Genomic DNA, 281,007 nt, shown 5'->3' on the forward strand with positions numbered 1-281,007 from the left:
AAATATACTGGTGGGCCTGGATGTGTGTTGGGTCATTGTCCTGCCCAATAGTCATAGTAGGCCTAAGAGAGGAAAGCTGCTCTATGGACAGCCCAGTCCCATGCTAAGCCCATAGTTTCACACGGTGGCATCACGCCTGTAGAAAGCACACAATATATAAAGCGAAGATTATCATTGAATGGAGAGCAGGAATAAGTATGTTTTCATCGAAGGTCGCATCCAGGCTCCCACAATACTTCTACTGTAAAGACTTGGAATGTTGGCTTTGAGAAAACAAGTAAACGCATTAATAAAATAAAGATTTGTTTAAGTGCTGCTCTCTGGTTCCATGATCAACTGGTCAATGATCAATACAATCAATTGATCAGTGAGGACCACACTACTAACAGTAGACCTCATGGTGTGGTATCAGATTACTACCATGCTACTGTGATAGGGCGATAAAAAAGACATGCAATTTCATTGGTTAAAGTTTTTTTTATTTGCAGTTAATTGGTTCTTCAGCATGTCCATTATGTTTCTGCTCATGTTCATCCGGGGCATCCTGGAAAGTATGTATTGGCTGTACATCCGGTTTGCCTGTCAAATAGCAGTGAGCGAGCGCAGCCCCCAAAGATTGGTAATGTGGCACATTGAAAGACAGGCGGTCAGACAGTAGCTACATTTTCTTTTTCACGCTAGGAGGGAAATTGTTTGATTGCTCTGGTCGAATAACAATTTAATCCCTCCCATTCAACTGAGTTATAGAGACGTTGTGAAATTTACGATTGTCCTTGCATAGCGTTTGTTTCTGAAAGAAGATGGCGGATGTAGAGACTTGTGGTGCTGCTCCGGAGAAGAGCCTTGATGATTTCTTTGCCAAGAGGGATAAAAAGAAGAAGAAAGAAAAGGGAGGCAAGGGAAAAGAAGCTCCAGCTGGGCCCACACCAATTGTCTTGAAAAAGAACAAGAAGGAAAAGGAGAAGTCGGGCACGAAAAACGAAAATCAAGATGCGCAGCCGGAGAAGGTAATGTTAGCTAGCGCCGCGCTAATACTAGTTAGCCAGCAAGCTACTTGCTACTACTAGCCAAGTCAATATGTTTGCTAGCTAGTTTGCCTGATAACGATGATGACTCATGCCATGACTGTTTGGTAATACACAATGGCTGGCTAGTTATTACACCGGCCTCACACATGATTTATGGAGAGAAATATCTACGTTTTAGTTAGCTAACTAGCCAGTTGGTTAGCTACTTAAAAGAGCAATCCAATAATTGAGTTCGCTAGCTAGCTAACTTAGCTAGACTGCAAACTCACGATGTATTCCAGACGGCGGGCAGACATTTCTCGATGACTTTAGGCCGCGCCAGTGTCGGCTTTCTCGATTGATCAAAGATCGCTAACTGGCAAATGTTAGTGTGGCTAGCATGTTCTCGACAGGTGAAAACTGGCACACATTGGATTATATGACTGGCGTAACGTTAGTTAGCTAGCCAGCAACATGGCTCGTGAATAATTACAATATTATTGGAAAATGTAGCCAGCCTTGTAGTAACATGCGTCATGACGAATGTAAATATAACTAGCTTGCTAATTGATTTTGACATCTGTCAAATTGGAAGACGAGTAACGTTAACGTACTAGCTATTTGGCCTCATTCGCTAGATGCTTAGGCCTGCAATATTCGTCTGAGGGTTCAGATGGTTGAGCCTGGGAAATGGGGACTGGACTACAGCTGTTATTAAACTTAGAACCTTTCTTTGTGCAGACAAAAGCACAGAAAGAGTAGAACCTACTGGCGATAACGTTACTAGTAGCTAGCATTTTATGCAGGTAACATGGTTCTGAGGTTGACACGTTCCAGCAATGTTGTAATAACGTTTTGAGACTATGCCAAGTTAGGGCGTGGCCTGTATCAAGATCCAAGTTTCTATTTTATTTGTCCCCTTTACAAACGTTCCTTTTCATGGCCAAGTTTGCATGATCAATTGAGATTGATATGACACAAATGTATGAGTCCTTGGGGTGCTTTGGCAAATTCACTCTGGCCATCTACTCCAATTTCAGAGCACTCTTGTCTGAGTGTGCCCGAGTGCATAATAACTGATGAATTTAAGAACGCACAACACCTGTTGAATATGGCCGGTGTCAGCAAAAAAGCGTAATTCAATTGTTGCCAGCAGCACAGTTAGTCACCAATGCTCTGAATAACGTGAAAACAGCCTAACCAGCTCTGCAAGGGCAAGTAAAATAGTCCGTGAGGTGTCCTCATTTGTGTCTGGAAGTAGCTAGCCAAAGTTAACCATTTAGCTTGGGTGCTTGACTGCCGTTGTGAGGTCTGAACACTGCTCAAACCTACAGAGTGTCCAGTGTACGCTCTGGAGTGACACGTTGTGAATTTACAAACAATCTGACCACGCTCTGAATGTATGAATGCCCAGGGCGCACTCTGGCACTCAAGATTGAATTTGGATTGCTAAACCATCAGTCAGTGGGTTGTGTAACTGATGAGCGTTGCTCTGTCTGCAGGAGGATGAGGAGTGGAAGGAGTTTGAGGCGAAGGAGGTGGACTACAGCGGACTCAGACTGCAGGCTCTCCAGATAAGGTAAGGCTGAACATTTTTAGGGGGGTTGCATTCATTCAGTGGGCTGAAAAGTAGGCACTACACTAATGACATGTTAAACTTTTGTACTAGTTGCATGTTTTTGTTGACTGTTTTCTCTGGTGGTTGTGGCAGTGATGAGAAGGAGGAAGAGGAGTATGAGGAAGAGGTCGGTGAAGATGGAGAGATCATCCTGGTCAGTGGAGACAAAATGTCTGGGCCTTGGAACAAGTCTGGTGCCCCGCCACCTGCCGCTGCCTCTGTTGGTGGGTATACCTCACTCCGCGCTGTGTATTAATTCCACACCCTTAATTGTAGTATTAAAGTGTTACTCCCATACAGACACTGTAGTTTTGGCAATTCATGTGGACTACTAATGAGCCTTGCCCCCGTTTTCACTGACTGGTTCTCTTCTCTGTTCTTTGTCTCTACAGAGGTGGAAGAGGTGCCTGAGTCAAAGCCTTCTGGGGTGTACCGCCCCCCAGGGGCCCGACTGACCACCACCAAGCGTGGCCCCAATCAGGGGCCCCCTGAGATCTTCAGCGACACACAGTTCCCCTCACTCGGGGCCGGCTCCAAGCATGTTGAGACACGCAGGTCAGTGCACCTCTAAATATCACTCATCTTACACACATGCATAGGTGGGCACACACAGTGTAGAAATGTCTTAGTTTGTATAATTAATATATCCAATGCTCGGGTTTCAGAGACAGGGAGATGGAGAAGACCTTTGAGGTGGTGAAGCACAAGAACCGTGGCCGAGAGGAAGGCGGCAGTGGGGCCTCCCTGCAGCAGTTGGAGCTCGGTAACCAGTACGCCATCTTGGGGGACAAGTAGCACACCCCAACCCCCCCTCCCCTCCCCCGCCCATCCAGCGTGGTCTTGCCCAGCCGCCAGAGGGAGCTGAACTACAGCTGTGTGTATCTAACTACAGCGCAGTCCTGACAACGAATGCTGGCGCTGCTGCCACCACCACACTGGACCTTCTCTCCCTCACACCACAGTACAATACATACATTATACATACAAACACACTCTCATACACCTCACACAGTGAACATATAAACTAATCTACATGCATTATATACAGTACATACACAAAGCACCTGGTTGGCAAAACTGAAGGACTACATCCAAAAGTGCTGTGGCAAGTGATTAACTGAAACAAAAAAATATAAAATCTATATGATACACCCATATGAACGACACTGCAGCATCAACAACAGCAAACGACAACGTACGGTTGTCTTTTGTGGATTGTTTTCAGAGCAGCAGTTGTGTGGTAAAACTTCTCTCTGGACTTCAACTTGCTTTGATTATAAAGCCACAGAGGATCGAAGAAGATGAAAAAAATAGTGCGAGATGAATTTACGAACTGTTGTTGCGAATAGATCTATTTTTTTGCGAGATCGTTATAACCCAAACTGCACATGGTTGGTTGGTGTGTTTGAGTTATGGTTTGGGCACTTGAGGGGAGACTACCTCAGTCACATAGCTGTGGTGACCATGTTGAGCGGGCTTTGGCTCTTGGTGGTGAGTGGGGCAAACACCAGGCCTGCAGACGAGAAGACCACCAGGCTCTTTCACTTAGAAACTTGAAGATTTTGTTTTCCTCAAGAATGGGACTCCTGCAAAGATCTGTGGACACAGGAGAGAAGTTATGGTCCTCATTTAGAATGACTATTTAAAAGTGGCCTTACTGTAAAGAGCGAGAGAGGGAAACTGCTTCGTTCTCTAGAGAGAAACTTGCTCGTTGTCTCATGGTATGTTGCCAGCCTCCTGGATCTCGCAACTTAAAGAGAAACCAACCTCCTTTCCTCTTCAAGAATGTAGTGCTGAGTTGTAGTTTGTCAGAAGATTATACTGACTAACTGTCCTTCATATCCACTGTTTGACTTGCGCCCCATCTCTTTTAAAATTTGATTATTAACATTGGCAAACCGTTATTAAAGCTCCTCCTTTCTAATCTGAAGTCATTCCTTTGGTAGATGTTTTGACTTTTTACAGGATTCTGGGGATTCGGTCCTTTGTTTTACTTTGAGAGCTTTGTTTCCACCAGTGTTCATGAACTTACATCATTGTGTAGAGGTGGGACATGAAAAATAGACTGACGTTGTTACAGGTGCAAAGAGATACTAGCTACAGCGTCCCAAAAATGACCCTTCTGTACCCAATGCCTGTAATTGACCACAGTAAGTATGGCCTGTCATACTGCTGTCCATTTGAGTACATATGTTTGCGTTCGCCTATATTCATTGAATTGCTTCAGTGCAAGACATTCAAGTTTACCCTATTCTGCAGAATGGAACTCAACCCTCTTTCTCCATCTTCCCCATAGAGTTAGTTGCCCTCAAAGCTCCTTCTCCAAATAATAGTATTGTTTCTGTACTTATTGAAATCTTTAGAGCAGATCTATGACATGTAATCCTGGTCCTGGAGAGCTTCGGTCAGTGCCTGCTATCTTTCCGCTTGGGCTCCAAACCACCTGACCACTGTCTCCTCTCATGAACCGATGCAGTAAAATAAAAAGGTCAGGTGGTTTAGTTTAGAATAACCATGTTTGCATTTCCTTAGGTTGAACAGAGGGTTAGAACTAAGAATTGTTGGAGTTGTGTTCACATATTTCTGTTGAAGTCATTTGAAATGTAATGGAACTTAAAATTTGCAAATGGATGGCCAGAGTTGTGGAGGGCACTGTAGCACACAAAGCATCCTGTGGACCCCTGCCTAAACGTTGTGGGTGGAAGTAGTGAACATTTCTACTGAGAACTGTTAATCGAAGACTAGTTTAACACAAAATAAACAGTGATCTTTGTGATGGGTGTCTTGTCTGAGTTCTTAACTTAAAAGTGACTGTTTATTTCACGGGTAGGCTAGATGTTCACGTAAAAGGCCACACGGAGAAACTGTTCTGCATTAGAATTAGTAACAGGTAAGTATTACGTTTCAGTAGGCACAATAATGCACACTGATAAATTATCTTTCAGAGCACCATCGGGGGTTGAGCCTTAAATGTAATTGCAGTTTAAAAGCTGATAGTGTACACTACTTTAGATACAGTTGTATCTAAAGTGGTGTTTTGAGGTCTTTAACTATCTTAAGTAATTTAATTTGTTTTTGAGGGTTCATCTCACCAGCTGTGATTTGTTACCTGAATCGGTATGTTACTTAACGTAGCAGGTTAGGAGAAGGAGGTTACGGTTGGAAAGCTGTGCTCTATCTAGCCACAACTGTACCTAGCCAAAGACTGCTACAGGTGCAAACGATAAGTAAATCTCTGGCTGTGTCAAAGTTGACATCAAATGCTTAATTAACTTAATTCCCCCAATGGGTGCGTTTGAGTGGTAAACAGGAAGTCAATGAGTGAAGTTGGGGGAGATACAGACCACCAGTGGATGCTGGTGGGAGGAGCTACTGGAATGGCGTAAATGAAAAGGTATCAAACATGAAACCACGTTTGACTCCGTACCATTAATTCCATTCCAGCCATTACAATGAGCTCGTCCTCCCATCAGCCTCAATGAGAAGGATCAGACTACATGTACATGAGTTCACTTAAATTACCTTGTAAACACCATGTCAAGCAGTCAATTGCACTTGATATTGACCCTACGACTGGTGTCTGGGGTACTTGCTCATTAAGGTTCTGTTTCTCGGACACAGATAATGCCTCTAAAATTGCAAGCGTAGAAATCCCCTACAATAACCCATATGTAGCCAACAATATGTATTACATTTTACTCACACGTAATAAACAATCAACAAATGACTTGTTGCGGATAAAAAATCCGTGCGTGATGACGTACTGTACACAAAATAAAAATCTAAAGTTCAATGTGTTTACATCACATTTTCAACTGTACCGATAGTTGTCTCTAAAAATGTAATAGCAAATGTGCCTACTCTGGTCTTGGCACGTCCACTAGCCAACAGCTCGCAGCTACAGTGCGAGTAGGCTGTGTGGGTATGGGTAGGCTAGTCTACATCAGCCTTTCTTGAAGATCAGTCTGCGACACACAGGATGCAGCCCTGTCGTTCAGCAGCAGATGATGCAATGTTTGCCATTCCCACTCGCCATCACTCACCGTTGTCATCAAATGGCCATAAGTTGTGACTGAGCTCAATTGTCATGAAACGCATATACAGCGATTAATTTCTCTCTTTTTCATACAAAGTTATAACGAGGAGCGCCCACAATGTGTTTTGTGTGTGGAAGTGCTTAGTAATGAGTCTCTCATAACGAACAAATTAATAAAACGACACGTCCTGACCAAACATCCACAGCATGATGGTAAACCCACGGAGTTATTTCAGAACAGGGCAAAATGATTCAGGAAACTGCTTCGACAGTGGAAAAGTAAGTCAGCTAGCAAGGTATTGTTGTAATTTTATAACAGGTGATGATAAGCAGAAATAAGTACTAGCTACCTCTCATAGTAGTAGATGTGAGTTTATCTTTCAAACAATCCCCTGGCCTTGTACACAGCTAATGGCTAACATTCACCAAAGTAAGCTAGCTACTGATAGTGCAACCCTAGTAACAGTACAGATGAAAATGAAAAATGATCAGGCCTACGGTACATCTTACTGTAGAAAAAATAGTTGAAAACTAGTCTAGGTTGGAACTGTTGCTGTTGATTGTTATTCTTAACCGGAACAAACTGATTGAAGCAAGATGCTTTTTGAGGCAAACACACTCACACAGTTCTGGGTTGCTCATCTACAGCAGGAAGTGGTCTCCTGCCTGACTGAGAAAGCAGTAGATGTTCTGGTCCGATTTGGCGCCACATAGCTATGCGAGTCAGGGTTCTCAACTCTGACATACTTAAAAAACAAGTACAGAAACAGTTTCAAGGCTGAGCATGACCTCAGTGTTGTACTGTCTAAAACAGAGCCCAGAATAGACATGCTCTCATTAGGACTGCGTGTGTGTGTTTTCTGGTCTTTATCTGTGCAATGTGATTAATCAGTTTATTCCAGTTCAGAATAAAAATATGTATTGTATTTTAACAGCAACAGTTCCAACCTAGACTTTCAACAATAATTTATACAGTAAGATGATCATTTTTCATCTGTACTGTTACTTAGGGTTGCACTATCAAAAAGCCTGTGTGTGTTCTGTTATTCATCTGTGTGATGTGATCAATCTGTTTATTCCAGTTCAGAATGAAAATGATTTACTGTATTTTAACAGCAAGAGTTCCAACCTAGACAGATATGTAAGAATGTTTTTAATGGGGGGAAATAAACATTAATAGATATTTATATGGAAATTTAATTTCATTGTTATTTGTTTTTGTCTATATTACTATACATACATATCGGTACATTTCATTGCCCTTATGCCTAAAACATATTTTCCTAAGCTTGGGTCCCAGGAAAACACAGCATTTCTCATTTGGGTCCCAGGCTGAATACGTTTAAGAACCCCTGGTCTGCATGATGAGATTATAATGAGAGTGAGACTATTGTATTTGTCAAACGGCGGTCAAGCATCGGTCATCATGTCACCAGAATAAGACCTTCTGTATTTATTGGAAAGAAGCATCAAGCTCATCACGTGCACTTTCACCACCCTGTGAAGTTCATTATCATTTATTTCACTGCCATTTCTCACATAATTAATTTTACAAACTCAAGTTGAGTTCCCTTCTCTATATGCATGCTGAAAGTCAGTAGTTAACTTGTTCTCTGAAAAATAGCATTGTATTTGGTCAAACACAATTCTCTCCATTAGTTTAGTAAGAACAGGCAGCAAACTGATTGGTCAGCTGTTAGAGGCAACAAAGGGTGCGTTACTATTTTTAGGTAGTGGAAATTATTTAGCTTCCTTCCATGCCTGTGGACACACACTCCTTTAGGCTTTGGTTAAAGACATAGCAAAATGGGGTGGCAATACAGTCTGTTACCATTCTCTATAGTTTCCCATCAAAGTTGTCTATACCTGGTGGCTCATCATTATTGATGGTTAACAATAGTTTTTCCACCTCTCCCACACTAACTTGACCAAATACAAAACAGCAATCCTTCTCTTTTATTATTAGATATTTTATGCAAAAATATATGGTTCACTGTTCAATGTTGTCATTTCCACTTTACCAGTGAAATAGTCATTGAAATGAATGGCAATAGCGAAAGGTGCTGTTATAAATGACCCATCAACTTCAATGAACGATGGAGATGAATTGGGTTTTCTGGCCAGGATATGATTTATTTATTTATTTAAACAAATAAATAGACATCACTTGATTTATATACATGCATGCATAAGTGGGCACACATACAGTACAGTACATACAGATTGTAGAAACATATTATTGTTTGTTTAATTAATATATCCAATGCTCGGGTTTCAAGGACAGGGAGATGGAGAAGACCTTTGAGGTGGTGAAGCACAAGAACCGTTGCCGAGAAGAAGGCGGCAGCGGGGCTTCCCTACAGCAGTTGGAGCTAGGTAGTGGCACATTTATGACATCAGTAAGACCACATATTTTCACCCCAACACTCTTTATTGGTCTCCTTTTGTTGTCTCCTCAACTTCATGACTACTGACCACAAAGAACTTGACTGGTTTAGTGTAGGTCCTTTCTCCCATCAGTATCCATAAGAAGAGGCAAAAGCGTTGTTTATACCTGGCTCTACCATGCATCCTGTGCAGGGCCAACCCTAGGCATAAGCGACCGCTTAACGCCCTGTGGCCACTAGGGCAAACAATTGGGCAAAAGATCAGAATTTGGCTGCCTGTGTAAACACAGACTACTCGTCTACACTGTCTAAAAATATGGGCACAATCAGAATGTGTACAGGATCAGGACAAAGGACGCATGTTAGAACCAGGTATAAACTAGGCCAAAGAGTATTGACCCTGACCAACAACAATTAGTTTTTTGTATTTTAGGAACTCAGTCGGTGTCTCAACTTACTGGTTAGAGTAAGAATAGTAGGTGCAATTTATAATTTTGGTTATGTCAGTCATTGACATGCACTCAATTAGCCCATGTCAGCTAACATTTTCTAGATTGGCAAATTAGTCTAGCCAGCTATCTAAACTTGTAGTAATTATGGTTGCATTACCGACCGGGCAAGCAAGGGCACGTACCCAGGCGGCCCCCATTGATTTTGTTAGACACTTTAACTCAGATAGCATATTAACATGGCATAAGTCATGGCAAAATGGGTAGAATTGCAGGAAATTATCTTCAAAACTGAAAAACTGTCTCTCCACCCTATGGCAAAATTGGTATAATTTCAGGAAATCAGCTGTCAAACTGCATATTTTTCTCTTCACCCTATGGTAAATGAGTAAAATTATATGAAATTAGTGATACAATACAAAATGTGTAGAATAGCAGAAAACTTGCTTTAAAACGGCCACATTTTCATAACGCCCCATTGCAAAATTGTAGAATTGCAAGAAATTAACTATTAAATGTATTTTTCTTCTCTCCGCCCAACAAAATATCGCTTAGGGCCCCAAAAGGCTAGGGCCAGCCCTGATCCTGTCTTGATCTTGCCTACATTCTGAATGTGCCCACATTTTCAGAAATGCGTCTACACATGGTATTCTAATGTGTCTTTTATCCGTCCACTGTGTCCACATTGTGACCAGATTTCTTGGTCTCTCCCTGTATGCAAATTATTTCACGGATATTATTTCAAAATAATATTTATTTGTTTATTTTAAGATGCATATTGATACCATAAGTCAGTAGTGCCACCTGTCAATGACTTTAGGGGATGGTTTCACTGTCCAAATCTGTCTACACTTGTAAGGTTGCGTTTACACAGGCAGACCAATTCTGATATTTTTTCCACTAATTGGTCTTTTGACCAATCACATCAGATCGTTTCACATCAGATCTTCTTTAGCGCTGATCTGATTGGTCAAAAGACCAATTAATGAAAAAATATCAGAATTTGGATGCCTGTGTAAACACAACCTTACAAGTGTAGACAGATCTGGACAGTGAAACCATTTAAATCATAATTATCCCAATTATTGGCAAAATATCTGATTGGACAAAAGACCAATAATTGGGCAAAATATCAGAATTTGGCTGCCTGTGTAAACACGCATTTCTCGTCTACATGTGTCTAAAAATGTGGGCACAATCAGAACGTGAACAGGATCAGGACAAAGGACTTATGTTAGAACCAGGTATAAACGGTGCTAAAGAGAGGAAACCAATTAGGAGTATTGAGATAGCCTATTGGCTATGGGGATAGCCTATAGGCTATGGATCATTTGATTGAGATCACAATAAATAGCCTATAGACACACTCAGGGACGCAACTTTGGTTTTAGAAGTGGGGGGACATAATTATTATTATTGAATTTTTTTATCCAGTCAGATAAACACTCCAAACAGCCTACCCGACCGCTGGGAGGCGTCCAAATGGGCATAAAGCACACCGTTGCCTCATTCTGTATCACATTCCAATGATAAAACTGGGGGGGACAAAATGCAATTTCAGAATGTGGTGGAGGGACATGTCCCCATCCACATTCTGAAATTGCATTTTGTCCCCCCCAGGTGGGAGGTGCATTTACTTTATGATCATTATAGCCTAGATCAGTCTTTCTTAAAGTATGGGTCGTGGACCTGTTAATGGTGGGTAGCAACGTGTCAAAGTAAATGTATAATTACTTCATTAATTACTCGAATTGATTTGGCCAAGTGCAACGGCGCTCTCTTTTCAGTGCGTTCTCTGCTTACCAGCGGTGTCTGTTCAGTTTGGCAGCTGCAGGAGTGGGGAGGGAGATGTGCGTGTGCTTCGTGGTTTAGATTACTCGATCACTCGACCCACACGCTGCAGCGCTGTCGTTCAGCAGCAGATGAAGCGCTCTCAGCCGCTGGCTTCTCATTCCCACTTACCGTCAATCACCGCTGTCATCGAATTGACTCCAACTAGCCACAAGTTCTGACTGAGCTCAATTGTCATGAAACGCAAATACAGCGATGAGTTTTCTCTCTCTTGGTTTCATACAAACTTTTAGAAATAACTAGGAGCGCCCACAATGTGTTTTGTGCGGGGAAGTTAACAGTCACAGTTCCAACTTCTACTTTTTCCCAACAATAGTTTCTACAGTAAGATGTACAGTAGGCCTGATAATTTTTCATCTGTACTGTTACTTAGGGTTGCACTATCAAAAAGCCTGTGTGTGTTCTGTTATTCATCTGTGTGATGTGATCAATCCGTTTATTCCAGTTCAGAATGAAAATGATTTATTGTATTTTAACAGCAAGAGTTCCAACCTAGACTGATATGTAAGAGTGTTTTTAATGGGGGAAAATAAACATGAATAGATATGTATATGGATATTTAATTTCATTGTTATTTGTTTTTGTCTATATTGCATTTGTTTTAGACATAAGGGCAATGTAATGTACCCATATTTACGTATAGTTGCATGTTTTCATAAACTTGGGTCCCAGGAAAACACAGAATTTCTAATTTGGGTCCCAGGCTGAAAAAGTTTAAGAACCCCTGGCCTAGATAGCTGATAGAAGCAACTAAACAAAACAAAAAACTGGCCAATAACTAGAAAAGTAGAACAAAACGAAAAAAAGAGCAACTGGCAAAAAAAGAGGCCATCACTAACAATTCAAAACACAGAAACCAACCAAGGATGTCAATATCGGAAAAACATCAACTGACAGTAATACCAAAAGTCGAGAACAACAACGAAAAGGATAGTAGACATATACAGTATCCCCTCCAAATTAAACTATTCCCTTCAGATTACATAATCCATTAAATCAATTTCATCAGAACATTAATTGTGATATCCCCATAACCTGCCTATATTAGGGAGATGAAATATAAAAAACAGAAATCCATTCAAAACGTGGTCCTATGGGCCTAGACCAGATGTTAACCAATAACCACCATAACGATAATGGGGCTGCTACTTACAGATCTACTTTCCTAATTCGCCCCCGTTTCTCACAGCGGGAAAATAATCCTGCTGCAACAGGACACGTGAAACATAATGTGGATAATAATTAATTGAAATCTCCGTAAGAGTGGACACATTATTCGTTAGGGAAAATCAAGTCTGACATTTTAAAGTCAAATCACAAATCCTAGAAGCATCTTTAAACCTCAAATACACTAGCCTACAATTTGTGATTCCTTCTGTACAGGAAAATTATTCGCCACAACACAATGATCAAGTGAAGACAACACACCCACAGGCTAGCTATTAAAAATAAAAGTAGAAAACGACATGTCATCAGTTTGATTAGTCCAGAAGATGCAGAACAGAATAAGCAATTTGTTCAGCAAAAACAAAGTGGGGGAAAAATTGTCCAATCCATAGTCCAGATATCGCGCAAGATCCGTTTGGAAATGTGTATGATATGATATACACGGACAGGAAAGGTCATTATTTTTGTTTGTGTACTGCAGAGTAATAATATCGGAGTTATAATTTTGGATTATAACAGCGGAAAATAGTTGTGCTTAGCTCACAATTAAATCATAAATTGGGTCGTTCATAAATTGCAGTGGCATTTGAGTCCTTCACCTTTGCAACCATAAAAAAAAACATTTTAAAATGACAAATAGTCATACAGTTGAAATGTCATACAGTTGAAGTCGGAAGTTTACATACACCTTAGCCAAATACGTTTAAACTCAGTTTTTCACAATTCCTGACAATTAATCCTAGTAAAAAATTAGTTAGGATCACCACTTTATTTTAAGAATGTGAAATGTCAGAATAATTGTAGAGAGAATGATTTATTTCAGCTTTTATTTCTTTCATCACATTCCCAGTGGGTCAGAAGTTTACATACACTCAATTAGTATTTGGTAGCATTGCCTTTAAATTGTTTAACTTGGGTCAAACGTTTTGGGTAGCCTTCCACAAGCTTCCCACAATAAGTTGGGTGAATTTTGGCCCATTCCTCCTGACAGAGTTGGTTTAACTGAGTCAGGTTTGTAGGCCTCTTTGCTCGCACACGCTTTTTCAGTTCTGCCCACAAATTTTCTATAGGATTGAGGTCAGGGCTTTGTGATGGCCACTCCAATACCTTGACTTTGTTGTCCTTAAACCATTTTGCCACAACTTTGGAAGTATGCTTTTGGTCATTGTCCATTTGGAAGACCCATTTGCGACCAAGCTTTAACTTCCTGACTGATGTCTTGAGATGTTGCTTCAATTTATCCACATAATTTTCCATCCTCATGATGCCATCTATTTTGTGAAGTGCCCCAGTCCCTCCTGCAGCAAATCACCCCCACAACATGATGCTGCCACCCCCGTGCTTCACGGTTGGGATGGTGTTCTTTGGCCTTTTTCCTCCAAACATAATGATGGTCTTCATGGCCAAACAGTTATATTTTTGTTTCATCAGACCAGAGGACATTTCTCCAAAAAGTACGATCTTTGCCCCATGTGCAGTTGCAAATCGTAGTCTGGCTTTTTTATGGCGGTTTTGGAGCAGTGGCTTCTTCCTTGCTTAGCGACCTTTCCGGTTATGTCGATATAGGACTCGTTTTACTGTGGATATAGATACTTTTGTACCCGTTTCCTCCAACATCTTCGGCAAGGTCCTTTGCTGTTGTTCTGTTGCACTTTTCGCACCAAAGTACATTCATCTCTAGGAGACAGAACGCGTCTCCTTCCTGAGCAGTATGACGGCTGCGTGGTCCCATGGTGTTTATACTTTCGTACTATTGTTTGTACAGATTAACGTGGTACCTTCAGTCGTTTGGAAATTGCTCCAAAGGATGAACCAGACTTGTGGAGGTCTACAATTCTTTTTCTGAGGTCTTGGCTGATTTCTTTAGATTTTTCCATGATGTCAAGCAAAGAGGCACTGAGTTTAAAGGTAGGCCTTGAAATACATCAACAGGTACACCTCCAATGGACTCAAAGTATGTCAATTAGCCTATCAGAAGCTTCTAAAGCCATGACATCATTTTCTGGAATTTTCCAAGCTGTTCAAAGGCACAGTCAACTTAGTGTATGTAAACGTCTGACCCACTGGAATTGTGATACAGTGAATTAAGTGAAATAATCTGTCTGTATACAATTGTTGGAAAAATGACTTGTGTCATGCATAAAGTAGATGTCCTAACCGACTTGGCAAAACTATAGTTTATTAACAAGAAATTTGTGAAGTGGTTGAAAAACGAGTTTTAATGACTCCAACCTAAGTGTATGTAAACCTCCGACTTCAACTGTACATGTTTTTGCTTATATTTAAATGTTTATCAATGATAGTGATTTATACTGCAAAACTTTAGGTTTATGCATTGTTTAAAGTACTTAGAGTAAGCAAATTGGCTTGTCCCAGAAGTGACCCGGTAAAGTTATAGTGACATCCTATTGGACAAAAACTGGTGGAATCAACTTTGTTCAAACATAATTTCAACAGCAACAAATCAATGTGATGACATTGAATCAATGTGGAAAACTGATTGGATTTGCCAAAAGTCATCAATGTAAGGGAATTGTATTTTTTTCACCCAACTATTAACCTAAATCCAGTGGTGAAATGTTTTGTCGATTTCACGTTGAATTCACGTTTACGGAAGCCCTACATGTTAGTTGACAACTCAACCTAATTGAAACTAGAGTTGACCTGATGTATGTGCCCAGTGAGATGTGCTCTTATAATAGTCTCTTCCATGCAACACATTTTACACAAAGGGCATTGTTATGTGTTCTTAGTCATTGTGAATTTATTTTGTGAGTCCGCAGATGTCTCTTCAGACTTGATGCTAACTTCAAGTGAGTTCCACACAAATGACATTGAACGCCCTCCCCTGTATGAACCTTCATATGCACTGTCAGGTTTCCCTTTAGACTGAAGCATTTGCCACATTTGTTGCAGCTATGTGGTTTCTCCTCTGTGTGAGTCATCATATGCTTTGTAAGGGTTCCCTTGTCGCTGAAGCACTTCCCACATTCTTTGCATCGAAATGGTTTCTCCCCTGTATGAGTCCTCATATGCAATATCAGGCTTCCCTTAATGCTGAAGGATTTGTCACATTCTTTGCACGGATACAATTTCTCCCCAGTGTGATTTTGCTGATGCTGTTTCAGACTTCCTTTAGTTGTCAAGCATTTTCCACACAAATCACATTTAAAAGCCGGCCCTGTATGAGTACCCATATGATTTTTCAAGTTATTCTTGTGATTGAAACATTTGCCACATACGGTGCAGCAATGTTGTCCCTCCTCAGTGTGAGTCTTCATGTGTCGGATCAGGTAGCAGTTCAGGACAAAACCTTGGCCACATATGTCGCACATGTATGGTCGCTCTTCACTGTGCCTATTTTTCTCATGCATTCGTAGACCACCTCTTGTCACAAAGCATTTTCCGCAAACGTCACATTTCAGATCAGGAAACTCACTGGTTTCTTTCCTTGGCCTTCCTCTTGGTCTCTCCTCAAGATGCCGATTTTGGTGATGCCTTTTCAGACTACGTGCTGTCGCCAAGCATTTTCCGCACACATCACATTTCAGATCAGGCAATGCCCTGGTTTCTTTCCTTGGCTGTCCTCTTCCTCTCTTTGATTTAAGAGGCTGTGACCCTGACAATCGTATTCTATTGTCCATATGTACATGATCACTTTCACTGTTGTCACTGTCAGAAGGGGGCTCATAGTCACTGGTTGATTCGGACTCGCTGTAGCTCTCGCCATCAGATTCTGTCCGGTTCTCTACGGTTATAATGTTGATAGAGTTCCATATAGACTCTTCAGCATCAGACTCCTGCGGCCCCAGATTGGCGCTCCATTCCTGCTCACGGTGCTGCTGCTCAGGGTTAACCTCCTCTTCAGTGAGAGTGAGCAGCTGGAGGTCTGGGGGTAAGGAGAAAGGAAGAAATTTGATATAAACTTAAAACGCTGAAAAGAGACTAATAGGGCTAGTACCTAAAACGGTGGGACAATGACTGTCTTTTCCCCTTTCATTGAGGGTATCTAGTCCCGTATTGTTTTCAATGGGATTCAAAATTGTATAATCAATTTCATGAAAAACGGGGTCATTTTAGATAGGCCTATATCTAAAATAAAATGTGGATTAATTTATAGTCGATGCCTGTTATAAAAATATGTGATGCTCAAGCAGTAAGACATCTCAGAAAGTAAAAAAAAAAGTATCATGTGAACTACAACTCCCACAAGTTTTGTTTGCACGATGGATTACATGTCACCCTCGAGTTGTTCGAGCAGAACACTCACAGGTAAGGACCGTCGCCGGTAAGAACATATGATATTGATATTTTACTGAACATCGCCTGCATTGCGGGATGCACTATTTGTCAATATTTCGTTTTTATTTTATTTTACCCACACTAACGTGACCAAAGAGGTGACTGAAACGGGAAACAACTCTGCAGTGATTCAAAAACTACAGTGGATACAAATTAATGTTATTCCAATAAAGTAACCATGTAAGACTAAGGAAAACATGTTTTCAACCTGATAATTCTTAAATAGCAACATTGTTACCACATCACACACCATTAGAGCTTTGTGAACAGACTTATGCCAGTAGCCTATCTGTCCTGAGTCACTCAATCATAACACATTCTATTTATAAGAAATTAAAGTGACATTTCACTGAACTGAAAAGTTGACTAATGTTGAGATATCTCAGGCAATCTACTGTGTTAGATCCAACTATATACCTCAATCCCAAATGAATGGAAAATATCAGCACCATAATTTCCTGGTTTCCCTGGTTTGATTTGATTGTTATATTTTCCATTAATTTGGAGTGAAGGCATATAGCTAGATCCACAAAAACGTGGTTTATCCGGTTAGAGTTCTGATAATGTCTGATGTAACGGAGGCTCCCCTATAGGTCGAGGTTTCAGGGAGAAAGCAGACAAGAAGTAGCGGTGCAATGTCCAGGGGCGGATGTTTATTTACAGTGACGTAGAGTAGTTGGCAAACTGTACACTCTTTACATATGTACAACGGAAAATAACAAGACGAGGAAACAAACTGGGGGCAAATCAAATAAGTGGAGAGCTCAAGATAAACCAGGCCTCCATCATGCCTGGTTTATGCAAGCGGGAAACACTTTTTACGACACCGACGTGACTTTTCCGCAGCAGGTTAGGAGATTGAGGTTAAGGTTAGGGAAAGAGTTAGGGTTAGAGAAAATGCTCTCCTAACCTGCTACAAAAATCACTTCGTATCAATGTGCCGTGAAAAGTGCGTCTCCTACGGCCAGCATGGAACCTTAGCCCTGTCTCTGTCTCTGTCTGGCCAACAATGAAATGGCAAGGTTTAAGTACAAGTCCCTTAAGCCTCACCTTGGAATGTACCACTTTTGATCGATCACAACTAAATGGTCAAAATACATTAATGAAATTATCAATAACCATAAGGTAATCACATTGACAATTCATAAATACACACACACTTCAATAACCGTGTTTGCATAAAGCATATAATAGACTTGTGTAACATTTCTCCCCCCCCCTGGGATTCAACCACATTACAGAACCCAGTAACACAGGCTAAGTAGCGCTCCTCTGTTGGACACACCTCCAGATGCAGCGGATCATCAGCCTGGTCTCTGAGCATTTTGTAATATTTTGTATGTAAATCCGCAACACTCCATTTAGTATGTTACGTTTCGCATGGTATGTATTAATTTGTGGATGTCCATCATACATTTTGTGTAATATGAGAATTTGCAAAATGTACAATATGTTACGAATTTGCTAAATGTATGTGTTACAAATTCCAATTTTGTGTGGCTAACTTTAGCTAGGCAGCTAATGTTAGCTAGCTGGGTTAGGAGTTACGTTTACTATGCTACGTCTAGTCTATGAGACCAGGCTGGGGAGCATGACAGAGCGGAACAAACGATTCTCCTTTCAAATGACCCTTACCAGGTAAGTTTGCAATCAATTTCTACCTTTAACATAACCAAAACATGTGCATTTGAATGGTAAAATGAATAAGCAAAAGCATGATTAGACAAAGTAAATTAGCAGAGCTTCAAGCACATTTTTGGCGTGCCCAAAACCAATTGAATGTCGGCGTCTGACAACAAACTAACATGCGTTTCTCCTCACAACACACATAACATTTAATAAATTCATTTCATAAGCCAATAGGCCTAAACCGTTTCAATGTTTTAATATGACAAGTCAGAACGCAGGCACGGACTGACCTAACTCCGTGCCATCTGACAAACTTGAACTTGAAAGTGTAACGTCTCTTAAAATGACCATTGAACAGATTTCCAAATGGCAGACTGTGCCCTTAACCAAGAGCAGTGATCAGAGAGCTGTCCTCTTGATACATCCTCTACCTTCCATTTAACACAAAGTGCATTGTTACGTGTTCTTAGTCTTTGTGAATATTTCTTCTGTGAGTCCGCAGATGTCTCTTCAGACTTGATGCTAACTTCAAGTAAGTTCCACACAAATGGCATTGAACTCCCTCCCCCGTATGAGTCCTCATATGCACGGTCAGGTTTCCCTTTAGATTGAAGCATCTGCCACATTCGTTGCAGCGATGTGGTTTCTCCTGTGTGTGAGTCATCATATGCTTTGTCAGGCTTCCCTTCTCGCCGAAGCATTTGCCACATTCTTTACACTGAAATGGTTTCTCCCCAGTGTGAGTCCTCATATGCTTTATCAGGCCAGACTCGCAGTCGAAGGCTTTGTCACATTCTTTGCAAGGATGGGATTTCTCCCCAGTGTGATTTTGCCGATGCAGTTTCAGACGACCTTTTGTTGACAAGCATTTTCCACACAAATCACATTTAAAAACCAGCCCTGTGTGAATATTAACCATATGATTTTTCAGACTTTCCTTGTGAAAGAAACGTTTGCCACATTTGGTGCAGCAATGTTGTCTCTCATCAGCGTGAATCTTCATGTGCCGGATCAGGTAGCGGTTCAAGGCGAAACATTGTCCACATGTGTCGCACATGTATGGTCTCTCTTCGCTATGCCTGAGTTGCAGATGCCTTTTCAGACTACGTGCCGTCGCCAAGCATTTTCCGCAAACGTTACATTTCAGATCCGACAACTCACTGGTTTCTTTCCTTGGCAGTCCTATTGGTCTCTCTTCACTGTGCCAATTTTGCAGATGCCTTCTCAGACCACTTGCTGTCGCAAAACATTTTATGCACACATCACATTTTAAATCAGGCAACGCCCCAGTTTCTTTCTTTGGCCGTCCTCTTCCTCGCTTTGATTTAAGAGGCTTTAACCCTGACAATCGTATTCTATTGTCCATATGTACATGATCACTTTCACTGTTGTCACTGTCAGAGGGGGGCTCATAGTCACTGGTTGATTCGGACTCGCTGTAGCTCTCGCCATCAGATTCTGTGCGGTTCTCTACAGTTATGTTGATAGAGTTCCATATAGACTCTTCAGCATCAGACTCCTGCAGCCCCAGATTGGCCCTCCATTCCTGCTCACGGTGCTGCTGCTCAGGGTTAACCTCCTCTTCAGTGAGAGTGAGCAGCTGGAGGTCTGGGGGTAAGGAGAAAGGATGACATTTGATGAAAAGACGTAACAAAGTGAACCTAAATCCGGGAGGTTTGGTATGGTTACATAAGACAGAAGGCTACTTAATTAAGGGAAAAAAATAACGGAATCGTCTAGCAACCCAAAGTTTCGAATCTCATCACAGACAACTTTAGCATTTTAGCTAATTAGCAATTTTTCAACTACTTAGCTACTTAGCATGTTAGCTAACCCTAACAGTTTAACCTAACTCCAACCCTTAACACCTAGCCTAGTTAACATTAGCCACAACAAAACATTGGAATTCGTAACATGTCATACGTTTGCAAATTTGTAACATATCATACAAATGAAAACATACCATATAAAACGTAAGATATCATACTAATTGAAGTGTCTCTGATTAACGTAAGGAATAATATGAAATGCTCTGAGACCAGGCTGGTTAAACATGCACGATAGTCATTTCAGCGTGAATGAACTTGAATGCATGTACAATGGTATATCCTGAAACTGTAACTCTGCACACAGTATGCAATCAAAATGTGTGCTGCAACAGTAAAATACTCATTCAAATTTAACACAATGGCCTAAAATATAGAAAACGGTTGACAATCACTTTGATTTTAATCACATTTTGACCAGGTCAACGTAGGTGCTCTACGTTGACCTGGTCAAAATGTGATTAAAATCAAAGTGATTGTCAACCGTGATTGTTATCTCCTAAATGTTTTGTCATTGATAAAAGATACCATGGGCAAATATATATGGAACGTTTTGTTCAAATCAAAAGGTGTGTGGTCAAAAAGTGATGGAAATAAAATGGAACGACCCTAAAACCAAACTGATATATTGTAATTGCAGTATTATTGAGCAGATAATAATTGGCTAGCTAGCAGAGCTAACATCTCACATGTTCTTTTAGTCAGTAGCTACAGTTGCAGCCAAATATACAAAACATTAGGAACACCTTCCTAATATTGAGATTGCACCCCCTTTTGCCCTCAAGACAGACTCAATTCATCGGGGCATGGACAGGGATGCTGGCCGATGTTGACTCCAATCCTTCCCACAGTTGTCAAGTTGGCTTTGGGTGGTGGACCATTCTTGATATACACAGGAATCTGTTGAGCGCAAAAACCCCAGCATCGTTGCAGTTATTGATACTCAAACCAGTGCACCTGGCACCTACTACCATACCCGTTCAAAGGCACTTCAATCTTTTGTCTTGCCCATTCACCCTCTAAATGGCACAATCCATGTCTCAATTGTCAAGGCTTAAAAATGATTTTTTAGCGTGTCTACTCCCCTTCATCTACATTGATTGAAGTGGATTTAAGTGACATCAATAAGGGATCATAGCTTTCACCTGGATTCACCTGGTCAGTCTCATGGAAAGAGCAGGTGTTCCTAATGTTTCGTACACTCAGTGTATATTGGCACCGTTGCACTTTTTCTTAAGATAATTCCCCTAATTTCCACAAAAGCAGTTGGTGGAGGGCACCCCTCAAACATGAAAGAATTAGAGCAGTTTGCTTTTGAAAAGATTGCTATTAGAAAGGTGCAGCAAGCTCATTGATGGTTTTGAGAAGCATTTGTCTGCAAGTTGTCTTCAATAGGGTCTGGCTACAGCAGATAGCTTCTCAGGACACAGACGCTCTGAGGCATACGAGCTCAGACAGGTCGATTGGTGCCAGAGAGGATGGTGTGTTACCGCCAAAGACAGTACAGTATGAACATAGGCAGAAACTGCTTCTACAATAGAAGTCCCCGATCACGCTTGTAGGCAATGTCATGGCAATGTTGGCTAGCTAAGCTCATGCACAGAAACACGTAATCGAGTCTAACGATCGTCTCGCATGTGCAGGCCATCAAATCAAAGGCACTCCTTAGATATAAAGTTGTCAGTTTGACACTTTCACAAGGTTGTTATAATAATGTTCAACTACTTATGACATTGGCGCAATGTTGTGTTAATGCAATGTTAATGTTGTGCCTTTAGATTGAGAGAACCAACTAAACAAGTATTTTTTTTACTTCGCTCATTGACTTCTCCAAACCTAAACCCCAGCCTAGTATGCTTCGCAAATGTTCCCAGAAGTCTCGTGATGTTGCACCTCTGGGATTAGAAACTCTGTGTTAACACCACCAACAGCAAGGGTGTGTAATACAGCTGGTGTGCACTAGCTAACTAGTGTGTACTACAGCTAGTGTGTACCAGCTAGCTAGCGTGTACCAGCTAGCTACCTAGCTAGCTGTATATACTAGCCATAGACAGAGGACTCATCTTCATATACCGTCAAATGTAAATTAATAGCCCTTTATTTGCTTAAATCACTGAACAACAGGTGCTTATTAGAGACAGGCTTCTATTTGAGCCAGGTGTCTATTTCCTTAATACACACAGCGTTTGCTCATTTGCATAGTGAATTTTTAAAATTCCAGCATTCACTTTTCATTTTTTTTTTTTACATGTATCTCTTTTTCTCTCCAATTTCATTGAATCCAATTGGTAGTTAGTCTTGTCCCATCACTGCAACTCTCCTATGGACTCGGGAGAGGCGAAGGTCACTTCGAGCATTTTAATCAATTTCTTAATTTGCTGCACTGATGTGTTTTATCCTTTACACAGTGTCACGTTTGTTTTGTCTTAGTATGCCTCTATTTCAAAACAAACAAATTCCTTGACAGAATAATTATTCTCCTTTGACTGTGAATTTTTGGCAGTTTTTAGTTTCGCCACCAGAAGGTGATCAGAAGTTGTTGACTGTTTTTGTGCTTGCCAGTTGTCTAGCAGTTCTCAGCTGTTAGCAGCCAAGGGCTAGCAGTTTCGTATTGGTAATAAAAACGGAACGATAGCCATCATTTCCCCAGTCATTTCTGAATTACTCAATGTAACAAATCAAACATTTAAACCTCAAAACAATTCATGGTAACCTCGTAAACAATTCATTTAGACTAGGTGTTTATTTGAAACAGCTGTTTATTTGTTGAAATGTGTGCCATTGCCCGGCTATTAAAAGGGACAGGCGTTTAATATAAGTTTTACAGTATGTACCATTATAGTGTCTGACAGCATGGGCAGCGCTATTGAAATAGTACATTTTCTTCATGATTGGCTGATCCGTCCTGATGACCTGGTTTGACATGACTCCAACAGGGTCACCAGGAGGGATCAGCCAATGAAGTTGAAAGTCCCACCCAGTTGACTACATTAAAGTGGTGGAAGCCCTCAATGGCGCTGCCCATGCTAATATGGCCTTTTGGCCTCTATTATTCTCTGTGTGTACTCTAGCCACAGATATAACAATGAGACACATATTTCACCTAATGTATAAATGTGAAGCATATGCTTGGCAGTTCCACTCACCACCAAATATGGTGAGAGGGAAGCCCACTTGCGGGCAGTGGGAGAAGATGGAACGAAATGGATTTTGGCCTACATTTAGCAAATTTTCTCATCGATGAAACATAGTTAGTTTTCTGTTTCCAAAACTAAAATCTGAAAAGAGTGGACTAAAGTTTGTAGACGTTATCCTTTGCCAAAGTCTTTAGAAATATTTTGTTTAGAAGAAGAGCAAAGGCGAATTGAGTTATTTGACAGGCGCACTTCAGAGTCGGCGTTCCCTAACGGAAATATGCAGATGCTAGAACGCGCCAATAGGATCTTGCTAGTTTGTGCTTAGCTCTGCCCCTCCTTGCTTGTTCTGCCCACTATGGCTCATTTGTTCCCATTGGAAACGACAGGCTCTGGTCTCTTGGTTTAGTTATAAAAATCTTTGCTCGAGCTACCTGCACAAGTAACTGTGGTTAACGTAACGCCCTGGACCAGAGATGAAGCGAGAGGCCCAACTCTGTGGAAAATCTCTAACCATCCAGCAGATGGTTATGCATATTGATGGCATGAGCCTAGTAACATAGCGTCTCTCTAGATTGAATATAGGCGGTTGACGTTAACCCTCCTCGAATATTCAAAAAATGAATACATTAATGAGAGAGCCCGCCGTGCCGCTTTGTGGACAACGACTTCCCTTGTTTGGGCAGAGATATCTTGCCAGTATATCCAATCTTTGGCATAGCACACTTGACACCCTTGAAAGGAGTTACGGACTCACGCGACCAACAAACATCTGCAGGTGGCGCTAACACGTTCCATCTGAGATCCATGCGTTTTGATGTTCGCAGACCAGACGGCTTTAACGTGCATAATCTAAAAACTGAATGCTTCTCGTTATCTTGGCCAAAAGCTGTGCAACCAAGTACTAGCTCCTGGGTTCCAATCATTTGCTATTTAAGCAGGAAATCGACGCCTTGCAGCCTAAATGGGGGATGTGTTTACGTACGAGCCGGCGCCGAGGGACACGAGTCCAACTGGAATGTATGTCAGCAGTCTAATCTACGTAATAGGAATAATAGCGCCATCTGTCGGACGGAATTGTAATTTGGCCGCAACTGTGTATGACTAGGCGAAATTGTGTACTACTCAAAGCCCCTCAAATTTAAATGACTATAATTAGGCTACAATGTAAAATGAATGTCAAATAGAGAGACGTAGTCACAAACCTGCTAATCTATGCAACTTTATCTCTGGTTTGAAAACCAAATCCAGCAGTCTTCGTAGACGTGCATTCGCCCGTTTCAAACGGGAGATTTCTTCCTGGTGCTCTGCGATCGTTTTTTTTACTAACACGGATATCTCCAAAGGAACTGCTGTTAATTTTTCGTTGAGAAATACATTGATCTGCTGTAGTTTAGACATTTTGGGGAGGAAAGGGATAGTTGAGAGAATGTATTGTTATTTTGCTGTCACTACGGATCCGTGTTTAAGGAACAGGAAATGAGGTGCTACTTCTTCTTTAAATTTGTTTTGCGGATCGCAAACAATTGGAAGGTGCATACACTGCCACCTACTGTACTGGAGTGTGAGGCCGGTCCCAGCCTACCTACCTCCCCTTGCTGTATGTTACCCATTAACTCCTGTATTTCTAATCAAATAAATCCCCGATCTAAATCATAGAGTAAACAATTCAACATGCTCAACAGTTTCCTCTACCATACACATTCCAGTATCATGTTTTCATATAATCAAAACACATGTTATTGGTCACGTACACATGTTTAGCAGATGTTATTGCAAGTGTAGTGAAATGCTTGTGCTTCTAGTTCCAACAGTGCAGCAATATCTAACAATTCCACAACTACCTAATATACACAAATCTAAGTAAAGGAATAAGAATACATAAATATATGGATGAGCAATGACCGAGCGGCATAGGCAAGATGCAATAGATGGTATAAAATACAGTATATACATATGAGATGAGGAATGCAAGATATGTAAACATTATTAAAAAGACATTATTAAAGTGACTAGTGATCCATTTACTAAAGTGGCCAATGATTTCAAGTCTGTATGTAGGCAGCAGCCTCACTGTGTTAGTGATGGCTGCTTAACAGTCTGATAGCCTTGAGATATACCGTAAGCGATTTTTCAGTCTCTCGGTCCCAGCTTTGATGCACCTGTACTGACCTTGCCTTCTGGATGGTAGCGGGGTGAACAGGCAGTGGCTCGGGTGGTTGTTGTCCTTGATGATATTTTTGGACTTCCTGTGACATTGAGTTCTGTAGGTGACCTGGAGGGCAGGTAGTTTCTGTCCTTCCTGTACGACCTAATCTCATCCTGCTCAACACAACTTCCTCCCTTTTGTTACCATTATACAACGTTTACCATATAGGGAATTAAAAACAAGATACAGCCAAAGTTCATTACCAGTTTATTCATTCCCTGCAACCTTTTGGGGGGTCTCTTTTTCAAATCAAGATGAGCATAGCTCTAGATTAAATATGTATCTAGTAGATATTAGATACTGTAAAAAAAAAAACAGGTCAGAGACGTGGAGAAAAATAAACAGGTTTAAGACCTGATCTGTCTACACAACCTGACTGAATTTCTTCTCCCTGCTGTCCTGTATTTTATGTTCTATGGGTCCTCTCACCTCTTATCTGGTAATAAATTACCACTGTATGAGTCATAATACCCATAAAACTAGCGGTCAAACAGGGAAATGGTTCCATTCATTTTTACACCATTCATTTTCCCATAGGAGATTTTAGAAACACTTTAAATAAGGGCTGTTTTTCGTGTAGGCTTACCCTGGCGTGACGTTTTGATAACCATGTAAATCTCTCTCGGACAAGGTGACTTTTATCAATATATTTGGTTCTATTTACTCTCAGATTTGAAAATGCTAAATAGCGTCAAAGTAGACATCATGCAAAACTACAAATCCCTGCAAACTCCTGCACGTCATCTCTAGCTGACACCTTTGCTAACAGGTTTTGTGTCAATTTAAAACTTGCAAAAGACAGGTTATTGGGTATTATGACACCTCTGCTGTGGGGCTCCATGGTAAGATAAGTCCTCCCTCTCTCAAACAGCCACAAGCTCTTATCTAATGATGCAACAGCTGGGGCAAACACAGCCTCACAAATGAAAATATAGACTGGTTTTCTCTCCAATTAAATTCAATTCAAAGGGACTTTATTGGCATGGGAAACATGTGTACATTGCCCCAAAAAAGTGAGAAGACAAAACAATATCAACAAAAAACTATTAGAAATTAAAAGTAAACATTTCCTTCACAAAGGCATTATATTATCATTGTTTGGACACATCTTGCTGCTGTGATTGCACACTGTGGTATTTTGTCTAACAGATATGAGTGTTAATCAATGTTTGATTTGTTTTCCAATTCTTTGTAGGTCTGTGTGATCTGTGGGAAATATGTATCTCTAATACATTTGGCAGGAGGTTAGGAAGTGCAGCTCAGTTTCCACCTAATTTTGTGGGCAGTGTGCACATAGCCTGTCTTCCGAGAGCCAGGTCTGCCTATGGCAGCCTCTCTCAACAGCAAGGCTATGCTCACTGAGTCTGTATAGTCAAGGATTTTCTTAATTTTGTGACAGTCACGTGGTCAGGTATTCTGCCACTGTGTACTCTCTGTTTAGGGTCAGATAGCATTCCAATATGCTCAGGTATTTACTCTTCCTGCTGCCGCAGATATGGCTGGGACAATGCTGGGGGAAAAGGCCCCAAAAATATACAGACAATACCTTCATCAAATAAAACTGTTTCATGACACATCAGTGACATGGTAGGAGATGTTTTGAAGCAATTACTGCTTCGCATACAAGCCAGTAAATTCTATGTGTTACAGCTGGATGAGTCAAGACATGGCAGGCCTGGCACAGATCCTGGTATATGTCCATTACGTTTAGGGGGGTCAATTGAGGAAGATATCCTTATCTGGAAACCAGGACAACATGAGATTATATTTTTTAAAGTACTGGACAGCTTTGTGACATCAAATAGACTTTGGTAGCCAAGATGTGTTGGTATCTGTACTGATGGCGCAAAAGCCATGACAGGGAGACAGTGGAGTGGTAACGCGCGAGCAAGCAGTTGCTTCCGACGCCACTTGGGTACACTGCAGAATCCACCGAGAGGCTCTTGCTGCCAAGGGAATGCCTGACAGCTTGAAAGACGTTTTGGACACTACAGTGAAAATGTTTGTTAAAGCAAGGCCCCTAAACTCTCGGGTATTTTCTACATTATGCAATGATATGGGCAGCGACCATGTAACGCTTTTACAACACTGCATCGCAGTGCTAGCTGTGACACTAGAGATTCTGGGTTCGAGTCCAGGCTCTGAGACCCATGGGGCGGTGCACAACTGGCCCAGCGTCGTCCGGGTTAGGGGAGGGTTTGGCTAACAGGGATGTCCTTGTCCCATCGCACACTAGCGACTCCTGTGGCGGGCCGAGTGCAGTGCACGCTGACACGGTTGCCAGGTGTATGGTGTTTACTCCGACACATTGGTGCGGCTGGCTTCCGGGTTAAGTGGGCATTGTGTCAAGAAGCAGTGCGGCTTGGTTGGGTCGTGTTTCGGAGGACGCACGGCTCTCGATCTTCGCCTCTCCCGAGTCCGTATGGGAGTTGCAGCGATGAGACAAGACTGTAACTACCAATTGGATACCACAGAATTGGGGAGAAAAAGGGAGAAAAAAAGTGCGCTGGTTATCAAGGGGCAAAGTATTGACAAATCTTTTTGAATTGAGAGACGAGCTTAGTTTTCTTTACTGACCATAATTTTCACTTGTCTGACCGCTTGCATGATGACGAGTTTCTCACACAACTGGCTTAATCTCCCGGGTGGCGCAGTGGTCTAGGGCACTGCATCGCAGTGCTAGCTGCGCCACCAGAGTCTCTGGGTTCGCGCCCAGGCTGGGCTGGGTTCGCGCACCAGGCTCTGTCGCAGCCGGCCGCAACCGGGAGATCCGTGGGGCGACGCACAATTTGGCATAGCGCCGATAGGGATATCCTTGTCTCAGTATGTAAAAAAATGTTATAAAAATGTATGCACTCTACTGTAAGTCGCTCTGGATAAGAGCGTCTGCTAAATGACTAAAAATGTAAATGTAAAAATGTTAACTGGGTGATGTTTTTTCTCACCTGAATGATCTGAATCTAGGATTACAGGGACTCTCCGCAACTATATTCAATGTGCGGGACAAAATTGAGGCTATGATTTAAGAAGTTGGAGCTCTTCTCTGTCTGTATTAACAAGGATGACACACAGGTCTTTCCATCATTGTATGATGTTTGTGTGCAAATGAACTCAAGCTTACGGACAATGTCAAATGTGATATCGCGAAGCACCTGAGTGAGCTGGGTGCGCCATTACACAGGTACTTTCCAGAAACGGACGAGACGAACAACTGGATTCGTTATCCCTTTCATGCCCTGCCTCCAGTCCACTTACCGATATCTGAACAAGAGATCCTCATTGAAATTGCAACAAGCAGTTCTGAAAATGTAATTTAATCAGAAGCCACTGCCAGATTTATGGATAGGGCTGTGCTCAGAGTTTCTTGCCTTGGCAAATCGCGCTGTTAAGACACTGATGCCCTTTGCATCCACGTACCTATGTGAGAGTGGATTCTCGGCCCTCATTAGCATGAACTAAATACAGGCACAGACTGCGTGTGAAAAATGATTTAAGACTCTCTCTCCAGTACAACCCAACATTGCGGAGTTATGTGCATCCTTTCAAGCACACCCTGCTCATTAACCTGTGGTGAGTTATTCACCATTTCTGATGAACAAATAAAGTTTCATATGTAAGATGGCTAAATAAAGAGCAAAATTATAGATTATTAATTATATTATTATTTGTGCCCTCGTCCTATAAGAGCCCTTTGCCACTTCTCACGAGCAGGGTTGTGACAACTTTCACTCATTCTTATGTATAATAAATGTATTGTATAGTGTGTGGCAGGCTTTTGAAAGTGTGTTGACTCTGGTGCTAGAGGGGGTACGCAGCTGGAGGTTGAATGTTTGAAAGGGTACGGGACTATAAAAAGTTTGGGAACCACTGGCCTACATCATTCTTAAATGGCAGATGTTTGGAACCACCAAGACTCTTCCTAGATCTGGTTGCCTGGCCAAACTGGGCAATCTGGGGAGATGGGCCTTGGTCAGGGAGGTGACCATGAATCTGGTGGTCACTCTGACAGAGCTCCAGAGGTCCTCTGTGGAGATGGGAGAACCTTCCAGACAGTGGCGGTTCTAGACCATTTCAACTGGGGGGGCCAAGGTGGGGCCAGTTGTACTGTTAGAGGGGCCAGTTACATTAGACGTTATTGTTGTCATCGTTTTCTTCACTGCATTGCAGGCATTAGCAGGCAAAAGACCATGTTCATAATCATCATCGTTGCCACTGTCTAATAACAGGTGTAAAAAAAGAACGATAGCAAAAATTAGTTGTGTAAAAATTATTTCATACTCCACATTTAGGGGGGCCACAAGGGGGTCCAAAATTGTTGTCACCGGGGCACTGCCCCCCCCCCCCCCTGAATGTCCTTCATTGGCCCAGCCAGAGCCCGGACTTGAACCCAATCGAACATCTCTGGAGAGACCTGAAAATGTGAAAAGACGCTCCCCATCCAACCTGACAGAGCTTGATAAGAGAAGAATTGGAGAAACTCCCCAAATACAGGTGGGCCAAGCTTGTAGCGTCATACCCAAGAAGACTCGATGTTGTAATCACTGCCAAAGGTGCTTCAACAAAGTACTGAGTAAAGGGTCCAAATACTTATGTAAATGTGATATTTCCATTAATTCTCGTTTATACATTTGCAAAAATGTATAAAAAACTATTTTTGCCTCGTCATGATGGGGTATTGTGTGTAGATTGCTGAGAAAAAAACAATTTAATCAATTTTAAGATTAGGCTGTAATATTACAAAATGTGGGAAAAGACAAGGGGTCTGATTACTTTCCGAATGCACTGTTGACTAAATTATGTACTTATGTGGCATAAATAACAACAACAATAATTTTTTTGTCAAATTGGTTTGATGTTTTGATGTATGTACACTTAAAAAAAACATGCAGTAATCATTGTTCACTAATGTTCATTCATGTCAGGTGGTGATCAAACCACATTTTTTTCTTTTTTTTTTTATATACTTTTTTTTTGTCTTTATTGTGCTTTAAATGGGAACATTATCATCATCATCAATGCAATTTGCCTTCTGCCTAAAGTGTCATGGGACATACCATTGATGGACTCAATTACAGTTTTAGTGCCATGTAGATTGTGTGTGGAACAAGTGTGTGTCCTATTGATTCCAGAGGCATGGAACACCCGTGTGAACACTGTGTTTAACGGCTTTGTTTGTTCAGGGCTTTACATGATCTGTAAATATAAAAAATGGAAGCCTTATTACAGAGGACCTAAACATTAAAAAGCTACAGCTCCACAGGTAATGGAAAACGATTCACCTGAGCAAAGAGAAACCCAAGACGGCGAAGGTTAGATCAGGACAATCTTTTACTAAATGTTCTAGTGACACCAGAAACCCAAAAAATTGAAAGGGCTTTATAAATGGGGACAAAGGACAAGCTTTTATTGATTTGCATTGTGTTAGGTCATATTTGTCAAAAGGACATTTTTATGTTATAAATTATAAACCATTTAGAAATCTATAAGAACATACCAGCTTTAAACAGAACTACAGATAAGGCATAGTTAAAGATACTCAAGTTAATTGATTGAGTATTGACTGTATGGTTAAACCATAATTCTTTGATTAAACCATAATTCTTTGTTTTATGCTAACAAACTTTTGCAATATTGAAACTTTGGCTCATGGGCATTGGGAGGTGTGCCCCTTTCTGTCCAATGAGGTAATTTCTTGAAAAAATTATTTCTGTCCATTTAGGGAACCCGTTTTGGCTCAAGAGCTTCCCCAGAGGCATGTGTTCAGTATAGCCTCTATAGTTCCACCTTTCTCTGTTCCCAGATCATTAAAGAGTAACCCAGGGTTTTCCACCAGGACATCAAGCTCTTCCGCACTCTCTTCATCCTCATGCTCTCCTTCATCATCATGTGGAGCCCCATCTTCATCATCACCTTTGTTATCCTAGCCCGTAACTTCCAAAATCACCTCTTTGTCTTGTTCACCATGTTGTTCTCGGTGATAACTTTCACATTGAACCCCATCCTCTACTCCATGTGTCAGTTCAGACCCGGCTGGCGGCGGCTCGGCTGTGTTGCTGAGGTTGCCCTGTTGAAGAGGGCACCCAGTGACAACAGGCAGGGGAAAGGAGCAAAACCACCACACATTCACAATCAACACAGCAATACAGTCCAGGGGAGAGACTGACACCAACCCTTAAGAACAATCCTAGAGTGTCAGCTAAAGAATTACAGAAATCTCTGGAAGATGCTAACATCTCTGTTGATGAGTCTGCAATACGTAAAACACTAAATAAGAATGGTGTTCATGGGAGGACACCATGGAAGAAGCCACTGCTGTCCAAAAAAAAACATTGCTGCACGTCTGAAGTTTGCAAAAGAGCACCTGGATGTTCCGCAGCGCTACTGCTGTTTGAAGGAACACACAACACTATGTGTGGAGAAAAAAATGCACAGCACACCAACATCAAAACCTCATCCCAACTGTCAACTATGGTGGAGATGGCATCATTGTTTGGGTGATGAGATACTGTGGCATGACCTCAAGAGACCGGTTCATACCAGACATGCCAAGAATATTGCTGAACTGAAACAGTTTTGTAAAGAGGAATGGTACAAAATTCCTCCTGACCGTTGTGCAGGTCTGATCCGCAACTACAGAAAACATATGGTTGAGGTTATTGCTGCCAAAGGAAAGTCAACCTGTTATTAAATCCAAGGGTTCACATACTTTTTCCAACCTGCACTGTGAATGTTTACACGTGTTCAGTAAAGACATGACAAATTATAATTGTTTGTGTTTTATTAGTTTAAGCAGAATGTGTTTGTCTATTGTTGTGACTTTTTTTTTTTTTATGACACATTTTTATGAATTTTATGACCAATTTTGGCAGAAATCCCAGTAATTCTAAAGGGTTCATATACATTTTCTTCCCACTGTACATGTAGCACAGCATCAGACATGAAATCCCAGCCTACTTGCCATTTCCCAGTTAGGAAACCTCAACATATCAGTCAAGCCACAGAGGCCACACTGTTTAAAACACAAACCTGTAAGGGCAGGTACAGTGGGGTACGAAATGATTGACACCCTTGATAAAGATGAGCAAAAATAACTGTATAAAATGAATAATTCAAATAGTTAGCTATATTGTAAGCTCCAAAACATTTGGAATACTAATACAATTAAATCAGAGAAAGAGATTTTGTTTAACAAGTAATACTTTTTTTCTCAAAAAGGTAGTGGTCAAAATTATTGACGCCTGTTTTCAATAACTCACCTTGTGAGGATAACGGCACTGAGCCTTTTTCTTAAATGTTTGAGTTGAAGAACACATTGGGAGGGATCTTACCATTCGTCCATACAGAATCCTTACATATCCTTGATATCCTTCGTCTGCACTTATGAACTGCCCTCTTCAATTCAAACCACAGGTTTTCACTGGGTTTTAAATCTGGAGACTGAGATGGCCATTGCAAAATATTGATTTTGTGGGCAATTCATAATTTCTTTGTGGATTTTGATGTGTGTTTGGGGTTATTGTCTTTAAGTTTCAACCTCCTGGCAGAGGCAACCAAGTTTTGAGCTAAAATGTCCAACTAATGGGTAAAGGTCATGATGCCGTTGCCCTTTACAAGGGCCCCAGGACCAGTGGAAGCAAAATAGCCCCATAACATCATAGATCTAGAACCATATTTTACAGTAGGTATGGGATTATTTTCTGCTCAGTCAGTCTCATTTCGACACAAAACCCATCACTGTTGTGCGTGACCAAAGAGCTTTATTTTTATGTCATCCAACAAATGCCGTTTGCATTGACACTTGGATTGGAACCAGTGCTTTGGTCAGATGACATGACAATAGAGCTCTTTGGCCACATACACCAGTGGTGGGTTTGGCGTCAAAATGAGAATGCATGAGCAGAAAATAACTCTAAGTATTTGAATTATTTATTTGACATAGTCATTTTTGCTAATCTTTATTAAAATGTGTCAATTCCAGACCCCACCGTATATATTCAATATAGTGTAATGAGACGGCAGGGAGCAGGTTTCGAACCCTCAACCTTTTAGCCCGAGGTCCGGCGCGCTATCGACTGTGCCGCAAAAGCATTCTTGTGCGGTAGATTCGATTTCCGCGCTTATAAACCCAGGGTTGTTACAATAGTTTTATTGAGTTGACAATAATACTTTTCAACGCCATTGAATAAAGATGTAGGGATATTATATATGATGGGAAACATTTCCGTAGTGCAAAATAACACAGTAAACCTCTAATATGGCAGCAAGATTTAATCAGAAACCTGTCTTCAACAATATTATTTAAAGGTATAGTTAACGAAATGACGTTGCACACACAGCACCGCAGATATTACGATGAACAAGATACAAGACTTCACTCTCACACAGTATCTGCACACGGGTTCGAGTAACTCTTAAAACGTGGTAGCCACGGGACTAAAACAACTCTTGGTTGTTGCAGAAATTGACCCACTACGCGGTTTACTTTATGCAGCTACATCATATCGCGGACTAACGAGAGTTTAGTAAAGTGAGCAATGCATAAATATTCACCTCCTTATTACACACATTGTAGAAAAACATGTCCTAATTAAATCACACTGCCAGATTATGAGGTTTACGGTATTTTTCCACTGATCTGTGCTCTTTTACACCACGACAATGTCGCCCGATGTGTTATATACATCATCTATTATACACATTTTTATATTAGATACAATCGCACTGTGTAAACATTCATGAATATTAATCTAAAGGCAGTACCTGCACTGCACACTTTCACAATTGTCAGTCTTTCCCACTAGATCGTGCCATTGTGGAGTGGAGCTATACAGGTTATCAGGGCGGTGTCAAATCTTTCCAGCGTACTGCTTACTAAATGTACTAACGATACTTTATACTATTTAGAACAGACTAAATAGTATGCAGTAAGCAACAAATATGAATATATTCAATACCGTGAGTACAATAATTTGGTCATGGCCCAGGTCTCAGTTTCTCTCCCCTTGATTGCAGGGGAGAAAATCTGATATCAACCTTGGAGGGGACAATTACATTACATTTTCTCAAGAGCAATTCCTGAGGGGGACACCAAAAGTAGTGCTGTAACACATAGCCTACGTTGTAATATGTTAAATGTATATTGAGGAACCATAATTCCTACAACTGAATAATTGATAGGTACAGTAGTTAACTGAAGGGTTTAACCAACTTGTTCAAATGTTTAAATCATTATAATACTACTACTAATAATAGTTATAGCAGTGCTCCTTACCAGTCCAGTATGTATGCAGGTATTCGTACTTACAACTAGCAATATCAAGAAAGGCCAGTAGGTAGCAATGGTACTGTACACTGTATGGGTGTAGTTTTCATAAATACAATGAACATGGTGTGATCTCATCTAAAATAATCTCCATTGAGAACCATCACAAAGTTAGTCTCCGTATTGAATTGACCTTTTAATTTGACTTTTTCTGATACATTTATATAGTCATTAAATGTGCCACTGGCCTGAGTCTACTACAATATCTTTACAAGAACAAAAAGCTTAAAATAAGTACAGTTCTAAAAGCAAAATAACTACTTCAATGAAAAACCCAAATAAATCAAACAAAATATCCTTCAGTCAGTGTCTCAACTCTTCAAACAGCAGCTATGGACAAGTATGTCGCACAAAGTATGCAATTTTAAATAAAATAACATGAAATAAATAATTTGTAAGTGTACTGTCGTGTACTGTCATGTACTAAAAACTACTCTCCTCTAGGCTGCTTAGTACCCGCTCATACTGCCCTAGCACAGCTCTAATAGCAGTATTCCGCACAGTCCACCTTGTTGGACATAGGGGTTTCCGGGTGGGCAGATGTGTTTCTTTGGACGTGGCAATTGATTCAAACATGCTCTTAAACTTTCCTGACTGGCCATAGAGGACACCTAACTGATGGACCCAAGAAAGGGAATCCCGGATCAGTGGGGAGGCTGAGCAGCCAGCCTGTGTAATCAGATTTACACAGTGTGCTCCACAATGGACATAGAGGGCTAATGGCTGCTGCCTTCTCACAATTGCCTGTGCACCTGTGTATTTTCCTGCCATGTTTGAGGCACCATCGTAACTCTGCCCACGTAAGCCAGACATGGGCAAATTGAGCCTCAACAACACTTCAGTTGCCACTTTCGCAATGCCCTCGCCTGTTGTCTCCGACACCCTGTATAGCCCAATAAACTCCTCGTGAGGGACAAGGTCATGGTCAACATAATGCAAAAAGACACTCTCCTGTTCAGCACCAGAGACATCTTGAGTACCATCAACAATTAATGAAAATTGTACAATCGGAAGAGATCTAATCTCAGCTGCAATGCCTCGAATGATTGTATTGGCCATGATGTTCAGAATTTCATTCTGTGCTTTGGGGCCTCTTGAAACGTCAACACTCTGTTGGCAAGAGTTTGCGGTTCAAAAATTGTGGGTGTGGCTGATATGGTTTTGTGCCATCACTGAGGTAACTGGACAATGCTGTGCCACTGTCCCCTATACTGGTGCTGCTGCCAACAAGGGTAACACCTGGTCCTGCCGTGGCTGTGACATTGTTCTCTGAAGTCTCTCTCCCTGGCTCTTTCCCTTTCACCACCCTCACAGACTCAGTCTGTCTCCTAGAAAAGAAATAAGGTGTTTGCCGTACTCCTAACTACTGGTACCCAAAACTACACAATTAATCACAACAGCAATACCATTGCCATAAACAAATCTTAGTTTAGTCATCAGTTTAAGTTGAGAGCGGGGGTATCCATGGCATTTTCCAATTATGTCCCTATTTTACAAGTAAAAAAAATTGAGAACCTTTCATAATGTTGCCAAACAAAGACTCAACAAACTTACCTGAGACTCCCTGTCTCTGCCAGTCTGTCCCTGCCTATCTGTCCCCAGCTCTGCTGTCTGTGTGCCATCTGTTGCCTGCTCTGCCTAATGACATCATTGTGAAACATTCCATTAGCATTTCACTTCTTTCTTATGAACATTTTATCAACTCGTCTTTGAGATATTAGGCTACTAGAGTTCTTACTTTGCGTTTTGGTGTACTGAAAAATACTCTGATGTCCGTCTTTTACTTTTTTCTGCCATTTTTCTACCTGGCTGGCTGGCTGGCTGGCCGGTCTAGCTGCACACACACACATTTACACAACATATGCTACAACCTTTTCTAATTTTAATATAGTTTGTTTCATATTGGCTGGCTTCCAACAATAGCTGAATTTGTAAAGCTAGCGAGCACCAACTCCGTTTCTGTGGTGTTTGCTATAATAAAAAAATAAAAAAAGTGAAATAAAATAAATGTAAAAAAGTTCACTAGCGACAATTTAGCTTTTGCAACGAGACCATTAAATATATTTAAGACAATGGTATAAGAGAGTGTAGTTCTGTTCAGTTTGGACTTCAGTTTATCGCTAACCTTATCACAGGGACTTTGAAGCACTACAGCTGCATGCTGATCTTGGAATAAACTGAAGATAGCAAAGATTCCATCTTTGACGACGCCACATTAATGGAATAGGTACTAGCTAGCTTGCTAGTTAATGTTTGCTTTAGTTTGCGCGCTAGCTCTGCAAATTCAGCTAGTGTGTGAACCCTGCCAACATAAAAATGTAAACATTGCTATGGCGCGATTGACTGGATTAACCTCACGTCAGTTACGTACATGTGCCTTTCAGACAGTAGATACGAACCCTCTATTACCTTGCCAGCTAAAGAACTGGCAGTGGATCAAACCATTGTGAGGCAAAGGGCGGGGTGGTCGCAATCTTTTGAAACTTAAAAAGGCGCTATTAAGTGTCTATAATCAGCACAACTGCTTTCATTGCGTATTATTAATATTATTGAAATTACATAGTTATGTTTACAGTGATAGATTGGGGGGGACAAATCATATTTTTCCCAGGATGGGGGGGTCGTGTCCCCCCCGTCCCCCCTGGGATTTCCGCCTATGCTTGATTGTGGAAGTATGCTGGGTTAACCTTATTGAGCATTCTGCGCTGTGTTCTTGCAGTCCTTCCAATGTCACTCCTAGGGAGAATAGCAACAGTGCTGAAATTTCTCAATTTATAGACAATTTGTCTTACCGTGGACTGACTTTTAGAGATACTTTTGTAACCCTTTCCAGCTTTATGAAAGGCAACAATTCTTAATCTTAGGTCTTCTGAGATCTCTTTTGTTCGAAGCATGGTTCACATCAGGCAATACTTCTTGTGAATAACAAACTCAAATTATGTGATTGTTTTTTATGGGGCAGGGCAGCTCTAATCAAATTCTCCAATCTCGTCTCATTGATTTGACTCCAGGTTAGTTGACTCCTGACTCTAATTAGCTTTTGGAGAAGTCATTAGCCTAGGGGTTCGCATACTTTTTCCAACCTACACTGTGGAATGTCGTATTCAATATAGACAAGAAAAAATACAATCATTTGTGTGTCATTAGTTTAAGCACATTGAGTTTGTCTATTGTTGTGACTTAAAATTTGATCTGATCTTCATCTAAGTCAAATTTATGCAGAAACCCAGGTAATTCCAAATGGTTCACATGCTTTTTCTTGCCACTGTACATGCAATGGCAGAAATAGACTGGATTCCAGGGTTGGGGTCAATTCCAATTTAATTTGAAATTCCAATTCAATTCTGGAATTTAAGGATGAAGTGGAGAATTTACTTGGAATTGAATTGGAATTGGAATTGAAAAAGAACCAACCTTGGAATGGAATTAGAATTTAATTGGAAAAACCATACTTTTTGGAATGGAATTGGAATTGAAGAAAAAAAACATCCTTGGAATGAAATTGATTTGAATCTAGAATTGTAAAACTTGAATTGATGCGTTTAATATTTTGACATCCAGGCCTGGACTTTTTTACTCATTCCATTTCTGTGTCTCCCATGCAGGATCCCACAAACACGCCCACTGTTTCCATGACAATAGATGTCAACATATGGGAACATTTTGATTTCGTCTACAAAAGCCACTTGTGCTGATTTATTTACTAGCTAGAAAAACACGTTTGATGTTTACAAATTAGCAAAAAATACGGGTAAGTAGATATGTTTTTGCCTAAGTTCTTAAGTTGGTATCTAACAGTAGTTAGCTAACTTAGCTAGGTGGCCCACAACATGCATGACTTTTGCTTCGGACCTGTTGTCGTTCTAGAAGTGGCAGGATGATTGCCCACCCCGGCAGTGAAGTGAGGGTGTTAATTCGAAGCCGACCGACTGCTAATTTTGCTCAAGAGCTCATTGAATACCTACCAGACGGACAGGTATGTTTTACAGTGTAATGCTGCAGTTTCCCCTCCAATCTCATTTGCATTATGTAAACGTGACATTTTTAACTCTGAATTTGAGAGTGGTGAGTAACTTAACGAATCTTACTAAACAATGTGGCAAGGTTTTAGGTTAGAGGTTGTTGAAATGACAGATTCTGTCATTCATTTAAAATAACACAGCCTTTAATATGCATAAATGAGACATGATATCATATTGATCTCAAACCACATTATTAACCCTAAACAGGTTAGTTTGTTGAAGGAGTTGATGAGCAGATTCTTATAATTGCTTCAACATGGCTATCTGTGTGATGATCTCTCAGACAGTGAGTGTCCACCAGAGGAAGGACTCCAGGAAGGGAGTGGTGAACAACCAGCTGAGCTCCTGGTCGTTCCGGCTGGATGGGGTGCTGCATGATGTGTCCCAGGAGGAGGTATATGGCCGCGTTGGGCGAGGGGTGGTGCTGGGAGCCCTGGAGGGGTACAACGGTAGGCTAACTCTGTCCCCATGTTTTACACTACCATGGTCATAATTTGATTGTATACCAGTCTGATTCTGCTCAAAGCCAATGGCAATGCAAGAATGTAGCGAATGTTGAATGCAGAAACAGTCAGGTGGGTACACAGGCTAGGTAGTTCGTTTTTCTGGCTGCATGGCAGAACTGAGGTGAAACCTTTTCCCCCCCAAAAATCTTGCTTGTTTTACTCTTAGGCACTGTGATGTGTTTTGGCCAGACGGGGGCAGGAAAGACGTACACCATGACTGGAGCCACAGAGAGTTACAAACAGAGAGGGATCATTCCTCGGGCCCTACAGGAGGTAGACCAGGACAACTTATGTCACCCGACACTTACCGATAATTTACGCCACGTGGCGCACTTGAAGTCATTCAACCCTGGATTACATTGGCTACCAGTTGTTTTCCCTGCCCTAGTCTAATGGACCAAAGTGAATGGCTTTTCAGTCTCCACACACATTTTCTGTTCTTCTCACCCTGGTCTCTCTGATCAGGTGTTCCATGAGGTGGAGCAGCGTTCGGACCACGCCTTCAGTGTCCACTTGTCCTTCCTGGAGATCTACAATGAGACTCTGGTGGATCTGCTGGCGTCTGTACGGGGTTGCCCAGGGGTAGGGCCAGGGGGCATGGCGGTGGTGGAGGAGGCAGGGGGAGGGGTATCAGTCAGGGGGCTGTCCCTGCACCCCGTCCACAGCGAGGAGGCGGCCCTTAACCTTCTCTTTGAGGTGAGTGCTAAATACCTGTATGTAAGCCTCCCGAGTGGCGCAGTGGTCTAAGGCACTGCATCGCAGTGCTAGCTGTGCCACTACAGATTCTGGGTTTTTGCAGAGACCCATGGGGCAGTGATGTCCTTGTCCCATAGTGCACTAGCGACTCCTGTGGCGGGCAAGGCGCAGTGCACGCTGAGACAGTTGCCAGGTGCACAGTGTTTCCTCTGACACATTGGTGAGGCTGGCTTCCGGGTTAAGTGGACATTGTGCCAAGAAGCAGTGCGGCTTGGTTGGGTTGTGTTTCGGAGGACGCACGGCTCTCGACCTTCGCCTCTCCCGAGTCCGTACGGGAGTTGCAGCGATGAGACAAGACTGTAACTACCAATTGGATACCCCTAAATTGGGGAGAAAACTGGGTAAAAAAAAAAAATATATACCTGTATGTTGTGCATCTGAAGTGTTGTACATCTGGACAGGTGATGGATATTTGTGTGACGAGGGGTGGTCTTTGCTCTACATTCAGGGAGAGATGAATCGCATCATCGGAGCTCATGCCCTGAACAAGAACTCCTCCAGATCTCACTGCATTCTCACTGTCCACATTGAGGTAAGGATGGCTTAGACACAACTCACTGCTTCACTGCATTCTCACTGTCCACATTGAGGTAAGGATGGCGTAGACACAACTCACTGCTTCACTGCATTCTCACTGTCCACATTGAGGTAAGGATGGCGTAGACACAACTCACTGCTTCACTGCATTCTCACTGTCCACATTGAGGTAAGGATGGCGTAGACACAACTCACTGCTTCACTGCATTCTCACTGTCCACATTGAGGTAAGGATGGCGTAGACACAACTCACTGCTTCACTGCATTCTCACTGTCCACATTGAGGTAAGGATGGCTTAGACACAACTCACTGCTTCACTGCATTTTCCCCAGCCTTATTAAATCATTTTATAATGTTGTCTTGTATGTTGCAGTGTGTACAGTGTGGCAGCCATTCTATAGTTCTGTAATGTGTCAATTCATGTTATCAATTTGTGTTTTACAGTCTCGCTCCCGTACTCTGTCCGATGCAAAGTATGTCACTTCCAAGCTGAATCTGGTGGACTTAGCCGGGTCAGAAAGGCTGGGCAAAACCGGAGTGAGTTTCAAAGTGGCGCCATACCTGACTTTTTTCTCATAGTGTTATTTTGACAGTTTATGTATTTATTGCAATGAGTGGATTTCAAGTTTTCATGACAAAATCCCCCAGTTCCTGCCAGTTCTTAGCGCTAACCCCCATGTCCAACTGTGTTCTCCTCTCTGGGACCAGTCTGAGGGCCAGGTGCTGAAGGAGGCCATGTACATCAACAAGTCCCTGTCGTTCCTGGAGCAGGCCATCCTGGCCCTGGCGGACCGACGCAGGGACCACGTCCCCTTCAGACAGACCAAACTCACCCACGCCCTCAAGGACTCATTAGGTGAGCCAAACCCACAGAGACTGGGGGGGGGGGGTTAGGAGATCAGTACCACAAGGAAATACTGTCTCTGTCAAAGGGTTCAATAGTTTTTGAGTGTTGCCTGAGGACATTGGTACCACATCCACCAAAGCCAAATCAATACAGAGACGAGAGCAATGTTCAAGTTATCAATTTGTAGTCCAAGTGATTTAAAGGCCCAGTGCAGCTGTTTGTATCTTAATATCATATCATTTCTGGGTAACAATTAAGTACCTTACTGTGATTTGTTTTCAATCAAAATGGTCAAAAAGAAACACAGACAGCTTCTTAGCAAGAGCAATTTCTAGGGCTGTCTGGGAGTGGTAGTCATAAAATCAATATAATCCGCTCTCCTCTCTATAGGTGGGAACTGCAACACAGTGCTGGTGGCCAACATCTATGGAGAGGCTTCTCAGATAGAAGAGACAGTAAGTACGGAGCTGTGTGAGAACGGCTTCTTCCTGTAGTCCTAGTTTAGTGTCGTTTCCTAGAGTAAAGTGGAGACCTGTGATGTGTGATCTGCTCTGTCTCTACTGTAGCTGTCCACACTGCGCTTCGCCAGCAGGATGAAGTGTGTGCAGATGGACCCCGTTGTCAACGAACACACCGACCCTGTGGTGAGATTATTATACCTCAACTTCACACACCAGAACACATTTGGATTATGACAGCGGATTAATTACTATAACTCTATATCATATTGATTGTTGATTGTCCATTGATTATATACCTTTCAAAAACCTGTTTCGAAGGTAATTTGTACCTCGAAGGAATCCTGTAGGATTGTTTTTGTAAAGGTTATACATTGACGATAACACTGCCTACAGATGAACAGCATTGTAGAAACTGAAGTACTGGTGTTGTATTGATAGCTGTATTGTTATGGGGGCAAGACATGTGCAGTGATTAGCCAGGGTTGAATGGTATCTGATTGGATATGTGTGTTGTTTTGTGCAGCTCCAGATCTGATTGGATGTGTGTCGTTTTGTGTAGCTCCAGGTCAGGAAGCTGGAGAAGGAGATCCAGCTGCTGAAACAGGAGCTCAGCATTCACAACACACTGGTGAGTAACCTCAAGGAAGAAAAGAAGAGTTCAATGTTGAAGTATTAAGTATTGCTTGGTTTAGCCTGAGTGCCAGATTTGTTTGGCGAGACAACACAAACAGGTCTTAGACCCAGGCTATGGTTTTATTAGAGAATAAGACCAGGGTATGTGATTGTGTGCTGGTGTGCAGGCTAACCGCATGGGCATATCCTACGACACGCTGTCAGACACCCAGGTTGCAGAGATCCAGAGTCAGGTGCGGAGGTATCTGGAGGGCAGCCTGGACGAGATCAATGTGAGAACCCCCTGAGACTAACATTCTCTCCGAGTAGAGAGATGGATTTTTCATATGATTTATTAGGATCCCCATTAGCGACAGCTAGTCTTACTGGGGTCCGACACATAACGACAAATACATAGCAGACAAAATATTTACAATTTACATACATTTAAAAACATGAACATGTAGTGTGTGTGTGTGTGCACCTATCACTTACACATACATGTCAGTACATACACACAACAAGTGGGTCACGTAGGTCACATGGCGGAGATTATCACGCCACATATGGTTATAAGGCACAGTGTAATAACTAAAATAGTATCCCTCTGGTCATGACTAAAACTGTATCCTTCAACTTCAAATAAACCATTATTTTTACATAATATATTTATTTTATATAGCGCTTTTCATTTCAAAGAGAATCTGACGCTTTAAAAACAAAAACAAAACAAATGTAGGGTTCTGGCAGTGGCATGTCTAGACTTAGACAATGGTCTTCTACTGTTGCTAGGGCACTGAGGCAGTTCAGAAAGGCTGTGGTGGAGGGATTGTCGATGGATCCGTGTCATGGAGCTAACTTCTTCTAGCATGGCTGATTTTCATACTGTTTTATCTCCCCCATGTCTGACTTCTCTCCACAGATTGTGAGCATCAGGCAGATCCAGGAAGTATTTTCCCAGTTCAAGCAGGCCATGCAGTGAGTAACTGAGTCCCTAGATGCTTATCTAAGGACAATTTGACACATTTCCCACTCATGGTTAAGGTCAGGATTGGGGAGATTAAGCTAATACTAGATCTTTGCCTACAGGAAAAGTTCTACCTGCAGTGTGAGTAACGCTCACCAGGCAACCAATGATAGGATCAGTTTATGTTATGGGTGTTGAGGTCAGTTTGGCATATGTGTTAAGTGTTGTGTATTGAACAGGCAGCAGGAGCAGAAGGTGAAGGCCCAGCTGTGTCAGAACTATACGTTGGTGGAGAAATCCCAGAGTACAGCTGGCTCCACTGCAGCCAAGGTCAGTCTCTGCCTGATGCTTGGACCAGTGGCCACCAAGATGGTGCTGCTTCAAACCTCTTGCATGTCAGTGGGGAATTAGTTTTATATTGTTTAAGCAGGAGGGTCAATTGCAAACCAGTTCTCATTTTTCGTAACGTTGACTTAGCCAAAAGGCTCAAGTTGTTCATACAGTTTTTAAACGAATGCTGTTGTTACTTTGTGTCATAGTCACAGGGCTCCCAAGGTACAGTGGGCGTGGTGGAGGGCCATGGGTTTGGGGTGGGGCTGGCAGTTCCATCAGAGAGGCACATTCGGCTCCTGTCTCCAGGCAGGACCAAAGCCATTAAGACCAAAGAGCTAGCAAGGTCAGTGTCCTGACTCCTGAGTACAGTCCATTCATGCTGCCTGAGTAACATCACTGTCAAATCCTTCCCTTCTCATTGAAAGCCAATGTCAAGACCATCTTTTAATGAATCCCCCCAAATGTGACTGTCCAGCCAGGGGAGAAAGGAGGCTGTGGAAGGAAGGAGTCCTGGTCCAGGGAAGCAAGTGGAATCTGTGAACCCAGTCCAGAGAGACCGTGAGGGTCGCGAGCATGACCCCCAGAGCCAGGAGCCTCAAGGACCACCGGAACCCCTTAGGACTGAGTATACACACACCTATGTCCCTTTATACAACATCTGTCCTGTATATTACGTGTTATTCTATGAACAGGGACAACATGTCTGATCTAGTGTTTCCCCCCTCCAGCTCCCCTCCCCCTAAGGCAGAGGCCTTTGAGGACTTCAAGGCAGAGCGGGGCAGCGAGATCAACCGCATCCTGAAGGAGAACAAGGTGGTGCTGCTGGAGCGCCGCGCCCGCCTCCGGGAGCTGACGGAGGGCGTGAACACGGCCAAGAGAGAGATTGACAGCACAAGCACCGCCTTGCACCAGTGGAGAGACAAGAGACAGAGCCAGGGTATGGGAGCTCAAGACTGTGTGTGTGTGGTTGTGTGTCAGACCTACAGTACCAGTCAAAAGTTTGGACACACCTACTCATTCAAGGGTTTTTCTTAATTTTTACTATTTTCTACATTGTAGAATAATAGTGAAGACATCAAAACTATAAAAGAACACATATGGAATCATGTAGTAACCAAAAAAGGGTGAAACAAATGAAAATATATTTTATATTGGAGATTTTTCCAAATCCACCCTTTGCCTTGATGGCAGCTAAAATTAGAAAAGAGAAATGACAGTCCATCATTCATTTAAGACATGAAGGTCAGTCAATCCGGAAAATGTCAAGAACTTTTAAAGTTTCTTCTAGTGCAGTTGCAAAAACCATCAAGCGCTATGATGAAACTGGCTCTCATGAGGACCGCCACAGGAAATGAAGACCCAAAATTACCTCTGCTGCAGAGGATAAGTTCATTAGAGTTAACTGCACCTCTGATTGCAGCCCAAATAAATAACAGACACATCTCAGAGTGAAGGAAAAGCAGCCAACAAGTGCTCAGCATATTTGGCAACTCCTTCAAGACTTTTGGAAAAGCATTCCTCACGAAGCTGGTTGAGTGAATGCAAAGAGTGTGAAAGCTGTAATCAAGATAAAGGAGGGTTACTTTAAATAATATAAAAAATACTTTGATTTGTTTAACACTTTTGATTACTACATGATTCCATATGTGTTATTTCATAGTTTTAATTTAATATTTATTTATTTATTTATTTAATTAGGCAAGTCAGTTAAGAACAAATTCTTATTTACAGTGATGCCTACACCGGCCAAACCCAGACAACGCTGGGATAATTGTGCGCCGCCCTATGGGACTCCCGATCATGGCCGGTTGTGATGCAGCCTGGATTCAAACCAGGGTGTCTGTAGTGACACCTCTAGCACTGAGATGCAGTGCCTTAGACCGCCGCGAAACTCGGGAGTTTTGATGTCTTCACTATTATTCTACAATGTAGAAAATAGTAAAAAATAAAGAAAAACCCTTGAATGAGTAGGTGGGTCCAAACTTTTGGCTGGTACTGTAGGTTCAAATACTATTTAGGATACTTCAATTACTAAAGGCTGGCGGCATTGGGGTGTCTGGTGATGGGGGCAGGAGTGAATGCACAGAGAGCCCTTAATCAGACCCCTGCATGTCAGCGGGACAGAGCTATTATGATCTCCAGCAGTTGGGACTTGAGTGGCAGCTGCTCTCGGCAGAGCCCTGTGTGACTGAGCAGCCTATTTAGGAGCCACACTGCTCACCCCAGCTGGGGAGAGGCCTATAAAAGGTGGCCTAAAAATGGCCCACTCACTCCTTCCTGGATAGGCTACTGCACCTATCGGGAGTTCCACTCAGTGGTCGAAAAATGCAAAATAAAATAATTCCCCTGAAACTGGCAACATGGCACATTAGAACTCTTTTGGACACTGACAACGATAACGATAGACCCCATCGGAGAACAGCTCTTGATTGCCGCAGAACTAAGGTGCTACAACATTGACAGCACTGCCCTGAGTGAGACCAGGTTCCTGGATGAAGGTTCCCTGAAAGGGGAGGGAGAAGGCTACACCTTCTGGAAAGATTATCCTCTGGGTGAACAACATCAGCACGGTGTGGGACTGGCCATTAAGAACAGCCTCTTACCCAACTTCACCGAAACACCTGTCGGCATAAGTGAAAGACTCATGTCTCTCCGTATCCCTCTAGGCAAGATTCACTATGCCACTCTTCTCAGTGCATACACATCAACGTTACCATCAGAAAATGAGGCAAAGGACTGCTTCTACCAGTCCCTAGTTGAGGCACTTCACCACATCCCCAGGAATGACCAGAACTTTCTGCTGGGTGCCTTCAACGCTAGGGTGGGAATGGGACAGAACAACAGGATATGGAGCGGAGTGCTGGGTAGGCATGGTGTTGGCCAGGTCAATGAAAATGGCATGAGACTGCTAACTCTGTGCCAAGCATGATCTCATCATCACTAACACCTTGTTCCAGAAGAACAAATACAAAACATAATGGATGCACCCCCTTTCAAACACTGGCACCTGATCGACTTCGTCATAGTGAGATGTTCTGACACCAATGACGTCCTGCTGACTTGTGCGATGAGGAGCGCAGAATGCTGGACAGATCACCGTATGACACTGGCTACACTGCAGGTGAGTATACCCTCCCCAACTCCTGCAGAAGTCCAGTAAGAGATTAGTTCCGTCACTCTCTCGCTGAAAGGCTGAGAGAGATTGAGCCTCTTCTGAGCTCAGAGGACCCCATTGACCAGAAGTGTCTATCAGCTCAGTGCTATATCAGACAGCGGCCCACTCCATTGGCTACAGAGGTAGGAAACATCAGGACTGGTTCGATGAGAACTCGGACACAACCTTACTGAACAATATGCACAATGCACACAGGGCTACTCTCAACAGCCCCACATCTGCTACCCTCCACCAGCAATGGTGAGCATCACGCAAGAAAGTACAAACAACCTTGCTTGCTTTGCAGAACGAATGGTGGACGAATAAGGCACAGGAAATCCAAATTGATGCCGACAAAAACGACATGCACAATTTCTACAGCACAGCTAAATATCAAAGGCCCTAGAAGTTGCTCAATCACCCCCCCTGAAAACAGCCGATGGTCTGACTCGAAGGACCAAAACCAGATTTTGTTGATGTGGGCTGACCACTTTGAAGCACTACACAACCAGCGCTCTCCAGCAGACAACTCCATCCTGGAAGAACTGCCTGTCCGTCAACCCAATCAAGACCTCAACCATTCCCTCAAGAACAACAAGACTTCTGGCGCTGACAGCATCCCGGCTACTTAGTAAGAAGGGAGGTTACTTCTGCACCAGAACGCTCCACCAGTACATCACTGAGGTTTGGGACCGGGAGATCATCCCCCAACAGTGACGGGATGCAAATATTGTAACCATCTATAAGAACAAGGGTGACAAGTCCATCTGTTGGCAACAGCCAGGGGGTATCCCTTCTTGTCGTTCTGCCCCTGAACAAGGCAGTTAACCCACTGTTCCTCAGCCATCATTGAAAATAAGAATTTGTTCTTAACTGACTTGCCTAGTTAAATAAAGGTAAAATAAAAATAGCTGTTGCTGAAAAGGTCCTGGCCAAGGTGATGCTACATAGGCTGGTGAATAACATCACAGAAGAACTGCTGCCAGAGTCACAATGTGGCTTCAGAAAGAACAGGAGCACGGTCAACATGATATTCACGGCACAGGAACTCCAGGAGAAGGCCTTTCATAGCCTTTGTCGACCACTCCAAGACTTGACACTGAGCAGGGAACTATTATGGGGAATTTTACCCAAATTTATCAACATCCTTTGCCAGTTCCATGATGGGATGATGACTCGGGTGGCCATAGGAGGGTAGGAGTCAGTGCCCTTTGGAGTACGCATTGGTGTGAGGCAGGGGTGCGTGCTGGCACCTGTACTCTTTAACATCTTCCTCCTATGTGTCACCCAGCTTCTCCACATGGAGCTTGAAGACAGCAGCGGGGTTGCGGTGGACTTCAGGCTGGATGGAAACCCATTCAACATTAGGAGGCTCCAAGCAACCACCAAGGTTTCGATGGAGCGGGGTCTTGAGCTGCAGTATGCTGATGACTTTGCTCAGTCCGTCCTTGTAACGGCTGTGAGAGTCTAGCAGGATGGGACTGTCTCAACACCACCAAGACAGAGGTGGTCGGCCAATGGAGATCCAGCCACCATGTCTTCACCATTGAACACACATCACTGGCAATAGTCCCGTCATTCAAATACCTGGGCAACATCCTCTCGGAGGACTGCAGCATCGACTACGAAATTCAAAACTGGATCAAGCTAGCCTCAGCTGCCTTCGGGGGAAATTCCGATGCAGGGACTTCCAAAACAGGGATCTCCACCTCCACACCAAAGTCGCCATGTATCAAGCTGTCTGCATTAGCACACTACTTTCCACCTGTGAAGCCTGGGTCACCTACAGGCCTGTGTGTACACGGTGCCTTTGGAAAATATTGAGACACCTTGACTTTTCCCACATTTTGTTACGTTACAGCATTATTCTAAAATGTATTCAATTGTTTTTTCCCCCTCATCAATCTACACACAATACCCCATCATGAGAAAACAGAAATCTCACATTTACATAAGTATTCAGACCGTTTACTCAGTACTTTGAAGCACCTTTGGCAGCGATTACAGCCTTGAGTCTTCTTGGGTATGACGCTACAAGCTTGGCACACCTGTATTTGGGGAGTTTCTCCCATTCTTGTCTGCAGATCCTCTCAAGATCTGTCAGCTCTGGATGGGGAGCGTCGCTGCACAGCTATTTTCAGGTCTCTCCAGAGCTGTTCGATCAGGTTCAAGTCCAGGCTTTGGCTGGGCCACTCAAGGACATTCAGAGACTTGTCCTAAAGCCACTCCTGCGTTGCCTTGGCTGTGTGCTTAGGGTCATTGTCCTGTTGGAAGCTGAACCATCGCCCCAGTCTGAGGTCCTGAACGCTCTAGAGCAGGTTTTCATCAAGGATCTCTCTGTACTTTGCTCTGTTTATCTTTCCCTCAATCCTGACTAGTCTCCCAGTCCCTGCTGCTGAAAAACATCCCCACAGCATAATGCTGCCACCACCATGCTTCACCGTGGGGATGGTGCCAGGTTTCCTACAGACGTGACGCTTAGCATTAAGGCCAAATAGTTCAATCTTGGTTTCATCAGACCAGAGAATCTTGTTTCTCATGGTGTGAGAGTCCTTTAGGTAACCTCCAAGTCTGCAGTCATGTGCCTTTTACTGAGGAGTGGTGTCTGGCCACTCTACCATAAAGGCCTGATTGATGGAGTGCTGCAGAGATGGTTGTTTTTTGACTGGTACTATACAGTTGATGTCGGAAGTTTACATACATTTAGGTTGGAGTCATTAAAACTAATTTTTCAACCACTCCACAAATTTCTTGTTAACAAACTATAGTTTTGGCAAGTCGGTTAGGACATCTACTTTGTGCATGACACAAGTAATTCTTCCAACAATTGTTTACAGACAGATTATTTCACTTATAATTCACTGTATCACAATTCCAGTGGGTCAGAAGTTTACATACACTAAGTTGACTGTGCCTTTGAACAGCTTGGAAAATTCCAGAAAATGATGTCATGGCTTTAGAAGCTTCTGATAGGCTAATTGACATAATTTGAGTCCATTGGAGGTGTACCTGTTGATGTATTTCAAGGCCTACCTTTAACCTCAGTGCCTCTTTGCTTGACATCATGGGGAAATCAGCCAAGACCTCCAAATTGTAGACCTCCACAAGTCTGGTTCATCCTTGGGAGCAATTTCCAAACGCCTGAAGGTACCACGTTCATCTGTACACACAATAGTACGCAAGTATAAACACCATGGGACCATGCAGCCATCATACCACTCAGGAAGGAGACGCGTTCTGTCTCCTAGAGATGAACGTACTTTGCTGTGAAAAGTGCAAATCAATCACAGAGCAACAGCAAAGGACCTTGTGAAGATGCTGGAGGAAACGGGTACAAAAATATCTATATCCACAGTAAAACGAGTCATATATCGACATAACCTGAAAGGCCGCTCAGCAAGGAAGAAGCCACTGCTCCAAAACCGCCATAAAAAAGCCAGACTACGGTTTGCAACTGCACATGGGGACAAAGATTGTACTTTTTGGAGAAATGTCCTATGGTCTGATGAAACAAAAATAGAACTGTTTGGCCATGAAGACCATTATTATGTTTGGAAGAAAAAGGGGGAGGCTTGCAAGCCGAAGAACACCATCCCAACCGTGAAGCACAGGGGTGGCAGCATCATGTTGTGGGAGTGCTTTGCTGCAGGAGGGACTGGTGCCCTTCACAAAATAGATGGCATCATGAGGAACGAAAATTATGTGGATATATTGAAGCAACATCTCAAGACATCAGTCAGGAAGTTAAAGCTTGGTCGCAAATGGGTCTTCCAAATGGACAATGACCCCAAGCATACTTTCAAAGTTGTGGCGAAATGGCTTAAGGACAACAAAGTCAAGGTATTGGAGTGGCCATCACAAAGCCCTGACCTCAATCCTATAGAAAATGTGTGGGCAGAACTGAAAAAGCGTGTGCAAGCAAGGAGGCCTACAAACCTGACTCAGTTGCACCAGCTCTGTCAGGAGGAATGGGCCAAAATTCACACAACTTATCGTGGGAAGCTTGTGGAAGGCTACCTGAAACGTTTGACCCAAGTTAAACAATTTAAAGGCAATGCTACCAAATACTAATTGAGTATATGTAAACTTCTGACCCACTGGGAATGTGATGAAAGAAATAAAAGCTGAAATAAATCATTCTCTCTACTATTACTACTACATTTCACATTCTTAAAATAAAGTGGTGATCCTAACTGACCTGAGACAGGGAATTTTTACTAGGATTAAATGTCAAGAATTGTGAAAAACAGTTTACATACACATTTGTGGCCTGCTGGAGGTCATTTTGCAGGGCTCTGGCAGTGCTCCTCCTTGCACAAAGGCGGAGGTAGCGGTCCTGCTGCTGGGTTGTTGCCCTCCTACGGTCTCCTCCACGTCTCCTGATGTACTGGCCTGTCTCCTGGTAGCGCCTCCATGCTCTGGACACTACACTGACAGACACAGAAAACCTTCTTGCCACAGCTCGCATTGATGTGCCATCCTGGATGAGCTGCACTACCTGAGCCACTTGTGTGGGTTGTAGACTCCGTCTCATGCTACCACTAGTGAGAGTACCGCCAGCATTCCAAAGTGACCAAAACATCAGCCAGGAAGCATAGGAACTGAGAAGTGGTCTGTGGTCACCACCTGCAGAATCACTCCTTTATTGGGGGTGTCTTGCTAATTGCCTATAATTTCCACCTTTTGTCTATTCCCTTTGCACAACAGCATGTGAAATTTATTGTCAATCAGTGTTGCTTCCTAAGTGGACAGTTTGATTTCACAGAAGTGTGATTGACTTGGAGTTACATTGTGTTGTTTAAGTGTTCCCTTTATTTTTTTGAGCAGTGTATATATATACAGTGGGGAGAACAAGTATTTGATACACTGCCGATTTTGCAGGTTTTCCTACTTACAAAGCATGTAGAGGTCTGTCATTTTTATCATAGGTACACTTCAACTGTGAGAGACGGAATCTAAAACAAAAATCCAGAAAATCACATTGTATGATTTTTAAATAATTAATTAGCATTTTATTGCATGACATAAGTATTTGATCACCTACCAACCAGTAAGAATTCCGGCTCTCACAGACCTGTTAGTTTTTCTTTAAGAAGCCCTCCTGTTCTCCACTCATTACCTGTATTAACTGCACCTGTTTGAACTCGTTACCTGTATAAAAGACACCTGTCCACACACTCAATCAAACAGACTCCAACCTCTCCACAATGGCCAAGACCAGAGAGCTGTGTAAGGACATCAGGGATAAATTGTAGACCTGTACAAGGCTGGGATGGGCTACAGGACAATAGCCAAGCAGCTTGGTGAGAAGGCAACAACTGTTGGCACAATTATTAGAAAATGGAAGAAGTTCAAGATGACGGTCAATCACCCTCGGTCTGGGGCTCCATGCAAGATCTCACCTCGTGGGGCATCAATGATCATGAGGAATGTGAGGGATCAGCCCAGAACTACACGGCAGGACCTGGTCAATGACCTGAAGAGAGCTGGGACCACAGTCTCAAAGAAAACCATTAGTAACACACTACGCCGTCATGGATTAAAATCCTGCAGCGCACGCAAGGTCCCCCTGCTCAAGCCAGCGCATGTCCAGGCCCGTCTGAAGTTTGCCAATGACCATCTGGATGATCCAGAGGAGGAATGGGAGAAGGTCATGTGGTCTGATGAGACAAAAATAGAGCTTTTTGCTCTAAACTCCACTCGCCGTGTTTGGAGGAATAGAAGGATGAGTACAACCCCAAGAACACCATCCCAACCGTGAAGCATGGAGGTGGAAACATCATTCTTTGGGGATGCTTTTCTGCAAAGGGGACAGGACGACTGCACCGTATTGAAGGGAGGATGGATGGGGCCATGTATCGCGAGATCTTGACCAACAACCTCCTTCCCTCAGTAAGAGCATTGAAGATGGGTCGTGGCTGGGTCTTCCAGCATGACAACGACCCGAAACACACAGCCAGGGCAACTAAGGAGTGGCTCCGTAAGAAGCATCTCAAGGTCCTGGAGTGGCCTAGCCAGTCTCCAGACCTGAACCCAATAGAAAATCTTTGGAGGGAGCCGAAAGTCCGTATTGCCCAGCGACAGCCCCGAAACCTGAAGGATCTGGAGAAGGTCTGTATGGAGGAGTGGGCCAAAATCCCTGCTGCAGTGTGTGCAAACCTGGTCAAGAACTACAGGAAACGTATGATCTCTGTAATTGCAAACTAAGGTTTCTGTACCAAATATTCAGTTCTGCTTTTCTGATGTATCAAATACTTATGTCATGCAATAAAATGCAAATTAATTAATTAAAAATCATACAATGTGATTTTCTGGATTTTTGTTTTAGATTCCTTCTCTCACAGTTGAAGTGTACCTATGATAAAAATTACAGACCTCTACATGCTTTGTAAGTAGGAAAACCTGCAAAATTGTCAGTGTATCAAATACTTGTTCTCCCCACTGTATATATATTTAAACTCAGCAACAAAAAAAAGTCCCTTTTTCAGGACCTTGTCTTTCAAAGATAATTCGTAAAAATCCAAATAACTTCACTGCTCTTCATTGTAATGGATTTAGACACTGTTTGCCATGCTAGTTCAATGAACCATAAACAATTAATGAACATGCACTTGTGGAACAGTCGTTAAGACACTAACATCTTACAGACGGTAGGCAATTAAGGTCACAGTTCTGAAAACTTAGGACACTAAAGAGGCCTTTCCACTGACTCTGAAAAACACCAAAGGAAAGATGCCCAGGGTCCCTGCTCATCTGCGTGAACATGCCTTAGGCATGCTGCAAGGAGGCATGAGGACTGCAGATGTGGCCAGGGCAATAAATTGCAATGTCCGTACTGTGAAACGCCTAAGACAGCGCTACAGGGAGACAGGACGAACAGCTGATCGTCCTCGCAGTGGCAGACCACGTGTAACAACACCTGCACAGGATCGGTACATCCGAATATCACACCTCCGGGACAGGTACAGGATGGCAACAACAACTGTCCAAGTTGCACCAGCAACGCACAATCCCCCCATCAGTGCTCAGAATGTCCACAATAGGCTGAGAGAGGCTGGACTGAGGGCTTGTAAATCTGTTGTAAGGCAGGTCCTCACCAGACATCACCGGCAACAACGTCGCCTATGGGCACAAACCCACCGTCGCTGGACCAGACAGGACTGGCAAAAAGTGCTCTTCACTGATGAGTCGCGGTTTTGTCTCACCAGGGGTGATGGTCGGATTGGCGTTTATCGTTGAAGGAATGAGCGTTACACGGAGGCCTGTACTCTGGAGCGGGATCGATTTAGAGGTGGAGGGTCCGTCATGGTCTGGGGCGGTGTATCACAGCATCATCGGACTGAGCTTGTTGTCATTGCAGGCAATCTCAACGCTGTGCGTTACAGGGAAGACATCCTCCTCCCTCATATGGTACCTTTCCTGCAGGCTCATCCTGATATGACCCTCCAGCATGACAATGCCACCAGCCATACTGCTTGTTCTGTGCGTGATTTCCTGCAAGACAGGAATGTCAGTGTTCTGCCATGGCCAGCGAAGAGCCCGGATCTCAATCCCATTGAGCACGTCTGGGACGTGTTGGATCGGAGGGTGAGGGCTCTGGCCATTCCCCACAGAAATGTCCGGGAACTTGCAGGTGCCTTGGTGGAAGAGTGGGGTATCATCTCACAGCAAGAACTGGCAAATCTGGTGCAGTCCATGAGGAGGAGATGCACTGCAGTACTTAATGCAGCTGGTGGCCACACCAGATACTGACTGTTACTTTTGATTTTGACCCCCCCCTTTGTTCAGGGACACATTATTCAATTCCTGTCTGTGGAACTTGTTCAGTTTATGTCTCAGTTGTTGAATCTTATGTTCATACAAATATTTACACATGTTAAGTTTGCTGAAAATAAACGCAGTTGACAGTGAGGATGTTTATTTTTTTGCTGAGTATATACACACACACACACACACACACACACACACACACACACACACACACACACACACACACACACACACACACACACACACACACACACACACACACACACACACACACACACACACACACACACACACACACACACACACACACACACGTGTGTGTGTATACAAAAATGTTTTTAAACACAAGTACTTGAATATTAGAATGTATTTGGAAATACATTTGGAAAGTATAGGCATGTACTTTTGGAAAGTAAGCGGGTACAGACCAGTAAATCATGAGCCTATAATTAAAACAAAGAGGGCAAGAAAATGTAGGCTATTACACCATCATTTATCATTATCACCTGTCAGCCACAGGAAAAATGTGCGAATGGACTTGAAAACGGGTGGTATACACTCCAAAATGTGGTGTGATGTGAACATTTAGCCAAGGTAAAGATGACTAAGGGGGGGGGGGGGGGATCTACTAAGCTAACATATGGAATTGTTTTAAGATGGTCATACCATTTGATGGGGATTTTTGTATTATGTTACTTAGCTTGAGGGGCTACAATTTACTATGGAAGCTCACACACCATTGGCATTAAAGTAGAAACACATGCCAATCAGAAAAAAGGTCCATTCATTTGATTGCTGTATTTATACTTGTATCTTGTGTGTGTGTGTCTCCCCGTAGGTCAGTTTGTAAGTGCGGAGGGGGTCCCAGTGCTGGATGAGGCAGAGCTGTCTCTGGCCCTGCATCTGAGGGAGTTGAAGACTCAGTACCGGCAGCAGTACGAGGAGCTGCGCGGCACCAAGGCAGAGGTCAGCTACTGCCAGCACCTAGTGGACCAGTGCAGGACACGCCTACTGACCGGTGAGCATTCAAACCCTGGCATCACATCCACTATTTCCGTTCTTCACACCAACTGTCATGTCGTATCATGGGAGAAGACAGTTGTTCCATGGTTGATTATGAATAGACAGAGATAAAGTTAGCATGAACCAGGAGGACTCTACCAGCCGGTCCCAAAATGCTCCCTACCCCTCCCTCCTTGGCCCCCTGACCCCTAGATGTTTGCAGATCTGTAGGGCCTGAATAGGTTTAAGCAGTGCAGTGGTGGAGTTTCCACCATATATTGCTTCCGCCTTACAGATCTGCAGAGGGAAAAAAGGGGCCAAAGGGAAGAGGTTGGCAGTGATTTGGGACCGGCTGTACCTCTCAGAAAGCCACAGGGTGATGGTCCCACATTGACAACCTGTCCCTTGTGTGTGTCAGAGTTTGAGAGCTGGTATAATGAGTCCTTCCTGCTTCCTGAGGAGGTGCAAGCCATGCTGAGATCTGGAGGCCCCATCAGGCCTGGACTGGTGCCTGTGTACAAGGCATTGGCACTGGTGAGTCTGACCAGCCCAAAGGGCTCTGGTCAAAAGTATTGCACTATATAGGGAATAGGGTGCCATTTGGGACATAACTGTGGTTTTAACAGGAGACAAGTCATTCATATTTCATGGTTACAACTGTGGTTTTAACAGGAGAGAAGTCATTCATATTACATGGTTACAACTGTGGTTTTAACAGGAGAGAAGTCATTCATATTTCATGGTTCCAATGTCGATCTTAATATCGTGTGGTGTTTTGTTCTCAGGAGGAGGATGAGCAGGAGCACTTTGAGCGTCTGCGCTATGAGCTGCTAGCAGACAGTCCCAGTGCCATCTCCTTCTACAATGCTCAGAACAGGACTGTACAGAGGGTCAGTCTCACACACACAAACACACTCTCATTGTGGGTAATGAATGAGTAACATTGTCACTTGTTCACACACAGACCAATACAGCAGTGTGGCTATACAATACTACTATAGCAGTTGTCTCTCACACACTAGAAGCCTGTTAGTTACCCCACCCACAAACAGAGGCTTCATCCCAAATGGCACTCCTTTTGCTCTGATGGGCCGTGGTCAAAAGCAGTGCACTATAAAGGAACTATGGTGCTATTTGGGAAGCATCCAGAGAGTAAATGTATGTGTTCTGTTTGCCTTCTGGTCTCTCCTATCTGTGCAGAGGAACTACAGCAAGGCCATGTCTCAGACGCCAGTCCAGAAGAATACACCAAGGGGCTCTGGTAGAACCAAACTGCCTGCCATTCTCTCCGTCATCTGAAGGAGAACTGCTTGATTCTCACCAATAATTATTGCCTCGGATTTTGGATTTGTCCTGAATAAAGACACACTGGCGACCTAACATTGTTTTTAATTTGATCACTTCTATGGCAGTAATTTAGAAAATACACACCAGGATTCAAACCAAGGTCTTGCTGCATGGCTACCATCATATTACACCCTGTGCCATTAGAGGACATTTGTCCAGCCTTTTCTCCTGTTTAGTCTCACCTGTTGCTTTCTAGCTTACTCAACTTGAAAACTGTTGTTAGGAAACAAAAAACAAAAAGTTGGGCAATCGAACTAGCAACCTGCCGCATCACAACCCATGTTTTACACCTGCAAATTCTGTGATCCCCCCCCCCCCCAGTTTTGGCTCCACCCACTAATTTAGCTAATTAGAAGACACCCACACCTGGATTCTGAACATTCAACCAATTATATTTGTGATGCCTTTAGAACAAGATCAAATAAGGAAACCTTGGGCTTGATTCAAACAGAGAGAAAGAGGCTCTGCAGAAAATCTCTCCCTCCAGCAGGTGGCGTCTTTGTTTCACCTACCAAGCAAGGAGTTCTTGAACGAGTGTCGAATTTGGTCAACAAAAAATGTATGCGCTGTGGACAACGACTCCCATTGTTAAGGCGGAGAGACGTATGATGGATATACTGACAAGATATTTGATTAAACCCTTTCCACAGGTGATCTGCATTGTAGCGCGGTTGACATTCAAAGCTAGGCACCACACCCTAATAGGGTTCTCTCCTCAATCATGTCACAATCAACTTTTACAAGTTGAACGTATGTAACGGATGTGAAATGGCTAGCTAGTTAGCGGGTACGCGCTAGTAGCGTTTCAATCAGTTACGTCACTTGCTCTGAGACTTAAGTAGGGTTTCCCCTTGCTCTGCAAGGGCCGCGGCTTTTGTGGAGCGATGGGTAACGACGCTTCGTGGGTGTCAGTTGTTGATGTGTGCAGAGGGTCCCTGGTTCGCGCCCGTGTCGGGGCGAGGGGACGGTTTAAAGTTATACTGTTACACGTACACATGGCTTTTTTGTATAAAACATTCAGATTAGGTGCTCTTATTAACTATGTTAATATTTGCTTATCCTGCACACTGAAGTCAGCCTAAATATATTTTTTTGTTAAGATGCTCCAGGACAGAGCAGTGAGTGCATGAATGCTTTATTGGGGGGAGGGGGGGGGGTCTCATCTAGAATGAAATGTGGACAATACCCTTTGTATCTGGAGAATATATATCTAAGGATAACCACACCAAATTTGATGAATGAAGATGCTTCTGAAGCTGAGAAAAATAAGTTGGTGTGTGGGAAGAGTGACTTTCAAGAAATGGCAGTTAAAGACAAGTAGGCTATCTCTTCAAAGCAAGGGCTCTATGCAATCCCGTATTGGCGGAGATTCAGCGTGATTGAATGTAAGGTAAATGTTCCCATGTTAGCAGTGCTTTCACGGTAAACGCTGCAGATGTCAGCTCAATAGGAAATTGCCTTTACATAAAGCCCTAAATTACTGCATTAAAAAAGGTTGACGTTCTCAAATATGCGTGATTCAATGTAGTGAGATTTGCAATTATTTGCAAGTATTGTCCGTCAATTTAAGTGATTAAAAACACAAGTGTGACGGTAGTATGAAAACAAAAGAAAATATGCATTTATCAAGTTGACATATGTAAACTTTTGGAAAACACTAATATTAAATCGACAAATACCAAAAACGTAATGCAAAAATGTGTTAAAGCCAGGCACCACAGGCTGAAAAGGTAATTTCCAATTGAGCCGACCATATGTAGCGTTTACCGTGAATGCAGACTCTGCGAACGCGGTAACATTGCCTTTAAAATGTCAATCGCTATGGATTTAAACGAGCCCCTTGACTGCGTGAGAAATAGGTTCACTGCAAATTGTGTCGGATTCCTCATCAGTTTGGACAGATTACAAACATATTGTAACGACCCGGTATTGTGTTCTGTGTTTGTGGGTGTGTTATGGTTCTCATGGCGACTAGCAGGGGTTAAATATGTCAGGACAGATGGAAAGGTTGGGGGGGTATGATGGGTAATCCCGCGGGATTTGGAAATGCATAAATGGGGATTACTGTCTCATCTTTCTTTCTTTTCTGTTCGGGGCCTTGATCTGTTCCTATGAGAGTGACCCTTAACTCGACAGGGTAACATTGTGTATGTTCGGCATTTAGCGGCGTGGGCTGTGGGCCGGAACAATAGCCCAGTTTAGGAATAAACCTGTGTTCTGACCTGCACACCTAGAGTCCGTCTCTTTTCCGTTTATGACCCAGCCGGGTCATTACAATATGAATCTAGATTCTAGAATACAAAGACACAATGCAATGAATCAGCTTGTTAAATGAAAAGTAAATTTTATTGTTCCTGAACGACAAAATAGACTTCTTTGGTTGTACAAATTCACTAGTTACAGTCTTGGATGAGCTCTAACTCTTGACCCCAGCACTTCTGCCCTTCTCCTCTGACCCATTTGGAAAAACAACAGCCCCAAGAGAATTCAAGAAGAGAGTAACCAAAAAAAGATCAAACAGTTCTGCCTTAAAAATGTAGTGAATCCCATTGTCTGGAAAGTTTTACCTACTAAGAAAATCAGCCAATTGCAAATGTTATCAACCTAACTGAATTTCAGTCAGGGAGAGCTACACAGAAAGCTATGATTAAAATGCACTTCTCCAACAATGCTGCAATCAGATAACATCCACTGACAGCAGCAGGTAAAGCAGAGGAAAGACAGATTGAGAATGATGGTCGAATGAGATTTCAAGAGGGATTAACAAAATGTTTTCTGCCTCTACAGGTTCTCACAGTAAAGCCAATATACATGCAGAGAGAGCGAGAGAAAAAGAGAGCGAGAGAGAGAGAGCAAGAGTGAGAGAGCGAGCAAGAGCAAGAGTGAGAGAGAGAGCTCCCCAGTCCAGACACTTGCTTGGTCGTGGCTTAGTAGACTGGCTCAGTTCCAACCGTTAAGTTTTGCTTTCCTTTTAGTATTTTGTACATTATTCACACAATGATAAAGGATTTTCAGTGGCGTCAGATTTAAATTAACCAAAGACAGATACAAAAATAAGCAAACACCTGCTACCTTCACCTGCCAAATCTGGAATACCATCCAGATATGAAAGATATGAGTGAGATTCACATTGACAAATTATGTTCCCAAAAAGGGCTGGGAAAGTACCGTATAATGTCAATGGAGATGAAGCTGAAACTGAGTTTATGTTCACAAATTGACAGCCATTTTGAATTAGGACTAGAGGCTCATCAGATTTCTGTCAATATATGCATGTCTGCTGGTCTCTCCAGTGTAGTTACATTCTCTAGAATGGGATTCTGACAAACTCTCATAAACCTGGTCTAGGACAGTTGGAGCTCCTTTACTCTGGTCCACTGATATCACAAACTGTACTGAGATCAGTTTCCCTACAAGAGTATGTGACAGCCTGTACATGTACCATGCCACATTAGGGACGTTTCATCAGTCAGAACCTGGTTTAGACCGGTGCAGCAACAAAGTGAAAACAAATGTATTCATTGTCCCCCCCAAAAAAGCAGGTTGAGGATGGAAAAAAAAAATGTGAAAAAAAGAATGGCGGTTGCCTCATAAGATTATTATGAATAATATGAATATGATATCATATGCTTTGATGTCATTAGGGATAAATAAAAAGCTATGCACCACACCATTGTTTGGTTGTACAGGGATTAACAACAATGTATTACAGGGGAGGGTTTAGATTAGAGTAATAAAACACAAGCAAAATAAATTATTTAAAAAGATTAAAATGTTTTCTAAGCAGTGCGGCAGTGCAATCGAGATATGTACGTAGTGTTTAAAATGCATTGCACACGTGGCAGTGAAGGTAGCAGTATGTTCCCACCTCCTACAATATATACACTCCCCCTCCCTAAAGCCCGCTAAAAACCCTGACATTTCACAATCTATTCACTGAAAACCTCCAAAATAGCATCTGAAAAGTTAGTATTACAGCTACACATTTCATTTCCCCCCCCCCCATTGCTCTTCCAGAACACATTTTTCTTTTAAAACGGCAAAAAATCAGAGGCGCAAAAATAAAAACATAAGTCGCCTGTTAATATAATTCAGCTTCTAAAACGCAAACTGAAGAAAAATAACCCAAATAAAAAGGAAAACTGAAACGTAATGCTAGCCTCACAGGCCCTCCTCCTCCCTGGTATCGGGAACGTTGGGCCTTGTGTTCATGCCAACTCATCCTCAGACTGTCAAGGCAAGACTGGCACGCAGGACATGACATGGTATATGTGTGTTTGTTGATTATCAGCATCATAGTCTCTGCAGTGGTTACATGGGACGCATCTCCCAAACTTGTGTGTGTGTGTGTGTGTGTGTAGTGTATAGTGACCCAGCGCCACCTCTGTGTGTGTGTGTGTGTGTATCACACCCGAGTCTCCTGCGGTAGGTGTGTGTGAGGTGTTATGTGGGCACGGCGGTCTCCAGGCTGCGGCGGCCCTGCCTCAGCTTGCGCTTGTTTCTGTAGAGGGCCATCTCCTCCAGCGTTGAGGTGGCAGTGGGCACCTCAGCGGGCACTGGCGGGCACAGAGAAACCAATATCAACATAACACACTGGAGACTAAATCTAGCTTCACCTTTCAGTGAATCATACAGACAACAGTTTCCCCCAATGCCAGAGCTGTGGCCAGTAAGAGCAAGCTCTGCTTTGAGAGAGAGGAGAGGGAGAGAAAGCGTGGCTAGTCTGCCCAGCAACACCAGCGATACAGTTCCTAATAGGCAGGGGGCTGAGTGGGGGGAAAGGAGAGGCTTGGTCCTGAACAGACACAGTAACCTTATCCCAACAACACCAGCAGCTGCAAACCAAACAGTCCCATTTGGAAGTAGAAATAGCAAAAAAGTTGAATGAAGGAAAATGTATTAGAAATAATTGGACGCTCAATGTCTTGAAGGAGAAGTGTAGTATTTTACCAACTTAATGTTAGACGGTTCCTCACCCTGAAAGTAGCTAGCAGTGGCTAAAGTCTGCTTAAGTTTGTAGTAGGCTTTTTAAAGAATACGGAACCATGGATTAGTTTATCTTGGCCCATAGACTACTTTCAAGGTGAGGAACCATCTAAAATGAAGCTGCAAAATACTCAACTTCACCTTTAAGTCTTTGGTTTAGTAAATTTGAGTTCATGCAGGATCTGGATCAGCAGTACTGTGAGTTTAACACAGCAAACAATATGTACAGTACTGTAGCATGTTTTGAAGGACCTAGCTACAGTAGCTGGTTGATACCTGAGGAATGGGTAAGCGGGAGAAGCCATCAATGGTAAAGAAAACCCATGCCCTGATGCGGTTGTAGCCTCCACAACGACAGACACTATTACAAAGGCTACAGCAATATCAGGACAAAACCATTCCCTGCCACACACGAGCAAGAGAGCGAATGGTCCTACTACACGACACATTAACGCACAGCAGTTCACACAAACTCAGGCCAAAGTGCTCACACACACACACACACACACACACACACATACTGAAACACGCAGTGTGTGAATCCTACCAATAGGAGTTTCTTATCCCTGGAAGTCACCTGAATCAAAGAGATAAAAGTGATCAGGATAACATACTGTACATTATATGGGCTAGGGCTGCAAAATTCTGGTCATTTCCCCAGGAAATCTGGGAATCATCCAACCAGGATTTCTGGTAAACCTGGCCATTTAGGGAAAGTTAATGGAATTTTGCAGCTCTTGGGCTTAATCCTAATTAAAGTACCCTATTTACCAACAGAGATGCTGGACCTGACATGCTGTGGTTATCAAGAGGTTTTGTAGACCCTGACCAACTGACACTCACCGGGGTTACTGGAGCCGTCGTCAATGAACTGAAAGTCGTCGACCATGTCAGGGGACTGCAAGAGAAGGACACAGAGAGAGTGTGAGTGGATGAAGACCAGGGAATGTGGCCACCTTTTATCCCAGGAACACCTTCACCAAGTTGGGTTAGGGGACTGGCAGTGGGTGGGTCTTGACCCAGGCAGTCACTTTGGCAGCAAGGGGGGGAGAAGGTAGGTAGGTTCCACCTGCCCACAGCCACCGCAGTCTGGTCAGGCTGATGTTAGGAATCAGGAAGTTAAAAAGGTACGGTTGTGTTAGTCCATCAGTTCCGGGGGTTGTTCCATCACCCAGGTACAGCACAGAGAGCAGCTGTTCACAGGCAAGGAACCATTACAAGACACTGAGCAGAACCACAGTCACCAATGCAGCAGAGAAAGTCACAGCCCAGCCCACTACACAGGTATCTGGACTAAGCACACACAGTAGCCCATCTTGGTGTGAATTCCACACTCCTACATGCGTCCTGAGTCTCAACACTTCAGCACTTCCACACTCCCTGATTTAACCTTTAATTCCATCATAGGGAATGTGAAGGTGCACTCTTTGGGACAAGGGTGGAGAATCAGAACGCAGCCATACAGAGTGCACACGTACACCGAGGTCAACACACATTGTTAAAGCCCACCAAATAGCAGCTCAGTAACCATATTCCAGAGAAGTTCTGCACATTCCAGTGTCCCCCTGAATTAGTGGGCAGCATATCAGTATCAGTGCAGCCTATTGGCCTCTTTAGTTCTACTGGATTTCGGTCACGAGGCACATCAAGACTAGGAAAGCTGGCTTCAAGAACATCAAATGATTAAATGGTGGAACTATTCGAGTATATAGCCATGTTATTTTTACTAGTTATTCCTCGTGTCATTATTTCTATGTAATATTTTTTCTCTCCTCTCTGCATTGTTGGAAAAGGACCCGTAAGTAAGCATTTCACTGTTGTTTACCAAGCGGGTGACACATTTCATTTGGTTTTCATTAGTTAAGAACAGCATGTTAAATATAGAACGCTAAGGCCAAATTACAACGGGAGCAGCGGAGGAATATTTGGTGGCCTTTCAGTGTGGAAGACTGATTGATAAAACATTTAATCCACAGATACCATACAAAATAACATTCCAGAAGATGCCATAGCCCCCCCCAACTCAGGAAATAAAGACTGATAGCAGTACAGACAACTACAAAATACTGGACCAGAACCCACCACAACAACTGAGAAACAAGTCTCCCTGGCCCCAATGGAACCCCCTGCTTCCCCTGTAGACTCCTCCCCATGCAGGCTGAGATCCAAGCTTAGGGAGACATTCTGTTTAGCCTAGGATGTTCCCATCGCCAATATGCTGGTTAGGTTAAGTGACAGACTGGAAAATTGTATGCACCAGGAGTCAAGAGCATGACAGAAGATCCCAAATGGAGGATGCTGTGTTGTTAGGTCTGCCTGGTACTGGGAGACGTAAGTAGGAACCAGGACAGAGAGGGCTCAGCCTCAGCCATGGAGAGAGGGAGAGCGAGAGTGGCTGAGAAGGAGGGAGAGATGCAGTATCTGGGCAGTTTCTGATTGGTGGCTGTATAGTGGGGCTAAAATCACTGGTTGGTGAGTGTTGATGTTGCTGGGTGAAAGCTGGTTGGTTAGTTGGGTAAAGGGATTGGTTGGTGAGTGTTGGATGGTGAGTGGGAGAACAGGGATGAGGGAAAGCTTTAAGTGGAGGTGAGAGGTCATCCTGATAGGAAACCCAGGGCCTGATTTCATTACATGGTCAGTAGCTTACTTGTGTATTAGTGTATTAGCATGATTTTTCCAAGATCTATTCATCAACTAAATCAGAGGTAACAACTAGCAAGCCACATGCCCCAAATGGAGCAGCAGAGCAGGGGGAAAAATCTAATCAGGTGGAGAGCCAAAATGGCGGCCGCTGTAGAAGCAGTGGCACCACCAGCCCTGTAAGGTCTGATTACTGGAGGACTAGAGGGGAGAAAAGGGGGACTGGGGCGGAGGCAGCAGGGAAAGCCAAGGGGAGGGCTGGGGCCTGGGAGCTCAGCATGCAGGCAATACCTGGATGTCGTATACGGGTTTGGAAGAAGGAATGGCAGCAAACTGTCGGTAGTCAAACTTCTTTTCCGACAGGGACTAGAAGGACAGCAGAAAGGAATGAGGAAGAGGTCAGGAAAGAGGGAGAGAGTGAAGGAGGGACAGGGATGGGTAAAAGGGAAGAGGGAAAGTGAAGAAGAGAGAGGAGGCAGCAGGAGGTGGATGGATGACTCATACTACAGTCCAGTGTGGCTTATGGAGGGAGAGGGATGTGATTGGCTGTGGTGATGATCCTGGCATTTGATTGGCTGTAGTGATGATTGTGTATAATGGTGGAGAAAAATGTCAATGCGCCTTAAAGCCCATTAACAATAACTTTTCTGTCTACAAATAAACACACTTTTGATGGTGGAACATCTCTCACCGGAACAGCTACTTAAAAGATAAGGAAGGCAAAAGTTAGACTGTTACATTGTTATTCTCAGTTAAAATGAGCTCTGGTTGTCCAAGCAACAAGACCCTAGATTGAAATAGGTCAGTAGAGACATCTCTACGAAAACAAAAAAGCAGGAGATAATTCGATCCTTACCAGTCTGCCTGGTGACGTCACTCCTCTGGGACTGAAATCTGTACAAGACAGAAAAACGAGGTGGGTTAGGACACTATTAGTCTGAATCCAGTCGATGATTGAGGCGCGGTATTGAGTGAGCGATTGTCCCAAACGGTACCCTATTCCCTATATAGCAAACCATAAGACTCTGGTCAAAAGTAGGGTGCCATTTGGGATACAGACATTGAGTGAGAGTGAATTAATGTAGGGGCTGAGCTGTGTGACAATACATGAGACAGCCACTGACGTACCTTCCAGAGGGGTGGGGGATGGCGTGGGGGCGGGCGAGGGTGACTCGGCCAGCTGGTCTAGTGTGCCACGCTTCTTTCCCTCCCGAGACTTAGCGATGACCATCTGAGCCTTCAGAGCATCCTGCTCCAGAGACTTCATCCTGTTGGAGAGAGAGAGAGAGAGGACCCCATCAGATAGAGAGATGGACAGGCGAGAGGGAGAGAAAGTGAGAGAATGAATGAGAAGAGGGGAGAGAGAGAAGTGAAAGAGAAAAGAGCGATAGAAGTGAGAGAGCCAGAAGTGAGGGAGAGCGAGAGGATACTAAGGCACGGTGCTCTAATGGAGTGGGGAGGACAATCAGACAACACCAGCTGTTGGGTGCTCCTTGTCCTGGCCGGCTGTGGCTCACTCAACCCAGAAATGCTCGTTAATAAGACTACAGTATCAAGACTAGCATGACAGACAGCATCCAGGAGAAAGACTACCTAGACAGGCCCCCAGCTCACAGACTGCTGCAGCCACACTGTTAGTACGACAAAAGATGGATTAAAACCAAGAGACGAGCGAGGGAAAGAAAGAGAGAGAGATTGAGAACGTAGAACGTAAACAAAGTAAGAGACAAAGCTAGCGACTGAGCGAATGGACGCAGCCAGCCAGGACGTGCAGAAGCGGTGACGTCAAAAGCAGTCGGTGAAAAGCACAGTTAGACCCCTAAAACTCAACCCCCCCCCCCCAAACCATGGCACCCCACAGCAGCACAACCCCCACATTGGTGTGTGGGCCTGGGCCAGTGGGTGAGGTGAGCAGACCTGAGCTGGGAGGCAGCGGAGGAAGCGGCAGCGTTTTGGGGCTGAGGAGGCGGCACGGTGCCCTGAGACGCCCTCACTCGCGACTGGTAGAGCCTCTTAGCCAGGTCCTGCTCATACTGCCTAACATCCTCCTCTAGGCCATAGGGCCTGCTCCCGCAACGAGGAGGGGGGGACAGGGAGAGGGGGAGGAGGACAGGAATACGCACAGAGGGACAGGCGGATAGGGGACACAGAGAGAGGAAAAAAAGCAGAGATGGGAGGTAAAACATTGAAACGAATAGGAGAGTGTGTGTCAGGGGAAAACCAATGAGACCAGTCTAGCAGAGATGAAAACAGTGAGAGGGAGGAAATCAGAAGTAGATAGAATCTCTGACAATTCCATGAGGAAAAAATGAGAAGAAACACATTTGACAAAAGCAAAGACAGTAGAAACACAGAAAAAGAGCTTGGGAAGGAAAATAGGAATATTGGCCCCTGATGTTTTCTACTTGGCTCAGTACTTAGAATATATTGATTTATGTCCTTTTTTGTTCACACATATTCAAAATGTCCTTTTGTGAGTGTGTGTGACGTGTGTGATTGTGTAAGCGTGTGTGTGTACCTTGCTGCCCTCCACATGGCTCTCTTCTCGGCCTCCAAAGCCCGTTTCTCGGCGGGGGACAGGTCCTTGTCTCCGGCCGGGGCCAGCTCTGGACTCTGCATCCTCAGCCGCTCCTGTTGCCTCCGCTCTGCCTTGGCCGTCCGGATGGGAGCCCCCGACTCTCCAGGGTACACTGGGATCAGACTGGAGGAGAGGGAGGAACACACAATGTCAAAACACACTGCTCACACACACACTTCAGGAGACTCGGTAGTGTCACACAAGTTCGGGAGATGCGTCCCACTGCAGAGACTATGATGCTGATAATCAACACACGCACGGATATGGCTTAAAATCCAGGAAGTGTTAGGTTGTCCTTACCCAGTCATGGAGTTGGGCCGCTGCTGATCTAACCTGAAGCTCTCCTCTAAGGAATTCCTCTGGGAGTCTCCTTTACCATCCACTGACGAGGGCCTATTGGCACAACCATAAATAAGGGAAGATTAATACGCTGAATTTAAAATAAAAAAACTCCACATATATCTTCCATTACTCCAAACAAACATCTGATAATTATAATGAGCAATCAATTCATCTTAATTTAAAGTTAATTTCCTAACAAGAGAATAAACTGTACCCTGAGCTGCCACAGTAGCTAGGGGGCGTGGCGCTGTAGCTGGGGGGCGTGTTATAGTGCCTGGGGGGCGTGGCCACAGGCTCCACCTTGTACTCCACCCCATCCAGCAACACCTTGCCCGTGGCCTTCAACACTCCCATCTGCTTCACCAGGTCGTCCTCCTCCTCATCATCGTCATCCATCAGGTACTCCCGCGCCCGCTGCTCGAATCTCCTCTCTGGTTTGGTGGTGGTGCAGAATGAGTTCCATTAGGATGAGATTCATTAAAACCTCAGTGTTTCGCCAACACCAGTCTTCCAGTACCCCCCAACAGGACACATTGTTTGTTGTAGCCCTGAACAAGCACACCTGATTCAATTTATCATCAAGCCCTTGAGTTGAAACAGGTGGACTTATCAGGTGCAACATAAATGTTGTACTCAAGGACTGGTTTTGGGGAAACACTGACTAAAATTAGAGTACATTAGAGCAACTTTCCCCAAATTCCCAGGTTTTCCAAAAATCCCCCCAAAAATCATAAATTCACGGAATTATGAAGGAATAAGCAACTAATTAAGTATCCTCTAAACAGGATTTCTGGAAACTTACTGGAAATGTGAAACCCTACAATTATTATATATATTTTTATCTCAATTTAACCTTCATTTAACTAGGCAAGTCTATTAAGAACAAATTCTTATTTACAATGGCGGCTTAGGACAACTGCCTTGTTCAGGGGTAGAACGACAGATTTTTACCTTGTCAGCTCGGGGATTCGATCTAGCAACCTTCCGGTTACTGGCCCAACGCTCTAACCACTAGGCTACCTGCCGCCCCTAGAAGTGGGTGAAGGGTATGATTTGGCTGGCTGACAAACCTTCCTCCTCCCTCATCTTCTTCAGGTCATCTGCTCCCACCAGGGACACGCGGCCTTTGGGCTTGCTGTCAGGCGTCTGCTGCTTCATGTCGATCTCAAAGTACTTCTGTCTGTCCCTGAAGGAGCGCTGCTCTGGGCTGTCTCTGCCCCCAGGAGATGGAGTCTATGGGGGAGGGGACCATCAGGATAGGAGGGTTAGGATGGAGGCAGAGCAACAGTCATCAACGTGACCCACACCGCCCTCTGGAATGGCCACGGTGACCAAAGACGACATCATTCAGGGTTTGACGTGCAGAACGAAGTGCTAAACGTGAACACATGCAAGATCCCACAGAAATGATTTCCAAACATGCAGATTTGAGATAAACCAACATTTCACCATTTTGAACTGAGAATAATCCGTTTTGAAGATGAGGTTTTTACAGTATATTCAGCACAGCATTCATTGATTGTCAAGCAGTAGGTGGGGAAAAGATAAATTAGGCAGTTGAATCACAACCCAACACCACTAGCCACAATTCATTCTGAGAAGGATGATTGATTGACAGGATCCTACCTCTGACACTAAATGTAGCACCGGCGCCCCTTTTCTATGTAAGTAACAGTGATATAGACACTGCCATCACCACCAAAGCGAAGGGGACCGCAGCCTGATCTGAGTCCGATTACAGATACCCACGGCGGGGGGGGGGGGGTACCTTTACAACCATGTCCATTGAGGCTCTGGAGAGGCGTGGCACTGCTGCCAGACTCAAATAGTCCCGACGGTCAGAGGAGAGGGAGGGTCGGGGAGAGACGGGGGCTGCCAGACCTCCACCTAGTCCTCCGTCCCCCTCTACCTTATCCTCAAACACCTCGTTGTTCAGCTCAGGCTGAAAGAGCCACAGAAGTCGTCACGTGACCGGAGTGTCAGCCCAATGGGACATGACTAACCGCCAATGTCACTTTAATACAGGTTTTTATCTGCACTTCTTGGAACACATTCTGACCTGTGTTGCCATTTGAACTCATTCGACATCACACAGACAACACAAAAACACACCGATGGTCATTAACGCTGTACCTACAACATGTATAGTAATTTGGTACAAAGGCTCACCTCTGGAGAAGGAGAAGGCAGGTTGGAGTGGACGTTGTTCCTCTGGCCATACAGGTCCTGTTGGTGGACGCAGAAGAGAGTGTGTAAGAGGGAAGCAGCCATTGGAACGGCCCAGTCATCACACAGTGAAGAGGCACAAACGTATGGACACAAAGCAGGCAAGGTGATGAGGATGGTTGAGATGGGATTTAAAATGGATGGGACTTCTCAGCACAGGAGCCACAGGCGGCTGATGACGGAACGATTGTTTTCAGAGGGTGAATCGTGAACAGCAGCACCGGGACGACAGAGCTGCTGCTGTGTACAGTACAAAACTAATGACCACAAACGACTGCATTTCAACACAGTACGGACCACAGTTACAGGCCCAAACGAGGGGGGTGGGGGACCTGCTCTAGTCCGGGGGGGGGGGGGGGGCACAACCAAACGGTGAAGACGACCACCACAGCATGCTTGTTGGGACCCAGGGGGTCGCATGGGCGGGGCAACCTGCCTACCTGCAGCGGCGGCTCCAGCATGGCCAGCGAGTGAGGCACGGCGGCAAACGCCTTGTATGCCTGCTTGGGGTTCAGGGAGAACTCATCGATCGTGTCAGGGGAGGGGGCACGAGGCTGCAGCTGGGGGAGGGGGTCAGGAGGCAAGAGAGGGAGGTCCATGAAGTGGGAGGAGCCATAGGGAAGGAGGAGGAGACAGACCAAGACAAGGAGAGGGACTATGAGATAAAACAGCCAAGCTGAAGAAGAAAGTGGGAGAACAGGTAGGTGGGAGACAGACCATGACACGAGGGGGATGTTTCGAGAGACAGACAGTAGGGCTGGGCGGATGAGGATGCGCCTGCCTTGTTGAAGCTATGGCACTCAGGTAATGTGCACAACTCGGCGGCAATAATAACCTTATATACAGGAAACTGGGGGATGGTTGAGATTCAACCCATAGCTGACTTATAGCTGAGGGCTGATGCCGTGGGGTTAGCCCAATCACCAGATGGAATGAAACAAACATTCCAGAACTCCCGTGTGTGCAATTGGTTGGCTCTGGCTACAGTCGCAGCGAGTTAGGCTGAGAATGCAGGTCCACTTTCACAGAGCTCGTCTTCAACAACAGCGCTATTACTGTGAGTTCCTGTGTGCGAATGAATGCAGGGACAGGGACCCAGTTCAAACTCTTTGGTAAGTAGCTTCCGAAATGGTATGAAATCATGTTTTAGAATTGTTTTGGCGATTAGCATTCGTGACACTGCTGTGAGTCAGTGAGGCACCGGTTTTTGAGACGGCAGAACAGGGGTGGGGGGGGTCTCACCCTCACCCTACGTGGTGGTGAGGGGTCTTACAGAGGTCTGGGAGTTGATGGGGGAGGGGCCATGCTGGAAGGGGTTGGGACTGCTGTGCCCGTCTCTGCTGTGCCCGTCCGGAGTGCCTGGCGAGGTGCTTGGCCGCCCGCCACCACGGGAGAGTGGCTGGATGGAACCCGGCCTCGTCTGGAAGGGAAAACCACAACAAAGATGTTCACAACTTCAATATAGTCTCAACAGTGAGAAAGGTCTAGGAATAAATACTGTCAATGAAAGACAATGAGAGCACAGATCTTGCCCCCATACGTGCTATATTGAAGGTCAATACCTCATAGGGACTCAATGGCGAGTTATTCTTGGCAGGCAGTGCAGTGGGGGGGAAATGAATGCTTGCCTGAAAGAAAACACAGCAGAATGCATGGAGCTGATACGATGGCTTACATGACAAGTCACACACCCCGATGCTAGCATTTCAACATAGGGTGAAGTTGCCCCTAGATGCTGATCGTGGGTCAGTTTGGCCTTTTCTCCACTAATGGTTCAGGTTAGGATTGGGGAAGGGGAAGCTGATCCTAGATCTTTACCTAGAGGATATTTCACCCTGGCGCTTTCAAGATGCAGGCATGGTCTGTACAGGCGAAAAACATGGTTCTCACACAAACATACACGCAGAATGGAAACGCTTTCGCCACTACTACCCTGACGATGCAAAATTAACGCTAGCTCTGAATTCTGGAACACATCTGTTCTGAAACTGAATAACCTGCAGTAGCTCAGAACACAATACTTGGTAAACATATTTCAACATTGTTTTCACTGCAAAGCTCAGGGTTCCTTACAAATTCCAGCCAAGCTAGAATTAAAAAGGCACAGGTTTCGGGTAGGGTCCTTAACAGGGAGAGAGTCTCCAAAAACGGAGTGCGCATCCCAAACTGCACCCTATCCCCTATGGGCCCTGGTAAAAAGCAGTGCACTATAAAAAGGCAATAGGGCACCATTTGGGGTTTCAACCAGAGTCGAATACTGCATGAAGCAGAGAAAGCATCAGTAATAAGTGGCTATGGCAAGCTCAGCAGTCACACTTGTAGTTTAGCTCTGCTGTAGTACAGCTCATTAAAAACAGCTGACACAATGGCAAAGGATCAGACTCTACTGATAGTAGTCTATGGAAGCTGAGCGGACAAAGCCAGGCCAGAGCAGACCACTTACGAAGCGGGTCTCCCTGCCTGCACACAGGGAGCTGGTGGAGGAATGAGCACTGGGCTAGGGAGGGAAGGAGGAAGAGGGTGAACCAGCAGGTAGGGTACCTCAATGCTATCTACCCTGTTCTCTGAAGTGACTTATGGAAAAAGATAACATAAATAGGTGCTATGAAAGCGGAGGTGTCAATGAGAGGATTTGTTGGGGGTGGGGTGGACTTACCGGTTGTGTGCTAGGTGAGTAGGGGGCATCTCTAATGGGACTGTCTGTCCTGGGGGGCTCAGTGGAGGGTGCCTAGACAACACACAGAGAGAGACAGAGACAGAGATTTAGCAGCTGTTACCTATTTTAGTTTCCAGCTTATTGTGGAACACTTAAGACCAGGATTTCTGGGCAACAGTGGGACTTCTGGGAAAGCCACCAGATTTCGGCAACCCTATTGGTGCAGCAAATACTAGCAGACATGTCCTTGAGCACATACACTTCTCATATCAGTCAACAAGCAGCTACCGCTGGACACCGTGCACTTTAGCATGTGTCTCTACTGTACCATGGTTACCGTTCCTTTCAAACTCATACTTGAGATGTTTAGGATCGAGGCTCGAGTTCCTCCTCACAGCTGTTGAGTGGACATTCCTACCAGTCCAGGACTTCTAGCGGGAACGTTCCACTGCAGAGTCCCTGCTGCGCTGTGCACTCCCACACTCATTCATAGCAGGACATTTCTCCATCTCAATTCCAACAGTCACATGCTCATGGTTATTTTCAATGGGTTAGTGAAGGAGACATCCATCAGAACAGGTGACTTTACACATCTCCGTCATTCAAGTCATCTTGGCTGGTTGGTGATTAGCAATGATGAGGTCATACAATAGCAAGCGTGTATCCTTGACTACAGGGAGAAACGCCACGGAAATAAGTCAGATCAGTTTATTACCCTAATGGTTAAGTTACAATGGAAAACTCAAAAACACATCTCTCTCATAAACTCTGAGCTGAAACATTTATATTGGTGCGCAGAGACAAAGGGAAGTGCTACTCCTACACCATCCCACTCACTGTGCCACACACCATGCTGGCTAGAACCCACACACGCAGGCCGGCCGCTTGCCTTGCTGAACAACCAGGGCTGCAACTTGCCGCCGCTCCCGTAGCCCATGGGAGGCCCTGATAGGATACGCTCCGAGGGGGGGCGGCCCTTTCCCTTGCGATTGGCCACCAGGAAGGGGTTCTCACTGAAGTTGATTGGCTGGGAGTCCACCAGAATCTCCTCCTCTTCACCGGTAGGCGGGGCTTCCTGTCTAGCTGCTTCTTGATTGAAGGAGGTGATGGAGGGACTCGGAGAGTGCTGGGACATGTAGAGGGGCTCGGCCTCTGTGATCATAGTGGGGCAGGACTGAGGCAGAGCATGGGGGTCCACGTGGTAGAGGGAGGTGGAGGGCTGCCCCAGGCCAAAGCCCAGGGGCTCTAAGGGGTCAGAACATTGGGTCTGCAGGGGGGCCTCCATGAAGGCAGTCACACAGACAGAGGGAGCGAACTGAGGAGGAACCAGGGAGAGAGAAAGAGAGAGAGGGATAAAGGCATAGGAAAACGGAAATCAGAACAGAGAGGGATGCCGATAAAACACAGAAAGGGGGAGGGATAGAGAGAACTGAGGAAGAGAAAAAGACCGATATATAAAGACGAGAGGGAAATACAGAGGAGAAGGTGGAAATACAGAGAAGGTAAAGTCCAAGCTAGATAACAAGAGATGGCGACTGATCTCCATGTGTTAAGAAATTAGATAAAGACTGGAGGAAAAGGAAGTGGCGACAGATGGGATAACAGATATGGGGAGCAGTGTTGTGTAAAACGCTAAAATAGACACGCAGCTAATCTCAGAGTTAGACCCACTTGACACTCTGGCAGGCCAGATACCAGAGTCATCAAACACAAAACTCATGTGTGACCAGCACTTAGTGCTACCAGCACATAGTGCTACCACCATGCTCAGAAAACAAGCCTTACGACACAGCCATAGCCTAGTCAGCATCCAAAAACCCAGCTGCAAAATTTCAGTAACTTTGCTAAAAGTCCCCAGGTATTCCGGAAATCCCGGATTTCCTGCTTATTCCCTTCTGATTCTGGGAATTTTCCAAACGGTAGATCTGGAAAAATTCTCAGCCTTACAACTCAAATACCTACCGTCCAGGTCTTGCGCAAAACATCTCTAATGCAGAAGGGCTTTCGGTGTATAAGGGAGGAGCACAGCCCATGTGACAGTTAATTTCATCTGGGGAGAAGGAGATTCGTTTTTTGATTCACGTTATACCAGAAGCATTAAAGGGTTATCTATCCTTCTAGTTACGCTCACATTAACACTGGAGCAGCCTTCCCTGCCACCACCTTTAATAAACCAAACGCCATCAGTACAGTTGGACAGAAGACACTTAGGCTCCAGTTTACTCCTTACATTACGAATCAGGCCTCAATACACGTCACATACGGGACAACAGAGAGTTCATTACAGAAGCAAACCACAATTGCCGGCCTTCATGCGTGACTAGATACAATACCGCACACAACTGTGGATAAGGTCCTTGGATAAAATAAATATTCTTTAACCAGAACGTGGCGTCACAGGGTGTGTTCCACAGGCAACACAGGTTTCGATCAACTCAAAATGTAATGTGCAAAATATGCCATGGCTTAAAGTCGGACGAGGCTTAGTTACTTCAGAACTACATTGTCCCGTGCATTCCACGACAATGGCCTTGACATGTCATGACAATCCAAATGGCGTTGCCAAGAATACATGCAGTCTTGAATTGTGACACATTGTAGTGTCGTCTTGGCGGACATGCCGGTAAAAATGTCGCCTATAGTATTGGAGGTCAGTGGGGTCACCCGCTGGGGTGGAATGTGAACAAGTACCCTTTTGGCACAGGCTCGGAAGACAGTAGAAGACAGCTGGGGGGGGGGGGGGACCAACATGCCAACTAACGTTACCCAGCCACCCTGGGAAAGGCTGGAGCCAAGTAAGTTTAATTACGAGACAATCCTGTTTACCGCATACTTTTAATGCCAAGAAGCACTAATAATCTTCTGGTCATTGAACCCAGTGGTCCTCATTCCAACTGTAATGCATAGCCATAATGCAAGAACAGCTGCACGAGATAGATAGATGTATATATATATATATATAGATAGGTTTAGCGTTTGCAGAAAAGCCCCATGGCTTAGTACAAGAGCTTAGATTCCTAATCTACCCACTGTGGCATAAAGAGAAAAAAAATATCTAACCCAAATACCTCGAAATACAATAACCATCCCTACTACAAACTAAGTAAGGGGGAAAAAAGAGCAATTTTGTCACAAACTATAGCCTTGCCTATTCATTTATCTATGCAGACCCTAAAACAGTGACAGGTCTGAGACGGCCAAAGTCAGCACCTTGTCAGCTCACAAATCCTTAGTCATTCACATCGTTAGCAAAATGGCTGCCGTTCACACATGGAGCTGGAACACAGAACTGACACAAAGACGGTCCAGAAAGCATCTCAATGTACTTGAATAGACGAAGGAAGGAAACGCACAAATATAGGACGATAAAGAGAGAAAGACACAGAAAGTAGAGCACAGTCAATCCGCAGTCTTGTCTGACACTGTCCCTATACTCACTGTGGGCTGTTGGTTGAAGGGACCAGGGGTGCAGTAGCTCCACTCAGACCAAACTCTTCCAGGGACACTGACTGAATGACCGAGAACCCACATTGGGACACTCTCCCTCCCTCTTTTGCCCGCACCCCTCCGACTCCAATCTCAGCCAGGTTTAAAATAACCCCGAGCAGAGTCTGGGTGGTGTTGGGGGCAGCTGTCCCCCTCCCCCAAATCAACCCAGAGACTCCAGTGCTTTTTACTGTACCAGCTACCAACCATTTTGGCTGCATAATTTCCCTCCATCCCAGCAGATGATGTACATTCCTATGCAGCCTTTAGTTTTTCTTTGTGTACTCGCTCTTCCATTCGTCTCTGGCTTTTTTTCTTCTTTAGGCGATGTCTTTATGCCAAGGTGGACGCACCAACATAACCTGCAGTGCAACAGTAATCGTCTCCATTAACAATACAAATGGATCCTGTTTTGGGATGCAGTGCTTCATCATCACATCACAGAATTCAACGGAATGGTTAGGTTGCATTGTAGATGCTGTCGATTCTTTGGGCCTGGCATACGCTAGACAGGAGGCCCAAGACGTTGGCGAGAAACGCAGGAGTCAAAGTTGTGAACATTGGGGTGGGGGCATTTCAACATTCTCCCCCTGGCCTCCAGAGGCACCTGCTTGGCCTCTGGTCACAGAGTTTCCCGGGAAGATAAACAGGGCAGATTCCACAGGGAGGTCTATTCTGGTCGCAATGGGGCCATTTCCAAGATAGTCAGCAAACAAGTCCAGGCATTTCAACCCAGGCATTTCACAGCCTTAGTCAGGAATCACAGGGTATATATAAGAGTTACCTCATCATTTCACCGTAATCATCAAAATGGGGTTTGCGTTACCTTTCAAGTAAAATCCTTAAATTATTAACTTCAATTTACCCTGTTGACCTTCTGCAGAGCGGTGGTGGGCAGTGCGGCCAGCGTCCGGTAGTCCAGATTCAGAGGTCCAGTGCCCAGGTTCTGAGGGAACAGAAGGTTGAATGTCAGACCTACTGAGGGGGGGGGGGGAACACTTCCTGTCATACTACTCTCATGTGTCGCTCAGTAACTGACCAAAGCTACTTTGTCATTACATAAATATGTATTGAAGCACAAGTTTCCAGAACATTCCAATCCAAATATTATAGTAAATTCATCTGGACTGGAGATGTCCCCTTTCTGGTAGGGAGATGGTTGGTTGAGCTGAGGACTCGGAGGCCCAGGGGGTATCAGTCTCACCTCGGTCTCCTCTTCTAGCAGGCGAGTAGCCTCCTCACGCTCCAAGCGCATGCGCTCCTTCATCGAGAAAAGGGGGAGGTGGAGAGGAGGAGGACACCCAGCCACACACACACACACGTGTAATTATAGAGAATGAGGGTGAAATGAGTGAAGGTGGGATGGAAAGTGAAATAGGCAAAAAGACAAAGATGGAGAAATGAAGTGGCGGTGGGATGAGTGGAGATGGTGTACGGACGACCCAGACACATTGTGGGGGTAGGAGAAAGGGAGTGGGGGGGGGGGGTAAGAAAGAAGATAAAAGGAGAGAAAGGATAGAATCCACACACATTAGAAAAGTGCTCCGTTTATTTGCCACAGTAGCAGCAAAAGCATGCGAGGGAGGACTTGGCTACGTAGTCTCACTCACCACCTCTTCTCTCTCCCACTGGGACGTCTCTCGCGCTACCTCCACCTCCTAGGAAATAGATTTTTAGGTCAAAATGTTTCATATTAACGGGCATCCATTCTGTTATGCGTTTGAGGAAACATACGCTCCTTATTTTGTTAATCACTTTGCACTAGCACCTTTTGTTATTCTTTGGAGCATGGATTAAATGTAGTATATTTTTGCATCTCGGCCTCCTTGGTTTTACCTTGTCATGGTTTGTGCACCGGCCACCATCCATTGTAGCCTGAGCACAGAACCTCACACTGGATTTCTGCATCATATTATTCTCACCTTCTGTAGGATGTCCATCTCCTCAGGACTCAGGTCTCGGTCTATAGAGGAGATGCTCTCCATGCTGTTCTTACGCACGATGCCCGCCGCAAAGGGGTTGGCAATGATGCCCGGCGACGCCTGTGAAGACGCACAATAAACACAGCGTCCATTTTGAATCTGACTCTGCAACTGAGGGTCATTAACAACCCGGAATGGATGTCAGTTTCCCTTACCTCTATGGCGGCAGCGTTGCCTGGGTCGAAGCCGTCACACACCAGCATGAACAGTGTGTCTCCCACGGCGCGGAGCACGCGGACGGCCTCCGTGTGGGTCATGCCCAGCAGGCTGTGGTTGCTCACCTCCAGGATCCGCATGCCCACCAGCAGACGGCCGTCTCTGGCCGCTGCACCACTGGAGCTCACCTACAGCGGGCAATGCAGGGGGGGGGGGGGATAAGGCAATACCACTAAAGGGAAAACCATCTACATTGGGGTAGTGGTTGACCCGGTGAGAAAGACAAGACGTAATGCCTAAAGGTACCTTGGATATGAAGATGCCCTCATCGGTGGCGTCGAAAGGGTTGCCAGCGTGGCCTTTGGCACCGCCACGTATGCTGATGCCCAGCTTCTCTCCAGTCTGCTTCTGGATCACTATCTCCTGTATAGGGACACATAGATCAGGATATGGGACAGTGTGTGTGGAGAAGGGGACAGAAGGTGTGTGTGTGTGTGCGTAGGCCTGTGTGTGTGCGTAGGCCTATTTCCGTGTACATGTGTGTTTACGAGACGTCACCTGCATCCCCGGCGGTGAGGGGTCCCTGCGCACCAGCATGCGGATCTCCTGTTTGTTGGAGAGCAAGGCTTTAACAGCCTCCTGGTGGGTGGCGTGGCGCAGGTCGATGGTGTTCACCTCCAGTATCCTGTCCCCGACCCGCAGCCCACTCTGACACGCCAAGCCATGCGGGATCACCTAGCACAGGCAGACAGAGGGTGAGATACACAAACCAGGAAACATGGGAGCAGGGAAAATATATATGAGAGGAGAGAGCGAGCGAGCGAGCCACCTTCGAGATGAAGACACCAGGCTCGCTGATGCCGAACGGATGACTGGCATGGTCGCTGCCTCCCACGATGCTCAGTCCCAGAGGGCCGCCCGCCTTCACCAACATCACTTCCTGTCAGGAGAGGAAGTGAAGCGACTAACGTAAACAGTGTTGTCTATAAATTTTTATTTTAGGGACTTTGACTAGGACAGGGGCACCAGAAAAACAGTATCTGGAGAAAAACATCACAGACAGAGTGTTCCAGCAGACAAATACCAAATACACATTTCAACTCAATACCTTAACCCAGAGAGCCCCCTATTTGACAAGACCACAAACCATCTATGGAACTACCACATCTACTTGTAAATGAGACTAGACACAGGCCTAAGCTCTTAGTCAATGGAACAGACCCCACTTCTTGGCATTATTCACTCTGAATAATACAGCATTTCACTGGGCCCCACTAAAACATCCTAGCATACAGTATTCAACTTAGGTTAGGACTAAGTCTTCGTACCATCGTCTCTGGAGCTGGAGAGCAGTTGAGATAAAGGCCAAATGAGAAGGCATTAAAACTGGAATAAATCTGAAGGTCCTTCATGGTAACTAACCACCACCCTCACCACACTGTACCATCTTCCCTCTCTCCCTCAGTCTCACCTCGATGGGGTACTCGTCCTGCAGCGGCCGGCTCAGGTGGGTCCCGTGGGGCGAGTCGTCGTTGCCCTCCTCCTGATCGGGCGAGTCGGAGGGCTCTGGGGGCGGGGGGGAGTGGGCGCGGGCGCGGGACAGGCCCGGGGAGCCCCCTGCGGTGCCCGGCTCGGCCTGGTCGCGCTCCACCAGGAGGGCGATGGTGGGGGAGGTGCCGGTAAGCAGCGCTACTGCCTGGTCATGCCTGGCCTCTGTCATGTCTACACCATTGATCTGAATCCAACGGCACAACCAATGAGGGCGGGAATCAGTAGGCTGACTGACCAACCACAGTGTGTGACACTCAGGACTGGAGGCTCGGTGAGGGCGGACAGCCATGTGTTCAGACTCGTGTCATTACTGAGTAGAAGAACATCACGTTGCCATAAAGCTGCAAATCATCACTGTAAAATAACTCTCAATCATCGCTCAATATAGTACATTGAGATGTACCGTACCAAAGCAAGCCTGAGTGTTTGAGTGCATGTGTGACTGTGTGAGAGAGAGAGATAACTGAAGACACCAGGAGCCAGCATCCATACAGAGGAAGGGAGGCAGGCGGAGAGAGGAGAGAGAGGGAGGAGCAGAGGGCAAGCTAGCAAGAGAGGAGATTATCCTGGAAGCTACAGTAGGAGAAACCCTTTCTCCAATATTCCAATCTCAAAAAGTAGTCCTAAAAGTCCTGTCAACACAATATACTATATTTAAGACTTTGGCCAATCTGACTTATGTCCATTCTATCCAATTGCCTTGCTCACTGAAAACACCGAGGGCAATATCATATGATGACGGCCAAATGGGCTGATTGAGTCAGCAACGGCACGCAGAGTCGTTAATACTTCTCTACAGGGCCAGGCCGAGTTATACAGCTCCATCTCAGTACTGCTCCTAGACCTTGTCTTAAGCTGCAGAAATGGTCAACTATCCTATTACTTTGCAGGGGGAATTTGAGGATGGATTGCAGTCTGTAAACTTACATGAACGAGGTCCTGAGTGATTGAAGAAAGTGGCCGATTGGTCCTCTGGTCCAAGTGACAAACAGAAGCCAGCACTGACCATACAGTACCGGCTCTTACCATTGGCTGATATGCTTACTGTGGCTGCTGCTATGGTAATACATGCGGTTACCACGTCAGCCGTTCCAGAGTGTGTGTGTGTGTCCCCCCCCCCCCCTCTCACCACCACACCCAACAGGCAAGGAGACACAATGTGCATTAGTGGCCATGCAGAGAGAGAGAGAGAGAGGGAGAGAGGTGGCAAGAGCGCGAGAAATAGAGAGGGGGGAGAGAAAGAAAGAAAGCGTAAGGGAGAAGCAGAGAGTAGGTAGGAACAGAATCATTCATGGAGCCATTCTATGATCCCCCCTCAAATAGGAGGGAGAAGAGGATTTGGGAGAGAGAAAGAGAAACGGTTATGATTCAGAGAACGAGACAGGAGTAGCCATAGGAGACGAGGCCACCGCACCACACCGCACACAAACGTGACTGAGGTTAGCAAATGTTGAGATTGAATGAATCGAGATTGGTTCAGGGGAAAAAAATTAAAAAAGCTGGAGGAGCCTGTACAAAATCATATCAAGGCCCTATCTTTGCAGCCAATGGACCATGGTCATAGGTATGGGCATGAGGGTACATGCAACTCTGGCAAGACCGTGCTACAGAACGAGAACACCATTACGATGCCAAAGAGAGGCGCGAACAGTGAAGCAGCATGCAGCAGGAACCTTGGCTTCAGCTGTCAATCACATACATATCAGCTAAGGTCATGTTTGTCCAGCCACTGCGTCCCAAATGGTTCCCTACTCCCTATAAAGCTCACTGCTTTTGACCAGAGCCCACAGGGAATATGGGTGCTATTTGGGACGCAGCCTAGATGGACTGGCAGCAGCGGCACAGGACAAGCAGAGGCCCAATTCTCTCAAGTGGGATAAGTGTTAGTTGTCATTATAGTTGTGTTTGTTTTGGAAGTAGCAACCGGTGTGTGCACGCTTGGTTGTCGAATGGGTGTGCGCTTGCTTGGTGTGTTTTGCAGGAAGTTGACACAGACCGAACCCAAGCTAATCCAATTCATCTTAAGACAAGACTAGACTTGGGGATCATAACAGTGTAATGCGGAATACTTTGCTGCAGTAAGTTTTGCATGATCCCTTCACTAAAAGTGAACAAACGGAAGAATAGGAGTGGGAAAGAGTTGTCTTTCACTATGGCAGTACCTGATCAAAACCATCTGTCACAGTTACAAAAAGAACAGGCAGCCTTCATTTCAACATAGCTGAATGCACTCACTATGCAGCAAGTCACTCCGGAAAACAGTGCTTGCTAAATGACTAAAATACGTATGTTAACATTTCAACTAAAACATTGGCATGAAAAATCAAAGAATTTAAATGAAGACAGGAGGATAAGGGCGAGAGAGGAGAGAAAAGCATTGGTGAGGTCCAAAATGGCTCTATTCCCTGGTCAAAAATAGTGCACCACACAGGGAATAGGATTCCATTTGGGACGGCTCCATGGGGCTAAAAACAGAGGAGTGGAGCAGTACTCACGGTGATGACCCTGTCCCCGACGCGGAGCGTGCTGTCTCGGTGGGCCGCCCCTCCCTCTGCGATTCGGGAGATGTAGATCCCCTGAAGAGACGGACAGAGTCAGGAGACCGATCATAATGCGACGCCCTTCGGTTTAACCTACAGTGACGTGTCTGCTAGCTGTGTACCTGGTCACCCAGGGAGGGTAGGGGGTGAGACTGGTGCAACAATGCACTGCTAGCTCCATCACTGCCAGTCAGTCTATTCTGGGATGGCGGTTACCACAGGGTCAGCAGGGGACGTCCCGTAACGACTACTTCACACAGCCAGGACAAAATATAGCCTTGCACGCCTATATTCACGGTCACTAGTCTAATGCCGCTCTCAATAGTTGGCTTGGGCTTGTTCAGAAGTATTTCTGTGTTGGGTTGTGAGCACAAGAACACCATAATGCCTTTTATTACACTCCACTACCAACAACAACGCAAACAAATCCAATATTTAGCTGAAAACCTATACAAAATATTGAGAGGTCGCACTCAACAAAAATGGTAATAATTCAATCCTACTGCAGTAAAAAGTTCAGAGGTTAAAGTTCAGAGGTGGCTAAGGCTACAGGCCAGTAACACCTCATGGACAACAGAGTCCGCCGCTCACGGTGACACGGAGACCCTGAGTCCTCCAGTCCCTTTGCCTGAAGAAGAGAGTTCCACAAGCTGCAAGGATTTGTCACATGCTCCGAATACAACAAGGGTAGAGTTTACCGTGAAATGCTTACTTACAAGCCCTTAACCAAACAGCGCAGTTCAAGAAGAGTTAAGAAAATATTTACCAAGTAGACTAAAGTAATAATAAAAAGTAACACAATAAGAATAACGAGGCTATATACAGGGGGCACCGGTACCGAGTCAGTGTGCGGGGGTACAGGCTAGTTGAGGTAATTTGTACATGTAGGTGGGGGTGAAGTGACTATGCATAGATAATAAACATCATGTACACGTGCAAAGTGCAGGCCTACTCCTAGCCCGCCTCAACAGAGACCATCTTGATCCATTCCAGAAAAGGCACAACATGACTTAGACTCCAGCGGTGAGCGTGCGTCTCAGTTTCTGTCCGTGGGCTCCCTGGGCTGTGGGGGTCTGTTTGAGAGCAGTATTGCACAGGACATGTAGCCATGAACGTTGCCAATGCGGTGGCCCCAAAAAATACCCACATCCCAGTTACACAGGACCTATCAGGTGTCAAGGCTCGCTATTCATATCTGTCTCCTTGGCGACGGCTGTAAAACGTCAGGAGTGGAAAAGTGGCTGTCTGAATGATGGAAACCTTGGAGGGGTTGAAGGCTATGACTGGGCATTAAACAGAAATAGGTAGGAAACGTACCACTCCTGACTAGACTTCTCCCTCTAATGCTGTAGCTAGTGCAGTTAGAAGTTGCCGTTGACTTGTGAAGTGGGACAACCTGACACCACACACGGTGTTTCACCACGAAGGGATTAAATATTCATCAGGGATGAAATGGCGTCCAATACTCCTCCACCACACGACCTAGATATGGAAACTCTACGGCGTGTCTCACTGTGTCTACTGTACATTCAGCAGGTACGTGTGTGACTCTGTGTCTGCTGTACACTAAGGACGCGCGTCTCTCTCACCAAGTCCCCCGTGCGGTAAGCTGTGGAACCCTTGCCCCCGGCGATGCTGAAGCCCAGGCCCTTGTCGTTGCGGACCAGGCAGGCAGACCGCCTGTGTCGGGGGCCTGCGGGGGAGCTGGCCTCCATGCAGAAGGGCAACCCGCTGGCCCGTCTCTCCCGGGGGAAGTAGTCGTCCTCGGGCCTCAGCGGCGTGGTGGTGATGGCGTTCTCCGGCTCCACCATGTGCTCCCGGATGACGCTCATGGAGACGGCGGTGCCCGAGCTGCGCAGGGCTTCCACCGCCGTGTGGTGCTCCGCCCCCTGGAGGGCCACGCCGTTCACCTGAGAGGGAGGGAGCAGAGACCATGGTTCACATGGCTCTCTCTACAGTCAAAAGGCCTGTTCATGTAGACCATGAACGCAACATCTTATCGTGCGTGCACAGACTTTACCTCGAGGAGTTTGTCTCCCACTTTGACCCCAGCCCGGGCCGCAGGTCCGTCCTCAGACACCCTGGAGATGAAGATGCCCTGGAGGGACAGACAGACGGACGGACTCTAGTACACAGTCACAAGGCCCAATAGGTCCGCAGAATAGGAAAGCGTCCCAAATAGTACCCTGTTCCCCATGTAGTGCACTACTTTTGAACCGGGGCCCTGTAGAGCAGTAAATGGGGAATATGGGACGCAGCCCATCGGTACATTTAGGAGTGTCCACAGCGGTCCTCGGCCCTCACCTCATCATCCCCCTTGTAGGGTGTGGATCCCTTTCCTCCGGCTATGCTGATGCCCAGACCCCCAGTTTGCCGTAGAATGGTCAGGTTGTGCTGGAAATGGAGGAGAGGGGGTCAGCGCACTGAGTGGAGACGCCCCCATACAACAGCCCTATCGTCAGATAGACAGGCTGGGACAAGAGGGATGAGGACTGCGGCATTGACACAGACTAGGGACAGACAAGACAAGACAGGGGCTACTCTGGTCTCAGGGCTAAACTCAATTCAAGTGTATGTTGAATGAGGGGAAAAAACAAGAGCGTGTTGCCTTGCATCTCACATTGCAGAGTAGCTACATGAACTTATCAAAAGGCGGCCATTTTGCCGTTGAAGCAGGAAGAAAGCAGTATCATTAAACAGTAGTACTAAACTAATTACCCATCATATCACAATGCATTGACATTAGCCCAAAGACACAGTGAAACAACTGGACAAACACGTATTGCTTTTGACATAAAAACAGTTTCAGACACTAGCACGAAGGTGTGTATTTGAGGAGGGGGCTGTATGTAACACAATACTATGTCATGGAACAGTCACAACGGGGGGGGGGGGGGGGGGGGGGGGGTACACACACGAGACACTACGAATCATAACATGTATGGGTCTGAACTGGGTGTGTGAATGCTGTCCGCGCAAGCCATGCAGAGTGGGGGGGGTGAGGGTGAGAGATAAGTGGGAGCGAGAGAGGAAAGAAAGAGTTGAGTGAAAGTGCTGCGTTGGTGGGGGGGGGGCAGCGGAGGGTGATTCCGTTGGGTCGTCAACGACGACAAGGCTCCGTTCTCTCACAAACTCGTTGTCACCGTTGCAAAATGCAAACACGGGCACATGACGCACATGCCAACCAATCCACAGGAATCCTCACCAGACGTGCAGTCACTCACCAAGGATTCCCCCATAAATCCGAGCCACACAATCACTCCATTATGAACCGTGTTACATCTTTGAAGGTCATTTTAACCAAATGAATGATCAAATATACTTTTATGCCATTACGAGGTACATACCACCATCGACAAATCACCAAAATGGAATTTCTCGTGGAAGAATGGTGTTGCATCCCTCCAATAGCATTCCAGAATCTATGCCAAGGTGCATTGAAGCTGTTCTGACTCGTGGTGGCCCAACGCCCTACTGAGACACTTTGACTAGCACCAGTGTTACACTAGCGTATACACTTACGTTATACTGGGGAAACAGAGTTGTTTCCATAGCTAGGGCTGACAGTGAGGACTTGTGAAGAGCAGAATCAAGAACCTCTGCATAATCAAGACAGTTGCTTTGTGAGAAGGTGTTAAAGTTCACATTCAGCCATTGTTCCGTAAATACCAGCTGAAAAGTACCAGTGGCCTGGCTTTGACCCCAAGTGAGAGCAGGTCTGCTGGAGTCATGGCCCAGAGACACGGGTGCCAGCCCGCATAGATGGAAATAGAAAAGTCTGAGACTTTTGGGTAAAACACTGGGGTAAATCCTGAATGGAAATGCACCACGCATGTCGGTGTTTCCTTTATTTTGGCAGTTACCTGTAATGCTACCACTCAAATGGCACCATCCTATCATTTCAAAACGAACGTTAATATAATACAGAAATAAAAACATCCATCCCAAACAATGGACATTTAACCAGAATCGTATTTACTGTGTCAGGTGTTTCACATATCCTTGGTGTCTCTATTGAATGTTAAGTTCTGAACAGAACTGATAAGCTGCTCGGTGGTTCTTGAGCTATTCATCAGAGCAGATCATTGAGCAAAGGGCTTACACTCTGGACTGAAATCACCGTACAGAGCCAGGCGGAGTCCCAAATGGCACCCCATTCCCTACATAGTGTGCTACTTTTGATGTCAAAAGTAGTGCACTATATAGGGAATAGGGTGCCATTTGAGACGTAGCCCGGTGTGTTTCTTTTTCATACGTTGATAGATGGACGGTGTGGTACCAGTGGAAACGGCTGGTTTTGGTATACCATTCAACTTATTTCATGATGCACATGTTCTCACAAAAAGGTACGCAATTATTTTAGATATCTTTTAGAAGACACATTTGTCCTGGTTAGAAGTTCCATCTGTGTGGGCCAGATCCCTGCTAGTGCCTGGTGAGAAACTAAAACCTGAAAGAAGACGGACCTCCATCACAGACAGCAGCACAAGCAGCCCATTCACTCCAGGGCCTCTCAGCCTGAACAGGGGGATGAAGAAGAGGAGAAGAAGAAGAGGGGGGGGGGGGGGGCGAGCCACAGCGTGGTAGAACCCGACAATGGGGTAGGACGTCATTGAATGTAAACCAGATTTGCACCAGATAAAATCTACCCACCTTTCTTACAATTCGTATAACCTTATTGTTACAGATATCATTTGAATCCTATAACCCTCTGTCCATTTTGGTCCCCTTCAAGTTCTGTTAGTCCGCTTCGAGTTCTATCACGCTGGTGGTCCAACAGAGAGTTGTGGTGAACATTTCCCTGGCGATTGGCTTGGATTAATCATGGATTTTTGTGGGCTATTTTTCGGTTCCCCTCTGAGAGCCAGCGGGTGGGTGAATGGGTGAGTGAGTGGGGGAACGAGAGAGAGAGGGGGGGGGAGTGGATGGATGGAGTGAGAGAGAGTAAGTACAGACCTCTTCCTCCTCAATTCGAGCAGGCTCAATCAGCAGATTATTGACTTGATCAAATGACACCCCCTGTTAGGACAGGAACCAGCGAGAGGCATGCGGATTAGTGAGGCCAAAATAACTAAATATGCACACAAGCATACTCCAACCAAAACAAAAATCGGATAAATCAAAAACAGAACACCGCACACACACGCATACAAACACGTCAAAGAACAATAACACACACACACACACACACATACATTCAGCCACAGGGATAAACCCCAAAAGGTCATATCCACTATTGTATAGTGGTTGAACTAGGGACTACATTTGATACGGCCAATTTCATCGCCAGTTGAGGTCATTTGAACAGTGGCAACATCGGTCACACACATCACTCACTCCCCAGCCACCAGAAGCGGAAGCAGGCAGGGGTGGAAACTCGAGACCCAGGATGAGGTGAGTTACAGGCCACACGGGGAGGGCAGCTTGTGTTCAGAAAGAAAAGCGGGGGAAAGAAAGCAGTGGCTCCCAGCGCAAAGTCCCCTCCAGCCTATAGACAGACACCACAGGAAACCCTGTTCCCCTTTGTAGTCATTTCATTTATACACATTCTACTGTGCAGCAGTCGTTTTTCAGATTGATTACAAACATGATTGACAAGTATCTACAAGTACTACTCAAAAAACCCAGGAATCAGATCATTATATCCAAACACCTCAAATCAACATTAGATATTGTATGACTTTGCATGTACTCCAAGTGATTGTGTTTGCAGAGCTAAAAGGTGACAGCCTCACACAAAATAATTGTGAAAAGCCATTGGTGCGTTTCCCTTCAATGTGAAATCTGGATCAAAATGGTGAGAGATTGTTCCGTGCTGTAGGTGTACATTTAGCAAAAAGCGGTTTGTCTGGGTCTCAACATTTCCACCTCGGCCAAGAGAAATTCTGGATGGTCGGTAGACAATCAGGCACCACACACAGACACACACCTCCATCATTCAACGCACATTAGTTAGCAGCGCTAGTGGTGATTACGATTAATAATCAATTTGAATACAATAATTGTCTTCCGAGTCATACATTTCAAGAGCCATATCCACACACTCTCACTAACACACAAATGTAGGAAAGCAGGTAAGGGAAAGTTCATTAACCAATTAAAAACACAACAGCAGACAGCAAATGATACGGAGAGAAGCATAGTACTGAGGTGGGCAGACAGAGGCATGGTGAAGGAGGCCAGCATAGGAGTCTAGTGCACAGCTGATGGGGTTGGGGATTCATCATCTTCACTTTTTACTAAGCAGATTTGATGGGTATTATTGATAAGTAGTCCTTGAGATGCTCAGAGGAGCCACAAGAGGGAGCTCCACTCTGAGCAGTCTGGGTAGTGTGTGGATAAAATAATATGCGTTTGTCCAAAATGGCACCCTATTCCCTGTATAGTGTACGACTTTTGACCAGGGATTAAGGAGACATTTGGTACACAGCCTTTGACTAAAGGAGTGAAACGTGTCCATGTCCGAAGCGTTTAAACAACTGACACCTGATTTGGTGTGCGCTGGTTGTCCGTTCGTAAGACCGTCGGTCTGTCTGACGACATTTACAAAACGTTTATCAAATACTGTTAATGAGAAAATCCACTCGTTAGTTATTATGTCTTTTATCAAGTTACCGAATACCGGCTGCCGCCGTCTGTGAACGTAAGAACGAGACCTGCTTGTGTGGGACAGAGAGAGCAATGTAAAAGCACGAGTGCAAAGCCATAAGACAACTCCCGGCAAACATCCCCGGCAAACATCCCCGTATCCATTGGTTTGTTTTTCCTATGCACAGCAACACGGCATGCAATGTCATCTCCTATATCGAATCCAATGCCAGCAGTCCAGACCGAATGCAGGTTGCATGGTGACAGATCGACGGGGAGCTTCTATGCACTTGCGTGTCTAGGGGGTGCATAGAGGCGAGCTGCAGGCCAGTAACATGTCAGCGTGAAGAGAGAAGGTGTGCAAGAGCTTCATTCAACTGTCAGCTTCATGAGGCAAAACGCAAAAGGAAAAACTAGTCCCATGGTTGTCCTGGCTAATTTGAAATTGGGATACATGGTTAGGGCGTGGAGTTTCGCGTGACCAGCTGACCCCTGTTAGTCTAGTTATCAGAAAAAACATGAGGGCCCTGAACACGATAGCTGCATGATATGATAGTGTGTACATTTCAGTTTTGTACAACTACTCATTATAGACTATGTTCATATTGTAAACATGTGTTCTCTACCCCCCCACCCCAGCCCACCACGAGCCCAGGTTACCTTGACCGGCTGCAGGGAGGAGTTGGCATGAAGCAGACTCCTATCCTCCAGCTCTGGCTCTTCTATCCTGTTGTGGCGCTGTGGAGTTACCATACACTCCTCCCCTTCCTCCTCCTCCTCCTCCTCCTCCTCCTCCTCCTCAGGGGCAGTGTGGTGCGAGGCGGGGTGTTGGGCCAGGTGAGCGTCGGGGCTGAAGCCCTGCAGTAACGCGGCCACCGCCTCGGGTTTTGGCAGCTTGGTGATCTTGAAGTTCTTCTTGTAGTGCGGCGTGTCCTTCCTGATCAGACGCTGCTTCTCCGTGGGGAACTGGGGCCTCTGTTGTTCCTCTTCGTAGCTGTGTGGGACCCCATCCTCGCCCTCCTCATCGTCACCATTCTCGTCCCCACCCCGGTACACAGGCTCCTCTGCAAAGTGCACCGTGGGCTGGTGGGAGAGGGGATGGTGTGAGTAAAGGGAGAGAAAGAAAGAGCAGGAGGGAAGGGATCGTATTCAAGACGAGGACATCTCTCAAGTTACTGTTATGCATGATTAATTAATTGACCTGACCAGGAGAAAGTGTATAACTAGGGAACATAGTTTTTCCTGGCCAAGTAAAACTCCAGGTCTTAAAAGGCAGCTCCAGTACTAGGAGGTGATTGTAACAGACTGTCATAGTAGTGAATAGTGAAACTCACCTCTACGTACTCCACCTCCATCTCATCTAGTTCCTCCTCCTCCTGGGGCCCACGCCCACCCACCAGGTCTGTGGTCATCAGGCCCCGCCTCTCTTCGTGGGAGTTGGCCGAGGCCGTGCTGTTGGACGCCGCAGAGTCGTGGCTCTGATTGGACAGATCGCTCAGCCGCTTCTCCTGCAACCACCAATCACACGGGCGGAACGGAAAAACAGAATCCTGGATTGGTGACCAACAGGTAACACTCAGATGCTGTCAGAACGTTACACAATGACCCATGACGCTGACACTGCCCAGAAAGAACCCACTTCTTACTTGGGATACACATGCTTTACTTTGTGTGCCTGTCTCCCAAATGGACCCTAGTCAAAAGAAGTGCACTATAATGGGCAATAGGGTGACATTTAGGACGCAACCTTTTATTTATATTTGTGCTCATGGATCTCAAGTAGGGTGCCATGTAGGATGTCCAGTGGCGTGTTGGTGATGTGTTGTACCTCAGCACCAGGGGACTCCGTCTCTCCATCAGCTCTGGAAGTGTAGGCCTCATTCCTCCTCTCCTCAATCCCTTTCTTCATCACTTTCAGCTCACTGTGGTGTGGTGTCGCCCGCCGCTGGAGACCCTGTACACACGCACCAGTAAACTCCCCAGACTGACAGTCAATTACAGACAGTCCTCCTCAGGCAAACAGTAAATCAAGACCCAAGGACAAAGTAGGACCGACTTGTGACGCTGCCGAAACAATGACTGATTGTCTGACTGGACGCCCTCTCCATCATGTTACTTTCACCTGAAGCCCTGTCAGATCAGAGGTCATAGTGGGAAAGGAATGGACAAGGAAGCGAAGTTGAGAGCCAGCCATCGAGTGCTTCACTTTAGAATGTGTTGGCTCGCGCAGTGCAGGAGTCACGTGAACAAAGCTCCTTATCAGCGACCGGGGTTCAATCCACACGTCCGCCATTCCCCACTGTTTCTCCCACCTGCCTGTATCCCCCTCTCATTTCATAACTGTCCAAATAAAGTGCCAAAATAACCTACAAAATGTATTTAAAAACAAAGTGTATTCATTCTCTCGTTACGCATTGTGTATTATGTACTACTAGTGTTATAATTTGTCTCTCTGCATTGTTGGGAAGGGCCTAATAGGTAAGCATTTCATTGTTCGTCTACACATGTCGCTTATGAAGCATGTGACAAATACAGCTGTATTTTGATTTCTCTTACCCTGCGCTCCGCGGCCGCCTCGTCGTCCTCCGCCTCCTGCTTGGTGGTCTCCTCCTGGAACTGGATGACTGACACGCGGTTCAGATTGCTGTCTGTCCAGCTGTCGTCCACACTGTTCTGGAGCAGGTTCTCTGTAGGGAGAGACCGTATCGAAGAGAGGGACCGAGTTACAAATCAGGTCGGACCTTCCAACAACTCTAACAAGATAATGAATTACTGGATTGAAAAAAATAATGTTTTGATGGTACATGGGATGAATGGATGTTAGGAGAAGTGATGGTAACTAAATCTGGGTTGAGCGCGACAGGAGAGCGAGAAGGACTCTGGGTTATAAACACAGGCTACGCTTCCAATAGTTAACATTAGATGAAAGCAGGATAGATGAGCATTGTCACTGGACTCAAACGGTCATCGTTATGGAGCAGGGAGCTGGTCAAACGTTACACTTCCAGCGTAGCAGGTGAAACACCTACCGTGTAGCCCTTATGTTAGAGGAAGTGAAGGAAAGAGGATATGCAGAGAGAGAGAGTGAAGAAAGAGGTAAAGAAAGTCTGTAAATAGTGAAAAACCTAGGACAAAGCTGAGAACAGAGGTAGTGAGAGAGGAAGAAGATCATGATGATGACAGTGGTGTAAGGCTAACTCACCCAGGCTAGAGGAAGGCTGCTGGGGTAGCAGGTAGCAGGTGAGCACCTTCTCCCCGGTGCTCTCCTCATCTTCCGTCTGGAACTTGAGCATGGGCTGGGACTGGTTCTCTGCCAGCCACATGGCCTTCAGGTTGAGGTTGGCCAGGGCAAACGGGAGGTTCTGTAACCTGTGCACACCACACAAGACCGTTAACAACATGGACGCAACATATGGAAAGTACTATTCTGATTTATAAGAATACATCCGGTGTGGCTCAGGTGATAGAATATTGCGCTGGCAACGTCAGGACCGTGGGTTCAGTTCCTGCTGAGGCAACTCATATGGAAATATGCACGCCCTGCCGTAACTCGTTTTTGGAAACAGCGTCTGCTAAACTGCATATATTACATTACTATTCAATTGTAAGGCTTGATAAAAAAAGGATCAAGTGAAGGATCTCAGATGACCTGAGGAGCGGCGATACTAGATATAAGAGAGGATCGCACCAACGAGCTGCGGGACCTATATGGGAGGCGTAGCGGGGTTACCTGTTCCCTGCCACGTCTAGCACGTGGAGCTCGGTGGCGTCGGCCAGTTGAGCAGGCAGCTTGGCCACACGGTTGTCCCTGAGGGAGAGCACGTTGAGGCTGGCGCAGCCGCCCAGCTCATCGGGTACGCTGCCCAGCCGGTTGCGGTCCGCATTCAGGTTGGTCAGCTTCTTCAGCTTGCCCAGCGAGCGAGGCAGAGTCTACAGAGTTAAACATTTACACATTTCATGAATATTAAAAATAATGCATCTCAAGGGGGTTGTTAAAAGGCAATGAACTGTACATTTGTTCTGAACCAAAGAAACTTGGTTATAAATGCAGTGGTTCTGCACCTGTAAGAGGTTCTCGGTCAGCACGAGCTCCGTCAGGTTCTCACACTCTCCTATGGAGTCGCTCAGGTGGGTCAGTCGGTTCTGGTCCACTTTCAAGATGGACAGCTGCTTCAGAGAGCCTGGAGAAACAACAAACATCGAGTCAGCCGGGTCATATTCATTAGCGCACATCGTAGCAAAGCGTTTTGTAACGGAAAATGAAAACGTGTTTATTGGACAAGTTCAGGTCCCCTTTGAAGTCAGTTATTGTCTGTTTGGTTCATAATGAACATGAGCAAGCTTTTATGTCAATTTACTAGCATTATTTCCCCAATAGGGGGCAGTGTAGTTCTTCATGAGTCAAGTGCATTACCTTCAATTGCATTCATGCAACGATAATGTCCATGGGTCTACTTATTGGTAAAAAGCAGACACCTTGGCAAAGTACTTTTAAAAAAGTTCAGTTTGACAATGAAGCTACTGTGTAAACCAGTTCAGGTGAATAAGGCACTGTACAAAGGGACAGAATGCCATCAGTTAATCTTTTCTCCCTCCCTCCTTGCATCCCTCTCCTTCTCACCTATGCTGTCAGGGACCACCTCCAGGAGGTTTTGTGTGAGCAGCAGGTCAGTGAGGGCCAGCAGGCCGCTCAGCTCCGAGGGCAACTCCTCCAGGCGGTTCTCTGACATGTCCAGACACACCAGCCTCCGCAGGTTCCCCAGCTCCTACACACACACACACAGGCACATCAATGTCGTTTTTAGTGTGAATACTCACTCAAATGTACGTGATGGGTTTCATACTGAACAATATTCTGAGTCTAAGCGAATAAGATGGGCATAGATGATGAGCCAGGACCATACTCACTGGTGGTAATGAGGAGAGCTGGTTACGGTCCAACCAAAGCTCCCGTAGCTTAGGGAGAGCACCAAGTGTGTCTGGCTGTTAGAGATAGAGGGGAAAAAGAGAGAGAAGGTAAACAGAGGGCATGATGTATGTCATCGTTGCTCTGCTTTGTGACACGAGGCCAAGCGATCAGGTGTACTGAGCCAATGTACGCTAAAGCGAGTGGGAACAAACACGCAGCATCCACTTAAATATGCATCATTTGGGAAGAGAAGAGGTGGGGTGGCTACATAAACACACATCATACGCCCCAAATACCCCCATTCCACTCTGGGGTCCCCAAATGGCTGTGGAAGGGGGCAAGATTCAACTGAAAAAAACAAACTATATATGCACACCCACGCACTGTGCCTGTTGGCTATGCCCATAAACCAAACAAAGCATGTTGCTATCCAAAACAAGATGGGTCCTGTTCCAATTCAATATGGGAAAAAAACATTATCCCTGCGGGGCAATTCACTTTGAGCTCCAAAAAAGGAATTGGGAATCAATCCCAGAGAACACAAAACCTGTACAAATGACCCCAGACTGTATCTGAGTGATAAATGACATTAAAAGACTTAGCATCCCTGTCAAGGCTGAGCAGTGTACAGTATGACAGGCAGGGTGTCAGGCGGTAGCATGACGTCAGGTTGTTTGCTCAGACTACGCCCTTGTCAGCTCAACAGGCACTGTTTACCCTGTCCCAATGAGAAGGCTAGCCAGGCAGGCGCTCCCATGCTCAAACAAACAGGACTCAAGGGTACAACTACGGATGTGTCCCAAATGGCACCCTATTCTCTTCATAGTGCATGAGGGCCCATAGCGCTCTGGTAAAAGTAGTACACACATTATATATATATATGGAATAGGGTGCCATTTGGAGCTTGTTCTTACCAACACTTCCAGTTCATTGCTGCCCAGGTCCAGCTGTTCCAGTTTCACCAGGAAAGAGAGCGACCTGGATAAGAGGAACAATCAATCATAAAAACCCTGAAGTAATGGGGACTACTGCATAGACACAGTCTTGTTGAAACACACTCAGTTTGAGAACAGATTTATAATCTATACAGAAACACATCAAGGCGACATCTGGACTGTTACAGTCAGGACCAGATATGCTAAATCACTAAGCATCACGCCCCAATCTTTCACACACAGTCACGACAAGCCAAGCTTGTCATTCAGCAATCACAAATTGACAGTCTGTCCCTATGACAACAACTGCATCAATAGAGAAGGGAGCTACTACTGCGGTTAACTAGTGAACAGATACACTAGTGACGATTGAGGTCTCCATTGTGCTTCAAATCACTAGTCATATCATCAAGGAGTCCTTTTTAGGAAACAACCACCTTTGCTAGCATGGAGGGAGGCTGGGAACTATGCCAGGCTAAAGAGGGCACTTACGTGGGCAGGGACTTGAGCAGGTTCTCCCTGAGCTCCAGCGTCACCAGGTTGGCCAGGCTGCAGGAGAGAGGGAGGAGGAGAGGTTAGTCAGATGGGGTGTCTGCTGGTCCTGGTTAACTTGGCATGGCGATGGGACTCGTCCATCTGGTCACTCAGAGCAGTCAGTCTGTCTGTCTGAGAGCCCACTGTGTCATGTAATTAGGCCTGTACCAGTGTCTTTCATTTTACAGAACGAGGAGTTCAAATGTTTAGAGCAAGAAGGAAACCCGTGTCGGAGTTCAAATACCCATTCATGCAAGGTGGTTGGTCTGCATATTTCATTGGTGTGTGTACTTACTTTCCTATGTCGTTGGGCAGTGTCTGCAGTGACACGTCGTTGAGGGCCAGGTGGGCGAGCCCTCGCAGCTGAGTGAAACCATCAGGCAACCTAGTGATGAGGACAGAAGACAGGAAAACAGATGGAAAGGGAGAAGGAGCGAGCGCGAGAGGGCGGAGAACGAGCGAGCGACCCGGGGGAGGGAGGGATCGAGCGAGCCGGGGAGAGAGAGTGAGTGAGACGAGAACACGAGAGAAAGTAGGTAGTTTCTCAATGGCCCTTCAACACCAGCCCTTGAAGCAGTTGGAATAGCTTCCTCCCCTGCCTATGTGTGTGTCCCAAATGGCACCCTATTCCCTTTATTGTGCACTACCTTTGACCAGGGCCTGTAGTGAACTATATAGAGAATAGGGTGCCATTTGGGACGGACACACATTATGTGCCCAGATCCATCTGACAAAGCACTCACCATCACCACTGCTGCCAACAGTTATTTTCCTATTCTATAGGAGGAAGCTGCAGCAGGGAGAGGGTTTGCCTTGTCGAGCATTCCACTTCTATACTTAATACCATGCTAGTTTCTGGGTCAGCGAACAGCGTACTGTAGCCTCACAAAGCCTTGTTCTCCTCTAGACGTTTTGCTCATGTACATAATCTAGTACTGAGAAAGGTCCTGCTCTGAGCCTTTGACACATCTGGGCGACAACTTGAGATATAAATATATAGCAACTTGTTAAAATATTTCTTTGTCCACTTCATTGTTTTGGGTTGTTTATCTTCAAGGCCATTATGGAAAGAAAGAATGAATCACAAGTATGACAATGAACTACTGAAGTGCACCTCCCCCCACGTATCTCAAATGATAACTTGGTATGGCCCAGACATTTCCTCAAAGGCAACAGGAAAGACAGAGAGAGAGAGAGGCGGCCCTGGACTGATCCACTAACCTGGAGAGGGGGTTTCCACTGAAGTCTGCAATCTCCAACGCCTTGCAGAACTTAATGCTCTCGGGGATCTCAGGAATGTCTGCGGAGAGAGTGAGTGGGGGGGGGGGGGGCACACTCAGCACGATAGACACAGACAGCGGGGTCACATTCTACTGAGACCACCATTTCAGGTTCCCCTCCCTTGTAATCACTAGCAGATGGGCTGGTGATGATGGGAGGGGGGACAAAGAACAGGGATGGATGGGGCAGAAAAGAGGACGAAGAGAAAAGGGAAACCCCTTCACCTGTTCTCATTGACAAGACTATGATAATTACCATATTTTTCTTTCTTACATGATCAGACATTCAAGTAACAGTCAGTGTCGATGTCATCAGCCTGATCGGTACCATTTAAAAACGCTTGACGCGCACACACACACACACACTCTCTCTTTGGGGGACTACATTAAGGTTGGTCTGTATCTGAACCTTAGATGTATGTATACTGCCAGAACTTGGCCCTAACCTAACCTACACATAAGTATGAAATCCATGCTAGGTTTAGGAGCCTGGTCCGACACATGGAGACTGGTTAGTGTGTTACTCTCCTGGGCAATAGAACCAAGGCAGCAGTAGCTGAGCACAGATGGACTAAGTCGTTAGGCCACATCTCCCACAGCTCTTGGCTCGGCTGGCAGCCCCTGATGCAGTCGGTCTGTGGCACCAGGACAGATGTCTCATATAAACACTCCCCACTATATAATATTTACATCAAGGACACAGAGGGCAACGACAACTAGGACTAAATAAACCAGGAAACATTTGAGATCGGTTTGACATATACGATCGAAGGTGGCATTGACTAGAGCGCCTGGCATTGGTTTCTAGGTGGGTATATGTAGAGTTTAAATCCCAGATCACTTTTCTTACATGCCCTTCTGTCTCCGTGTTTAACTAACAGGGCTGGCAAGGCCAGGAGTGAGTTGGGACATTGGTGAGTCGAATGTGTTGTTTTCAGCTTGTTGGTGCTGTACTGTCTGCCACAGAATCTGTTTCTATTGGTCTATAAGGCAATTGCCTGCTTGCTCGTATTTTGTGAAGCTTGTCTGCCCATGAATGCAGGTTTTAGCTCTAGGTCTTACTTTCTTGCTGGTTCTCTGAAAGTGGTGTTTGCAGCATGCTTGCCAAAGCAGCATTTGTTATTTATTAGTTGGTCGTTAAAATAATTGTCTGTTCATTGTGGTCATTTGCATGCATGGTTGCAATATGCTGGTATTGAACCTGGTTTTGACCCCAGCAGAGGAGGCCACCGACCGAGTGAGTGTGTGTGTGTGTCCTAACCGTTTCTGGAGATGTCGAGCTCCACCAGCTGCATGAAGTTGGCCACCTCAGGAGGGAGCCTCTGGATCTCATTGTCACTCAGGCCCAGCTTCCGCAGGTTCAGAAGTCTAAAGAAAGGCTGAACAGACACAGGGAATTACTGGGTTAGGACAACAAAAAGCTTGGACAAAAGATAGATTGTGTTTTGAAACACGTCAGCTTTTAATAAATAAAAGAGCACCTACGCATTGAAAAATGCCATCAACGTTTCCTTTTTGGAATAGGACTTTACCCGGGTCAGACGATGACCCCTTTCCATCGAAGCCTTCGCTGGCATATCTAAACTCCCACTGGGTTAAGACACTTTCAAACTGCAGCATGTATGCTAAACCCAAACAGTCAACTCAACATTTGTCAATGCGATCAAAGAGTTGGAAGGGTCACCTAAATGCAGAGCGTTGAGCTGTATATCGTGCTGTTCACCAGAAAAGTTCGATTGTGGGACTTTTGATGCAGTGCACAATTTATCAGCATTTCTACTAGCTCAATTCTCTCCACTCCATCAACCCCTCAAACCACACTCTGTAGACTGTCAAACCCCAGGTTGCAAACACATGATCAGAAATATACCACTACACAAGTCCCTGGATTTTTACCAGAACAGGCCTAGCCTACATCTTTCTTCAGGATTTCTTTGAACCGATTCCATCGGCATGTCCCTAAACCCCTCCTCGCGTCGCTATGGCAATGGCGGACAAATAAAAGTGGCTTTGGATAGGAGAGCTCTGCTCAGGCCCGTGCTGCGTTGCCAAGTATTTTCACAAGAGGCTGGTTGTTGAAAGGGTAGGGGACGGCATTCAGAACATTCCTCCAGCAGGCAGGCAGCACCGGGTGGCTGGGCGGGCAGGCGGTGTGTCCTCTGCTGCTAGCTACACAGCCTGGCAGGCAGGCATAGGGAACGGGTTCCCAACTATGCAGCCATTAAATACTCAATCATCCCCGTGAGTCTGCAGCCACAGAGGGCCAGTGTCTGCCTGGGCAATGAGGGCATCATTGCAATCAAACAATGTGAAGGAACTCAGACATCCATGATTCTGAATCAGAATACCATTCCAAGTCACCAGGAGACATGGAGCCTGAACCAAACATCTACTTTGATACACTCAACTTAACATGACATATTGGATTCCCTTGAGTGAAAGGCATCGGTTTATGTGTTTGACATGATTAACGTGAAAAACTTGGAAATTGCTCACTGGTTCCCACCAATCAAGATGTTTCACAATTCCACTGCAATACTCCTGTCTCTAGGGGAAGTTGCATAAACGTTCTTAGGCATATCGATTGAGTGAATTGAGGCCTCCCTTTGTGCTTCGTGGTGTAGAGTTTCTGGCCGACAGGCAGCAATGGAGTGTAGACAATATCTGCATCTCAAATGGCATGCTATTTCCTACATAGTAGACTACTTCATAGGGCTCTGGACGAAAGTAGTCCACTATGTAGGGAATAGGGTGCCATTTGGGATGCAAACAATATGACATGCTAGAAAACAGCTCTAAAATTAAACTGCCAGAGGGAAGAATACTTCCTATTCTCTTAGTTAGAATATATTCTATTTGGTTGGTACCGGGTGGTGAGCTGCACTCTCTCACCAAGGAGTGTGTGCACGTGATGGAGAGTGTGTGCGAGCACGAGAGAGTGAGTAGGAGTGAGTGTGTGCATGCGTGTAGCAGGGCCAGGTCTGGCAGCTGGCAGGGAGAGCTGTTGTGGGTGGCGTACGGTGGCTCTGGCAGGTGAAAGGCATCAGGTGACCGGAAGAGGAAATAAGAGCCAGGGGACCATGTGAACTGCAGCTCGGGCCCAGATGGAAGACAGGCCCAGAGAGAGCAGCCACCCGCTCCTGGCATAACAGTTTACTCTATAGCCATGGGAGAGCACGCACACACACACACACACACACACACACACACACCCCTTCGTATTCTGCCAACCAACAGACAGACGTTCAACAGGAGTCAACTAAGTTCATGGACACAGAGACAGACACATTTGTTCAACGGTTCCCATATCAACCACATGAGTCAGGACAACAGGAGACACCAAAACAGTTGAGGGGAAAGACTCCTCCATGCGAGACCATACCAATGTAGATTAAAGCTTCTTGATATGTTCCATACCTCCCTCCCCTTCCCCTCTCTGAGTCTGCGATTCCAAATGGACCCTATTCCTATGGGCCTTGGTCAAAAGTAGTGCACTACAAAAGGAACTAAGGTGCTATTTGGGACACAGAAAGTCTCTCCAGAACCCAGTCAGTGAGGGGCAAACTGGCCTGCCGTAATGCAATCAGTCCCGAGAACGGACGATTATGCCCCACTGACAAAGACGGCCATTCAGTCCGCTGCAGAGTGGCCAGCCAACACAGCCGCATCACGGTCATACAGTCTCCTCTCTGGTGCTTCTACATAAAAACGCCCATCCCCGAGTCAAGTCAGAGAAAAAAAAAAAATTCTTCTCCAAAACGACAACTTGAGGGAGTGTGCAAACGCAGCTATTCTGTGTTGAGCGGTTAACAAATAAATAGGTACTGCTCTATGCAGAATTTAGAGTTATTAATGTAACTTTAGTGGTTGTACAAACGTTGGGCTATATGTTTTGATTTTTAATACAAGGCTGCATGATGAGACTAATGATGATTTGAAAAAAGTTGCTTGAAAAGGCATGAGCTCTAGTTAGTTTTTTTGCGCAGCCTGTAAAGACTTTATCAGTCTCTCATTCACAATTTGACAAGCACTTGATAATGCCTCGAATTTCTCGCCGGCATTCTCTTTGTGGTGGTAATGCACCCTAAAAAAAATCCATGCCTTTCGCGGCCCGGAGTGCTGCATTGTGCCCTTCACCATGGGTGTGCTGCGCAATTCGAAGTGTCTCGCATGGCACTCAGTCACGTGATCGGAAACTTTCTCACAGGCTACAAGTGAAGACAGACATCAGGAACGCAACTGTGCGCATCCTTATCCAGTTCCTGAGGTGCATATTGAAAATATTGGCAGAACAGTCCACATTTTGTCAGCCAAAAAGATGAGTAGGCCTAACAAATAGCAAAAGCACTAGCCTATGTCAATCTACTATCCCCCATAGTACAAAAGTCGACCTATTCTATGTAGAGAAGTAAATATTCCAAACATAGTCGGGGACAGTTGTAGGATGCGATAAATCCCAAATGAATATAACCACTAGCATTAAAAAAAATAACATTTTTATGCAATGTGGCTGCCAACAGATCAGAACGTTTAGCTTAAAATGCTGATGGCCTAATAGTTTATTTCTTCACATAAGCACAGCAATGCGCACATGGGAGTTGGCTATAAAAGCGAATGTTCCATTTGCAGGAAGACACCATTATCAAAAGTGACCACAAATGCAACTATGCATGTAATGCTTTTATTATAAAAGGTGCATTTTTAATGGTGAAAATTATCTTCCCCAAACTTGAAACTCACTCGCTGCTTATGTACGCCAGTTAGGCTCTACACCTCTTGTAAAGCGGATTAATGTGCTGAATTGTTAGAAGTTATTTGGCAACTTTAGTTGTGATACAAACCTTATTAAAACATATAGGCCTATGGGCTAGGCTACATGAGGTGTGCAACTATGATTCGAACAAGTATTATTTTTTTTTAAAGGCATTGTTTCTTATGCTGGCCATCATTCACAAGTGATAAAATACATGTCATCTATGCACTTCAATAGCGAATGGAGGACGCTTTTCCCGTGGTTTATTTTCAATGTCAGCCAGGTAGGCTATACGCCTGTGGTAAATATAAGCAATGTGCTTAATATTAGGAAAGTTGAGAAGTAAATAAATAAAATATAATAGGCCTAGCCTATAGAAAACTGACGGGATCCTCTTTTTAGTAAAGGCCATCACTGTTTTCTCACGCAATTGCATAGCCTATAGAAATGTTGCGCAACATGAGCTCATGGGCTCTCATGAAGTGTTTGATTAGATTTTCAATCACATTTGCATTGATGTCAGAGTGATTAGAGGGACAATAAAAGTGCTGAGTACCAGGCAGTTAGCAAGTTTGGTAGGCTACTAATGACCATTAGCGTGAAAAAAACAGTCATGTGGAATTTGACTACCTTCATGACTAGTGACTGCCGGTGTGGCGGTAATACGGTCTAGAGGTCGACCGATTATGATTTTTCAACGCCGATACCGATTATTGGAGGACCAAAAAAAGCCGATACCGATTATTGGAGGACCAAAAAAAGCCGATACCGATTAAATCGGCCGATATTTATTTATTTGTAATAATGACAATTACAACAATACTGAATGAACACTTATTTTAAATTAATATAATACATCAATAAAATCAATTTAGCCTCAAATAAATAATGAAACATGTTCAATTTGATTTAAATAATGCAAAAACAAAGTGTTGGGGAATAAAGTAAAAGTGCAATATGTGCCATGTAAGAAAGCTAACGTTAAACTTACTTGCGCAGAACATGAGAACATATGAAAGCTGATGGTTCCTTTTAACATGAGTCTTCAATATTCCCAGGTAAGAAGTTTTAGGTTGTAGTTATTATAGGAATTATAGGACTATTTCTCTCTATACGATTTGTATTTCATATACCTTTGACTATTGGATGTTCTTATAGGCACGTTAGTATTGCCAGTGTAACAGTATAGCTTCCGTCCCTCTTCTCGCCCCTACCTGGGCTCGAACCAGGAACACATCGACAACAGCCACCCTCGAAGCAGCGTTACCCATGCAGAGCAAGGGGAACAACTACTCCAAGTCTCAGAGCGAGTGACGTTTGAAACGCTATTAGCGCGCACCCCGCTAACTAGCTAGCCATTTCACATCGGTTACACCAGCCTAATCTCGGGAGTTGATAGGCTTGAAGTCATAAACCGCGCAATGCTTGAAGCACAGCGACGAGCTGCTGGCAAAACGCACGAAAGTGCTGTTTGATTGAATGCTTACGAGCCTGCTGGTGCCTGCCATCGCTCAGACTGCTCTATCAAATCATAGACTTAATTATAACATAATAAACACACAGAAATACGAGCCTTAGGTCATTAATATGGTCGAATCCGGAAACTATAATCTCGAAAACAAAACGTTTATTCTTTCAGTGAAATACGGAACCGTTACGTTACGTATTACGTATTACGTTACGTATTATATCTAACGGGTGAATTAAGTCTGTGAGATTAACAGAACTCATATGGCAGGCAAAAACCTGAGAAGTTCCAGAAAAAATACAAACAGGAAGTGGGGGTGCCATATTTTCAACCAAGCTCTTATTCAAAATACAGAGACATATGGATGTGTTTTCACTTCCTACGGCTTCCACTAGATGTCAGCAGTCAATAGAACTAAGTCTGATGACTCTAATGTGAAGGGGGGGGTCGAAGGAGACAGAATTTAGTATGAGGTGCCATGAGGTGACCATGCATTCAACAGGCGCGTTCACGTGAGAGGCAGCTCTGTTCCATCTCTCAATTGAAGTCGATGTAGTTCTCCAGTTGGAACGTTATTCAAGATGTATGTTAAAAACATCCTAATGATTGATTATGTACTTAGTTTGAAATGTTTCTTCGACCGGTAATATCACTTTTTGAAGTTTTTGTCCGATATAACGCTGACCAGAATTAGCGTTTGGATATGTAAACCAGACGCGCTAACAAAAGAAGGTATTTGGACACAAATAACGGATTTTTTCGAACAAAACAAACATTTATTGTGGACCTGGGATTCCTGGTGTGCTTTCTGAGGTAGATCATCAAAGGTAAGGGAATATTTATCATATATTTTCTTGTTTATGTTGACGCCATCTTTGCGGCTGTGGTGTTTCACTTTTGAGCGCCGTCTCAGATTATAGCGTGGGTTTCTTTTTCCGTAAAGTTTTTTTGAAATCTGACACAGCGGTTGCATTAAGGAGAGGTATATCTATAATTCCATGTGTATAACTTGTATTATCATCTATATTTATGATGAGTATTTCTGTTGAAACGATGTGGCTATGCAAAGTCTTGATGTTTTTGCAACTAGTGAATCTAGTCACCTCAATGTAAACTCAGATTTTTTGATATAAATAAGAATTTAATCAAACAAAACATGCATGTATTGTGTAACATGAAGTCCTATGAGTGTCATCTGATGAAAATAATCGAAGGTTAGTGATACATTTTATCTCTATTCTGGTTTTTGTGAAGCTATCTTTAGCTGGAAAAAATGGCTGTGATTATTGTGGTTTTGTGGTGACCTAACATAATTGTTTGTAGTGCTTTCGCTGAAAAGCCTATTTGAAATTGGACACTTGTGGGATTAACAACAAGATTACCTTTAAAATGATATAAGACACATGAATGTGATTTCTGTTTTTTGAATTTGGCGCCCTGCACTTCGACTGGCTGTTGTCATATCGATCCCGTTAACGGGACTTCAGCCATAAAAAGTTAATATTGCCTGTTAACCTGGATTTTTTTTAGCTAAATATGCAGGTTTAAAAATATATACTTCTATGTATTGATTTTAAGAAAGGCATTGATGTTTATGGTTAGGTACACGTTGGAACAACGACAGTCCTTTTTCGAGAATGCGCACCGCATCGATTATATGCAACGCAGGACACGCTAGATAAACTAACAATATCATCAACCATGTGTAGTTAACTAGTGATTAGGATTGATTGATTGTTTTTTATAAGATAAGTTTAATGCTAGCTAGCAACTTACCTTGGCTTCTTACTGCATTCGCGTAACAGGCAGGCTCCTCGTGGAGTGCAATGTAAAGCAGGTGGTTAGATTGTTGGACTAGTTAACTGTAAGGTTGCAAGATTGAATCCCCGAGCTGACAAGGTAAATATCTGTCGTTCTGCCCCTGAACAAGGCATTTAACCCACCGTTCCTAAGCCGTCATTGAAAATAAGAATGTGTTCTTAACTGACTTGCCTAATTAAATAAAGGTGATAAAATATATATATATATATATTTTATATATATTTTTTTTTAAATCGGCCAAATCGGTGTCCAAAAACACCGATTTCCGATTGTTATGGACACTTGAAATCGGCCCTAATTAAATCGGTCATTCCGATTAATCGGTCGACCTCTAATACGGTCCCCACAACAGCCCTAGGTAGGCCTAGATTAGTCTCACGTCAGTCCAATGAAAAAGCTCTCAAACATTGGATGAATGATGCGACTGATGTTGACATGCCACTGACTGTACCAAGCCAACCATGTTACTAGATTACTGACTTCAACTCATTGTGGAGTCAGTCAGTGAGACCTGGCCACCCATGAGGCCGATGACAGAGAATTGCTTGGATGATGTATACGAGAGCACCCCACAGGAGCAGTGTGTGTGTGTGTGTGTGAGAGAGAGAGGAGTGACAAGTAGCACTGGGCTCTGGGAGGGTCCCATCTGCACCTCCCCAAAAACACAGCTGCAGCCTGTCTTGGCTTATCTACACCCCTCTCAGGGTTAAGGTGTGTGAGTGTGGGAGAGAGAGAGAGAGAGTCTCCTTTCTCTCAGAGATGGTGTTATTCCTTGAAGGCAGCCATAAAACAGCAGATTTCATTTGAACTTGTGGAGCGTACTTCGCCAGGGTTTTCCTACTGTAAATTGACATAACTTTCCAAGCTGCATGAGCAATTATTTACCTGCCAGTATACACACAGCTTGTACGGTTTACAGAGGCTTATTAAGGGCGGTTAGGCTTGATAGTAGCTACTGTAGGTGAGGAAGGAGAACTTAATGTGCATATTTGCGTGTTTATGTGTACGAGCGTTGGTTCATGTTTGGTTTTAGTGGTGTTTGTGTGTGCTGGAATAGAGCAGTAAATCCACTGGGAGAAATGAGCGCGTGTGTGTTTGTGTGTGTCCTGAGACCGCAAGGCCCGTAACCTACAGTGCAGCGGACGTGTGTGTATATACACATATATATACATATACACATATACACACACACACATATATATAAATGTCAGTATGTTGCTGATCACGGTCATTTCCAAGCACAAGTTAGCGGTGAGGTTACTTGGGAGCCCATAAGAAGAAAGCCCACTCCTGGAATGTATTCATTTGTGCTCACCGTAGCAATGTTTTGCAACAGAAACAGGAGTTTCTTATTGGACAAATTCAGGTAGTCCCTCCCCGTTGTGGTACGTTTGCTTCCTAGTGAATACACCCCAGACACAAGGGGTATACCCCAGACTTTGCCTTACACAGCCCTGACCGAAAGTGAACCACAACTAACAGGGGGAAGAGAGGGGTACAGGGACATACAGTAAGAGTGAGAGGGGTATGTGTGTTGAGTAAAGGTGCGTTGCTGAGCTGAGGCGCCATGGGACAGACAGAGGCTTCAGTGTTCTAGTCAAGTGACTCCATTTAGCCTCGAGCTGCTCTCCAATCAAACTATCACACACACACGTAATGTGCAAAAGGCTAATGAAAAACCCAGACAGGTCTGCTGTTCTGTAGTATTCTGTTGTTGCCCTAAAGTTATGAATCTAGAAAAACCCTAAGTCACCGTTGAGCCCAGACAATCAATCAACATAATTTTGAGTGGAAAAACCAGAGAGATTGATAGGTTAATCTCTTTGGCAGAAACACTGACCAAATCAGTGAGGCACAGTTCAAGTAGAGTTTCTTCAACATAGGCTGAGATTGCCTTTCTGGCCTGAATTAACTAAGCGCTCAACCATCTGATCAATGGGACTACTGTACACACATTTCCAAGCTGGCTACGGGGAGGAAGGAGGAAGTGGAATTACATAGCATTGATATTATCCCTCTCAATCCCTTCCCCTCTTTATTTTCCTCTCCGTTTCTCAACCTCTTCTTTTTCATCAGGGAGTGGTACGGGTAGGCCTCAACACATCTGCCACGCTGATCCTCAACACCGGGGCCCCTCAGAGGTGCGTGCTTAGTCCCTCCTGTACTTCCTGTTCACCCATGACTGTGTGGCCAAGTACGACTCCAACACCATCATTAAGTTTAACGATGACAACGGTGGTAGGCCTGATCACCGACAAAGACGAGACAGTCTACAGGGAGGAGGTCAGAGACCTGGCAGTGTGGTGCCAGGACAACAACCTCTCCCTCAATGTGATCAAGACAAAGGAACTGATCGTGGACTATAGGAAAAGGAGGACCGAACAGGCCCCAATTAATGTCGACGGGGCTGAAGTGGAGTGGTCGAGAGTTTCAAGTGCCTTGGTGTCCACATCACTAAACTATCATGATCCAAACACACCAAGACAGTTGTGAAGAGGGCATGACAACACATTTTCCCCCTCAGGAGACTGAAAAGATTTGGCATGGGTCCTCAGATTCTCAAAAAGTTCTACAGCTGCACCATCGAGAGCATCCTGACCTGTTGCATCACCGCCTGGTATGGCAACTGCTCGGCATCTGACCGTAAGGCGCTACAGAGGGTAGTGCGTACAGCCCAGTACATCACTAGGACCAAGATACCTAACATCCAGGACCTATATACTAGGCGGTGTCAGAGGAAGTACCCCAAAAAATGATGACCCAAGTCATAGACTGTTCTCTCTGCTACTGCACGGCAAGCAGTACCGGAGCGCCAAGACCAGGACCAAAAGGCTCCTTAACAACTTCTACCCCCAAGCCATAAGACTGCTGAACAATTAAACAAATTGACAACCAGAATATTTACATTGATCTACCCCTTTGTTTTCACATTGCTGCTGCACACTGTTTATCATCTATGCATAGTCACTTTACAAATTACCAACTAACCTGTACCCCCACACATTGACTCGGTTGTGGTATCCCCTGTATATAGCCTCGTTATGTAATTTTCTTCTTTTACTTTTAGATTAATTAAAAACATTTTTTTTTACGTAGTTCATTTAGTAAATATTTGAACTATTTCTTGAACTGCAATGTTTGTTAAGGGCTTGTAAGTAAGCATTTCACGGTAAGGTCTCCTACACCTGTTGTATTCGGCGCATGTGACAAATACAATTTGATTTGAGTGGAAGCCACACTGGGCAGTGTGGTCTATTGTAGTCATTCTCCTCCGTCTCCTAGTTAATCCAGTGACAAACACTACTCCACCACTCTACTGATCACATCCTAGCTCTACACACACAGCTGGGGGTGAGGGGCTGAAAAGGGGGGAAGGGGACTGGAGGGAGAGAGTCATGGGGAACAAATGCTTTTGTGATGGCCTCCTCTTTCAGGACCCCGGCTGGAGAGAAGAGAAGAGCAGCTCTGGGAGGATTTGGTTGAGGGAGTAACTTGGCCAGTCACTTGAATAGGAGGCCTCATGTCATGACAACACTCATATTATTCTATACATAGCACCAGTGCAGTCTGTTGCGGTATAAACACTACTGTACTGCTGGTTTCCTTCCAGTACTACAAGAATGGTGCTAACTGGGGAAAGAGAAGGAGTAGAGAAACAAACAAACCTGTTGAGGTTCCTTCTGATACTGGCATGTGAATGCATGTGTGCATCCCAAATGGCATATCCAAATCCCTACATAGTGCACTACGTTTGAAAAGTATTGCACAACAAAAGGAAAAGTATACCATTTGGGATGCAGATCTTGAGTCCCCACTCTCCTGTCCAATATCTCAATCATACGTTTGACTTCAATTAAGTCGATTCATGTAATCCATAATATAATATAGGGTGTCCAGTAGGGGTGTAAAGGTTCACCAAACCGGTACGTGTTGCGGTTTTGGGGGTCACACTTGAGGGGAAAAAGAAATGTCAAGTTTATTTGGCAAAAGATGCTAAACTAAAAAAGCACCCCATCAGTGGCCTAAGTCCAGCTTCTGTGACAGCATTCACAATGTTCTTGGCGTTGTCTATTGTGACAGGGATGGTTGTTGTAGAGGTCTTCACAGGTCCAAACATTTGTGAGGGAAGCAGCAGAAAAGTTCATTTGTAAGCTACTTTATTAACCAGAGCTGATAAAGCGAGAGACGCTCTAGCAGGCGTAGGAGGGGCCATGCGGTGTGTGTACTGTGAGCAAGTAACACATGGAGCAGGGAGAGAGACAGCAACCAACCATACCAAGCCAACTCGCGCTAGTATACTAACTTCTAGTTTGTCATAGCTAGGTTATTTAATATGATTATATAGTACCCATCTTGACTGCATCAAACCGAGAGAAGCTAGTTAGCTAAGCTAGCTATCTTAGCTAGCTAAGGTAACTTAGGCTAATTGAGGCGGCATGCGCTTTCTTATCTTACAGTTACAACACCTCCATTCAGATTATTAAGTAGCTGTAGGCTCCTGGTCGTTGTAGCATATCCTTTTCATTTAACTTTTAATTCCATCTCCCATTAATTAGATAATCTTGCTTTGCCACACACGTAGGCTCTATGACTGTAGTGCCACGTTGATGACTTGCCGACAACAAGCTACACGTGCCACTCTTCATAGGCTACTCTCTTTGAGCAGTGGCGACATAACCGTTTACGTTTTATCCACAACCCTACTGTCAGAGCCTAATCCACTGTGAAACCAAAATGTTCCCAAACTGGAGATTTAAACGATGGAGGATCCTCCAATTCTGGTTTATCAACCCCACCACTCGTCGTCGTACAGAACTAGTTCCAGGCTGCACCTCACAAAGGATAGTTTGAAATGCCCCAGTTATGATTAGAATTTTGATTACAACGTGCACCTAGGCACTAATAGTTTTAACGGAATAGCCTACAATGTTTTTCAGCTCAGATTTACATGAGGCAATGGCATACAACTCAGCATAGGCTATATAGGCCTAGTGTTTTAACTTTTTTATGAAATTTAACTTCCTTAGGTTATAAAAATACATTTTACCAAGACAAATATGATTCTTCATGTTCTGAATTGTTCAGTGGTTTCTTTCTCTAACACATTCATTAGCATTATAAACAAAAAGTAGGATTTTGTAACCTAATACATCCGATAATAAGCACCAAGCTCTTGACAGAGCGGTGCTGCTTTCTCACAGCGACTTGAGGATTTTACGATGGTCATCTGTAAAGTTGTTTCCTCGGGTCGTAAAAAGCTAAAATTAGCATGACACGAGCTGAATTAAATGTAAAAATACTACGTCTCAAAATCAGACTCAAGAAGATGAGTTCAACGGTGAGCCTGTCAGTTCGCCTTAATTCTCGCACAGCATCCAACCTAGCTGACAAAGCCATGTTCCTCATTTTTTACCACTTTTTCCTTTGGCCTCCATTGGACTGTCACCCTAATTTTGGCCATCCTACACGGGTGAAAACTTTTGAACAGATGATAGAGATGGGAGGTTGGGACCATCTACACAATTTACTTTTTACCCATTGGTCAAAAGAATGGGCATAGGGATCGGCATAGGCCTCCCTTTTGTAGGCCCGCGGACCAATTTCACAATTTACTTTTGGAACTCAGTCGGGGCCTCAACTTATAGTTCAGAGTTAGAATAATAGAATACACAAGGTACAATTTAAAAATTTGGTTGTGCAGTTACTCAATTAGCCCATGTCAGCTACATTTGTTTTTAGATTGCTAAATTAGTAAAGCATGGTTGAATTACCAACCGGGGTGGGGCCCATAGATCATCAGTTAATATATTAAACTGCAAACATTTGCCTCCACCCTATGGCAAAATGTGTAGAATTGCATGAAATGAACTTTAAAACTGATTTCGCTCTTATCAGGGAGGCTGCTAAGATGTATGTGGGTACGCAGACCTACAAGCCACTGCGGGCCGTCATGAGTTCAGTTTTTTTGTGGCCCCCACCCCCATCTCCCTGCCGTATATAATAAACTAGTTATTTCCAAGCCCTGCCTGTAGCATGCTGGTGGAGAACCGGTGAGTTAAATAGTTCCACTGTTGTGCTGTTACAACAGGGTCGTCGTCTGCCCCTCCCCTCTCGCTCCACGGGGACTGAAAACCAAAATCCCCAGCTCAACACATGAATGAAGCCCCTACCCATCCACCACCCCTCCTCCTCCTTTCCCCTCACTCCTCCACCTCGCTCTCCTTTCCCTCCATTTTACTTGGCATGGGAACAAAGGGTGAGCGGCCGAGCGGCCAGCCCCATACAAAGCTGTCCGTCACAGGTCGGCCGACTCGTCTCCCCTCCCACTGGCTAAGATGGGGGTTTCTGCCATTATTCAGAGAGGGGGGAAAGAATGGTCTGGAAATGGAGGGTTGGAGGGGACTTGAAAGACAGCAATGAAGACAAAAAGCAGGAATGACTCAGAAGAGGAGAGGGATAGACAGGAGAAGGAAGGGGGGGGGGGGAGTGGGAGAGAGCAGAGAGGGAGAAAGAGAAATGGTGGATTATTAATGAGGAAGAGAAGAGAAACAATGGCGTTCCCACAGGAGAGTCATTTTACAAGTTTCAAGTTTTTAACGTCACATGCACAAGTACGTTGAAATGCCTTTCTCGTGAGTTTAACAATAACCCTGACTGACCACAAGATGCATGTTTTTTCATGATCACAACACATACCGAGACGCTTTATGGATGCGGGCCCCAGTAACACGTCTGTGCTCCGTGAGGTGGATACCCCCTCTTGGTCTGTGCTTAACGGTTCAGCCCGAGGCGAAAGCCCTCGCCTGTTGACAGTGTTGAGTGGTTCAGTCTGGCATGCTAGTGACCTCACCTCTATTAACCTAACCGTTCCACTTCCTCAAACCTCAATCTCCCACACACCCCGTGTGTCACTTATAGAGATGTATACACCTGCACTCCTATCTCACACACAATCTACTGTGCACATGGGTCCATAAACAAACTGGTAATGGCCTGTTCTATGCATTTACTTTAATAGAGCATGTATAAATCACATTAGCCCCTCTACTCGGCACACAATCGTGTGTACAGTTTGTGTTGGTGTGTACTGTCACTGTGTGGCTTCCAGTACAGCATATGTAAGTAGTCAGTAGTCCACACACACAACTCCTAACTCCTCCTAAACACTTCCAGTTCACCTGCAGTGGTTAGGCGGGTCTGGGCCACACAGAGAGCTGCCTGCCTGGGTGTGGTTAGGGTGGCCCGACAGGCTGTGACTGCCCTCTGGCTAGCACCTGTCCCATAAGTCACTTTGCTAAGTCACCCAGTCACGAATCAACACAACCCAGAGAAGAGTACAACAGTCAGCAGCACTTTGTGAATGCAGGGGACAGACACACTACAGATAACAGGGAAAAGGGGAACACCCGGTTTCAATCCGTGCCGGTAAACTTGAGATTGTTGAAATTGTTCTGTTTAGATGCATGATTTAAGACAGAACGTGACAGGTCAGCTAAACTGAAGCATATTCAGCCCAAACTACAGTGGATTTCTAGGCTGAGGGTTGACAGTGGTAAGGTCATTGGACTGGCCTGGGCAAAGCTGACAGAGCAAAACTGGCTGTAATGCTCACTGTGCTGTGCTATTCTAGGGAGCCATCACACTGGATAGGTGCTGAGCTGGGTCCTATTCATTATCGCACACCGTAGCAAAAAGTTTAGCAACCTAAACGAAAACAAGCGTTTCTTATTGGACACGTTCAGGTTGTCCACCTCTGTTTTGGTTCGTCTGTTCCTAGTGAAAAGGACCCTGGTCTCTGCCCTCTCCTGATACAGCATAAAAAGTCTACATGAACTAGCCTTTGTGGCGTCCTCAAATGGCAATAGCTCCTTTGTAGCGCACTACTTTTGATTATGGCATCACGCGCCATTTGGGACATGGTATATTAGCGATTGATTAGGACAAACTGATCTAAAGCAATGAGATGGGTCTTGATTTTTGGTCGGGAGTCATCACCGCTGGTCTGATGGTGTTGTTTTCAAAGGGGCTCTATGATGAGCCTATTGTGTTACTCGCTCGCTGAGCGGGAGATGATATGGTGATCAGCTCAGAGCTCGGACCAGCCAATCCCGGCTGCTGTGGCCTAATGGTGTTCCCCAAGCGGCACCCTATTCAGTGCACTATTTTGGAGCAGGGTCCACAGGGCTCTGGTCAAAAGTAGTGCACTATATAGGGAATAGCGTACCATATGGGACGCATTCTAGGTTTCCCCTGCTAGGCCTCATGCAGACCACGGGCCCTCAGAAAGGAACAGCATGTTTTGTCCCTCTCCGTACGTATGTGTGTTGATCTTTAATAAAACAACCAGGCTTTGCAGGGCAGTGTCCTCTCCTGTACTGCTGCCAACAGACCCCAGCTGACAGCCCCCCATGTCTCACTGTGTACCCCTCTCTACCCAGAGGATCAGGTTACACATACACACAAAATGCTATTTATACAAAAGACCGATAAGTGCAGGCACTCACACAGCCACATTCCACTGACAATAGTTTATACACTGTACCGCACACACTAATATGCTTTGTACATAAATAAATACATATCCTGTGTAAACACACACACTTAACAGGCTCCCAACACACTCTCTGGAGATTGCAGCACTGTAACGTGTCGTCCATCTTTCCCCCTTTAGTGATGAGTCAGGAGCGGAGGAGCGCAGGGCAGGCCTATGCTGTGGGGCTGCCTCCAGGTCCCGTTTGTCTGACACACACGGATGCTAGGAGTGGCTGTGTGAGGAAACAAGACGCTCTGGTCTCGGGCTCCTCAGGAAGAGCGCACTGCTATTCAGGAACCAGGTTCAGACTGGAAGAACAACACTCAGGCTGCGTCTCTAATGGCACCCCATTCCCTACTAGTGCACTACTTTTGAACAGGGCCCAATAGCGCTCTGATCAAAAGTTGTGCACTATATAGGGAATAGGACACAGCCTTAAGAGTACAGCACAGAGAGGAAATGCTTCACATTACCCTCAGAGTACAGTAATAGTGTACTGCCTGGTCTAGAGACTCAAAGACTAGTATATGACAGTTTGGTGAACCAAACCTAAATCAGGTTAGCCGCGCATCATAAAGCCTAAGAGCAACTCTCCCCCCTTTGCTAGCAGCTAGTCTGTGAATATTACTGAATAATGTAACTCAGTTTTACCAAATGTCTAAAACTCCCCTTTTCATATGCAATCTTGTTTAAAATGTCTGTATAGGTCAACCCAAGATGTCTAAGGCAGTTAAGGACACAATTGCTACAATAATTCACATAGAATGCCCTATAGTGGTTTTAGCAGCTGGTAACTGCCGGCTACTAAGTAAACGACAAGTAACAGCGAACAGTAAAGAGTTGTTGATACTTTGGTAAGAGTATGGTTAAAAATGCTATGGTGGACTCCTACAGAAAGACCGTCAATCAACCAGACTGAGTGAGAACAGGTAGAGAAAACATGGGGTGCTGCATCCCAGTCACAGAACCCCTCCTCTCCACGGCCAAACCCAGTGAGTCGCTCCATTACGCCACATCGCTGAGGCCTGAGTGCACTCACTCTGCCTTTATTACCTTTGAGTCCCAGTTGGCACCCTATCCCCTAGGCCCCTAACAGCCAGCCCCTAACTCAACTATGGACCTCACAGCCAGTTGCACTGCATTTTTTCATTATTCCCCTCTAATCAGGGACTGATTTAGACCTGGGGCACCAGGTGGGTGCAATTAAATATCAGCTAGAACAGAAAACCAGTAGGCTCCAGACCTCGTAGGGTAAGAGCGTAATACCCCTGCACTATATAGTGCACTTCTGTTAAATATCGCAATATTATTTTGGACTATGGGTAGGGGTTTGAAGTAATTTCACTATTGAAATACTATCATGAATTTTTGTATTTTGAATATCTGGATATCTGACAAAGTATTTTTTGAAACTGAGCACTGCTGCGCAAGGGAGAGGTTGGCGTTCTATTGCTGCAGCTGTGGAGGTGCTGGTGGGACGGGAGCGAGCAGACAGATGGAGCAGGCGGTGTGTGGAGAAAAAAACAAATTTCTTTCCATAGGGCCGTGGGGTGAGACAAGGATGCAGCTTAAGCCCCACCCTCTTCAACATACATACTGGCGAGGGCACTAGAACAGTCCGCAGCACCCGGCCTCACCCTACTAGAATCTCAAGTCAAATACCTAATGTTTGCTGATGATCTGGTGCTTCTGTCACCAACCAAGGAGGGCCTACAGCAGCACCTAGACCTTCTGCACAGATTCAGCCAGACCTGGGCCCTGACAAAAAAACTACATACGTACATACCTCGGCCAAAACATCAGCGCCACAGGTAACTTCATCAAAGCTGTGAACAAGCTGAGAGACAAGGCAAGAAGGGCCTTCTGTGCCATCAAAAGGAACATAAAATTCGACATACCAATTAGGATCTGGCTAAAAATATTTGAATCAGTTACAGAACCCATTGCCCTTTATGGTTGTGAGGTCTGTGGTCTGCTCACCAACCAAGAAAACACAAAATGGGACAAACACTAAATTGAGACTCTGCATGTAGAATTCTGCAAAAATATCCTCTGTGTACAATGCAAAACACCAAATAATGCATGCAGAGCAGAATTAGGCAGATAACCGCTAATTATCAAAATCCAGAAAAAGAGCTGTTAGATTCTACAACCTAAAAGGAAGCTGGAGAAGAGTCCCCTAAGCAAGCTGATCCTGGGGCTCTGTTCACAAACAGACCCCACAGAGCCCCAAGACAGCAACACAATTAGACTCAACCAAATCATGAGAAAACAAAAAGATAATTACTTGACACATTGATAAGAATTTACAAAAACAATGGCAATTTCCTGCCCCACTTTTGACCAGAGCTCTATGGACCCTAGTCAGCAGTAGTGCACTAAATAAAGGGGGGGAATAAAAAATATATAAAACATTGGGTGCCATGTAGGCCCTTATCACACACTGACGTCACAGCAACCATGCGTCTCCTTCCACAAACACACACAACTTCTAACTACATCTAAAACCAGTCAACCTCACAGTACACTTCAGCAGTGGCTGGAGGTTTCCTCACGTCTTATCTTACAGCGTTTAGACAGATAAAATACCACAAGGTCTAAAAATAAAAATAAATCCCAATTGGCTAAATGGGAGGCGCAAGCATATCACAGAACAGGAGAGAATGAACTTGCGGTGTACGTAGAATTGCTAACCATGAGAAGTTCACATTACGGTAGGTATTTGACGCTGTACATGCATGCAGATTATTACCCCGGTATAGAACAAACATGTTAAGTACCCTGTCCCATTCCAGCCTCATGCTCAGCACTATATGCGGTAGAGAAAGAGGGAGACCTTCCGCTGTGATGGAAACTGAGCAGCGTGCCTGACATGTCGGCCCGGCCCGAGTTTATATATCCTCTGGGCCCCTTTGACCCGTCATGTGATCAAGGCTAAAGCCGATGAAGTCGTCACAAAGCCTGGGAGGCCTGCCTGTGACGTCATAGTCATGGAGAAGAAAGTAAAGGAGAGTCTGAACCAGCCTGTAGCCATTACTACACCTTACAAATCCAGTCAGCTAGGGCAGTGATTCCCAACCAGAGGTACTTGGCCTATCCACAGTGGGTACATGAGAAGACCCATGAGGCCATAGGCCAACTAGTAAAATGCATAAGAGGGTACTTCAGAGCCAAATTCAGTTGGTGGTACAGAACCCGAAAAAGTTTGGGAGCTACGGTTTGGTATTGTTTACAGGCCTAACTCAGTCACACATTCCTTAGGTGTGATGAAGTTTAAACGCTGCAAAATAATTTGACAAATTCTAGATTTTAAAAATGAAGCCTTGACTAAAGCCCGACTCAGAATACAAACAGTGGATTTGTACACCAAAGCATCTCTGGCAGAGACAGTGCTCAGAGCGCTTTTCAGTTGGTTAAAAATAACCAAGTAATCCAGCCTGATATTCCTCCAGAGGATGCGTCACAAACGGTGCTATTTGGGACTCAGAGACTAAATCAGTGCTTTGGTTAGTAAAACCGTCCCAGTGCAGGAGAAGAAAGGAGACCATTCAAAGTAGGGAGGGAGGACTGGACTAGAGCCTGATAGCTGTTTACGGATCAGCGTTTAACCCCTAGAGTTGCGCCCCATCAAAATCCATCTGCTGGCACAGCCAGAAGAGGACTGGCCACCCCTCCATAGCCTGGTTCCTCTCTAGGTTCTGGCCTTTCTAGGGAGTTTTTCCTAGCCACCGTGCTTCTACACCTGCATTGCTTGCTGTTTGGGGTTTTAGGCTGGGTTTCTGTACAGCACTTTGAGATTTCAGCTGATGTAGGAAGGGCTTTATAAATCAATTTGATTTGAAATCGATCTGTTTAAGCTAGAGATGTTCTTTTTCATAGGCTGCGTCTCAACGCACCACATCCGCCAATGGTGGCCTTCCGCATCTGAGGTGGAATGAGTAGCAGCCCATGCAAAAGACAGATGTATCTAGCTGAAAACAGACAGATTTGGATGGGGAATTTATGTCAATTAGATTTCCAAGGGGGTGCGGACTTTGTCTGTAGCGTCCAAACGGTTTGGCCTACAAACTAATATGATCACTTTATGGAAAGATGACTAACAAACACAATGGTTTTCTCCGTTTTGCTCTACGACCCCTACAAGCATCTCGGGACTCGTCTTCAGTCGGTACCGCCAATCTGTCAACTTCTGTCTGTAGCGTCCGAACAGTTTGGGCTACACACTAAAATGACCCTGCTGTGGAAAGGGGAGATTCTCACAAAACACTTTTTATTTTTACTAACAAGACTCGTATTTAGGTAGCCCAGTATCAGTTTAACATTTATGGAAGTAGTTTAGTGCCAAATATTTTCTGTTAAATATGGCAAAAAAAATGTATATTATCTCTCACAGATGTAGGACAGACACAAGACACAATTTGACTTCTTCCATGTATGAATCTGTTCAATCGATTCAATGATTTTCTATGGGCGAATACCAATAGAATTGTACATCATATAGCTAAATTACACTCGGTATGACCATATTAAAATAATTCCACATGTTAGCTTCATACAATGCCATATATCGTTATTTGTCCTGAAGAGGGTGCTCTTTACATGGCTATAAGCCCATCTTGCCTTGGCGCTACAGCGAGACTGGACACTATCCCCGAATGCAACCACACCAGTCAGAGTCTAGAGGAGAGTGAATTACTGTGAACTAACTGTTCACCTGCTTCTACGGTGAGTGCTGAGTAGATAGAAGCTTGCCAGCTCAATAAAGTACCAAAAATGTTCACTGGATATAGAACTGTTACGTGAAGTGACACGGTAGGGTGTTGGGTGTCGTGACAAACAATGGATGCTATGCACAAACGCAAAGCAAGTTTTGTTAGAGCCCTTGAGTGAAGCTAGCTAAACCTGGTGTGTTATATTTGCTCTTTGCGAAGGGTATTCCTCTAGCGCCGTTATTCAAACGTTTTCAGAGACAAAAAAAAACATAGCAGGTTACAAAGTAGCTCTTCATAGCTACATTTTGATGTTCATTGTCACTTCTCAGGGACAGGTCCAAATACACATTTCGCCACCCCCATTTCCATGACAAGTTCCAACTAACTAGCTGTGTGAGTACCTGACGCTGTTCACTGAGGGTTAGTGCTATCCGGGACCCTTGGCACATCTACACTAAACCCAAGCCTTAACCTTTACCCTAACCATTTTAAATGTAAAACTTCAAATGGGGTACAACAGCCCAAAGTATCCCAGATAGCAAGAACCATTCACTGAGGCAACGCTTGGGGTGAGAGGCAGCGCTGTGTCAGCGGTGAATTTTGTGATATATGTTTTTCCTCTCAAGTTCCAACTACCATAATTCAGTGGCTACACAGACCAACAAGATGAAACATGGCTAAATACCAATACATTGAAAATGTGTCCTGTGTTGTTTTCCATCAGTTTAATGAGGCAGCTCAGTCTTCAGAGGCAAAAATCTTATTTTCTGTTGCTCCTCAATTCTATGTGGTGCTTTGGGTTGTTACGGTGACCGTTTGACAACCACACCAGCAGTCACAAGTCATGACCGCAGTCAAATTCCATGTGACCGTTTAAGTAACGTAACTAGGCTTCTCCAAGCTCTGATGCTGCTGATGGTCATTTGTAGCCTACCAAACTTGCTAACTGCCTGGTACACAGCACTCCGTTGTCCCTATAAATCACTCTGACAGCAATGCAAATGTAAATCGAAAAATCAAAATCTGGCCTCCACAATCACCCGATTCCATGTGTGTTATTTCATAGTTCTGATGACTTCACTATTATTCAATAATGCAGAAAATAGTAAAAATAAAGAAAAACCCTGGAATGAGTAAGTGTCCAAACTTTTGACTGGTACTGTATATTATTTTGTATGTGTATAGACAAGATTTAATCAAGAATAGTCTGATGGGTGACAACATTAGCCCATCACTTGTGATTGATGAGCTTGTGTGCAGCTTTTTCTAAATCGTACATAGTACCTCACCTCATCTAGCCTAGCCCATAGGCCTATATGTTTTGATAAGGTTGGTATCAGAACTAAAGTGGCCAAATAACTTCTAAAAAATGAAGCACATTAATCCGCTTTACAACTGGTGTAGAGCCTAACTGGCAAACATAGGCAGCGAGTGAGTTAAGTTTAGGAAAGATAATTTACCTTAAAATGCACCGAAAGTCTTCACACCTACACTTTTCCCACATTTTGTTAGCCTTATTTCTAAAATTGATTTTTAAATGTTTTCCCTCAATCTACACACAATACCCCATAATGAAAAAAAGTAAAAAGAGTTTAGAAATGTTTGCAAATAAGAAAAAAAACTGAAATATCAGGATTTAAATGTGATTTAAAACAATCCACAACTTTTTTTAAACTAACGATCCTCTGCTTAGCTTCAAGGACTCACTGCCTATGAGACTGTCAATCTACTATCCCCCCCATATAGTACAAAAGTTGACCTATTCTATTGGTCAGCGTGTCGAGAAAGAAATAGCCCAAACATTTGTGGGAAGATAGATCCCAAATTCTAGGCTACACACAAAAAATAACATTAAAAAGCAATGAATCTGATGCAACAGATCAGAACGTTTACCTGTTGATAACTAGCATTTATTAAAATGATTAGCGCAGCAATGCGCACAAGGCAGTAAGCTACACGCTAATGTGCATTTGGCTACCAGACAATGAAAGAAAGTAGAAAACCAATAGAACACGAGAGAAATGGGCTACTGGTTCCAATGGCATATGGAAGTCTTTATAAAATAATTGCCTTCACGGATATGGTCGGATTTTGCCTAGGCTACTTCGAAGCAATATTTAATAATATTATATCATAATATTTACTTAAAACTTTCAGGTTTCAAAGAATTAAGTAGCTATACGTTTTCAAAAAAAATGCATACTGCTTCCAGCTCATTGCAAGGTGTTGTGCGACACGCTGATAAAAGCCTGCCTTCCGTTGCCTATGTATTTGAATGGCGAATGGGAAGCTGGCTTCAATTACCTGTTGAGAAATACAAAATAGAAGCTCTTTTCAAATCGTGACCCAAAACCCTTTAACACACAATTGCATTTGGAATTGTTGCGCAATGATTGGGCTTATAAAAGCGCTGTCTGACAGATTTTCCGCTCGAAGGCTCTATCTGTATGCTTTGTGCTTGTGATAAGATACATTATGGAATATACACACGCACCAATTGAATTCCACTAAATTATGCAAATATACCCAAAGACCGATGAGCATGACCAGTCAAACCCATTTCCGTCAATGAATAGTTTAAAAAGCATTATATATCGCAATGGGATTTTTTTACCCTTCTCCTGGACAATTGGCCAGTACCAATTTTGTTTATCGGTTTTTCATTTATTTTTTATTTTATTCAATAATAGAAAAGCTGCAAAATGGAGAAATGAAAATAAAGGGAGGGCCAGAACAGTAGTCTAATGTTTGGAGAAAATTTCATGGGTTACCGACTAACGGAAACCCTGACACGCACACACACGCTAATTCATTATATATTTGTATGATCACAAACACATTGTCTTACACACACGCGCAATGGATGGACTTCCTGTGTAACATGAGTCTTTGGACAGAGATTTGCATTTTAGCCAAATTCAAATGAGCAGCAGCAAGGTGGATGTCTTGACTTCCAATGCATATTCCTTTCATCTTTCTCTATCTGTTTCAGGGATACAATCCTCCACTACCAATGCAAGCAAATGTATAATATTTCAGCACTGCATTGTCTTGAAAAGGGAAATGACACCGAGTGAGCACTCAAACCCGCATGGGGGAGAACTGCCACCTCAAGGCATTCCTGTAACATTGACAAAATCTGGTTGCCATCGATAGAAAACACCAACACTGGTTGTATATGCAAATACACATGACATGAGCTCGTATTTGATAACCGGTGGCTAGACATGATAATACATGAGCAATAAAGACAGGGATCCTTTTTACCTGTTTATTAATGACACTGTAGCACATTGCGGTTGTTGCAGATTAGCCACACCTATAGACCTAGCCTGCATTGGACCACCCAATATGATAACTTCTTATCACCAAAACACCAATTGCGCACTCACACGAGGAATGAATGAGGGAGGTCAGTGAGTGAGTGGACAGAACAAAATGAGTTTTTTTTCCATTTTTATCTGCCATTAGGCCCTAAAGCTAAGGCCTACGCAGTAACTGTACACGTGACAAATACATGCCAAATGCTTTTGGGAACTTGGGCAGAAAAAGTTTACGTTGATCCACTGAGGCAAACTGGACAATGTCAGAGTTTAATTCAAGAGAAAAGCTGCAAAATGGAGAGATTAAAATAAAGAAGAGGGCCAGAACAGTAGTCTAATGTTTGGAGAAGATTTCATGGGTGATGATTGAGGCACATTCCAGTCACAAGACGGGGGTTTTAAATATGGCACTCAAAAGGAACTGTACTGTTCAGACGGGTTAAATAGAATAGTAACTGAAATCTGGACACTGACCGCAGGCATATAACCTCTCACATAGCCCAATACAGTAAAATGATACACCAAACGTAAAAGTTTTACTCTGGAACAGGAGTGGGGAAATATAATTTCTTTCTTTCAGCATCTTGAGAGAATGAATGCGCAATTTCGACTGTCTGTAAAGGTGCCATCTTTATCAGCATCACAAAAGATGGCATTTCAAACACATAAAATATACGTTCAAGCAAAACTGAAATCGTAACTTCTAATTCTCTTAAAGCTTCAATATGTAACTTTTTGGGCGACCCAACCAAATTCACATAGAAACGTAGTTATAGATCTGTCACGCATTGAAAGTCTAAGAGGTAGTTCTGTTCTACGTGCTCTATTTCTATGCTTTTCGTTCTTAAGTTTCGATCTTGCGTCTTTTACTTTGTTGTATTTTCAGCTGTTTTTGAAGCTGGTGTACAATATCTTTGGTTATTGAAAATATATTTCACAGCGAGATAGTACAATGATTCTGTACATTATGCAGTACATTGCTTGTTTTGTCAAACTGAAATTAGCCTAACTATTTCAGCGATTGCAGAGCGATTTCTGCATTTTGCACCTTTGATGTAACTTGAACATTTTGCACAGGAAATATTGAAAATTCTGTTTAGTTATTGTATTTTCTCCCCGGTCCCTAAACATCTTTGCTGTGCTAGAGAAGGTGAGATGAAGGAAACTTTACGCATGTCAACTAGATTGTTGCATTCATTCTATCGATGTATGACATAGGCTATTTTATTTAGTCTTCTAGGGCAACAAGTAATGACCGAAGAGAAGCTGCATGTATCTACACTGACAGATCTAAAACTCTAAATATAAAAAAGGTGTTGATCCCATGTTTCATGAGCTGAAATAAAAGATACCCAAAATGTTCCATATGCACAAAACACTTGTTTCTCTAAAAATGTTGTGCACAAATTTGTTTACATACGTTAGTGGGAAAAACTCAGTTGCCAGGATAATCCATCCACCTGACAGGTGTGGCATTTCAAGAAGCTGATTAAACAGCATGATCATTACACAGGTGCACCTTGTGCTGGGGACAATAAAAGGCCACTAAAATGTGCAGTTGTGTCACACAACACAATGCCACAGATGTCTCAAGTTGAGGGAGTGTGCAACTGTCACGCTGACTGCAGGAATGTCCACCAGAGCTGTTACTAGAGAATTGAATGTTAGTTTCTCTACCATAACCCACCGCCAACGTTGTTTTAGAGAATTTGGCACTACGTCCAGCCGGCCTCAACTGCAGAGCACCTGTAACCACACCAGCCAAGGACCTCCACATCCGGCGTTTTCACCTGCGGGATCATCTGAGACCAGCCACCCGGGCAACTGATGAAACTGTGGGTTTGCACAACCAAAGAATTTCTGCACAAACTGTCAGAAACCGTGTTACATTCCCCCAGCAAGAAAACCAAAATGTCACTCAAACAAAAGGGGGAACTAACAAAGAGTCACTGACAACAACCAAAACAGGCGGGGTTTTAGGAGGGGTTCTAAAAAGACACTCATGAAAGTTGCATAGCAGCAACAACTAGGACCTAAAAGACACCCACCATGAGTGCCCACTAAATTTGCTCACTAAGAACAAACAAAAGAAAAACCCAAACGTTGGGCCGGCAGGTAGCCTAGTGGTTAGAGCGTTGGACTTGTAACAGAAAGGTTACAAGATCGAATCACCGAGCTGACAAGGTAAAAACACGTCGTTCTGCCCCTGAACAAGGCAGTTAACCCACTGTTCCTAGGCCGTCATTGAAAATAAGAATTTGTTCTTAACTGACTTGCCTAGTTAAATAAAAGGTCAAATAAAATGAGTCAGGAAGCAAACCAAAAAGTGGAGCAAACAAAAACAGGGAAATCAGAAATGAAATAGGGAGATCCAACTAAAGGTATCTCCATATCTCTCAAGACAACTGGAGCACTGGGCCAACGCAGGTGAAACTCCTTCCCACTAATGAGATGGCAACCAGCACAGGTGTAACACATACTGACTAACGAGGTGACACCAAACGTGTGCCCTACGTGCTATACATGCTGAATTCCAACCTCAAAACATAAAATGGAAAAACCAAAGCCTGTAACAACCGTCTCAGGGAAGCTCATCTGCGTGCTCGCCGTCCTCACCAGGGTCTTGACCAGACTACAGTTTGACGTCGTAACCCATATTCAGTGAGCAAATGCTCATCTTTCATGGCCGCTGGAGAAGTGTGCTCTTCACGGATGAATCCCTGTTTCATCTGTACCAGGCAGACGGCTGACCGCTTGTATGGTGTGTGGGCGAGCGGATTTCTGATGTCAACGTTATGAACAGAGTGCCCCAAGGTTACGGTATGGGCAGGAATAAGCTATGGACAACAAACACAATTGCATTTTATTGATAGCAATTTGAATGCAGAGATACCGTGACAAGTACTTGAAGCCCATTGTCGTGCCATTCATTTTTCAGCATAATGATAATGAACAGCCCCATGTCGCAAGAATCTGTACACAATTTCTGGAAGCTGAAAATGTCCCAGGTCCACCATGGCCTGCATACTCACCAGACACGTCACCCTTTGAGATGCTCTGGATCGACGGGTACAACAATATCCAGAAACGTCGCACAGCCATTGAAGGGGAGTGGGACAACATTCCACATGTCACAATAAACATCCTGATCAACTCTATGAGAAGCAGATGGGGTCGCGCTGCATGAGACAAATGGTGGTCACACCAGATACGGACTGACTTTCACACCCCTACTTATTATTTTTTTTTAAAGGTATGTGACCAACAGATGCATATCTGTATTCGCAGTCATGTGAAATCCATAGATGAGGGCCAAATACATTCATTTCAATTGACTGATTTCCTTATATGAACTGTAAACTCAGTAAAATCCTTGACATTGCTGCATGTTGCGTTAATTTCTGTTCAGTGCGACTAACAAATAGCCTACCAAAATGTTGGAAATTACAAGCAGAAACATAGGCCTATCTAAATAAAATCCTGCACCTCTGTCAAGAACTCAGTTCCGGCATCTGACTGAAAAGCGCATTTTCTATATTTACAAATTAGGGTCAGGTGCAGGACTCAAGATTTTCACTTTATCACATACTGTATAGTTGGGTTATGAGCAATTGTGGGCGAACAAACAGCTGCCCCACGCATCACTAGTGAGGGTGTGTGTGTGTTTCAGTGTGGTAAGTCTTAACAATGAATCACATTTTAATTGACATTGCGATATTGACATAGGGAATATATAGGGAGTCATTTTGTATCTTATCACCCCAGAGGAATCTGACAGGCAGCTATATGAAGAGATAACATAGTGCCTTCGGAAAGTATTCAGACCCCTTAACCTCATGCAAGGGGGCAGTATTTTCACATTCGGATGAAAAGCATGCCCAAAGTAAACTGCCTGTTCCTCAGGCCCAGAAGCTAGAATATGCATATAATTAGTAGATTTGGATAGAAAACACTAAAGTTTCCAAAACTGTTAAAATAATGTCTGAGTATAACAGAACTCATATGGCAGGCAAAAACCTGAGAATCAAACCAGGAAGTGGGAAATCTGAGGTTTGTAGTTTTTCAAGTGATTGCCTATCCAATATCCAGTGTAAATGGGGTCAGATTGCACTTCCTAAGGCTTCCACTAGATGTCAGTCTTTAGAAAGTTGTTTCAGGCTTCTATTGTGAAAGGGGAGTGAATAAGACCACTCACAGTAGGTGCCTCAGCTGAAAGCCTTTAGTTTAGTCTCACGCACGGCCATGAGCACGAGCTCCATTCCCTTTCTTTTCTAATGAAAGGAATTGTCCGGTTGGAATAATATTGAAGATTTATGATAACATCCTAAAAGATTGATTATATACACATCGTTTGAAATGTTTCTACGAACTGTAATGGAACTTTTTTTTTTACTTTGTCTGGACTTAGTGCCCGCGGTTTGTGCATTTGGATTAGTGAACAAAAAGCAGGTATTTGGACAAATTATGGACTTTATCGAACAAAACAAACATTTATTGTGGAACTGGGATTCCATTCCGATGAAGATCAAAGGTAAGTGAATATGGGCCTCCCGGGTGGCGCAGTGGTCTAGGGCACTGCATCGCAGCGCTAGCTGTGCCACCAGAGTCTCTGGGTTCGCGCCCACGCTCTGTCGCAGCCGGCCGCGACCGGGAGGTCCGTGGGGCGACGCACAATTGGCCTAGCGTCGTCCGGGTTAGGCCGGTAGGGATATCCTTGTCTCATCGCGCTCCAGCGACTCCTGTGGCGGGCCGGGCGCAGTGCGCGCTAACCAAGGGGGGGCGGGGTTGGAGGCGCGCTGTGTTAAGAAGCAGTGCGGCTTGGTTGGGTTGTGCTTCGGAGGACGCATGGCTTCGTCTATCCCGAGTCCGTACGGGAGTTGTAGCGATGAGACAAGATAGTAATTACTAGCGATTGGATACCACGAAAATTGGGGAGAAAAGGGGGTAAAACATTTATATAAACATTTTTTTAAAAAGGTAAGTGAATATTTATAATGCTATTTCTGACTTGACTCCACAACATGGCGGGTATCTGTATTGCTTGTTTTGGTTGCTGAGCGCTGTACTCAGATTATCGCAGGGTGTGCTTTTGGCGTAAAGCTCTTTTGAAATCTGACACAGCGGTTGCATTAAGGAGAAGTTTCTCTAATCCTATGTATAACACTGGTATCTTTCATCAAAGTTTATGATGAGTATTTCTGTAAATTGATGTGGCTCTCTGCAAATTCTGCTTCTTTTCCAGTGGCAGGGACTGGGAGACTAGTCAGGATTAAGGCAAAGATGAACAGAGCAAAGTACAGAGAGATCCGTGATGAAACCTGCTCCAGAGCGCTCAGAACCTCAGACTGGGGTGAAGGTTCACCTTCCAACAGGACAACGACCCTAAGCACACAGCCAAGACAACACAGGGGTGGCTTCGGGACACGTTTCTGAATGTCCTTGGGTGGCCCAGCTAGAGCCCGGCCTTGAACCCGATCGAACATATCTGGAGAGACCTGAAATAGCTGTACGGCAACGCTCCCCAGGCAACCTGACAGAGGTTGAGAGGATCTGCAAAGAAAAATGGAGAGAAATGCCACAAATACAGGTGTGCCAAGCTTGTAGCGTCATACCCAAGAAGACTCAACGCTGTAATCGCTGCCAAAGGTGCTTCAACAAAGTAACTGAGTAAAGGGGCTGAATACTTACAATAGCAGTCAAAAGTTTGTACACACCTACTCATTCAAGGGTTTTTCCTTTATTTGTACTATTTTCTACATTGTAGAATAATAGTGAAGACATCAAAACTATGAAATAACACATACGGAATCATGTAGTATCCAAAAGTGTTCAATCAAAATATATTTTATAGTTGATATTCTTCAACGTAGCCACCCTTTGCCTTTGACAGCTTCGCGCATTCTCTCAAACAACTTCATGAGGTAGTCACCTGGAAGGCATTTCAATTAACAGGTGTGCCTTGTTAAAAGATCCTTTGTGGAATTTCTTTCCTTCTTAATGTGTTTGAGGCAATCAGTTGTGTTGTGATAAGGTAGGGGTGGTATACAGAAGATAACCCATCATTACTTTAAAGACATGCATGTCAGTCAACCCGGAAAGGAAGACCCAGAGTTACCTCTGCTGCAGTGGATAAGTTCATTAGAGTTACCAGCCTTAGAAATTACAGCCCAAATAAATGTTTCAGAGTTCAAGTAAAAGACACATACCAACATCAACTGTTCAGGGGAGACTGTGTGAATCAGGCCTTCATAGTCAAATTGCTGCAAAGAAACCACTACTAAAGGACACCAATAAGAAGAAGAGACGTGCTTGGGCCAAGAAACACGAGCAATGAACATTAGACCAGTGGAAATCTGTCATTTGGTCTGATGGTGTCTATATTTTAGATTTTTGGTTCCAACCGCCGTGTCTTTGAGATGCAGAGTAGGTGAATGGATGATCTCCACATGTGGTTCCCACCATGAAGCACGGAGGTGGTGGTGTGATTGTGTGGGGGTGCTTTGTTGGTGACATGGATTTATTTAGAATTCAAGGCACACTTAACCACAATGGCTACAACAGCATTCTGCAGTGATAAGCCATCCCGTCTGGTTTGCGCTTAGTGGAACTATCATTTATTTTTCAACAGGACAATGACAGAACACACCTCCAGGCTGTGTAAGGGCTATTTGAACAAGAAGGAGAGTGATGGAGTGCTGCACTTGATGACCTGACCTCCACAATCACCCAACCCAAGGATGAGTTGGACCGCAGAGTGAAGGAAAAGCAGCCAACACGTGCTCAGCATGTGTGGGAACTCCTTCAAGACTGTTGGAAAATCATTCCCGGTGAAGCTGGTTGAGAGAATGCCAAAAGTGTGCAAAGCTGTCATCAAGGCAAAGGGTTTGAAGAACCTCAAATATATTATGATTAATTTAACCCTTTTTTGGTTACTACACGATTCCATGTGTTATTTCATTGTTTTAATGTCTACACTATTATTCTACAGTGTATAAAATAATGCAAATAAAGAAATACCTTTGAATGAGTGGGTGTGTTCAAACTTTTGACTGGTACTGTAAATGTGATTTCCGTTTTTATATATATATAAAAAAGCTAATATTTCTAAGAAACGGTTATTGCTTTATCATTATGCAGTACTGTGTGTAGATTAATGAGGGGGGGGAAAAACCAATATAATCAATTTTAGAATAAGGCTGTAACGTAACAAAATTTGGAAAAAGTCATGGGGTCTGAATACTTTCCTAAGGCACTGTAGGTTACAGCCATTAGATGTGTAGCCAAATAAAGAAAGGGTTTGAGAGAGTGGCTGTGTGGCCCAGTGGTGGTAGAGCTGTAAAGTGATAGTCATCAGCTCCTCCCACTACCGTTGCACTTTAAGATGTCTCACCCCAAACCCGTCTCCCCCATACTACTGCTCACTATCGACACAACCCAGAATCCAGCAGAACTAGGTCAACGATAGGTGGGGAGGGGTGGCGACTCATGACTGTAACCAATAAGCACACACCTGTTTTTGTCACATTCTCACTGGCCTTGATGGAGACAGACGATTTTCCAGTGCTCATGTTCAGAGATAAAGAATCAATAAAAAGTATCTCTGCGTGTACTGTGTGTGATGTGTGAGCGCGAGATAGGTATGACCAAAACTATCTGCATCTAAAATGTGTGGGCACAAAGCTTCTGTTTATCCAGGTTGCAGCGGCCCCCTCACAGGATCATGTGCCTGAGCGTCAGTGGCTTCATGGCAGCCTCCGCATTACCAGGCTCCTTGCCTGCCTCCCTTCTCCAAGACACACAGCCTGCTGAGATACAGCCTCACTCAGCAGGTTACACACCAGCCCAGACATACATTGAGGAATGTGCCCCGACTACACCAGGGAGCCACCGATCCTAACCCCACTGCTGACACACACAAAGTTTTAGTGGGAGGACAAAGCAAAGAATCTGCAAATTAACATAATATCATGCCTGAAAAGCACAAGACGATCACAACTGGGGAGCATTAGAACACTGACGTCGCTGGTGAGGCTGTCCAAATTCCATATCGTTGATCTGATGGTGAGAAAGATGCATCATTCCCAGTCAAAAACACTAGACAGGGTAGTGTCAGATGGCTGGGCAGGTGCAGTCATCTCAGTGTGGTGTAAAAGCAGAACAGAGCAGTAGATGAGCCAGAGGCAGGACTGTTTCAAACAGGGCCATGGCACTTCTGGCTACCCCGGAGAAACACACTTGACCTATAATCGCGAGCTGGATTTTTCATCAAATGGAAGCTGAAATGTAACATGCTAACAGTACATACCGTCACAAAGAGTAGGCCTACTTTCATTGTATCCATGACAATTTATGGATACTTCCCTTGAGTAGGGATGTGACAAATGGACAAATTTGCTTCATGTTTTTTTTTGAGTTTTTTTTATTTATTTTTTTACCTGCCATTTTTTTTAGGTTCTGTTAAATCGATAAAATATTTACATTGTCAATTTATAGAATGGTCCTATTACATACGGTGCATAAAGAAAGTATTCATACCCCTTGATTTATTCCACAGTTACAGCTTAAATTCAAAATGGATTAAATAGACTTCTTCCCCTCACCCATCTACACACAAAACCCCATAATGACGAAGTGAAAACATTTTAGATTTTATGAAATATCTAATTTAATTAAGTATTCACACCCCTGAGTTGATACACGTTAGAATCGCCTTTGGCAGTGATTCCAGCTGTGAGTCTTCCTGGGTAAGATTTGCACACCTGGATTCTATAATATTTGCACATTATTTATTTTAATTCTTCAGGGCCTTTTAAATTGGTTGTTGATCATTGCTAGACAGCCATTTAAGTTTTGCCATAGATCAGGGTTCCTCAACTGGTGGCCCGCAGGCCAAATTTGTCCCGCGGGTGGTTTTATTTGACACTAACTTTAAGCAATTATTATTTATTTTTTTACATTTTAAAATAAAATCTGCTTGCGGCTGAATCTAGTTGATGATCCCTGCCATAGATTTCATGCCGATTTAAGTCAAAACTGTAACTAGGCCACTCAGGAATATTCAATGTCATCTTGGTAAGCAACTCCAGTGTATATCTGTCCTTATGTTTTAAGTTAAAGTCCTGCTGAAAGGTGAACTTCTATCCCAGTGTCTGTTGGAAAGCAGTCTGAAATAGGTTTTCCCTCTAGGATTTTGTCTGTGCAGTATCTTTCCATCCTAAAAAACTCACTTGTCCTTTCTGATGACAAGCATACCCATAACATGATGCAGCCATCACCATGCTTGAAAATATGAAGAGTGGTACTCAGTAATGGGTTGTTGAATTGGCCCCTAACATTTGGTGTATTCAAAACAACAACAATTTTTTGCAGTTTTAGTGCCTTATCCCTGGGCAATTTCCTTCCTCTCCGGCAACTGAGTTAGGAAGGATGCATGTATCTTTGTAGTAACTGGGTATATTGACACCATCCAAAGTGTAATTAATACCTTCACCATGCTCAAAGGGATATTCAATGTCTTAATTTTACCATCTACAAATAGGTGTCCTTAGCGAGGCATCGAAAAACCTCCCTGGTCTTTGTGGTTGAATCTGTGCTTGAAATTCCCTGGTCGACTGAGGGACCTTACAGATAATTGTATGTGTGGGGTACAGAGATGAGGTAGTCAAAAATAAATAAAAGTCATGTTAAACACTATTGCACAGATTGATGTGCAATAGAAAATGACTAGGCAATGCCTACTCACAATTGGTCAAAATCACACGATGCACACTGATGTCATTGGAAACACTTATCTTCCTCCATCGTTTTTACTACAAAACATAGCAATGCACCATTTTCACACATGTTGATGTTGGGGTGGTGCTGGAGATTAATATGAAGTTGAAAAAGTGTTACATATCCCAAATTTTTACTTCTTAACTTATTTAGGCTTGCCATAACTAAGCAGTTGAATACTTGACAAGACAAAAATCAGCTTTTCATTTTTTTGTTAATTTCTAAAAACATAATTCCACTTTTACATTATGGGGTATTGTGTGTAGGCCAGTGACGCAATCTCAATTGACTGTGCAAACAAAATGTGGAGAAAGTCAAGGGGTGTGAATACTTAGCGACAATTGATAACTTTTCAGACAATTAAAATGAGTGCCGTACCAGAAGCGTCTGTACCTTTTCAGACAGTAGAACTCTGCGCCGGCATAAAATGTTCTGTATTGTTTCCCTGAAAATGTTGCTGATTGATGTGCTGCCGTGTTTTTTTTTTTTAACACTGTTTTTTTCTGGTATGGTAGCTAGATGGGTTCTCTTTTCCTAGATGTCTTGGTAAGTCACGGAATTTAATTAACTTTAAAGTACTTTTTTTAGGACAGAGTCCCGCTTCAGAAGCAGCATTCCTTTACAGACAAGTAAAATGCCTGTTCATATCTCCAGAGGTAGTGTGTCAGCATTTAAAAAGCAGTAGCGTACCCTAACAGACAAACATGCCGTAGCAGAGGGGCATTCAAGGGGCCACATTCCATTACATCTGAAACAGGTAATCGATGCAAGCTACCAGTAGCCTTCTGTAATTTCATAGTATGAGACAAAAACACCCCAAACCACTCAGCAACAAAGAGTACCCAGTGCTCACAAGACAGGCCCGAAAATAACCGTGTCGCGCAAACGTCGGTGCAATGAATAGGCTAGGATATTCTACACACAACAGACTGAAGACTGAAACCACACTTTTTTTTTTTTACCGTTATTTTACCAGGTAAGTTGACTGAGAACACGTTCTCATTTGCAGCAACGACCTGGGGAATAGTTACAGGGGAGAGGGGGATGAATGAGCCAATTGTAAACTGGGGATTATTAGGTGACCTTGATGGTTGAGGGCCAGATTGGGAATTTAGCCAGGACACTGGGGTTAACACCCCTACTCTTACGATAAGTGCCATGGGATCTTTAATGACCTCAGAGAGTCAGGACACCCGTTTAACGTCCCATCCGAAAGACGGCACCCTACACAGAGCAGTGTCCCCAATCACTGCCCTGGGGCATTGGGATCTTTGTTTAGACCAGAGGAAAGAGTGCCTCCTACTGGCCCTCCAACACCACTTCCAGCAGCACCTGGTCTCCCATCCAGGGACTTGCATCATTAGCAAAGAAAAAGAGCAGGTAGGCCAGTGCGAGGAACAGGGGCAGGCAGAACCGTGCGCATAAATCTTGGTAATCTGCATTGAGCAATGCCTTGTCTTGTATGCCTGGCAAATTCACCAGTAGCCTGAAGTTCGCCTCTTCCTCTCTGGTTTTAAATTACACAACTTTCCCCAGGCCATTATAGCCTATTGCCTAGTTAGGCTATAACACAGAAAATAATGTTTTGTGTTAACTGCACTGTGATTTTAATTATGTGGGGGGGGGGGCTGTTGTGTTTATGGATTTTTCTTAATGTTAAGGATCCACCTTTGTTTAATAATAAAGGCATAGAAACTCGCTTCCTAGGAAATCCAAATGAAACGTTCCTCTTTTCAGTAACTGGTTTAAACACAGGAACAGACAAGCAGCAGGGCCCTCAACAAAGCATGCCACCCGCTGCCAGAAATTCCCAAATTTGTCATAACACTGCCTGGGAATTGGCATTGGAGGGGGCTGCTGAATTCAAATATCGACAGGCCTGCTTTGCACGGACCAGAGCTTACTAACATCTGTCAGTTGTGCCTCCAAAGCTGGATTAAACTGCTGTGAGTTGGGGTTTTTCTCTCACCGTAGCAACAGACTGATAAGTCAAACCCAGGGGCTGAAAGGCCACCTTTAATTTTTTAAAATTCATTTCACCCACATAAGGGACGCAGCTTTTCTTTACTACCATGGCGTAACACATGTTGGCATGCAATGACCCCAAAATCAAAATGCACACAAGGCACACATTCAGATCAAGAGGGAAACAAAATCCACCATTGTAGTAGAACAAAAAAAGCAGGAGCGTTTCTAAGTCATCCCCATAAGCAGTGGCGGTTCTAGCTTGTATGGCTCCCTGGGTAAAACCCCCCTTCAGCCATTTGGAAACACACAAATAATAACATTTAAAACTATATACAAGACTCAAATATATTTAAAAAAAAAAATCAGTAACAAAGACAAATAGAAACAAATGGTATATAAATACAAAAGAGAATCAAATTATTACACTATTAATTTATTACCTTGTCAGCTCAGGGATTTGATCCAGCAACCTTTCGGTTACTGGCCCAACGCTCTAACCACTAGGCTACCTGCCACCCTAAGCATAAGACACCACAAATACTCAATATATCACAAAAGATACAAAATATCAGCATAATATAGACGTCTTTAAGTAGCTGCATACCTTTATCTTTTGCGTGTTTCTCTTCTTTCCTCTTTCTAAACTGATGGCTTAGACCCTTTATCCATTTGTGTTGATTTGGCACTCGAGCATCAATACATTACCTATCCCCCAACACTATCAACCAAGAGTCAAGAATTAACCAACTCACCTTGGTGGTGTGCAGACTGGTTTTATATTATTCTTAAACGATTTCGCACAAACCAGAAAACAATATGTCTGAATATATAGTTTCACACAGTATTATGAATGAATTGTAGATTAATTGGTAGCATTTCATAGTGACTGATTTTACTAATTGCATTAGTACTGTACAAAGTTAGAGGCGCACTATTTGATAGATTACCCCGCTCCCCCTACCTCGGGTGTCCAGTGGGGAGACCTGAGGTCAACCTACCCCCGCCCCATCTCGTACTTCTGAGTGGGAGACCTTCCCAGGCAGTAGCCTACCTGGCTTACAAACTAGAATCAGGGCGCCCACTCCGACAAGGTTAATTGACTCACAGGCCCACACGTTGACATGATATCATTGACGTGACGTGCAAATAAGCGCTAGAAAACCGGTTACGCAAATGTCACCATTTCAAATTTTTTAGTGCGGGCGCCCCGTGCTGCCCCCGGCAAGATGCTGCCCTGGGCGGCTGCCCATGTCACCCATAACGAAATCCGCTACTGCCCATAAGCCATGTAGGCTAGTCCACAGATATCAGAAACACTGCCGTGTCCCCATAAAAAAACCTGCTCCAGATTTAGATACCTTTGAGCCCAAGAACAAACTCGGGCTTGCATCTCATCCCAGAGGAGCTCCTATGGCAGGGATCATCAACTATACTTAACAAAAATATAAAACGCAACAATTTAAAGATTTTGCTGAGCTACAGTTTATATAAGGAAATCAGTCAATTGAAATAAATTCATTAGGCCATAATCTACGCATTTCACATGACTGGGCAGGTTCACAGCGAAGGATGGGCCTGGGAGGGCATACGCCCACCCACTTCAAAGCCAGGCCCACTCACTGGTGAGCCAGGCCCAGACAATCAAAATTAGTTTCCCCCACAAAAAGGGCTTTATGAAAGACATAAATACTTCTGTTTCATAAGCTGTCCGGGTGGCTGGTCTCAGATGATCCCGCTGGTGAAGAAGCTGCATGAGGTCCTGGGCTGGCGTGGTTACACATGGTCTGAGGTTGCAAGGCCGGTTGGCCGTACTCTGAAAACAGCTCTGGTGGACATTCCTTCAGTCAGCATGTCAAAACTTGAGGCATCTGTGGCATTGTGTTGCATGACAAAACAGCCTTGTCCCCAGCACAAGGTGCACCTGTGTAATGATCATGCTGTTGAATCAGTTTCTTGATATGCCAAACCTGTCAGGTGGATGGATTACTTTAACTTCTCTAGGGTAGGGGGCAGCATTCGGAATTTTGGATGAAATGCATGCCCAAATTAAACTGCCTGCTTCTCGGTCCCAGAAGATAGGATATGCATATAACATATAAATTTAAACTGCCTGCTTCTCGGGCCCAGAAGATGTAACATGCATATAACATATAATATAGAAAACACTCTAAAGTTTCCAAAACTGTTAAAATAGTGTCTGAGTATAACAGAACTGATTTGGCAGGTGAAAACTTGAGAAAAATCCATTCAGGAAGTAGTTTTTTCTATTTTTTTCTTCTATTCAATGCCATTACAGTATCCATTGACTTAGGACTCAAATTGCAGTTTCTATGCCTTCCACTAGATGTCAACAGACTTTAGAAAATGTTTCAGGCTTGTATTCTGAAAAATTAGTAAGTAAGAGCAGTCTGAATGAGTGGACCCTAAAGTGTCAGAGCTTTTTCATGCGCGAGACCGAGAGAGTGCCTTTGTTTACCTTTTAAATTGACGAGGTTATTGTCCTGTTCAAATATTATTGATTATTTAGGCTAAAAACAACCTGAGGATTGAATATAAACATCGTTTGACATGTTTCTATGAACTTTACGGATACAATTTGTCTTCCTGTTCTGACTGCGTTTGAGCCTGTGGATTACTGAAGAAAACGCAACAAAACGTAGGTTTTTAGATATAAAGAGACTTTATCAAACAAAAGGAACATTTATTGCGTAAATTAATGTCTGCTGAGTGCAACCATCTGAAGATCAAAGGTAAGGGATTAGCTTTCTCTATTTCTGACTTGTGTAACTGTTCTACTTGGCTGGTTACTGTTTGTAATGATTTGTCTAGTGGGCTATGTTCTCAAATAATTGTAAAGTATGCTTTCGCCATAAAGCATTATAAAAATCTGACACCGTGGTTGTATTCACAAGAAGTTCATCTTTAAACCTATGTAAAGTATATTTTGTTTTCAGAATTTTTATAATGAGTATTTCTGTATTTGAATTTGGCGCCCAGCAGTTTCACTGGCTGTTGAAGAGGTGGGACGCTAACGTCTCACGTACCCAAGAGAGTTTAAAGTATAAAATGCTCACTAACTGGGATGTAAACAAATGAGTGCAACATTTTTTAGCGAAATAAGCTTTTTGATTATGGAACATATGTGATCTTTTTTTTATTTATTATTATATATTTTTTTAAATTACCCCCTTTTCTCCCCAATTTTCGTGGTATCCAAATCGCTAGTAATTACTATCTTGTCTCATCGGTACAACTCCCGTACGGGCTCGGGAGAGACGAAGGTCGAAAGCCATGCGTCCTCCGAAGCACAACCCAACCAAGCCGCACTGCTTCTTAACACAGCGCGCCTCCAACCCGGAAGCCAGCCGCACCAATGTGTCGGAGGAAACACCGTGCACCTGGCCCCCTCGGTTAGCGCGCACTGCGCCCGGCCCACCACAGGAGTCGCTGGAGCGCGATGAGACAAGGATATCCCTACCGGCCAAACCCTCCCTAACCCGGACAACGCTAGGCCAATTGTTCGTCTCCCCACGGACCTCCCGGTCGCGGCCGGCTGCGACAGAGCAGTGCCCTAGACCACTGCGCTACACGGGAGGCCAGTTTTATTTATTTTTATTGCTTACATTTGTATATGATAACGTGGCTATTATGCGAGGAAACACTTGGGAACAGATTTCCCAAATTAAAATCACGGAGTGTTGTCCATCAGAAAACATAGGGGGGTCCAAATACACCCCCTCCCCGGCAGGCCACCAGTTGGGGAACCTTATGGGATGGGGGCAGGTAAGGCCTGGGTGAATGGTGTGTTCAGACCATAGAAAGACTAGAGAGCCCATCGATCTAGACAAAGGCATCTAGACAAAGGGCAGTGTGCCATTGAGGGCCATCTCCATTTTAAAGTAGTCAATTTCTTCTCTATCCAGCTCTATGATTCAGAGCCAGACTCAAAATGTTGATACTAGGAAACCACGGTGCACACAGCAACACTGCATGGCTGGCTGAGAGTGAACAGCACTGTGGTGGGAAGGGTTGGTGATTTCTAGATATACTGGGTAAACAACTCCCAGCTCACAATCCCCAGGAAGGTCCCCATTAATGTAACATCTCCCTGGAGACCAGCGTTTGGATTGGAGGGAAGGGAGAGATGCAGCCAGCAACATCCATGATTAGACTGAGATCTGACGGACTATAGCTTAAACTGAGGGTATGACTGAGTGAGTATGGATGGATGACTCTTTCCTCCAGTATGACCAAGCTTATCTAGGGCATAAGATAACATGCAGCTGCCTGTATGAAAGTGGAAACCATTACTAGCTAGTCTATGCACATATGCTATGATCTGGCGTTAAAGCTTTGACCGCAATGACCCTTATTTGCATACTTACAGCGCATTCGGACAGTATTCAGACCCCTCGACTTTTCCCACATTGTTACGTTACAGCCTTACTCAAAAATATATATAATTCCTCCATCTACACACAATATCTCATAATGAAAAAGTAAAGTTTAGACATTTTTGGAATAAAAAAAAATATATATTTTCATAAGTAGTCAGCTCTTTTGCTATGAGACTCGAAATTTAGGTCAGGAGCATCTGTTTCCATTGATCATCCTTCAGATGTTTCTACAAATTGGAGTCCACCTGTGGCAAATTCAATTGATCTTTTTATACATTTGCTTAAAGCCTGTTTTTGCTTTGTCATTATAGGGTATTGTGTGTAGATTGGTGGAGAGATAAAACAATTTAATCACTTTTAGACTAGGGCTGTAAAAGGAACAAAATGTGGAAAAAGTCAAGGGTCTGAATACTTTCCAAATGCACTGTATGTGATTGTGAATTGACCCCTTTGTAGATGGGTGAGGCCAGAACAAAAGCAGGCCCATGAAACGATGTAACACCATTGAGTAAAGGTAGTAACACTGACAGCACAGGGGTGGTTCAACTAAGGATGAAGTGAAATCCCATTAATTGCTATTATGAAGACGATATAATTACAGGAGTAGCGGCTCCACACCCCTCAGGAGCAGAAGGGCTTACGTCATCCCACTCCAGTGTGTGTGTGTCAGGGTTTGGCTCAATTTTGAAATCGACTCGCATTCAAATCATGAGTTGAAATTTGAGTTGAACAAACCCCAGGAGGATGTAGAATTTGAGTAACCCGGAAGTAAAATTTAATGTGCAATTCAAAGAAATTCAACTCACGAGTTTCATTGAATCTGACAGGTCAAACATCAAGATGCATCACTTTCCTCTGGAAACAATGTTCATATACTCTTAACCTTAGTGCTTAGAATACAATTATACAGAGCATTCAGAAAGTATTCAGACCCTTTCCCGTTTTCCACATTGTTACGTTACAGCCCGTTCCTAAAATCGGATTAAATAAAAATCCTCGTCAAGCTACACAAAATACCCCATAATGATAAGCAAAAATAAGTTTAGAAAATGTTGTTAATAAAAAAAGTAACTATTTACATAAGTATTCAGACCCTTTGCTATAAGATTCGAAATTGAGCTCAGCTGCATCCTGTTTCCAGTGATCAATTTGTATTAACATCAAGGATGATTGGAGTCCACTTGTGGTAAATTGAATTGATTGGACATGATTTGGAAAGGCACACACCTGTCTCTAAGGTCCAACAGTTGACAGTTCGTCAGAGCAAAAACCAAGCCATGAGGTCAAAGGAATTGTCTGTAGATCTTCGAAACAGGATTGTGTTGAGGAACAGATTCGAGGAACAATACCCAAAAATGTCTGCACCATTGAAGGTCCCCAAGAACACAGTGGCCTCCATTTTTAAGTGAAAGAAGTTTGGAACCACCAAGACTCTTCCTAGAGCTGGCCACCCGGCCAAACTGAGCAATCGGGGCAGAAAGGCCTTTGTCAGGGAGGTGACCAAGAACCCGACAGAGTCATCACTCTGACAGAGCTCAGATGGGAGAACCTTCCAGAAGGACAAGCATCTCTGCAGCATTCCACCAATCAGGCCTTCATGGTAGAGTGACCAGATGGAAGGCACTCCTCAGGAAAAGGCATGTGACAGCCCTCTTGGTTTGCCAAAAGGCACCTAAAGACTCTCAGATCATGAGAAACTTGATTCTCTGGTCTGATGAAACCAAGATTGAACTCTTTGGCCTGAAAGCTAAGCGTCACGTCTGGAGGAAACCTGGCACCATCCCTACGGTGAAGCATGGTGGTGGCAGCATCATGCTGGGGGGAGACTAGTCAGGATCGAGGGAAAAATGAACAGAGCAAAGTATAGAGAGATCCTTGACAACACCTGCTCCAGAGCGCTCAGGACCTCAGACTGGGGCGAAGTTTCACCTACCAACCAGACAACGACCCTAAGCACACAGCCAAAACAACGCAGAAGTGGCCCAGGCAGAGCCCGGACTTGAACCCGATCTAACATCTCTGGAGAGACCTGAAAATAGCTGTTTAGCAACTCCCCATCCAACCTGACAGATCTTGAGAGGATCTGCAGAGAAAAATGGGAGAAACTCCCCAAATACAGGTGTGCCAAGCTTGTAGCGTCATACCCAAGAAGACTCAAGGCTGTAATTGCTGCCAAAGGTGCTTCAAAGTACTGAGTAAAGGGTCTGAATACTTATGTAAATGTGTATTTAAGTTTTTATTTTTAATCAATTCAACAAACCTGTTTTTGCCTATTCATTGATAGAAATAGCAGTCGCTGGAAATACATTTAACTGTTCATACTTACCGTTCCATAGGTTAATTTGCATAATTTTGTAGAATTAAATTGGCAGGTGTACTGTATATTTGTTATGCAGCTTATTTATCACACTCAGCATACAGATAGAGCCTTCGTGCGGAAAATCTGCCAGACAGCGCAAGAGCAGCAGCTGCATGTTGTGGTGATTTCAAGACAACTGGGAACTCTGAAAAATACGAGGTCAAATCATGACGTCAGTGATCTTCAGGTCGGATGACCGTTCGAAAATGTTTTCCCACAGCCGGAGAACAATTTGTGCACAACATTTGAGAAAAATAAGCTTTGTGTGTATGGACAATTTCTGCGATTTTTTATTTCTGCTCATGGGACCAACACTTTACATGTTGCGTTTACATATAAAAAAAAAAGTTATAGAATTATAGAATAGATGAGACATTTGAATGTCATTGAATTCAATTGTATTTCCTGTAATTCCAATTAGAATTCTGTATCCTATTTACTACAATTCAAATTCAAGAACTGAATTTGAATTTATGAGGATTCTCAATTCAATTGAGACTAACCCTGGTGTGTGTGTTTAGTCTAATGAAGTCATACTGTAGCCTCCAGGCAGCGATGCAGACACACGTCCTTGACCTCTCAAGTTCCAACGCCCCAGTAATTCAGCTGGGACACACTACTCTGCCACGCCACCGTGCCCGTCTCCCCATCTGCCGTGCCACCTTGTCTGCATGGCTCCTGCAGAATACCTCTGATACCTACCAGTGGTGATTTTGGCATGTAAATCTTGGTGGGGTAAACTCAACCATATTTTTTAATGCATGCCAGCAAAGCCACTACACAACATTGTATTATGCCTATGTGGTCTAAAAAGGAAGGAAAATACAAATCTCTGGTGTCCACTTTTACAGACAATATAACGACACAGAGTGCATTGCGCAAACAAAACAACCTTCACAATATCAACTGGAATTACTTTGGTCTATTACTTTTAAATATTTGAATGGGAAGACACTGTCACTGGAAAACATGGTTACAGACCCAACAACATATAGTATCCCCTCCTCGTGAAGAAAAGCACGAGCAAATTATAATACATAACGTAAGCAAAACAATGAAATCATTCCAACATTGCTTAAAATGATAAGCCACTAACGAGACAGACCTATATAAAGAAATATAACAATTAAGATGTACAAACTATTGCGTAAGAGAACCATGAGCGGATAAGATGCAAGCCGTAATTTTGATTAAGACAATGAGCGAGTAGTCAATATAACTATTTGCTCAGCACTTTTGAAATGGACAGCGACAGAATTCAGAACATGGTTCATTCTTACAGTATTCTCCCTGTACACCAAGTCAGAACCGCAGGATAAATAACGAGGGTATATAAGCAGACAATGAAAGCTCTTACAATATTCAATGATAACATCTCTAAAACATGCGATAGGCTACATTAGCACCACCAAGTCAGAACAGTGGGCCAAGTTCTGAGGGGAGAGGGACCAAGTTCTTAGGGTGAGACACATGGGCTACTAACAACTTACTACACAACATACACGTAGTATTACTTTCTTAGCTACAGTATACATATCACATTTATGCAGCAGTATACAAGATTGTTGTTGTGCTCACTTGAACGTGGCACGGTGCTCCTTCTTGTGGGCAAACCTTGCCATCAGTCTTTGTCATTAAAGTCTGGCATTCTCTGAATATATGGTGCTTTCCAGACAACTAAGAACTAAAAAAATATTTTTTTTTTTAAATGCGCGGGGTCGAATCGGTGATCTTCAGGTCGGAGCTCTAGAAAGAGGCCAGAGTTCCCGACTCTTCCAGTTGCATGACCATTCTAGATGTATTTTCCCAGTCCAAGCTCATTTAAGAATTCAAACTTGTCTTGAACGCACTGAAGTCAGATTTCCCAGTTTTCAGTTATGAACGCAGCAGAAGTCATGCTGGATTGACAGTATGGCCAATGTATTCAACCTTTTCTGGCCCATGGTGTTGCATGTGTAGGTTTATCCTTTAAGCTTGGAAAAGAGACCCTTTCAAACAGATGTTTTAAATCCTTAAACCCAGAGTTGGACCACACACACACCCTCAATCTCCACCGAATAACAAGCAAAACAGTGAATGCTTTGCGGCCAATGATTCTTTCCAAACCACTCATTGCTGAATTTGCAATTTCCGACTTGTAATGTTTATGTCCAATGACCGATGAGCACTGATATTTTTGATCTATAATTTCTCTTCATATGACAAGGCCTGAAAAGGATTTGCCAGTAGATTGTGAAGGTGATTCATGATGACTGATGTCTCGCTAGCTAAGATTGGTCTTATCATGTCAACATCATACTTTCACAATCAAAGCTAAGGTAGATACAACGTGATTTGATGTCAACATTTGTGGCCAATGACCTTGAGCCTTCTTGGACAGGCACTTATGGCAGCACCCAAGGGGGCTTGAATTGCCTAGCTCACCCTGTAGATTCTGTGGTGAAGTAGTGTCCCCATGAAACAGAACACTGAGCCAATCACAGCACAACTAGAGAAGATTACCAACTCCTACACTCTGTATTTTCCCTGGCTGCCCCTCCACCACAGAAAGCACTGAGCTAGGCTGAAACACCTGCTTTTTGGAGCTGATTTGTCACATACGCGTCTTTGGAGTGTGTAGCAAAATGCTTGTATGCGGCTTTAAAAAAAATTTTTTTTAACCAGGTAGGCCAGTTGAGAACAAGTTCTCATTTACAACTGCGACCTGGCCAAGATAAAGCAAAGCAGTGTAACAAAAAAAGTTACACATGGTATAAACTAAAGTATAGTCAAAATAGAAAAATCTATATATTGTGTGTGCAAATGGAGTAAGGAGGTAGGGTAATAAATAGGCAAATAGTAGCGAAGTAATTACAATTTAGCAAATTAACACTGGAGTGATAGATGTGCAGATGATGTGCAAGTAGAAATACTGGTGTGCAAAAGAGCAAAAAAAAACAATATGGGGATGAGGTAGGTAGTTGGATGGGCTTTTTACAGATGGGCTGTGTACAGCTGCTGCGATCTGTAAGCTGTTCAGATAGCTGATGCTTAAAGTTAGTGAGGGAGATAAGTCTCCAACTTCAGCGATTTTAGCAATTCGTTCCAGTCACTGGCAGCAGAGAACTGGAAGGTAAGGCGGCCAAAGGAGGTATTGGCTTTGGGGATGACCAGTGAGATATACCTGCTGGAGTGTGTTGTACGGGTGGGTGTTGTTATGGTGACCAGTGAGCTGAGGTAAGGCAGAGCTTTACCTAGAAAATACTTATAGATGACCTGGAGCCAGTGGGTCTGACAACGAATATGTAGCGAGGGCCAGCCAACGAGAGCATACAGGTCGCAGTGGTGGGTGGTATATGGGGCTTTGGCGACAAAACGGATGGCACTGTGATAGACTGCATCCAATTTGCTGAGTAGAGTGTTGGAGGCTATTTTGTAAATGACATCGCCGAAGTCGAGGATCAGTAGGATAGTCAGTTTTACAAGGGTGTTAGCAGCGTGAGTAAAGGAGGCTTTGTTGCGAAATAGGAAGCCGATTTTCTAGATTTAATTTTGGATTGGAGATGCTTAATATGAGTCTGGAAGGAGAGTTTACAGTCTAACCAGACACCTAGGTAGTTGTACACATATTCTAAGTCAGAACCGTTCAGAGTAGTGATGCTAGTCGGCCGGGCAGCGATCGGTTGAAGAGCATGCATTTAGTTTTACTAGCATTGGAGGTCACGGAAGGAGTGTTGTATGCCATTGAAGCTCATTTGGAAGTTTGTTAACACAGTGTCCAAAGAAGGGCCAGATGTATACAGAATGTGGTCGTCTGCGTAGAGGTGGATCAAGGAATCACCCGCAGCAAGAGCGACATCATTGATGTATACAGAGAAAAGAGCCGGCCCGAGAATTGAACCCTGTGATATCCCCATCGAAACTTCCAGAGGCCCGGATAACAGGCCCTCCGATTTGACACACTGAACGCTATCTGAGAAGTAGTTGGTGAACCAGGCGAGGCAGTCATTTGAGAAACCAAGGATGTTGAGTCTGCCAATAAGAATACGATGATTGACAGAGTCGAAAGCCGTGGTCGATGAAGACGGCTGCACAGTACTGTCATTTATCAATGGCGGAGAATGATATCGTTTAGTACCTTGAGCGTGGCCGAGGTGCACCCGTGACCAGCTCAGAAACTGGATTGCACAGCGGAGAAGGTACGAAAGGATTCGAAATGGTCAGTGATCTGTTTGTTAACCTGGCTTTCGAAGACTTTAGAAGGCAGGGCAGGATGGATATAGGTCTGTAGCAGTTTGGGTCTAGAGTGTCACCCCCTTTGAAGAGGGGGATGACCGCAGCAGCTTTCCAATCGTTAGGAATCTTGGACGATACGAAAGAGAGGTTGAACAGACTGGTAATAGGGGTTGCAACAATGGCGTTGGATAATTTTAGAAAGAGAGGGTCCATATTGTCTAGCCCAGCTGATTTGTACAGGTCCAGGTTTGGCAGCTCTTTCAGAACATCTGCTATCTGGATTTGGGTGAAGGAGAAGCTGGGGAAGCTTGGGCAAGTAGGTGCGGGGGGTGCGGAGCTGTTGGCCGGGGTAGCCAGGAGGAAAGCATGGCCAGCCGTAGAGAAATGCTTCTTGAAATTCTCGATTATCGTGGATTAATCGGTGGTGACTGTTTCCTAGCCTCAGTGTAGTGGGCAGCTGGGAGGAGGTGCTCTTATTCTCCATGGACTTTACAGTGTTTATTGTAATGAGGATATACAACGTCAACTCAAGGATATGTATATATTTTTAACATCGTTTGCAAACGGATGTGACACTATTGACAAAATAGCATGCAAAACAGGTACTGCCTCTGATAGAGAAATGGGAAGTAGAGGAAGTTGCCCCTAGGGGCTGATCTTGGTTAAATTTTGCATTCCTCCCCCCAACGGTTAAAGACTGGGGGATGGGAAGCTGATCCTAGATCCTAGGGGAAACTTCAACCTGTAGCGGGAAGTGGAGAGAAGAATGAGGAACAAGAGAGCGTCAAAGTCTGTGTGCCTGAAAACACCCCAGGGGTGCACATACTTTATCATCATTATCATTCATTTTCGGTGTCAGCCCAGCATTGCAAGGGTGAGTGTTGCCGGGAGGTGGTGACAGCGAGAAGGGTGAGTGTTGCCTCAGTAGGGTAGGTTAACTAATGCACTTTACTGCAGTGGCTGCCAGAGCTCCATGTCAGGGGCTTCCAGCAGCTGTCCTGTCCAGGAGTGACAGGGTGGGACTGGGGCAGTGGCTGACAGCTGGAGTTCACAAGGAAGATTGGAGGGCGAGAGAAGCACACTGGACAAACAATACACCGGTTTCTAAACACAGATTAGGTGGTGATAACACATTTAATCTAAAAACAGATAGTTGCATTATTCCCACACACCTGCAACAAGATCTCAAATATGCGAGTGCTTTTCTGAAACGAGAAAATATCCTCGTTACAATAAACTAGCGAAATCTGCAAAAATGCATTTCAGGTAAAACAACTTCAATATTATTCAAACACCATGCTGTAAATCTGGAGTATTGACAGCCTTACTGCATCATTTCAAAAGAATAATGTGTATGTAGCCTGAGCAGTCTTTCATGTTGGGCAGGATTACTTGAATAAGACCAGGGCTCTCTGTAAAACCATCTCATTACCAAACAGGGTTTTTTAAACCATGCAGTTCTTTGAACTGCTCTGTCTAAATGTCTCCTACATTCTTCCAGCTCCTTACCCAGGCTCAGGTTGTGTGAAATCCGCTGGGGTATAGAGGACGGCTTAAATAAATAAGAATTAGAGCACGTTCATTTTAATACGGCCGACATTAAAGTCAAGTTTGATTAGTTGAAGTACAATGTGCCTCGGATGAACAATTTCAGAACATGTGTGTGTGAATGTATCTTTTCTGTGTTTGTCCATGTGTGATTGCATCTATGTAAACCTGTGTGTGTGGCGTGTGTTTCTTAGTAGCGGTTTAACTACTAAGTTTGTGTGTGCATGTAGCGTGTCTGTGTGTGGCCCCTTCAGCCAGGAATTTCGACTAGCTGGGATCAGTGTGGTTGGGGGATGGCTGAGGCGCCAGTCATTCCTTCCATTCCCCTTGCTTGCATCACGTGCTAGGGCACTCAGAGGCCCACGGTGAGTTAATTATTCACAGTACACACATTCAGAAAGATACAATACATTCAAATTGGTCACTCACAAGTCTGGCATAAGCTACCTCCCAAACAGAGAAGAGGGAGAAAACAATAGTTAACTTCGGCAAACACTTTTTTGGGGGGGAGAAAACACTATCGAAGAGCTTGATTGAGAGAAAATGTATACACTAGTGATGGGGGGGTGGTCAATACAGGTACATGTCGGGATATTATTGTTGACGATATAGCGTATCGTTTTGCCATGTCGCTATATTATTCTTGCGCTAGTTGGTTGTACCTGCACAAAAACTTTCCTTCATAGCTTGTTCTCCATCTTTTTAAATAAGGAGACAATTTGTTTTCAGCACTTTTATTTCCATGAGTAGGCTTGGGCGGTATCTAGATTGTCATACCTTCATATCGACCTTGTGCCATACCGGGATATTCAGTAATAGCTGCACTGAACACAAGGGGTGTCATTGCAATCCCTAGGTTTGCAATGCTAACAGGTACATCTAAAATCCCATAGAGAATGATAACTAAATGCTAACGAGCGCGGCGGGAACATTTTAATAGTCTCTGACCTAAAGTACTGGCAGGACAGACATCCCAGCTCATAAAGTTGTACAAGTAACTCAAAAATGCTACTCACGGGCCTCCAGGGTGGCGCAGTGTTCTAGGGCACTGCATCGCAGCGCTAGCTGCGCCACCAGAGTCTCTGGGTTCGCGGCCAGGCTCTGTCGCAGCCGGCCGCGACCGGGAGGTCCGTGGGGCGACGCACAATTGGCATAGCGTCGTCCGGGTTAGGGAGGGTTTGGCCGATAGGGATATCCTTGTCTCATCGCGCTCCAGCGACTCCTGTGGCGGGCCGGGCGCAGTGCGCGCTAACCGAGGGGGCCAGGTGCACGGTGTTTCCTCCGACACATTGGTGCGGCTGGCTTCCGGGTTGGAGGCGCGCTGTGTTAAGAAGCAGTGCGGCTTGGTTGGGTTGAGCTTCGGAGGACGCATGGCTTTCGACCTTCGTCTCTCCCGAGCCCGTACGGGAGTTGTAGCGATGAGACAGTAATTACTAGCGATTGGATACCACGAAAATTGGGAAGAAAAGGGGATAAAATTTAATTTAAATTATTATTTTTTTAATAAAAAAAATAAAAAAAGTATAAAATATTTTAAAAAATGCTACTCACAATTTGCTGGACACACAAAACAAATTAGACAGCAAGGATCTTGATTCAGGAGGGGATTCTCTGCTGTTAGCAAGCAAAACATTTTGGAAGGTGCTAACCACTTAGTCAATTAGCTACTAAATTATCAAACCAAATTAACAACTGCAGTGAATTTAGCACATTTTACACAGTTAACTTAATAGTTATAAGATATCTAGCTGGCAAACATTTAATTGTGAATTCCATACTGTAAGTAGATCACCAGGCTGCACAACAGTGTGTGCTTGCAAACAAACAAAGGGTTCATAATGTAAAATTATGTGACAGGTGAAATTAAGAATGCAATCTTTATTTCTTAACGTATTGCACAAGTTCACTGCAGGTATTTACTTAAAAAGTAATTACTAATATTCACATTTAAAAAAATAACGAACTAAATAAATGGTTAACGGTATTGATGGTATATTGAAAAACCATCCCGTGGCCATTTCCAAATATGGTATACCGCCCAAGCCTATCTTGATCAAAACTGGTTCTCATGGCGCCTTTGTCCCTCTGCAGCAGATACAGTTGCAGTCGGAAGTTTACATACACCTTAGCCAAATACAATTAAACTCAGTTTCACAATTCCTGACATTTAATCCAAGTTAAAAAATCCATGTCTTAGGTCAGTTAGGATCCCCACTTTATTTTAAGAATGTGAAATGTCAGAATAAGAGTAGAGAGAATGATTTATTTCAGCTTTTATTTTGTTCATCACATTCCCAGTGGGTCAGAAGTTTACATACACTCAATTAGTATTTGGTAGCATTGCCTTTAAATTGTTTAACTTGGGTCAAACGTTTCAGGTAGCCTTCCACAAGCTTCTCATAATAAGTTGGGTGAATTTTGGCCCATTCCTCCTGACAGAGCTGGTGTAACTGAGTCAGGTTTATAGGCCTCCTTGCTCGCACACGCTTTTTCAGTTCTGCCCACAAATTTTCTATAGGATTGAGGTCAAGGCTTTGTGATGGCCATCCAATACCTTGACTTTGTTGTCCTTAAGCCATTTCGCCACAACTTTGAAAGTATGCTTGGGGTCATTTTCCATTTGGAAGACCCATTTGTAACCAAGCTTTAACTTCCTGACTGATGTCTTGACATGTTGCTTCAATATGTCCACATAATTTGTTCCTCATGATGCCATCTATTTTGTTAAGTGCACCAGTCAGTCCTGCAGCAACGCAACCGCACAACATGATGCTGCCACCCCTGTGCTTCACGGTTGGGATGGCGTTCTTCGGCTTGCAAGCCTCCCCCTTTTCGCTCCAAACATAACAATGGTCTTCATGGCCAAACATTTCTATTTTTGTTTCATCAGACCAGAGGACATTTCTCCAAAAAGTACAATCTTTGTCCCCATGTGCAGTTGTAAACCGTAGTCTGGCTTTTTTTAATGGCGGTTTTGGCGCAGTGGCTTCTTCCTTGCTGAGCGGCCTTTCAGGTTATGTTGATATAGGACTCGTTTTACTTTGGATATAGATACATTTGTACCGGTTTCCTCCAGCAACTTCACAAGGTTCTTTGCTGTTGTTCTGGGATTGATTTGCACTTTTCGCACCAAAGTACGTTCATCTCTAGGAGACAGAACGCATCTCCTTCCTGAGCGGTATGACGGCTGCGTGGTCCCATAGTGCTTATACTTGCGTACTATTGTCTATACAGATGAACGTGGTATCTTCAGGCGTTTGGAAATTGCTCCCAAGGATGAACCAGACTTGTGGAGGTCTTGGCTGATTTCCCCATATCATCAAGCAAAGAGGCACAGTTTGAAGGTAGGCTTTGAAATACATCCACAGGTACACCGCAAATTGACTCAAATGATGTCAATTAGCCTATCAGATGCTTCTAAAGCCATGACGTCATTTTCTGGAATTTTCCAATCCGTTTAAAAGGCACAGTCAACTTAGTGTATGTAAACTTCTGACCCACAGGAATTGTGATAGTGAGTTATAAGTGAAATAGTCTGTCTGTAAACAATTGTTGGAAAGATTACTTGTGTCATGCACAAAGTAGATGTCCTAACCGCCTTGCCAAAACTAGTTTGTTAACAAGAAATTTCTGGAGTGGTTGAAAAACGGGTTTTAATGACTACAACATAAGTGTAAACTTCCGACCTCAACTGTATATGGTGAGCAATATGTTTGGATCATCGAATCGCAATAAAAGCACAGTATCAAATTGCAATACATATCGTATCGGCACATCGTATCGAGAGGTCCCTGGCAATTCCAAGCCCTACCTCAGCCTAGCGGTTAGAGCGTTGGGCCAGTAACCGAAAGGTTGTTGCATCGAAGCCCCAAGCTGACAAGGTAAAAGTATGTCTGCCCCTGAGCAAGGCAGTTAACCCACTGTTCCCCAGGCGCCGAAGACATGGATGTCGATTAAGGCAGCCCCCCGCACCTCTCTGATTCAGAGGGGTTGGGCTAAATGCGGAAGACACATTTCAGTTGAATACATTCAGTTGTACAACTGACCCTTTCACTTCTAAACACAAAGTGTTGCTTCGTGCATTATGCTAGATAACATTTTAAGCATACAAATAGCTTCAGCATTACACAAAAAAAAAACGTGCCATTGGCCCTTAGCTGTCAACACTTAGAGAATAACTTCGGCTGCCCTATCCGAACAACTTCTAAGAAACCGAGGGAGCTACCGTGTCATGGTGGGACACAGACCGTATGCAAAGGGTTAACTGCGCCGAGCAACACACTTTTGGTGCAAAATTGAGCAGACAATTGGAGCGTTCTTGCTATGTTGAAGAATGAAAAGATGTGCTTGGGGCGGGGGAAGAGACGCTGGTGGGGCTCAATGGCTCCCTTTGTCAATCCTGTAGCCAAACACACAAGAAGTATGGGTGCGCTCTAGTGTGTCCATCTCATTAGTTGACACTTGTTATTCATGGGAGCATGTAAGCTACAGTGGGGAGAACAAGTATTTGATACACTGCTGATTTTGCAGGTTTTCCTACTTACAAAGCATGTAGAGGTCTGTAATTTTTTATCATAGGTACACTTCAACTGTGAGACAGAATCTAAAACAAAAATCCAGAAAAATCACATTGTATGATATTTAAGTAATTAATTAGCATTTTATTGCATGACATAAGTATTTAATCACCTACCAACCAGTAAGAATTCCAGCTCTCACGGACCTGTTAGTTTTTCTTTAAGAAGCCCTCCTGTTCTCCACTCATTACCTGTATTAACTGCACCTGTTTGAACTCGTTACCTGTATAAAAGACACCTGTCCACACACTTAATCAAACAGACTCCAACCTCTCCACAATGGCCAAGACCAGAGAGCTGTGTAAGGACACCAGGGATACAATTGTAGACCTGCACAAGGCTGGGATGGGCTACAGGACAATAGGCAAGCAGCTTGGTGAGAAGGCAACAACTGTTGGTGCAATTATTCGAAAATGGTAGAAGTTCAAGATGACGGTCAATCACCCTCGGTCTGGGGCTCCATGCAAGATCTTACCTCGTGGGGCATCAATGATCATGAGGAAGGTGAGGGATCAGCCCAGAAGTACACAGCAGGACCTGGTCAATGACCTTTAGAGAGTTCGGACCACAGTCTCAAAGAAAACCATTAGTAACACACTACGCCGTCATGGATTAAAATCCTGCAGCGCACGCAAGGTCCCCCTGCTCAAGCCAGCGCATGTCCAGGCCCGTCTGAAGTTTGCCAATGACCATCTGGATGATCCAGAGGAGGAATGGGAGAAGGTCATGTGGTCTGATGAGACAAAAATAGAGCTTTTTGGTCTAAACTCCACTCGCGGTGTTTGGAGGAAGAAGAAGGATGAGTACAACCCCAAGAACACCATCCCAACCGTGAAGCATGGAGGTGGAAACATCATTCTTTGGGGATGCTTTTCTGCAAAGGGGACAGGACAACTGCACCGTATTGAGGGGAGGATGGATGGGACCATGTATCGCGAGATCTTGGCCAACAACCTCCTTCCCTCAGTAAGAGCATTGAAGATGGGTCGTGGCTGGGTCTTCCAGCATGACAACGACCCGAAACACACAGCCAGGGCAACTAAGGAGTGGCTCCGTAAGAAGCATCTCAAGGTCCTGGAGTGGCCTAGCCAGTCTCCAGACCTGAACCCAATAGAAAATCTTTGGAGGGAGCTGAAAGTCCGTATTGCCCAGCGACAGCCCCGAAACCTGAAGGATCTGGAGAAGGTCTGTATGGAAAAGTGGGCCAAAATCCCTGCTGCAGTGTGTGCAAACCTGGTCAAGAACTACAGGAAACGTATGATCTCTGTAATTGCAAACAAAGGTTTATGTACCAAATATTAAGTTCTGCTTTTCTGATGTATCAAATACTTATGTCATGCAATAAAATGCAAATGAATTACTTAAAAATCTTACAATGTGATTTTCTGGATTTTTGTTTTAGATTCCGTCTCTCACAGTTGAAGTGTACCTATGATCAAAATTACAGACCTCTACATGCTTTGTAAGTAGGAAAACCTGCAAAATCAGCAGTGTATCAAATACTTGTTCTCCCCACTGTATATGACACATACACACGTGTTGTTACCAGCTCAGTTTGCCATTGTGCATTATAGACGTCACTCAAAAATACCCTATTACTGTCACAATGCTTTAATGTTCGTGGGGCCCGCTATTTAATCTAGGCCTACGTTCCTTTAAATTCAGACAACCGCCTCTACAGAAGAGAGACTGGGATTATGCAAGTGCCTATCTGACAATCTGAACTGCAAAAAAAATATTTAAAAGATGATCTGAGATAACTGGGAGTCACAGCAAGTAGCGTAAAGAGCACTTGAGTAGTGTAAACAGAGTCCTCTACATACTAAACACTGCTGTCACCACCACCGTAAAACGTTCGTTTTATCTCCACCAGGGCCCACCCAGACTTATCAGAAGCCCTACGAGTCACAGTGAGTGAGTGACTGAGTGAGTGAGTGAGTGAGTGAGTGAGTGAGTGAGTGAGTGAGTGAGTGAAGGCACATAGGCTAATGTAAGAGGCACTGTTAGGTAAACACACATGAGTGATAGCAAGAAAAGATTAAGAAAAACAGACAGGATGAAACTGAGCTATCACGAGTCAGTGTGTCATACTATGCTGGGTTCTGAGCCTGTGTGTCCCTCCGCTCACAACAAGGCCCAGTGTGTCTACAGCCGAAATGCGCGATGATGTACTCACAGCAGCTAGCGCCTCCCCAAAACAAAAACAACGCATTCCACTGCTCACTCGATTATTCATTCACACTTCCTGCTCGCCGAGGCACTCCCAACAAAAAGGAATCAACAAGAAAAACACGGACGTCAACATATCAGCGGCCTGGGCCCAGAACCTCCTCACCGATTGACCAACAGACAGTCCCCCCCCACCCCCCTCAGGGGAAACAAACCAGCGCTTTGTGTGGACTCAAGACACGGACTGACAGTCTGGGAAAAAGAGTTTAGTATCAGCTGGGCTCACTGCACTGTAGAGACACATTGTTCTACTTCTGGCCACTGGCGGATAACTACCCAGGCTAATAAACTGGTGATGAGAACAGTCCATAGACTGACCGAGAGAGAAAGGGCTTACAGCACACTGAGATCACTGTATATGGAGAGGATGCATCAGTTCTATGAAGTTTTGAAAATACTAAGTAGGAGAGTGCAGATACAGAACACTAATGCTGGTAGTACAGTCAAATGGAACCCAGAGAATCCACCGCCACAGAACACCACCTAAGAGGAGAGGTGGTGTTGGGTTTCCGTGAGACAGACGGAGGCTTTAGATGACCGTATGAAGCAGGCAGTCTTTAAGGCCAGCATTAGCATTTGTTTGCGGTCAGTACTAGTGGTGCCATCCTGGTCAATACGCTCCCTGGAGGGTGGGGGGGTGATCAGTAGTCTGATGGAGGGCCCTCTAAGGAACTATCACGTGGCAACGCAGCAGCAGTACCAGAGCTCCGGTGGAGATCAAAGGTCCCAAAACAGCCAAAGAAATGTCAGGGCAGTATTTGAACACCTCCACCTCAGAGACTCACGAGCAGCGGGTGAATTGCTTTTGAGGCTTTAAATAGGATCAGATGGGTTATACCGAAGAGAGTTCTACCACTTCTAGGTTGGGATAACGAACACTGAAAATGTTCAGTGTTCGTGTTTTTACAACAAATAACACACATCTACTGTATGTTAAATGTCTTGGTTTGTCTATTCATGGAGCAAAACCATGCTGGTGACTGGTATTGAATCTATAAAGTTGCAAGCCTAAGGCAGGCAGGCAGATGTGGAGGCATTTTGTCAGAAAGCATCCTGTCAGGACATTGACTCTCAGCCATCTAAGATCGGCAGGTCAGCGCACTTGACCGGTGAGGCTCCAGACTGACTTTAAATACCAAAACACAGAGAAAGAGAGCTTGAGAGAATGGTGTGACATTTGCGAGGCCACCATGACTCCATGTCGCACGGTCCCTGCCTCTTAATTATTGGACGTGTGGCACATCAGTCCTATCGCAGCGCACCAGCCTTGCACACAGACACTGAGCCACCTCCCACCACTGCAGCCTCAATTATTCTGCTGCCTCTGCTCATTTTTTACCTTGGAGGCTGGTGACTGCGTGCAGAGTGCAAGAGGGAGAGCTGTGAGACTCACCTCAGAAACACAGAAGAGCCTGTTTATGGTTGACACTACCCTGATAGGAGCAATGACCATAAGCATCAGGCATCATCTGTGTTTACCAGAAAGCAAGGCATGACCTTCTCTGTGGTCTTGCGTGTGTGTGTCACACAGAATGGCTGCTGATCCAGCAGCAGTACCTCCCTAGGGCTTGCAAGGCTCTTAGCTCCACGACAGTCTCCCTGGCTGGCTGTTTTTCCACCTAGAAATATAATTCTATGGTTTTCCACCAGACACCCTCGCTCAGCCTCCCTGGCTGTTCTGTGGTCAGAGATGAAGCGCTCTTCTCTCCCTAAGGACTGGGGATCAGTGGGGCTGAGTGCACCTACCTACCCTGCTCACTTCTGAGGCACCCAGGATCACTTCCTCCTCTGGGGGGGGCTCCTGTTAATCCATCTCCGGTGGGGGACGGAAGGGGGAGCAGGATGTGAGACCAGCTGGTCATCAGCTCCGACAAAGGAACCTGATGAATAGTGCTTCTGCATTAACAGAGACCTCGAAACAATGTTCTCCACTAGCTCATCACTTCTGGTTACCTCTCACCTAACACGCTCTTCTCAAAAGTGGGACTGAGCACATACACTATGATGACAGACAGATCCTTAAAACAAAATTGCATCAGAGATACAGACTAGAGGAAGTGTCCTTTGGTGTAGTTTCCCATGCTACTGAACCACTGCGCCACAGCTTCCTGCCGAGAGAGAACAAGCAAAAAAGAGAACAGTGGCGTGACAAGAAGGTAGAGCAGGGGGAACTAATGTGGTTTTTCAGAGAGAGGCCGGTGGCAGGTGTGATTTATCACCAGTCCTGGCCTAGTTCAGCCAGCAGAGTCGCAGCGGAGGCCCCTACCCTCCCAGAGAGATGGCTGGAATAGAGGAAGACAATATACAAAGCAGTACAGCACTTTATGGAAACAGGGTCCGTACAGTGTGTACGTCCTAGATTCTGGCTGTGAACTTCCTATACCTGGCCAGACATTAGGCTACACTTTTTTAGTGCATAATCTGTGGAGAAAAATACATTTAATTCTACGCATTTGCCATGGATTATGCAGTGTTCTTTTGCTCCAACATAATAAAATGAATACTGCTAAATTCAATGATTTTTGCATTTTCAATTCACCCGGTCTAAATTTTATTTTTGGCGAATGTTAGTTCTTTAAGACAATTATTATTTATTTCATTATTTTCAATTTTTTGAATATGTCAACCATCTTTTCTAATTATAGGGTGGTATACATTGCTACTGTACCCATAGGAGCAAAGCAGGAAGTGTACCCATCATACTTTATATCTATACTTTACAAAAATATAAAAATGCAACAATGAACAATTTTACAGAGTTACAGTTCAATCTATGGATTCACATGACTGGGTAGGGGTGCAGCCATGGGTGGCCAGGCCCAGCCAATCAGATTTTGTGGGGGTAACTCAAAGGGCTTTAAAGACAGAAATGGTCCTTAGTTTCATCAGCTGTCCGGGTGGCTGGTCTCAGACGATCCCGCAGGTGAAGAAGCCGGATGTGGAGGTCCTGGGCTGGCGTAGTTACACGTGGTCTGCGGTTGTGAGGACGGTTGGACGTACTGCCAAATTCTCTAAAATGACATTGGAGGTGGCTTATGGTAGAGAAATTAACATTCAAAACATTTAGTAACAGCTCTGGTGGACGTTCCTGCAGTCAGCATGCCAATTGCACGCTCCCTCAAAAGTTGAGACATCTGTGGCATTGTGTTATGACAAAACTTCACATTTTAGAGTGACCTTTTATTTTCCCCAGCAGAAGGTGCACCTGTGTAATGTCCATGCAGTTTAATCAGCTTCTTGATATGCCACACCATCCACAGGTGGATAGATTAAGTTTACACTTTAAAAAATTGTGGGGGGCGGAAGGCTTTATTTATTATATCTGGGGACTTAGGCGAAGAATTTATTTTATATATATATATATATATATATATATAAATTTTAGGCAGCCCACCAAGGATTACAATGAAAGAAAAATCCCTGCATTAGGTTAAAGAGTGGGACAGGGGGTGAATGGAGATGTGGGATCCAAATAACACAAACAAAAACACAATGCTGACTTGTGAAAGAGAGACCGCTTAAAACGAATTATTCATATCAATAAATACAAAAGTGGAAGTGGTTACAGGACATTCAGTATTAGCAACGCGGTCCCAAATTTCCCTTTCCTTTGGACTACAATTATGACCCAAGGCTGAACAAACACACACAAGAGACTGGAGAGAGAAAAATAAACACTCCAATATCATCTGTCCATTTGTGCTCAAAAAGAGTGAACGGAATTAAAGAGGAGGTCCCAGAGGAAACTCTCACTCGGGCATATTAGCCTGGTTGGCTTGCGCACGAGAGGGCAGACAGAGTTGGGGGGGACTGAGGGCTGTTTTCACGGCCGGGTGAAGCCCTTAGCACAAATATTTCTCTCATTATTTTAGCCAGCTTACATATAAAACTTAAATAAAACGAAAATTGTGAATAACTCCCCACAGATAAATGAGAAGGGTGTGCTTGACAGGATGCACATAACTCTGCAATGTTGGGTTATACTGGTCTCAGTCTTAAATAATTTCCCCCACACAGTCTGAGCCTTTATTTAGTTTCATGTTACTGAGGGCCGAGAATCCACTCTCACATAGGTACGTGGTTGCAAAGGGCATCAGTGTCTTAACAGGTCGATTTGCCAAGGCAGGATACCCGGAGCGCAGCCCTATCCAGAAATCTTGTAGTGGCTTCTGATTAAATTACATTTTCACAGAACCGCTTGTTGCAATTTCGATGAGGCTCTCTTGTTCAGATATCGGTAAGTGGACTGGAGGCGGGGCATGAAAAGGATAACTAATACAGTTGTTTGTGTCGTCCGTTTTGGGAAAGTACCTGCGTAATTGCGCACCCAGCTCACTCAGGTGCTTCGCTATTTGACATTGTCAAATGTAAGCTTGAGTTCATTAGCACACAACAAAAAATCTAACAATGATGGAAAGATCTGTGTTGTCGTCTTTGTTAATGCAGACAGAGAAGAGCTCCAACTTCTTAATCATAGCCTCAATTTGTCCCGCACATTGAATATAGTTGCGGAGAGTCCCTGTCATCCTAGATTCAGATCATTCATGTGAGAAAAAACATCACCCAGTTAGGCCAGTTGTGAGAAACTCATCATCATGCAATCAGTCAGAAGTGTAAATTATGGTCAGTAAAGAAAACTAAGCTCATCTCTCAATTCAAAAATCATATCAATACTTTGCCCCTTGATAACCAGCGCACTTCTGTATGTTGTAAAAGCGTTACATGGTCACTGCCCATATCATTTCATAGTGCAGAAAATACACAAGAGTTCAGGGGTATTTCTTTAACAAATTTAACCATTTTCCCTGTAGCGCCCAAAACGTATTTCAAGCGGTCAGGCATTCCCTTGGCAGCAAGAGCCTCTGTGGATGCTGCCGTATACCCAAGTGACGTCGGGAGCAACTGCTTGCATGCGCGTAACCACTCCACTATGTTTCCCTGCCATGGCTTTTGCGCCATCAGTACAGATACCAACACATCTTGACCATCAAAGTCCATTTGACGTCACAATACTGTCCAGTACTTTAAAAAATATCATCTCATGTTGTCCTGGTTTGCAGAAGAGGATGTCTTCCTTAATTGACCCCCCATAAACGTAACGGATATATACCAGGAGCTGTGCCAGGCCCGCCACGTCTGTCGACTCATCCAGCTGTAAGGCATAGTATTTACTAGTATGCGAATCAGTAATTGTTTCAAAACATCTCCTGCCATGTCACTGATGCGTTGTGAAACAGAGTTGTTTGATGACGGCATAGTCTGTATGTTTATTTTGGCCTATTCCCCCAGCATTTTCCCAGCCATATCCTTGGCAGCTGGAAGAATTCAGTCCTCCACAATAGTATGGGGCTCACCAAATAAGACGCTTCTAGCCCCTTCTTAACGGTCTCTGTTGCTTTTTATACATGTCTTACTACCCGAAAGTAGTCTGAATTCTCTCTCAATACTCCCGCAGCTTATTTTTTAAATTGGCATGTTTAGTTTAAATGTCTGCACTTGAGTGAAGGTTTCATTGAGTTGAGGTTCTGCACATACATACACACACTGTGGCTGAGGAAAGGCACTACCCCCAATATAAGTGAACCAACCCCAAATCAATGTTGTTCTCATATTTGCGCCTCTGATGGTCCAACGTCCCTGTCTGCTGTTCGGTGCTTTCCCAGGTAAGGGGGCAGTAGCTCTTCGGCTGCATCAGATTCACAGCTGTCAGCGTCCATGCTAGCTGGGCTAACAACAAATGTAGAATTACTGATGCTAGCATTGGATGTGCTCGTAGTAGCAGTACTACCATACCAGTAGAGCTGGTAGTAGCAGTACTACCAGTAGAGCTGGTATGTGTCTCCAAGGACGCGGCCTTACTTTTTTTTTTTAAATGTATCCATTTTTCAAGCAAATGAAGCACACAGCAGCTATGTTTGGCTACATACGGACCGTTAGTGGAATTCCCGCGAGAGAGTAACGGTTAATGTGATTGGATGTTAATTATTTGACTAGGCTACCTGTATTTGACATAGTGTTGTTATTTCGCTGAGCACTAGATAGTTAAAATTGTATTTTTGGCAGTGAAACGAGGCTACTCAGGTGAGAAAAAAACCTCACCCAAATGTATAGCACCGTTGGAAAATATAAATGGACTGTTTGAAAATGTGAATTCATATTTTTATTTGGCGTACCTCAGTTTGGCAATACCTGCTCTAGACTGTTCAAATAAAATACTTTGGTCTTCAAATCTTTAGATACGGTCTAGTTGATGGACAGCTTAAGGTCAGGCAACAGCCTACATTACACCATGATGTATCACCTTGCTAAAGTTGGCTACTTAGCTCCCTCCCTAATAAATGTAGGCCAACTGGTTACTGTTCTGCACTAATCCCCTTAACCAGGATAAATGTGTCAAAACATGATTCTTAGCTCAGCATTTCCACGCACACCTGCAAATGTCCTCAAAACAACCCACAGTTTAGATTTATCCTAGAGACATGAAACCGCACTGAGAATGAGAGTAGGTATGGTCCCCTACAGAAGACCACGTGTAACCACGCCAGCCCAGGACGTCCACATCCGGCTTCTTCACCTGCGGGATCGTCTGAGGGAGAGGGTGGAGGGTGCTGAGGACTATTTCTGTCTGTAATAAATCCCTTTTGATTGCCTGGGCCTGGCTCCCAAGGTGGTGCACCTGGCTCCCAAGTGGGCGGGCCTATGCCTTCCCATACACGGCAGCACCCCTGCCCAGTCATGTGAAATCCATAGATTAGGGCCGAATTAATTATTTCCAAAATCCTGATTTCCTTATATGAACTATAACTCAGTAAATTCATTGAAAATTGTTGCATTTCTTATTTTTGTTCCGTATAGAATTAGAACGGCCATCCCAATTCAAGTAAATTATGGCATAATGAGCAGACTGGCAGCCATTGCGACTGTACCCATACGAGCAAAACATGAAGTAAAAGCAGGAAGCGTACCTATCGATATGTGCTGTGATTTGTTGATTCAACTCAACTGACAATATAAAACAAATGTATTCCATTGCATGACCCACATCAGTTAACATAATTTGAACATTCTACATTACCATGGAAATTACTGCATCACAATACCAGGCAGCCATTGCGAGTTTAACCATGAGTTTACCAGTCAAACTGGCAGGGTTAGAGGTTCCAATCCCATTGTATTCATCGTCTGCTACAACACCTTGCTTGTTTCGGCAAGGGGCAACAAAGTTCCATCCCGTGTTAAAATAACAGAAACAGACTCAACAGCACGAATGCCCGGCCATTCCAGCTTCAATCAAACTGTTCGTAAAAAATATACAAATATTGTTTTAAACTTATGGCGGTAATTTTATTTTCATGACCATGAGTGTTCATCCATAACCGTCAGTTACACAGTAAGTGTGCCAGGCCTAGATGCGAGTGACACTTTTGTTGATAACGCAGATTTAGCTTACACTGCAGCCACCTCATTAACTCGCCAGCTCCTCAGATCTCTACCTGCAGTTGGTTTTCACGCGTTTGTTTACTAGCAGGATGCCGAGCGTAACTGATCCAAAAACAGTAATAACACAGGGAGAGACGTTTTTCAAACCTGTTCTGCAGACTCTGGGTGCAGACATCATCCACCACACCCACCAAGCATTTTAACCAGTCATTACATACAGGACAATGGGAGACCAATGGAAGACCAAGCGGATATATTCTAGCCGCAACGTAGCACTAGCAAGCCTGCTGCGCCGATTGCATTCTGACAAATGCATCTTTGTTTCAAACTAGAAAAGCAGGGAACTGAAAAAGTGCAGCTGCAAGTGTAGCTGTAAATTCTGACGGGGGCCACTGGGCCAAGTTACTGACAAGTTTATCAAGGTTATTGGGAGATGCTTTTGACAGTGGCCTTGCCTTTCTTCCTAAAAAAGACAAAAATACTATGTCCTCGTGTGCTTTACTGAAGGCCTGCCCTGTTCTGCCGCCAACCTTCGATTTGTGCAAATGTCTGTTTCTGACTGGTGTGTTTTGAGTGTAAAATGCCAAGCCAAGGGCAGGACAGAACATAGAGTGCTGGGACAAACGGCCGTGATATTGGATATGAGTGGCTAGGTAGAGGGTGTCAGGAGAGGCTGAATGGGCTACTATGTAACCTGTCACAAGATTTCAAGACTGTTAAAAGATACTTCCACCGGTCTCCTCAACTTGATCCTCCAGAGTGGGCTGGGATGCGCCCACATCCATTTCCTCACAAGTGCCTGGGCCGGCGCATTCACGAAATGCTTCGCTGGCGCAAGAGGGAACCGCAGATAAAGCTTTTCCCAACAAGGACTTGATCCATGAGCGATCCTTCTCTAGTCATTTACAGATCTAGGAGAGAATGACGTAGCCCTCTGCTTCTCAGAGACACACTTGGTGGACATTGAAATTAGTCCGTTTCAGCACTCCTCTGTGTTTTTGTCACTGGCATTACGAGGCAGCGGTATTTGTGAAAACCACCGAGGAACCCTACTTAGCAGCAACACAAAAGACGCATTAAGGAATAGCGAGGATTAGGCATTGCGTTATGAGAAAACCGAGCTTGATGTTAAGAGCTCAGAACATATGGGCGTGAGGGGAAATTCCTGACCGCTTGCTCTCTCCAAGGGTCCTTTTGGGTTCTGTTCTGTATAGTAGTACAGAAGTAGAGTTCAATGGAGGCAGGCTTCTTTTTTTGGCCAGCCTTACAGGTAAGCTGGTTCTGTTTGAGCTGCACAACTTGTCCCAAGCACGCAATTTCGTTCTTCCAGTGCAATACAACGGCTCAGTAATATTTCTAAAGGAAACAAACGTATAGGGAAAAACACCCTGGACCGGAGCCAGTCGACAAAATGAGTCCCACAGCCCACAACAGAAAAGTTGAATACCCAAGCCGACAGTGAAAAATCTGTCAACGTACCCTTGACCAAAGCTCTTAACCCTCATTTGCTCCAGGTGCACCGTGCTACTATTGCTGACCATGTAAAACCTACACATTTCACTGCACCTATCCGATGTATGGGACAATAAAACATTTGTATGTACTTTTTTTACCATGCAAGGCTAACCAGATAAAAGCAATACAGCACACATAAGCCAGGGTCGCCAGGTGGAGCTCAAGTAAACCGCAGTGAACCTAAGACCCTGTCAGAGCATCTGACTCGCCATCTGTTCACACTTAAATCCCCCCTCCCCAAACCCTATAAAGCAAATCCATCCCTCTACACCCCCCAGCCCAACCCCCATTATAGTACTAATTTGCCTTCATCGCATACATCAAATTTACCTTCTTGACTGTATGGCGAAAATGAATGCCTCATGGGTTGTGTGTGCCAGGTGTCATTGAGCATTGCTCAAGCAGACTTCGGTACAGATATTGGGTCCATGTAGTGGTGATGGCCTTAGGCCACCCTGCAGCCCACTGCTCTCCACAGTGAAACTTTGAAGGCGGTGTGAGACAATTATTGTCAATGACATCTGGCACACATGGTGGCGCATTAGACGGAGAAGACCGAGTCGGTCCAAGTCATTTTTATTGAACCTTTAATTAACTAGGCAAGTCCTTTAAGAACAAATTATTATTTACAATGACTGCAATTTAATTTGATCTGAGAAATTAAGCTAATTGACTGCATCCATTTTAGGCTGGGTTTCTGTACAGCACTTTGAGAAATCAGCTGATGTAAGAAGGGCTAAATAAATAAATTTGATCCAAACTGGCCCTTTAATTTATAGGCTTGACATAATATTAAATAAATATAGCACCCTATATCCGATCATTTGAACAAAACGTATTCCTACCATTGAGTAACGCATGAGGAATCCAAGAAAAGGTTAAAAAATCCCGCTGCAGTACACAATATACAACCAGCATACAGTATCTGTTCTCTATGTCTGTAGTATGGAGTATTGCTACTTCCACAACCTTTTATAAAATGTTGCTGTTTATTAAATGGAACACAACATTATCTTTGCAACTTTGGGTAGAAAACAAATGACATTTACTCATGATTAAAAATAAATTATGCTGTCATTCTCACAAGTTAAGCCAGTCCTCAATGAACGCAATTCAGTTTGCCCTCTCTTAGCAACCTAACGCTTTAGCCCAACTCACATTGAATAGTCAAATGACAACTCTGTGAGGGCTATCCATACGGTGCAATTCTCATATTAAGACTATTCCTACAAGCCCAAAAGTGAGATGGAGAATTGGGCTAGTGAATAAAATGTGACAAGCCGCACGGCCGTTGTGTTTTTCAATAAAACGATTAGAAAACTCAATATGTATCGTGTGTGTTAGGGACATTTACCATTAGAAACCATAACATGGAAACCATTAGAACTGCTGTTGCCTAATGGTTTGCTTGTTCACCAGGAAATTGACCAATTAATACAGACCTTTTTGGAAGGGAATAACCACAGAGGGGACGTTTCCTGATTAAGCCTAAAAGTTACTAGATGCTGATATGCCCTGATTATTATTTTTGAGACATCTGAATAACAAGCACGCCAGGCACCATGGGCAAAATACGCCCCAGAAGGGCCAGTCCTACTGTCCATTTGTTAACAAAAAACATTGGCGCTGTAGGGAGCTAGAAATGCCATAAATAGCTGTCGTCGCAGGACAAGGAGCCCAAATGAGAACAGGCGATCATTTTATATTAGAGCGTTCTTTTATTGCTGGGTTCTCTCCACATTCATGACCCTGCATGGACCTTTGATGGCCCCCTCTCGCCGAAGCCCTCCTAGGACTGCAGGCAAGAGGACCATATGCTTTGTGTCTGCACGCAACACGACTACAGACATGCGCTAGAGCTGTTCTGTCACACCATATTTGTCTCTCGGCTTAAGCAAGCGCTGTGAACAGGGGTCTATTGGTGTGCGTTAGCGGCCCTGATTATATGCCTTCTGCCAGCCTCACGGCCTCCTGCACCACCAGGCTCATGGTGGCTGGGCTGAGTCAAGCAGGCCAGGCAATGCACCCTTGGGTACAGCCTCCCCCTGCAGCTTCGATCTGTGTCAGGAAACCCCAGTCTGCATCTAGCCTAACTAGCAGCCAGATTAAATATTAAACAACTGGATGTCTGTGTGTGCTTTTGTGAGTCTTAGAGCTATACTGAGCTGCTCCCCTAAACAACTCCCTCCTTATCCGTCTTAGTCCCTCCTCCAGTGAACATAACCACATGTTTCGTAATAGTCGTCCATTGGCGAAGTCGGCACAAACAACCACACACACGCTCTCTCGTCAACATTACGTCTGGGTACAAACTAAAAGACAACATGTGAGAGACACGAAGACTAAGGTCTAGGGTGACAAACCAGATTGTAAACACAATCCAGTAAAATCATAGCTGAACAGAATGGCCTGGGACTCAGAGCACGACTCAAGTGGGCTCAACAGAATGGTCTACAACTTAGGCCTACAAGTGACTATTTACAAGTAACTACTTACAATGGTGTTCAAACTCTTGCTAGGGATTTTGCATTCTTCTGTTGTCTAACTGTAGCTCCTTATGACCTGGGATTGTGGACACAGACACTACTGGTGCCTGCGCAACTTGCTACTCTCCTCACCACCAATGTACAACATTAGCCATGTCTGAGAGCCTGACTCAGAACTTCTGAGCAGAACCCAATGACTAAAAAGAATGGGCAAAGCCGTCGATCACAAGATTACCATTCATTCCTGTGAAGACTCAGTAGTGCATTGAAGCCAAAGGAAGTCGATTAAGATGGCGTCTCGTGGAGACATAACATGTGAAGTTTGAGCTACTCCAGGGAGTGTCGTTGCAAGCGCCCAGTGATACCCCCTCTCATTGAGTAACTCAAGTTGAAGGCCGACCGGGGTTCTGCAAGCTGCCATTAGCAACTAAATAATCCTTAGAACTTCTTCTGTGTGCGATTTTAAAAATAAATTGTTTCAAGGACATGCATCTGGTGTATTAGAAGCAAAGATTGACATTTCCCCATTCACTATAATGGGGGATCCTGTTTTCTGCAAACAATGCCTGCAGTACCACGGTTGGCCTTGAATTTCTGTCGTTTCAATGAGAGGGGGCAGTTGTTATCCCCATGGCAGCAGCACATCTCACTCACTCTCGCTCGTCCAGGTCTGTCTCACTTCACCAGCCCCGCAGCACACTAAAACCTATGGGTGACAGGGCTTTCAGTTGCAGGGCTCCAGAACGCACTTCCAGACCAGTGGAGACTGCTGGGGGGGGGGGGGCTCATAATAATGGCTGGAACAGAATAAATGGAATGGCATGGGAGCCATGTGTTTGATGTTGATACCTTTCCACCCATTCCGCTCCAGCCATTACCACATGCCTGTCCTCCCCAATTAAGGTGCCACCAACCTCCTGTGTTCCAGACACTATTAGGGCTGCAGAGTGTCCTCCAGCTCAAGACCATGCTGTTCAGAAAAGCTTTCAAACACCTAATTCTGTTCTCATGTCCCCTGGATCTGGCGACATCTGTATATAGCTTTGATTGTTGCCTGTGTTCTGGATTGTATTTATTTTTTGGTGTGACTTGGGTCTGATAAATGCGCTTTACAACTTAAACGTATTATAATTAGTATTAAGTCTTGAGCGCCATTATCTTCCACAGCCATTCCCTTATACTGGAGCAGGACAATGAACACATCTGCAAATTGAGACGAGTCAGGCAATTTGTTCCGACCCAGTGCTCTGGTGTAAATGAGTATGTTGCATGGCCAGATAACTATCCAGCTCCCCTAAAATAAACAAGGGACATGCAAGCAAAGCCTTGGTGATTTTTCATGTAGGAGGAGTGTGGGTGGGTGGAGGAGGGAGACTCATTACACAAAAGCCTCCTCCCTCTGTTACCAATCGGTCCATGCTAACCGGATTCCTTAGGACGTCCCTACCCCATTGAAGTTGAAATGTAAAATGATTAGGGCTATGGCAAGGGTTTAGGGTAAGGACATCCCAAGGATTCCAGATAGTACTGGCCGTTTCCAATCCCACTGGATCATGCAGTTATTGCAGGCAACATAGTGAGGTGCCAGCCAGCTCCTTTCATCTGCTGAGTCCGTCTACACATTTGATATCATGCAGCACGCCCACTCCACTGCAGCATCCAAAGGCAGAAAGAGGCCCATTTCTCCTCTGATTCCTACTCCCTGCTGTCATCAGTGTTTATCTGAACAGAGAGCAGGCAGCCTCCTACCCCAGTTGCTTTGATTCCCATTGTCAATGGTTATCCAATGCAAGAATAGGACATACAGGTAACATCATACCTTGGTGTACACAGTCATAACCCCCCAGAATATTAAAGTAGCTACAACATTCACCCAAGACAGTGTTTGGAATATGAACTATTGACATTTAAACCACTTTCCAAATAAACAATGTTCTTCCTGTATTAGTTAATTACTATGCTCAATTGATTAAATACTGATGAAGTTAACACATGTTTACAGATGCGTGACAGGCAGACAATCAAAACATCAGCCACCTGTCCCTTGGGAGTTTCTCATGGTTGCTTGCCTTGATTTGACCGTGCATGATAATGATTTGGACGGCCAATATAGGCCACAATGTGTGCTTAATTATAACCACTGGTTGCTTACCTTGGGTAAATCTCTGAGTTGGTTGGCGTCGAGGAGAAGCTCTTCCAGACTGCGGCTGTAGCGAAATATCTCGTCGGGGACATTTTGCAAATTACAATGTCGCTTGTCCACCGACTCGACGTGGCGGTTACAGCGCCACAAAGGGATACACTTCAGCATGTCCGGCTGCCGTATTGATTTGGTTGCCGGTGCTACTCAACAATCCGCATCGGAGAAAGAAACGGGGAACGGTTGTGGGGGAGGAGGGAGAGGAAAAAATATCGACAGTGACAGATAAGAGTGGACGTCGAAATCCCGCTGCTCCCACGTCGATCCAAAGAGGCCAAAAATCCGGTTAAAACCAGGGACAGAATTAATTCCGATCGTCAATTGATATCCCAACTCCAGTCCTTTTCGTTGGCTCTCAGCGACTCAAATCAAACTAAAATGTGATTGATACATACAAATATAATAGCTAAAGTTATCTTCCTTGATTGTTAGCTTAAAGTCAATTCTCATTAAAATGCCATCATACTGATAATCTAAAAAAACTACTAAATTAAATGAACGTCTTCATTTCCTTACTTGTGCGACAATATTAAATGCAGCTCAGTCAGCGTTAGCTAACACTAGCCCATTTGTTATTTGATACAAGGAAGCTGGCCTGTCCAGCAAGATAGCCAACTAACTAGGCAAATAGTATTTGGCTCCCCGTTACAAATGTGTGTTCTGCTGCTTAATGCGAATAGTCCCGTGTAAGCACACCGAACGACCTTTCGAAGTTACGTATGGAGATGGAACTCGTTTGTGTCGCGAGCTAGTCGCTAACATTAGCCACCTTTGTGATCTCTCTTGCCTCTTTAGGCTACGGAAACAAACTGCAATATAACGACCTTAGGAATTCAAAACCGACAATTGGCAGTCATTCAATAACTATTTGCACTGAAAATAATAACCAGAAGTCATATGAAGCGTTTAAACCAACAAATGTTGAACCCACAATATCAGCAACAGGATTATGTTCACTACACCGGAGGTACCGCCGCTTTGTGGCAAGCTGCGCTCGTCTGGAGGGCCACGCAGGAGTCTGGGGGGATGCGGGCAACCTGTGTGGGTCTTCGGGCTTTTGTCTCAGTCTTCATTTAGCGAACAAACATACGCTATTTGACCAAATACCGGTCTGAAGGAAACCTCTGTAGTTAAATACTCCGCTGGGGAGTTTCCTCACTCTCCGGCCGGGTGTGTGGTGCTGTTGTAAAAATGTGGTGGGGAGTGCTAACCACGACTTCCAGCTCCGCCCAGTGGCTCCTCCTTATTGTTGTTGTGGCTGGGTGTGCATGATTTACACCCCCTTTCGACTGACACCTCCCAAAGGTGCAAAGACGCACTTTCTACGCCGCTCATCTCATGGCGCACACATGTCTACCAAGTGCATACTCAACATTTACTTCATAGTAATAGACATCCAACTAGAGATAATATTGCATTATTTTTTATAATTGTGGATTCTTGTTTTTTGGAGGACAACTACCGCCCTCCACGCGGGTATGACTGCATATGCCGGCCAGTGCGAACACACATACACAGGAAAATAAAATCAAGTGCATCCATTCATTCCTTCTCCCTCCCTCGGCAAGCACCCAAAACTGCACATATGTAATAGCGACCCCAAGGGGCTAGGAGGTCTTAAATGTGCCTTTTAGAAGATGGTTGCCTTTAGGTTCGTGGCGAAACCGCTCTGCTTTTGTTGCTTTATACCCCCATCTAGCGGTAATGAAAGCAAAGTAGACTTAAACTCAGCCGAATTCAGCAAATGCGTAGGCCTATCGTAGATTGTCATGAGTGCGCCCGCTGACAGGTAGACATGTGACCTCATTCATGCTTGCTGAGGAACACTCAACTCAGTTCTCTTATATGGAGGTGGAGTTGAGTATTGATAACTGTTCGCACGATTTGCTAGTAACATTGAAATCCCATTAGTCGATACTTGTAAAAATGGCAATTCTGAAAATGCTTACCTGTACCCATGTTTGTCTTGTACAACTACAGTCCTTCAGCAGGGTGATACAATTCATACTTTTAATACAACTTTTATATACTGAAAAATATATGTAAAGTGTTGGTCCCATGCTTCACAAGGTGAAATAAAAGATCGCAGAAATAATCCATATGCATAAAAAGCTTATTTCTCTCAAATGTTGTGCACAAATTTGTTGACATTCCTGTTAGTGGCCATTCTCTTCTGCCAAGATAACCCTGACAGCTGTCGCATATCAAGAAGCTGATTAACCTTCATGATCATTACACAGGTGTACTTTGTGCTTGGTGATAAAAAAGCCACTAAAATTTGCAGGACCTCCACATCCAGCTTCTTCATCTGCGGGATCGTCTGAGACCAGCGACAGCCGATGAAACAGAAGTATTTCTGTCTGTAATAAAGCCCTTTTGTGGGTAAATACTCATTCTGATTGGCTGGGCCCGGTTCCCCAGTGGGCCTATGCCCTCCAAGGCCCACCCATGGCTGCACCCCTGCCCAGTCATGTGAAAGCCATAGATTAGGGCCTAATGAATATATTTCAATTGACTGATTCCTTATATGAACTGTAACTGAATAAAATCATTGAAATTGTTACATGTTGCGTTTATACTTGTGTTCAGTATATTATACAACCAACTTTTTCCTAATTTGTGTCGCTCATCTGGAGAAGTAGCGGCCTTGACATATTACAAACTGAGATTCAATTGGCACAAGCACACTTGTGCTGAGCTGAGCAACACAAATTAGGAAAAAGTCTGTTTTCGATCAAAGTTGAGATTGAAAGTATGAATTTCAGCAACCCGCGGTTGTACAGGACAAACATAGGTACAGGTATATGTTTTCAGAATCAACATTTTTACAATTATCGACAGATGGTGACTCATTTACCAACACATTTTCATGCAACACTTGCAAAGATACAGTATAAATTAGGCCTATTATAGGCTACAACCAGTCAATTATTCAACCTTGTAAAAAAAGTCTCCAGAATCTAGTGTTATATAAAATAAGCTTTATGAAACTGGGAATTCCACAATCAGAAACATTTTAACAAAATAACAGATCTCATTCAAATGTGTTCAGTATCCATTTTCAATGCATCTAAATCATTGAAACTCAATTTATAAAAACGTGAAAAGAAATTGTCCCAAACCCCAGTGATGCTGACAAAAAAAATGTTTTAAAGATTAATTAGTGGTCTTCACAGCCAAGGTCAATAATTGCTGTCAGACAATTTTGAAATAGGTTCTATTGTTCTATTGAAATGTCAAGAAATTTGTAATATTAGTATTTGAAATTGGATTTTTCCTTCCCAAACCCATAAGAAATTCACAACAGACATTCACATAGTTGAAGAATTTATTTTTGTGGGTAAATGGGAACCAATAGCTCTAAATCGCTTTTTAAAGAGTCCTGACAACTTAAAAATGGGGGTAACCTAATGACTTCTCAATTTGATAACAAAAAAAACTGCAAATAATACAAAATAAATCAAGTCTTCACAGTAGGTGACAAAACAAAATCCATGAGGTGCAAATATTATTTTCTTAACCAATCCCTCAAAAGAGACCATTAATAATATTAATATTAACATCAACATCAATAAAAAAAAATACAATTTAAAAAGAGGCCCAAATCTCTAGCAGCAGTGATAGTGGCTGAAGTGAGTTTGAGCAACGGGTATGGGATGGGTGTTGGGCGACCATTTCGGACAGTTTATGCGGAGAGGTCGCTACTGTTAAAGCGCTCTTGGTCGTAGACCTCCGCGATGACCTTGCGACCCCCAAACCAGCGGTCGTTGAGTGCCTGGATGGCCTTGTTCATCTCCGAGACCATGGAGAACTCCACAAAGATCTTGACGATGATCTCGGCATCCTCCTCCTCCCCCTGCTTCTCCTGGTAGATGATGACCCGGTTGACGGCACCAAACTTGCCGCACTCCTCTGTCACCTCGCCCTCCAGGTCGTCATCGATGTCCTCTGGCCCCACCATGTTCCGTAACACCATCACCGTAGACTGGGGAGGGGAAGACAAGTCAATATGTATTCCTACCCAAATCGCATTACATTAAAAATATTATCTACTTTTCAGTGAAAGTACTGCAACTTTTGTAATTTTTTTGCATTTAAACAAGGCAAATACAGTGCATTCGGAAACTATTGAGACATTGACTTTTTACAAATTTTGTTACATTACAGCCTTATTCTAAAATGGATCGAATAAAAATCTTTCATCTATACACAATAACCCATAATGACGAGACAAAAAAAGAAATATCACATTTACATAAGTATTCAGACCCTTTACTCAGTACTTTCTTGAAGCACCATTGGCAGTGATTACAGCCTCGAGTCTTCTTGGGTATGACACTACAAGCTTGGCACACCTGTATTTGGGGAGTTTCTCCCATTCTTCTCTGCAGATGTGTGGTGCCAGGACAACAACCTCTCACCCAACGTGATCAAGACAAAGGAGATGATTGTGGACTACAGGAAAAGGAGGACCGGGCACACCCCAATTCTCATCGACAGGGCTGTAGTGGAACAGGTTGAGAGCTTCAACTTCCTTGGTGTCCATATTAACAAAATTTATATTTTCTATTTCACCAGGTAGGCCAGTTGAGAAAAAGTTCTCATTTACAACTGCGACCTGGCCAAGATAAGGCAAAGCAGTGCGGCAAACAATTACACAAGGGAAAAACAAAACGTACAGTCAATAACACAATAGAAAGTCTATATACAGTGTGTGCAAATGGCGTGAGGTGGTAAGGCAATAAATATGCCATAATGGCGAAGTAATTACAATTTAGCAAATTAACACTGGAGTGATAGATGTGCAAGTAGAAATACTGGTGTGCAAAAGAGCCAAAAAGTAAATAAAAACAATACGGGGGATGAGGAAGGTAGTTGGATGAGCTGTTTACAGATGGGCTGTGTACAGCTGCAGCAATCGGTTAGCTGCTCAGATAGCTGATGCTTAAAGTTAGTGAGGGAGATAAGTCTCCAACTTCAGCGATTTTAGCAATTCGTTCCAGTCATTGGCAGCAGAGAACTGGAAGGAAAGGCAGCCAAAGAGGAGTTGGCTTTGGGGATGACCAGTGAGATATACCTGCTGGAGTGTGTTGTACGGGTGGGTGTTATGGTGACCAGTGAGCTGAGATAAGGCAGAGCTTTACCTAGCAAAGACTTATAGATGACCTGGAGCCAATGGGTCTGGCAACGAATATGTAGCGAGGGCCAGCCGACGAGAACATACAGGTCGCAGTGGTGGGTAGTATATGGGGCTTTGGCGACAAAACGGATGGCAATGATGGACTGCATCCAGTTTGCTGAGTAGAGTGTTGGAGACTATTTTGTAAATGACATCGCCGAAGTCAAGGATCGGTAGGATAGTCAGTTTTACAAGGGTATGTTTGGCAGCATGAGTGAAGGAGGCTTTGTTGTGAAATAGGAAGCCGATTCTAGATTTAATTTTGGATTGGAGATGCTTAATATGAGTCTGGAAGGAGAGTTTACAGTCTAACCAGACACCTAGGTGAACAGTCCAGAGTAGTGATGTTAGTCGGGCGGGGGCAGCAAATTGGTTGAAAAGCATGCATTTAGTTTTACTAGCGTTTAAGAGCAGTTGGAGGCCACGGAAGAAGTGTTGTATGGCATTGACGCTCGTTTGGAGGTTTGTTAACTTCTCTAGGATAGGGGGCAGCATTCGGAATTTTGGATGAAAAGCGTGCCCAAATTAGACTTCCTGCTACTCATGCCCAGAAGCTAAGATATGCATATTATTAGTAGATTTGGATAGAAAACACTGAATCATGTCTGACTAGAACAGAACTTATTTGGCAGGTGAAACCGAGGACAAACCATTCAGATCTTTTTTTTTTGGGGGGGGGGGTCACTTTTCAATGGGGTTTCATTGGGAATCCAGATTTCTAAGGGACCTTCTTGCAGTTCCTATCGCTTCCACTGGATGTCAAAAGTCTTTAGAAATTGGTTGAGGTTTTTCCTTTGAGAAATGAAGAAGTAACACTGTTCAGAATGAGGGTAGAGGGAAGTGTACTCTTTGTTAGAGGCGCGTGACCTGAAAGATAGTTACACTTTGTTTTCCTCCGGTATTGAACACAGTATATCCCGTCTTCAATTTTATCGATTATTTACGTTAAGAAATACCTAAAGCTGTATTACAAAAGTAGTTTGAACTGTTTGGACAAAGCTTACAGGTAACTTTTGTAGTCATGTTGCGCGAGTTGGAACCGGTGTTTTTCTGGATCAAACGCACCAAATAAATGGACATTTTGGATATATATCGACGGAATTAATCGAACAAAAAGGACCATGTGTGATGTTTATGGGACATACTGGAGTGCAAACAGAAGAAGCTCATCAAAGGTAAGGCATGAATTATATCTTTATTTCTGCGTGGAGGGTTGAAATATGATGGTCTGTGTTTGTTTGCTATCCTCAGATAATAGCATCGTTTGCTTTCGCCGTAAAGCTTTTTTGAAATCTGACACTTTGGCTGGATTCACAACAAGTGTAGCTTTAATTTGGTATATTGAATGTGTGATTTCATGAAAGTAAATTTTTTTTGTAATTTATTTGAATTTGGCGCTCTGCATTTTCACTGGATGTCGGCCAGTTGGGATGCTAGCGTCCCACATACCCCAGAGAGGTTAACACAGTGTCCAAAGAATGGCCAGATGTATACAGAATGGTGTCGTCTGTGTAGAGGTGGATCAGGGAATCACCAGCAGCAAGAGAGACATCATTGATATACAGTGGGGAGAACAAGTATTTGATACACTGTCAATTTTGCAGGTTTTCCTACTTACAAAGCATGTAGAGGTCTGTACTTTTTATCATAGGTACACTTCAACTGTGAGAGATGGAATCTAAAACAAAAATCCAGAAAATCACATTGTATGATTTTTAAGTAATTAATTAGCATTTTATTGCATGACATAAGTATTTGATCACCTACCAACCAGTAAGAATTCCGGCTCTCACAGACCTGTTCGTTTTTCTTTGAGAAGCCCTCCTGTTCTCCACTCATTACCTGTATTAACTCCACCTGTTTGAACTCGTTACCTGTATAAAAGACACCTGTCCACACACAATCAAACAGACTCCAACCTCTCCACAATGGCCAAGACCAGAGAGCTGTGTAAGGACATCAGGGATAAAATTGTAGACCTGCACAAGGCTGGGATGGGCTACAGGACAATAGAAAAACAGCTTGGTGAGAAGGCAACAACTGTTGGCACAATTATTAGAAAATGGAAGACGTTCAAGATGACGGTCAATCACCCTCGGTCTGGGGCTCCATGCAAGATCTCACCTCGTGGGGCATCAATGATCATGAGGAAGGTGAGGGATCAGCCCAGAACTACACGGCAGGACCTGGTCAATGACCTGAAGAGAGCTGGGACCACAATCTCAAAGAAAACCATTAGTAACACACCACGCCGTCATGGATTAAAATCCTGCAGTGCACGCAAGGTCCCCCTGCTCAAGCCAGTGCATGTCCAGGCCCGTCTGAAGTTTGCCAATGACCATCTGGATGATCCAGAGGAGGAATGGGAGAAGGTCATGTGGTCTGATGAGACAAAAATAGAGCTTTTTGGTCTAAACTCCACTCGCCGTGTTTGGAGGAAGAAGAAGGATGAGTACAACCCCAAGAACACCATCCCAACCGTGAAGCATGGAGGTGGAAACATCATTCTTTGGGGATGCTTTTCTGCAAAGGGGACAGGACGACTGCACTGTATTGAGGGAAGGATGGATTTGGCCATGTATCGCGAGATCTTGGCCAACAACCTCCTTCCCTCAGTAAGAGCATTGAAGATGGGTCGTGGCTGGGTCTTCCAGCATGACAACGACCCGAAACACACAGCCAGGGCAACTAAGGAGTGGCTCCGTAAGAAGCATTTCAAGGTCCTGGAGTGGCCTAGACAGTCTCCAGACCTGAACCCAATAGAAAATCTTTGGAGGGAGCTGAAAGTCCGTATTGCCCAGCGACAGCCCCGAAACCTGAAGGATCTGGAGAAGGTCTGTATGGAGGAGTGGGCCAAAATCCCTGCTGCAGTGTGTGCAAACCTGGTCAAGAACTACAGGAAACGTATGAACTCTGTAATTGCAAACAAAGGTTTCTGTACCAAATATTAAGTTCTGCTTTTCTGATGTATCAAATACTTATGTCATGCAATAAAATGCAAATTAAATACTTAAAAATTATACAATGTGATTTTCTGGATTTTTGTTTTAGATTCTGTCTCTCACAGTTGAAGTGTACCTATGATAAAAATGACAGACCTCTACATGCTTTGTAAGTAGGAAAACCTGCAAAATCGTCGGTGTATCAAATACTTGTTCTCCCCACTGTATATATGGAGAAAAGAGTCAGCCAGAGAATTGAACCCTGTGGTAACCCCATAGAGACTGCCAGAGGTCCGGACAACAGGCCCTCCGATTTGACACACTGAACGCTATCTGAGAAGTAGTTGGTGAACCAGGCGAGGCAGTCATTTGAGAAACCAAGGATGTTGAGTCTGCCGATAAGAATACTGTGATTGACAGTCAAAAGCCTTGGCCAGGTCGATGAAGACGGCTGCACAGTAGTGTCTTTTATCGATAGCGGTTATGATATCGTTTAGTACCTTGAGCATGGCTGATGTGCACCCGTGACCAGCTCGGAAACCGGATTGCACAGCGGAGAAGGTACAGTGGGATTCGAAATGGTCAGTGATCTGTTAACTTGGCCTTCGAAGACTTTAGAATAGCAGGGCAGGATGGATATAGGTCTGTAGCAGTTTGGGTCTAGAGTGTCACCCCCTTTGAAGATGGGGATGACCGCGGCAGCTTTCCAATCTTTAGGAATCTCGGACGATACGAGTGGTTGAACAGACTGGTAATAGGGGTTGCAACAACGGCGGCGGATAATTTTAGAAAGAGAGGGTCCAGATTGTCTAGCCCAGCTGATTTGTACAGGTCCAGGTTTTGCAGCTCTTTCAGAACATCTGCTATCTGAATTTGGGTGAAGGAGAAGCTGAGGAGGCTTAGGAAAGTAGCTGCGGAGTAGTTGGCCGGGGTAGCCAGGAGGAAAGCATGGCCAGCTGTAGAGAAATGCTTATTGAAATTCTCGATTATCGTGGATTTATCAGTGGTGACAGTGTTTCCTAGCCTCAGTGCAGTGGGCAGCTGGGAGGAGGTGCTCTTATTCTCCATGGACTATACAGTGTCCCAAAACTTTTTGGAGTTGGAGCTACAGGATGCAAATTTCTGTTTGAAAAAGCTAGCCTTAGCTTTCCTAACTGACTGACTGTGTATTGGTTCCAAACTTCACTGAAAAGTTGCATATCGCGGGGACTATTCAATGCTATTGCAGTCCGCCACAGGATGTTTTTGTGCTGGTCGAGGGCAGTCAGGTCTGGAGTGAACCAAGGGCTATATCTGTTCTTAGTTCTCCATTTTTTGAAAGGGGCATGCTTATTTAAGATGGTGCGGAAATGACTTTTAAAAGAACAACCAGGCATCCTCTACTGACGGGATGAGGTCAATATCCTTCCAGGATACCCGGGCCAGGTCGATTAGAAAGGCCTGCTTGCGGAAGTGTTTTAGGGAGCGTTTGACAGTGATGAGGGGTGGTCGTTTGACCGCGGACCCATAGCGGATGCAGGCAATGAGGCAGTGATCACTGAGATCCTGATTGAAAACAGCAGAGGTGTATTTGGAGGGCAAGTTGGTAAGGATAATATCTATGAGGGTGCCCATGGTTACGGATTTAGGGTTGTACCTGGTGGGTTCCTTGATAATTTGTGTGAGATTGAGGGCATCTAGTTTAGATTGTAGGACGGCCGGGGTGTTAAGCATGTCCCAGTTTAGGTCACCTAACAGTACAAACTCTGAAGATAGATGGGGGGGCGATCAATTCACATATGGTGTCCAGGGCACAACTGGGGGCCGAGGAGGGTCTATAACAAGCGGCAACAGTGAGAGACTTTTAAAAGTAGGTGGATTTTTAAAAGTAGGAGCTCTAATTGTTTGGGCACAGACTTGGCTAGTATGACTCAACTTTGCAGGCTCTCTCTGCAGTAGATTTCAACTCCTCCCCCTTTGGCAGTTCTATCTTGACGGAAAATGTTGTAGTTGGGGATGGAAATCTCAGAACTTTTGGTGGCCTTCCTAAGCCAGGATTCAGACACGGCAAGGACATCAGGGTTGGCAGAGTGTGCTAAAGCAGTGAGTAAAACAAACTTAGGGAGGGAAACAAACTTCTGATGTTAACATGCATGAAACCAAGGCTTTTACGGTTACAGAAGTCAACAAATGAGAGCACCTGGGGACACGCAACATTAACCTCCACATCACCCGAGGAACAGAGGAGGAGTAGGTTGAGGATACGGCTAAAGGCTAATCAAACTGGTCGTCTAGTGCGTTGGGGACAGAGAATAAAAGGAGCAGATTTCTGGGCGTGGTAGGATAGACTCAGGGCATAATGTACAGACGGGTATGGTAGGGTGCGGGTATAGTGGAGATAAAAACCTAGGCATTGAGTGACGATAAGAGAGGTTGCATCTCTGGATGCACTAGTTATGCTGGGTGAGGTCACTGCATGTGTGGGAGGTGGGACAAAAGAGGTACCTGAGGCATGTTGAGTGGGACTAGGGGCTCCGCAAGTGAACTAAAACAATGATAACTATTCTAAACAACAGTAAACAAGGCATATTGACAGAGACAAAGCGAGACATAAAGCAATCACAGGTGTTGATTGGGAGAGCTAGCTTAGACAACAATGGGTAAGACAACAACAGCTATTCAGCTAAGACAACAACAGGTAAAATGGCGATGAATAGGCAGAGAGGGTCAGTTAATTTCTCAATAGGGGGGCGCTATTTTCACTTTGTAAAAAATCGTGCCCAAATTAAACTGCCTCGTACTCAATTCTTGCTCGTACAATATGCATATTATTATTACTATTGGATAGAAAACTCTCTAGTTTCTAAAACCTTTGAATTATATCTGTGAGTAAAACAGAACTCATTTTGCAGCAAACTTCCTATAAGGAAGTGAAAAATCTGAAATCGAGGCTCTGTTCCAGGGCCTTCCTATTAATTTGCCTAAAATCTATGGATCTACATGCGCCTTCCACTAGATGTCAATAGGCAGTGAGAGGTGGAATGGGGTGTCTAGCTTGATCTGAGGCCGAACAAGAGCTTTTGGAATGACGTGACCAGAATTTTCATTGTCTTGGAAGGCGCGAGAAGGGACCCCAGATTGCGTTCTGAAAAGCTTTCGATATAGACGTTAGATATCTCCGGCTCTGATTTTATTTGATATATGTGATAAAAACATCATAAAGTAGTTATTTTAAACCGAGTTATATCAGTTTATTGCGATTTTTGGCATTTTCTTTTCTTTGCGTTATGTGATGTTGGGCACGTTTGTGCCACATGGCTAGCTTTGGTTGCTAATTCGACAGGCGAAGAGGACATTCTACAACCAAACAACGATTATTCTGGACAAAGGACAACTTGTACAACATTCTGATGGAAGCTCATCAAAAGTAGGAACCATTTATGATGTTATTTCGTATTTCTGTTGAAAATGTTTAGACATATTTTCCGCCCTGATTTTGGGCGCTGTCTCGCTATAACGTAAGCTGTATGTCGTACTAAAGTTATTTTTAAAAATCTAACACAGCGGTTGCATTAAGAACTAGTGTATCTTTCATTTGCTGTACAACATGTATTTTTTAGTAAAGTTGATGAGTTTTTTGATTAGATGACTCTCCAAGATTTCTCCGGACAATTTTTTGCATTTTCACATTGTAAAACCACGATTTGTACCGCTAAATATGCACATTTTCGAACAAAGCATATATGTATTGTGTAATATGATGTTATAGGACTGTCATCTGATGAAGTTTGTCAAGGTTAGTGTTGCTGAAAAACATCCCCACAGCATGGGCTCCCGAGTGGCGCAGCAGTCTAAAAGCACTGCATCTCAGTGCTAGAGGCGTCACTACAGACCCTGGTTCAATTCCAGAACGTATCACAACCGGCATTGATTGGGAGTCCCATAGGGCGGCGCACAATTGGCCCAGTGTCTTCCGGATTAGACCGTCATCGTAAATAAGAATTTGTTCTTAAGTGACATGCCTAGTTTCCTCCAGAAGTGACGCTTGGCATTCGAGTTCAATCATGGTTTCATCAAAGCAGAGAATTTTGTTTCTCATTGTCAGAATCTTTAGGTGCCTTTTTGCAAACTCCAAGCGGGCTGTCTTCCGTCAAGCCACTACCATAAAAATGTCTGATTGGTGGACTGCTGCAGAGATCGTTGTGTCCTTCTGGAAGATTCTCCACAGAGGCTGTCAGTGACCATCGGGTTCTTGGTCACCTTCCTGGCCAAGGGCCTTGTCCCCCGATTGCTCAGTTTGGCCGGGCGGCCAGCTCTAGGAAGAGTTTTTGTGGTTTCAAACTTCTTCCATTTAAGTGATGGAGACCACTGTGTTCTTGGGGAACTTCAATGCTGCATTTAACTTATTTAACTTTGCCTTGTTCAGGGGCAGAAAGACAGATTTTTACCTTGTCAGCTCGGGGATTCGATCTTGCAACCTTTCGGTTACTTGTCCAACGCTCTAACCACTAGGCCCATGGGGCGGCAGGATGCACCTGAGACTCGAAATTGAGCTCATAGCAAAGGGTCTGAATACATATGTAAAAGTATTAATAGTATAATATAATAGTAGATAGTGTATTCAGAAAGTATTCAGACCCTTTGACATCTTCCACATTTTGTTTACATTTCAACCTTCTCTAAAATTGATTAAATACATGTGTTTTCCTCATCAATCTACACACAATACCCCATAATTGCAACGAGAACAGGTTTAGAAATGTTTGCAAATGTATTCAAAATAAACCGGATACCTAATTTACACATCGACCCACAGCATCATGCTGTGTGATGTTTTTCAGCGGCAGGGACTGGGAGACACATCAGGATCGAGGGAAAGATGAACAGAGCAAAGTAGAGAGAGATCCTTGATGAAAACCTGCTACAGAGCACTCGGGACCTCAGACTGGGGCGAAGGTTCACCTTCCAACAGGACAACGACCCTAATCACACAGCCAGGACAACGCAGGAGTGGCTTCGGGACAATTCTCTGAATGTCCTTGAGTGGCCCAGCCAGAGCCTGAACATGAACCCGATCGAACATCTCTGGAGAGACCTGAAAATAGCTGTGCAGCGATGCTCCCCATCCAAACTGACAGAGCTTGAGAGGATCTGCAGAGAAGAATGGGAGGAACTCCCCAAATACAGGTGTGCCAAGCTTGTAGATACATACCCAAGAAGACTTGAGGCTGTAATTGCTGCCAAAGGTGCTTCAACAAAGTACTGAGTAAAGGGTCTGAATAATTATAAATGTACAAACATTTATAAAAAACTATTTTTTCTTTGTCATTATGGGGTAGGTGGAGGGGGGGGGACAATTTAATCCATTTTAGAATGAGGTTGTAACGTAACCATGTGGAAAAAGTCCAGGGGTCTGAAAACTTTCCGAAATAACTATATTTACGCACACATCTTCATGTCTGATCTTACCTCTGATTTCCTCAGCAGTTTCTGCATGACCATGTGTCTGGCGCTGCTTCCTGAAATGCTCATGTGTTCTTGGTCGCTCAACATCTCCTGGCCTGTCCCATCCTGCAGCATCTCTTTCTCCTCCTGCTTCTTCTTCTGAAGCTCTTGTAGAGAGGGGTTGAGTTGGGCTGGGTTGGTGATCACAGGCGGTGAAGCCAGCACAGGGTTGACCAGGCCCACCTGGGGCAGCACTGGCAGGTTAGGACGCACTGGAGTCACACCTACAGGGACATTCACACACGAGCCATACATAAATACATCTTCATTAATATGGTTTCCGAGAGAACATGGCCATTCATAGGAGTCAAATCCTCTGTTGCAATGTCATTGTTTGTCTAATTGGTCACATGTGAACAAACTGTAGTCAAGTTTTTTTTTTAACACAATCTCAAATGAGCAGGATCAGATGGAAAAACTACAAAACCTGGCTGACCAGATAATCCCGCTCAACACTGTAGCATTGAGTAGATAAGATACACACTTGAAATCATTTAGAACGATCCTCTAACCCTCTAAAAAGATTCAAAACAGACCTAAGTGAGTGCATAGGTCAGTGGACAATACTCTTTGTACTCACACATGTCTCGATACACACCTGTGATCATTCCGGGGGCCTGGGCAGCCATGACTGCCTGAGGGATGCCCATGGAGCCCATTTGTCCCATTTGTCCCATTTGTCCCATTTGTCCCATTTGTCCCATTTGGCCCATCTGGTTCGCCCCGGCCATCGCCCCCAAGATGGACGCCCCGGTCACAGCCTCCTTGAGAGAGGGGCGGGACGCATTAGCAGGAAAACACAGTGAGGTTGCACAGTCAGACTTCATACAGCATGTATAGTGCTCTACTCTGCATTAGGGTTGGGGGATGTCCACCTTTGTCCTATCGTGATTAAGTACCCACAAAACATTGCGATATTCAATGATATTGGCCCCCTATTGGCCAACCCCCAAAAGACTTCACAAAAAGACCATTTTTAAACAGACCGGTAAAAAAGGACCACCAGCGCGAGCTCGCAGGATAGTCGGGAGGCAAAGTCATTAATATTCTTGAGTTAAGTCAGGTGACTGGTTGAGCCTTCTAGGGTGAGTGACGTCACCCAAGACTGGTTTAGCTTGTTCGCCAGCATGAGCACTAAGCACTGAACAACTTGGGAAACCCAGCTTCAGCTTAATTAAGAAATAAATTAAAGCCTTACCAGCTACCTAACCAATCCATTTCACTGTCCGATCCTTCATAAAACGAGTCCACTAATTGTTATTTTTTACCTTCCCGCAAGCTGTCTGTTGCTTGATATGAACAAGTTAACCCAAATGTATCAAATAATAGGTCATCCACGACTAGTTGGCTAGTAACATTTGTGGCTATTTGCTGGCCAGTTTGCTAGCTAGCTACATTTCAGTCAGTAACTATCCTTCTAAAATGCAGTGGTCACTGGATAAACTATACTGAACAAAAATATAAACGCAACATGTAAAGTGTTGGTCCCATGTTTCATGAGCTGTAATAAAAAGATCCCAGATTGTCAAATTTTGTGCATAAATTTGTTTACATCCCTGTTAGTGAGCATTTCTCCTTTGCCAAGATAATCCATCCACCTGACAGTGTGTGGCATATCAAGAAGCTGATTAACAGCATGATCATTACACAGGTGTACCTTGTGCTGGGGACCCAAAAAAAGTCCACTCAAATGTGCAGTTGTGTCAACACAATGCCAGAGAATTGAATGTTAATTTCTCTACCACAAGCTGCCGATGTCGTTTTAGAAAATTTGTCCGACCTCACAACCGCAGCTCACGTGTATAGCATTGGGTGGGCAAGCGGTTTGCTGATGTCAACATTGTGAACAGAGTGCCCCATGGTGGTTGTGGGGTTATGGTATTGGCAGGCATAAGCTACGGACAATGAACACAATTGCATTTTAAATCGATGGCAACTTGAATGCACAGATACTGTGATGAGATCCTGAAGCTCATTATCGTGCCATTCATCCGCCGCCATCACCTCATGTTTTAGCATGATAACGCACAGCCCCATGTCTCAAGAATCTGTACACAATTCACAGTAGCTGAAAATGTCCAAGTTCTTCCATGGCCTGCACATTCTCCAGACATGTCACCGATTGAGCACGTTTGGGATGCTCTAGATCGACAACATGTTCCAGTTCCCGCCAATACCCAGCAACTTCGCACAGCCATTGAAGAGAAGTGGGACAACGTTCCACAGGCCACAATCAACACCCTGAATAATTCAATGCGAAGCAGATGTGGCGCACTGCATGAGGCAAGTGGTGGTCACACCAGATACTGACTGGTTCTGATCCACACCTTTACCTTTAAAAAAAAAATTGTTTAAGGCATCTGTGACCAACATATGCATATCTGCATTACCAGTCATGTGAAATCCATAGATTAGGGCCAAATGATGCGCATTTTAAGAACCATCATTGAAGCTGGTGGTTCCTACTGGGTTTAGGTTCGAGGCGAGATAAGTTATCAGCCATGTTTTGGTAAGGGCTCGGGGTGATGTCACGCAAACAAGAAGGCTCAACCAATCATCCTACGGTTATTGATGACTTTGCCTGCGGCTATCCTACGAAAGGAAATTTAGACAACGGGAGGGACGAGAGGAATCATGCCAAAATATATTTTGGAGCCAAATCTTTTATTTTAAGATAATTATTCCTCACGGTTGGAGCTGTGGCACGAAAGAGGTGTGTGTGTGTGTGTGTGTGTGTGCGCCGACGTAAAAGTGACAGTCAGGAGCCTCGCTGGCTGTTCGTCGTGTGATGGGCCTGGGTGCAGAACACGCAACTGATGTGATAGAGAATCGCCTATAGACTGACTTTCACAAATGTTACTATTTGAAAGCTGCAACTTTAGAACATTAAACACTATTAGAATAGCCTATATAGGAAATACTCATAACTTTAACTTGTCTTAATGCTTTTGATAGGCTATTTTAATTAGTAGGATTTGGACTTTGGCCGTTCGGTTCGCAACGACAAGGATGCATGCATGATTTCTTTTAGAATAAGCTTCTCAACTATAAGGTTTCTTCAAACTACTCCTTCGATTTTTCAATCTTGCTAACGTTTATTCTCCCTCATTATCTTAGGCCGATCAGGTTATTCAAATTACTCAACTTTGAGAACTCCTAATGCCTAGAATTCAGTCAGATAAATTCATTGTTTGATCATGAATAGTGCGGCGGGAGAAAGACTTAAAATAGACACCTGCGGTAAAAAAATGAAATGAGCTTCAACTTTATTAGAGGTCGACCGATTAAATCGGCATGGCCGATTACAAGTTTTCATAATCGGTAATCAGCATTTTTGGACGACGATTATGGTCGATGACATTGCATTCCACGAGGAAACTGTGGCAGGCTGACCACCTGTTACGCGAGTGCAGCAAGGAGCCACGGTAAGTTGCTAGCTAGCATTAAACTTAACTTAGAGAAAACTATCTTCACAATCACTAGTAACTACACATGGTTGATGATATTACTAGGTTAACTAGCTTGTCCTGCGGTGCATATAATCAATGAGGTGCCTGTTAATTTAGTCATTAAAACTCGTTTTTCAACAACTCCACAAATACGTTGTTAACAAACTATAGTTTTGGCAAGTCGGTTAGGACATCTACTTTGTGCATGGCATAAGTAATTTTTCCAACAATTGTTTACAGACAGATCATTTCACTTATAATTCACTGTATCACAATTCCAGTGGGTCAGAAGTTTACATATACTAAATTGAATGTGGCTTTAAACAGCTTGAAAATTCCAGAAAATTATATCATGGCTTTAGAAGCTTCTCATAGGCTAATTGACACCATTTAAGTCAATTGGAGGTGTACCTGTGGATGTATTTCAAGGCCTACCTTCAAACTCAGTGCCTCTGCTTGACATCATGGGAAAATCTAAATAAATCAGCCAAGAGCTCAGAAAAGAAAAGTAGACTTACACAAGTCTGGTTCATCCTTGGGAGCTATTTTCAAACGCCTGAAGGTAACATGTTCATCTGTACAAACAATAGTACGCAAGTATAAACACCATGGGACCACGCAGCCGTCATACCGCTCAGGAAGGAGACGCGTTCTGCCTCCTAGAGAGGTCCTAACCGACTTGCCAAAACTATAGTTTGTTAACAACAAATTTGTGGAGTAGTTGAAAAACAAGTTAACGACTCCAACCTAAGTGTATGTAAACCTCCGACTTCAACTGTAAATAAATCATTCTGACTGGACATTTTGTGCTGCTTTGTTGAAAATCTTAGCTCTGTCTACATTGCTCTTTCATTCTGTAAATTGTTTAACATTTATTGAAACTGCTATAGCCTGCATAACCTAAGGAATAGGCAACTTGGCGTGGCCGTGCTGCCCGGTCAGCTTTTTACTGCTTGGTGTCAGTCAGGTTGAAATATATATATCTCGTCTGTCACAATCAACGATGGCTGTTACCTTCAATATCTGATACTGTAAAATAGCCCAATCCTACAGTCCTCAAGGCTCATGTCAGATTAATAGAGCCAAGCCAATGTACAATATTCTACAACTACAAATTGTCAATATAAACATCCACTACACTCATAACAATACTATTTATTACTAAACAGAAGTATGACTACTGTTAACAGTGCCAGATATAGCAGTGAGACTCCAGGGAGTAATTAGCTTCCACACCCAAAAGCACTGAACAAAAATATAAACAAGTGTTGGTCCCATGTTTCATGGGCTGAAAAAATAAATTAATCCCATAAATGTTCCATATGCACAAAAAGCTTATTTCTCAAATCATTAACAAATTTGTTTACATCCATGTTAGTTAGCGTTTCACCTTTGCCAAGATAATTCATCCACCTGACAGGTGTGGCCTATCAAGAAGCTGATTAAAGACGCATGATCATTACACAAGAGCACCTTGTGCTGGGGAAAACACAATTTTTGCAGTTGTCACAAAGCCGCAGATGTTTCAAGTTGAGGGAGCGTTCAATTGGCATGCTGACTGCAGGAATGTCCACCAGAGCTGTTGCCAGAGAATTGAATGTTAATTTCTCTACAATAAGCTGCCTCCAATGTCAGACCACACGTAACCTCTGGTGGGGGGGGAAAAACTGATTCTGATTGGGCTATGCCCTCCAAGGCCCAGCCTTGGCTGCGCCCCTGCCCAGTCATGAAATCCATAGATTAGGGCCTAATGAATGTATTTCATCTAACTGGTTTCCTTATACGAACAATAACCCAGTAAAATCTTTGCATGTTGCGTCAACATTTGTGTTCAGTATATTTTTCAGGAAGAGCTTTGCTTCTTAGTATTATAGTACTTAGAATTACAAGGGAAGAGGGCCAACCCTCTTTTCACAGGGGATAAACTTTTGCAACCGTGGGTTGAGCTCACATCACAACAAGCAGACATGGCACAGCACATGTTAGCAAACACAGAGTAGTGAACATAGAAGACTTTATATTGCCCTGCACGGTTTCTGCATTATCAATTCATCAAATACTGTACTAAATTCTACGGCAGGGCACATCAAAATATATGTTAATGAAAATAGAACATTCAGCTTTATATACACATACATTACATTTCTATCGTTAGTATATTAATTATACTTAGCACATTTTAATAAAAGGTCACACCTAACTACCTACAGTGAGCTCCAAAAGTAGTGGGACAGTGACAAATGTTTAGTTGTTTTGGCTCTGTACTCCAGCACTTTGGATTTGAAACGATACAGTAACTGTTAAAGTGCAGACTTTCAGCTTTAATTTGAGGGTATTTTGATATCGGGTGAACCATTTAGAAATTACAGCCCTTTTTGTACATAGTTCACCCCCCATTTTTAGGGGACCAAAAGTATTGGGACAAATTCACTTGCGTATTATATTAAAATGTTTAGTATTTGGTCCTATATTCATAGCACGCAATGACTATATCAAGCTTGTGACTATACACATTTTTTGGATGTATTTATTGTTTGGGTTGCATTTCAGAATATTTTGTGCCCAATAGAAATTAATGGTAAATAATGTAGTCATTTTGGAGTCACTTTTATTGTAAATAAGAATAGAATGTTTCTAAACACATCAACATTAATGTGGATGCTACTGTGATTATGGATAATCCTGAATGAATCGTGAGTAATGATTAGTGAGAAAGTTAGAGGCACAAATATATATTTTTTGTAGTTACAGGTTTGTCGCATCGCTGCAACTCCTGTACGGACTCAGAAGGCGAAGGTTGAGAGCCATGCGTCTTCCAAAACGCGATCCCGCCAAGCCGCACTGCTTCTTGACACACTGCTCCCTTATCCCGGAAGCCAGCCGCACCGATGTGTCAGAGGAAACACCGTACAACTGCCAACCATGTCAGCGTGCATGCCCCCGGCCCGCCACAGGAGCCGCTAGAGCGCGATGGGACAAGGACATCCCGGCCGGCCAAACCCTGCCCTAACCCGGACGATGCTGGGCCAATTGTGCGCCGCCTCATGGGTCACCCGGTCGGCTTCAACACAGCCTGCGATTGAACCGGGCCTGTAGTGACGCCTCAAGCATTGGGATCAGTGCCTTAAACCGCTGCGCCACTCTGGAGGCTAGCACAAATATTTGTACTACTTTAATACACATAAGTGACTTTGTCCCAATATGTTTGGTCCCCCATGTACAAAAAGTGGCGTAATTTCTAAATGGGTCACCCGATACGGCTGAAATTACCCTAACATTAAAACTGACAGTCAGCACTTTACCCTCAGTCATTGTATCATTTCAAATCCGAAGTGCTGAAGTACAGAGCCAAAACAACAAGGAAATGTGTTGCTGTCCCAATACTTTTGGAGCTCACTGTATATCAGAGGTATATTTACCTGGAAGGCCAATAGATCCCTTTGGAAGGGAATCATACTTGCCTGGGCCGTTATCTTAGCGGTGGCTGCTGCAGCAGCCACGGCTGCAGCGGGCGGCAGGCCACCAGGCTGGGTGGGGGTCAGCATGGGCATGGGCGGGGTGACGGCCTTGCCCACCCGCAAGTACTGGCCCCCCAGGTCAAACAGGTTCATGGAGGACACTGCATCCAGGGACGACTGGGGCTTGTCATACTCTGCCAGGGAGAGAGGGGGGAAAAGGAGAAGTTAGGAGGACAAACACACAGCAACAGCACATCCTGAGGGCCGCCAAACGCCTCTCTGCTCACCGATGAAGCCAAAGCTCTTGTGTCTTCCTGTGGTGGGGTCCCTGGCTAACGTGCAGGACTTGATCCTCCCGAAGGCCTCAAAGACGCTCTTGATGTCCTCGTCTGAGAGGTCAGGGTGGACGGAAGCCACGAAGATCCGGTTGTAGGCGCGCGCCTCCTCTGCCAGCTGGTCGATGATGGGTTGCGCCTGACCAATGTTACCTGGCCGCCCCACCTACAGCACAGATACCAGCACAGGGCCAATGAGTGGGATGTCACAGCCCACTGACCGAGCAACGCAACACCTCGAGCTCCAAAAACACCTAACGCCTTCAACTGGAGCAATGCAATTAGAGATCGAAGGAGACCATTTCTCTTTGCAATTGGTCCCGTGTGGCTCAGTTGGTAGAGCATGGCGCTTGCAACACCAGGGTTGTGAGTTCGATTCCCACGGGGACCAGTACGAAAATGTACCAAAGAAAAAAATGTATGCACTCACTACTGTAAGTCGCCCTGGATAAGAGCATCCGCTAAATAACTAAAATGTAATCGCAGCCCAATGTATTCTTTGCCAAGTTTCCACTAGCCTTGCTAAACAGCATCTTTCCACCAGGGCTTTCTGCAAAGGCTTAGGTAATACGAGTGACGTGAAACGTGACAACCTGCACTATAGAGTAGAGACAACGCCTTCTATTGACACTTTTCTCACAATCTCCCTTTTCTTTCTGGATTATGGAAACTGACAACATACCAACAACTCAGATAGTCACTTTAAAATCGTCACCTGGAAATTAACTAGAGCGAAGATCACGAAAAAATAAAAAAAGAGGATCAACTAGTGGAAATGCTTATAAAATTAACAAAATAAAACCACACGTGTGGCTAGCACTACACTTTCTAGGACCGAGAAGTCGGAGGCATCTCCTCTAACTGTACATCTATAGCCTAGTGTTTGGAGCGTCTCTATAAGCGGCTATGTAGTATATGATCTGTGCTGCAGGTGGGGCGGCCAAGCGACACCAACCAGGCGCAGCCCATCATCAGCACATCTCGGACACAGAGCAACACATCATCGTACGCTGCCCGGGCTTCCTAGAGGAACTGGTCACTAAAACAATGTGGTGATGACATCATGGAAGCAGAACACAGCACAGACATTCACAAAAAACAAACAAAAAAAACACCCGCGCGCACACAGACATGCGCGCACACACACAAAACACACGCACCCAAACACACACACGCATACCTGTAAATGAATTGACATACAAGCAAAGAAAGACAAAAGAAATGAGTGGCTTTAGATACACTTCCATACAGAATTTAGAAAGACTACCAATTAGTGATTCACACAGAAATAATAGTTCAGTTACACAGAAAGAGCGAAATGAGGATTTCGAACTGGCTCCATGCGTTCTCGATAGAAATGAAAAGAAAACAAAAAGGTTAAAAAGGTAATAGCAGGAGCACCCCTCTTTCCAGGGGTATAGAGGGGGTTCTGAGAGGTCCACTTCCACTGGGCCGGACAGGCTGACTCTCCAGGCCACTCACCTTGATGTTCCTGCCCCCAAGCATGACTGAGTTCATCTGCTCCAAAGCCAGCTGTGCCGCCTCCGGGATCTCATACTCCACAAAGGCAAAGCCCTGCACAGACAGACACAACCATGGGACAACAGTCCACCGCATTACAGACACGTGCATGCCACATTCTCCTGCTGTGCTTCAAAAGTTTCCCCTCACATTATTTAGTACAGATCTAATTCTAATCACATTGCAACGCTGTGTGATGTGGTTTAAGGGTGCTCTATACACGGACCTTGTGCTTCATTGTAACGGAGTCCCATGACATGTCAATGCTCTTGATGGGGCCAAAAGGGGCAAAGGCCTGTCTGATGGTGTCCTCCCCGAGCTCATAGTATATGGAGCCCACATACACCCGGCACATGATGGCTAGAGCACGCTGACGCTGAGCCGCCACCTGGTAACCCCAGAGAAAAACACACCATGATGTTTAGGGGGTCTAAGAAAGCAAGAACACACAAAAATAAATCTATCTAGATGTGTATGGGTAAATTATTATTTATTTATTTACATTGAAATGTCATTTATTTGTTTAATTCTGTATGGTGTTTACTTTTCCCAACAATAGACGTACAGGCCAATGTCAGGGACAGATGCAATCTGGGCATACGCGACAGAGTCCCAGACAACGATTTTGCGACTATCTACACAAAGCTTAACAATTTGGTGAATGCAGGCACCCAAACAGCTAAGTAATTAAAAAATGTATATTTCTCATTACTGCATTAATATGGGTGAAAGCACTGAAGGTGACAACATGGATGTCCGCTAATATTTGGCTCCTGAAACTGACCTGTAGTCCAGGGCTGCATATACTGTATATTGTGACATTTCAACATGGTGCACAAATGAAATAAAAACCTATATCAGTTGAATAGCATCCATTAAAAGCCTAAGGAAAACATTTTACACTTACGTCTCTAAGGGGAGTGAGGGATGGTTAACCACTGAAAGCAGAGTTTACTGGGTCCTTTACTCAAGTATTTTTACTTGAGCATAGCTGCTTTTACTATCACCCACAGCAAAACTAACAGCCTAATCTATTACAGAAGAGAAAAGTGATTTCCCCTGTTACAACATAAAAATTTGAGATTGCCCAAAATTCCTGTTTGAGCAGTTCTCTCATCTTTGGTTACTGAAAGAGACTGCTAACCCTCTTTAGCCCCACACCAAAGCTGGCTTTTTCAGCTTCAATCAATGCAAAGTACCAGCATATTTACAAAGAAGACATGGACCTCCCCATGTTAATTTTCTCAACCACCCTTGGATAGCCATTTCAGGCTAGTGTAAAAAGCCATCATACTGCTAAAATGCCCCGATGAAGTTTATATTGTGCTCAAATGTATGAATTCATACATAACGTCCTAATATAAATCACTTTGTGTTAAAAAAAATAAAAAATAAACATCAACAGCTGTTGCCACTAGTGGAAGTACTTCAGGGTATTTCTTCTGAAATGGTGCAGTGGGCATACAAACACATGGCTTCATTAACCAGACTGAATTATGCAGAAACACTGGTCCCTCATAATTATAATATTAAAAACCATGTCTTCTTTTGAAATATGAGTTCTTTGGTCAGCTGCTATGGCTATGATTGAGGCCAGAGTGGCCGATCAAAGAAGGGTAACCGTCCTTTTTAACAGGAATGCGAACAGAGAAAAAAGTTTAATAATCTATTGACCGATTGTAAAGGTGAGAGAGGATCGCCAAAGCCCATTGTCACTGCTGCCATCTGAAAGACAGTAAAGATGAAAAAGATGCTGAAAAGTAGGTTAGATATTTAAGCTTTGCTTTTTCAAATGTCATTACTTTGATATACATCAGCTAGACACACATCCCCTAAAAGACTTTCAGGACTGATATGACTTTCCCTCTCCAGTCCCACCCACTCCAATCTGCCCCGAAGCATTTCACAACATTTCCCCACATTCAAGACATTCAAACACCCTATGTGGGACCAAGTGCAAAGCATTCAACATGTTTAACTAAGTCTTCATGTTGATCTTCTCCAGCTGAAAAAGAGAGGCAGAAGCAAGAGGACATACATCCCTATCCCATCACCGTAAGCAGAGAAATACACTTGTATATGCTGTGCTGCAGTTGTGAAGGATGTTACAATTTTTTTGTGCTACTGAACAATCAAGTAATGTTTGTAACGACAAAGTTACTAGCGCAGATACTTTTAACTGTATATGTGATAGTCCAAGTTACTCTCAGAAATAAGGCTAAAATCGAGTGCATGTGGTTGGTGTTAAGAGAAGAACATATGGTCAAGAGGATGGAGAGTTTAGTTGCAGGAGTACAGAATTCAGCACGTCTCACCTGCAAGTTGGTGAGCTGCTGTTGCTGATGGGCAATGGTCTGCTTCACCAAGACACTCTTAATGCTCTGCTCCATAGCATATTTCTTTGCCTGAAGAAAAGTCAGTCCGCGTGAGAGAGAATAGTGGAACTGCAGGCAAATTGACTGATCTTGAGTCATTACGTATACACCTGTATTTAGTCATGTTTATGTAATAGGCTCACCCTTTGTAGAGCCTCCTGCTGCTCCGGGGTGAGAGGCGGCAGGCCAAGCTTCCCACCTGTGCCCTGTCCATTCTCCATCATCAGAGCTGTCCCTCCCTGAAGAACCACAGCAAGAAAGAAATGAATACACATCTGAGCATCCTCAGAGACAGGAACACGTATTCATTGGAGAAATTAATAACATTTGCTGTGCCATGCACTGCACATTTGGTACGCTGCATCTCTGTTCTACTATGACCATCTTTAAGAGATTTGAGGTATAGAGATTGAGAATCATCACAGTGCATATATCGTACAGGAGAAGGGGAAGCAGTTAATCTTGATAGTTCGCACAATGGGTGCGAAGAGATGATTTCCTTACCTACAACCTGATAAACGCTGGGACCACCAGAGGCAGGATAACCCCAAGGGGAAGAGTGATGGGGAGCCTTAACAATTCAAAAAGTCTGAGAGAGAAAATGTTTTCAGACTAATATGTTAGCAGCTGCAAGGCGGTAAACTTGGTATCCTCCATTTGCACCGAGTGTTTGCCTAGCTAATTTCCTACCAATTTAGCTAGATAACTATGTAGCTAGTTAGTATATAATGCATAGTGTTCGTATGGAAGCAATACAAAGCTAGCTTAGTTCGTTGACTGACTTGATAGACTTCAGTAAAGCTCAAATTAACGTCGGTCGGGCTAACGTTAGGCGAGCTATAGTCAGTTAACTAGCTAACGTAGCAATCTAGCTAAGCTGGTCGTTGCATCGTTAGGCTAAATAGCATTTCACCATTTTCAATCATGACTCATGCATTGTAATTCCAGCAATAGTCTGTCACACTAGCAACTCGATCTGTGATTAGTTCGCTACAAATACGACACATTTAGCGATTGCTTTATTTGTGTAGCTAATTAGCATTAGCCAGCAGCAAATTGTCGCAGTAGATAGCAAGCTAGCTAGCTAAAAGGCCTCATGCCTAAATTCAGGTTTTGTAAATTAAACATGGTTAATGGGAATAAACCCGTAATTCCCACAATAGATGTATACGCACAACTATTAAACAAACAGAACAAAGAAAACAATAACTGAGTTCATATTTAACTTATTTTGCAAGCTATTTACCGCAATCTCCGTCAACGCCATAAGCACACCTTCTTGAATAGGCCCCGCCGTTCTTCTTCTTCTTTAAATTGAATTGGCGGATTGCGTCAAACTGTGAGGTGCATACACCGCCACCTCCTGTCCTGAGTGTGAGGCCGGTCACGGGCCACTGACTGTATCCCTATACAGCTACACAAAAATGGAAGGGAAAAGGACGGGGAAAAGGGAAGAAATATTGCCCTATAAACAACAACTCAACAGTATTACGCTACTTGGCCCTATCTGATCCTACACCAGGCCGGCAGCTTGGGAGAACAGCAAACCATCTTCAACCATCTTGTACACCCAAGTACTTCTCTGCAGCTGCCACCACAGCATCTATTTTATGTGATTTACATTCCATTTCTACAGTACAGTTGATAACCATGGCTTTGAATGCTAAGAAGGCAACCTTATTGGAGCACATGGTATTCCCATTGCTCTCTATTGGCCTTGACCTACTCACAGGGAGCCTCTTAGGATGCCTTGCTCTGGACCCATCTTCCTCTACTACTCTCTTCACTGCCTCAGAATATGACACCTTGTGTGCTACTCTGACCCTGGCAACCTCGACCTGTCTTTCTCTAACTGGACACTTCTGATCTCCAGCAACATGGGTATCCCTCAATGATGTCTATAAGAATAAGGTGTTTTATTGTCACATACACTGGATAGGTGCAGTGAAATGTGTTGTTTTACTGGGTAAGCCATAGAAGTACAGTGCCACTTGAGCAAATTAGGGTTAAGTGCCTTGCTCAAGGGCACATTGTCAGATTTTTTATTTGTCAGATTGGGTGTTCAAACCAGCGACCTGTTCGGTTACTGGTCCAACTCTCCAACCGTTAGGCTACTTGCCACCTTGGATTGCCGATGTTATGTATTGGCCAATAAGAGGCCATATTGGCACTACTCAGAAAAGCAGTCCTCCATAGGAATTAATGTCACATATAGTCCTCTTTAAGGGTGTTTTCACCAATTTCTGTGAACTCAGTGCGGTTCGAGTTATTTTTTGTGCAGTGTTAACACTCCAAAGAAACATAGAGCCCCCCGAAGCATAGCACCTCTTTAAAGTGAACTCTGGGGTAAAAAAAAAAAAAAAGCTATAGAACTCAGTGAATGTGGACTCTTTGCCAGTTCACTTCACCTATTTTGAGGTCTGTGTCATCTTTGCATTCACATTGCTATGTTTAGAAAATAACCAAGATCATTTTCCAACATCCACTCAATGCACTCTGGGTTTTTACAAAGTGCAGGACAAGCCATTCTATCAGAACGTGTTCCTGGACAGCTAGATATACCTACTTACATTTTGGAAGCTGAAAGAATGCATTTAGTTGAAAGATGAGATATAATACATATAATCAGAAGATAATATTAACATGTACATGATATTGGTAACAGAATAAATAGCAGAAAATTGTACACCCAATGTAGCCTTCTGCCGCTTTATGAGCTAGCATTGATTTTGTACCCGATGTTGTGATTCTCACCAAATATTGTTGTTTTCTCACACTATTCAAACCAATGATTCATATATACACTAGATGACAGATAGGGGTGCATAGGGGCGCTGTGTTGAAGCCCTCTTGGTATTCCCCCACTGTTGTAAAAAATGTTGTAGGCTATAGAAATGCATTTATTAATGTCTACATTAGTTTTTGCCCCATGTATTATATTACAGACACCTTAATACATACTTTTAAATTATATAAGCTAAACATGATCAAATCTAAAAACATTTTCCTTAAAGGATCTTTTTTGTCAGGACCCGGTGTGAGAAACAGTCACTGATAGTGGGCAGAACCCAGAAGATGAGGCAGACACAGCAGTACTAGAGACGGTGGTTTAATCAAGGTAAAAGATCTTCAGGCAAAAAATAAAAATCCACAACGTCAAAAGTAAAGCCAAGAGAAAAAATGAATATCCTCCAAAATACAATGAAAATCCACAAAGTGGTAAGAACAGCAGGGAAAAAACAAACCTCAAATGACTAATCAAAAATAAACAAGAACAAAACCAGAGTACCTCAGGAAAATCCAACTAGAGAAATATATGTTCACAGCATGGCTGGGGCTGGGTGCTAACATACAAACACAGAGCAAAGAACTGAGGAACACTAAGGGTTTAAATACCTACAAGGAAATAAGGCACAGGTGCAAACAATAGAACAAGGGAAAAAACTAAAGGTTCAAAAAGGCGCAATGGGGGCATCTAATGACCAAAACATGAATAGTCCTGGCCAAAACCTGACACTTTTTAAGAGATTATAATTATTACTGTCCCCACTACAACAACAAAAAACACTTAAATACATGTAATTTGTCCTTGAAACATTTAACTGAAATACTGTAGAATTCCATTCATTCCTATAGAGGACTGCTCCTACTGGGGAGTACCAATATGGCCGACCGAGTGTTTCAAAGCCTCTCAATGGCAAATACGTAGCATCAGCAATCAAGGGTTTATATACATTATTGATTCAAACCCACATCTGAATAAACAGCTTATGAAGGTCTCATAGCCTATAGATCACATACAAAATTTCAAACAAATAATCTGAACATTGTGTCGGTACAAAACTTCATACTTGATAATCACTAATCAATGTCCAAAAACAGCACAGGGCTCATTTGAGGAGTCTGAGTTCAATTGGAGCATTCACACTCCAGAAAAAATTATGTGAAGAGCACTGACTTCACAAAAATAGTCTGAAAGGGACCGAGTATGAAAACACCCTTCCAGTATGGAAGACCAAACCTGCCATAATTAGAATGAAATGAATAAATAAACACACACACATAAATAGATAAATACATCCACACATAATTCAATAAATGAGCAAGGAAATACTAAAATGCTGACTAAAATGTATATATTTTCTCTACATATCTGTATGTATTTAATTATTTCTGTATGTATTATCTAATTATTCTAACTTTAATTAATTTTATTCATTTATATATTTATTCATTTATGTATTTCTTCCTCCAATATGATAATAAGGGTGAGCCAGTCAAATGTCTGTGGCATTGATCAAATCATTGGTCGATCAATGTCACAGCGCGTTACTTGATCCATAGGTATCAGCCCACTAAGTGACACCCACAGAACACAACTGTGACGAGTTTACACAAATATTAAGGTCACAACTCCTATTGCAGGACTTTGACACTACTGTGAAATGAGCCACATTAGCTCACCAGTCAATAGGCTGAATAGTGAGGTGATTTCCCACAGTCAGTCCTGAGAGCTACGACACCAATATTTGTGTACACTATTCACATTTGTGTTCTATGGGTGTCACTGAGTAGGCTCATACCCAATTTCATGGACCCAACATCCCTAGGTAAGACTGTACATTGCAATTTGAATGTTCAATACACATAGTAGGTTGACTTGTGAACTAATGTGGCTCATTTCACAGGGGTGTCAAAGTCTTGCAAAAAGAGCTTCGACACTAACATTTGTGTGAACTTTTTTTTCACAGTTGTGTTTTGTGGCTGTCACTGAGTAGGCTGATACCTATGGATCTTGAGTCCATGAAATGGGGTAAGGCTGTACATTGCAATATAAATGTGCAATACGCACAATAGACTTACTGGGGAGGTGATTTCCAACACTCAAAGTCCTGCAATAAGAGCTATTACACTAATATGTGTAAACTCTTCACAGTTGTATTCTCTGGAGGTCACTGAGTAGGCTGATACCCCATTTGCATGGATCCGAGATCCATAGGTAAGGCTGTACATTACAATATGAATGTTCAATATTCACAATAGGCTGAATAGTGAGGTGATGTCCAACAAAGTCCTGCAATAAGAGCGATGAGGTTAATATGTGTGTAAACACTTCACAGTTGTGTTCTGTGGGTGTCACTGAATAGGCTGATAGCCAATTTCATTGATCCACAATGCAGGTAGCCTAGTGGTTAGAGTGTTGGGCCAGTAACTGAAAGGTTGCTGGATCGAATCCCCAAGCTGACAAGGTAAAAATCTGTTGTTCCACCCCTGAGCAAAGCAATTAACCCACTGTTCCCTGGGTGCTGTGGATGTTGATTATGGCAGCCCCCCAGCACCTCTCTGATTCAGAGGGATGGGTGAAATGTGGAAGACACATTTCAGTTGAAGGCATTCAGTTGTAACAGTGCTGTACTGAACGACCAGTTGAAAAACATGGATGGGTTGTGGGTTCAAAATGCACCGCTGCCCTTTAAATACGTCACTCATTGCTTCAAGCCACACCCACAGAACTGCGGTGTTGTTTTCATATAATTTGGCTGATTTGGGGGTCTTGTGCACATTTCGCTACATGACTGTTTCATTTGCTAGTTAGCAAAGTTACTGACTGACTAAGCAAAATATTTTTCATGTTTTTGTTGCATTTCAGATGGAGTGGCATTACTGACCGGCCAGCATACTCCCAATACCTTGCACAGCAATCATTTCACCACAGGACCCTAGAGCAGGGGTAAGCAACCCTGTTCCTTGAGTGCCGCAGTTTTTCAACTGGTCGTTCAGTACAGCACTGTTTCCGTTCAATTGAACGTTCTATTACGTTTTTGTGTACTGAACGCAGCCCTAAACAACTGAGCTAATTGATCAGGTCGGTTAAATCAAAAACATGAAGTGCCTGCAGTTTTTGATTAGGCATAGTCCCCAAAAAAATCACTATTTTACATATAGACTAGCCTATGTTCTGTTCAGTTTGAGAAGGAGAGCACGAAGATGAGAAGGAAGACCAGAGGGCAACTTTGATAGCGTGCTACTACTATAATTGATTTTAATAAAAACAATATGTGTTTTGCCCATAATGTATTTATGAGTTATTGACCTCACAATAAAACAGATTAGAGTAATTTACATTGTGGTGCTGATATTTGAAGCAGCAGCCGTGGCACAATCAATTAGAAATGGACAGCTCATGGTGCAGAAAGTAGGCAAATTTGAGTAGGCATAATTCATTTCAACCGTCTTCATTTTAATTAGACTTACAACAATTTGTTCCTAGGAATAAGAGGTAGGCCTACCTGTTTGACAGACAAAATTAAACTAAATGCTATATCTATAGATTTGTTGGTCAATTCCTTCACCCACCATGCCTACCTCCATGTCAGTGAAGGGCTGTTAAATTAAAACCAACACTCGAATTGAGGGGGTATGCCATAGGCCTACCTTTTATTAAAGAAAATTGCAAAAAGCACAGCTTAAAACGGATCAGATTATATAAAGCGATCTGTAACAGCGCTTTGGTCTGCGATACTTTATGCTAGAAACAAGCTGTAAAATACTCGGGAAAGACGTGACTGATGCATTTGGGGATATCATTGTTTAATTTCTTTGACATTCAGAGCCTGACTTGAGAAGTAATCTAATTCTGTCACTATCAATTGATTAAACTACTGTATTCACTCTCTGTACAATAGAAGATGTTTAAACCCAGACAGCTTTTAGGGAAACACTTGTGACCTGGGTTAAGACATGGAAGGAGAGTAGCCAGCAGTTAAAGCTTACATTTTTCTGCATCAGTAGGCCTACTCTGTCTTGGGTAGACCTAACTTTTGAAAGAACAATTCTCAGATTCCTAATGACGTTTTAGATTAAATTATTTGCAAACAGGGACAGTTTAGTTGGAAAGAAGACACTGATTTGGCATTGGAGAAATATGATAAGATGAACACATAGGCCTATCTTTCTGTCCATTCTTAACCTGTAATTTCGGGTAATTTGTGTGGTATTAAAAAAAGATTTTGCTAATATGTACAATTACGTAGAGTTGCAAGAAATGTTTATAAAAGGCAATTTTTCCCGTCAACCACGCACACAAATTGGAAAACAAACATTCTTTCTCATTTACCCTCAGTGTAAAAGAGCCAACTTTGTCATTTCTTTTTTTGTTATACAGAAATAACAAAACATGCCGAAAAGCTGCTGTGTTGTTCAATGTACATGTAACCAGGTCAGAATTCCCAGCCTATGGTTCGCAATGCTCCCGCGTAGGGAAACAGAAGCTTGCGAGAAAAGCCCTGTGGCTTCAGGCTATTCGGTGTGGGAGAGTGGGAAATTGTGGGGAGAGGGTGTCCGAGTAGGCTACACCTAGCTAGAGCGCTAGCTCTGTGTGCGGAAAACATTTAACTTGTTTAGTATGGTCCATTTGTAACTATTCACTACTTGTAGCTGTATAATCCGTTTGTTTGTGTTGTTGGTCTTGGCTAGCTTAAAGTTCCGGTCAGTAGTTAGCTAGTGACTCACTCACCCACGTGTCTGTTAGCACCGTCATGAAAAGGGGCATGAGGGAAGCCCTACAATATTACGTTTTTCTAATTAGTGAGAACGCTAATGAGTTGGCAATGTTGAAAAGTAATCGTTATACATGTACTTTTCTTAAATATAGTTTTGTAATTGACTAAAACAAGGAGACAAGACAATTGCTTTTGAAAAAGGTCAAGTTTTTGCTGTGAGCAACTGGGGTAACCTAGTTAACCACAGGTTGTTTTCCCCAATGGCGGGCGGGACCGCAACATTCTTTCTGATACAGTGGCTTGCGAAAGTATTCACCCCCTTGGCATTTTTCCTATTTTGTTGCCTTACAACCTGGAATTAAAATTGATTTTTGGTGGGTTTTGTTATCATTTGATTTACACAACATGCCTACCACTTTGAAGATGCAAAATATTTTTTTACTGTGAAACAAACAAGAAATAACACCAAAAAACGGAAAACTTGAGTGCATAACTATTCACCCCCGAAGTAAATACTTTGTAGAGCCACCTTTTGCAGCAATTACAGCCTCAAGTCTCTTGGGGTATGTCTCTATAAGCTTGGCACATCTAGCCAATGGGATTTTTGCCCATTCTTCAGGGCAAAACTGCTCCAGCTCCTTCAAGTTGGATGGGTTCCGCTGGTGTACAGCAATCTTTAAGTGCATTCCACAGATTCTCAATTGGATTGAAGTCTGGGCTTTGACTAGGCCATTCCAAGACATTTAAATGTTTCCCGTTAAACCATTTGAGTGTTGCTTTAGCAGTATGCTTAGGGTCATTGTCCTGCTGGAAGGTGAACCTTCGTCCCAGTCTCAAATCTCAGGAAGACTGAAACAGGTTTCCCTCAAGAATTTCCCTGTATTTAGTGCCATCCATCATTCCTTCAATTCTGACCAGTTTCCCAGTCCCTGCCGATGAAAAACAGCCACACAGCATGATGCTGCCACCACCATGCTTCACTGTGGGGTTGGTGTTCTCGGGGTGATGAGGTGTTGGGTTTGCGCCAGAAATAGTGTTTTCCTTGGTGGCCCCCAAAAATGTATTTTAGTCTCATTTGAACAGAGTACCTTCTTCCATATGTTTGGGGAGTTCCCCACATGCCTTTTGGCTTATTTTTTTCTTTAAGCGAAGACTTTTCTGGCCACTCTTCCGTAAAGCCCAGCTCTGTGGAGTGTACGTCTTAAGGTGGTCCTATGGACAGATACTCCAATCTCCGCTGTGGAGCTTTGCAGCTCCTTCAGGGTTATCTTTGGCCTCTTTGTTGCCTCTCTGATTAATGCCCTCCTTGCCTGGTCCGTGAGTTTTGGTGGGCGGCCCGCTCTTGGCAGGTTTGTTGTGGTGCTATATTCTTTAACATTTTTAATAATGGACTTAATGGTGCTCCGTGGGATGTTCAAAGTTTTCGATATTTTTTTATAACCCAACCCACAACATTGTCCCTGACCTGTTTGGCGAGCTCCTTGGTCTTCAGGGTGCCACTTGCTTAGTGGTGTTGCAGACTCTGGGGCCTTTTAGAACAGGTGTATATATACTGAGATCATGTGACAGATCATGTGACACTTAGATTGCACACAGGTGGACTTTATTTAACTAATGATGTGACTTCTGAAGGTAATTTTTCCCACCAAATCTTGTTTAGGGGCTTCATAGCAAAGGGGTGAATACTTAAGCACGCACCACTTTTGTTAAAAAAAAATTTGAAACAAGTAATTTTTTTCCATTTCACTTCACCAATTTAAACTATTTTGTGTATGTCCATTACATTAAATCCAAATAAAATTTTATTTAAAATACAGGTTGTAATGCAACAAAATAGGAAAAATGCCAAGGGGGATGAATACTTTTGCAATGCACTGTGAGTATTGGCCAACAATGATGGCAACCCTTTTTCACAATAGCTAAATTGTAAAAAAATTACTGATCTACAAAATTAAAATGAGTGCTTATTTATGATGCAAGGTTTTTTGTAGATAAGTCAATCGGCAGTTGCCTGCACTGTCATTGGCTGCAATGAATAGAATTGAACTATGCTCCTACGAAGGTTCTAACAATAAACTAAAGCGCTTTTCAGACAGCCAGCCGAATATTGCCATGTACAGTACACCACTTGTCCCTCTAGTCAAAGCGGCTAGTGCCTTCACACACAAGAGTGACAGCCACTGAGGTATAATAACAATTGGAGACTGCATTCAAGATGTCCGACTGTTGTTTTCAAGGTAATCTACTCAAGTTCGCATATGACGATTCATGGACCTTTTAAATCCGGGTTGCATCCAGTTTATATGGACCAACATCACAGGTGCACTAGCACTCAGTAAGCACAGGGAGCAGAGCGATCAGTGACTTTGTCATCACATCATCCAAAAACATTACAGACTTTAACTTTGGAAAGTATTCAGACCCCTTGACTTTTCCCACATTACAGCCTTATTCTAAAATGTATTTTAAAAATCCTCAGCAATCTGCACACAATACCCCATAATGAAAAAGCGAAAACAGGTTTTTAGAAATGTTTGCAAATGGATTAAAATTTAAAAACGTAATATTACATTTACATGTAATATTACGGGGGTATTCTGCCCTTGAGTTGCGTTCCCATGCAAAACTAGACAGATAGCTAACAACTAAGTCTTCAATAAAACTCCCAAGGCATGACTTTTCTTGAATGAATATTGAAAACGTTTATGTTGTAAAACTGCAAAACAGAAAAGAATATACTTTAGTATTCAATTCACACCGACATACTGTAGCTGTACATTATACATTTGAAGTTGCATGAATACAAAGCACGTGCTACGGTACCATGCATCTGGCATGATGCCAAACCATATAACTAATTGCTTTCTCATATGGTAATTGACTAACTCCTTTCATTACTCTAATAATGTACAACCATCTATGTAGAATAACAAAGCATATTACACTAGAAACAGTAACAAAAATACAGTATTGTATATTTTACAATTCGTTTGCATGACGCACGAGCAAAGTAATAGCTAACATCATACATGAAAGGCATTGCAATTTGTGTGAGTAAATGCAACCAACCAACACTGATATGTAAGAAACTCTATCAATAACAAGATTATCATCATTAGCTAAATGCTTGAATCGAACTTACAAACAAATATTTTCCAAGGCTGAAGCGTGACAAGAAATAACTAGACTGAAAGACCTGCACCGTAGCGTTGTTTTTAGCTGCTTCTAAGCGTGCAGAACGAATTCTCTACTTCCTGTTTGCGTACAGTCTAAGTACAAGAAAGCTCCACTAGGGGGCAAATAACACCATGGAACACAATGAAAATCCATCTTAACCATTGTGATAAAATAATCTGTTACCTTCTAACAGGATGGCAGCACAGGGGGGTTTCACGGGGTTTCAGCGGGAGGGACTGCAGGACTAGTCACAATCGAGGCAAAGATGAATGGAGCAAAGTACAGAGAGATCCTGGATGAAAACCTGCTCCAGAGCGCTCAGGACCTCAGACTAGGGCCAAGGTTCACCTTCCAACAGGACAACGACCCTAAGCACACAGCCAAGACAATGTAGGAGTGGCTTCGGGACAAGTCTTTGAATGTCCTTGAGTGGCCCAGCCAGAGCCCGGACTTGAACCCGATCAAACATCTCTGAAAATAGCTGTGCAGCAACACTCCCCATCCAACCTGACAGAGCTTGAGAGGATCTGCAGAGAAGAATGGGAGAAACTCCCCAAATGAAGGTGTGCTAAGCTTGTAGCGTCATACCCAAGAAGGTTTGAGGCTATAATTGCTACCAAAGGTCCTTCAACAAAGTACTGAGTAAAGGATCTGAATAACCTAACAAAATGTGGAAAAAGCCAAGGGGGTCTGAATACTTTCCGAAGGCACTGTATATGAAAATGTTATGTCTTCGGCTGTGAGTAATGGGAAAAAAATTGGCTTCTGACACATTTGAATAAATCAATAGATGTTTTGTGCACGATGGTGATAACTAAAGTGTCTTATTAAGAATTTTCAAATCTGACTTCTCTATGTGGCCATGTATGGATATTGTCTTTCTGGGCGGGGCGTCAGTTAAACTGCAGTACCGAAGCAAAACTGTAGAAACCGTGCTTCTAAACCGGAACCATGGCCCCTTGGTGAAAGCCAACAGTCCATGTGACAGCCACTGGTGAGCATAGCAATGAAATTAACAAACATTATTGACGTGCGAAAAAATAGTCGCTAGCATGCATAAAAATGTGTTTACATGCAACAGAATTTTTATAATCCAATTTTATAATTAAACGTGACTGTAAACTGATAGGGTTAGACTCTAGGCAGTGGTGTAAAGTACTTAAGTAAAAATACTTTAAAGTACTACTTAAGTCGTTTTTTGGGGTATCTGTACTTTACTATTTATATTTTTGACAACTTTTACTTTTACTTCACTACATTCCTAAAAAAAACTATGTACTTTTTACCTCATACATTTTCCTTGACACCCAAAAGTAAGTGTTACATTTTGAATGCTTAGCAGGACAGGAAAATGGTCCAATTCATGCACTTATCAAGAGAACATGTGGTCATCCCTACTGCCTCTGATCTGGTGAACTAACTAAACACATGCATCATTTGTAAATGATGTTTGAGTGCTGGAGTGTGCCCCTGGCTATCCATACATATTCAAAACAAGAAAATGGTACAGTCTGCTTTGCTTAATAGAAGGAATTTGAAATGATTTCTACTTTTACTTTTGATACTTAAGTATATTTTAGCAATTACATTTACTTTTGATAAGTATATTTAGAACCAAATACTTTTAGACTTTTACTCAAGTAGTATTTTCCTGGGTGACTTTTACTTGAGAAACGTTCTATTAAGGTATCTAGACTTTTACTCAAGTATGACATTTGGGTACTTTTTTCCACCACTGCCACTAGGCATATGAAATGTCACTTGAACGTGGCATAAGTTCCTAGGCTAGTGGGCAAGTTAGCTGGTCCTGCTGTTGGACGTACGTTCTGATGTCTCACCACGCAGGCTACGTTTTCTAATATGATTGGTCAACAATGGGCTTGAAAAATAGAGCAGAATCCTATTTTCTCTGCCTCGGCTGGCTGAGCAGCTTCCACTGAGCACCGCTGACCATCCCGCCTGAATAGAGGCCTAGGCTTCATTGAAAATGAATGGGCCACCCTGTCCGCAGGTGCTGTCTGTCAGAGGGTTTAGCCTTAAGATGCTTCTGGGAAACCGGGCCGAGGATGTTCATGCACAGTTCAGGGTAGCCAGGTTTTGTTGAATTTTTATTTAGCCCATTTTCTTTGACAAAAGTAGCCAGGTGCTTTGAATTACGCAGTGTAGTGCTGCTGAATTTTTGTTGTTGTTGTCATATTCAAGACAGATTAAAGCTAGAATCCGTAGTTGAAACAATAACAAAGCATTGACCCCACCTCAGTTTTGCTAAAAAACGGAGGGATGGGCCTGAAGAAATACTAACTCTCAAATTCATAGACAGAGGTATGGATGCCTCTGTCTGACCATCCATGATATAAAAAATGTGAGTTTTAACCGGAGCCAAATATATATGGCTATGGTTTTAACCATGTTTTGAGGCTATACAGTATTTGTTTACATTTACATTGTTTATTAATATTGGAGTAAAATACGCTTGTATTTTGGGTTCTGATGGGGTACGACAGTTGAACTAAGCTCACACGGCATTTAAGTTATATTCTTCAAGAATCAATGTGTATATATCATTAATTTATAAGTCCAAAAATTGAGCAACAAGGATTCTAACTTTAAGTGAAACTGTTTTAATAAGTAAGGACCCCAAGATTCAATAACGTTAAAAAACCCTCTGTAAACCCAGTCTCACCATGATGTGACATCACATTGTTTTATTGTCATTCATTGCAGTACAATATTTTACAGAAGGATGAGTAGAACACGTCCAGTACAATACAGAGCCGACATATAACAGAATCCAGACTCGGGAGAAAGAAGTGATAGCTACGGAAAAAGACTAATGGATGAATGGGCTTTGCTTAGTCTGAACATTCATTTTTCTTGATCAGGTCCCCCCGGAGTCAGTCAATGGAGCTCCGTCAATGACTAAGGCAATCTTGGAAAATAAGTTTCTGAACAGTTTGGAGCTATTATTAAGACATGCATTGCAGACTACTAGACAACAGTAGCACCACTCCGAGCATTCATACTTCTGTTCAAGGGAAACACCTTTGAACAGACACAGACATATTTATGTACACCATATCCTACAGATAAATGACTGGGAGAAGCGCTTTCCCCAAGAGACTAGCTGATAAAAGGCTTGACATTTTAAGAGCAATGAGCATATTATGCAACATCTATACAGGAGTGTAATTGTAATAGGACCAGTGTTTTACAGATAGCATAAGAACCAAAACGTCATATTGTTAACAGATGCAGATACTGAAGAATATACACTGAGTGTAGAAAACAATAGGAACACCATGACAGACTGACCAGGTGAATCCAGATGAAAGTTATGATCCTTTATTGATGTCACCTGTTAAATCCACTTCAATCAGTGTAGATAAAGGGGAGGAGACAGGTTAAAGAAGGATTTTTAAGCCTTGAGACAACTGAGACATGGATTGTGTATGTGGGCCTGCCATTCAGAGGGCGAATGGGCAAGAGAAAATATTCAAGTGCCTTTGAACGGGGTTTGGTAGTATGTGCCAGGTGCACTGGTTTAAGTGTGTTAAGAACTGCAGCACTGCTGGGGTTTTCACACTCAACAGCTTCCCATGTGTATCAAGAATGGTCGACCACCCAAGGGAGATCCAGCCAACTTGACACAACTGTGGGAAGCTTTGGAGTCAACATGGGCCAGCATCCCTGTGGAACGCTTTCGACACCTTGTAGAATCCATGCCCCAACGAATTGAGGCAGTTCTAAGGGGCAAAAGGGGGTGCAAATCAATATTAGGAAGGTGCTCCTATTGTTTTGTACACTCAATGTATACTGTTCGAGATTGATTAAGAAAAGTTGTTTTCCATTTAAAAAAAATAACTTTAAAGCAATCGATAAATTACTAAATCCCACTGCAATAGATCTATTATTGACTTTTGCTTGCTTTAGAATGCATCGGACATCTGTGGACACTTACGCAGAATTCAGCTTCAACCTCCAGAAGTATATAATGCTTTTTTTGTGTGGTGTACTGTAGTAGTTATATCGTTCAGTAGAAGAGTAATTAATTGCTTTCCCCAAAAAATATTCTGAGCTTTATTTATTTGAAACCCTTCATTATTCAACAAAACCCTCCATTCATAATCGCGTTCTCAAATGGCTCAATCGGAGTGGACGATATTCTATGTGTTTAGCTGATTCATTTTCTAGAATGGATTTAGACATTCCTAGGGTACAAGCTGTGGCCCCTCAACACATTCACAAGCTGGTTTTCAGAATAAATGAAAAGTATAGCATTCTGTTGACACCAACCCAATAGACTGAATCGTTGACTGTCAGGAGTTTTTGTCATTTCTGAAGTTGCGTTATGTTGCTGTGGCGTTTTGTATTATGGGTTTTGTACATAGTGGGTTGCCATCACAGGCACTTTGCAAGTTTTTGGCTTACAGAACACTTTCACAGGGAAAACCCTTAAGAGCACTACAGGCTAAAAGAGAGGCATCATCTCATTGCTCGTTACTACTAATGCACGGAGAGTCATTCAAGCTAGCAAAGCACTGTTAGAATGCACTGTGAGTGTGTTTTGAAGACCATTATACACCATTAAAACGTCAACAGAAATAGGTCGGTGCAACGCTAATGCTGTTCATAGAACTAAGCAAAAATAATGAAGTTAACTTAAGTGTTAGCATGTTAACCATGCATGTTGGACGGTTCTCATCTTTGTCATCAAATTTGCTCTCTAAGAGCTAGACATTTCTATGGTAGGTATTGCTTGGGCTTATAAAACTAGGGAGCCTTTTTATTTAAAAAAAAAAAATTAGTTTTATAGATTATTTTCCTTAAACAACTTCCAAATGTACATTTCTGGAGTTATCAACTATTAATTAAAAGACTGTAAAATAACATAAAAACATAGCTGTTTTATTGGTTTGTCTTGAATGCACTACATCCATCCATCATTGGAAACATCTCTACTGGCAGTACAGTATAGTAGTGGCATTATGGATGATTACATCTTAAGGCATTACAGCCCTTTTAGGCAGAGGACTTATCAATCTTCCACTGCATTGTGGGATAGCTGAACACAGCCGGGTAAATCCATTTGAATTCAATCACTTTTTGACAGCATCTCTTTTGATTTAAACAAAACTTTACATACATGTTTGCCCATGGAAGAAGTGGTCAGAAAGAACAGATTTTTGGAAAGATTTAAAACAACAAATATTCCCATTCAAGTCAACATTCTCTGATGATCTTTGTGGTACCATTTGAAAGTTGACATTTTCATTTTATTCCCATTTTAGTACATTTTTCTGCCAAAACATGACACTCACCCTGTATGCAACCCTTTACCTTAGAGGCTTCTGCCCTATGTACATAGACATGGAATCACTGGTCACTTTATTAATGGCACACTAGTCACTTTAATCATGTTTACATACCGCTTTACTCATTTCATATGTATATACTGTATTCTATTCTACTGTATTTTAGTTAATGCCACTCTAATATTTATATATTACTTAATTCCATCTACTGTATTTTAGTTAATGCCACTCTAATATTTATATATTACTTAATTCCATTCTTTTACTTTTAGATCTGTGTGCATTGTTGTGAATTGTTAGATACTACTGCACTGTTGGAGCTAGGTATACAAGCATTTCACTACACCCGCAATAACATCTGCTAAATATGTGTATATGATTTTGATTTATTCAAGAGCATGTTGTTTCTCAACCGATGGCGGGCATAACACAAAACCTTAGATGATGTCAAATAGGGTCTAAGTTACAACATATGTGAAAAGATAATTGACGTTCGTTAAAAGGTTAAAAAAAAAGGACATTTGTATAAAGTTTTTATATTATTGCCAGAAATGATAAAATATTTGACAACCCTGTTTGTATGCATTTAAATGATATCAATCTCAACTGATTATATTTTCCAGTGATGAAGATATGGAAGTCTCATGGTATGGTGGAGTTTGCAAAATCAGTCAACTTTGAGCACCTTTATCACTTGAATGTCACTTTCGGAGCCTTCTACAATGGGAAAATATGTATGGCAGATTTTGTTCAAATCAAAAGGGGTGTTGTCAAAAAGTGATTGAATTCAAATGGATTTAACAAGCCATGATGCCTCTGAGTTATCCAACCGGAGATGCTTTCAGTCTCTCTCAGTCCTGGCCTATCCTAGCCCTCTTTGGGATGATCCACCAATCATCAGGCCCAGTCCCAATCACCACTCATCAGGCTCAATCCTTCAAACCCTCACTGGAGCCAGCCCCTCTGATCCTGGCTGAGTCATCCTGCCTTCTAGCCCCTGTCTTGCTCTGTTTGAGAGGTCAATGCCCGAGGCCCCTCTCTGTGGGCCAGCTTCCGTAGCGGCCCCTTCTCACTGTGTGATCCCAGAGGCCAGCGCTTTGCCCTTGTGTCTGGTGAGCGCGTCCTCAAGGAATCCTGCCAGCTTCCCACAGTCCTCCTGCATGGGGTTACACAGGGTTTGAGGTTAGAGGTTAGATCATTACAGGTTATTGCAAATGACTATGGCTGTTTGCAATAACATTAGGCGACAAGGATACCTACCTCACTTATGAAGGCGTAGTGAACAAGTTCATTGGCAAGGTCTTTGGAGCTGTCATCTGAAAGATTCATACAAAATAGTTCAGCCTCATACCACAATATGTAAAAAAAAAAAAAAACATAATAATGGACATGAAAGTGTCCATTAGACTCACTCGGAAGGATGTCACAGCTAAGTTGTCGATGGAGCTTGTCGTCCATCTTAAGAAACAGAGAGAGCTAAGGAGAGGACAGGATAGAGGAATATATTTTATCAACACAGAATATGCTTATCCCCCAAATGCAATGAGGATTAGAATGGATTTTTTTTTAAAGTAGCGATGTTATGTCATGTTATGGTAACTCCAAAAGGCCACGTGACATGGGGGGGTTGTACACATTGACACCATTATTTAAAAGAAGACGATAGTCAAACTCACATGAGTTTTGGTCCCTTCTTCATTTGACTCCAAGTTACAGTGCATCTGAATCACCTGCAACACACCATCAGACCAACCATCAGTTAGAGTGATAAGCGTACTTTAACATGCACTATTCTCTAGTATTATTACAGACGTCGGTTATGTAATCATTATCTCAGCATGTGCATTATTTCAGAGGAAGATTGCACAGGATTGAGTCTACGACGGAAGCCTGGAGTGGAGACTTTTATATTCTAGACATGAAGATATTTCAACATCATGTCTAGACGATAATAAACTACAATTATAACTTGTGCTTAGCTGCCAAATATATACAGTAACAGTCAAAAGTTTGGACAAACCCACTCATACCAGGGTTTTTCAAGAATGTGCAAATCTGTCATCAAGGCTAACAGTGGCTACTTTGAAGAATCTAAAATATACAATATATTTTGATTTGTTTAACACTTTTATAGTTAATACATGATTCCATATGTGTTATTTCATAGTTTTGATGTCTTCCCTATTTTTCAACAATGTAGAACATAGTAAAAATAAAGAAAAACTCTTGAATGAGTAGGAGTGTCCAAACTTTTGACCGGTACTGGAGGTGTCCCCATAATATTTAAAGTGTAATTATAATGATTATTTTAGCGATCCACGGTAGAAGTCCCTCCGAATAAAAATTTGAGCGTCTGGACAGTATTTGCTTGAGATAATTTTATGGATGATAAACTTGCTATTTCCTAAAAGTTTAGCTCAGTGGGGAATCCGGGAATGCCCTGCTTTGTCATCTGTTGCCTAATTCATCAACAGCCAGGGTTGATTTAATTAAGATTATAGGCACAATTTTTTATTTATTCCACATTTAGGCCTACTTAAACTGACACATTTGGCGATGTTCAACTTTAATTCTATGGCACAAAACGTATAGACACAAGAATTCACTGTGAAAGTTGCTAAATGCAGGTCATTCATATGAAATAAATGCAGCACTTTGTTTAAGCATTAATTCTATGTTTTCTTGCTCAAACTTCCAGCAGTACCTGTCAAACGCTGTAATGTCTCGGTAAACACAGAGATGTCGATACGCACGGAAACTAGTATTATGAGAGGACCGTGGAGTTTGCTGAAAAACAGTAGGTTATTCTGTCTGGAATTGTATATTGGCACGAGACTAGTATTACGTTGAGAGAACGTTGATTATGTAATTATTACCCCAGAACGTCCGTTATTCCAGAGTACGATTCAGACAGGATTCGTTTTTTCCAAACATGCCCCCTGTAATTCGTTATTTTTTTCTAGGCGTGATAATATTTCAACAAGTCCAGGCGATAACAGGTCTACACTGACAACTCAAACCATACCAAACCATCTTTGATATCATGTCGGCATAATATTTGAATTGAGGAAGTGTGATCATAAATGAATTCCACAATAGACGTACTAAATGCCCCCCATCATTCAGATGTGAGCTAAACAGTGCACTTGCACTTGAGATGCGTTTTAAGGCGTTGAATGAGAAAGTGAACTTATCATTTCCAAAAGTTTAGGTAAGCTGTATGCTGCTTTGCCATCTATTAACAGCAAGGGTTACATAAAATGTAAACATTTTTTTTTTTTTACTTCGGCAATATTAAATTAATATGCACAAAACATATAAATAAAAGCATTCACTGTGAAAGTATATAGGCTATGCGCAGCACTTCGTTCAATTTATTGAATCACATTGTTTTCTTGCTCAAATCATGAGCAACACCTTTTTTGTAATTATTATGTAATTACATAATTACGTTACCCGACCTCCACCAGTAAAATGAATCCTTTCCAAATAGGGCTTAACACACACAAACAAATAGAAAGACAGACAGACAGACAGACACACACCTAACCCTCACCTTTCTGCTCTCTGTCTCTTGGGGCTCAGGGGTGGGGGACTTCGCAGTCTCCACCTGTTCGTGGGACAGGGATAGGGCACGGGGTACGGGGTGGGGCCGCGACGATGCAAAGTTCATGAGGGGGTATATCCCATTCCTGAAGAGGGATGAGTCAGAATGATGTCAGGGGCCACAAGGTCATCTCTTAATGACACCCTACACAAAGCCCATAAGAGGCAATGACCAAGGCAGCTCTTTAAGGCTGCATCCTAAATTGCACCGTATTCCCTATATAGTGCACTACTTTTGACCAGAGCCCAATGGGTGAATGGAATTAGCCCTTACTTGACGTCCTCCAGGAACTTGTCCAGCTCCAAAGGAGACACATGGGAATACTTGAGCTGAACGCCAGGCCGGTTGCCATGTTTGATTTCTGCCATGAGACCGTTGGGGTCAAAGGACTTGGTCTTCTCCTCCACACAGTTCTCTGGCAGCAGGTCTGCAAAGAGAGATGGGTAAGGGAGTGTTACATGGATGCCATACCAGTTTGGCATATAGCAAATCAAATAAAAAAACGTTGTAACAACAGACGTTCAAAGAAATCCCACAAAATCCAATAAAGGATTTCAGTATTTTTCAGCTGTCCCATAACAAAAAGGAAATAAGACGTGGAAACATTTTCTCTCTCCCACACAAATGGCTAGCTTGGTTTGCATTTTGTTTGTGCCATCATGCCACTCCTTGTCATGCCAAACAGACTGGTGCCCAGGCAAAAAATTGGCAGTTGTCAATCCACAGATTGCATGCCATGTGTATTGGGGACTTCAGAGATGGAGACACTCACACTGGTTGCTGATGAGGCAGTGGGCAGCCAGTAGCTTGAGGGAGTGAACCTCAAACAGCACGCGGTGGAAGAGCAGGTCGTGGGCTGTGGGACGCTGCTTGGCCTCGTGACGCACACACGACTGAGTAAACTCCTGCAAGAGGGAGTGGAGGTCAAAGGTCAAAGCTATGTAGTGTATTAGTTAGGGTTTAATTAGTGTGTTGGGATCCTTTAAAATGTACACTCAATAAACTTGATTTCATAAGGTGTGGGTTTTAATCAAATGTGTTTTTGCGCATTGGCCCACTGTGATGCTTTGCTATATTTGGGCCATGGATGGAAACATGAGTGAGACTGACTCTCATGAGGGGATCCTCCAGAGACTGGCCTGCGTTGGTGATGGCCTCCTTGGACACAACAGCATCTCCATTAGCCTGTATTTCCAGGACAGCCATCTATAAATAAATACAGAGATTACATTAAGAAATGAACATGGGTGTATTAATGTGGTCTCCTTGGTGTGAGGGCCTCTGGGTGTGTGCTGGTATACAGTCTGTGTGATCTATTAGACTGAGATAGGACATGTGAACATATGAACACAACTTGTACGTCAATTTTTTACTTTAGTTTATTTAGGAAATATTTTTCTTAAAACTGCATTGTTGGTTAAGGGCTTGTAAGCATTTCACTGTAAGGTCTACCTACACCTGTTGTATTCGGCGCATGTGTCAAATACATTTTGATTTGATTTGATACAAAGAGGACAATGCAATTAGGGCTGTGGCGGTCATGAAATGTCAGCTGGTTATTGTCACGCAAAAGACTGCCGGTCTCATGGTAACACGTTAAGCATCTCCAGCCCTCCACACATACAAGCCACTGATGTGCGCCTTTGGAACATCTATATTTTAAAAAAGTAGAATAAATCAATTTAATATAAACCATCACAATAAATTCATTATTCATTTTAGGAAGGTATATAGAAACATTATGATATTAGTATTTATTATGCATCCCCATTAGCTGCTGTCAAGGCAGCAGCTAGTCTTCCTGGGGTCCAGCAAAATTAAGGCAGTTATACAATTTATAAAACATTACAATACATTCACAACAGATTTCACAACACATTAAGTGTGTGCCCTCAGGCCACTACTCTACTACCACATATCTACAACACAAAATGAATGTGTATGTGTGTGTATAGTGCGTATGTTATCATGTGTGTGTATGCATGTGTCTGTGCCTGTGTCTCTTCACAGTCCCCACTGTTCCATAAGGTGTATTTTATCTGTTTTTTTTAAATATAATTTTAAAGCTTGCATGAGTTGCTTGATGTGGAATAGAGTTCCATGTAGTCATGGCTCTATGTAGTACTCTGCGCCTCCCATAGTCTGTTCTGGACTTGGGGACTGTGAAGAGACCTCTGGTGGCATATCTTGTGGGGTATGCATGGGTGCCGGAGCTGTGTGCCAGTAGTTCAAACAGACAGCTCGGTGCAACATGTCAATACCTCTCACAAATACAAGTAATGATGAAGTCAATCTGTCCTCCACTTTGAGTCAGGTGAGATTGACATGCATATTATTAATGTTAGCTCTCTGTGTACATCCAAGGGCCAGCCGTGCTACCCTGTTCTGAGCCAATTGCAATTTTCCTAAGTCCCTCTTTGTGGCACCTGACCACATGACTGAACAGTAGTCCAGGAGCGACAAAACTAGCGCCTCTAGGACCTGCCTTGTTGATAGTGCTGTTAAGGCAGAGCAGCACTTTATTATGGAGAGACTTCTCCCCATCTTAGCTACCGAGTGGTGCAGCGCTCTAAGGCACTGCATCTCAGTGCAAGAAGCGTCACTGCAGTCCCTGGTTCGTATCCAGGCTGCATCACATCCGGCTGTGATTGGGAGTCCCATAGGGCGGCGCACAATTGGCCCAGCGTTGTACGGGTTCGGCCTGGGGTAGGCCGTAATTGTAAATAAGAATTTGTTCTTAACTGACTTGCGCAGTTAAATAAAGGTTAAATAAAATAAAAATACTCTTGTATCATGTTTTGTAAATGTATATGTTTTGACCATGACAGTTTACAATCCAAGGTTACTCCAAGCAGTTTAGTCACCTCAACTTGCTCAATTTCCACATTATTCATTACAAAACTTAGTTGAGGTTTAGGGTTTAGTGAATGATTTGTTCCAAATACAATGCTTTTAGTTTTTATATTTAGGCCTAACTTATTCCTTGCCACCCATTCTGAAACTAACTGCAGCTCTTTGTTAAGTGTTTCAGTCATTTCCGTCGCTGTAGTAGCTGACGTGTATAGTGTTGAGTCATCTGCCTACATAGACACACTGGCTCTACTCAAAAAGTAAGGGGCCTAGACAGCTGCCCCGGGGAATTCCTGATTCTACCTGGATTATGTTGGAGATGCTTCCATTAAAGAACACCCTTTGTGTTCTGATGGACAGGTAACTCTTTACCCACAATATAGCAGGGGGTGTAAAGCCATAACACATACGTTTTTCCATCAGCAGACTATTATCGATAAAGTCTAACAAAACAGCCCACACAATTTCTCTCAGCCAATCATCAGTCATTTGTGTAAGTGCTGTGCTTGTTGAGTGTCCTTCCCTAAAAGCGTGCTGAAAGTCTGTTGTCAATTTGTTTAGCATTGTATCTGGTCAAACACAATTTTTACCAAAAGTTTACGAAGGGTTGGTACCAGGCTGATTGGATGGCTATTTGAGCCAGGAAAGGGGGCTTTACTATTCTTAGGTAGCGGGATTGACTTTTGCTTCCCAATTTCTAGTAGGCTTTAATTGAAGATATGGCAAATAGGAGTAGCAATATCGTCCACTATTATCCTCAGTAATTTTCCATCCAAGTTGTCAGACCCCGGGGGCTTGTCATTGTTGATAGACAATAATTTTTTACCTCTTCCACTCGCATTTTATGGAATTCAAAATTAAAATGCATGTCTTTCATAATTTTGTCAGATATACTTGGATGTGTAGTGTCAAAGTTTGTTGCTGGCATGTCATGCCTAAGTTTGCTAATCTTGCCAGTGAAAAAATAATTTAAGTAGTTTGCAATATCAGTGGGTTTTGTGATGAATGAGCCATCTGATTCAATGAATGATGGAGTGGAGTTTTCCTTTTTGCCCAAAATGTAATTTAAAGTGCTCCAAAGATTTTTTACTGTCATTCCTTATATCATTTATTTTTGTTTCGTAGTGTAGTTTCTTATTTTTATTCAGTTTAGTCACATGATTTCTCAATTTGCAGTACGTTTGCCAATCGGTTGCGCTGCCAGACTTATTTGCCATACCCTTTGCCTCATCTCTCTCAACCATACCATTTTTCAATTCCTCATCAATCCAAGGGGATTTAAGTTTTTACAGTCATTAGATAAATAAAATAGAAAATATATTTGTTCCATTCTGGAGTGAGTGTGCATATGAAGTGGCTATGTTGAGCATTTGAAACAGGTCCTATACGCAAGATTTTGAATTATTTGTCAACTTTAGTTGTGAATGATACAAACCTTAGAATATCTTAGAAATGAAAACATATATGACCTACATGATGCGACTATAGGCTATTGACTTAGAAATGAAAACATATATGACCTACATGATGCGACTATAGGCTATTGATGACTTGAGAAAGTAGCAAAAAAAGCTTGCGCTCTGTTCCTTGCCTCAGGCCACACACGCTGTTCTTATCTCAATTTAATATTGTCTTTACTAATATGTAAAATTACTTAGGATTTTAGGAGAGATTTAGGATGGCCTATTATCAAATGGGCAGGAACAGGGGCAGGGGAAAAATACATGTCATCCGTATGCACTCGGATAGCGAATGGAGGCTGCTTTCCCGCTGGTCGTTTTTCAATCTGGCTGGTTGGCTTCTCCGGTTATTTCACTCCATGCATAAACCACTGTTTGAGGAGCATGCAGCCTCTCACTGCATGACAGGTGATATTATGCCCAAACTCTGTATGCCATGGTCTCTCCAACTGTTCCTGCAGCTACCCAGTGCTTAATTTGGAAAACCAAGTGAAATCTGTTCTGGAACATTGATAGCAACATGTTTTCACAACGAAACATATTTCATTAAACTGTTGACCTCCCATCTCTCTGCACGCTGGAGAAAGGAATGAAGGAGAGAGGGGAGATTGAAATGCATGGTGGTGAGATATTATGTAGCTAAAGGTAATTTGTCAGCCTATTAATTATGACAATATAAAAAATGCCCTATTAGGCCCTACTATACTTTTATAATGAAGTGCTTTGTAACACCAAAACTAGTGGCAACTGAACTGCCACCAACTTCAAGGAGATGAAACCTTAACTTTCCTGGAGTATTGAAACACATCATCCTGAGATGTTTTGAAACATTACATGGTGTGTTGTAACACCACTTAATCAAGTGTTGTGTGCCAGGGACTGGGAGCACTACCCAAAAAGATTGAAAACACTATTATGGTGTTTCAAGTCCTGTCTATTTGTAATGTCTGCTTCCAACTCACACACTCAAACACATAGATCCCGTGAACGCAGCTCACTCTCCAGATCCCAATCACCTGAACTCTGATCACCTGTTCACACACCTGTATGTCATTATCACACACGATTTAGTTCAGTTCTTTGCACCCCATCATTGTGAGGTATTGTTTGTTTTGTGACACACTTCTATTCGGAGCTCTGTTTTTCCCCATAATTTACTCCTCCCGTGTATGATTGTTTTTTCCTGCCTCACTAACGACGCCTTTTGCCTATTCCCTGCCTGTACTTTAGCCTATCGGATTTCCTGTTATCAACCTATTGCCTGATCTCCCGGACGACGTTAGTAGCCTTTTCCCTGCCTGTACTATTTCCTTTTTGGACCCCTGTGTATGACCTTCTGCCTGCCCCTGGATCCAGCTTCATGTTAACATCAGAAGCCTCCTCCTTAAGTTTGTTTTACTCACTGCCTTAGCACATTCCGCCAACCCCGATGTCCTTGCCATGTCTGAATCCTGGCTTAGGAAGGCCACCAAAAATTCTGAGATTTCCATACCCAACTACAACATTTTCTGACAAGATAGAACTGCCGAAGGGGGAGGAGTTGCAATCTACTGCAAAGATTGCTTGCAAAGTTCTGTCATACTTTCCAGGTCTATGCCCAAACAGTTCGAGCTTCTAATTAAAAAAATGAATCTCTCCAGAAATAAGTCTCTCACTGTTGCCGGCTGACTCCCCTCAGCTCCCAGCTGTGCCCTGGACACCATATGTGAATTGATTGCCCCCCATCTATCTTCAGAGTTCATTCTGTTAGGTGACCTAAACTGGGATATGCTTAACACCCCAGCAGTCCTACAATCTAAGCTAGATGCCCTCAATCTCACACAAATGATCAAGGAACCCACCAGGTACAACCCTAAATCCGTAAACATGGGCACCCTCATAGATATTATCCTGACCAACTTGCCCTCCAAATACACCTCTGCTGTTTTCAATCAGGATCTCAGTGATCACTGCCTCATTGCCTGCATCCGCTATGTGTCCGCGGTCAAACGACCACCACCCATCACTGTCAAACGCTCCCTAAAACACTTCTGCGAGCAGGCCTTTCTAATCGACCTGGCCCGGGTATCCTGGAAGGATATTGACCTCATCCCGTCAGTCGAGGATGCCTGGTCGTTCTTTAAAGGTTTTTTTCGGGCTTGGGCTCATAGGCCTATGCGTAAGCTCTAATATGCGTATGGGGGTTTTGAATTAATTATCACCTTAGAAAGTGCTGCCCATTTAGTTATGTTAGGCTTTGAAACAACATTTCAAGCTGTTGTTGAACTTCTTTCTTCAAATTGATCAATCACAGTGACGTGAGTTTTAAAAGCACGTTATTGTTTTGATAATGTGTTTGATGTGCTTTTCGATTGGATTTCTATTGATGTCAGAGTGGTTTGAGGAACAATAGAGCCCTGAGTACCAGGCCATTAGGGTAGTTAGCGAGTTGGGTACTGCCAACGCATGTAAAGAGTAGGGCTGTTGCGGTGACCGTATTACCGCCACACTGGCGGTCACTAGTCATGAAGGTAGTCAAATTCCACGTGACTGTTTAGTCACGGTAGTTAGGCTTCTCCAAGCTCTGATGCTGCTGATGGTCATTAGTAGCCTACCAAACTTGGTAACTCCCTGGAACTCAGCACTCTATTGTCCCTCTAATCACTCTGACATCAATGCAAATGTGATCAAAAATCTAATCAAACACTTCGTGAGAGCCCGTGAGCTCATGTTGCGCTACATTTCTATAGGCTATGCAATTGCGCAAGAAAGTTTGATGGCCTCTATTAAAAAGAGGAGGCTCCCATCAGCTTTCTATAGGCTAGACCTACTATATTTATTTCTCAACTTCATAATATTAAGCACATTGCTTATCTTTACAACAGCAGTATAGCCTACCTGACTGGCATGAAAATTAACCATGGGAAAAGCGTTCTCCATTCGCTATTTAAGTGCATAGATGACATGTATTATTTCCCGCTGCCCCTGTTTCAAGACAGATGCATGATAATGGTCCATTCTAAATCAAAACAAATTTCCCACATATATTATTTAGTATATGTAAAGACAAGATTAAATCAAGAATAGTCTGATGGGTGATAATATTAGCCTATCACTTGTGAATGGGGTCCAGCATAAGGCAAGAAACAATGCATTATTTTGCGACTTCTTCAAATCATAGTCGCACACCTCATGTAGCCTAGCCAATGTAGCCTAGCCTATATTTTGATAAGGATCTATCAAATCTATCTATTTGGGATCTATCGCATCCTACAACTGTCCCAGACTATGTTTGGAATATTTATTTCTCGCACAGAATAGGTCAACTTTTGTACTATGGAGGATGGTAGATTGACATAGGCTAGTGCTTTTGCTGTTCGTTAGGGCTACTCATCTTTTTGGCAGATTAAAAGTAAATGTGGACAGTTCTTCCAATATCTTCAATATGCACCTCGGAATTGGATAAGGACGCACGCAGTTGCATCCCCGATATGTCGGACTTCACTTGTAGCCTGTGAGAAAGACCCGATCACGTTATGGAGAGCCATGTGAGTGAGCCATGTGAGTGAGAGGGGCTTTGGAGCCCCTCTCACTCACATGCAGCACTCAGGGAGAAGGGCACAACGCAACACTCCGGGCCAAGGGCACAACGGTCACTGGCGGCAAAAGGCATGGATTTTTTTAGGGTGCATTATGGCCACACAAAGGGGATGCCACTGTGAAATTCGAGGCATTATCAAGTGCTTGTCAAATTGTGAATGAGAGGCTGATAAAGTGTGTACAGCCTGCGCAAAAAAAGAAAGCAGAGCTCATGCCTTTCAAGCAACTTGGAGTCGCATCATGTAGCCTTACAATGTATTAAAAATCAAAACATATAGCCCAACGTTTGTAGAACAACTAAACTTACATTAACTCTAAATTAAGCATATAGGAGTACCTATTTATTTTTGAACACCTAAACACAGAATAGCCGCATGTGCGCACTCCCTCAAATCATTTGGATAAAATATACCATTCAATTTTATTCAGATTTGTTCAATTGTATTCTTCATAAAATAAAATAATATAAAATAATGCCACGGAATTCTAAGTTATTTCGTGACCGCCACAGCCCTAGTCCAGAGTGCATAAAAGGAGATTACCGTAACTCAACGGTCACGTGGAATTTTACTGTGGTCATGACTCATGACTGCATGTGTGGCGGTAATAAGGTCACTGCAACAGTCCTAAATGCAACACATAAGGTTTATAATACATTTATAAACCATGGCAGCTGGATTCTCACCTCCAGAGCACAGATCCCGAAGGAGAAGATGTCAATAGCATAGTCATCCTCAGCCACTAGACATAAGAGAAGAGTTGGAATCAATATGTAAGATAATGACTGTCTAGTCACAGCATGTTGAGAAATTCCATAGATGCGGTAAAGAGGTCAATGGAACGCAGACCATGGGGGATAGAAGGACGCTGTATTAGCACACATTCAACAAATCTGACCGAAGAAAGTGGATATTCGTCAAATCCGTCATGATTGATGTATTGTAACAGGTCCACAATGGGGTTACTAAAGTCCGATTTGGATATATTTGGCTGTTTTACAGAAATCGGTGGTGGTAGTCAATGTCTTTTTTTTTTTTTTTTTTTACCTATAATGCAGTTGATTGATGACGATGACATGAACATGTATTGGGGTTGACATCCATACAAGCATTATACACAGATTTTCACCTCAACATAGTGGGAAATACATATATGTAACCTTTATTTAACTAGGCAAGTAGCCTAAATGTAGGCTTAACTATAAACAATAGCTTAAATGTAGGCTTATTTTGCTGGGGGGCAATGAGGAGATTTGGGATCTTTCCCAAACGCGTTTCCATGGCATTTCTATTGTTTTGGAGTTCCAATGACCTCTTTTCCTGCATCTATAGTGAAACTGGCAACCCATAAAAGCAAGAAAGGCCCATATTCATTCAAGCGCCTAGGATCAGTTTAGCCTCTTAGATCATAATGAATAAGATTACATGAATAAAAAGGACCTGATCCTAGAACAGCACCCCTACTCTGAGATGCTTTATGAATACGGGCCCAGACATAATAGATATAGAAATAGAGAAAGGCTCAGTAAAACACTCACAGCCATATTCAGGAGAGAAGAAGTGCAGGTTCCTCTGTTCGTCTCGGTTGGGGCGGACTTTACCATGAACACTGGCCTCCGGAAACACTAGGAGGGCAAGATAGACAGATACAATTTTATAACCCAGACACCCGACTACACAGAATATTGTGACATTCACTGAGAATAAGATATGCAGCATGTTATATGGTTCTTACCATTCACAAACAGCCGGTGCCATACTGTGGATAGAAAAGAGCAGAGTATCCAGTATTAACTTCAGTGGCATAGAACGACAACAACAATGACAATACACCTTCGGGTAATTGTATTACACACAATGTAGAGGAGTTTGCTAGCATGCAATGCTAACTGTTATTACTACCATTTATTCAGATAAAGCTGTCAAGTCACAATTGAGTTGTTCCTAAAGGCCATGCTACGACAGGGTTAGGTATATGTTAGGGTTAGGTTAGGTTAGGTAGCAAGTCTTTACTGTATCAGACCTGAGCCAATCTTGATGAGGCCATTGTGTTGGATAAAGATGGTGTCACAGGTCAGGTTGCCATGGATAATGGGCGGTTCACAGGAGTGCAGGTAACTGGTGGTAAATAACATGGCAATCAAATGACTGGACACTTTGGGTCTCCAATTCCAACTCTTGCCTCCGGAAAACTACTGGACAATGATTAGTAGAATCCCGGGACCATCCATATGTAAAAAAATGTATGCACGCATGACTGTAAGTCACTTTGGCTAAAGGTGTCTGCTAAATGGCATATATTATTATTATATTAATCAGATGTGTTACTGCTGGACTGGAACAAAAGTCTGCATACCCATTAGCTCTCCACGACAAGAGATCCCCAGTACTAGAGTAATAGTTTACACTGTCACTGAAAATAATAGTGGGGACGAGAATGTTATTGGTCTTACCTGAGGGCAGAGAGAATTTGGGTACACCATCGCTTCCAAGCCTGGAATACATAACAGTGAACTGCAGACACTTAAAAAGTGGGATATGATTGAAGTTTTGCGAAGGATAGAAAACGACTTAAGTATAATCCCCTAACGTCTGACCAGGGACGGGTTCAGTACAAGGTAGCAAAACATTTTGGAATGTACAAAGAAAATGTGTGTTTTTAGTGGAAATATAGTGTTCATGTAGTACCTCCCTGTTTAAAGTGTTTCAAAACGTATAACTCACTGACTCGGGTCACAGCCAGCGGTCAGAAGTTATTTCCCCAATAGGAGAAAGACACTGACCTTGACGTTCATGGTCTTATGGTTTTTCTTGGTTTTCTTGAGAAACTGCTTGAGGCTGCCTGAGGACATGTACTCTGTGATAAAGATGACCTGTCCAGCAGATAGCAGAAAGAGATACTATCAGGGTGCAGACCAAAGCAATCGATCCCAGTTCAGAGATACTGTCAGTGTGCAGACCAAACCAATAGATTCGGGTTTCAGAGATAAAGAGAGAGAGAGACATTTCCTAAGAGAATGAGTGAGAATGACAGGCCATAGAGATTGATCTAGATAGCAGACTTACCCGAGCTCGACTCTCTTTCATGTCCAGCCAGTACTTATGGAACTTGACTATGTTTGGGTGCTCAACCTGCATCAGGTTCTCAAACATCTCTTTAATCTTCTCCTGAAAAAGAGATGGAGTGGGGAGAGGTTTGAGTACTTACGAGTAGCACAGATGGTTCGCCAAAATATGCACTTTTAAACCATTGACTCGTACTTCCATTTGTGTGCTCGCTCGGGAGAATGGAAGTACATCGAATGGAACATACAGCCAGTGACAATAGAAAGTCTGTCTGCGTCCCAAATGGCACCCTATTCCCTATATACACTGAGTATACCAAACATTAGGAACATCTTCCTAATATTGAGGTGCACCCCCTTTGGGTGGTGGACCATTCTTGATACACGTGGGAAACTGTTGAGCGTGAAAAACCCAGCAGCATTGCAGTTCTTGACACAAACCAGGTGAATGGCAAACATACACAATCCATGTCTCAATTGTCTCAATGCTTAAAAATCCTTATTTAACCTGTCTCCTCCCCTTCATCTACACTGATTGAAGTGGATTTAACAGGTGACATCAATAAAGGATCATAACTTTCACCGGGATACATCTGGTCAGTCTATGTGATGGAAAGACAGTGTTCTTAATGTTTTGTATACTCAGTGTAGTGCACTACTTTGACCAGAGTCCTATGAGCCCTGGTCAATAGTGCACTATATAGGGAATAGGGTGCTATTTGTGACACCCCCCCTGTCTAACTTTGCCGTACCTCCTGTGCCTTGAAGACCTTCCTGTCATTGAAAAGCACCTCATTCCACACCACCTCGACTCCCTCCTCTGTGTCCATGGCCAGCGACGCACTCTCAACACCGGGGACATTACCTTGACTGATCTGCAGGGGGAGACAAACACACATGAGAGATCTCACAAGCACCGCAGATGCTATAACTGAAGAGGAACAACTATAAATATGGCATGTGTGTTGTTGCAGACACAATTTACTACATGTAGCCGCTATCATGAATAATTTAGATGTTTCCGAATCAGCTCTGTATGGCCGCAAAACCTCACTTGAGATCTAGAATGACCCTGCATGGGTAAGATTCCCATCTATTTTGAAAAGCTATAGATCCCGATTTCAAATCCTAAATGGAGGTTTTCATTCATTAAATGGACGGATATGGATCTTATGTAAAAAGCACTGATAACGTCTGACTACTAAAAACCTTATGCCCCTGACCATCTGTGTCAGGATGATGTAAAAAGACAAGGGGGTGAGGATCAGAGATTCTGTCAGAGTGAAGAGATGGATTAATGAAAGAGCGAGACAAGGGGGGGATGGGACAGAGAGCAAAAGGCAGAGATTGGGAGTAGGGGATTGGGAGATGAGCGATAGAGAGAAAGAGAAATTGGGAGTGAGGGATTGGGAGAGGGTGAGCCAGAAAATGAGATAAAGACAGAGGCAGAGAGTGAGGGAGGGAAAGATATGTGAGAGATGGAGGGGGAGGGCAGCCGGCTGCCGGGAGCATGTGCTGCTATCAGACTTATGAGGACACTGAGTCAGGGAAAAGGCCAGACTGACTCGGAGCGGAAACAGCGGCAGGACTGTTTGCGTCTGTGTTCCAGAGTCTGGCAGAGCTGACAGAGACAGACAAGCCCTGGGCTCCCATTCATTCCCCCTCAGATTAGCAGGGAGTACGCATTGACACAGCACTGAGATGACTGCTCAACCCAGAATACAACCAAAGAACAGTTAGTCACACACCGCAGCTCAAAGCCTGAGCTAAACACACACAAGCTAACTTATCCCAATCTCTTTCCCCCTGATGGACAGATAACACCAAAGAGGCAAAAGAACATAGGTATTGGTCAAACCTGTTCTTTACAGATACTGGTGGGCATCCTGTTCGTCTCTACAGAGACCGAAGAATTCCGAGCAATAGAAAGAACATTCGTTACTATGACACCAAACAGCTACACATCTGGTGTAGCATTCGTTTTGGGTGTCCTGTATTAAAGTTACTAGTTAAGTCTTCATAAGCAGTCAAGTTATGATTGAATGAACTATTAACGTATTGTTAAATAGTAATTACATAGTAGTAGCGCATTAGACATTTTCATAGGCGCATTTTCACGAAATGAAAAAGCTCACACAGTTATAAATGGACTAAAAATGGCCTCTTTCGCCACGGTTAATCAACAAGCCGACACCCAATCAACTGCCAAAAATAAACAGCCCAGATGACAGCAGCCTGCCACATTGGTATCCTTCCAGGCTGCTTCGGCCCAAGTGAGGTTGCAACACAGTGTGACCACACAATGCGCTTTTAATATCACTGTTATGTTCCTGGCTAGAGCAAACCATTATCTGAGGTGTACTGTACTATCCATTTCATCGTTAAAACATTATTGTAAACACTGTTGGCTTTGTCCACAACACAACCAGCTGTGAGGTTCCAATACTCTCCTACTCGAAGTACGGAGAGGCCTAATCGAGAGGGGCTGCAGTGGGGAGATCTCTCTCTCTCTTTGTTCTACTCCTACTCAGTGAGGTATGATAAACTGATTATGGAGCAATACAGGGCAGGAAGTAGGAACACAGTGCTCTGACATAGTGACCCTAATGGAGAGCCAGGGCTGGCTGGGAATTCTCAGCTAAACCCTGTCTACTGGGGCTACACAGGGACTCATGTTTGGGAGCTGTTGTATATTTTCTCTGGTTGTTACGAAACAGTTAGGCCCCTGTGCTGGACTTGGCTCCCGGAGTGTTTGGTGGGGTGGAGGGGCTGGGTGTTCAGTCATGGTAGGGTGAAACTAGTAAACAGCCTGTGATTGGCTGCCGAAGGGAGGTGGGTTAAGCGTGGGGAAGAGGTCGGTGGGTTCACGTCAAAACAACACAAACATCTACGTTGATGTTTTGCTGATCAGACAGATTATCAGATAACAGAGGTAATTTCGGTAAATCTGTCTGGAAGGCTTTCTGTTGTTTGGAATATCTATTTAGTCTGATAGATTTACTACATGCTTGTTTATTTACATTATCTGTACCAGTCCATTTCCTGACACTAATAAACAAGGAAACTGGTCAGCTACATTTTAGACAGCTTTCAGCTTTCAGTTATGTTAGTATGGATAAAAAAATAGATCATGATCTCTCGCAAGTTGATAAAGAAAAGACGATGTCGATAACAACATGAATTTTTATATTGCTTGCAGTTCAGGAGGAGTAGATCCTACCTCTATCTACAGGAATCCACAGACAGTCAGCCACAGGTAAGCCTTGGCGAGTGACTGTCTGAGCTCAAGTGATCAGCACAGATTACCCGCAATCCTCCGGCCCGGGGCGTTACCCCTAGGCCACACCGTTAATACACACTGTCCGTATGAGGTCAGGGGCTGTGCGTCCCCCGCGGACGTTGGTCTCCGACCCGCAGAGCTATGTCACAACGGGACACAGACTATCGCGTCTCAGGACTATGATTTATACATTATAGTAGGCATAAATAGGCTTGTGGAGGCCCATCTCCGGCTCCACTCCAAACCCTACATGAGGGCTGCCTCCCAAATGACAATCTAGTCCCCATAGCGCATTACTTTTGACCAGAACCATATGGCTATGGGCCCTGGTCAATAGTAGTGCACCAAAAGGGAAGCGGGTGCCATTTGGGACGAAGTCCGGTTGACTAAAGATCTGATCTCAGACCTCCCTGGACATAACCTGATTACAGATACACTCCCTGGGAAACCCACCACTAGAGCCATCCCCAGTACACACAGAATGAGGAGAAGTAAAAGCTCATTCACATGTGGCACAAGGCCAGCATATTGTCTCTGTGTGTGTGTTAGAGACAGGGTGCTAGAATTAGTGGGCTGAGTCAGACAGAGAGGAGATAATGGAGGGAGGCTTAGGGGAGAGTTGGAAGGGAGGATGTTAAGGCCCTCTACAATGTGTCAGCTCGTCACTATCTATGGCCCTGCAGTGGGCGTCTCTGTCTCTGTACTGACCTGTAGTCTCACTGTAGCAGAGAACAAATGAAAGAGTGCCGTTGTCTGAGGGAGAAACAATGTAAGCGTGTGGGTCCTGACAATAACAAAGCACTCAGTCTCCCCACTCATGTTTCTCTTGCTCTCCGCCTCCTCCTACACCAATTTGAATACCAGATGACGAATCAGAGTAGGCCTACCGCACGACTACATTTAGTTACGTCAACTTAACATTAATGGTAGACTTGATACAGACCATTGAGACTGCTGCAGCCAGAGAATCTGCATTACACCACACTTTGTGGCGCTGCCGTACAGTAGAGTATCTACATGAGGTAGTCTGTTTCCATGGTTTTCTGCCTTCTCTCTCTGACGGTTGGCTGGGACCAAAGCAGAGCCACATCAAAGAAGTACCTCGACTCCTTTGCTACGGAGATGACTGTTGATGTGTGGCACACAGAGCAGTGATTCCCAACGCCCTGGCAATGCAGATATAGAAGAACGGGTGGAGAGGTAGAGGAAGTTTGGCACTCTTTTTGTCTGTGATTCACTGGTTTTCCAACTAACAATTCCAGTGATATTCTTTACTTTGAACAAATATGAAATAGTTTGTAATAATACAAAATGACTTCCATCACAACACTGCAAACCAAGGAATAACTTGAATGACATATGGAAAGTAAAACCATTTCCTAACATTGAATTTGGCATCGCTTAGCTCAGTCTCATTGTAAAGCTCATGTTCCTTCAAGAGAAAAGGCCCATTGCCAGGACCCACTACCAATTACCAAGACCCCCTGCCTTACTCGGTGACCTTCACAATCTGGACAGGTCACTGCGAATTTAGTCTAATGGCCCCGTCCAAATAGAAGACTCTGTCCCTTTCAACTTCACGAAGAGATGTTATGGAGATAAGCTGACATCAAGTTTCACTTGTTCATTTCCTTAAGAGGCCATGTCAAGAATGGAATGTAGGAGAGCAAGGCAGGCTGGGAGATCTTAAGTCCTGAGTCAGTAGTACCAAAGCTGTACCAAAACACAGAGCCGTTATTACACTCAAAACACACTGTATGACGGAGGAAGCCCTGTTGATGTTGCCTGGAGAGCTTGAGTGGGAAGTGGAGACCATAAGATTCCTAATCATTCCCCAAATGGAAAACGGTCTATTTGTAACACCACTCAAATCAACAATTTGAAAACACACAACTTCATATGTGCTTGGACTTGCAATAACATGTTGCAAGAATGTTGCCTTTGAGTTCTTTAAAAGGTTCCCAGAACATTTTATTAAGTTGTGGGTACATTACAAGAGATAGGTTCCCAAAACACAAAATATGCACAGTTGTGATGACATTCATACAATGTTTAAATTAGGTTGCACAGGACATTCCCTTAATGTAAGAATGAAATATGTCTGTTTTTAGGACTGACATATTTGCATATTTGTTTTAGGTTGAAAAAATATTCCATTGATGTTCACGCAATATACATTTGAACTTGTCTTGGAGGTCTTCAGAACAAAATATATTTAACAACATTTTTAGCATGCAAATTTGTAGTTCTTTAAAGTATAAGAAAGCAGATTGGAAAACACCCCCATTATGTTTCTCTAAAGATTTGAGGACTGTATTGTAGGTGATATAGAGACACAATGCATTTTTATTTCATTCACAGGACATTTAATCATACGAACACAACCATAATTTTGACACGTCATATGTTGACAATCTGCACGTGGGGTTTGAACCTGCGACATTTGGTTCCCAAGCCAGGTCTTTAATCCTCTGCACCACTAGGGAAGCTCTCGTATATATCTTCTTTTTTCAGTATATAGCCATGGCATTATGGTCAATCAGGAATTCCATGCTTCCTTTTTTAACCTTCTTAGACATAAGTAACCCAGGACAATACTGGTAACTCGGTTATTCACCATCACTTCCCCCATCCTCTTTATATACGGCATACTTCCGGGTCCATATTTACAAAGTATCCAAGACTATGAGTGCCGATCTAAGATCCGTTTTGCTTTTCTGATCATGACCATATAAAGTGTCTCAAAGTAAGAATTATATTGGGAGCGTTTGACAGTCGACCGTTTTTGTGTTTTGGGAACATATCTTTTGCGATGTCCCCACAATGTTCCCACCAGACTCTTCCCTAAACCCTAATGAAACATTCTGGGAACCATTAAAGAACAGACGAAATGTGCTCTGGGAACGTTCTTGTAACATCAGGTGAATGGTTTTTTTGCACCCTAAAAGAAACATTCTGGAATCATCTGCATCATTCCCTCTCTTTGTCCGCTGTCTCCAGTGTGTTGCGCTTCCTTTAGTACCAGGGTGACAAGATTACACTAGCCACATTGTCCTTGTTCCCCTTGTCTGCCTTGTGACAAAGCTCCGTATTTAGAGCGCCAGTGGGGAGAGAGATGACTAAAACACAATCACATTCTAGAAGTTAAAAGTCATCTGGTCTATGATGTGATAAGCATTAGAACGAGTGTTGAACAGCCTCTTTATATAAGCTAATCTGCTCAGTCTGGTGAAAAGGATTCTTTGATCTCATCTCCACCTCTTAAAGAGATGTGGGTGTCTTCGTTTTCGCATATGATGTGTGTGCTTGTGTGTGTGTGTGTGTCTGAACATACCCGTGTGTGTGTGTGCTATTGCCTCTCACCTCTGGTTTATTCATGTGAAGGCCTTCCTTTCCATTCTAACACTGTAACCTCAGTGCTCTACTGCTCACTAGACACATCCAGAACAGAGCACACCAATCTACGCAGCTTTTACTGCGGCCAAGAGGAAAATACTCAATAAAAAGAAGGGTTGTAATCTAGTTGATTCCTTTTCAGGGTAGACCTCTTGAGTTTGGACTGAAGAGATCAGGTGCTCTTAATTGATTGCAATCATCTAAGCCGACAAAAAGAGCATGGACCTAAACACAAACACTCTCGCACTCACAAACAGTCTGGCTAGAGTAGACTGCCAGTACAGTATATGGATTTGCGAATCATGTTCACAATTGATGATTGTGTCTGATGTGGCATACACATTAACCCCTTATCTGATGAAGTTATTAGAATTTTTTGATTTATAGTCTCTATGTTGCTCTGAGATCCATCCTTCCCTGTGACTCGACCATATTGGGCATGATGAATTGGTGGTACCAGATAAGCACCTTAGTCACCAGCACCAGGGCATGTGATAGAAACACAACTGTCATCAAGAGACAATTTACAGAGAATAGGCTATAGGCATAACCTACTACAGATAGAAAGCACCCTGCCTTATCACAGAGAAAACCTATAACCATGCTTGGATTTCTTTGTGGAAGGCCATCGTGACAGGGACATTTCTCTTTTGTACAAGGGAGAGATACCGGTTGGCCTATGTACTATTAAGACTAAACTAGGTGTTGATAATGAGGCCTAGGCTATGTGCTCGAAGAGGCGAAGCGAGAGGGATAACTGGGCCCAAAATCTGTCTTCTCCAACAGGTGGCGTTAATTTATTTATTTTTCACTCACCAAAGAAGGAGTTTTTGTATGGAGGTCAATGAGAGAGTGTCGAATTTGGTCGACAAAACATGTAATGGCTTATTTGCTACGTGTGATTTATTGGATCGAATAGAAGTTTTGTAATGCTTAGGTTGTTACGAGTGTACTGACATAAGTAGGCCACCTGACATCCCGGCAACTTTTAGAAAAAACACTTTATATCGGAAATTGTGCCTGTTGTTCACACGCATATCTGCCCTTTCATTGGCTTGAATGGTCCCACCTGATCTTGCCTCCTCCCGACTGCCTTCCATTTTTAAAGCGGCCACTTGAGTATCTGGTCAATTTAATGGATAATCTGTGGTGCTCGTCAAGACTCCAAAATGGAGGTTTCGGTTGTCCTATGTGCTTTAATCAAGGATTCCATTTAGATTCCACAGACAAAACTAGGTGTTGATGATGATTAGGCTTCTGTTTGTGCTCGTCAAGTCTCAAAAATTGAGGTTTAGATTGTTGCTCCTGCTGTGACAACTCAAGGGTAATGAGCCTGACTCTTTGAGCACATGTCGCTTTTAATGAAGCAAACATTTCCCAAATCAAAGGGGTTTCATCGTTCCAGCCCCCACAGGATTCCCATATACCAAGTAATAGTGATAGTCATTCCGAGTCTTTTCGATGAGCCGGATCTTTTTGCTCTATTCACCTAAAAGAGACGTTTATTAGGCTCCCAAATGGCTCTTTGTTCAGAAGTCCTTAAATGTATGAAAAACAGTACATTTCTAATGTAATGCCGAAAAAAGTTGGCTATCATTATGAAGGATTGTGAAATGTGATATCTGACGATTGTGAAAAACGTCCCTGACGAAATTAAATTGCTTGCAAAAAATAAAATCTGATTTTGTTTTTACACATAGCAAAAGAGCGTGGATAGAATGAGGCTCTCTCCCCACTAGCTACTGTTCCCGCAGTGAAGAATGACCATCTCCAGAGAATCTTTTATAACTGATCTACAGATAATCGTTATCTGGAGCAACAAAAAAAAGACTGTATGCAAATCAGGGTGCCAAATGAAAGGCTCTTTCACAGATGCGATTCAGTTCTCGATGTTCACCAAAAAGGTCTGTTAAAAAAAAGCTGTTCGCGAACGACCCATCACTTCCAAGCACAATGGGAGATCTAAATATACGAAGTCTGGAGTGGATTATTGCACACAAAATCAAAGTTTATTGGTCGCATACACAGATTTGCAGATTTTATCGCAGGTGCAGCGAAATGCTTACATTTCTGTGTCACCAGAGGATTTTACCTCCACATAAATTATTAGACTGTATTAGTGATTTAAATACTTGGATGGCTCACAACTTCCTCCAGCTAAAGAGACAAGATCGAGGTACTTATTATTGGAACCAAAGCACAGAGAGAGAATCGGGCAGTACATTTTAATTCACGGTTAAGGATACAACACCAGGTAAAAAACCTTGGTGTCATTTTAGATTCTGAACTAAATTTCGAATCACCCATTAGGAATGTGACCAAAATAGCTTTTTACCAGCTGAGGAACATTAACATGGTGCAGCCGTTTCTATCTCAGGCTGATACAGAGTCTCATCCATGCTTTTATTACAATCAGGCTTGGTTACTGTAATGCTCTCCTGTCTGGTCTACCCAAGAAAGCCATTGGTCAATTCCAAAACATGCAGAATTATGCAGCAAGGAGACTGACCAAGACCAGACAGAGAGCACACATTACACCAGTTTTAAGGTCTCTGCACTGGCTTCCTGTGAGTTTTAGAATTCATTTTAAGGTTCTTCTATTGGTTTTTAAATCAATCAACGATTGTGCACCCCAATACATATCAGACATGCTTTTAAGTTAAGTACCCAGTAAGTCCCTCCAGTCCTCTGTCACTGGCCTTTTAACTATCCCAAAGCCTAGGACCAAGAGGCATGGAGAGGCAGCCTTTAGTTTTACTATGACCCCTGTCTCTGGAATAGCCTGCGAGAGAATCTCAGGGGGGCCGAAACACACCTTTTAGCTTTGTTGTTCCTTAGGGTGCTTTAAAAAAAATGTTATCCTCTTATGTTTGTTGTGCAGTAAATATTCCTGCTTTTATTTTCACCGTTTTTTATTTATGTTTTTTCCTGTAAAGCGCATTGCTTTGCATTCATGTCTAAAATGTGCTACAGTGGGGCAAAAAGGTATTTAGTCAGCCACCAATTGTGCAAGTTCTCCCACTTAAAAAGATGAGAGAGGCCTGTAATTTTCATCATAGGTACACTTCAACTATGACAGACAAAATGAGAAAAAAAATCCAGAAAATCACATTGTAGGATTTTTTATGAATTTATTTGTAAATTATGGTGGAAAATCTATGGGGTTGAGATCTGGAGACTGGCTAGTCCCTTTTTCAGGACCCTGTCTTTCAAAGATAATGAGTACAAATTCAAATAACTTCACAGATCTTCATTGTAAAGGGTTTAAACACTGTTTCCCATGCTTGTTCAATGAACCATAAACAATTAATGAACATGCACCTGTGGAACGGTTGTTAAGACACTAACAGCTTACAGACGGTAGGCAATTAAGGTCACAGTTATGAAAACTTAGGACACTAAAGAGGCCTTCCTACTGAAAAACACCAAAAGAAAGATGCCCAGGGCCCATGCTCATCTGCGTGAATGTGCCTTAGGCATGCTGCAGATGTGGCCAGGGCAATAAATTGCAATGTCCGTACTGTGAGACGCCTAAGACAGCGCTACAGAGAGACAGGACGGACAGCTGATCGTCCTCGCATTGGCAGACCACGTGTAACAACACCAGCACAGAATCGGTACATCCGAACATCACACCTGCGGGACAGGGACAGGATGGTAACAGCAACTGCCTGAGTTACACCAGGAACGCACAATCCCTCCATCAGTGCTCAGACTGTCCGCAATAGGCTGAGAGAGGCTGGACTGAGGGCTTGTAGGCCTGTTGTAAGGCTGTTCCTCACCAGACAACACTGGCAATGCTATGCGCACAAAACCACCGTCGCTGGACCAGACAGGACTGGCAAAAAGTGCTCTTCACTGACGAGTCGCGGTTTTGTCTCACTAGGGGTGATGGTTGGATTCGCGTTTATCGTTGAAGGAATGAGCGTTACACCGAGGCCTGTACTCTGGAGCGGGATCGATTTGGAGGTGGAGGGTCTGTCATGGTCTGGGGGTGATCTCAACGCTGTGCGTTACAGGGAAGACATCCTCCTCCCTCATGTGGTACCCTTCCTGCAGGCTCATCCTGACATGACCCTCCAGCAGGACAATGCCACCAGCCATACTGCTCATTCTGTGCGTGATTTCCTGCAAGACAGGAATGTCAGTGTTCTGCCGTGGCCAGCGAAGAGCCCGGATCTCAATCCATTGAGCACGTCTGGGACCTTTTGGATCGGAGGGTGAGGGCTAGGGCCATTCCCCCCAGAAATGTCTGGGAACTTGCAGGTGCCTTGGTGGAAGAGTGGGGTAACATCTCACAGCAAGACCTGGCAAATCTGGTGCAGTCCATGAGGAGATGCACTGCTGTACTTAATGCAGCTGGTGGCCACACCAGATACTGACTGTTACTTTTGATTTTGAACCCCCCTTTGTTCAGGGACACATGATTCCATTTCTGTTAGTCACATGTCTGTGGAACTTGTTCAGTTTATGTCTCAGTTGTTGAATCTTGTTATGTCCATACAAATATTTACACATGTTAAGTTAGCTGAAAATAAACACAGTTGACAGTGAGAGGATGTTTATTTTTTTGCTGAGTTTATATATATATATATAAATATACAGTGCAATCGGAAAGTATCCAGACCCCTTGTCTTTTCCCCCAAAAATGTACAGTTTTATTCTAAAATGGATTAAATAGTTTATTTCCCTCAATCTACACACAATACCCCATGATTACAAAGCAAAAACAGGTTTTTAGAAATTTTTGCAAATGTATTAAAAATTAAAAACAGAAATATAAAGGCACAAATACAACATGTACATAAGTATTCAGACTCTTTACTCAGTACTTTGTTGAAGCACCTTTGGCAGAGATTACAGCCTGAGTCTTCTTGGGTATGACGCTACAAGCTTGGCACACCTGCCATTGGGGAGTTTCTCACATTTTCCTCTGCAGATCCTCTTAAGATCTGTCAGGTTGGCTGGGGAGCGTCGCTTCCCAGTGATTTTCCGGTCTCTCCAGAGATGTTCGATTGGGTTCAAGTCCAGGCTCTGGCTGGGACACTCGGACATTCTTGGATTTGTCCTGAAGCCACTCCTGCGTTGTCTTTGCTGCGTGCTTAGGGTTGTTGTCCTGTTGGAAAGTGAACCTTTGCCCCAGTCTGAGGTTCTGAGCGCTCTGGAGCAGGTTTTCATCAAGGATCTCTCTGTACTTTGCTCCATTCATCTTTCCCTTGATCCTGACTAGTCTCCCAGTCCCTGCCGCTGAAAAACATCCCCACTGCATGATGCTGCCACCACCACGCTTCACCGTAGGGATGGTGCCAGTTTTCCTCCAGACATGACACTTGGCATTCAGACCAAAGAGTTCAATCTTGGTTTCATCAGACCAGAGAATCTTGTTTCTCATGGTGTGAGAGTCCTTTAGGTGCCTTTTGGCAAACTCCAAGCAGGCTGTCATGTGCCTTTTACTGAGGAGTGGCTTCCCTCTGGTCACTCTACCATAAAGGCCTGAGTGCTGCCGAGATGGCTGTCCTTCTGGAAGGTTCTCCTATCTCCACAGAGGAACTCTGTGGAGATCTGTCAGAGTGACTATTGGGTTCTTGGTCACCTCCCTGACCAAGGCCCTTCTCCACTGATTGCTCAGTTTGGCCGTGCGGCCAGCTCTAAGAAGAGTCTTGGTGGTTCCAAACTTCTTTAATTTAAGAATGATGGAGACCACTGTGTTTTTGGGGACTTTCAAAGCTGCTGACATTTTTTGGTACCCTTCCCCAGATCTGTGCAGACATTTTTTGGTACCCTTCCCCAGATCTGTGCCTCGACACAGTCCTGTCTCGGAGCTCTACGGACAATTCCTTCGACCTCAAGGCTTGATTTTTCTCTGACATGCACTGTCAACTATACACTACCGTTCAAAAGTTTGGGGTCACTTAGACATGTCCTTGTTTTTGAAAGAAAATCACATTTTCTGTCCATTAAAATAACATCAAATTTATCAGAAATACAGCGTAGATATTGTTAATGTTGTAAATGTCTACATAGGTGTTCAGACCATCCTTTCAAAGCACTTCATGGCTACAGACGTGTAGTCATTTAGGCAGGTTATCTTGGTGTTCTTGGGTACAGGGACTATGGTGGTCTGACTATGGTGGTCTATTAAAGACTCGGCCAGGGACAGGTTGAAAATGTCAGTGAAGACACTTGCCAGTTTGTCAGCGCATGCTCGGAGTATACGTCCTGGTAATCCGTCTGGCCCTGCGGCCTTGTGAATGTTGACCTGCTTAATGGGCTTACTCCCATCGGCTACAGCGAGCGTGATTACACAGTCATCCGGAACAGCTGGTGCTCTCATGCATGCTTCAGTGTTGCTTGCCTCGAAGCGCAAATAGAAGTAATTTAGCTCGCCTAGTAGGCTTGTGTCAATGGGCAGCTCGCGGCTGGGCTTCCCTTTGTCACTTTAATAATGGGAATTGATGGAAATGATGTAAAAATGTATCACTTGCCACTTTAAACAATGCCACTTAATATAATGTTTACATACCCTACATTACTCATCTCATATGGATATGTATATACTGTACTCTATATCATCTACTGCACTTTGCCATCTTTATGTAATACATGTATCACTAGCCACTTTAAACTATGCCACTTTATGTTTACATACCCTACATTACTCATCTCATATGTATAGACTGTACACTATACCATCTACTGCATCTTGCCTATGCCGTTCTGTACCATCACTCATTCATATATCTTTATGTACATATTCTTTATCCCTTTACACTTGTGTGTATAAGGTAGTAGTTGTGGAATTGTTAGGTTAGATTACTTGTTGGTTATTACTGCATTGTCGGAACTAGAAGCACAAGCATTTCGCTACACTCGCATTAACATCTGCTAACCATGTGTATGTGACAAATACATTTGATTTGATTTGATTAGTCCGTAATAGTTTGCAAGCCCTGCAACATCTGATGTGCATCGGAGCCGATGTAGTAGGATTCAATCTTAGTCCTGTATTTATGCTTTGCCTGTTTGATGGTTCGTCTGAGGGCATAGCGGGATTTCTTATAAGCATCTGGGATAGAGTCCCGCTCCTTGAAAGCAGCAGCTCAACCCTTAGCTCAGTGTGGATGTTGCCTGTAATCCATGGCTCCTCTGGATGAGCATTTTCTTGTTTGCTTATGGCTTTATACAACTCGTTGAGTGTGGTCTTAGTGCCAGCATTGGTTTGTGTTGGTAATTAGACAGCTACGAAAAATATAGATGAAAACTCTCTTGGTAAATAGTGTGGTCTATACCTTATCATGAGATACTCTACCTCAGGTGACCAAAACCTTGAGACTTCCTGAATATTTGATTTTGCGCACCAGCTGTTATTGACAAATAGACACAGACCACCATCCCTTGTCTTGAACGGAGCTCATAGTCTTGAACGGAGCTTATCCATTTTATTCTCCAGCGATTAGACGTTACCCACTCGCCAACAAATTCTCACAAGGCAACCGGACCTGCGTCCCCTGTATCGGCGTATTTTCTTCATGCGAGCGATGGGGATTTGGGCCTGGTCTGGTATCTGGAGTAAATCCTTTGTGTACGACTCATTAAATAAAAAATCTTTGCCCAGTTCGAGATGAGTAATCGCTGTTCTGATATCCAGAAGTTATTTTTGGTCATAAGAGACGGTGGCAGAAACATTATGTACAAAATAAATTACAAACAACACGATAAAACGCACAATAGCACAATTGGTTAGGAGCGCGTAAAACGGCAGCCATCTCCTCCGGCACCATTCTTCTCTCATGGTCAGTCTATGTCAGGGTGCACTTTCATTTTTTGGCCCTACCACTACACAGCTTTGATTATTTGAATCAGCTGTGTAGTGCTAGGGCAAAAACCAAAATGTGCACCCAGTGGGGTCCCGGGAAAGAGTTTGGGAAACCCTGGTCTATGTCATGGAAAGAGCAGGTGCTCTTAATGGTTTCCATACTCAGCGTATATTTAAGCACAAAGGCCCGAGGGGGTGTGGTTGGACCCAGTTGCAGAGAAGGGACCAGGCGAGGAATCGTTAAGGATAGACATAAATACTTTACTGATAAACAGTAGCCGCAGGATCACAGTACACTGGGGAAAAACAACAAACAAAAAGTCTCAAAAACTCACTCAGGACGGACGGACGCACGCACGCACGCACGCACGCACGCACGCACGCACGCACGGTAGACAATTTAAGCTCCTGCAAAGGAAACCAGAAAACACATCTCTTTTAACAGGGAACTCATGAGTAATAAGACACACCTGAGTGTCATTAATGTCTCTAGGACGGTCTCTGCCGCCCTCTGGTGACAGGTGGAACCATGACAGGTACAGTATATGGCCAATAGACCATGGCTAAGGGCTGTTCTTAGGCACGATGCAACGCGGTGTACCTGAATACAGCCCTTAGCCGTGGTATATTGGCAATGTACCACAAACACCCGAGGTGCCTTATTGCTGTCATAAACTGGTTATCAATGTAATGAGAGCAGTAAAAATAAATGTTTTGTCATACCCGTGGTATACGGTCTGATATTTATTTTTTTAATTTTTTAATTTTACCGTTATTTTACCAGGTAAGTTGACTGAGAACACGTTCTCATTTGCAGCAACGACCTGGGGAATAGTTACAGGGGAGAGGAGGGGGATGAATGAGCCAATTGTAAACTGGGGATTATTAGGTGACCGTGATGGTTGAGGGCCAGATTGGGAATTTAGCCAGGACACCGGGGTTAACACCCCTACTCTTACGATAAGTGCCATGGGATCTTTATTGACCTCAGAGAGTCAGGACACCCGTTTAATATATAACGGCTTCCGGCCAATCAGCATTCAGGGCTCGAACCACCCGGTTTATAATAGCTGATATACAGCTCGTTTCACATATACTTCAACGAGCATGACTCCAATGATTAAAGAATGTCATGCATGGGGGATTTATGAAGATCAATGTGACTGTTATCCTCTAACAGGCCAGTTGCAACGCAACATTATGGTGATCATGTGTACGGCATACCACTTTTAGCTGTATTTCCAAATCACCACTTAAAGTGGGGAACTAGATCTTCCACTAATGCAGACAACAATACTAAATCAAATGGATGTTTATACCTTCCAAGACCATAAACATAATTTCATGAGAGAATCAGAAGCAGGGCCTCCATTTTAATTATTATCTTTGGGTGGAAATCTGGTCCTGCTTTGCTCAGCAGCTGGAGCCCTTTCAGGCAAATACATTAATTTGCACCTCTACAATGCTGGCAGCAGCCAGTCGTGAGAATAAAAAACATTACAATAGCAGGTTTACAAAACAAAGATGGGAGAGTGTTAAAAAATGTGTCATTTTTTGGTGAACAAAAACAGTCCAATTCCAGGAAGAAGGATTAGAACTGGGTGAGACTTTTTCACAACACAGTCAGTCAGTCGGTCGGGCAGCTGGGCTAATGGGATATGTGTTTGCTTTGACCTGAATCTGGCACCTGTCCCACTCCTTCAAAACATCTGGGATTGACTTGGTTCCCGGAGAGGCTTATTAGAGCCTGGCAAAGTCCACCCATGTATTAAAGTTCTCCATAAAGAGGGGTAATTGCTGCCCACTGGATTACCCAATTCATGCTTGTAATCACACATACTGCTTGTTTAAAGGGCTACGGCAGAACCAGAGAGAAGGAACAACAGGGTCTCAGTCTGAATCTCCTGCAAAACCTCAGAGGTCGAACAAGTTCAGCACTGTGCCAGGAAGAGTAAGTAAGAGGTAACACGGGGTGAAAGCTAACAGCTTGGCTTGATTTGGCCAGTTTAGAGAAGACATAGTTTGCACTATTTTACACATAAAGGCTTGTTTCGTTTTGACTAGCGCCTAGCCAAAAGAGTTTGCTGAGTGTACTCCCTTAAAAGACCTTTGCCTGAAAAATGAGAAAAAGCAGCAATAGTGCTGTTTGTCCATCTTAAGATGCCGTAGGCAGTATACACTTCAACAAAATAGTCAGAACTGAATGTCGGACACATCCAATGGGCATTATCTCACACCTAGAGAAGATTGTAAAAGGTCAGCACAATATCTGGTAAGGGATGGAATGCACTTAACTCTTATTCTCTTCATGAATTCAATTAAAGATGAACAAAAGGTGAGCACTTAATTTCTCTTAACACGTCTTAATAGACCACAAATATCTGAGTGTGTCTAGGACAATAGTTAACTTGACATATTGTTATTTTTTTATAAGGTTGTAATTAGTTAAGTGGTTAGTGTTGAGCTTGTTAAGTTGACCCCATGCAGAGAAAGAGGGAGAAGAAAAGGGAGGGGGACAACGAGGGAGCGAAAGAGAGACACAGTTTTAAGGGAGAGAGTGTCCTTTGGCAGTGTAGTGTTTGTGCTCATGATTGACAGGTATCTGTTGTATCTCTCTTACCCAGGGACTCCAGGGAGGCAGTGTGATGACTGAGTGACACACTGGACTGACAGCTGGGAGTCTGACTGGCTCTTTGGCAACGTGTTAACATCTGCATGTTGGCTGAAGAGCACCATTACTTCAGATTGTGTGACAGAGGAATGTCCATTCAATTAGGGTTATGAAAGACAAAGCAGGATCGAAGTGTCTGTGCAAGCACGGGCCAAGGTACACTACATGACCAAAAGTATGTGGACACCTGCTCGTTGATCTCATTCCAAAATCATGGGCATTAATATGGAGTTGGTCCCCACTTTGCTGCTATAACAGCCTCCACTCTTTAGGGAAGGCTTTCCACTAGATGTTGGAACGTTGCTATGAGAACTTGCTTCCATTCAGCCACAAGAGCATTAGTGAGGTCCGGCACTGATGTTGGGCGATTAGGCCTGGCTCACAGGCGGCGTTCCAATTCATCCCAAAGGTGTTCGATGGGGTTGAGGTCAGGGCTACTGTGCAGGCCAGTCAAGTTCGTCCACACCGATCTCAACAAACCATTTCTGTATGGACCTCGCTTTGTGCACATGGGCATTGTCATGCTGAAACAGCAAAGGGCCTTCCCCAAACTGTTGCCACAAAGTTGGAAGCACAGAATTTTCTAGAACGTCATTGCATGCTGTAGCGTTAAGATTTCCCTTCACTGGAACTAAGGGGCCCAGCCCGGAACAATGAAAAACAGACAGCACCAGACCATTATTCCTCCTCCAAACTGGTGGTGAAGCGTGATTCATCACTCCAGAGAACGCGTTTCCACTGCTCCAGTGTCCAATGGCGGCGAGCATTACACCACTCCAGCCAAAGCTTGGCATTGGACATGGTGATCTTAGGCTTGTGTGTGGCTGCTCGGCCATGGAAACCCATTTCATGAAGCTCCCGAAAAACAGTTACTGTGCTGACGTTGCTTCCAGAGGCAGTTTGGAACTCAGTAGTGAGTGTTGCAATCGAGGACAGACAATTTTTTACGCGCTCCTCGCTTCAGCGGTCCCGTTCTGTGAGCTTGTGTGGCCTTCCACTTCCACGGCTGAGCCGTTGTTGCTCCTAGACGTTTCGACTTCACAGCACTTACAGTTGACCGGGGCAGCTCTAACAGGGCAGAAATTTAATGAACTGACTTGTTGGAAAGGTCGCATCCTATGACGGTGCCACGTTGAAAGTCACTGAGCTCTTCAGTATGGCCCTTCTATTGCCAATGTTTGTAAATGGAGATTGCATAGCTGTGTGTTCAATTTTATACACCTGTCAGCAAAGGGTGTGGCTGGAATAGCCAAATCCACTCATTTCAAGGGGTGTCCACATACTTTTGTATATATAGTGTATTTACTACAATCACTCTTTAATAAATATCCAATGCCACTTCCCCTGAGCTGTCCACAAAGACAGCCTACTGCACTAGTAAAGCTATGTCTCATAAGCTCATAGCAGGAGGCCATTCACAGAAGCCAGAGCCATGTTAAATTCATGAAGAGTCGATCGGTGTTGTCACATTTTATTCTTCTCTGGCCCCTGCATGCAAAAGACCTGCTCACTTCTTGCCAGGCTGCTGAAACAAGAATGAGATGCATTCAAATTTGAAAATGCAAATCTCCTATAATCCCTTAAGCATGGAGGACAGGAGTTATTTTTATTGAGGCGGTGGTGAGATTTCTTCCGCCATGGTAATGATTATGGACAATAATGCGAGAGAGGATATGAACTTGTAGGGTTCTGAGGGATTGACAGGTAAATAATAAGGTTAGATGTTCATTGATCACATCCCTGACCTAAAACTCTTCTGGTAGTTTCACATTTGCCTTGCTTTGGGGTTTAGGTAAAGAAGCCTAAACCTCTAACAAAATGCCTCTTGGGTTAAGGTTGCATGACATTTCTAGTTTTTGGAAAGTCTGGTTTTAGTCTGAGGGGGAAAGTATTTGAAGTAGGAATGTTAATGTTTTGTTGGCCTCATGACCTTGCTCCTTCCTGTAGGCCCCTTAATCCTCTCATGCTGCTGGTTGGGGGGAGGGGGATGACCTTTGGGTTCAATAATGAGACTGCAAGGCTGTTATTCTTCGGGCTTGTAATAGTTTTGACCCTGTTGCTATGCTTTGAGGCATCTTGGCAATACAATTGCACATACTGTATCTTCAGTTTATAGAGCACTGATAGGCGAATACAGTATATCCTAGACTGTCACCCCACCGCTATACGTCAAATGCGACTGAGAGCGTCCAACACAGCGAAGCAGAACACATCGAGCACTTGTCCTCGCGTTTGCCCAACACTGTGAGTCAAAACCTGAATTTCACAAAGGGACTCATACAGCGGTGAATCAGCTGCGAGCTGTTGCTCAAAACCAGAATTCCTCATAAAACTACAGGAGTAAATGCCTTACATGAGTCATGGCATTTATTCTCTCAGACACTGCGCAGATTACTAAAAGCAACTTTTAAAGAGAGCGGCGCCATCTCCTTTGCATCGAACAAGATGGATATTAATATTTAATGCAGAATAGGAAAATGGAGGCCAATTGAAAAAGCTCTACTTCTCCCTACTGTCAATGAGAAATGGATCGCCGGATGCCTTATGCTTTAAATTATGCAAATCTTAATGGCTCTGTCAGTAGTAATATGCACTTTTCAGATGTATCTCTACTACTCAAAATTAGCATGTCAGAATGAAGGAAGAAGTAGGAAGAATGTTAATCAAACCAACCATACAAAACAGGGCTAAAATCAACATTTTGCCACTCAAACGGCTGTAGGCCAAAGAGTAACGCTTGAGTTTTGACATTGAGAATTACACACCGGTGGCACTCTCAAACTGCGTAGTGACACTGCGGCATGGATCCAAGGTGGCAGGGAAGTCATGACATTTAGACAACGGTAACATCTACGGAGGAGGCTTGCAGGAGGCGTCAGCCATTCCTCGAAGATTTCGTCCCATGCCAGCTCCCTTGTCAGAGGGAGCGCGAGAATGAGAAGACTCAAGTGGAAAACGGTGACGGATACCGCACTGTATACGATGGCCCTAAAGGGCCTCATCAATGAACGCTCTCACATGTTGTCAATGGCTTAATAAAGTCCGTTACCATACAAATGTCCATACTCATGACCTACCAAGGTAATATAGGCCTAATCAGTTCAGAGATTACACTAGCACAAAGGCAGTATTCATCAGTGCAACATATCAAGCATTACAAGTGAAAACGGTTTAAAATTGCAGCACTTTTTTCAAACAAGAGGATCGAGAGGATCGCCGCCCCTGTTAACGACAGACTCGAATTGGTTGTGTTGGACACCATCTGGTGTGTTGTTTGCTTTCACGGAGCTCCTGCCTCGTTCAGATCTCAGCCCCATGACACTGGGCGATATGGGTTCACACCGTGTCCTGGCAACATGATCTAGCCACACTACTGCACCTGACAGACACTATTCTTAGCCCAGGCCAGGAAGACCTTTCTCTTTCTCCCGTTGCACTCCTCTTGGTACTCCGAGGCCATGTTCATTCGGCAACCAACGGGGGGGGTGAGACTGAACCAGGGTGAGACTACATGGACTTGTCCAATGAGAAATGCTAATTTGCGTTTTCCATTGCAAAACATTTTCCATCGTGTGCCCTAATGTACACAACCAGGCTGCAGTGGAGAGAGACTGGGCTGAGGCCGTTAGTGGACTTGGTTTAGGCACAGCAGGCAGCCAGCCACTCCAAGTCTTCCCTACCAGGTGGCCAGAGGGTAAACAATACCTGGAAATGCCATGTGCTGTGCTGTGTGAAAGGCTGACAGCCCAATGTAGACACGGACTGGCAGTTGTTTGGATTACATCCTTTGTTTCTGCTCCCGGACATCAGACAGTAATAGGCCACTTAAGAAGATTGATCACCAATGTCAGTTATTTCATTAACGCTTTTGTAGCGTTTATTAACACCTCTGAACTATCCATCTGTGTTTGCTAGAGTAGGAATGTGCATGTCAGCATATATTCTATATGTTTGCTTCAAAGGCAAACACACCGTCATTTCGTGAACGTTTATGACCAAGGGCTGAGATGAACTGATTTGTGTGGCAACAATGTTTTATTATTAGTTAGGAGAACGTTTAAAAGCCACCGACAGATCAACTCGATACTCGATATCTGGAGTGATGTGAATATTAACTAGTGTGGTAAAATGCAGAGTTGGAAATAGGATTACTGTACAGTCGTACTAGCATACTAGCTGCTGGTGTAACGAACCACTATCATGTCTGGCAGACCCATAAACGGAGGGCCATAAAACATGTCTTCACAACCAATAAAGGTGAATTACAGTGGGGTGTGAAATTATTGACACCCTTAATAAAGATGAGCAAAAAATGACTATATCAAATAAATTATTTAATTACTGAGCTATATTGTATGCTCCAAAGAACTAGGAAATTATTATATTATTTTTTTACACTAATACAATTGCTCAGAGGAAGAGATTTTGTTTAACAAGTACTACCATTTTTTCTTTCATTTAGGTAGGGGTCAAAATGATTGACACCGCTGTTTTCAATACCTTTCAATACCTCACCGTGCGAGGATTGGACTGAGATTGAGACTAATGTTGATTTTGTAGCCAATTAACCATTTATTTGTGGATTTTGATGTGTGCTTGGAGTTATTATCTCGCTTTAAGATCCTCTTATGATCAAGTTTCGGCCTCATGGCAGAGGCAACCAGGTTTTTCGCAAAAATATCCTGTTACTGGGTAAAGTTCATGATGCCGTTGACCTTAACAAGGACGCCAGGACCAGTAGGTATGGGGTTCTTTTCTGCTGATGCATTCTCATTTCGACACCAAACCCACCACTGGTGTATGTGGCCAAAGAGCTCTATTTTCATGGCATCTGACCAAAGCACCGGTTCCAATCCAAGTGCCAATGCCATTTAACATACTCTGCCCAAGCCTAAACAGTGCTGTCAATAATTTTGACACCTACTTTTTTGAGAGAAAAAAAGTATTACATGTTGAACAAAATCTCTTTCTCTGAGCAATTGTATTCGTTTAAAAGAATACAATTTCCAATTTTTTTAGGAGCATATAATAAACTCAGTATTTATTTTATACAGTCATTTTTGCTAATCTTTATCAAGGATGTCAATCATTTCGGACCCCACTGTACATTTGTAAAGGATGAGAAAATACAGTACCCCTTCGGTGTGGACTGTGGAGTATCAAATGAGGGGTACACTGTACATTATGCCCAAGGCGAGATTCCCGTGCCATCTGAACTCCTCTGCTTTTCAGTGATACAGGACACTGTCTGCCTGCCACAATGTCATAAAACCATTCATTCATAAATCTTCTGATGCGCCCAAAGGAGGAGGGACATTATATCACTACTTCATACAAACAGTGGCCATCATTCCAGGTGAGAAAACCTCCTGTCGACGCACAGATATGAAGCCAATTCTGAGACCAGGTTCTTGTGGTAACGGTAGCCAGGTGTGCTACACTTTAGTAATGCATGTTGGGTCAATGTGTTGTTATGATGGATCAGGTTTAACTGCAGTCTTATTCTATATCTTCATTAAGGAGGTCCTCCCTTAAAGGAAAGATATTCCAACACAAACATTGGCCATGCGCAGAGGGTGACCATCCTATCGCCACTGGCCACAGAACATCGGCCGTAATTTCCCAACGATTCTACATTGAATCGTTATCATTTGTCGATACCCAGCAGGTGATCTACCTCGCATGGCTGATGTTCATGTGGGTCTGTCTTGTTTTTTGGAATTATATCCAACAGGCCTTACCAGATAGATTCGTAAGCAATTCTTGAAGCTTGATGCTTGCTTTTTTATTTTGTCTGAAGTCTATGTGTTCCACAATGACAGATAATCCAACAGACTCTCCATGAAAGTGTACATGTAATTCAGTCTGATTGGATATCATCCATGGCCATTGTTATATCTTAACACCCCTGGACTCCAACGATGTGATGAGGGGGGATTCATTTCTGTTAAGTGCTTTTGCATAACAGCGAGTGTTTATTTAAGACAAGACATGACATGACCGCTTCCCATGCAGGGGACATCGTGGTGGGTGTCATTCCACATGGAGCAGCTGTTACCCAGGCCCGGCGAGAAAGTCTGCATCAGGAAGCCTGATCATCAGGAAGCAGCGGTCATTAGAGAGATCTCTTTAAGCAAGGCAGCACTTACAGCCAGCCGGGACATGACAGGGGCTTACAAGGGCTAGCTATGCCTGTGTCTTGGACTGAGCTGAGGGCTTGGTGGCCATTAGGATAATTGTTTGCTTGAGGACGTGTGTCAGTTACAGTAACCGCATGAATTTGATCACTGTAATATCATGTAGGCCTACTGTAAAGTACTGGAACTGTAAAGTTCAACTATTCTTGTTTTTTAAGATACATCAACTTTCTCCATGACAGGCATGTCAAGCATGCACCTTGTAATAAGTTGCCATGGAGAAGCAAACATGTGCGTAAATCCGTAGGTGCACATTGGTGGCCCCTGTTCCCCCCTTCTGTCTCACAACAAAGACTTGGAAGTGCAACAGTGAGCAGTGACACCTGTACAAAACTATGCAAATATATGTGCCTGTCAATCATCATTCTCACACAGTCCCTCAACAGTCATGAATTTACATTAAAACAACAAGAGATAAGATGTACTTTATTGTCCATTAATTTACAGAGAACGTAAATGTGTCTTTATGCTCACAACCCCCACCCCCCGAGACACACACCCACATACCACGAGGGACTGGAAGCAAGGGGTCAGCCGCAGCGCAGTGCCCCTGGAGCAATTATAGGGGGTTAAGTGCCTTGCTCATGGGCACAACGACAGGCGATGGTATCTAGCATGATGCCAGCAACCCTCTGGTTGCCGACTCACTTCGCACAAGATAATCTGGTCTGAGCTGGGATTGAAACCAGCAACCCTCCAGTTACTTTCCCGCTTGTCTAACTACTGTCATTCCATCCCTGTAGTCCCATCTTCACCGCTATTACTATTGCTGTAATAGTGGATACAAGCATGATATGATGGAAAATGTGTCTCTCTAGGGAGGATTATTTTGGCAAAGATCTCTCCCCTGCCCCCCTGGGGTTAAGTGGTGAAGGGGCGTTGGGCTGCAGGGGGCGGAGGGCTCACTCATCGATGGGCCTCTTTCATTATCCGCTGCTCCCTGGACTATTGATTATCTCCCCAGCTAGGCAACAGATAAAAGGTCCCACTCTTACAGGTCAGGGTAGAGTAGAGTCGCTCCAACAGGGCCCTTGGGGAAGAATAGAACTCCAAAGGGCATGGAATGGAATGTACACTCCTTCCGAATAGGATGATAAGAAACCAAGGATGGGCAAGAGTATTCATTTTTGAGAGGGGGGGGGGGCTTTGTCTCAATTAAATAAAATGATCTATGTGGCATTGCTACACACAAGGATATACCACAGCATTACATTTGAAATTCTTAATTTCATAAAACGACAAACTTTTGAATGTAGTTTTTAATGATGTACACACGTTTCATGCTTGTAGATTGTTATTTTCTGCCAATAAAAGTGGTGCGCACTATAGTCAGAGTCCCCATGTGTAGCAACGTGAAGTGGGAGATCTCTAATCAATGAAAAATGTAAATCAAATTACGTAATTAAGTTAGCTAAAAGTGAAGGAGTAGGCTACAATGAGCAACTGACAGGTAGACTGTTGTTTAATCTGAATGGAGTTGTTGTAGACAAGGATAGGGAGCACAGCAAAATAGCCTCAACTAGCTGGCTATCTTAGCTAGCTTCTTTACATTAATTTGATCCAGTAAAGACCGGCACTGTCAGATGGGATGACAGGTAACGTATGGTATTTACAAGTTTGTCTAAATAGCGGGAATCAGTGGCTACTTTCTCTCTCCACTCCCTCCCGTGTCATACACACCAGCCCCTGCCCATCACCCGCACACATATCTCTCCAGAGTCGCGCAGGCTGTGCAGCAAGTAATTGTCTAAGTTTAAACAGAAGTTACCAAAAAATACATGTATTTCAACTGTTTTTCAAAACATTCATGAGATTATTTGAATAGTGAAATTATTTCAAATGCCTATTCGTGTTTGATCTTAAAAAGGGATGGAAATTTGTGATGACTCAACACATTGCTTTTGTCATGCTTTCTGAGGTCCATCTGGCTGTCCTCCTGTAAGGGCTGCACAAACACCCAAACCAGACACTAAGATTGCCCCAAATAAGCAGTGCACTAGAAAGCTTTGAAATCAAGTAGCCGAGTTGGCGACTACTTAGCCTGGGTGCCAGTCTGTTTCTGCTTTCTTGCCAACTCTTTATGGAATTGTCGTGTTTGGCATGACAATGAGTGACAAGGAGTTGGCAAAGTAAGATAACACAAACAGACCTGGGACCAGGCTAGTCACTGCTAGCTAGGGGTTTTGCAATGATGTATAAATTGACAGCGATTGCTAATAAAAACATGACACACAATTGACAAAGATGAAACAAGGCCTGGAAAAACCAACATGAGCCAACTTAGTATAAATCTGCTCCTCGTTCACTCAGCCTATCCCCATCACACAGAACTACCCTACGTCTTGACCTCTTTCTCCCCTCTCTATCCATATGAAATCCTGCGACTAGTGAGGACCGGCCGCCTGACAACTTGCCCGCTCGACTCCATCCCCTCATCCCTTCTCCAGACCATCTCTAGAGACCTTCTCCCATTCCTCACTTCCCTCATCAACTCATCCCCGATCACTGGCTGCGTCCCGTCTGACTTCAAAATGGTCCGAGTCGCTCCCCTCAAGAAACCAACACTAGACTCGTCTGACGTCAAAAACTACAGACCAGTATCCCTTCTTTATTATCTTTCCAAAACACTTGATTGTGCTGTCTCTGACCAACTCTCTTGCTATCTCGCTCATAACAATATTTTTGACCCTAACCAGTCAGGCTTCAAGATGGGTCACTCAACCGAGAGTCCTCTACTCTGTGTCACAGAGGCTCTCCGCACTGTCAAAGCTGACTCTCTCTCCTTTGTTCTCATCCTCCTAGATCTATCCGCTGCAGTGGACACCGTGAACCATAAGATCCTCTCCACCCTTTCAGGGCTGGGCGTCTCAGGCTCTGCACACTCTTGGATTGCATCCTACCTGGCAGGCCGCTCTGACCAGGTGATGTAGAGAGGATCTGTGTCTGCACCACGTACTCTCACTACTGGTGTCCCCCAGGGCTCGGTTCTAGGCCCTCTCCTCTTCTCTCTATACACCAAGTCATTCCGCTCCATCATATCCTCACATGGTCTTGCCTATCATTGCTATGCGGATGGCACTTAACTACTTTCTCCAGGTGGCGACACGCATCTCTGTGTGCCTGGCAGATATCTCAGCTTGGATGTCGGCCCACCACCTCAAGCTCAACCTCGACAAGACTGAGCTGCTCTTCCTCCCGGGGAAGGCCTGCCCACTCCAAGACCTCTCCGTCACGGTTGACAACTCCACAGTGTCCCCCTCCCAGAGTGCAAAGAACATTGGCGTGACCCTGGACAACACCCTGTCGTTCTCTGCAAACATCAAAGCAGTGACTCGCTCCTGCAGGTTCATGCTCTACAACACTCTTAGAGTACGACCCTACCTCACACAGGACGTGGCGCAGGTCCTAATCCAGGCATTTGTCTTCTCCCGTCTGGACTACTGCAACTCACTGTTGGCTGGGCTCCCCGCTTGTGCCGTCAAACCCCTACAACTTATCCAGAACGCTGCAGCCCGCCTGGTGTTCAACCTTACCAAGTTCTCCCATATCACCCCGCTCCTCCACACACTCCACTGGCTTCCAGTTGAAGCTCGCATCCACTACAACACCATAGTACTTGCCTACAGAGCAACAAGAGGAACTGCCCCTCCCTACCTTCAGGCTATGCTCAAACCCTACATCCCAACCCGAGAACTCCGCTCTGCCACCTCTGGTCTTTTGACTCTCTCACCCCTACGGGAGGGCAGTTCCCGCTCAGCCCAGTCCAAGCTCTTCTCAGTCCTGGCACCCCATGGTGGAACCAGCTTCCCGCTGAAGATAAGAAAGCAAAGTCCCGGCCCATCTTCAGAAAACATCTGAAACCCTACCTCTTCAAAAAAGTATCTTAAATAATCCCCCCGTGATATGTGGTTGTCCCACCTAGCTATCTTCAGATGAATTCACTAACTGTAAGTCGCTCTGCATAAGAGCGTCTACTAAATGACTCAAATGTAAATGTAAAATAGATTACATCAAAAGCGTGTCTCTGCCTGCCACAGAATTACTGTCTTCCTAATGCCCACATTGATTTCTTCCCATGTCTAGGTGAAGGGGCAGGGTAGGTTTAACCTAATCAGTCACTCCAACAAGCAGGATTGATCTGGCTTCTGACAGACACCAAATTATTTCTGCCTGCTTGAGACACATGACAAAGGCTTCGGCTTAACGTCTTGTTCTGCCTTTCACATGGATGTCAATGGAAAACAACACATGGATATCGGATGTAATTGATGACAGAAAATGTCTTCCTTTGGCTAGTATTTCAACCTCTGGAGCCCTGCTTACCTAGTCTGTCTCTGAAAGCAATCAAACCACTGTCTGATAAGGTCTGAGGAGTAATATTGGCCAACTAACTCCTAAGGATATAAAACCAATATACTTAACATTGCCTATAGCTTGTTCTGCTTAGGACAGAAACAAACTCTTATAAGCATTTGGTTCACCATGAGTAAAGACAACAATAATACCATGTGCTGGAATAGAAAGATGTGTGTCCAGCCAGACTAACCTTTCCCCTATTGACTTCTTTATTGACCATCTAAATGCACTCAGTATGCTGCCAGCCTGGACACACCTAGGGCTGCAGAATGGTGCAACAGGAATTCTAAACAATGTGACTCCGTGGATAGCAATGTGACTCTAAACAATGTGACTCAGTGGATAGCACTGAGCACTTACTCAAAACAGTCCAGTTTTTTTATTGTATCAATGAGCTCATTGTCCTATAATTTATGATTCAGCTCGAGCTCATAAAAAAAATCACACAATAGAACAAAAGCACTCATCATGTAGCTTGATAAGTGTTCTGTATTATAACCATGTAATAGGCCAATCATCATTCATACATATTAGAGAAGCAGTCAACGGTAAAGGTAATAGCGTGATTCCATGGAAAGGTCAACCTGAGCATGTACAGATAAAGTTAGTCATTTCCAAGTGAAACCACGTTCTTAAGGTTTACACACTGTATGTGTGCCATTTAGAGGTTGAATGTAAAAGACAAAAGATTTAAGTGCCTTTGAATGGGTAGGTGTCGGTTTGTGTCAAGAACTGCAACGCTGCTGGGTTTTTCACACTCAACAATTTCCCCTGTGTATCAAGAACGGTCCACCACCCAAAGGACATCCAGCCAACTTGACACAACTCTGTGGGAAGCATTGGAGTCAACACTGGCCAGCATCCTTGAAGAACACTTTTGACACCTTGTAGAGTCCATGCCCCAATGAATTGAGGCTGTTCTAAGCGCAAAGGGGGAGGGGGGGGGGGGACAACTCAATATTAGGAAGGTGTTCCTAATGTTTGGTATACTCAGTGTATGTTGGAGTTCAGGCTTTATTTGACCAGTTTAATTAGGAAATTGCATTAATTTGGTTGGACAATTACAGAGTGGGAGGCCAAGTCTCAAAAAAGGATTATCAGACAACCAAATTTCATGGCTTTTAGAAAGGGTCTCACAGCTGTTCCACGGTGTTAGATATGACGATGAGATGTTATGAAGCAATACAGACCAAATTGAAGGGTCTTGAGTTTTGTTTGCATGTTCTGCTATCTTGTAAAGAATGGGGGTGACTGGGACAGGCAATGTAACATCCATAAGGTTTTTTAGGAAAGGTTTTTGTAAAACAATCACCTTACATGTTACACCTTAAACCTCACCGTGCACCTTATTGTTCTGGATTATGTGTGTATATTGTTTTGAGTTTGTATTGATCGGTATTACTGCACTGTCGGAGCTAGAAACACAAGCATTTTGCTGCACCTGCGAAAACATCTGCAAATCTATGAACGCGACCAAAAAACTTTGATTTGATTTTACATTGGATCATCTTGAAACTTCCTCTGTAAAGCCAACTTTCAGCAAGGTTTTATATGGTCTATAATTGGTTTCTCTCTTTTCATTGTCAGTATCCTTGTTCAGCGTTACGATATGCGTAACATCCATAAAGGTTGTGGATGTGATGGATTTTGATGTATCGTGTCTTAGCTTCAGCAGCTTGCGCATCGACAGAATTTTGGTCTGAGAAGTATTCTTCAGGCTTTTCCTGAAGCAATTGTTGATATCTCTAAAATCATGTGTTCTAGCTAAGATTCTCTTGGAAAATATATGCTGAAATGCATGTGCCATACATGGCAGTACTGTTTTTTAGATAGAAAGATGAGAAGAGTATTTATCAACAATCTGTGAATAGATGGTGTTTATTAAGTCACACGCACAGGGTCGCAGATGTAGTTGCAGTGTATGGTGAAATACAGTGCAGGTGTGAATGAAACATTAATACAAAATGAAATAATAATATATACATATTTACAACTGTGAATGATAAATAGTCCTGGAGTGTATATTGTAAATGAAAAGCCTCCCAAAATATACTGACTTCATTCAGTGTCCAGAAAAGTGGATCGGCAGTAAAGGCACATGCATAGTCTAATTTACATATTTTGTTACAATATTTCAGAAAAAAGTTGATACAAAAACATCTCATATTTGTGTCTACATTCAACTGGTAAAGGTTATTTGTTATATACACTACCGGTCAAAAGTTTCAGAACACATTCAAGGGTTTTTCTTTATTTTAAAATGTTCTACATTGTAGAATAATAGTGAAGACCTCAAAACTATGAAATAACACATACGGAATCATGTAGTATCCAAAAAAGTGTTAAACAAATCAACATATATTTGAGATTCTTCAAATAGCCACCCTTTGCCTTGATGACAGCTTTGCACAGACTTACAAACTCACAGACTTTTGCTAATATGTTCAGTCTCCCCAAAAAGCTTGTCCATTTCATGTACAATCCATATCTTTATTTCGCATACATGCCAATATTTAGAAGTTCAGTTTTTGGGGGTACTATAGACACACACATCTATATTTAGTTTTTCTATTCTGTGAGACATTAAAATTGTGATTTTGCATGCAAATGTAATGTCCATAACGCTGGAATCTCCCAGTAAAAGTTGAGATGCTACATGCTACACATGAATGAAAGTCTCATTCATGAATTGTTGCATCCTATCGATGTGCCCTCCCTCTCCTAGAAGCATTAGTACCATTTTGAAATGAGAACATCGTAAGAGTGTCACTGGCGGGTTTATGGTAATGTATGACAGACAAAGTGACCCAGAAACCAGCAAACACACTGATGTGTAATCAATGAGTGGAAAAACACTGGGAGCGACGGTGGGAGGTGGTGTGTGTATGTGAGCGTTGTTGGCCAACCGTGTCTGTCATGTGAAGTACGCTGTGTTGGAGAGAGATAGGAGGGAGGTCAGGCAGTTGTGGGAAGCACGGTGGAAGCTACGGGTGTTCCACAGAGATAACCTTCAGTTTCAATGCTGAAGCCTTATCTTCTCTAGAACTATAGAAGCGGCACTTGCTACTCACTAGGCAGGGCCATTCTGTTCTGATGCAGTTGTTGATGATGGAGTTGGTTTTTCTAACTGTCTTCCAGACAGGTCTGATGAACTACATTGTATTGTATTAACCATATTGGGCACACCATTGTGGTCAGCCTCTGTGTTGCCCTTATCATTAGTGAGGCAGATTGTATCTGCAATGTGGCTAAATATCATATTCATACAATTTTATTACTGTATAATACAGCAAGTGCAATTTCTTAATAGTCTAAAAATCATAGATCCAACACAGATAATTTGGAAAAAATATAATAATTGTCAAACCATTGCCAGTATAAGCTCTTAATGATATGAGGGCTCGGTTCAATAAGTAGTCCATCACTCCACAATAATTGTGTGTTCCATGCTATTAATTTGATAAGGGCCCACGCCCTTTTCTGTTAAAGAATAGAACTGAGGAGCGGTTTAAAGACTACTGTAGGGGTTGCACCTGCTGCTGCTACAACAATACAGACATCCAGGCACCACCATCCAACCCCCAATAATAGGTTATTAGATACATTACGACGGATAGGCCTAGCAGACGTCTCATGTTCCATACGGACTGATGTTTTTTTCTTGTCTCTTTAGCTGTTAATATGTGTAGCCTACAAGGCAGCAATGGAAATGCCTGCAGCAGTTGATTCACCGGCGTAACCAAATAGATAAACCAACCTGCTCCTTTCGCTTTTGCCAGCGACCGCATGGGCTTTCTTCGAGGATTTCACTCTCATCTTCACTCTCCTCCTCCTTCCCCTCGGACCCTGAATTCCTCTCCGGGACGGACATAGTCATTGTATTCCGTGTTTTATGTTATTCCCCGTTGGTTTCACTCGAATGTAGCGCAGACGTCGGCGCGAATAAAGGTTTCACAAAACACCTTAGAAATGTACGCCGTATAAAGTTCAAATAAAAAGCTAAAATAAATTATGTAATATTCATGTTATTATGTTAAACAAGGAAAAGGGTTCCAGTCTAGTGTGCGCACTCAACTGTATGCAAAATAGATTGCGAAATGTTGCCCCTACTATCCGTATTCACAGATGAAGAGCAAAACCACTCGTATAGAAAAAGCCTGTATGGGAAAGACGAAGTTGTTTTCCGATGCCTCCCTTTGTTTCGTTATTTACTTTTACCATTTACGGTATGAAGTATTTGTTTTTTACATATTTCACCACCATGCGTCATGTCGGTGTTGTTGGTTCAGTTGCTTCACCTATGTGAAGCTAGACACTAACGATTAGCCACACAAGTGGAATTGTCGGTTTGCCTTCAAAATAAAAGTCTCTCATTGAAAGTGCTGCAAACGGATATAAATCAGTCTACTCAGTGACACCCACACAGAACACAACCGTGAAGAGTTTACACAAATATTAGCGTCATAGCTCTTATTGTGGAACTTTAACTATGCGGAATCAACTCACTATCCAGGCTATTGGACCCTGAACATCTACCCCCAAGTCATACAACTGCTAAATAGTTAGTCCAGCTCGCTGTTTGGTTAACTGCGCATTGACCCACCTTTGCACTCTCTTTAGACTCATCACATTGCAGTGCATTCGGAAAGTATTCAGACCCCTTCACTTTTTCCATATTTTGTTATGTTAAAATTGATTAAATAGTTTCCCCCCTCATCAATCTACACACAATACCCCATAATGACAAAGCAAAAACAGTACAGCACATGTATTATTATTTTTTACCCTGAAATATCACATTTACATAAGTATTCAGACCCTTTACTCAGTACTTTGTTGAAGCACCTTCTGCAGCAATTACCGCCTCAAGTCTTCTTGGGTATGACGCTACAAACTTGGCACACCTGTATTTGGAGAGTTTCTCCCATTCTTCTCTGCAGATCCTTTCAAGCTCTGTCAGGTTGGATGGGGAGCGTTGCTACACAGCTATTCTCAGGTCTCTCCAGAGATGTTCGATCGGGTTCAAGTCCAGGCTCTGGCTAGGCCACTCAAGGATATTCAGAGACTTGTCCTGAAACCACTCCTGCGTTGTCTTGGCTGTGTGCATAGGTTCATTGTCCTGTTGGAAGGTGAACTTTCGCCCCAGTCTGAGGTCCTGAGCGCTCTGGAGCAGGTTTTCATCAAGGATCTCTCTGTACTTTGCTCTGTTCATCTTTGCCTCGATCCTGACTAGTTTCCCAGTCCCTGCCGCTGAAAAACAACCCCACTGCATGATGCTGGGACCACCATGCTTCACCGTAGGGATGGTGCCAGGTTTCCTCCAGACGTGACACTTTGCACTCTCCTTTTACCAAGATGGCGTAGCAGTGGGGATGTCTGTTTTGATTGTTTGATTGTCCCTTGTATATATCGTTTTAATTCGAATATATTCAGTATATATATATATATATTTGTATTATTTATTAAATCTCATTTTCCATATACGGACTGAACATACTCTCTTGCAACCCGCCTCACCCAATGTGGTAAGGATCTGCTATTTTTACACTTTTGAACCGGAACCCCGTTCAGAAGCTAGCCAGCTAACTAGTTACTAGCTAGTAGTCAGTTAGCCACTGCTAGTGGTCATCACCGTTAACCCGGACTGCCAACCTCAGCCCAGGCAACTCCTGCAAGCCTGCACAGCGCGATATCTACCCAGAGCATGTCGAACTGCTTTTCTCTACCACATCCCCGGAGTAAAGCTCTGAACCTTTACTCCGGATCATCACAGCTAGCTAGCTGCTATCCGAGTGGGTACTCCTGTCTAACGTCTCTGTCCCGAAGCAAGCACCAGTTAGCCTGGAGCTAGCCTCGAACTAGGCCCATCTCCCGGCTAGCCGAAGAGATTCCATCAAGCTATCCCTGGGCTTCAATTACCTCTTTTGCCAATTGACCTGGACCCTTTGCTGCCGACACGGAGCCCAACCGATCCATCACGACTGGTCTACCGACGTAACCGTCCGAGGGGGTTTCTGTCCCGAAGCAAGCACCAGTTAGCCTTGAGCTAGCCTCGGGCTCTTCTCCCAGCTAGCCGAAGAATTCCATCAGATAATTCCTGGGCTTCAATACCTCTTCTGCAAATTGGCCTGGACCCTTTGCTGCCGACACGGAGCCCCGCCGATGCATCACGACTGGTCTGCCTACGTAACCGTCTGAGGGGGTTTCAACAGACTCTCCCATTGCAACATTCCCCTGAGGCCCATCTGCTAGCCTGCTGCTAGCCCCAGCCTACTAGCTGTCTGAATCGCCATGGCTCCAGCTCACCTAGCTACTCACTGGACTATGATCAGTCGGCTACACATGCCTCTCCTTATTGTCAATATGCCTTGTCTATTGCTGTTTTGGTTAGTCATTTTTTTCTTATTTCACTGTAGAGCCTCCAGCCCTGCTCAATATGCCTTAGCTAGCCCTTATGTTCCACCCCCCACACATGCAGTGACTGCACCTGGCTTAAATGGTGCCTCAAGAGACAAAACCTCTCTCATCGTCACTCAATGCCTAGGCTTACCTCCACTGTACTCACATCCTACCATACCCTTGTCTGTACATTATGCCTTGAATCTATTATTCCGCGCCCAGAAACCTGCTCCTTTACCCCTTCTGTTCCGAACGCACTAGACGACCAAATCTTTTAGCCGTACTCTTATCCTACTCCTCCTTTGTTCCTCTGGTGATGTAGAGGTTAACCCAGGCCCTGCAGCCCCCAGCATTACTCCCATTCCCCAGGCGCTCTCATTTGTTGACTTCTGTAACCGTAAAAGCATTGGTTTCAAGCATGTTAACATTAGAAGCCTCCTCCCAAAGTTTGTTTTATTCACTGCTTTAGCACACTCTGCCAACCCGAATGTCCTAGCCGTGTCTGAATTCTGGCTTAGGAAGGCCACCAAAAATCCTGAAATTTCCATCCCTAACTATAACATTTTCCGACAAGATAGAAATGCCAAAGGGGGCGTAGTTGCAATCTACTGCAGAGATAGCTTGCAGAGTTCTGTCATACTATCCAGGTCTGTGCCCAAATAATTTGAGCTTCACCTTTTAAAAATCCACCTTTCCAGAAACAAGTCTCTCACCGTTGCCGCTTGTTATAGACACTCCTCGGCCCCCAGCTGTGCCCTGGACACCATATGTGAATTGATCGCCTTCCATCTATCTTCAGAGTTCGTACTGTTAGGTGACCTAAACTGGGACATGCTTAACACCCCGGCCGTCCTACAATCTAAGCTAGATGCCCTCAATCTCACACAAATCATCAAGGAACCTACCAGGTACAACCCTAAATCCGTAACCATGGGCACCCTCTTAGATATCATCCTGACCAACCTGCCCTCTAAATACATCTCTGCTGTCTTCAACCAGGATCTCAGCGATCACTACCTCATTGCCTGCGTGCGTATTGGGTCCGCGGTCAAACTACCACCCCTCATCCCTGTCAAGCGCTCCCTAAAACACTTCAGCGAGCAGGCCTTTCTAATCGACCTGGTCCGGGTAGAGGATGCCTTGTTGCTCTTCAAAAGTGCTTTCCTCTCCATCTTAAATAAGCATGCCCTATTCAAAAAATGTAGAACTAAGAACAGATATAGCCCTTGGTTCACCCCAGACTTGACTGCCCTTGACCAGCACAAAAACATCCTGTGGCGTTCTGCATTATCATCGAATAGCCCCCGCGATATGCAACTTTTCAGGGAAGTCAGGAACCAATATACTCAGTCAGTTAGCAAAGCAAAGGCTATCTTTTTCAAACAGAAAATTGCATCCTGTAGCACTAATTCCAAAAAGTTTTGGGACACTGTAAAGTCCATGAAGAATAAAACCACTTCCTCCCAGCTGCCCACTGCACTGAGGATAGAAAACACTGTCACCACCAATAAATTTACGATAATCAATCATTTCAATAAGCATTTTTCCACGGCTGGCCATGCTTTCGACCTGGCTACCCCTACCCTCGCCAACATCTCAGCACCCCCTGCAGCAACTTGCCCAAACCCACCCCACTTCTCCTTCACCCAAATCCAGACAGCTGATGTTCTGAAAGAACTGCAAAATCTGGATCCCTACAAATCAGCTGGGCTAGACAATCCGGACACCCTCTTTCTAAAATTATACGCTAAAATTGTTACAACCCCTATTACTAGACTATTCAACCTCTCTTTCGTATCATCTGAGATCCCCAAAGATTGGAAAGCTGCCGCGGTCATCCCCCTCTTCAAAGGGGGAGACACTCTAGACCCAAACTGTAATAAACCTACAGTTGAAGTCGGAAGTTTACATACACCTTAGCCAAATGCATTTAAACTCAGTTTATCACAAATCCTGACATTTAATTAGAGTAAAAATTCCCGGTCTTAGGTCAGTTAGGATCACCACTTTATTTTAAGAATGTGAAATGTCAGAATAATAGTAGAGAGAATGATTTATTTCAGCTTTTATTTTTTTCATCACATTCCCAGTGGCTCAATTAGTACTTGGGAGCATTGCCTTTAAATTGTTTAACTTGGGTCAAACGTTTTGGGTAGCCTTCCACAAGCTTCCCACAATAAGCCCATTCCTCCTGACAGAGCTGGTGTAACTGAGTCAGGTTTCTATAGGATTAAGGCCAGGGCTTTGTGATGGCCACTCCAATACCTTGACTGTTGTCCTTAAGCCATTTTGCCACAACTTTGGAAGTATGCATGGGGTCATTGTCCATTTGGAAGCTTTAACTTCCTGACTGATGTCTTGAGATGTTGCTTCAATATATCCACATAATTTTCCTCCTCATGATGCCATCTATTTTGTGAAGTGCACCAGCCCCTCCTGCAGCAAAGAAGCCCCACAACATGATACTGCCACCCCCGTGCTTCACGGTTGGGATGGTGTTCTTCAGCTTGCACGCCTGTTTCATCAGACCAGAGGACATTTCTCCAAAAAGTACGATCTTTGTCCCCATGTGCAGTTGCAAACCGTAGTCTGGCTTTTTAATGCCGGTTTTGGAGCAGTGGTTTCTTCCTTGCTGAGCGGCCTTTCAGGTTATGTCGATATAGGACTCGTTTTACTGTGGATATTGATACTTTTGTACCTGTTTTCTTCAGCATCTTCACAAGGTCCTTTGCTGTTGTTCTGGGATTGATTTGCACTTTTCGCACCAAAGTACGTTAATCTCTAGGAGATAGAATGCGTCTTCTTTCTGAGCGGTATGACGGCTGCGTGGTCCTGTGGTGTTTATATTTGCGTACTACTGTTTCTACAGATGAACGTGGTACCTTCAGGCGTTTGTACGCCATACAACACTCCTCCCGTGGCCTCCAACTGCTTTTAAATGCTAGTGAAACTAAATGCATGCTCTTCAACCGATTGCTGCCCGCACCCTCCCGCCCGACTAGCATCCCTACTCTGGATGGTTCTGACCTAAAATATGTGGACAACTACAAATACCTAGGTGTCTGGTTAGACTGTAAACTCTCCTTCCAGACTCACATTAAGCATCTCCAATCCAAAATTAAATATAGAATCCGCTTCCTATTTTGCAACAAAGCATCCTTCACTCATGCTGCCAAACTTACCCTCGTAAAACTGACTATCCTACTGATCCTTGACTTCGGCGATGTCATTTACAAAATAGCCTCCAACACTCTACTCAACAAACTGGATGTAGTCTATCACAGTGCCATCCGTTTTATCACCAAAGCCCCATATACTACCCACCACTGCGACCTGTATGCTCTCGTTGGCTGGCCCTCACTACATATCCGTCGCCAGACCCACTGGCTCCAGGTCATCTATAAGTCTTTGCTAGGTAAAGCCCCGCCTTATCTCAGTTTTCTGGTCACCATAGCAACACCCACCCGTAGCACGCGCTGCAGCAGGTATATTGCACTGGTCATCCCCAAAGCCAACACTTCCTTTGGCCGCCTTTCCTTCCAGTTCTCTGCTGCCAATGACTGGAACGAATTGCAAAAATCTCTGAAGCTGGAGTCTTATATCTCCCTCTCTAACTTTAAGCATCAGCTGTCTGAGCAGCTTACCGATCACTGTACCTGTACACAGCCAATCTGTAAATAGCACACCCGACTACCTCATCCCCATATTATGACTTACTCTCTTGCTCTTTCGCACACAGTATCTCTACTTGCACATCATCATCTTCACATCTATCACTCCAGTATTAATGCTAAATTGTAATTATTTTCACCTCTAGGGCCTATTTATTACCTACCTCCCTACTCTTCTACATTTGCACACACTGTACATATTTTTATTTTCTTTTGTGTTATTGACTGTATGTTTGTTAATGTGTAACTCTGTGTTGTTGTTTTTGTCGCACTGCTTTGCTTTATCTTGGCCAAGTCGCAGTTGTAAATGAGAACTTGTTCTCAACTGGCCTACCTGGTTAAATAAAGGTGAAATAAAAAAATAAAAACAATTCAGGCCAAAGAGTTCAATCTTGGTTTCATCAGACCAGAGAATCTTGTTTCTCATGGTCTTAGAGTCTTTATGTGCCTTTTGGCAAACTCCAAGCAGGCTGTCATGTGCCTTTTACTGAGCAATGGCTCTGTCTGGCCACTCTACCATAAAGGCCTGATTGGTGGAGTGCTGCAGAGATGATTGTCCTTCTGGAAGGTTCTCCCATCTCCACAAAGGAACTCTAGAGCTCTGTCAGAGTGACCATCGGGTTCTTGGTCACCTCCCTGACCATGGCCCTTCTCCCCCGATTGCTCAGTTTGGCCTGGCGGCCAGCTGTAGTAAGAGTCTTGGTGGTTCCAAACTTCTTCCATTTATGAATGATGTAGGCCACCGTGTTCTTGGGGACCTTCAAAGCTGCAAAATTTTATTTCTACCCTTCCCCAGATCTTTGCCTCGACACAACCCTGTCTCAAAGCTCTACAGACAATTCCTTAAACCTCATGGCTTGGTCAACCTCATGCACTGTCAACTGTGGGACCTTATTTAGACAGGTGTGTGCCTTTCCAAATCATGTCCAATCAATTGAATTTACCACAGGTGGACTCCAATCAAGTTGTAGAACCATCTCAAGGATTATCAATGGGAACAGGATGTAGCTGGGCTCAATTTTTGAGTCTCATCGCAAAGGGTTTGAATACCTATGTAAATAAGGTATTTCTGTTTTTTAATTAGCAAGAACTTTGAAAAACCTGTTTTCGCTTTGTCGTTATGGGGTATCGTGTGTAAACTGCTGAAGTTTTTTTTATTTAATCCATTTTCGAATAAGGCTGTAACATAAAAAAATGTGGAAAAGCTCAAGGGGTCTGAATACTTTCCAAAGGCACTATATGCCGCTGCTACTGTTAATTATCTATTCCGTTGCCTAGGCACTTTACCCCTCCCTATACTGTATGTATATCCACCTCAATTACCTCGTACCCCTGCACATCAACTAAATACTGGTCCCACATGTATATAGCCAAGTTATCGTTACTCATTTTGTATTTATTCCTTGCATTATTATCTTACTATTATTGTTATGTCTCTCTCTGCATTGTTGGGAAGGGCATGTAAGTAAGCAATTCACTGTTAGTCTACACCTGTGACAAATACAATTTGATTAGATGTTTTATTAGATTGAATATTGTGCACATTGACATTCATGTTGCAATGTACAGCCTTACCTATGGATTGTGGATCCATATACTGGGGTATTAGTTGGCTCCGTGACACCCACAGAACACAACTGTCAAGAGTTCCCACAAGTATTAGCATTGTAGCTCTTATTGCAGGACTTTGACTATGGGAAATCACCTTCCCAGTTAGCCTATTGTGCGTTTGTACAGTCTTACCTATGGATTGTGGATCCATGAAATTGGGTATCAGCCTACTCATTGTCACCCAAAGAACACAACTATGTAGAGTTAGGTGTTATCCAACAATTATTTAGGGCAAATATAACATGACTCCATTATTTGTAGCCGTTCAATGAAGGACTTTTATTTGGAAATTAAACCGACAAATTGCACTATTGTGACTAATCGTTATTGTGGCTAGCTTCACATAGGTATCTGCTTCAACCATAACAGCAATAAAGGTCACAAACATACTTTTTTAAATATAAGTCCCCCTGTAAAACCTTTTTACTTAACCGTTACAGAACGTTTGTCTGATTTAAAATCAGAAAAATTATAGTTTAAAGTTACTTAAACATACATTTATCAAAAAATTCAAACAATATTACATTTACATAATTTAGCAGAGCTCTTATCCAGAGTGATTTACAAGAGCAATTAAGATTAAGTGCCTTGCTCAAGGGCACATTGACAGATTTTCACCTAGTCGGCTCGGGGATTCAAAATAGCGACCTTTCGGTTAGCTCGCCCAAAGCTCTTACTTGCTAACTGCATATTATTGAATTTTTTTACTATTATGATGATGTTTTTTGTTATAGTCCCATGTGAAAAAAACAACAACAACACAATAATGGAAGTATTAGTGTTTTTTAACTGCTGTCAACTCGTAACAGAACAGGATTTAATCATATTTTGAAGAGATCATTTTCAAATTGGCCCTGTCAATGGGTAACAATGTCCCCTGAACCCCTCTGTCTTAGACCCCAGTATCTATGCTACATTAGCCTATATTCTGGGGGGCCTTGGGTCAGTCTGTCTTATCTGGTGTACTGTTTGATCTTAGGAACGCTCTCTCTAATTCCCCTCTATCTCTCTTTCTTCACTCCTGGAGGACCTGAACCCTAGGACCAAGCCTCAGGACTACCTGGGCTGACGACTCCTGGTTGTCCCTGTACCCAGTCCACCCGGTTGTGCTGGCGATTCAGTTCTGAATGCAGCTGTGGACCTCTGACCTGATTAACCGGTCGTGCTACTTTGTCCCGAACCAGCTGTTTTGGTTTTGACTCTGACTCTGACACTCTCTGACTCTCTCTCTAAACCTCTCTCTCTACCTCTGAATGCCTGGCTATGAATAGCCAACTGACATTGATTCCTTTATAGCCACCATGGTTACTACTTGACCCTGCTGGTCATCTATGAATGTTTGAAAGTCTTGAATATCATCTTGAATAACGTATTTATTAGGATCCCCATTAGGATCCCCACAAGGCAGCAGCAACTCTTCCTGGGTCCAAACAGGAATATAACCTCCCGAGTGGCGCAGTGGTCTAAGGCACTGCATCGCAGTGTTGCGGCGTCACTACTACCTGGGGTTCAATGCTATGTCACAACCGACCGTGACCGGGAGTCCAATAGGGCGATGCACAATTGGTCCAGCGTTGTCCGGGTTATGGGAGGGTTTGGCCGGGTGAGCGTAACTTGGCTCATCATGTTCTAGCTACTCCTTGTGGTGGGCCGGGCGCCTGCAAGCTGACTCAGATCGTCAGTTGAACAGTGTTTCCTCCGACACATTGGTGCAGCTGGCTTCAGGGTTAAGCGAGCGGGTGTTAAGAAGCGCGGCTTGGTGGGTCATGTTTCGGAGGACAGATAGCTTCTCCCGAGGCCGTTGGGGAGTTGCAGCGTTGAGACAAGATTGTAATCACGAAAATGCAGAAAAAGGGGTTAAACAAAAGGGGGTTAAAATTACAACAACAAAAAAACAATAGTAATCTCAGCAAAAAAAGAAACGTCCCTTTTTCAGGACCCTGTCGTTCAAAGATAATTCCTAAAAATCCAAATAACTTCACATATCTTCATTGTAAAGGGTTAAAACACTGTTTCCCATGCTTGTTCAATGAACCATAAACAATTAATGAACATGCACCTGTGGAACGGTCATTAAGACACTAACAGCTTACAGATGGTAGGCAATTAAGGTCACAGTTATGAAAATTTAGGACACTTTCTACTGACTCCTTTCTACTGACTCTGAAAAACACCAAAAGAAAGATGCCCAGGGTCCCTGCTCATCTGCGTGAATGTGCCTTAGGCATGCTGCAAGGAGGCATGAGGACTGCAGATGTGGCCAGGGAAATAAATTGCAATGTCCGTACTGTGAGACGTCTAAGACAGCGCTACAGGGAGACGGGACGGACAGCTGATCGTCCTCGCAATGGCAGACCACGTGTAACAACACCTGCACAGGATCGGTACATCCGAACATCACACCAGTTATAGTCAATGAACTAATCACTGATCATAATCTTGATGTGATTGGTCTGACTGAAACATGGCTTAAGCCTGATGAATTTACTGTGTTAAATGAGGCCTCACCTCCTTGTTACACTAGTGACCATATCCCCTGTGCATCCCGCAAAGGCGGAGGTGTTGCTAACATTTACGATAGCAAATTAAAATAGCTCTAAAAATAGCCCTAAGATCCAAATTAGAGCATGACAGACATAGGTTTACCATGTTGAGAAATAAGGTGATGAAAGAAATCAGACAGGCCAAGGCAAACTTTTTTATTAACATAATTGGTGAAGCAAAGGGAAATTCTAAATTGATCTGGGAGAATCTAAAAAAGTTAACAGGGAAAGACCATAGTAACACTGCAAAAAGACTAGAAATCATGGTGAATAACAATCTAACACAGGATGCAGTCGAAATAGCAATCACCTTCAATTCCTACCTTATTGACTCTGTCAGGGTACTGACACAAAACCCCTCCACTGGTTTCTTGGGCTCTGTCAGTGTACTGACACAGAACCCCTCCACTGGTTTCTTGGGCTCAGTGCTAGTGTATGACGCTCAACCTGTCTTCATCATAAGGGATGTTTCTGAGTCAAAGGTGAAGAAGGTGATTAGCTCACTAAAGAACTCTAAAGCCAAAGATGTGTTTGGGCTGGACTCTACCTTTCTTAAAAACTACAAAGGGTCACTCATTGGCCCCATTACTAAGGTCACCAACACATCTATTGGTCTCGGGGTGTTTCCAAGGGTATGGAAGTCGGCCATAATAGCGGCCATCTTTAAATCGGGCGACCCTGCTGACGTGAGTAACTACAGGCCCATTAGTATACTACCTGTGGTGTCAAAGGTTGTTGAAAAGTGTGTAGCAGAACAACTGATTGCCCACCTCAACAACAGCCCCTTCACATTACACGCCATGCAGTTTGGCTTCAGAGCGAAACACTCCACAGAAACGGCCAACTGCTTTCTTCTGGAAAATGTGAAGTCCAAGATGGACAAAGGGGGCGTTGTTGGGGCTGTGTTTCTGGACCTAAGGAAGGCTTTTGATACTGTTAACTATGAGATTCTCATCACAAAATTGTCCAAGTTCAACTTTTCCCCCGATGCCTTGATATGGATGAAATCATACCTTAAAGGCAGAACTCAATGTGTCAGAGTGAGCAATGAGCAATGAGCTCTTAGCTATGATGTGGGCGTGCCCCAAGGGTCAATACTGGGGCCCCTCCTGTTCAGCCTGTACATTAATGATCTGCCTTCTGTCTGTACTGGGTCTGAAGTTCAAATGTATGCAGATGATACAGGGATATATGTGCATGCAAAGAGCAAACAACAAGCTGCACAAGAACTCACTACTGTAATGGTCCAGGTTACAAAGTGGCTCAGTGACTCGTGTTTGCATCTCAATGTGAAAAAAAATGTTTGCATGTTCTTCACAAAGAGGGCAACAGATGCTACTGAGCCAGATGTCTATGTGTCAGAGGAGAAGCTCCAGGTGGTATCTGATTTTAAGTACCTTGGCATCATACTTGATTCCAACCTCTCTTTTAAAAAGCATGTGAAAAAGGTAATTCAGATAACCAAATTCAACCTAGCTAATTTCTGATTTATACGAAACTGTTTGACTACAGAGGTAGCAAAACTGTACTTCAAATCTATGATACTCCCCCACTTAACATACTGCTTGACTAGTTGGGCCCAAGCTTGCTGTACAACATTAAAACCTATTCAGTCTGTCTACAAACAGGCTCTCAAAGTGTGGGTATTCATTCCAAGCCTCCTTTTTCCTCCAAACATAACAATGGTCATTATGGCCAAACAGTTCTATTTCTGTTTCATCAGACCAGAGGACATTTTTCCAAAAAGTACAATCTTTGTCCCCATGTACAGTTGCAAACCGTAGTCTGGCTTTTTTATGCCGGTTTTGGAGCAGTGGCTTCTTCCTTGCTGAGAGGCCTTTCAGGTTATGTCGATATAGGACTCGTTTTACTGTGAATATACACTGCTCAAAAAAATAAAAATAACACATCCTAGATCTGAATGAATGAAATATTCTTATTAAATACTTTTTTCTTTACATAGTTGAATGTGCTGACAACAAAATCACACAAAAATGATCAATGGAAATCAAATTTATCAACCCATGGAGGTCTGGATTTGGAGTCACACTCAAAATTAAAGTGGAAAACCACACTACAGGCTGATCCAACTTTGATGTAATGTCCTTAAAACAAGTCAAAATGAGGCTCAGTAGTGTGTGTGGCCTCCACGTGCCTGTATGACCTCCCTACAACGCCTGGGCATGCTCCTGATGAGGTGGCGGATGGTCTCCTGAGGGATCTCCTCCCAGACCTGGACTAAAGCATCCGCCAACTCCTGGACAGTCTGTGGTGCAATGTGGCGTTGGTGGATGGAGCGAGACATGATGTCCCAGATGTGCTCAATTGGATTCAGGTCTGGGGAACGGGCGGGCCAGTCCATAGCATCAATGCCTTCCTCTTGCAGGAACTGCTGACACACTCCAGCCACATGAGGTCTAGCATCGTCTTGCATTAGGAGGAACCCAGGGCCAACCGCACCAGCATATGGTCTCACAAGGGGTCTGAGGATCTCATGTCGGTACCTAATGGCAGTCAGGCTACCTCTAGCGAGCACATGGAGGGCTGTGCGGCCCCCCAAAGAAATGCCACCCCACACAATGACTGACCCACCGCCAAACCGGTCATGCTGGAGGATGTTGCAGGCAGCAGAATGTTCTCCACGGCGTCTCCAGACTCTGTCACATCTGTCACGTGCTCAGTGTGAACCTGCTTTCATCTGTGAAGAGCACAGGGCGCCAGTGGCAAATTTGCCAATCTTGGTGTTCTCTGGCAAATGCCAAAGGTCCTGCACGGTGTTGGGCTGTAAGCACAACCCCCACCTGTGGACGTCGGGCCCTCATACCACCCTCATGGAGTCTGTTTCTGACCGTTTGAGCAGACACATGCACATTTGTGGCCTGCTGGAGGTCATTTTGCAGGGCTCTGGCAGCGCTCCTCCTGCTCCTCCTTGCACAAAGGCGGAGGTAGCGGTCCTGCTGCTGGGTTGTTGCCCTCCTACGGCCTCCTCCACGTCTCCTGATGTACTGGCCTGTCTCCTGGTAGCGCCTCCATGCTCTGGACACTACGCTGACAGACACAGCAAACCATCTTGCCACAGCTCGCATTGATGTGCCATCCTTGATGAGCTGCACTACCTGAGCCACTTGTGTGGGTTGTAGACTGCGTCTCATGCTACCACTAGAGTGAAAGCACCGCCAGCATTCAAAAGTGACCAAAACATCAGCCAGGAAGCATAGGAACTGAGAAGTGGTCTGTGGTCACCACCTGCAGAACCACTCCTTTATTGGGGGTGTCTTGCTAATTGCCTATAATTTCCACCTGTTGTCTATTCCATTTGCACAACAGCATGTGAAATTTATTGTCAAGCAGTGTTGCTTCCTAAATGGACAGTTTGATTTCACAGAAGTGTGATTGACTTGGAGTTACATTGTGTTGTTTAAGTGTTCCCTTTATTTTTTTGAGCAGTGTAGATAGTTTTGTACCTGTTTCCTCCAGCATCTTCACAGGGTCCTTTGCTATTGTTCTGGGATTGATTTGCACTTTTGTCACCAAATTACGTTAATTTCTAGGAGACAGAATGCATCTCCTTCCTGAGCGGTATGACGGCTGCATGGTCCCATGATGTTTATACGTGGTACCTTCAGGCATTTGGAAATTGCTCCCAAGGATGAACCAGACTTGTGGAGGTCTACCATTTTTTTCTGAGGTCTTGGCTGATTTCTTTTGATTTCCCCATGATGTCAAGCAAAGAGGCACTGAGTTTGAAGGTAGGCCTTGAAATACATCCACAGGTGCACATCCACAGGTGCACCTCCAATTGACTAAAATGATGTCAATTAGCCTATCAGATGCTTCTAAAGCCATGACATAATTTTCTGGAATTTCCCAAGCTGTTTAAATGCACAGTCAACTTAGTGTATGTAAACTTCTGACTAGAGGTCGACCGATTATGATTTTTCAATGACGATACCGATACCGATTATTGGAGGACCAAAAAAGCCGATACCGATTAATCGGACGATTTTTTAAATTTATTTGTAATAATGACAATTACAACAATACTGAATGAACACTTATTTTAACTTAATATAATACATCAATAAAATCAATTTAGCCTCAAATAAAAAATGAAACATTTGGTTTAAATAATGCAAAAACAAAATGTTGGAGAAGAAAGTAAAAGTGCAATATGTGCCATGTAAGAAAGCTAACGTTTAAGTTCCTTGCTCAGAACATGAGAACATATGAAAGCTGGTGGTTCCTTTTAACACGAGTCTTCAATATTCCCAGGTAAGGGCCTCCCGGGTGGCGCAGTGGTCTAGAGCACTGCATCGCAGTGCTATGCTGCGCCACCAGAGTCTGGGTTCGCGCCCAGGCTCTGCCGCGACCGGGAGGTCCGTGGGGCGACGCACAATTGGCTTAGCGTCGTCCGGGTTAGGGAGGGTTTGGCCGGTAGGGATATCCTTGTCTCATCGCGCTCCAGCGACTCCTGTGGCGGGCCGGGCGCAGTGCGCGCTAACCGAGGGGGGCGGGTGCACGGTGTTTCCTCCGACACATGGTGCGGCTGGCTTCCGGGTTGGAGGCGCGCTGTGTTAAGAAGCAGTGCGGCTTGGTTGGGTTGTGCTTCGGAGGACGCATGACTTTCGACCTTCGTCTCTCCCGAGCCCGTACGGGAGTTGTAGATGAGACAAGATAGTAATTACTAGCGATTGGATACCACGAAAATTGGGGAGAAAAGGGGATAAAATGTAAAATAAATAAATAAATAAATAAATAAAAAATAAAATAAAAAAATATTCCCAGGTAAGAAGTTTTAGGTTGTAGTTATTATAGGAATTATAGGAGTATTTCTCTATACGATTTGTATTTCATATACCTTTGACTATTGGATGTTCTTATAGGCACTTTAATATTGCCAGTGTAACAGTATAGCTTCCATCCCTCTCCTCGCCGCTACCTGGGGTCGAACCAGGAACACATCGACAACAGCCACCCTCGAAGCAGCGTTACCCATGCAGAGCAAGGGGAACAACTACTCCAAGTCTCAGAGCGAGTGACGTTTGAAACGCTATTAGCGCGCACCCCGCTAACTAGCTAGCCATTTCACATCGGTTACACCATCCTAATCTCAGGAGTTGATAGGCTTGAAGTCATAAACAGCGCAATGCTTGAAGCATTGCGAAGAGCTGCTGGCAAAACGCACTAAAGTGCTGTTTGCATGAATGCTTACGAGCCTGCTGGTGCCTGCCATCGCTCAGTCAGACTGCTCTATCAAATCATAGACTTAATTATAACATAATAACACACAGAAATACAAGCCTTAGGTCATTAATATGGTCGAATCCGGAAACTATCATCTCGAAAACAAAACGTTTATTCTTTCAGTGAAATACGGAACCGTTCCGTATTTTATCTAACGGGTGGCATCCATAAGTCTAAATATTCCTGTTACATTGCACAACCTTCAATGTTATGTCATAATTACGTACAATTCTGGCAAATTAGTTCGCAATGAGCCAGGCGGCCCAAACTGTTGCATATACCCTGACTCTGCGTGCAATGAACGTAAGAGAAGTGACACAATTTCACCTGGTTAATATTGCCTGCTAACCTGGATTTTTTTTAGCTAAATATGCAGGTTTAAAAATATATACTTCTGTGTATTGATATTAAGAAAGGAATTGATGTTTATGGTTAGGAACACGTTGGAGCAACAAAAGTCCTTTTTCACAAATGCGCACCGTATCGATTATATGCAACGCAGGACACGCTAGATAAACTAGTAATATCATCAACCATGTGTAGTTATAACTAGTGATTATGATTGATTGATTGTTTTTTATAAGATAAGTTTAATGCTAGCTAGCAACTTACCTTGGCTTCTTACTGCATTCGCGTAACAGGCGGGCTCTACTTGAGGCAGGTGGTTAGAGTGTTGGACTAGTTAACCGTAAGGTTGCAAGATTGAATCCCTGAGCTGACAAGGTAAAAATCTGTCGGTCTGCCCCTGAACAAGGCAGTTAACCCACCGTTCCTAGGCCGTCATTGAAAATAAGAATGTGTTCTTAACTGACTTGCCTAGTTAAATAAAGGTGTAAAAATATAAAAATGTTTTAAAAATCGGCGAAATACCAATTTCCGATTGTTATGAAAACTTGAAATCTGCCCTAATTAAATCGGCCATTCCGATTAATCGGTCAACCTCTACTTCTGACCCACTGGAATTGTGATACAGTGAATTATAAGTGAAATAATCTGTCTGTATACAATTGTTGGAAGAATTATTTGTGCACAAAGTAGACGTCCTAACCGACTTGCCAAAACTATAGTTTGTTAACAAGAAATTTGTGGAGTGGTTGAAAAACGAGTTTTAATGACTCCAACCTAATTGTATGTAAACTTGACTTCAACTGTAAGTATTCAGACCCTTTACTCAGTACTTTGTTGAAGCACCTTTGGCAGTGATTACAGCCTCGAGTCTCCTTGGGTATGACGCTACAAGCTTGGCACACCTGTATTTGGGGAGTTTCTCCCATTCTTCTCTGCAGATCTTCTCAAGCTCTGTCAGGTTGGATGTGGAGCGTCGCTGCACATCTATTTTCAGGTCTCTCCAGAGATGTACAATTGGGTTCAAGTCCAGGCCCTTGCTGGGCCACTCAAGGACATTCAGTGACTTGTCCCGAAGCCACTCCTGTGTTGTCTTGGCTGTTTGCTTAGAGTCATTGTCCTGTTGGAAGGTGAACCTTCACCCCTGTCTGAGGTCCTGAGCGCTCTGGAGCAGATTTTCATCAAGGCTCTCTCTGTACTTTGCTCGGTTCATCTTTCCCTCGATCCTGACTATTCTCCGAGTCCCTGCCGCTGAAAAACATCCCCACAGCATGATGAAGCCACCACCATGCTTCACCGTAGGGATGGTGCCAGGTTTCCTCCAGACGTGAGGCCTGGCATTCAGGCCAAATTTGGCATTCAGACCAGAGAATCTTGTTTCTCATGGTCTGAGAGTCTTTAGGTGCCTTTTTTCAAACTCCAAGCAGGCTGTCATGTTCCTTTTACTGATGACTGGCCACTTTACCATAAAGGCCTGATTGGTGGAGTGCTGCAGAGATGGTTGTCCTTCTGGAAGGTTCTCCCATCTCCACAGAGGAACTCTGGAGCTCTGTCAGAGTGACCATCGGGTTCTTGGTCACCTCCCTGGCCCTTCTCCCCCGATTGCTCCGTTTGGCCGGGTGGCCAGCTTAAGGAAGAGTGTTGGTTGTTCCAAACTTCTTCATTTAAGAATGACTGAGGCCACTGTGTTCTTGGGGACCTTCAATGCTGCAGAATGTTTTGGTACCCTTCCCCAGATCTGTGCCTCGACACAATCCTGTCTCAGAGCGCTAGGACAATTCCTTCAACGTCATTTAATGTAACTAAACATGGCCATTAATAATACAAGGCAACAACAACAACAAACTGAAGTTATAGGATATTTATTGAATCGGTTTGCCAGCCCCAGGTCGGCTACACAAGTGGCACAAATTGATTTTCAATAACTCCAGCAATATCTTCATTTCAACATTCAACAGCCTATTTGTTGTATCAAATGGCAGGCTACATTAGCCTACAATGGCATATAAATGAATAGCCTACTTGATGGCCAACAGATGCAAATGTTTAATTCTCCACATTTAATGTCAGTTTCCTTGTGGAATTTCCCATAACAGAAGCACTTGAGGGAGTTAAATAACTTCCATTTCAAATGTCTGCTCGTGCAGCGCGCTCGAGATCCAATAATTGAGTAAAACCTTTCCCTCGATATGGTTTTCCATAAGAAAGTCGACATTAGAATGCAGTTCACTTTGAACCACCTCTGAGCGAATTTATCTAAAGCACTCTGGTGCGCCTTAAGTCATTTTCCAAAGCTTTGTCGTGTTAATGTTTTATGGAAAAGGGGTTGGAAATAGGTATCTCCATAATGACAATCTAAATAGCCTAGTTACAGCTGCTCTGTCTCCGTGACTCAGCTGCCTACTGCAGTGCTCTCTCAACACACACACACACACTAACCCCCTCCCCACCACTCACTCAGTAACAACAGCCTGCTCACCTTCTGATAGTCAGCGGCAGCAGGGCACATTTAAAAATATATATATATATTTAAGACAAAAATATATATATTTTTCGAGAGAAATGCCAGCCGCGGTGCAATTTAGAAGTAGCCCCCCAAAAATGCAACCCGCGATCAATACATTTTCACCCGCGACATCGTTTTCAAAGTAGCCCAAATTCAGGAAAACCACGGACATGGCAACCCTGACAATGAGTCCTAAAACAGGATTAAAACACCCGACTACCAGCTGTCTGTCATATGGGCGCAGGAAAATAGATCATGAGTTAAAGAAGAAAAATACATATTTAAAATGTATAATTGATGCCATGGTGCAAGAATGACTACAATTGATTGATTTATTGAATTTTATGGACACAGCCTCTGCTCAACAAACTCGAACTCGAGAACGAATCATTTGAGGGGCTGCAGTTCGCCAACGACTGCTTATCACATTGCCTGTCTACGCCACGCCCACTGATGTTAGTTGATTTTCCACAATGAGAAATATTCTATGTAGCGAACGACAGAGCAGTGGAAGAATAGTCTCGTCAGACTACTTATTACCCTCACGGAAGTCAAGCAATTGCATTCCGCCAAGAGTCGTTCAAAATCTCTAGTCTGATTCCGGCCACAACTAGACCTCGTTTCAAATGTATCAAGAAATCGTCTAATTTGTATGCCTAACAATCAACAAATGTACATTGTTTAAAACACACGTTTTACAAGTCTCAGTCACAAATGACAGCTCCAATAAGCTCCCTATGGTGAACGACATGTGAAGGAGAGGCTCATAGAATCATGACTATTTTGAGTTTGAAGTTAATTGTTCGCCGGTAGGGTGTCTGTCGTGCCAAATAATGTCCCCGTCTGCCACTACTGAGGTAAAACAGCCAAACAATCAGCATAGCAACGGAGGCTTTGGTTTATTAAGGGTGTGTTCCTAAATTCAATCTGGAGTGCCAGACTGCGCTCAGTGCGCTCTGGGCTTCGTAAATTCAGAGCGTTGTCAGATTGTCCTTTAGTAAATTCAGAGCATTTCGCTCTTGGAGCATTTTGGCTGAGGAGTAGGGTTGATCCGAGCGTTTTGACCTCACAAGGGCAGTCAAGTACCCAAGCTAACTGGCTAACGTTGGCTAACTTGCTAGCTACAGTTGGAGTCGGAAGTTTACATACACTTAGGTTGGAGTCATTAAAACTCGTTTTTCAACCACTCCACAAATGTCTTGTTAACAAACTATAGTTTTGGCAAGTTGGTTAGGACATCTCCTTTGTGCATGACACAAGTAATTTTTTACAACAATTGAGATTATTTTACTCATAATTCACTGTATCACAATTTGAGTGGGTCAGAAGTTTACATACACTAAGTTGAATGTGCCTTTAAACAGCTTGGAAAATTGAAAAAGAGGTGTACCTGTGGATGTATTTCAATGCCTACCTTCAAACTCAGTGCCTCTTTGCTTGACAGCATGGGAAAATCAAAAGTAATTAGCAAAGACCTCAGAAAAAAAATTGTAGACCTCCACAAGTCTGGTTCATCTATGGGAGCAATTTCCAAATGCCTGAAGGTACCACGTTCATCTGTACAAACAATAGTACGCAAGTATAAACACCATGGGACCATGCAGCCATCATACCGCTCAGGAAGGAGATGCGTTCTGTCTCCTAGAGATGAACGTACTTTGGTGAGAAAAGTGCAACTCAATCCCAGAACAACAGCAAAGGACCTTGTGAAGATGCTGGAGGAAACAGGTACAAAAGTATCTAAATCCACAGTAAAATGAGTCCTATATCGACATAACCTGAAAGGCCTCTCGGCAAGGAAGAAGCCACTGCTCCAAAACCGGCATTAAAAAGCCAGACTACGGTTTGCAACTGCACATGGGGACAAAGATCGTACTTTTCGGAGAAATGTCCTCTGGTCTGATGGAACAGAAATAGAACTGTTTGGCCATAATGACCATCGTCATATTTGGAGGCAAAAGGGGGAGCCTTGCAAGCCGAAGAAAACCATCCCAACCGTGAAGCTTGGGGGTGGCAGCATCATGTTGTGGAGGGTGCTTTGCTGCAGGAGGGACTGGTGCTTTTCACAAAATAGATGGCTTCATGAGGAGGAAAATGATGTGTATATATTGAAGCAACATCTCAAGACATCAGTCAGGAAGTTAAAGCTTGGTTGCAAATGGGTCTTCCAAATGGACAATGACCCCAAGCATACTTCCAAAGTTGTGGCAAAATGGCTTCAGGACAACAAAGTCAAGGTATTGGAGTGGCTATCACAAAGCCCTGACCTCAATCCTATAGAAAATGTGTGGGCGTAATTGAAAAAGCGTGTGCAAGCAAGGAGGCCTAGAAGCCTGACTCAGTTACACCAGCTCTGTCAGGAGGAATGAGTCAAAATTCACCCAACTTATTGTGGGAAGCTTGTGGAAGGCTACCCGAAACGTTTGACCCAAGTTAAACAATTTAAAGGCAATGCTACCAAATACTAATTGAGTGTATGTAAACCTCTGACCCACTGAGAATGTGATGAAAGTAATAAAAGCTGAAGTAAATCATTCTCTCTACCATTATTCTGACATTTCACATTCTTAAAATAAAGTGGTGATCCTAACTGACCAAAGACAGGGAATTTTTACTAGGATTAAATGTTAGGAATTGTGAAAAACTGAGTTTAAATGTATTTGGCTAAGGTGTATGTAAACTTCCGACTTCAACTGTACTTCCAGACACAATGAGAGAACCTTACTCTGATCATTTTACTCACCTAAGCAGAGCTGGTTAAGCTGTTTTTCCCCAGTACCACAAAAATCGCAACAAAGTGCCTAAGCCCTCACTCTATTACTTTGAAACCTATTCCAGCAACTGCCTGCCAGCTGAAAATCTTTGCCAGAGGGTGTGGGTGTGTGTAGGCTACCTGCACCTCCGCTCTGAAGCATAGGTTACTGTTTTTAATGGTGCGCATGCGGCACAGCAGCGTATAATCGATTTTATCTCAAATTTCTAACAAAAAAGGGTGAAATATCATATTGATACATAGCTATATACACGCTACACATTATTGTTTGGGGGTTGCTAATGTGGCAAATGGCCTTTAAATGTTGAACACCATTCTGTCATACTGAATGCAATCGAGCAACGCGCTGTGGCAATGTAGATACCACCCATATACGTTTGCTTGACACCCTCTTATCATATTGGAGCAAGAAATACAGAAAATAAATGAAAAAATTACATAAATTAATAAAAAGAAAGTGAGATTCATTTTTTAAATAATTACTTATCTATTTGTGTGCATTCATTTATGTATCTATATGTGGGCATTTATTTATCTATATGTGCATTTATTTATTCATGTATTTATTTACCTAACTAACAACTTACCTTACTTCGATGGTTAACATATATATATAAAAAAAGGAAACTGCAGAGGTTGTGAAATATGAACACAAGACTCACATGCTTTTGATAGGATTGTTATTATTTTCTATTGGTTGCATGATGCAGATCCTAACAAAGTGGAGTGAGGGTAGGAAAGAGATGGTGGATCAAAAAAGCATGGGCTTGGGCTCTGTTTCAAAACACCACTTTTTTTGGCCTCCCGAGTGGCGCAGCGCTCTAAGGGCACTGCATTGAAGTGCTGAGGTACCACTACAGTCACAGCCGGCCTTGACCTGGAGCTCCATAGGGCAGTGCGCAATTGGCCCAGTGCCGGGGGAGGGGAGGGTTTGGCCGGGAGGCTTTCCTTGGCTCACCGTGCTCTAGTGACTCCTTGTGGCGGGCTGGGCACCTGCAAGCTGACTTCAGTCGTCAGACCAACAGTGTTTCCTCCCGCTTCCGGGTTATGCAAGCAGTGTGTTAAGAAGCAGCGTGTCTTGGCGGGTCATGTTTCGGAGGACACATGTCTCGACCTTCGCCTCTCCTGGGCCTGTTGGGGAGTCGCAGCGATGAGACAAGATTGTAACTACCAATTGGATATCACGAAATTGTGGAGAAAAATTGTGTAAAATAAATACATCAAATATTCACTTTTTTATATGACAGCGGTTCCACATGTTGCCGTGACACAAGTTGTGTGGGAAAAATATTATTATTTTATTCTGTTATGTTCCCTTATATTCTTACTGTTGACTGTAAATCGGGTAGGTGTGTCTTGTCTGTTTAGTGAACAAAATAACAAACTATTGATTTCATTTGGAAGGCTCAGCCATGCTGAAAAACATCCCCACAGCATGATGCTGCCACCACCATGCTTCACCGTAGGGATGGTGCCAGGTTTTCTCCAGACGTGACGCTTGGCATTCAGGCCAAAGAGTTCAATCTTGGTCTCATCAGACTAGATAATCTTGTTTCTCATGGTCTGAGAGTCTTCAGTTTCCTTTTGACAAATTCCAAGCAGGCTTCCATCTAGCCACTCTACCATAAAGGCCTGATTGGTGGAGTGCTGCAGAGATGGTTGTTCTTCTGGAAGGTTCTCCCATCTCCACAGAGGAACTCTAGAGCTCTGTCAGAGTGACCATCAGGTTCTTGGTCATCTCCCTAACCAAGGCCCTTCTCCCCCGATTGCTCAGCTTGGCCGGGCGGCCAGCTCTAGGAAGAGTGTTGGTTGTTCCAAACTTCTTCCATTTAAGAATGATGGAGGCCACTGTGTTCTCTGAGACCTTCAATGCTGCAGACATTTTTTGGTACCCTTCCCCAGATCTGCGCCTCGACATAATCCTGTCTCAGAGCTCTACGGACAATTCCTTCGACCTCATGGCTTGGTTTTTGCTCTGACATGCACTGTCAATTGTGTGTGTCTTTCCAAATCATGTCCAATCAATTAAATTTACCACAGATTAACTCCAATCAAGTTGTAGAAATATCTCAAGGATGATCAATGGAAACAGGATGCACCTGAGATAACATATGAGTCTCATTGCAAAGGGTCTGAATACTTATGTAAATAAGGTATTTCTGTTTTACATTTTTAATACATTTGCAAAAATGTATTTCGCTTTGTCATTATGGGGGTATTCTGTGTAGATTGCTGAGGGGGAAAAAGTATTTAATCCATTTTAGAATAAGGCTGTAATGTAACAAAATGTGGAAAAGTCAAAGGGTCTGAATACTTTCCAAATGCACTTACAAACAGGCCCATTTTCAACACATTCTTGCCTGCATATGCCTTTTATACCTCCTGTGCACATGCCGGCATGCCGGTGACGAGTGGTAGTAGTGGTGTGCAGATGTGGGTGCAGGCGTCTATTCAATGGATTTACTAAAATAGATGCCTGCACCCGCTGTGTTCTGAATTACATTTATTTTGCGAACATAGTTGGTTGAAGACGGTCTTGCCCTGGGCCCCATCATTTGTTAGTCCGGCCCAAATGGCTCTGGTCCGGTGTATATCAGAACAATGTTAATGCTTTGCTTATTGGTTATGAAGGACATTGGCATGCACAGAAAACTGTTGGTGGAAGATTAGTTGCATATATTTTATATATCTATAAATAAGCCTGATCATAGTCTTGGGCCGGCTCTGAGGCTAGGGAACTACAAATGACAAATAATAAATGCGAAAATTGTGCAAAATGCACAGTTCAACTTATTAAAACAAATGTTTAGGGCTACATACAGCCCTAAACATAACTGAATGACAACCAGTCCAGAATGAGAAAAGAAAGACAACACATATCTTATCAAGTCCATATCTTGAGTGGAAAAAACATAACACGGCTCCATGCCTTTACTCCATCTCCGGTGTCCCTCGTCTGATTCCAAATCCTGCTACACTCACACACTTTCATATTTGAACTGGGAGGTGACAAGAATAGAATGGTTCACATTGTCCAGTTTTAGGCTGTGGCTCAATGTATTGGATGGACTTTTCAACACACAAAAAAATACTAAAATCACAGTTCACACCAGAGTATGTTAGCGGAGTGTGGAGCGAGATTCCCAAAGGCTGGAGTGTTGGTCTTCTCGCCCGCTCCAATAGCGCTCATTTCACAAGCTCAGGGCATGCCCGCCCCGGCATGCATTTGTAGTCTACTTGTGTGCTATTATAGCCCTTTGCTTTTGCTACTTTCATGGAGTTCCCTAAATATTTTCATAAAGAAACTGATTAAACACACAGGGGCTTAATCAAGATGACTTACAAAGATGAGGACCAAGAGCAAGAGAGGTAGTGCGGTGATGTAATGTCCACAACTAAAGAATCATTGTGGAATCTGAAAAGACACGTATCCCAAAAGCATGATGGTGTACTAACTACATGCACATGCTAAAAGAAAGGAACGAGGTGGGTAGATAACCAAGTGCTTTCTGTTTTGATTGGGTTATTTTGCCTAAAACCCTTTTTGGCCTACCTATAGACAAAAAAAAAAAAAAAACTCTGCATCTCTGCCCAGCCTGGCAAGAGTGGCCAAAAGGGTGTTTAGCATCCCCAATGGCTCTGCAAGTGTGGAGAGGATATTCACCGCTGCTGCCCGGCTCTCCAGGCACCATCGCATGAGCCTGAAGCCACAGACGGGCCAAACTCGTGTTTAAAAAAATATATTCTAAAAATGAATTCAAAGGCTCTAATAAGTCATTTTTCATTTAATTTGTATTTAATTCTAAGTAAGTCACAGCCTATATGCGTAATTCATAGACTATAATGATTTAATACAACAGAAACGCTTTATGTCCCTACCAGCCTATTGTGTCCCACTCGGAAATGCTTAACAATGTATTTCTTTGTAGGCTATAGCCTTGAAATAATATAAATAACATAGCCAAAATAATACATTTTCGTTCCTTCTTAGGCTCCCTGTCTAGCTCATGACCTATTTAGAGTGTTTATATGCTGTTTAATATGACATGTAGCCTATTTGAATTGATGTTCGCTTCTTACATTCACCTTTTCATGTTTATTCAAATACTTTTCATTCAAATCCATATGATTTGGTTTCAATACTTAAACACCAATTGATAGGTAGTCACAAAAAAAGATGTGTTGGTTAAATTGTGATTTTAATGAATGGAGCGAATTTGGAGCAGCAGTTTTTTTTCAGTGAGCGCAAATTGGTTTTTAGCGGAGTGGGTCGCAAGCACTGCTCCATGAGTGATGGGATTTCCAACCACTCAACTCCGCTTACATGTTCTGGTTCACACATACACAAAACATATTTTTTATAATTTTTTCCGCTTTTAGGCATTCACACATTCAACATGGTATTCAGTCGCCCCCTTTGGTTCATTTATGGCCTTTATCACCCCTCATACATATACACATGCATACTGACACCCTGCATGCACACAGGCATGCACACACATACACTGCTGCTACTTCTTTTGTTACTCTTATTATCCTGATGCCTAGTCGCTTTATCCCTGCCTACATGTGCATGTCACATGTTGCCCTCCCTCATATTTTACCCTTGGAGTACGAGCCCTTGTGTGCATTTTGTTGTTTAACTTTGGTTTGCAGTGACCTTTATTTAAGATAGTGTGTGCCTTATTTGATACTTTTACATGATTTCTTATGGTTTGCTGTGTTTCTGCCTCTTGTGTTTCCCCCTTTGATTTATTCTATACTCCTTGCCTGATCTCCTTTCAAGCAGACCATAGTCCCTGTGCTCAAGAATGCCAAGGTAACCTGACTAAATGACTATCGCCCCGTAGCACTCACATCTGTAGCCATGAAATGCTTTGAAAGGCTGGTCATGGCTCACATCAAAATCATCATCCCAGACACCCTGGACCCAGTCCAATTTCATATGATATATTACAAATTACAATTGGTATGATATGTAAGTTATGAATTGCAATTTGTACAGTATGTTACGAATTTGCAAAACGTACAATATGTTATGAATTTGTGTATGATATGTTAAAAATACCAATTGGTTGTGGCTAACATTAGCTAGGTGGCTAACGCTAATGTTAGCTAGCTCTAGGGGTTAGGGTTAGGGCTTAAGGTTAGGTTAAAGTGTTAGCTAAAAGGGTTAAGGTTAGGGTTAGGGCAGCTTTTCCTAAACTCTGTCTATGGGACCCCAAGGGGTGCATGTTTTGGTTTTTGCCCTAAAACTACACAGCTGATTCAAATGATCAAAGCTTGATGATTAGTTGATTCTTTGAATCAACTGTGTAGTGCTAGGGCAAAAGCCAAAAGGAGGAATCACCCGCAGCAAGAGCGACATCATTGATATATACAGAGAAAAGAGTCGGCCAGAGAATTGAACCCTGTGGTACCCCTTTAGAGACTGCCAGAGGTCCGGACAACAGGCCCTTCGATTTGACACACTGAACTCTATCTGAGAAGTAGTCAGGCGAGGCAGTCATTTGAGAAACCAAGGCTGTTGAGTCTGCAGATAATATTTTTTTTATTTAACCTTTATTTAACCAGGTAGGCAAGTTGAGAACAAGTTCTCATTTACAATCGCGACCTGGCCAAGATAAAGCAAAGCAGTTCGACACCTACAACAGCACAGAGTTGCACATGGAGTAAAACAAACATACAGTCAATAATACAGTAGAAAACTAAGTCTATATACAATGTGAGCAAATGAGGTGAGATAAGGGAGGTAAAGGCAAAAAAAGGCCATGGTGGCGAAGTAAATACAATATAGCAAGTAAAACACTGGAATGGTAGATTTGCAGTGGAAGAATGTGCAAAGTAGAAATAGAAATAATGGGGTGCAAAGGAGCAAAATAAATAAATAAATACAGTAGGGGAAGAGGTAGTTGTTTGGGCTAAATTATAGATGGGGTATGTACAGGTGCAGTAATCTGTGAGCTGCTCTGACAGCTGGTGCTTAAAGCTAGTGAGGGAGATAAGTGTATCCAGTTTCAGAGATTTTTGTAGTTCGTTCCAGTCATTGGCAGCAGAGAACTGGAAGGAGAGGCGGCCAAAGGAGGAATCGGCTTTGGGGGTGACCAGAGAGATATACCTGCTGGAGCGCGTGCTACAGGTGGGTGCTGCTATGGTGACCAGCGAGCTGAGATAAGGGGGGACTTTACCTAGCAGGGTCTTGTAGATGACCTGGAGCCAGTGGGTTTGGCGACGAGTATGAAGTGAGGGCCAGCCAACGAGAGCGTACAGGTCGCAGTGGTGGGTAGTATATGGGGCTTTGGTGACAAAACGGATGGCAATGTGATAGACTGCATCCAATTTATTGAGTAAGGTATTGGAGGCTATTTTGTAAATGACATCGCCGAAGTCGAGGATCGGTAGGATGGTCAGTTTTACGAGGGTGTGTTTGGCAGCATGAGTGAAGGATGCTTTGTTGCGAAATAGGAAGCCAATTCTAGATTTAACTTTGGATTGGATATGTTTGATGTGAGTCTGGAAGGAGAGTTTACAGTCTAACCAGACACCTAGGTATTTGTAGTTGTCCACATATTCTAAGTTAGAACCGTCCAGAGTAGTGATGCTGGACGGGCGGGCAGGTGCAAGCAGCGATCGGTTGAAGAGCATGCACTTAGTTTTACTTGTATTTAAGAGCAGTTGGAGGCCACGGAAGGAGAGTTGTATGGCATTGAAGCTCATCTGGAGGGTTGTTAACACAGTGTCCAAAGAAAAGTGTCGTCTGCGTAGAGGTGGATCAGAGACTCACCAGCAGCACGAGCGACGTCATTGATGTATACAGAGAAGAGTCGGCCCAAGAATTGAACCCTGTGGCACCTCCATAGAGACTGCCAAAGGCCCGGACAACAGGCCCTCCGATTTGACACACTGATCTCTATCAGAGAAGTAGTTGGTGAACCAGACGAGGCAA

General features: G+C 43.7%; 7 protein-coding genes across 32 annotated transcripts; 3 read left to right on the forward strand and 4 right to left on the reverse strand.

The window, feature by feature from the left end:
- Positions 1–516: 516 nt before the first annotated feature.
- LOC139531908 (protein CDV3 homolog) lies at positions 517–5,401 on the forward strand. Its single transcript, XM_071328856.1, has 5 exons — positions 517–1,007; positions 2,510–2,586; positions 2,719–2,849; positions 3,018–3,180; positions 3,291–5,401. Exons 1-5 carry the CDS (start codon positions 801–803, stop codon positions 3,418–3,420), a joined length of 708 nt encoding a protein of 235 aa, XP_071184957.1. The 5' UTR covers positions 517–800; the 3' UTR covers positions 3,421–5,401.
- Positions 5,402–11,793: 6,392 nt separating this feature from the next.
- Positions 11,794–24,891, reverse strand: LOC139531909 (zinc finger protein 260-like). Its single transcript, XM_071328857.1, has 3 exons — positions 24,612–24,891; positions 19,608–20,054; positions 11,794–16,404 (listed from the first exon to the last, which is right to left on the reverse strand). Exons 1-3 carry the CDS (start codon positions 24,805–24,807, stop codon positions 15,269–15,271), a joined length of 1,779 nt encoding a protein of 592 aa, XP_071184958.1. The 5' UTR covers positions 24,808–24,891; the 3' UTR covers positions 11,794–15,268.
- A 13,639-nt stretch (positions 24,892–38,530) lies between these two features.
- Positions 38,531–57,285, forward strand: kif9 (kinesin family member 9). Of its 3 annotated transcripts, XM_071328858.1 has the most exons (21): positions 38,534–38,688; positions 38,805–38,913; positions 39,243–39,408; positions 39,632–39,738; positions 39,931–40,161; positions 40,670–40,753; positions 41,204–41,296; positions 41,468–41,615; positions 41,997–42,061; positions 42,173–42,250; positions 42,627–42,695; positions 42,868–42,972; positions 43,602–43,657; positions 43,886–43,976; positions 44,186–44,322; positions 44,455–44,604; positions 44,708–44,916; positions 55,742–55,921; positions 56,324–56,439; positions 56,691–56,795; positions 57,106–57,285. In XM_071328858.1, exons 2-21 carry the CDS (start codon positions 38,815–38,817, stop codon positions 57,202–57,204), a joined length of 2,388 nt encoding a protein of 795 aa, XP_071184959.1. In that variant the 5' UTR covers positions 38,534–38,688; positions 38,805–38,814; the 3' UTR covers positions 57,205–57,285. The 3 variants fall into 3 exon arrangements, 2 of the variants coding, with proteins under 2 accessions (XP_071184959.1, XP_071184960.1); XR_011666454.1 differs by lacking the exon at positions 56,324–56,439 and having other exon boundaries at positions 38,531–38,688; positions 57,106–57,148; XM_071328859.1 differs by lacking the exon at positions 42,868–42,972.
- Positions 53,855–54,587, forward strand: LOC139531911 (uncharacterized). The gene is made up of 2 exons (XM_071328860.1): positions 53,855–54,320; positions 54,394–54,587. Exons 1-2 carry the CDS (start codon positions 53,866–53,868, stop codon positions 54,572–54,574), a joined length of 636 nt encoding a protein of 211 aa, XP_071184961.1. The 5' UTR covers positions 53,855–53,865; the 3' UTR covers positions 54,575–54,587.
- A 2,286-nt stretch (positions 57,286–59,571) lies between the features above and the next one.
- Positions 59,572–167,161, reverse strand: LOC139531912 (protein scribble homolog). 15 transcript variants are annotated; one of them, XM_071328866.1, is made up of 47 exons: positions 165,912–167,161; positions 97,903–98,020; positions 96,583–96,661; positions 95,657–95,746; positions 95,320–95,376; positions 94,807–94,870; positions 93,892–93,966; positions 93,605–93,749; positions 93,046–93,164; positions 92,714–92,913; positions 92,186–92,352; positions 91,540–91,670; positions 90,812–90,937; positions 90,318–90,491; positions 89,644–90,066; positions 87,352–87,414; positions 84,700–84,789; positions 84,416–84,493; positions 83,985–84,305; positions 82,351–82,431; positions 79,776–80,039; positions 79,134–79,244; positions 78,863–79,039; positions 78,611–78,727; positions 78,304–78,492; positions 78,089–78,208; positions 77,777–77,824; positions 77,371–77,427; positions 77,032–77,112; positions 72,681–72,752; positions 72,468–72,521; positions 71,587–71,652; positions 71,298–71,444; positions 70,465–70,584; positions 69,968–70,024; positions 69,567–69,740; positions 68,869–69,031; positions 68,013–68,229; positions 67,757–67,849; positions 67,397–67,579; positions 66,796–66,942; positions 66,007–66,146; positions 65,735–65,772; positions 65,170–65,244; positions 63,082–63,136; positions 62,786–62,815; positions 59,572–61,808 (listed from the first exon to the last, which is right to left on the reverse strand). In XM_071328866.1, exons 1-46 carry the CDS (start codon positions 166,068–166,070, stop codon positions 62,799–62,801), a joined length of 5,742 nt encoding a protein of 1,913 aa, XP_071184967.1. In that variant the 5' UTR covers positions 166,071–167,161; the 3' UTR covers positions 59,572–61,808; positions 62,786–62,798. The 15 variants fall into 15 exon arrangements, with proteins under 15 accessions (XP_071184967.1, XP_071184971.1, XP_071184962.1 ...); XM_071328870.1 differs by lacking the exon at positions 65,170–65,244; XM_071328861.1 differs by lacking the exon at positions 62,786–62,815.
- Positions 167,162–169,273: 2,112 nt separating this feature from the next.
- Positions 169,274–192,140, reverse strand: LOC139531914 (poly(U)-binding-splicing factor PUF60-like). Of its 10 annotated transcripts, none has more exons than XM_071328882.1 (12): positions 191,949–192,140; positions 191,207–191,291; positions 190,846–190,941; positions 190,643–190,732; positions 190,002–190,052; positions 188,554–188,715; positions 188,289–188,381; positions 186,759–186,972; positions 186,433–186,665; positions 180,163–180,328; positions 179,529–179,788; positions 169,274–169,944 (listed from the first exon to the last, which is right to left on the reverse strand). In XM_071328882.1, the coding sequence occupies exons 3-12, from the start codon at positions 190,924–190,926 to the stop codon at positions 169,645–169,647; spliced, it is 1,650 nt and encodes a 549-aa protein (XP_071184983.1). In that variant the 5' UTR covers positions 190,927–190,941; positions 191,207–191,291; positions 191,949–192,140; the 3' UTR covers positions 169,274–169,644. The 10 variants fall into 10 exon arrangements, with proteins under 10 accessions (XP_071184983.1, XP_071184987.1, XP_071184986.1 ...); XM_071328886.1 differs by having other exon boundaries at positions 186,475–186,665; positions 191,949–192,075; XM_071328885.1 differs by having other exon boundaries at positions 180,145–180,328; positions 186,475–186,665; positions 191,949–192,075.
- An 11,920-nt stretch (positions 192,141–204,060) lies between these two features.
- LOC139531917 (nuclear receptor-binding protein 2-like) lies at positions 204,061–253,285 on the reverse strand. Its single transcript, XM_071328888.1, has 17 exons — positions 252,727–253,285; positions 222,006–222,128; positions 221,255–221,356; positions 220,972–221,061; positions 220,642–220,682; positions 220,212–220,306; positions 219,924–219,947; positions 219,727–219,813; positions 218,875–218,930; positions 211,411–211,506; positions 211,073–211,205; positions 210,574–210,727; positions 210,250–210,385; positions 208,370–208,423; positions 208,106–208,169; positions 207,954–208,009; positions 204,061–207,849 (listed from the first exon to the last, which is right to left on the reverse strand). Exons 1-17 carry the CDS (start codon positions 252,844–252,846, stop codon positions 207,763–207,765), a joined length of 1,518 nt encoding a protein of 505 aa, XP_071184989.1. The 5' UTR covers positions 252,847–253,285; the 3' UTR covers positions 204,061–207,762.
- Between the last annotated feature and the right edge of the window lie 27,722 nt (positions 253,286–281,007).

The sequence above is a fragment of the Salvelinus alpinus genome, chromosome 10, assembly GCF_045679555.1.
Source record: "Salvelinus alpinus chromosome 10, SLU_Salpinus.1, whole genome shotgun sequence".
Lineage (NCBI taxonomy): Eukaryota > Metazoa > Chordata > Actinopteri > Salmoniformes > Salmonidae > Salvelinus > Salvelinus alpinus.

What these genes read in the sequence shown, in the direction of transcription:
- LOC139531912 (XM_071328861.1), bottom strand. Translation starts at nt 166,070, where the DNA reads ATGCTGAAGTGTATCCCTTTGTGGCGCTGTAACCGCCACGTCGAGTCG. An exon ending in AGATGGACATCCTACAGAAG is followed by an intron (nt 77,825 to 78,088) that starts GTGAGAATAATA and finishes TCTATTTCCTAG; the next exon opens with GAGGTGGAGGTAGCGCGAGA. An exon ending in CAGGCAGGGAGACCCGCTTC is followed by an intron (nt 71,653 to 72,467) that starts GTAAGTGGTCTG and finishes GTTTTCTTTCAG; the next exon opens with GCAAGCATTCATTTCCCCCC.
- LOC139531917 (XM_071328888.1), bottom strand. Translation starts at nt 252,846, where the DNA reads ATGACTATGTCCGTCCCGGAGAGGAATTCAGGGTCCGAGGGGAAGGAG. An exon ending in TGAAAGAGAGTCGAGCTCGG is followed by an intron (nt 221,062 to 221,254) that starts GTAAGTCTGCTA and finishes TCTGCTGGACAG; the next exon opens with GTCATCTTTATCACAGAGTA. An exon ending in ACTACGCCTTCATAAGTGAG is followed by an intron (nt 207,850 to 207,953) that starts GTAGGTATCCTT and finishes AACCCCATGCAG; the next exon opens with GAGGACTGTGGGAAGCTGGC.
- LOC139531911 (XM_071328860.1), top strand. Translation starts at nt 53,866, where the DNA reads ATGCCCAGGGTCCCTGCTCATCTGCGTGAACATGCCTTAGGCATGCTG. An exon ending in AAAGTGCTCTTCACTGATGA is followed by an intron (nt 54,321 to 54,393) that starts GTCGCGGTTTTG and finishes CGTTACACGGAG; the next exon opens with GCCTGTACTCTGGAGCGGGA.
- LOC139531909 (XM_071328857.1), bottom strand. Translation starts at nt 24,807, where the DNA reads ATGTCTAAACTACAGCAGATCAATGTATTTCTCAACGAAAAATTAACA. An exon ending in AAAGTTGCATAGATTAGCAG is followed by an intron (nt 20,055 to 24,611) that starts GTTTGTGACTAC and finishes CCTTACCCCCAG; the next exon opens with ACCTCCAGCTGCTCACTCTC. An exon ending in ACTGCCAAGGAAAGAAACCA is followed by an intron (nt 16,405 to 19,607) that starts GTGAGTTGTCGG and finishes CCTTACCCCCAG; the next exon opens with ACCTCCAGCTGCTCACTCTC.
- LOC139531908 (XM_071328856.1), top strand. Translation starts at nt 801, where the DNA reads ATGGCGGATGTAGAGACTTGTGGTGCTGCTCCGGAGAAGAGCCTTGAT. An exon ending in AAGATGCGCAGCCGGAGAAG is followed by an intron (nt 1,008 to 2,509) that starts GTAATGTTAGCT and finishes CTCTGTCTGCAG; the next exon opens with GAGGATGAGGAGTGGAAGGA. An exon ending in CTGCAGGCTCTCCAGATAAG is followed by an intron (nt 2,587 to 2,718) that starts GTAAGGCTGAAC and finishes TGGTTGTGGCAG; the next exon opens with TGATGAGAAGGAGGAAGAGG.
- LOC139531914 (XM_071328877.1), bottom strand. Translation starts at nt 191,969, where the DNA reads ATGGCGTTGACGGAGATTGCG. An exon ending in AGCAGGAGGCTCTACAAAGG is followed by an intron (nt 190,733 to 190,845) that starts GTGAGCCTATTA and finishes ACTTTTCTTCAG; the next exon opens with GCAAAGAAATATGCTATGGA. An exon ending in AACTGCTGAGGAAATCAGAG is followed by an intron (nt 169,945 to 179,528) that starts GTAAGATCAGAC and finishes TCCCCTCCCCAG; the next exon opens with TCTACGGTGATGGTGTTACG.
- kif9 (XM_071328858.1), top strand. Translation starts at nt 38,815, where the DNA reads ATGATTGCCCACCCCGGCAGTGAAGTGAGGGTGTTAATTCGAAGCCGA. An exon ending in AATACCTACCAGACGGACAG is followed by an intron (nt 38,914 to 39,242) that starts GTATGTTTTACA and finishes ATGATCTCTCAG; the next exon opens with ACAGTGAGTGTCCACCAGAG. An exon ending in GCAGCCTGGACGAGATCAAT is followed by an intron (nt 42,973 to 43,601) that starts GTGAGAACCCCC and finishes TTCTCTCCACAG; the next exon opens with ATTGTGAGCATCAGGCAGAT.